The sequence below is a fragment of the Pteropus medius genome, unplaced genomic scaffold, assembly GCF_902729225.1.
Source record: "Pteropus medius unplaced genomic scaffold, Ma_sr-lr_union100, whole genome shotgun sequence".
NCBI classification, from domain to species: Eukaryota; Metazoa; Chordata; class Mammalia; order Chiroptera; family Pteropodidae; genus Pteropus; species Pteropus medius.
In genome coordinates, this window is record NW_024344241.1 from 9,095,419 (window position 1) to 9,383,776 (window position 288,358).

Consider the following 288,358-nt stretch of genomic DNA (forward strand, 5'->3'; position numbering starts at 1 on the left):
TAAAATATAGATTTAACCTTATCATTTCCCAGTTTACAATCCTCCAGTGGCTGCTCACACTAATTAGAAAAAAATACAGCCCCCATACCCCACCCCATGACTAACAAGAAACAACATCATCTAGCTCTTGCCAAACCTCTCCATGTAAATTTTCTCCACCCCTACCCTTATGTTTCATCTATCTTATCTACTTTTCAGTAGCAGTTTCTGAAACTGGCATGTAATTCTCACGGCATTGCTAGTTCCTTCTCATTTTTCATATCCCAGGTGCAGCGTCACTTCCTCTGTCTACTTCTCTGACTGCTCAGTCAAAAGTGACTCCTTTCAACATCCCATTACCTTTTTCATAATCTTCATAGCATCTTCTCCTATCTTAAATGATCTCATCAATTAATGTATGTGTTGTGTCTCCACCTACAAGAATGTAACCTCAACAAAGTCACGGATCTCTTCTTGTTGACCACTGGATTTGGGGTGACAAATACTCATTTCATAGCATATTTATTGAACGAATCAATGACTGAATAAATTCTTCAGCCTGTGACTGGCAACATGCCGAAATTATATGCCATGGCTGCTGTGAATTTCCTCTTCTCTAGCATCTCTCTAGTTGTTTTCTTCCTCCCTGGTACACTAGTGGTGCTTCAGAGCATCATCGTTAGATTTCCTCCAATTCCCCAACACTGGAAGGGAAATTCTGACTCCAATTCTATCCCTGGCTCTGGTCTCTGAGACATGAATTCGACAGTATGAAGGATGAATTGATTAGAGCAGACATGAAACCAATATAAAGACTATTTTAATGGTCTAGGAAGGAGATAATAAGCACCTGAATTAGAACCCCAACAGTGGTTCTAATAGAGAGTAAAATTCAAGAGGCTTTATAGCAATAGAACTGATTGGCTAGATAAGTGGGGGTGGGAGTATCTTGCTAGGCCTGTCTGTATCAAAGAGGCACAAAAACCAACAAAATACAGAAATTTATTTTTCGTAGTGTTGGAGGCTGAAAGTCAAAGACCAAAGTATCAGCAAGGTTGATTCCTTCTGAGGCCTCTTTCCTTGACTGGCAGATGGCCAAATTCTCACTGTCTTCTTGTGTATGTGTGTGTGTATCTGTGTGTGTGTGTCTGTGCGTATATATCAGCCTATGTGTATCTTCTTTTAGAGACACCAATCCTAACGGATTAGGGTACCACCCTTATAACCTCTTTAACCTTAATTACCTCCTTAAAGGCCCTATCTCCAAATATAGTCACATTTGGAGTTAGAGCTTCAACATGTGAATTTGTGAGAGGACACAATTCAGTCCATAACAGGAAAGAAGCATGAAAATTATATGATTTGTCTAATTGTTCTTTATTGCTATTATAGATGTCTTATTTATTTTGTATATTATGCACATATGGTCAATTTAGGGGGCAGGAAAACTTTCTATTACTTAAAGAGCATAATCTATAAATTTGTTTTAGGAAATAGAACTTCTCTTAATTTCCAAAGTACACCCACAAATTTCTTTGTGCCAATTAGTGTATTATTTCGATGAGTGTGTTAGTTGGCTTCACTAGTTTTAGGCAACAAAACCATCACTCATCACTACTGCTTCTCAATCTTTCTTGAAAGGATTAGAAAGGAACCATGGTCCTTACAGACATACCATCCTAAAGTTTAAGAATTTGAAAAGCTCAAGCTTGCTTAGACCCAGGAAGGATGGATGCAAAGGGTCTGGAGCCTGTGCCTGGCTGCTATCTTTTGCTGGGCTATCTGCATTTCCTTACCTCCCCATTCTCCATGGTTCTCTCACATGGGCTTCTGACTCCACCATGAGACTGAAACCCCTCTTGTTCAAGTTTCCAGTTACCTCCATTTACCGCATTCCATAGTCAAGCTTCAAAACCCAATCTTCTTGCCATTTCGGTAAGAACTAACAAGGCTGACCACATCTTTTTCTTAAAGCACTATTTCCCTTAGATAATGCATCCTTATTTCCCTCCAATACCACTAACTCCTTATTCCTCCTCCTCACTCTTTCTCCTTTCCCCAACCTCTCAATGTTCATTATTTCATTTAAGACCCTTGCTTTAAAGATCAAATCTGATCTCTAGCTCTGTCCTTACCAGACAACTCAAGATTCTTATGTCCAGTTCTGACATCTCTGCTCGGAAATCTAAGAACATCTTAAACTTAATACTTTCAAAATAGAATTCCTGACATTTTTCCCTAGACCTGCTCCTTCTTCAGTCTTCTCCATTGCAGTAAATGACTAAATTCACTTAGCTCATGAATAATAGTGATAATAATACTTGCTTAACTCATGATTAATAGTGATAATAATACTTACTAAAATATATATGTTTATTGGAGACCAAATTCTGTTCTAAACAGGAATTTTCTGCTTATTTTTAAAGTTTCACATTTTCTGTGTTGGGCTTCCTTTTTGCCACAGTTTCTTAGGAAAGTGTCTTTTGCACACTGAAGGAGAACATTCAAGGGGCACATTCCTAGCTCTCCTCCCACTCCAGACCCCCACCCATTTCAAGGTTAGAATATGGACACTGTAAGTCAGCCATACCTTGTCGACTCCTGAAAACTTTCTACACCCAGGAAAATACCATGCTTCTTTTTATGTGTTAAGAGTAAGCTAATGATAATAATTACCACAGCTATTTTATAACTAGGATAAAAAGAATTCATACAGAAGATGTTGCATCTCAAAATTATGAGTAGAAACTATTAAAAGCACAACCACAAAAAAAATGCTTTGGCCAAAAATCAAGAGCCACAAAGTGACAATATTACAAGTAGTGCTTTACAATATTCCGAACTACTGGTTTTTGTCACCTTTTAGCCATGAAAGAGGTCACATTCATGAGCCAGTCAAGGCATAGAATGATTACTGGAACGTGTACCCTTTGCCTTAGATTTTGGTGGCCATCTCTCATTGAAGGGCTGAGAGTGTGTGGTTCAGTTTCCTAAGCAATCATAGGTCTGGGTAAACATGCTTGACTGATTAATGATAACAGCTCTTAAAACACCACAGACATTTCCAGCACCCAGAAATGTTTATTTTTTTATACTAAATTAAATTCTTTTTCTCTCTCATTCCCTCTAAGGAAAATGGTGACAAATTTAAATTCAGAGTGGACTGCTATATTGAGGATGGCCAGGTGCCACAACCTGTAAATAGGCTATGCTGTGGGTTTATATTTCAGCAAGAGGATGGTGGGAGGGAGGAGATTTGAGAGGGGAAAAGAAAAAGAAAAATCCTCAATGAACACTGTACCAGTGTACCATTAGCACTGAGCCAACTGCCTTGCACACAAAAGGGATTTAATAGTAATAGATTTTTGTATTTACCAAATAAAGCAATAGTAAAAACAGTAATAATTTCTCATATTATTATACTTGATAAATATTTATGATGGAAAAAGAGAAGGAAACAAATACTTAAGGAGAATCTGCTTTGTGCCAGGCACCAAAATGCTGGGAAATAGAAAACATTATTTTCATTAAGCACATTAGAAAACTGAAGTTTAGAGTGGTTTATTTGCCCAAGGCAATACAGCACAAACCTGGGATTCAAAAGCCTATTTCTTATCTACTTATGTTTATCCACACTGGGTCCAATGATGAGAGCAACAATAGACATTTATTCAGTATCTATTTATTTTGCTTATATAAATCATTCTGGCCAGTTTTATGCTAATAAATATGTCACCACTCAAAAACCTATATTAGACAGCCATAGCATCCTAACTGTTTTTTTTGTTTGTTTGTTTTTGTTTGTTTTTTAATATTACCATGACTTTGGTAATTTCTACCAGTAAAGAAATGCTCTCAGAAAGAGCACACCTTCTAATCAATAGGTTTCCCTGGTTTCTAAGGATCATAGATCTATAATTCAGAAATGTACATAGACCCTAGCATGAGCTGAGGCAGGATGAGAAATTGAGATTGTTGTGAATATCATTTTAAAACACTGAGGTGAGATAAAGCCATGGTTTGTAAATCAATTTTAAAGGACAATTAGACATTGCTTTTTCCACTTAAAAAAAAAAATTTAGTCACAAATGAATTTGCAATGGCACACATGGTTACATATAAAATAGGAAGATACATAGCATAGCTGTGTATTATGATCTTCAAGAAAAAGAACACATTCGACTTGCTGTTCAGGAAAGGTCATTATAAATGTTGGGCAACTCTTGATGATGATTCTGATTTTATTCTACATGTTAAGGACAGGCATATAGTTCCTTTATTTTATAAAGTAGGTATATATTATACATGTAAGTAGGAATGGGAAGGGCCAACAACATTCATTTATTTATTTGCGGCTTACTCATTTATGTTAAGAAATGTACTAGGTTCCAGGATAACAGCTGAGCAAAACATTACACTTGCCCTCAAGTAGCTCAGTGTTTAGGATAGAGAACATAGAAATGAAGGAGGAAAATCAAACTAATACATGATTAGTGCCAAAATATTAGCAAAATGCTATAAGAGATAAATTTCAGGACCTCCTATCCCATTTAAACAAACAAACAAACAAAAAAATAAAACTCTTGTGCTAATCTAGTAAATATTAATTGTTTGAGTTAAAAATTTGTTCTGGAAGAGGCAATACTCTTTCTGAAACATTCTAGGTCCTTCTACTGTAGTGTACTTGATCACAATGAACCTGTGGGGCAAATGGTTTTTTGCTGTCTCTAAATATTGACCTCTAATTCATTCTTCAGTTGAAAACTACATCCTTCAAAATTTTCTGGACCCCCTAAGCTAAATATGCTCTGTGCCTGCTTTACTACCATATCATGGCAATTTTTTCTGATTTTTGTTTTAAGGAACACATGGCTCAGGTCGAAGCCAAAGAAATTACCAAAGAGAAAAAGCTTACCTTTCTCCTCCTTTCTGGAGAGTCTTTCTCTCACAGCATCTAAGCTGATGCTTCTGAAATTCAGTCAACTATAAGTGCCTCGGGATGTATATGGACAACTGGGAAGCAAGATCTACAGTTTTCTGAATGTACCGTTCTTTATCCAGGCCTGGACTCCAAAGAGCTAAGAATATTACATGGAGCTCTGAAGCAGAGCATGTGGGCGTCTGCCATCTGTAAGTTTACTTTTTCATCTTACTACAAAAAATTAGGACCATGATGTATATAATGACCCTGATCAAGGATAAACTACACAGAATGAAATGGGTGACCACTGATCAAATAATCTCTGTTTCAGCAGCTATTCAATATATCAGTTAGCTGAGACTGTGTTTTGCTGCAATAACAAACAATTCCCAAATCTCAGGGCTTACAACACTATTACTACAACCATCTTGACTGTGGCTCTGCTCCATTCATTCTTTCTCCCAGGATCTAAACTGAAGAAGCAGCTTTTATCAGGAATAATGCACATACCATAAAAGAGGGGGATATAGGTGACAGACTGTGTGATAACTTTTCGAGCTTCCCTTTGGATATGACATAGGTCACTTCCGTACCTGTTCGATTGTCAAAACAAGTCCATGGCCAAGACTGACGTCAATGGGATGGATTATATAATTCCCTCAGAGGAAAAAGCCTATATATAGGAAGGGCAGTAAATATTTTAAACAATAATTTCATCTACTACAACATGTGAGAAAGATTGGATATTGAAGCAATCTAGAAAGAGCACTAGATCAGCAGATTCCTATTGAGTTTTAGTGGAAATGTGGTCATGTCAATCGACTGGTTCTAAGCCTTAATTTTTTATCTATAAAACAAAGGTTTGGTCTATGTGGTATCAAGGTCCCTTCCAATTCTGCCATTGAGCCCAAAGCCTTGATTGCATTATAGTTATTTGGTTTGATATCTTAGCCAAAGTACAAGTGCCAGTATCATTTCCATATTTCTCAGAGACCTCACCAAGTATGGTGCTTGAAAACATTGGTTGAATAAATAAGCTGATCCTATGAATAATTTACACTTTAGTGCAAATTCATTAGATAATTTCCTGGATGCAGAGACCATGGCTGGAATGTGGAAAGCACTGAAAGCCTTAGGCATGGTGGTGAAGGGAAGGAAATTAAGAGAAGAAATGAAAACAACACAGGAAAGTGCGAAAGAGTGAGAGCAGAAAAAAGAAGGCTATGAATACTCTAGTGCCTGGGCAATTCCTCTTAGAACAGCTCTGTGACATATATTATGACAGGATACAGTTCTAGATTTCTCTATAACGAAAATTGCTTAACTTACTAAATCTAAAGACATATCTATTTTGAAACTATTGCAAATGCAAAGAGATTTGTTTTTTTCTTCTGTTCTTTATTTTGTGTGGAAAAACTAGGTAAAGAACACACTCCCAAACAGTTAAAATTCAATTAAGGGAAATGCTGCCGCATTGTATAAAAATATAGTTCCTGCTTTTATTGTGAAAAGGAAATGATAGCATTTTGAACCTAACAAAACAGTTGATTTGCCAAGAAAATGCTCTTAACCAGAAGGAATCAGCTAAAAAGAAAAATACGGACAGTGCTTCTATTCCCATCTAATGTTTTCATGAGAAGATAAAAATGCTGTCTGTCTCACTTTTTAAAAAGCTCTCCAATATTTACCACAAATACAAAACATTGTTATTTAAATAATTACAAAATATAATTTGAATTTCATATTCAATTCTCACCTGGAATAATGGATATTTGTTTCCTACTTACCCATACCATTCTTCCTGCCCACATAATTGTAGTTTGATGAGATCACTTGTGACTTGTATTTCTTATTTTAACAGTTGTAATCCATAGTAGATTCTTGGTTGTACAAATGCATCAAATGTGTAAATTCACTTATCAATGCAGTGTGAAGGTAATTAAAGAATTTAGTGCAGTTCGAAGTTTAAAATAATCATACTCACAACAGATAAAATCCATTCAAAATAATGGGTGCTGTTTCATAAGTTCAACCAACATCAGGCCACCAAAAAAAACAATCTTTTTTTCCTTAAATTAACTTCAACATGATGAACTGTAAAACTTCAAATGCTGTAGTGAAGATCTGAGAAGTGAAACAGAAAGCAAGTAAAAGCAGTAGTCTGGGTATATATGACTCCTGAAGAATCCATTGTTTTCTGTCTTTCCTTTTTTGGCTTTCAAACTACCTTCAAACTAGTGATTTGAGAATTTTAGAAAAACATATGCAAGGAAAGGAGCTTTTAAACCATTATGTTTTACTTTTTTCAGAAATCTGTATTCTTAACATCTCTTGCTGACTCAGGGGAGGATTGTCTTTCACTTTGGTAGGGAAGACACCAACATACCTCTTTGACTCCTGACTAATAGCTTCCCCTGTCCCCTGCTGGCTACAGTATATTAGCAAGCAATGCCACTAAATGAGAAACAATTGATCCTTAGGCCTGACACTTTAAATCACAAGCATTTTGTAGTTTTCACCAACTGTCTGGAATATTGCTATTTCTGGTGGCAAAAAGCCTGTATGTAGGGAATACTGAGAATGTTTAGTGGGCTTATGACATAAAATATGTAATGCCACTAGAACTTTCAAGTATTACTTCACCATTAAATATCAAAATCTTGAAGCTTAGCAAGTAACCTTGGTCAGGATGTAGTACCCACAGGTCTGTTTCAGGAAGTCAATAATAGCCTATTAGTATGCAGTTTTCCTTGGAGAATGGCCATCTTCACACTGTGCTGTGTTCCCTTTTCCAACCTTCCTGTCACTGCTCTGTGTCCGCGACCCAGCCTAGGGCGCCTTGGACAGATCTCTTGTCATTTCCTGCATTCTGCACGAGCACTAATTGAAAATTTGGGTGGCCTTGCTTATTTATTTTTCTGGAATTCAGTGGGTTGTATTTTCATGGCGTTTTCTCAGCAGTGCAGCGTTTCAAATTCAAACTACAACAATGAGAAGAAAAGAAAGCCAGTCCTTGTCAGCACACTGTATCCCGGGTCTGAATCTGCAGTACAACCTTAGCAAATTATAATTAAATGTGAGTTATCAGAAGTGCCTATTTTTTCATGAAACTAAAAACACGAGTTTACTTTCTCCTTGAAAAGGAGAAAACATGGTAATATGCTCAGTTACTATAAAAAATAAAATATAAATAGAAAGTAACATTAAAAATTATTTGGTAAACTTCATCAATTGACTGTCCATGTCTAAATCTTCATAAAATATACTGGCACGAATTTTCTGTCATATTAATATATTTAAAAAAGAGCTTGCTTCACCATACCGTAGCACTAGGGTTTCATACAAATTACAGCCTGCATGTGTTGCAACAGCACTTTTCTTTAGGAATATAAAGGCTAACAGTGAAAAATTTAATTTTACCAAGATGCTATACCATGTTGTTCTAATAATATACTGCTGTTGTAAATTTTGTATTGCCTAACATTCAAAGAAGACTATATTTCAATGGATTTGTGTAAAAAACAACTTTAGCAAAAATTAAATTTATACACATGGCTTATAGAATTTAAACCTCAAAACTGACTTTTGATTTTATCCTGGATATGTGCATCTTTCATTTCTAAACTAAGAGTATATATAGTAAATTTTTAACATTTCATACATTTTGCATGAAATACATTGAAAGAAAGATTTAAAATAGTTGAATATACACACGTTAAATAAACCAAAGACAATTACTTTAATGAAACTCCCTGAAAGAGTGCCAATTGAGGAGCAAATACACTACTAGTTTTATATCTTTTAAACAGGACTGAGTCTAGCATATTTTTTAAATCTGGAGAGCTACCTTCCCTTGGTTTAATGAAGAGCTATATAAACATAAATTGTTATTCATTATTATATGCACAGCTTATCTTATATAGTGAGTCTCAAATATACGATCAGTATCATGTGAAAAACTATATGTTTAAAATGCATTTAAATATATGCATTTCTATCATTAAATACATTTCTGCTATTGGTGTTATTAATGAGTACTCTAATCGTATATCAATTTACCTCAAAATGAGAAAACAATAAGATCTTTCTGTGGAGCAAAATTTGCCACCACTGTGAGCTGAAAGCAAACCTTGAAAAGCATTTGTCCTGTTTAGTTTGGACAACTTTTTTGGGAAATAAAAAAAATTCATCTGTTCATTTTAATAAAACAATTAATGGTATTAAATAGCTATTTGCAATCACTTTTTATAAATTGGAGATAGTACTAAATTGTCAAAAATCAATGACAGTAACACAAATTACATCTTCACATAAAAATAAGTACATAAATGCATCTGACTTTTTGAGTGAACTTATTAGTACCTTATTAAAATTTATAAATAGGATTTTTTCCATATAAATTTTATTTTAAAATTAAAGATGTGAAAGAGGGAAAAAAACTGCTTGAACTATGCAAATATTGCCTAGCTAAAGTACTTACTTTGAATACATACAGATGTGAGCTGAATAACATAATTGTAGTTTTTCACATGATACTAATCATATATTTGAGACTCACAACATAAGATATGTTGTGCATATAATAATGATAACACTTTATGTTTATATAGCTCTACAAAAACTGTAAAAATATTTTTTAACATGTATAATTGAGGTTCATAATAATTCTCTGAGGCTCACATTTAAAAAGCACATTAAACTCAATAAGAAAAGATATTAAAGAAAAATAAGTCTATGGTTACTAAAGATATAGACATAATAATAGAATTTTAGTATGAAAAATAGAAAAAGCATTGCAGTTTAAATAAAGAAGATACTTAAACTGGTTAGCTGTACTGAGCAGTGCAGAATAAATTATTGCAGCTCTTCCACTCTTCTGAATAATTTAGAAAATAAGGTAGCAGACATTCACAACTTCGTTAATTCAAATACATTTTATTGAGTAGTTTTTCTTTTCCGTTGACTTTTTTTAAATAAAATATTAAAAGGAAATCACACTATTCACATCCATATCATTTTTTTTCCTAGTAGTGAACCTCTTTCATATCTGTCTTGTTATGTTAAATTATACCTTAAGAAAATAAATGTCAGTTGAGATATAGTCCATTTTGAGACTTGCCTTTTGTAGTTAAGTATGAATAGATATGAAAAAAAACATGTTTTACTATTTGTACAAAGTCTCAAAAAATTAAAATTATACATTTCTAATATTTCCTACTATCATTTCCACTTGGCTAGAGTTAACAATAAATTTTATCATGGCTGACGATTTCTTTCATAGAGGTCAAAGAGAAAAATTAAAATATTTTTAATGGAAAAGTACTTCATAGAATAAACAAGAACAAAACCACCTCTTGTGACTTACCCTTTCCTATGTACGCAGAGCTGCCATTTTCTTTCATATGTGTGACTCCAGAGTATATTTTCCAACTTATGCATAGACGTAAGTCACAGCTGAATTTAGGCATTGCCCCCAAGTAAATGAATCCCTAAAAGTTCAAAACTAATCCTAATAAAAATGCAAAGTCTGTGCTGGAAGATTTATACAACAAAGGATAGGCCATTATCTGCAGAGCAAGATAATTATCTGAAGAGGGACAAAGGTAGATATACAAACAAACAAACAAACAAAAAACCCACAAAATATCATGTATAAAATTTCTTCTCATCTTTGCTTTCTTTTGAAACTTAATGCTTAGACTGAAAATTGGAGTATATGTACAATGTTGGAAAACAGAATCATTGGATCTATGTATTGGTTTTCTACATCTGACATTCAACTGTAAACAACTGACAACTCACCTGATTCAGACTGGTTTATTCAAAGCATAAAGTAAAATAAACCAGGTTCCTGATTTCTTTTTCTCAAGAAAATAGGCTGGTTCTTCTGAACATTTTGTTGTAATAAAGGTAAAAAGAGGTGATAGAACTAAGAGAACAGGGTACCTAATAGACCTCCAGGTCTAAGGATTTTCTAGTGTAGACTGTCTACTCACTTCAAGGTTGGAGAGCAGATGAATTGTGACTAGGAAGTCCAAAGCTACCAAACATCATTATTTAGTTGCACAGGCCACAAATGATCTTAAAAACTGTTGAAAGCAGAACACCAGTATACAATCTTCCTATGGTGAGTAGGTCAGCCACTAAAGAAAAATGTGTAAATCAGAAAATTTTTTGAAAATTAGATTGCTGCTCTCGGCATTCTTTTTACATAGAATTCTGCTGAAGACCTCAATTTACATTAGAGATGAAAGAGATGTGGGGAAAATAAATATTTAAACTGTGATTGATGAGACAGGATGATGCAAGGTGGGTTAAAACAGGGCTAAAATTAAATGGAATCTAAACATTCAAAAGTCCTGGAGCACCCACAGCGGCTTCTTCCACCCAGATCCTCACACCCACCATGTGGAATGTGATTTCTAGGGAGACTGCCCTCACTTACCCCACTGTAACTCTTCTCAGTAGTCATTACCTCCAAATTCAGTTGTCAATCTTTTCTTATAAGCGCATGCACATATGTGTGTGTGTGTGTGTGTGTGTGTGTATAGTAGGTAGCTGTGGTCAGTGACTCATGTTGTCCACTGCTAGTCTGACCACAGCTAACCTTTGGATTACCTGTTAAGTGAGGCTTGCCCAAAGACAAAGTGAGAGGCCCTTTGAGTAGGGGACATTTTCTGCAGTTTCGGTGGGAAAAGCCTGCCTTAATCAGCCACCGCCTTTAGCGTAAACAAGAGTGAAAGCTAAAATGACAAGTCACTGAAATTACTTGTTACTGTTAAAAAAAAAAGTTCTATTTTTCCCAGAACCATTTGTTCTATTCAAAAATTAAAATGGAAGGGAGAGAAAGGAAGTAGGAAGAAAAGAAGAAACCATAGTCAGTTTATTGACTCAACTTTCTCCTCTGTCCACTTCCACCTAATTTTTAAAAATTTTTTGATTAGTTAGCTAATAGTTCTCACTAGCCTGATGCCAGGCATTTCTAGTTTTGTAAAACTTTTTCTCCTCACTATGAAAATGTGATTTTTAGGAAATAAAAAGATGCAGGATATAATCAACCCCTATGATTCTAAGATGAATTATTTATGCAAAAGGAATAAACAATCTGTCTCTACCATCACTCACAGACTGAAATGCTTGCTTCAGTCTCCTGGAATGTTCTGGTGGCCACTATCTACTGATTGCCTTTGGAATGTGGACACTCCTTGGACTGGCCATTAGAATCTCTGTGTGCATTATGTTTACAATGGCCTGAAAAGAACTTCGGGGGTGTCAGTAACCAAAATTAAATAGAGATTTTAACAGCTCTGACTTCCAGATTTTACACGTTAAAGAAGGCTTTTGTCTCTAAATGTTTTTCAACAGTCGAAGACTATTAGTTATAAATATTATTAGCAATATTAATTTTATTAATTATTATTAGATGTGCTGAAAAAATAAGTTAGCATAAGTTCATATATAAGAATCAATAAATTTTTTATGTGTATTTAGTTATTTCAAATTTAAATAAGCTGCTTGCTTAGCCAGGCTTCTTGGAAGAATTCATTAAAATGCTTCTACAATGTGAAATATTCTAATTTCCACCTGAAAAAATGTAAGGGATCTCAAGTTTGTAAAAGTTAATTTCCTGTTTCTATTAGTTTGTATGCTAAAACAATTACACATCTCATTGGATGAAGTAGAAAGCTTTGATTCTGTGACAGAACTACATGTATTCTATAATTATAAAGAAAGTCAGTATTCTAAATTAGTTATTTAAGTTCATTAAATGTTATGACATTTCTTGTAATTTAAAACTGTTTAACATGTAGTTATCAGATTTCTAGTCAGGATGGGAATATAGTATTAAAATACATTTGAATGAATTGTTATTGTCATTTTTCAAAAATTGTAGCAATGTGTATTTAATTAATTATTCTTATATGAAGCTTACAAATGCCTATATTTCTACATTACAATAGAGATCACAATAATGTGAATGTGTGCATATAATGTGAACTATTATATATATTTCTTCCAATATGAATAAGTTCATTAAATAAGTACATGAAAAAATTCAAAGATTAATAATGTAGAGGTCACTTACATTTTGGAGTAGTGAGTCTTTTCATGCTTGCATTGTAAGAAGATTAGATGTGTCAATAGCTTTGTTCCTGGGATTATTTCTATACTGGAATACTGCTTACTTAATTGAGTTTTCTAATAAACCTAACCAACAGACTATTATTCCTTTATTTGATTCCACTCAAAATTTTCTGATTTAAATATGTTAGCATATGCTTGAAAAATAAGCAGGAAAGACAGCTTCTTCAGCATTTTAGCTGTTATTTTCTTATTTGTTAAAGATTTTTCCCCCAACAGATTTTCTTAGGCAGTTGATTTGTATTAGCCCTCATTGTAAATATTTATCAAGACCTGGGCACAGAAAATTAAAAATAAATAAATAAATAAAAGCAGGATTTTTCATTATCCTAATTACCTCCCACGATCCAAATATGATTTTCTTATTTTGCTTTTGGAAAATAAATATTGTAAAAATAATAATTATAATGCCTTTACCTTAATGGCAGATTCGTTTAATTTATAGAAACCAAGAGAGGACATGTAGAAAAAGAATATGAGAGGCATTGTGTCATTAAGTGTTGATTTGAAAAACAAGCTTGACTTGCTGCAATGTACACATGCAGAGGATCTCTCTGAATTAGTAGCTAGGCAAAATAAACCTTTTGTGAAAGTGCTGTTTAGATTTGTATCCCTATAGGATCAGTTAAACACAGATTTTTAGACTTTGAAAAATTATTAACAGCAATATTGAGGTATAATTGATATACAAAAATTGCACATTTGACATATACAATTTTGTGAGTTTGGAACTTAGACAACTTCAAATGAAAGAATTACTGTTTGTAAACCAAGAAAGAATAGCAAAGTGAAAATTCTTTAAATAAAGAACATCAAGTAAAAATGCAAAAGCTCCCCTCTCTGATGTGGAAAGCAGACTCTTTTAGTTTTGAGAATTTTCTAAGAATTAATTTATCTTTTATTTTTCTTAAAACATGCCATACCCGTGGGTGGCAGGTGGTGGAAGGAAGAGAAAGACTAGTAATAGCAATGCATTTCATTCCGCCTTTCCAGCATTATAACCGAGGAAATACAGTCTATAAATTCGGATTTAGAACTGATTTTCCTAAAGAATGAAACTTCCTTCTAAATGTTTTAACAAATACATGCTTATGAACAGGCCAACTTAACAGCCATAACAATTATAATTAAACATATCTAAAACACAAAATGAAAGGACTAAAAGAAATCACTGAAATTTTCCCTCACAATTTGAAATCAGCAAACAGAATATATAAATTTCTAGGATAAAATTATAATTACATAGAGATTTTTCTCCATTTGTTCTCAGACAAAATGTGAGAAATCCTCAGAAGTCTACAGTCCTAAAAAACTATTGTTTATCAGAAAGAAAACATATGCATATGCTAAAATAAAATCTATTATTTATGTCTATGCATTCATTTGAGCCTCTAATTTATGTTAGTAGGATGAATACACATCATGTTAAATATATGTAAAACATAGTAATCATGCAAATCAACACAGACCCACACATCCAGGATATGAACAAGTGTGGCCAAGCTTAGAAGAAATTACTTTACAGAAAAGCAGGAATTCAATAAAAACACAAAATTGAAAATGCAACTCATGTATTTATCATTGTTTTCTTCTTTCTTACTTTACTTCACAGCTAACCTTCTATAGTTTGGTTAAGCCAGGGACTAAGAAGCAAAGTAATTAGTTTACAGGGCGGAAACTGAGGAGGTGTAAAAGTGATTCAGAGCAGAAGACCAAAAAGTTATAGAAACAGAAAAGGACCAAAATCTGCCTCAAAGTCAGAGAAAGCAACCAAAGTTTTCTCAGTTTTAAAATGGCTTGCCTTACAGATAACAAATTCAAAGAATAAAGTATCTAGGAGGAAAAAAAATCCCTTTAATTCACTAGCAAGAAAAATTAGCATGATCCACTGCCAGTGGTATATACAGTTGTTGAGAAAAACTTCACTAATACTGCCCACATGTCCTGTCATATGCAGATGGCCAGCCAGTCAAAGTTGCCAGAGAGAAAGAAGGCCTTGCGGTTCAGCCAAAACTCACTGCAAAATAGTTATTTTTTGAAAAGTGTGGTCATGGATTTTAGAACTTAAAGTGACTTCAGAGTTTTCTCCTCCTCACCACGTTCTTTTAAAAGTACTTTAATCGCAACTCTCACGTGGTCAAAGAATGCATCTGATCAGGATTGTTACTAGGCCTGGCCCAAAATATGGGCTTCTAAACTCTCAGTGGAATTAATCTAAACAGCACGTCCTTGAAAAACATAGTTTCATTCAACATAATTTCGTTGCAACATTAATGAGAAAAAAAATTGATTCCCAGCCAGGTTCACTATCTGTGTGAAGTTTACACATTCTCCCCACATCTGTGAAAATTTTCTCTGAGAACTCTAGTTTCCTCCCAAGACCCAAAAGCTGTGTACGTGAGGTGAACTGGCGTGTCTACATTGTCCCAGCCTGAGTGAGTAAGGAGTGTGTGTGATGAGCCCTATGATGGAAGGGTATCCTGTCCAAGTGGGTCCAGCCTTTCATCACAAACTGTTGGGATGGGTTTTGATCACCTGAGACCCTGAACTGGAATAAGCGGGTTGAAAAATAATGATCCTACATACATGTAAGTTCTAAAATAAAAATGTATGTACAGTTCACATTTATTTCAATGTTTAAAATTAGAAGTATTTTGAGTCTTTACTTAGGAGTTTGGTGATGTTTTTGTGCCCAGAAATATGTTATAGGACCTTAACTCTTATTTACATCTGTTAGCCTATGGTAAAATTGGTTTTGTTATACGTCGTTTCGCTTAAAGGCATAGCTTCTGAGAAACTATTGAATGTCAAGTGAGGACTTACTGTATGTATCTATGAGCTATATCAATAATCACTTTATCTATCAATCTACCTATATTTAAACCAGTGACACTACAGTCAATTCTCGTTTTTTCAGGGGCCATAGATATCTTTGTTTCTTTTAAGTATTTCACTGCTCAAACTCCACTAGAGGTGGAAAAATCAGTTCATTTTTGTTATGTGTTCAGTTAGAAAGAATAAAGTTTCAGACTTTTGTCTAAAGTGTGGACCAGAAATTCCCTTTGGCTCTTAATCTTTCATGTATTCCTTGTCCATTTGTACCACCAAAAGTACACAGAGATCTCTGCTTTGCTAGAGAGCTGGCCCAGGACACTGGATGGCAGTACAATATCAGCAGCTGCTTGAAGACGTGCTTATAGGAGGCAGCAACGTGCGGATGGGCATGATGTTCTTCAAGATGTATGTACACTGAGTAGGCGTCCTGCACACTGATGCTTCTAAACACCTTTGGGAATTATATTCAACACCTTCAAGGGAAGCACAGATAAGTCAAAAACTTAAGTGAAATCTACTGAAAATAGAGGATGAGAAAACTACCTTTAGAGAGTTTAAAATATTTTATTGGGTCTGTGGGAAACCAAGGTGTTAGCCGAGCAATGAAAAGACTCAGATAAAAATTATGTCATATCAGAACAAAAAGAAATGAGATATGAAGCCAGGCAGACAAATTGCATGCAAGGTATTTCTGAAACTTCTGGAAATGGAAAGCGTTCATAAAGGAATGTCTATAGAACTCAAATAAAAACCAAGAGGCCAGCAACATGTCTCTGCCTAAGTGAAATTGTAACTGGCTTCTTCTCCAAATGGGGTGATATTCCTTGATAGCAGACATATAATATGGCAAGCCAGCCAGTCTGCTGCCCTTAGCCCCAGTCTATTAGGAGAAATATCACATCAGTGGAATAAACTGAGAATATGGTAATATTTTCTATGTCTTTTCTATGACTGCAGACACTAATGCAAATTGGCCTTGTTCCCATTGAAGTAATATTAGACCTTCAAGCAGAAAGTTTTAAAAGAAAAAACAAAACACACACACACACACACACACACACACACCAAAAAAACCTCAACCACCTATTACTACCTAGCAATTTAAAACAAAAATACGTTCTTACATTCAGTTACAACCCCTTCATTTAGAAGACAAAGGAGTCTAAACTCCTACTCACAGAAAACCAGAGGATTAGGTTGTCCTTGACCTCTCTGCAGCAATAGAGTAGGCCTGACCAACAAAGATCCCCTGGTTCTAAGATGAGTCATTTTGACATTCTGATCAAGGTCCCTCTCTCCAGCTTCTATATCTCTCACATCTCTCTGGCAATGAGTGACTCCTCAATTTCTCTGTTCTATTCCAAACCACCTACAGATAAAACCCACCACCAGGGACACCCTGATATAAACACAGGTGATAAACACAGCTGGGTAGCAGTGGTGGACATGTGATTGGAGTAACACTGTTGGAACACCATATTCCTACGTAGACTCAGCTTTATTTAAAGTTTTTTATTTTTTAATAAAATATGCAAATAGCAAGTAAGTAGAAAACCACAGAGCTCTGCTTTGCTACAAAATTGTTTGGAGACATTTCACTATTTTGAGGACTTTGCATATACAGAGCTCTGGAGCTGATGAGAAGTGTAGATGCTAAAGTCCACATAAAGGCATTTGCTAGGATTACAACAGCAAGATTAAGGTGAAAACAAAATGATGTAAGGGGCTTCCTTAACCAATAGGCTCAATTTGAGAATTGGTAAAACAGGGTTGTAACTTTTATAATCTTGGAGGATTTTAAATTTCTTGTGATTTTAAACCATAAAACACTCCAGTGAAGCATGACAGAATTGGGTGGTATTTGGTAAAATATCTCAATCATTCCTACATTGTTAAGATTTACATATTGAATTTTGCTCACATTTTTTTGCCCTTAAGTGATCATTAAGCATATTTTGAAATAGACAACTAGAAACAGGTATCTCCCCCAACTCTGCCATTATCCTAATGTATTGCTATTATTTTTAGTTTTGTATTCGACATTTATTTATTGAGCATCTACTACGTGTGAGACATGGGTGAACAAATAGAAAGTCCTAAAGAAACTTATATCTTAGTGGGAGGAGATAAAAAAAAAGTAAACAAATGATGTACTTATATGTTGTGGTTAGTACTATTACTGGGTGGCTGGTGTACTGAATACCTGCTATATAAGGCTATGCTGTTTCTACAATGATGAATAAGACAGGAATCTACCAGCAAGGGGCTTATAATCTGAGTTAACAGAAGACTAAATAATTATCAGTCTTTGGTAAAAAGGATTGCTAAAATGGCAAATTATAGTCCTTTTGAAGATTAGATTCTATACTAATTATGGTCCATTACGAACTGATATACCATGCAATATGAAACACTTTATATATTTAATGTAAAAAAAATCTAAACAACAGGAAGCTGTGCCTGTCACAATGTTTCCTGACTAAAACCAAAGGAATTTTACACTCCAAAGTTATTTTTTCTGGGTCAAACTAAATCTGATGCTGTATTGAAAACACAAAGCTATAATGATATTTATTGCTTCAACAGCTACTACTGCAATTTTATGTTTATTTTATTTGCTGCCAGCTTCTGCATATACTGTACCAACACTTGTTAACTGGTTTTAGAATACACATCATAAGTTTAAGAAAAGAAAGAAAACACTGAAACACCATAAAATAATTTTTATATTAGCGAAAGATACTCTTTCCTCTTTCAAGTGTTTTTCTTTCAGAAATACAGCGTTGTTTTTTTTTTTTTTTTTTTTTTTTTTTTTGATTCAAGAAAGATCTGTGAGTCCTCAAGAGCCATTCAAACCAGCTTAATGCCAGGATCACCTAACTTAAGAAATGACCTGTCGCTGAGACCCAAAGAGGAGACAAGAAAAGGGTTTAGTTTCACCGTGAAGCAGGGATACAGAAAACTTAATTTTCTTTCAACCTCTGCTGCCGGGCCTGACTCATGTTTCCTGTGTCTTTTAAAATGGATGATCCTGAGACAGTTGAGTTTTTACTGGAGCAACACTTTGACATGTCTTCCAAAGTAAAAGAGAGAAAAATAAAGTTATGCTAAGTCTCAGGACTCAAATTATCTGTACAAAATAGCACCTTTTCCCCCACCTTGGGAGGTATTTCTCTTATAGGTGTGTAGGTTCACATAAAGATATTTGAGTCATATTAAATATAGATGGTTTTTGGTCTATGATAATGACTATTTTGGCTAGATTCTCCCAGAGGCCATCCCCGAGATACAGTTTCAAGGGCTAGTATTTAACTTGGGAGGTGACTAGGGATCACCAGGAGGTGATCACCAGGAGGGGAGTAGGGAAGCCAGGTGGGGAAAGGGAAGAAAGCCAGTTAAAGGTGTGCTGTGAAGGCATTCCCAAGGATGCCTGAGCTCAGTCTCCAGGGAACTCTAGAATACCTTGTATAACATGCCTCCAAGCTACCCCAGGAGGGAGGCAGCCTGTCTGGCTGAAGACTGCTTTTGGTCTAATGAACTCTCCAGTGCTTCCAGCATGCCCTGGATCCAAGAAGAAAGCCCTGAGCCACAAACAAGCAGGCTTTCCCATAAAGTAGACTTCAGAGAGCACAGGGGACATCAGAGAAATATGGGTTGGCTCTGATGGCCTCTGCTACTATCTATCCCTTGCATGCTGTGTTGTGTTGTCTGTCCTGTCACTGATTCCTCATGCTGATGTCCAGTCATACCCACAACAGGAGTATTGATAAATTGAGTTATGGGCTCTTGCTATAGTTTGTCCTGCGGCTATGGTGATTTCCCCCTTATCACCCATTCTAGAGTCCCCTCATCTTCAATTAACACTTTTGCTGGTCTGGGCTGCTTGACGAAGTGGCCCAGACCATTGTCCCTGTGTCCCTTTGTCCTAGACCAGAGTTTAATCCCTGATTGCCATGCTCTTGTCAGGCCAGGGTTGCTGTGTTTCATCACCAGGCATGAAAAAGATGTCCAGTGAGAGTTCTGAGTTCCAGAAATAATCTTCTCTGCCCCATTTCTTCTTGATCATGGGGGTCAATTTTTTGTTACCTGTATGAAGAGAACAAATGAAGAGAAGCCTTTAGATTTAGTGGAACTTTGTGTCCACTGGCAGAGCATCCTCCCCTGCTAGAGGAGCCAGGACTCTATCAGGGATGAAGCATCATACACTGATATTAGGTTCAAAATATAATTGCATCCCAGGCACAGCATCCCAATACTGCACTATGTTATCCCCAAGCTTCAGGCTTAGCTGCACCTTTAGAAGCTATTCTAATGGTCTATTAGGGTGGCATCTTCTGAGTGTGTGATATATGGTACAACCAGTGGATCTGGTGATATTGGCCCCTCTGTCATATTTTTTTCACTCTCAAGAGAGTCCTTGTTTTAGGTGATATGGGAAATCCCACAATGATAAATCAGACACTATGTAAGCAATTTGATAGAGATGCTTGCCAGGGTACTGCAGGCAGGGAAGACAAATGTGTATCTGGGTCTGAGGAAATCAACTTGCTACCAAATGGCTGCCTGGTCTACTTGAGAGAAGTACAATACCACTAGCTGTATATTGGCCACTGGAGCTTAAAGGGGGTGGTTGCACTGTTTAAATCTGCCTTGTTGAGAGGGGTATGTGCAGCTCCATCCCTGCCACCATGGCTATTCAATTCATAGGACCATTGTACAAACACTAAGGTGACCCAGGACAGAGGCTGGTCAAATCATCCCTCTGCTGTGGATGCTTGCTGGTGGGTATTCATGTGACACAAACAGATTGGCCAAAGTCTGTGTGAGGTGCACGTTTAGCTCTTAGGGCTAACAGGTGGCAAGAACCCTCATCATAGTTGTGCCTCTGCTTCATGGTTATGCTTCTTTCCATTCAGCTATAACCAGTCACTCCAACAGATCTCCTTCCTTTGAGAATTTCTAGACTGTAAGCAGGAGGCATAATCTTGATCACATGTAGTTCCAATGGCAGGCTACTTCACCCAAGAACTTCACCCCAGAACTTCACTCCATGCTCAGTTCCACCCGTGATGGCAGCAAGCACAGGCTCCAGTGTTCCTCAGGTCAGCAAGTACTAACCCCGCTCAGAGCCAGTTGGGTGTATTCCTTCTAAGCCTCGAAGAAATGTCTGACTCCAATTGTTTGGGGCTCTCTTTATAATGTGGAGTGACTGTAGGGTCATCAAATATTGTCCAAACAGGGACACTTTTGACAGTAAGAGGCACTCTTATTAAGCCAGGATAGCAGGCAAGCACCACCTATGTCGCAGAGTAGGATTAATTAAACCTATTAGTCTGCTACCTTTTCCAATCTGAGTGGCCAACTGCAGCACAATCAGAAAAACCTCTCTAAAAACCCTATCACAAAGCTTAAACTCCATCACCCTTGATCATGTCATTTCTTTGCATAAAGTCTCAAATCCTTTGCTCTCTGCTCCTTCTGCCTTATAAAACTCCAACATTGGTTATACTAATTTTCTACTAACTCTCTACCTATACAAGAGCAGCCAAGGCATGCCGGCATGATGATTGGTTCTCACTTTAAACTTGTCTAATAATTGTCGCAATATCCAGGACAAAGATTTCACATTCTCATTTCTCCTCAAATCTCCCTTGCCCTTCATCCTCCATTTTTCACGGATGATCTTGCTGCTTCTTTTGCTAATAAAATAGAGGCAACCAGTTATGTCCTCATTTCCTTGTCACCACCTTCCCCTATTCCCATTGTCTCCTCAGTGCAGACCACCATCATTTCTTGCCTAGACTGCAGCAGTCTCTCATTTAGTGACATTTCTTTTCTTCTTGCCATACCACGGTTTACCGTCAGCCCAGCGAGATCCTGAAAGGAAGTGACTGCTTGTTATTCACCTTTTATATCTAGCGCTCCTACACAGCACCTAGGCCATGGAGGCGTTCACTAATTTTGATGATTTTAAACAGTCAACATTCAGGGTTTCCAGGCTGTAGACTGGCATTCTTCTCCGCAATTTCCATGGTCCTGTGGCTTTTGTGTGTCACCCGGCCTCCCGGAGCCTCGGGTGGAGCCACAGCGTCCTGACCCAGTGCAGAGCCCACCACAAACGGCCCAAGGGTCATCTTCCGCCTCCTTGAAGGTGTCCGAGGGCACTGCCAGGAACTGCGCACACCGCATGCCCCGCGGGGGCGCACTCTCCTCGTCTACCTCCCCGACTCCCAGCTTTCCCCCCTTCCCACGGTTCGGCTCGTCGACAACTCGGCGCTCGACTACCCGGCGGATCGACGCCGTCGGCGCTCCGGGCGGGCGGAAGTTGAGGGCCGGCGATTGGTGGGGCTGCGGCCCGAGTGCTCTTCTCGAGAGCGGCCCAGACCCTGTCCGAGCGGGCCGAAGCGGCGGCAGGCAGGCCAGAGGTACGTGTCACAGCCCTGAGGCCAGCCGGGGGAAGCACGGACAGGTAGAGCGGCGGGGCTCGCTCCTGGAGAGACGGGTAGGAGTGGCGGCCCGCCAGCACCAGTGGTCAGCCTCCTGCCCGGCTCTCCAGTCCGTACCCGTGAGGGGGTGGGGGTAGGGGGAGCCGCGCGGTCGCGTCCCGAGCCCCGCGCCAGAAGCGGGGCGCGGGCCTTCGGAATACTGACCCTACAGAGATGGTTGTAGTTGGCTTCACCTGCTTCCTTGCGCCTCTGCGTCGTTGTCACTGAGTTAATTTTGAGAATTTATTCGTGCAGAGCGAATATGAGGCACGTTTTGTTTAGATTTGCGTCAGTTTAGACCTATACTGACCACTTCCTGGGTGTCTGTCACTTCTAAGCATTTACTTCTACTGACTGATTTAATTCCACTAGAGGTAGATGTTGTTACAGTATATCTATTTTACATATGGGGAAACAGAAGCTCAGAGTGGTTAGGTAACTAGCCTGAAGTATAGTTAGTTATTCGGTGTTTTAGCTGCCCTTGAGACCATGTAGTGAGGCTCTAGATCCTGAACACGCAAGCACTGTTCTCTCTCCTTTAAGCCTACTTAATTTGGTATCCCAAGATTTAGAAAATAGACACTTTCTTAATAACAATAGAGTTTTTGAAAGAGCTTGTCTTCAAATGGAAATTATTTTTAATTGCTAAAAATTAATCAGACTAATATGAGAAAATTTGCTTCATCGTTTTTTATGAATCTGAATAATCCTACAAGAAAAAAATTTAAAAAAAATTAAAATTAGCCACACTTTAAGTCATTTGGGTGCATTATATTGGAAAGCTAGGTGTAACTGAGCTTACCGTAGAACCATCTCCTTATGAGTAATAATATTTTGTTTATGTTAATGTATTCTGGCCATGCTCTGTGTAACTGACTCTAATAACAAAGGAACTGAACTCCAGAAGCTTCCTCAAGATTATCTGTGTGTTAAAAGTTGTTGACTCAAAGGGTGGTACTAGAAAGAGGATGATATGTGCTTAGTACTTAAATGTTCTCTTCTGTTAAATAGAAACTCAATTTTAAGCAGAGAAGCAGAAGATCCCCCAGTGTGACTTGGAACTACTATTGGAAGTTTCAGAAAATATTGTTTTCTTTGTCAAGCATTTAATTTCCTGTACTGAATATCACTTTGATATTACCTTTCTAAAAGATGATTGTTAACCTGCTAAATTAAATTTTCATGTCACAAATATTTGAGAGCCTGTTATACATGAATCTTATGGGAAATAAAATTAGTATTCAAAAATTTTTGCGAAGACGGTATTCTAATAAAGGACTTTGGACAATTACTGGTGTCAGTCGGTGGCAGGATTAGGCCATATGGGAAATGCTGGTTATACAGTTAGTCTCTTAATTGCTTTTTCACCCATTCTCCAGTTTACTTATCTTCATCTAGCCAACATTCCTAATATAGTACCTACTATATGCTAGGAGCTTAAATGTTTGTTGAATGGATGAGTTTTAGGCTAATGTTGAGAAGAGATAATTTGGAAATTGATTGGAATGGGAAATAACATTGGTCACTCAGCTAAACAGTATGCTAGAATGTTGATTGTTTTTGGACCCTGGGCAATGTGTTCATGGATCCCTTGGAGTACCTGGTGAAATCTAATGGTAGTAGAGTTCAGTTATAATCACATGATTCAGTGTTTGTTTATGTTTTTTAAAATAATTATTATTGATACAAACACAACCTTAAAGTGATTGTAGAGAAATTATGAATCTTCAAGCTGTGGACACAATTATAGTCACTCTTGGACCTTAGTTTGAAAATTAGAGTCAAAAGGTATTTTGGCTTAATAGTCAAAGCAGCCATTTACTGGTCCATGTACTACCAACCCCTGCTTTGTAGCCTGGGCTGAGTTACTTATCCTCTTTGGTCTTCAATTTCCTTTTTTCTATAGTCAGAAATAAATAAAACTCAGTGAATCTTGTAATCACTTAGCACTTGTCTTATCCCTGTGTTGTCTTAGGGGCTATAGCTATTACTGGTATTTACCTATCTGTCAAAAGACTAAGCTCTTGCTCGACAGGGATTAATCTCTGTCATTTTCGTGTCTCCCACTTTTAGCATATACCTGACACACACACATTAGAAATAAAATAACGTAGCCTGGATTCAAGGGGGCTTTTTTGTCCTCTCAAAGAATGGCTAAGAACTAAACTGTAGTATTGAGTGTAAGTACAGCAGGAATTCAGAGAAGGGAAGGATCTGTTGGGGTAGAGTAATTGGGAAGGCTTGATTGAGGTCAGACCTTAATGGGAAGGTCATGGCCCTTCGGAGGGAAGGCAAGTGAACATCTGGGCAGCACACCAGGAACAAAGGCCCACTGGCTGGTAAGTGAGTACATTTTGGATTATGGGGTGCCTTGAAGGTCAAGCACAGGAATTTGAAACTGATTTATTAGGCCTTTTTTTCCCCCCTGGAAAATTGTTTTAGGTTTGCTCAAAAACTTCATGAACATTCTTTAACTTAATACTGGGGCAGACCATATTGTTTGCTTTATTTATGATTTTGGTGTTAGTAATTCCTTCACCTTATTATTTCCCACTTAGAATAACACTTGGTGCCAGTAATGGGAAGAATAGTGGACAGTAGGAATTGGGAAACCTGGATTTTATGATGTAAACTGTACAAGGTGCATCCAAGCAGGCACCTAGAATGTCACCTGGCACAAAGTTAGCATTAGTAATCATTGTGCAACACTGAATGAGTTCTGCTTTTGCTACTTGCTGGCTGTGCTGCTTTTGGCAAGTCGGGCCCTTAGTTTCATCTGTAAGCTTTGATGAATTTTTTAAGGCCCTTTCCACTTATAAAATTCTGTGATTTAGGAGGGCATATGATTTTAACTTTTATTATATTATAATTTTGCTGAAAGACAAAACAAGTCTAAAAGCCAGGAATATTTGGTTTTAGTTTAATTTTAATGAAAGCCCCATGTGCTTGACATGATTGTGTGTCATGGTCTCAGCAGGAATCAGAATTCATACCAGATGGTTCAAATAAGGAGATTTTAATAAAGGGACTACTTGCAGCGGTGTGGGCAGCATGAGGGAACAAAGGATAGTGAGGCCCAAAGAGAAACTAACAACCCGAAGGGGCAAAAGCAGAAAATAGAGTCTGCCACCTACTTTAGAACTAATAGAAGTATCAGAGAAGAATCCCATGCTTGTTTTCCAAAAGCCTTTTCTCTCTCCCCAGTTACACGGAAAGAGATTGTATTGCATTTATACTAAGACAGATCCCTGTACCTGGTCTCTTTATCTCATCCACTCTTGCCTTTGGGAACACTTAACTCAGTTGTTCATCTCTTGCCAATAGCACCTTCCTGTCAGCCTTTAGACATGCTTAGAGACAGACAATAAAGCAAAACAAAGACAACAATGAAAAAGTAACATCCTCCTTTGATTTCACATTCCTCTGTTAAAAGACCTCTCTCTTCTTCCCTTATCAGCCAGATTTCTTAAATAGTTGTTTATACTCAACTTTTCCTCATCTTAGTACTGTTTTGTTTTAGTACCCATCACACTACCAGAATCCAAGGTCCTCAGGTCCTCTTTTGTCACAAAACTTGTTCCTATCATTTCCCCATCGTAGTGCCTGGGACATTGCAAATAATAAATATTTGTTTTGACTGAACAATCTGAGGGTACATTCTTGTTTCAAGCCCTAGTTTATCTGTATCTGTCTGTTTTTCTGACGGATAGGAATCCAACACTCATCTTTTGAGGTCCTGGTGACCAATCTCTATATAGTCCAAGTCTTCTCGATGGACTAAACAAATATAGAAATCAATTTTATTTAATAATGACTTCTTCAGTATTGTCCAGCTGATCTGTCTTTCGGGATGGGCGGAGGGAATACCTGGACTTTTTTTTTTCCTGAAAAATTAATTTTCCAGAAATAATATTTTGTCCACCCAATGTAGATTTAATAAAGAGGGAGTGATAGGGACATTGGTACAATAGGCAATAGATTGATGAGTAAATAATGTTATGCTTTTACATGAAACTATGCTTCCTTCCTCCTTCCATTAAGTAATATATCTTCTTTGAGATTTTTGTTTTCAGTTTTAGGGGGTTGTAGTAGAGGGGGAATGGATTTACACTGGCCTGTTTCATTTTTGATATGTCATCAATACCCAGTGGAATGAGTTAGAACAGCAGTCTCTAACCTTTTTGGCACCAGGGACTGGTGCTTCTATGATAATCTAGTGCCTAATGATCTGAGGTGGAGCTGAGGTGGTGATGCTATCTAGCACTGGAGAGCAGCTGCAAATGCAGAAGAAGCTTCAGGTTACCTCGCCACTCACCTCCTGCTGTGCGGCCAGGTTCCTAACAGGTCACTTACCTGTACCTGGGGGTTAGGGACCCCTGAGGTAGAGGACCAGGCATCTTTAGATCTATAGCTTTCGGCTGTGAATGTGTTGATTTCACAAAATAATTGCCCTCTGGGAAGAGACTTAGCCTGCTAAGGCAGAAGATTTCATGGTTCCTGGGAAATAAAGGAGACTTTTAATGAACATTTCTGATTAACATGGAATCTGATGTTTGTCTTAAGAGACTAGCTGTGTAATCACGTATTTATGTAGCAGATCAGTTATGTGGGAGCTCAGGAGAGCCAAATTTTCAGGCTTTTCCTCTATGTAGTATCTTCTTTCAGTATTCTTTCCTAGTTACCTCATGTACATTCTCTTTTCTTTAATCCCCTACCTCCAAACATTGTAGTGGGAGTGAGGGTTCTCCCCAATCCAAAAGAAAAAAGTACCGTTTATCAATTATATTTTTAAATCATCAGATTGTTTTCAAATGAATTAAAAAATAAATACACTTTTATTTAAAAACAGTATGCTTTATGTTATATTTTGTTTGTAGGAGTAGTGAAGGAAAGAGGTCTGTCTAAAGAGAAAGCCAGAAAAGCAGGGATGCTTTATCTCTTATCTGTTCAGTGCTTCGTTTCTGCAGATGTCCCTTCTGAGATCCAATGAGCCTTCTTGGTATAGATTTATACCCCATGGATTCTTTCAGATTGGTTCATCATTATATATTTTTCAACCATGTTTTGAGATGAAACAGAGCGAGATGGTTAATTTAAAAAACTGGACTGAAGAGTTCATGACCCTGTCCCTAAGACTTGACCCACCCAGTGCTGTTAGATGGTTAAATGTGTGTCGGACCAGATATAACTTTACCTTGGCCCTGCTCAGGAATAGTAGAGCCTAAGTTTACAGAAAACTGAATGAAGTGAATTACCATTCTCTAAGACCCTTTTCCCAATATCTGTGGGAGATCCCTCTGGGGCCAGCCCAGCCCAGCCCCAAGAGGCATGTCTATCCTAGGATAGGTTGAACATTATTCGAGATATGATGAATTCTGTAGTTTGGTTGTGTTGCTGGGTGGCCTCAACTATACTCTAGTTGAGTATAATTTTTTTGTTGAAACTCACTAGGCAGCTCCACAATCAGATTTTTCTGGGTTTTTTTGGATCCAAGATGGTTCTGGACTAGATAAGTCTACTTAGCGCTTTTCAAAGATTAATGTGCACACAAATGGCTAAAATGTAGATGCTCACTTAGTGGAATCAGGCTAGGGTGTTGAGATTCTTCCTTTCTGATTTGCTCCTTGGTGATGCAAGTTTGAATAGCATGAGAGGGGTGGGGTTTGAGAGGTTTATTTGAGGACAAACTTCTACTTTTCAATGGCCTGATCTAAGAAAATAGTTCTTTAACATAAGGAGGCTTTCCTTGGCCTATTTCGTGAATGTTCTCCAAGTCTTCAGTGAATCAGAACTTCTATATTTCCAACTCCTGGCCTTATCCCCTTAGCTGAGCTGGGCATCTGAGGACCTGACAGGGTAAGAAACCTGCTCACTTGTTTTGTTCAGATTTCTTGTCTGCTATTTACATCAGCAAAATTCTTCTTTACTGAACAGTAAAATAATTTGGGTTAATCATTCTAAAGCTACTTTTATGGCTACATTTTCTGTTTTTTTTTTTTAATATTACTGCTAGTAGTTATTTTTTATATACTTAGTCTGAAGTTATGTAAAAAATAATTTACTGCCTTTTTTTCTGCCAATAAATATTTTGGAAAATTAAAGACTTTGCCACAATGAAATATGGGAAAATTATAAAATTAAAATTTTCTGACATCTTTTGAAAAAACACTTTAAATTCATCCTTTGTGCTTAGAGGAAAAAAGGCAGATGGGTTAAAACCAATATAATAAAAATCTAAAAGAAAATGCATTTATTTAAGTATATATTATAATTTATAAGAAAATGTGGCCTTTCATCTTTATTTTAACGAAATGCTTTTATAAAGGTAATTTTTTTTTTTGACCTATGATAGGGGGTTCATTGATGCTAAATGGATACTTTGTTAATTCTTCATCAACTGCTGCATTGGTATGGGGAAGGTACAGGTCAAGGCTATGCAAGACCACTGACCAGCTTGTTTTCTCAGGGAGATTTTTCCCTTTCTCCAAACCACACATCGTTCTATCCAGCTGTAAGTAGAGACTTTCTCCCCTCCCCCTCTTTCCCTCTCCTTTTCTCTCTCTTCAAGCCCCCTCTCCTCCAGCCCTCCCTCCTCCTTCTCTCCTCTCACTGTGCTGCCGAGTGACAGCTTGTAGATGTTGCGTGCGAGGAGTTCAGCTGGCGCTGTGTGGTCTGAGTGTGTGGTCTCCACTCAGCCCAAAGGCTGCTAACAGGGTGGATGAGAGAAAGCAAGACTGTTTAATTTATTTCGGATGCCGGAATTGTGCCCGGAGTTTCTCCTAAGCTTGATTCTATAGCTAGCAACTTCAATCCCTCACAGCTGTGGTACAGTCTCAACTCTCCACTGAGTCTCTCCCAACAGGCGCTTTATACAGCATCTGCCTGTTTAAATTCCCCTTGACTCAGAAATGTTAATGACACTGCTGAGTGCTGTGATTATTTTGCTTTCACTATGTCAGGATATATGGCCTTGAAGAAGTTTCTTTTGAGGTAGAGCTAGAGAAGTAAAACAGAAATTTTAAGATAAGTGACAAAGTTTATATATTTTTAGAAATTGAGAATGCTATTGTACAAAATTTGGGTCGAATTAATCCACCTCTGCTCATGTGAAAGAAACTGGGAGTTACGTGACATACTGTCATGTTAAACAGTTTTAATAAAATTAACCAGTTTAAGCTGACAGTTGATTCCTGGACCTTTTTTGAGAATCTACATTGATTTTGGTATGCCTATTGACTGTAGTTATTATATTTGTTAGCAGTGATAATTGGCTAATTTCATCATAAAAATTTGACAAGTTGAGATAGATGAAACTTTGTTTTTGTGTAATACATTTTTAGAACAATATATTTTTACTAATTATTTTATTATAAATGGCTTAGCAATAGTTTGTTGATTTTGTGCATCTCACATTCCTGAACATTCGTGTTGAAATGCTCAAATATTTGTTATTTAAGTGAACATGTAGAGACTCAATATCATTTGGGATTTTGCATTGTTTAACATCTTCATTTGCCTCCCTGCAGTTTTACTGGAATGGTGTTGCTGTTATTGATGCATTGTCTGGACTAGAAAGTCTAGGGCACTGACATTTTCCAGGGGTGTTAATATACGTAGCTTATTGTTGTTCCACTGCTTTTCCTGCTACTTTTAACCCTGAGTTTCAGTGCAGTCATATGTGCTTAATGATGGTAATATGTTCTAAAAAATGCATTGTTAGGCAATTTTGTTATTGTGAGAACATCATAGAATGCACTTACATAAAACTAGATGTTACAGCCTACTAGACATGTAGTAGGCTCTATGGCATAGCCTGTCGCTTTTAGGCTAAACACCTATACAGCATTTTACCATACTGAATAGTGTAGGCAATTGTTAACACAATGGAAAGTATTTTTGTATTTAAACATATCTAAACATAAAAAAGGTACAGTAAAAATATAGTATAAAAGATAAATAATGGTACAGCGGTATAGGGCACTTACTATGGATGGAGCTTGCAGGACTGGAAGTTGCTCTCAGTGAGTCAGTGAGTGAGTGGTGAGTGAATGTTAAGGCCCAGGACATTATTGTACACTGCTGTAGACTTTATAAACACTGTACACTTAGGCTACAGTAAGTTTATAAAACAACATGAGATTAAATCAAGCAGAAGAGAAACAATGCAGTCAAGAGATGCAGTTAAACAGATGTATGAAACTGCTGTAGGTATAACAAGATACACTGTTTTTCAGCAAACTTTTTTTATAAGTAGAGCATATTCTAAAATAACCGTACATAGTAAATACGTAAACCAGTGACATAGCCATTTATTATCATTATCAAGTATTATGACATGACATACTTATGTCATGGCATGACATAATTGTATGTGCTGTATTTTTATATAACTGGCAGTGCAGTAGGTTTGTTCATACCAGCATCACCACAAACAGATGAGTAATGCATTGCTCCATGATGTTATGACAGCCAAGACATCAGTAAATGATAGGAAATTTTTAGCTCCATTATAATCTTTTGGTACCACCGTCATATATGGGGTCCACTGTTGAAATGTCATTCTGCCTCACAAGACTATAAGTGGAAGTCAGTTCATATCACTGAGTGTGAACCTTCCTTCACACTCTCACCTTTTCAGTCCTGGCCATGGTTTTCTTTAGTCTCATTTGATCTTGAATCAGAAGACTAGAAATTTAGTAGTGTCAAATGCTTTCTTAAAAATTGCTATCGTCCTGTATTTCCTCTTGTGTGGTTGTTTTTTATTTTTTTGGTTCTGTGTTTGTGGAGATACTGATAATCTAATGCTCCCGAAAATTCTGAAGCAAAATTAGTATATTCGCAAAGTTGCGCAACTATCACTGCTAATGCTGGAACATTTTCATTATTCCAGTAGGAAACTCTGAACCCACTATGAATCCTTTCCAATTCCCCCTCCTCTAGCCACCAGTAATCTACTCTCTGTCTCTATGGGTTTACCTATTTTGAACTTTCATATAAATGGAATCATACAATATGTAATCTTTTGTGTCAGTTATGGCAAAATACGTGCATAATAGTAGTCATTACCCATGTTTTTAAAATTACCTTATGTCTTTTACCTAGTAAATGAAATTTTCATATATATGTAAATATATAAATATAAATACATATATGACTGATAAATTATGGTTACAGTCAAGTAATCACTATAAATATTATTGAACTTATATTTTGGAGGCTTAGAAATGTTTAACAGGAGCTGTGAAATGCTCTAGGCTTATATTTGATAGAAAGGCCATGTGTATTATATTGTCTCTTAGTCACCCAGCTCTTTGTTGCAGTGATCAACAATCAGTCATGCAGGAACCTATACTCAACTGTCTTGAGTTTCACCAGTCTTTGCTAACTTATTTGAAATTTGATCTACAACTCTAAAGGGATAAATCCAGATTGAGCTAGATCCCTCCATTTCTACTTCCTTTTTATTGGGCTCAATCCTCAAGGAGTGAACAGTGAACAGGAAACAGAGCAGTTATTAGGTAACTAAAGTGAGAATTGTTCTCAAGAGCAGTTCATTCTCTTGCAAAAGTTTCGAAAAGCCACAATACTTTGGCAGCTTTTTTAAAGATACCATTTCCAAATGCATCTCTGTTGAACGTAAGTTCATCTTTAAGAAAAAATTACTGTCTTTGGACATTTCATATTTTAGAACTGAAAACTTGGAATCTTTTTATATATTCTCTGTGTGTGTGTGTGTTTTAAAAATGAAAAATCAAACTTCACTTAGTTTTGGTTTGGTTTTTTATAGAAATAAAGGGTGGCTGAAAAATAAGTGCAAGGATTTATAAGAGGGTAAAACTCATTTCGGTTTAAACATTTAAAATAGTTTTTCTTTTTTTTTAGTAAAAATATTAAAGAGCTGATTCTACACATTAGAATTTCTGATTTTCAGGTAATTCGTTATGGAAGTACTAATAGAATATTAAACTTTTCACTTCTTGGACCTTACAGTTAGAGGCCACATTTGAATTTGACCTGCTGTTGCCCGTAGGGGACCCATGGAAGGGGTGTTGTTCTCCTCAGGTCTTTGTGGTTTCATCTCTAATTTTGCTTCATCTCTAATTCTTTTCTGTGCGTTAACAAATAACCTTTGTTGTTAGCACATATATATATATGTACAGAGGTAACGTTTGTCCTCCCTCTCTCCCTCTTCCCTCACTTTATCCATTCATCCTCCCTTCCTTCCTCCCTCCCTTCCTTCCTTCTTGCCTGCCTACCTGCCTTTCCGCCTAACTTCCTGCCATCCAGCCATCTAACCATCCATAGGAGCATTGGTTGGATCCCCTTACTCCTCAGGGGGAACCTCTGCAGCGGAGATATCCCTCATGATTCTTAATCACCACACTGTGGGTGTGGGACCTACCCTGTTTCGTATCTTCTGTCTTCGCCCCTCCTACCAGTTCTCTAGATGGCTTCTTTATATCCTTAGTTGTAGAACTTCTGTTTAGCTAGTCTTCAGGTGGTTCTCAATAATGATTGTTTTATTATTTATTTGTAATTAGTTTATTATTTCATTGCTGTGGTTGTGGGAGGAGGCAAGCAGAGCAGTTTCCTGCTGTACCATCCTGACCAAAGTCTCCCACTGTAGATATTTTAAATGTCCTTAAATTATATATAAATTCAATGTTATTGATACATTTGTTCATTTAACAAATATGTGTTAAACATCAGTTGTATGCCAGATAGTGTTCTAAGTGTTAGATGTATAGCAGTGTTTGGAACAGAAAAAAAAAAACTTCTTTCCTGGAACTTACATTCTAATCTGTAGAGATAGACAAGTAGTTATCTGAGTGATGATTTTATTTTTCTTCATACAGTTTAGAATATTTAGAAGTTTCTCTGATGGAATGCCTATCCTTTTTATAATCAGGGTGGAAGCAGTGAAACTCTTTTTAAGGGAGGAGGTGGAGGCAAGTCGAGAATGGGAATGGAGGCTGTGTTTTAGGGGCCCCAGGTCTGGCATCCCCTGCTGCCTTTGTCAGGGGGTCTGGTCTATAGGCGGGTAGAACCCAAGTATTATCTCCTGGGTGGGATGTTGAGGTGTAATACCACAGGACCATAAGGGCCCGGGGCTGATGGGATCCCTGCTCTGCACTCTGGCTGTCACCCTTGTGGCATCATGAAGTTTTATGCCAATATCTCCTGCAAGGATATTGAGAATAGAGAGCTCTTTTTCCATGTCAGGAGCACCACATCCAGGTTGGTAAAAGTCTGTGTGCTTTGTGTGTGCCAAGACAAGCTATGCTTTTGGACTCCTGACTCCAGGGTCATCTAAGAGGCCAGGGTGTGGTGCAAGGTACGATGGGGAGACTTCTTCCACTGGTTTCTCATGCAAGGTGTTTCAGAAAAGTTCAACAAGATTTACCTAGAGCTAGAATCTGAGCATTTTTTTCAGAGCAGTGAGAAGCACAGAGAATACTTCCACCCTGAAGCTCCAGCTGACCAACAAGCATTGTCCCTGCCTCAGGGTGGCTGTGGAGCTGCTGTTGCCCACAGGTGAGACTTGTGTGGTGGTACACTGTCTGCCTGTGAGGATGCTTCCCTGAAGGGTAAGGGAAGATTTTTTCAGAGCCTAGTGATCAAACCTGTGATGTTAGTGTGCCCGCCACTTTGAAGACTGAAGAGCATTGTAGAAAGAATGGCAAATGTGGGCAATCAAGTGCTAGTTGAAGCATATATAAATGGCAAAATGAACTTGAGTACAGAAACCAATGTCATTTCTATTAAAAGTTATTTTAACAATCTTGGAAATCCTCCAGTGCCTGCTCAGGATATTCCTCAAGACAGAAACCCGAGAGCATGGTGCAAGGGCTGGTAGAGGATAGGAAGCTTCTGCAATTTTTCCAGGGACAGCAAATAAATCCTGCAACGGCTTTATGTAATATTTTGAGCAATACTCTTCATCTTGTTTTGGCTCATGAAAATGTCACTCTTCAGTATTTCATTCCTGCTCATAAAAGTTCTGCCAGCCTGTGTGTGTGTGTGTGTGTGTGTGTGTGTGTATTTTAACTTACGTTTCTGTTCAAAACTGAAACAGATCCTGAGTTAATTGGATTAAAAGTCTGCACCTTCACTGGCTTATATAGGGTGTACATTCTATTGAGCCCTCCTTCCTTTGTAAAGCTTTCATTCCAAAATCATTGCTGAAATAGTTGGATAGGTCATTTTTATGTTTATTGGCTTTGCCATTTTTTTCATACTTGTTAAGATGCCAACAAGAAAAAAGATTTTCTACCTCAACTCTATTTTTGGGGGGGGAAAGAGGATTGTAACAAAGTAAATAAAAATAACTTTGGACACTGAAACAACTGGATCAGTATTTTGTTATAAAATGCTATCATGTAAAATGGGAACTTCATTAAGTATAAACATTTTTTGAGGGATTTTTCTTAATTTAGGGAGCTCAATATGATATCTGAAAGCTATAAGGTATTTAGCATTTATGTATTTTACATAGTCTTTCTAAGCTGTATGTGTTTTGTCAGAGTATATATTAGTGTATATTTGTGGTTTTAAATGTATCATCTACAGAGTTTGAATTGGTTATTTATTAGGTTCACTAATAATGCATCTTATTCACACAAGAATTCAAGGAATTGGTCAAGTTTATGTGGAACAGGATGTTTCTTATGTGAACTTTTATATAAACCAAGATTCTATTTCTTCCCCATAGTATTCTGTTATTCTATTTAGACAATAATTCTTAATGCTTTATTATTTTGAGAAGAAGAAGGGTTTTAAAGGACTGTGATTAATAATCTCATGGAGGGGGCAGTTCATATTAAATTTTAGTTTTTTAATGGTTTATGCAATAAGACAAGCTGTTAACCTTGCGACCTGTATTTTTGCACTCGGTAAATTCCAATGACTACATTTCTATCAGTGATGAGTAATTGCCTATTAGATTTGGTTATTAAATACTTAAATTTGTTATTATTACTATTGTTATTATTTGCTGATTTCTAAATTTTATTCATGGTGCTGCAGAAAGAACATAGAAACATGAGACCTTGGCAAGTAACTTGAACTCTTGGCTGCTTAAGATCTCTTTCAGTTTGAATAGGTTCCGATTCCATATTCTGAGGGTTATAATATAGGATGATTAAAGAGTTTTCAAAAGTATCTTAAAATTATTAATGAGTAACTATTTCAGAGTGATAGTTTAAGCATTGTGAAGCTGTTTACTGTCTAACTTCTGAGTTATACACAAATGCTCGATGAATATTTACAAAGCTATTTTTAACGTTTTTAAAATCCCCTACACTCATCAGCATTTTCGTAGACTTTTAATGCAAGATGAAAATGCAAAACAAATGCTTTAACAGTGAGGAAATTATAAGTTCTGCAGATTTCTTTTTCCTATGCCATAACACAGAAATAACTTATCATGCCTGTTTCTAGTATCTCTTCAAAATTTTCTTTGGTTTCTTAATTAAATGAGAACTTTCAAGTTATAGTAAAAGTCTATCTTTTTACCTGTTTCATCCCTTCTCTCCTTCCTTCAGAGAATGTCTGTCTCTCTCCCTCTCCCTCCTCCCTCTGCCCCCAAATGGAAAAAACCTATAGGTTATTTCAGAAAATAAATAATTGCATTTTAATCTATGGTGAATTATTTATAGTAGTTTACTTTTAATAATTCGTTAAAAGTAACTTTTGAAAATGAGAAGGATAATTTGCAGTGTAACTTTTGAAAATGAGAAGGATAATTTATTCCTCTCTACTTAACCTTCAGTGATATGTCGCTGTTAAAGAAAAATAAGCCATCTAAAACTCTAACATCTAAATATAAGGTCTTAAAAATTCATATTTTTCTGATTTAGTCAAATTGTTTTATAATAAATACAAAGATTTTAAAATGAATAATAACATTCTCATTATAGTTTAGTTTAAATGTGAAAAGCTAGGAAGTGCTAGTTTTGACAGTCTTACATTAGTAATCGAATTTAAAAGCTTGGTCCTATAAATAAGATTCTCAGAATAAAGAATTAAAAAAGGCCTTAAAAATTATCTCATCCAGGAACCTTAGTTATAGATAAGAAAAGTTCCAGAGAGCATAAAAGTAGCCAAGGGTTTTTAATTGTTAATACCAGCATCCAGTTTAGAAGCCAGGTCTCCAAACTATTCATAGATATTAAGTATTTGAGCTTGTTCTGTCAAGACTTAATTCATAGACTTACAGCTTGGATGTAGTTCTATTTATAGAAATAAATCAAGATTACCATGTGAATCTATTACTTATTTAAAAAGATAAAATTTAAATTAAGAATAGTCCAAAATCTTTTTGAAGGGCATTGCCATATTGTCTTTGTGTGAAGATACTCTTTGTTTTTGCAGGTAGGATGGAATTTATTTCTCATGAAATGGTAATTTTATGGGAAACTGTGACCTCTCATTTAAAAAAATCAAGGTATAAAGTTTAGAAATTATTTCAGCTTCTTTCATTTCTTTTAGAGAAATGCTGCTGAGAAGAAAACACATGCCTTTCTGTTCACTGTACCTACAGAAATAAATCATAGGTGAAATGTATTAAAGTGCTTCTTTATATCTGGAAATGTGTGTTTCATTGTAGTTCCTATTGTTCCCCTAGATATCATTTGCTAAAAGCTACTAAAAAGATTTCTCATAAGTATACGTTTATTTATAAGTATATGAATCATTCAGTGAATAGATGTATCAATACCATTCCAATATGAATACCAAAAGAAATCAGACAAATGTCTATTGGCTGGTTAATTCCTATACAGTCCTCTTAGTTCTGTTTATCCTTATTCAGGTCTAGGTAGTTGGAAAAATGCTTAGTAAGTTAACATGAGTCTGGAGGCACATCAGTATTATGATTCCTTTTATAGCAAACCTGTAACCTTGTTTGGTAATTGATGGGATATAAGTATGTAGTATGGTTCTTAAGGTAAGAGCCAGTATGTAATAATTTGAAGCTCATCTGCATATACCTGTGTATGTATGTGAAATTCCCAGTAGGTACCCCAATACTGTCAACTCTTATCATTTGTCCATTTGTATCATTTAATTCTTTGTTTATTATTAGTTTATTTGTGCAAGGATATTGCCTAATAAAAGTGGTTATTCTGTATATGTAATAATTTTCCTTACATAATTGATAAGAGCTACTTTACCTCATGTCTCTATCATTCTGCTTTCAAAAGATGAAATTGGCTTGTGGTGTGCACTTTTAGGGTAGGTTTATTCACTTTATTCCTTACCTCTTTCATTATCTTAAATGACTATGTAATGTAGACAGTATATTGTTTTAATTAAACAAATAACGTTTATGGCAGGCAAAGTCAGACTTTTGTTAATCTCTGTTTAGTGTATTTATATAAGAAAGACATGACAAATTTTCAAAGGCCATTATTATATTTCAAGAATCTTTGTGAGGAAAATCTGTGGGCACTTAATGACAACTATAGATTAGATGAGTGTTTTTCTTTAAAAATATCCTAGTTAGTCTGACATGGGTTGTGAAACTGAAAATGTTTAGAAACTAAATTATTTTCTTAAGGCTTAGACTCTTTCCTGAGTGATAAGAAATTTTTTCATTTATTTGTGATTTTAAATATAAGAGCATTATCTATAGTGCAGGATGTTCCTAATTGGAGGTAGGTTGAAAAGAGACATCCCTTTCTCATTCCACAAATAATTACTGAGTGCATACTATGTGGTAGGCACTGTTGTTTGTGTTATGGACATTGCAGTTTAAAAAGCAGTTTAATAATTATTTAAATGACTTAATGCTTTTCTTGAAATAATGGTTTGTCCATGTTTGGGGTATGTAGGTGATGCTTTGTGGTAAGGAAATGGCAATTAATTTTTGCATCTGAATTAATATAATGAACTGGGGATTTTAGCTGCTTCTACTTTGTATGTCTGGAACAGAGCTGTAGTCTTTAATATACAGAAGAAAGGAGATCGTACTTTTTGATTCATGATGGTCCACAGTAACCTAGACATTACTTTGTTTTATTTTGACAAACTTTGAGGATAAGATAATTAAGATTGTGATCCTTTGTTAAAGCTCTCAAAGTGGATTTAGAATATTGGGAATAAATTAGAAATGCCTTGTCCTAGTTTTTTTTTTTTTTGCATTTTTTAAAACCAAACGTATTCTAATTTCAATTTTGTTTTACACCAGGAAGAGCCAGTACCGCATACACATATGAAACCATTCTAAGATTTTTAGAATATGGGCTATCAAATATACAAATGACCTCGTAGGATATGGGGTAGTATAAAGGAAAGAGTAATATTAGAGTCTTGTGAGTCAGGAAGCCACGGACCTGGTCTGTAATATATTTAATTAGTTGTGTGACCTTGAAAAATCATTTAACATCTCTAGGTTACAGTTTCTTCAGATGAGGGGTCTAGAAATTAATTGAATCAAGTCTCTTAGCTTTGATTCTGTGAAATATTGTCATGTCTTCCTACTAATAATCAAATCCATCATGTCAAGGGTAGTTGACAGTGTGATATTTTTATTAATCGTCTTTTCAATAATATTAATGTCAGTGGTAATTTCTTTACTTATTAAATTTTCATCCTACAGTTTTTCTGGAAACAAGGATTGTAAGAATATTTCTGCTTAAAAATTTGGTTCTTTATAAAGTGAACTGGACCAGATTTGAAAGTAATCAGTTGAAGCCACATGCTTATCTGTTTTATAGTCTAATTCTGTAGACAGCGATTGATAATGTCAAGTTATTTAAATCACCACTTAATCGGGGTCTAATTTTCCATGCCAATAGAGTGAAGCATTTCCTTTTGTCAAGAATTGGTTTGTTAATGTTAATGAGGCAGATTAATTACCCATTCTTTCCTTAATATTTATTTTCTCTGCAATGTTATGGTATCTTTAGGGCAATATAATTTCTGTGGGAACTTTGTGTTGAAATATGTCTGTTCTCTCATGAAAGCTTTTATTAATATGTTGCTAAATTTCAGGTTTATCAATTTATAATAATTTTAAAGCACATTTTCAAAATAAACTTTCCGAACTTTTGTCCATGTTTAAACATGTTTAACAAAGATAGCAATAGTAAATTGCATTAAAAGAATACTTGTTTCTGAAAATTCTATAATTTTATGTATACTTAATTATTAAATTACCTACTGTGGTTGTTAATATAAGTTTATTCATTAGTTATTTGTGTATTTTGCTAATGTTAAATGTGAAAATAAATATTTCTTTTGAGTAACAGTGGGTCTTATGTGTTGATTAGTAGGATGATGTAAATTTGATGTAGTTGTACTTTAAAATATTACCCAAGCATTATATTTTAAATTTAATTTTATATTAGTTTCATATGTGCAGCACAATGGTTATACATTTATATAATTTATGAACTGATTCCCCCCCAATTATGCTAGTACTTACCTGGCACTGTACATAGCCATTACAGTATTTATTAACTGTATTCCTGTGCTGTACTCCACATCCCCATGACTATGGTATAACTATTAATTTGTACTTTTTAATCCCTTCATCTTTTTCATCCTGCTCTCCACACCCCTTACCATCTAGCAGTCATCAGTTTGTTTTCTGTATCTGAGTCTGTTTTCATTTTGCTTGTTCATTTATTTTGTTCCTTAGATTCCACATACAAGTGGAATCATATGGTATTTGTCTTTGTCTGTCTTATTTCATTTAGCATAATATCCTGTAGGTAGGTCTATCCATTTTTTTTGCACATGGTAAGATTTCTTTTTTTATGGCTGAGTAATATTCCATTGTATATATGTACCAAACTTCTTTATTTAATCATCTATTGATGATCACTTGGGTTGAAAAGCATTATTTTTGATAATGTTTTATTTTGAAATAACCTTTCAAGAATAGTAAAAGTAACTCACTCTTGTAAATCCTTTTAAAAAAAATTTGGTAAATAACAAGTATAAACCCTTTTATCAGACTCACCAATTGTTAACTTTTTGCCCCATTTGTTTTTGTCATTCTGTTAGTTTATCTGTATATATTTATTTGAACCATTTGAAAATATGGTGTAAACAATCCTTTCACTTCTAAATACTTTAGTATGTGTTTACTAAAAGCAAGGACATTCTCTTATATTACCATAGTATAGTTATCATAGTCAGGCATTTTAACATTAATACCAATTTTTCCAGTTATGTACTTTATGGAAAAAATGTTTTTCTTGTTCTAAAATCATCCAGGATCACACATTACATTTAGTTGTAATGTCTCTTTAGTATCCTTTAATATAGAAAAATTCTTCAGCTTTTGTTTTTCTTGACTTTGACATTTTCAAAGCATACAGGCCAGTTATTTTGTAGAATGTCTATCAATTTAGGTTTATTTTCTTTTGTGAAGAGTCTCTTCTTTTGCTCATTTTTTAAAAAAATTGGGTGGCCTGTCTTATTTAGTTGAAAATTTTCTTTACATGTACCTTATATAAAGTCCTTTGTCAGATATATCTATTGAGAATATTTTCTGCTAGTTGCCTATTTTATTTTGACGAGAAGGTTTTAATTCTGATGAAGTCTTAATATATTAGGGTTTTCAATGTATGGATATTGTTTGTCATATTGAAAAAAAATATTTACCTTTAAGTAATGGAGATATTCTCTTATATTTTTTATAGTTTATAATTTTAGTTTTTATGTTTAGGTCTATGACCTATCTTAAATTAATTTTTGTAAGTGGTGTGAAGTTGCAGTTAAGATTTTTACACACCCCGCCCTCCCCTGCAGCCCCTGCCAATGTGGAGACCCAATTGTTTCAGCAACAATTGATGAAGATGTTTTTTTCTCCCTTTAATTGCTTTGTTGCTTTTGTCAGAAATCAGCTGGTTATATAAGTGTGGGTCCATTTCTGAACTCAGTTCTATTCCTCTGATTCATTAGGTTATCCTTATGCCAATAATGTAGTGTTTTGGTTACTGTAGATATTTTATAATATCCTGAAGTCATGTACCTACCATAAGTGTTACAACTCCCCCCTGCTCCCCCCCAGCCAAAATTGTTTTGGCTATTCTAGGTTCTTTGAATATCTGTAAGAATTTTAGAATCAGCTTGGCAATTTCTCTACATAAGCTTGCATGAATTTATACATCAGTTTGATATTTTAATAATATTGAGTCTTCTGATCCATAGATATGAATATAGATCTCCACTTATTTAATCTTTTTTCCTGCAGTATTTTGAGGTTTTCAGTATAGAAGTCTTGTATATTTTTATTAAATGTATTTTTATGTATTTTAATTTTATAATGATATCAAATAGAATCTTAAAACTTTTATTTTCTAATTATTTCCTACTAGAATATAAAAAACAACTAACTTTTGTATATTGACCATTGCTAAATTCAGTTATTAGTGCAATTAGTTGCTTAGCAGATTCCCTAGGGTATTCTGTGTATAGTCATGTCATCTGCAAATAAAAAATATTTTTTTCTTCCTTTGTGGTCTTTATGTCATTTATTTCTTTAGTTTTATTACCTAACTTATTGAACTGGCTAGAATCTTTAGAACATGTTAAATAGACACGATGAAAGAGACATCTTTGCTTCATTTATCTTAGGGGAAAGGCATTGTATATTTCACCATTAAGTATGATAGATGTGTTCCCATCACCCTGCCTCCACCCCATTGTCCTTTATTGATTGAAGAGATCCCCATCTATTCCTAGTTTGTTGAGGGTTTTTAATCACAAAGAGGTGTTGAATTTTTTCAAAGACTCATTCTATATCTATTTAGTTGAACACAGTTTTGCTTTTTACTTTTAATGTGATTTACAGGGATTGGGTCTTGAAAGTTAAACTACCTTTGCATGGCTGGGATAAACCCCACTTGGTCATGATGTCTTCCCTCTGCTTCTGTTTCTTGAAATAATTCATGTAGGCTTGATATTATTTCTTTATTAAATGTTCGATAGATTTCATCAATGAAACCATCTAGGTCTGAATTTTTTTTCGTAGAAAAGTTTTTGATGATTAATTCAACATATTTAATAAATATGAAGGTTTTGAGATTTTCTCTTTATCTTGTATTAATTTGGTAACTTGTCCTTTGAAGGAATTTTTCTCTTTCATCTAAGTTGTCAAATTCATTGGCATAAAGTTCTTTATAATAGTCCTTCATTGCTTTTTTAAAAAAATATCTTTAGTATCTATAGTTACCCCCTTTCATTCCTGAAATTGGTGACTTGTGCTTCTTTCTCTTTCTTAAAGAGAATTTTATTAGGATTTATCAATTTTACTAATTTTTAAAGAAATTAAAAAAAAAAGTAAACTTTTGAGTTTACAGTTTTTTTCTCTATTTTTTTCTGTTTTATTGTTGCTATTCTTCAATATTTTCCTTATTCTGCTTCCTTTGTTTCTCCTCCCTGCCTTTTTATTTTGAGTTTAGTTAGCTCTTCTTTTTCTAGTTTCTTAAGGTAGAAACATAGACCCTTAATAGTAAATATTTTTCTTCTTTATATAAGCTTTTAAAGCACAGTACTTTGGCTACATCTCTAAAATTTTGATTATACTTCCATTATCATTCACTTCAAAATATTTTCTTATTTTCCTCTTTTTTTTTTTTTTGGATCATTTGGTTGTTTAGAAGTGTGTTTAATTTCCAAATACTTGGATACTTCACGATATTGTATTGCTATTGTTTTCTAATTTAATTCCTTTGCAGTCTTTGGAATTTCAGTCTTTGGAATTGTTACTTGATAGCCCAGCATGTAGTCTATCTTGGTGAACATTCTGTAGACACTTCAAAAGGAGTTTTAGAAATGCCAGGTAGGTCAAGATGTTCAATAGTGTTATTCATATCTTCTATAGTCTTACTAAGTTTTGTTTGTTTCATCTAATTGTTATCCATACTTAAGGGGCATATTAAAGTCTCTAACCATGATTGTGGCTTTATCTCTTTCCCCCTATATTCAGCTTTTGCATCCTGTGTTTTGAAGTTCTGTTATTAGATGTATGCACAGTTTAGATTGGTTTGTCCTTCTAGTGAATTCATCTTTTGACATTGTAAAAATTTTCAGGTTACTATGTGTTGTCATTTCTCTTTAGAATGAAGAACTTTCTTTAGCATTTCTTATTATACAGATTTGTTCCTAATGAACTTCCTTTATTTGAAAATGCCTGTTTTTCAGCTTTATTGAGATATAATTGATAAATAAAATTGTAATATACTTAACATGTACAACCTGATAATTTGACATACATCTACATTGTGAAAGGATTCCCACAATCGTGTTCATTAACACATCCATCACGTCACATAGTTAGTTACCCCACCTTTCTTTTGGTGAGACTACTTAAGTCCTATTCTCTTAGCAAATTTCCATTATACAATATAGTATTATCAACTGTAGTTACCGTGTTACACATTAGATCTTCAGACCTTACTCATAACTGAAAATTTTACCCTTTATCTCCCCAATTACCTCAACCCCTAACAACCATTATTGTACTGTTTTCATGAGTTAGCCTTTTTCTTTTGATACCATGCAATATTTGTTTTTAACTTATTTCAGTCGGCATAATGTGCAAGTTCATCCATGTTGTCATAAATGGCAAAATTTCCTTTTTTAAGAATGAATAATATTACATTGTGTGTGTGTGTGTGTGTGTGCGCGCGTGTGCGTGTGTGACATTTTCTTCATCCATTCATCCATCAATGGACACTTATGTTGCATCCATATCTTGGCTGCTGTGAATAATGCTGCAATGAACATGGGAGTACATAAATCTCTTTGAGTAATGATTTTGTTTCCTTTGAGTATATATCCAGAAGTGGGATTGCTGGATCATATGGAAGTTCTATTTTTATTTTTTTTCCTCATTAAACTCTTTTAATGGGTGTCAGAATTCTATGACAATTAGTCAAATTGTTTCCACTAAAGAATACTAATCTTAAGAACTAATATCTTTGAACTCACACACACACACACACACACACACACAAAACAAATAGTCCGTAAAAATATTTGTCTTTCTGTTTGAAGGTTTTACAAATGGATACATTGTTATCATTATCCAGACCTTAATTATTAAACCTAAATGGCTAATTGAGACAAACAGTTCTGGGACTGTCTTCCACCACTGATTAAGACTGGGGTGATAGGTATTATCCATTTAGCCTTCTGAGCTTTCTGGGTGGACTTGGTGACTTTTCCAGCTCCAGCAGCCTTCTTGTCCCCTGCTTTGATGATGCCCACAGCAGCCATCTGTCTCATGTCACGAACAGCAAAACGACCCGGGAGAGGATAGACAGAGAAGTTCTCAACACACATGGGCTTGCCAGAAACCGTATCAATGATGGCAGCATCACCAGATTTCAAGAATTTTTTCCAACTTCTTTCCATAATGATGATTAGTCTTCTCCTTTAGCTGAGCCAATATGCAGGCAATGTGAGCTGTGCAACAATCAAGCACAAGTGCAGTAATAAGGCCTGGATGGCTTGGGATAATCACCTGAGTAATGAAGCCAGCTGCTTCCCTTGGTGATTATTTAATTTCCTTGGAGACTGGTAAAGTGAGTCATTTTTGCTGTCAACAGCCATGTTACCTCAGTGAACATCTTTGACAGAAATGTTCTTGACATGGAAGCCCACGCTGTCCCTAGGAAGACCTTCACTTAAAATTTCATTTGTAATTTTGCAAGAGCAAAGGTGACCACCTAGCTGGGTTTGAGAAAAACAGTCTCCACTGAGCCCACAGGGACAGTAACAAACCACTAATTTTATAGATATACTGGAGGAGCAGACCCATAGAGTTGTCAGTTGGGTGAGTTGGTTGCAGGATGCAATCCAGAGCTTCAAGCACTGTGGGTCCACTGGCATTGCCATCTTTATGGGTTATTTTCCATCCCTTGGATTAACGTGTGTTAACCCTTGGCTCCAGCATGTTGTCACCATTTCAACTACAAATTGACATAAATACTACTGTGTCGGTGTTATATTTTATTAATGTTGGTGCTGACTTCCTTAACAATTTCCTCATATCTCTTCTAGCCATAGGGTGGTTCAATGGGATCCACCTTATTAACACCAGAACTTAGTTGTTTTACACCCAATGTGTAAGCCAAAAGGGCATGATCATTAGTCTGTCCATTCTTGAAGATACCTGCTTCAAATTCAGTAACACCAGCAGCAGCAGGACAGCACAGTTAGCCTGAGATATGCCTGTAATCATGTTTTTTGATAAAGTCTCTGTGTTTTGGGACATCAGTGATGGTCACATAATAATTGCTGGCCTTGAATTTCTATGGGGAGATATCAGTGGTGAAACCATTCTCACATATAGCTTTCAGTTTATGCAGGACTCGGGCATATTTGAAGAAGGAACTCTTTCCCATCTTATCAGGATCTTCTCAAATTTTTTGATGGTTCTTTTGTCAGTCTCATCACATCTGCAGATTAGATGACTGGTAGTGATAGAATTTATGTGTTCAGTGACAGTGACGTTGACATGAGTCTTTTCCTTACTCACTTTGGCTTAGGTTTAGCAATGGTTTCATGATACCCGAGTTCTGGTGGTAAACCCATTGTGACAAACTATTTTTAATTTCTTGAGGAACCTCCATACTGTTTTGCATGGTGGCTGTACCAGTTTAAAATTTTATCATCAGTGTACAGGGTTCCCATTTCTCTACAATCAGCATTTGCTGTCTCTTGTCTTTTCGATTAATAAACATCCTAACAGGTGTGGGGTGATAGCTCATAGTGGTTTTGATTTGCTTTTCCCTGATGTTATGTTTGCATGCACTTGGCTATTTGTATATTTTCTTTGGAAAAATGTCTATTCAAATCTTCAGCCCATTTTTTAATTTTTTTGTTGTCGTTGAGGTGTACGAATTTCTTATATATTGTTGAATATTAACCCCTTATCAGATATGTAATTTACAAATATTTATTCCTATTCCATAGCTTACCTTTTCATTTTGTAGGTTTTCTTTGCTATACAGAACCTTCATAGTTTGGTGTAGTCCCACTTGTTTATTTTTGCTTTTGTTACTTTTGTTTTTGATGTCCAATCCAAAAAAATCATTGCCAAGCCCAGTGTCAAAAAGCTTACACCTTACGGTTTTTTGTTTCTTATGTTCAAGTCTTTAATTTTAAGTTGATTTTAGTGTATAGTGTAAGATAGGGATCCCATTTCATTATTTTGCATGTTGCTGCTCAGTTTTCCCAACACCAGTAAATGCTTTTTTTAATAATAATTTTCTATTTTCCAGTTATAGTTGACATACAATATTATATTAGTTTCAGGTGTACAACATAGTGATTGGACATGTGTAGAACTCACAAAGTGGTCACCCCAATAAATCTAGCGTCCCTTTGACACCGTACATAGTTATTATAATATTATTGGCTATCTTGCTTATTCTGTCCTTTCTATCTCCATGACTATTTTGTAACTATCAATTTGTAACTACTTCTTAATCCCTTCTCCTTTATCACCAACCCCTCCACACCCTTCTCATCTGGTAACCCTCAAAATGTTCTCTGTATCTATGAGTTTCTGTGTTTTGTTTATTTGTTCTGTTTTGTTCTTTAGATTCCACATATACATGCAATCATATGGCATTTGTCTTCCTTTACCTGACTTACTCCACTCTGCACACTACCCTCTAGGTCCATCATGCGATATATTTTCCTATCCCGTTACTTTTAGACTGTGAGTGTCTTTTCATCTGAAGTGAATCTGTTGTATGCAGCATATGTAAGGGGCTTGTTTTCTTATCCATTCATCCACTATCTTTTGATTGGAGCATTGAATTATTTTTTATTTGAAGTACTTCTTGATAGATACGTAGTTATTGCCATTCTTTATTTAGACTTTTGATACATATTGTTTTCTTCTTAAAGAAGTCTCTCCCACATTTCCTGTAATATTGGCTTTCTTGTCTGAGAAGCTCTTTATCTGTCCTTTGATTCTAAATGATAGCTTTGCTGGGAAAAGTAATCTTGGTTGCAGGGCCTGGATTTTCATCACTTTGAATATTTTGTGCCAAGCCCTTCTGGCCTGTAAAGTTTCTGTTGAGAAACTGGCACTTCCTTGTAGGTAACTAATTGTTTTTCTCTTGCTGCTTTTAAGATTCTCACTTCGAGCCTGACCTTTGGCATTTTAATTATGATGTGTGTTGGCATGGACCTCTTTGGGTTCATCTTCTTTGGGACTCTCTGAACTTCCTGGGGTTGTATGTCTATTTCTTTCATCAGGTTAGGGAAGTTCTCTGACATTATTTCTTCACATAGGTTTTCAATTCCTTGCTCCCTCTCTCCTCCTTCTGGTATTCCTATGTTGTTATGCTTGATGTTGTCTCAGAGGCTTCTTATACTATTTTTATTATTTTGGATTCTTCTTTCTTGTTGCTGTTCTTATTGGTGTCCTCCGCTACCCCATCCTCTATGTTGGTAATTCAATCCTCCATTTCATCCACTCTGTTGATTCTGTCTAATGTATTCTTCATCTCAGATATTGTATTCTTCCTTTCTGAATGGCTCTGTCTTATGTTTTCCATCTCCATTTTTATGTTTTTTATCTCTTTGTTAAAATTCTCACTAAGTTTAACTACTCTTTCCCTAAGTTCCTCGAGCAATCTTATACTAGTGTTTTGAACTCGCATCTGGTATATTGCTTGTTTCCATTTTGGTGAAATCTTTTTCTGGAGCTTTGTTCTGTTCTTTCATGTGAGACGTGCTTCTTTGTCTCCCCATTTTGGCTGCCTCCCTGTGTCTCTTTCTGTGTATTAGGTAGGGCTCCTAAGTCTCCCAATCTTAATAGAGTGACTTTATGTAGTAGGTGGGCTGTGAGGCTCCTTGGCACAGACCTGAGAGGAGTTCAGCTGTAGGCCAAGTTCAGCCACAGCCTGTGCACTTCCGGGGCCCCCTGGTAAGAGTTATCTCAATATAGCTGCCACCTGTACTGGGCTGGTGAGAGGGAGCAAGGAATTGAAAACCTATGTGAAGAAATAATGTCAGAGAACTTCCCTAACCTGATGAAAGAAATAGACATACAACCCCAGGAAGTTCAGAGAGTCCCAAACAAGATGAACCCAAAGAGGTGCATGCCAACACACATCATAGTAGTTGCTTTGAGGGGCCAAATCAGAAACTGAAGTTGGCTGCCACTGGTGTGGGGCTTGAGCTGCTCAGCAAGAGGTACGGGATATGCAGAGGCCAGATTCTGTTGCTTTGAATTTTGTGAGCTTTGAGAGATTTTATGAAAGTTCACGGCAGGAGCCAAGACAGCCCATTTGTATGGAATAAATCACTGGAAGCTGCTTGAGTGGGCCCACAAGTTGGGAGAGGCAGAGTCTCAGGGAATCCTCTGGGCAGAGTGACCCGTGTTATCCAGGTTGATGGTGCCTGGCTCCACAGGCTGGGAGTGGGGAGGGCTCAAAAAAGGAACAATGGCTTCTTCCTGCACCTCTGTCTTGGAGCAAGCTGACCCTCCAGCCCTTGCCCTGAAGCCGGACAGCTCAGCGCCTCCCCATGAATCCCCAGCACCCCTTGAGCAGCTGTCTGGAACTGGAGCTCAGAGCTAGTAAGTCTATAAGCAAGTAAGGTATCTATTTCCTACTGCCCTTAGTCTTACTCAGCTGCAACCTCCACTAGTTTTCACAGCCAGAGATTGTGGGGACTTCTCTTCTCAGCACTGGAACCCTGGGTTGGGCAGACTGGTGCGTGGCTGGGACCTCTCACCTCTCAGGTAGGGGAGGTGGCTCTGCAGCCAAGATGGCCCTCCCAATTCTTGATCACCACACATGATTGTGGGACCAGGCTGTTTTGCATCTCCACCTCTCCTATCAGTTTGAGGTGACCTTTTATTTGAAATGACCTAGTTGTAGGTCTTCTGTTCAGCCAGACCTCAGGTGAATCCACATACTGGTTGCTCTGTAATTTCATTATAATTTTGGTGTGGTTTCTAGAAGAGGCGTGCACAGCCTCTACCTTCTACGCCATCTTGCAAGGAGCCCCTTCAACAAGCTTAAGGTCCATATCATTTGAACTCATTGTCACCCAGCAAAAGGGGGCTTTGGCAAAAAAGAGCAGAAAATGCTTTTTATAAAACCTTCATTTCTAACATGTTTTTTCCTTTTAGCAGTTTAAGAATATTCCGTTTTCTTTTGGCCTTCATTTTTTTTTTTTCCTGATTAGAAATCATCATTTACATTGTTATTCTTCTTTGCATATTATTTCATTTTTTTCCCCTCTGATTGCTTTTAAGATTTTTCTCTTTGAGTATGACTTAAGTGCGTCCAGGTGTCATTTTCTTTGTATTTATCTTACCTGGTGATGGCTGGATTTCTTGGACATCTAGAATAATAGTTTTCAATAAATTTGGGGAAATTTCACCCAGTTTTTCTTCAGATATTTTCTGCCCCATTCTCTCTGTTTACATCAGAGTGCATGATATTTTCCATAGGTTATTGAATCAGTTTCTTTTTTTCCCCAATATTTTTCATATTGGATACTTCCTTTAGAGCTACATTCATGTTCACTGACTTCAACTATCTTCTGTCTTCTTCAACCTAATCAGTTTTCTTATTTGAGATAGTGTATCTTTTAGTTCCAGAATTTACATTTTATTTTTATTTTTGTAATTTCAACTTTGCTGTTTAGAATATCTATATATTCATTAATTATGATTACATGCATTTTTAATAGCTTATTTATTGCAGACGCTTTCAAATTTTTGTTTACTAATTCTGACCTGGCTCACCTTGGGATGTGTTTATTGCCTGCTTTCTTACTTGACTAGGGTTACATATGTTTCACATTTTTTTATGGGTCCAGTCATTTTTATTGTAATATGTGTAATACATTTTAGAGCCTTCGGATTTTGTTCTGTTATTCTGAAGAATGTTGACTTTTTTTACAGGCATTACTCTTGTTTCCCCTATGATGGGCAGTAATTGAAATCACTGATTCTTTCATCCTTCAAGCTGTTGCTCTCAACTGTGCTACTTGGAGTCTCTCCTGTACTTCCTGGCGTCTAAGAGTTTCAGTAATATTCCTCTCCAGGATTTTGTTCTTCTCTTTATAGCTACTCTGTTAGCCCAAAGCTCCATCCTCTGATCCTTCAAACTGTAGACTGTGGCTTAATGATTATGGTTTAGCTGTCCTGAGCTAGATAGATTGGAGTGTTCTCTCAGATAAAAAATGAGTATCCACTATATGTGTGGATTAAGTGAGTGATTTTGTAGTTCTCTGAAATAGCCTAGTGAAGTCTTATAACCTTTATATTTTTCTCTAAACTTACATGAAGAATTTTTTTCAACTTTTTAAAATAACTTTATTCACTTACTATACAGTTTATCCATTTAAAGCATAAAATTTAGTGGTTTTCAATATACTGCATAGTTGTGCAACCATCACTACAATCAATTTTAGAACTTCCATTACTGCAGAAAGAGAGGCCATACTCATTATCAGTCACTTTCTATTTCTTCCCAACCTCCATCCTTGTCCCCAGCTCTAGGTAACTACTAATCTACTTTCTGTCTCTATAGATTTGCCTTTTCCAGACATACACATGGAATTATATAGTATGTGGTTCTTTGTGACTGCCTTTTTTCACTTAGTATAATGTTTTTAAGAATCATCCATTTTGTAGCATGTGTCAGTACTTCATTCCTCTTTCATTTTCCTTTCATGCCAAATAATATTCTGTTGTACGGATGTACCACAGTTTATATACCCTTTCATCAGTTGATAGACTAATGAGTTTATTCCACTTATTGGCTATTATTAATAATGCTACTGTGAACATTCATGAACATATCTTTATGTGGACATAAGTTTTCATTTTTCCTGGGTAAATGCTTAGAAGTGGAATTGATCAATCATGTAATAACTATATGTTTAACTTTTTAAGGAACTGCCAAACTGTTTTCCAGATAGTTGTACCTTTTACATTCCCACCAGCAGTGTAAATGGTTCTTAATTTTTCCACAGCCTTGCCAACACATTACTTTTCGATTTTAGCTTCCTTGTGGATAGAAAGTGATACTTCATTTTGATTTGCATTTCTATGATGGCTCATGATATTGTGCTTTTCATGTGCTTATTGGATATTTCTGTATCTTTTTTGGCAAAATGGCTATTCAGATTCTTTGCCCATTCTTAAATTGTATTTTTTTTTTTTTTTACTATTGAATTGTAATTGTTCTTTATATATTCTAGATATAAGTCTCTTAACAGATGCACTACTTGCAAATATTTACTCCTGTTCTGTGGGTTGTCTTTTCACTTTCTTGATGGTGTCCTTTGAAGCACAAAGTTTTTTGACCAAGTTTGATTTATTTATTTATTTTCCTTTGTTGCTTGTGGTGCTATATCTAAGAAGACTTTAACTAACTCAGAGTCACAAAGATTTAATTCTATGTTTTCTTCAAAGAGATTTGTAGTTTTATCATCTATATTTGGGTCTATAATACACTTAGAGTAAAATTTTGTGCTATAAGGAAGGGATCCAAATCTAATCTTTTGCATGTGGATATCAAGTTGTCTCAGCACCATTTGTTAAAAAGATTATTTTTTCTGTATTGTTTTAAAATCAGTTAACCATAAAAGTAAGAGTTTATTTTTAGACTCAATTCTATTCCATTTATCTACATGTCTATCTTTATGCCAGCACCACAGTGTCTTGACTATGTAGCTTTGTAGTAAGTTTTGAAATCAGGAAATATGAATCCTCCAACTTAGTTCCTCTTTTTATAGATTGTTCTGGTTATTTTTCTCTCTATTTCCATAGAATTTTATGATCAGCTTGTCAACTTCTGCAAAAAAAGCCAGCTGAGCATTCATTTGTAGAACAACTTGGGGAATATTGCCATTTTAACTATTGTCTTCCTATCCATGTCTTTGCATTTATTTTGGTCTTCTTTAATTTCTAAACTATAAGTGTGTTTTATAGTTTTCAAAATATAAATTTTGCACTTCCTTTGTAAAACTTATTCCTGACTATTCTATTCTTATTTGTGCTATTGTATTTAAGTGTGTTTTAAACCTTTTTGTTTTTGTTTTTGCATGTGTGTATGTAGTACATTACTCCATTCCTGTCCCCTACCCGTTGTACCTCTTATCTTTGTCCATTTTTTTAATTCCAATGTTCCACTGATAACGTAAACATTCAGAAAACATTTATTCAACTTCTTTTAGCAGACACATGGCATGCTTATTTTATGTCAGGTACTGTATGACAGGCATTGGGGATGTAGAGTTGATTAAATGTCCTCTAAGAAGAGGTATATAAGGTTTAACACAGTAAATATTAGAATTATGTAGTGTAAGCATTGTAGAAGGAAGGATGGGGGAGACTTTGTCAGAGAAGGTAACATTTAAGCTTGACTTTGAAGTATTGGTAAGGATTTAACAAACTTGGAAAGACTTTCTACTTAGTTGAAACAAGATGAAGGAATTCATGAAAGCATAAAAATACTTGACTGTTCCTAGGAGGTGAACAGGAGTATGTGGTTAGTGTCAGATGACTGAGGGAAATGACTGAGGGTGAAGTGGGAAATGTAGAAGAATCTAATTTTGACAAGCTTTAATAAAATGCTAAGGATTTTATGGGCCCTGGAGACCACTGAGCAGTGGGGTGGCATGGAAGATTTTTTTTTTTTAAGTGAGAGATGATGTTGATGAGATCTCTCTTTTGGATAATTCTCTCTGGTATTTCCTGAGAGTGGATTGCAATGGAGATATAATATGGGCAGAGTAATCAGTTGGAAGTCTGTTTCAATATTCAGGGAGAGAAGATGAAGGTCTTAACTGGGAGAACAACAATGGAATTGAGAGGAATAGTTGACTTTGGATTTTGACAGAAAGATCATGAGGGTGTGCAGTAGGGAAGAAGAGAAATCAAGATAACCTTGAGTTGTCTCATTTGGTTTATCGGATTAATGATAATGTCTTTCTGGTCCTTCATGTTTTGTTATTATTATTTTACTATTTTAATTGTATTCAATACATTACCTAGTCATGTTTGATTGTATCACTGACTGTGATATTGAACTCAGTCTCTAGTCCCCCTCCCTTTTTCCACAGGAGATCAAGCTGATATCACGTGGCTCAAAACACCAATTTTCTAATCACATGGTTTCTGGTTTTGCGAGCCCTGGTATTTATTGAGTTGTCCTGAATGTTTCCTACCTGTGATATTGAGGGCTCAAGAATAACAAAAGTACTTTTTGGATTTTGGGTCTCCCTCCAGAAACTAGGGGCAAAGGTCAGTCACATTCTTTATTACACAACATGCCCAAACTCATTTAGCTCTGTTCTGACGTCCATCTCTACATTTCCAGGTTCTTTGTCTAATCTGCCATTATCTTGATAGCCAGTTTTAGATAAAATTTATAACTCCCATTTCCTTTTCATCCTCCTCCTCTGTTTCCCCAAACACACATCTACTTATTCGCAGCCTTATTATCACATTTGGTTAAACCTATGATCAGTTCTTACATTAATAGGATGATATAAATCTTGTTTCTTTTGCCTCTTTTGAAGGTTTCAAGAGCTCTTGTTTTGGGATTGATTCTTCTTCATGGCATCAGTTCTTTTAGGAATAAGATATGTTTTCCCTCTGCAGATTAATTTGGGATCAAAGTTTTAATAATTATGAAGTTGTTTATGTTTGTTTTTGTTTTTTTCTTTCTGTTACCTGCTATGTTAGTTTGCTAGGGGTGCCATGACAAAGCCCAATAGACTAGTGGCTGAAACAACAGAAATTTATTTACCCATGATTCTGGAGGCTGAAAGTCTGAGACCAAGGTGTCGGCAGGGTTTTCTCTGAGGCTTTTTCTTCTGAGGCTTTTCCCTGGCTTGTAGATGGGTGTTTCTCCCTGTGTCCTCATATAGTCTTCCTTCTATGTGTGTCTGTGTCCTAATTTCCTCTTAAAAGGACACCAGTCATATTAGATTACATCCTATCTATATGACCTCATTTTACCTTAATCACCTCTTTAAAGGCCTGATCTCTAAATACTTCCACATTCTGAGCTACTGGGGAGTTAGGACTACAACATGATTTTTTGGGGGAGGAGAGGGGGTGTGGATGGGACACAATTCAGCCTGTACATCTGTCTTATCTCTGTTTTCTTTAGATCTTTTTGTTTACCTGACCTCATGTATTTTCCTTGAGCGTCTTTGGCTGTCCTTGTATATTTTAGAGAGAAGCTGTGAACAGCTGATTGGTTTAGTTTGGTTTAGGCAGAGTCTGTAAGTGGCTTTTCTGTCAGGCAATAGTATCCTTTTTTGGGAGGACTCTTATGTGTCAGGATCTTTGGTTCTTTTTTTTCCTAGTGCTCTTCTATTTCTCTAGAGAATAATATTCTAGTTAGCAGGACAGGGTGGGTTTGGGATGGGGGTAGCTTACACACCTTGCTGACAGCAGTATAAGAGCAGGGTCAGGAAGAGGCCTAAGGAGCTCCACAGTTTGCTATGCAGGTTGACACTTAATCACCCCTATTTTACCTGGTGTTCTAGAGTACTGGACCTCTTCTTTTTGGTTTTTTCAGAGACTAAACTAATTTCCTGCCTGACTGCAAGATGAGGGCAGAGGCCCTCACTATCTTCTCATTATCTGCAGATACAGCTAACTAACAAGTTCTTTCTGTTTTGCTCTAAACTTCACCTTCATCTTCTGGGACATCTGGAGCCTTGAGCACTTGAATTCTTTAGGGAATTATTAATGAAGTTTTATTAGTTTTTGGTTGCCTACTATATGCTAGATACTGTGCTTTGCAAGAATTATCTCACGTGATCTTAATTGTAACTTTCTGAAAGGTTTTACTAGCTCCTTTTCACACATACGAAATAAGAGGTTTGGAATGGAAATAGTAAATTGGAGCACCAGGACTTGAACAGAGATGTATTTGACTTCAGAAACTGGACTTTTACTAACTCTGCTATACTCAGAACAGTTAGCAAATTCACATTTCTGTCTGTATGTCTGCATTATAGGTTTTGTAAAAATGTCAGTATATTGATTTGAACACATTAAAAAAGACTTACTATTCTTGGAGGGGGAAAAATGGCGTAGATGATAGAGTCTCTGTTCATCCCTCTGGCAACCAAATCAAAGTTGTGACAGAAACAAGGAGCAAACAGCAAGGAAAATTGTCTGGGAGCTAGATGAACAAGCCACACAACTAGGGAGAAATCTAAGAAATTACCCTGCAACGGCAGAAGATAGGACTGGGCGAAGAGGCAGGGCTGCCTGGTCTCAAGCAGCTGAATGAGACCGAGTCTGTGGCCGTTGCAGATGCCTCTTAAAGGGGCTACGTCTACAAGCGGACTTCCGCAGTGCTGGATCTGCTTGCTCTGAGCACCAGTTTTGATTTGGCTGTGCAGGGACTTACAGGGTGGCACTGAGTTGTTGGAGTGAGGGCCTTGGTGAGGTTCTCTCCCCAGCAGAAGTGCCGGCCGTATCCATTGTCCCTCTGTTGAGCCCTAGTCCCTCCCAGTGCACAGACACAGCGCCCCCCCACAGCTGAGATTCTATCAAACTGGACAACAGAGGTTGCTTCACCCAGAGGATTCCATGAAACTCCGTCTCCTCCAACTTGGGGCCCCACCCAAGCCACATCCAGGTATACCCTCAGCGAGTCAGGTGCTGCTTGCTGAGCAGCGCCAAGACTCACACTGGAAGCAGCTGGCCTTAGTTTCTGGCATGGCCTCTTGAGGCAACTATAAGCACAGCATCTGTGGATTGCTTGCTAAATCTTAAGAGGTGGCCCCAGAGGGGCACAGGCTTGGGCTAAACTTGACCTGCAACTGAACCCCTCTTAGGACTGTGCCACTGGACACCTACTACACAAAGCCATACTAATAAGACCGGGAGACTTAGAAGCTTTGCTTAGTACATAGAAACAGACACAGAAAGGTAGCCAAAATGGGAAGACAGAGAAGCAGAAACCATATGAAGGAACAGAACAGAGATCCAGATATAATGGAGTCAAATAATCTAACAGATGCAGAGTTCAAAACACTGGTTATAAAGATGCTCAATGAACTTATGGGAAATGTAGATGAATTCAGTGAGAACTTCAACAAAGAGATAAAAAACATAAAAATGGAAATAGGAAATTATAAAAGGGAACCAGTCAGAAATGAAGAACACATTATCTAAGATGAGAAGTATATTAAATGGAATAAACAAAGTGAATAAAGAAGATCAAATGACCTATCTAGAGGATGGGAAAGCCAAGGACACTAAATCAGAATGGCAAGAAAAGAAGCCAAAATTAAAATAATAATCTAAGGAGCCTATGGGACACTATTAAAAGTAAAAATATTTATGTCATCGGGGTGCTTGATGGAAAACAAGATGTTGAAGAGCTATTTGAAGAAATAATGATGGAAAACTTTCCTAACCTGGTGAAGGAAATAGACATAAAACCCCAGGAAGCTCAGAGAGTCCCAAAAGCCAGGAACCCAAAGAGGCCCACACCAAGACACATCATAATTGAAATTCCAAAGGTTAAATACAAAGAATCTTAAAAGCAGTAAGAGAAAAGCATAGTTACCCACAAGGAGCACCCATCAGACTGGCAGTTGATTTCTCAGAGGAAACTATTCATGACAGAAGGGCTTGGCACACAATATTCGATGTCATAAAAACCCAGCATCTATAACCAAGGATACTTTATTCTAAATGATAGCAAAGCTACAACCAAGATTACTCTATCCAGCAAAGCTATCATTTAGAGTTGAAAGACAGATAAAGAGCTTCCCAGACAAAAATAAGCTAAAGGAATTTATTATCACCAAGCCAGTATTACAGGAAATGTTAGAGGGACTGCTTTAAGTAGAAAAAACCGTGTCAAAAACAGGAATAAAGAATGGTAACAACTACATTCCCATCAACAAGTACCTCAAATGGAAAAGAAAGAAATGCTCCAACCAAAAAATAGAGTGACTGAATGGATGAGAAAACAAGATCCCTATGTACGCTGCCTACAAGAGACTCACTTCAGATTAAAAGATACACACAGACTGAAAGGAAGGGGATGGAAAAAGATATTGCCGTGGTGGTCCTAGAGGGTAATGTGTTGAATGAAATGGGTCGGATAAAGACAAATATCGCATTATTTCACGTATATTTAGAATGTAAAGAACAAAATCAACAACAACAAAGAAACGGAAATAAACTCATAGATACAGAGAATATTGTAAGGGATACTAGATGGGAGGGAGGTTGGGGGATGGGAAGAGGGCAAAAGGATTGAGAGGTGTTGGTGGATGATTGCAGAGTAGACATGGGGATATAGAGTATAGCGTGGGAAAGATGGTTAATAATGTTGGAATGAATATCGTAGGGAGGCGGGGTGCTAGATTTGGTGGGGTGAGTGCTTTGCGAGTTGTGTGGATCTCTCATCAATATGCTGTACAGCTGAGGGTAGTGTGTTATATAGCAACAATAATTGAAAAAAACTCATTGAATTGTACAGTGTAAATGCAGGCAGCTAGCTGTATTTATATTTCAATAAAGACAGAAAAACAAAAAAGATTATTCTAAATATAATACAAAAATAAAGTGAAATTCATTACACCTATGGGAATATAGATATAATTTAATTTTTATGAATACAATTAACCTTCCATAAACAATTTTGGGAGTAGAACAGATTCCAGCTTATATTTGGGATTCAGCAGGCGTAGGCATGGAGATAAATGGTGATATTAGGTTCTGTATGTCATGATATTGAAAGTTCCTAGAACCAAGGGTTTAGTTTTGTTATTTTTCTGATATTTCCTTTCCAGTACTATCTAGAGTGTAGTAAACTTAATGTTCAGTAGATTTTGGCAGACAGGCTAAATGACAGCTAAAAAAATTTACGACTGGACATGGTTCCATAGTGTAGCCGTTAACACGTCTGCTTTACACACAGAAGGTCCTGGGTTTGCGTCCCAGTGGACCACAGTCCATGGTCTACGGCCATGCCCCGCTGAACAAGCCTGATGTCTGACTCAGAAGCTAAGCAGGGTCAGCCCTGGTTAGTACTTGGATAGGAGACCACCTAGGAAGACCAGGTGCTGTAGGCATATATTAAAAAAAAATTAGAACTATATGTTTAAGAATACTTTATATGTTTTGGTACTGACTGTCTAGCATTCTTATATTTTTAGTCACTGCTTAACTCAGCACTAATCCTTTTTTTCCTTTCTCTTTTAACAGATTATTTCTGTAACTGGATCTCTAATTTGCCCAACAAAGAACAATGTCTCGTTCACGACAACCCCCTCTTGTGACAGGCATCTCTCCAAATGAAGGAATACCATGGACCAAGGTCACAATTAGAGGAGAAAACCTGGGAACTGGCCCAACTGACCTCATAGGTAGGGGCAAGGACTATGCTATTTATCCATGGTAAATGCATTTTTATGTTGGTCAATCGAGGCAGGATATATTATTTTGAAATAATGAAGGTGATAGAAAAACATTATTGTGGTCTGTACAGAATGATCTGAATAAAAATGAAATAAATTTGGTTTTCTGACTTTTCTGTTAAAAATCATTATTTTATCAAATCTTTTTTTATATTGTTTTTCACTAAGTTCTCCAGAAAGTTTCTCACATCTGAGATTTGCTATCCTTTCCCGAGCTTTGATCTCTCCTATTAAATTGCCAAAACAGCCTCTACAAGTTATTTTTGCTCTCTTTAGTTTTTACTCCATTATACAACTATCTGTATTCTTTCTCAAGTGCTCTGTGAATTATGCCACTTCTGTTTCTTATTGCTCTTCAAATTAAATGTAAACTCTACCTCCTGGTGATGTCAGTACCACTTTGCTCTTTCTCTCACTGCACCTAAAAAGAGACTCTCTCCCAGTTGTGTAGCCTCACTATGACCTGCAGATCTCATTTCCTTTTTGCTGCCGTGTGAATGCGCCATCATGGTTGAGAGCACTGGCATTGATATGAAATACAAATAGTCTCTGTCTGCCATAAACAGCCAAAAAAATCTATTCAAATTCATTCTCACCCATGCTAATCTATCTTTTTATTTAGGTTCCCCTAATATTCAGAGCAAACTAAATTTTAGTTTTCTGGACCAGTTTATGTTTTTTAATTTTTTTAAGCTCAAGGACATGAATGATAGAATACTGTGCATCCAGTTGACACTGCATAAATATTTTTAGGTCTTGGTTTGCATACTGTTAAGCACTGATGTTTGTCAGTGGTTCTGACTCCTGGCTTGTCTTACTCTCTTCTAGAACCTAAAAAAAATATGATCTGGTCCACCAAGTTTCACTCTCTAAAGATGGACTCTAATTATTTTATTATTATTATTTTTAATACAAATGAGTGTCAGATACAGCCAGGGAATAGAGCAAATTATAAATATAATCATATAGTCAGTTAAGATTATTTTCCTGTGAACTCTGTGTGAGGGTATTTAGACATATTAAGAATGAAGAAGGGAGAGACTCTAGTGAATATATATTCTGATTTTGCATATACATTTATCTGGATTCAGACATTCTCTTGACTCATTTCTTAATTTATAAGGGACCTTTTGTTAAATACTGGAGATTTTAAGTTGAAACTTGTTTTTCTTACGTTATAGCTGCTGATTGACACATTTTGGCCATACAGAAAACCCTTTGAAAAGAGAAAGTGAATTGAAACTCTGAGTTTTGCATTTTCCAGCTAATTCTTTTTGCTAGTATTATTTAAATTGTCTCCTTTATATTGTTTTCTCTAGCTATAGTTTTTTATTCTTTAGTAAATAAAACTTAGTTATTCTTAATGAAGATAGTTTTATCTAATGCTATTTCTTAGTTCTTGATATTGCTCATTTCCAGAATTTTCTTTATCCAAAGTGGAAAAAATCCCTGGAATGTATGGAAATTGACTGTACAGTTGGAGGTTATGTCTCACATTTTAACTGGCAGTCATTGTGAGCTCCTAAACATGACAGTTACTAGTCATAAATTTGAATCTTGCTTTAGCTTCAGGCAATGCTATTCTTATTTGACTAAATGTATATTACTTTTGTAAACCTTGCTAGTTCATCTTTAAACCGGCCTATGTATTTCCAAGAAATTTTTTTAAAAAAGCAAATTTCACTTATTAAAAATAATTTAAGTGTTTTTAACTCAATTTAACTCAGATGATATCAATACTAGCCAAGTATAACACTACAAAAAAACTTTATTTGGAATTCTACAAGTGACTTAAAAAAAGATGCTATATTGCATAAAGCAGATTTCTTAGCTTTCAGCAACTTAGCAAAAATGTGCTTAAGAAATTAAGAAATAGGTTTTATGATTTTAATTTTCATGACATTTAAAATGATCTTTTTGAATCTCTTTAAAATTATATGGTGATTATTCTTTTTTTAGTTAAAATGAAGAATAGATGTTAAATCAGAGGAACATTGATAGCAGCTGTCACTAGATGAATAAACTATTGTTCTGGGTAGTTTTTTCCCCAACTTGTACCATTATGGATATCATTCTTGTTTGCTCACCTGAACATGTTTTTAAGACTTCATGTCTCTGTATCTGATATTTTTTCCTATTCCTCAGATTTAATCATAAGATAGTTCCCTAGTTTATATTAAACCTTGAAATTCGCTGTTGAGTTTTTCTCTTTTCTGAAGTGAGTTAACCTTTAAAACCACAAGAATCTTTTTGCTACTCTAAAATTTAAAAATATTAAGTTATATAGTAACCTGGAGTGATGTCAAAATATTTACCACCTATAACTGAGAAGTTTATAAATTAAAACATTTCATGTCGGAAACCAGCCGACCAAGTCAAACCAGGTCCCTGAATGGGGGAGCGGGGACTGAGAAAAAAGAGAAGACAGACAGGGTGCAGGAGGGAGAACAGATCTCACAACTGTCTCTCCGAGTTTATTTCTTATGCTCCTTTTTATACATAATCTGTATCCCAAGATAACATAATTAAAGTAACATCTTGAAGATCAAGGTACAATGGACACTCCCTTCGACACTCCCTTCGACACTCCCTGTTTCTATTCTTAATCTTCTTCTTCCTGGAATTCCTCAGAACCAGCCTTTTCCCTTTTTTATGCAAGCAGGCCTCCCGAGATAATCCATGCACTCTTTTGAATTTTGGGAGCTTTAGCTCCCTACAATTTCACATTCATTTAAAAAATACACAGATTGATTTACGTATACATAAAAATTATTTGAGCCATTACGTCTTGAAGTGTTTCACAGTGCTTATCTTGGAAATGTAGAGGAGTTTCAGAGATCCTTTCAGTCTCTTAAATTGTTTAAATTTTTCATAACAAAAATTGATGTTTTTTTTGATGGAAATCAAACACATTCCCATTTTGAAAAAAATAATTTTGAATTATGAATGCATTTAAAAATGTGTAAATGTCATTACGCATTTTAAAAAAAGAGGAAGCTTAGTTCTAAAGGAACCTTCAAGTCCTTTATTAGAAATACAAAGTTTCATATATGAATAAATAATAGATATTTTAGAGAAATCCCTAAAATTTATCATTTTAATAAATATGTCTTAAAAATGTAGTTGTTTTTATTCCTTTATAGTTAATATAAGATTCTTACTAAATAGTGCTTTAAGTTGTAACAAAAGATGACTTGAATTCCTCCCTACATTTTTTCAACCAAATTTGGTGTTAGTTGAGGTGTTCCTGAAAAAAAAAAATCACAATTACCAAACTTGACTGCCGAGCAGTATAAAAAATTATATAATGTGAAAGGAAAGTTTGAAGTGTCTCAGTCTTTGCCACATATATTTTGGTTTATTTTCTCCATAAATATTTATTATGTTGATCTCTGTTTTGTGGAAATGGAAAACAGAAAGGAAGTAAGAGAATAGGTTAGCTGACAATATGTTCACATGGTTGTATTTTGGTGTTCTGCCTGGGGTCACATTTTCATCATTACAGTCTTTTAATGCTTCCCTGTTTGGTTACTGCCTAAATTGTAGATTAATGCTACAGTGAACATAGGGGTACATTTACATGGAATTGGGACCTGAAATGCCAGGCATAAGCTGACCTTTTGGGAGTGTCGGTTTATTGTCAGAGCATCATTAGGAAACACCAAGGCACCATGAACTGTCATTTTGGAATGATAAACATATAAAAAGTGAAATAGTAAACTAGTAATACCCCAAAACATTTACTGGATTTCCCATACTTCAGGCTATCCTTAAAATATTTTAGTTCATTCTGTTATACCATATATAGTTGAACAGTAGTAAAAGTACATGCAGATTATTTTCAGGAAGATAGATAAATATGTTTTTAGGGAATGACATATACATTTATTTACACTTTAGAATTTTATACCAATAACTTAGACTTCTAAAAATGGCAATAATTTCTCTTCTAACATCCACGAAAGCAATTTAAGATTCTCATAATCTAACAAATCTGCATTGCCTCCACATAATTATTATGCTCATTATTATCTAATTCCATGTACGTTTGAAGAAACTAAAATGTAATCTAAAAGAACTCTTAAATAGTAGAGAAAAACAGATTAGACAAAAATCAAGAGACAGTAGTATATTTATAAATAATATTGGGTATATTCAATAATAGAAATCACTTGAACAGGAAATATTATTTCTAGATTTATTTTTCAGTTCTTGAAAAGGATCTGGTAATAGTAGGAAGAGAAAGAAGAATCTTTTTCTCATGTAATAGAGATGAATAACTCATCATTATTCGTTTGAACTTTGTTATATGCATGCTTTTCTTTTCAGGTTTAACAATTTGTGGACATAATTGCCTTCTGACAGCAGAATGGATGTCTGCAAGTAAAATAGTATGTCGAGTGGGACAAGCCAAAAATGACAAAGGAGACATAATTGTCACAACCAAATCAGGTGGCAAAGGAACCTCAACAGTCTCTTTCAAGCTACTCAAACCTGAAAAAATAGGTATCACCTCTTATGATGCTATTCTGAAAAAAATAAAAATGGGTTTTGACTTTTAAAATTTAAAACTGGTAAATTAGTGTAAAATTTACCTATTATTATATATCATTAACTTAGATTCAGTTTATGTTTATTTTGACAGGAATGGGATATTGGTTAAAATGTGCATTATTTTTGAAAAGTCAGTTTGCTGAGCTAACAGTAAAACCTAAGGGTGATGATCCTGACAGAACTATCATTCTAAATTCTTCGTAAAATCTGTTCATTTAACATTTTGATATGACAATTTTACTTCCTTGCTCTTAAATACATTTCTTCTTGAATTGCATTTTTTTCTATTACATGGTTAAGATTTGAGGTCAAATATCTTCCAGATTTGGCCAAAGTAGCAATGTTATCTAAATAATATTCTTTTTTCTTTCATTTTCTTTATTGTTTCAGTTCTGGAGAAAATGTTGCCTGGCCTTTAGCCCTTCAAACTAGAAATAACCCTTCTTCTTTGTACCCCATAACACTTCATATGTGACTTTTTATGCACTTAACACCTGCTTCCTCATATTGCTGTAGTTAAGAACTTGCTTTGAGGAGCCAGACTCTGAATATTAACCCATTTCCAGTTTAGAAAAAAATTGCAGCTTGCTGCCAGCATTAATTTAATTTTACATAAATGTGCTCTTTGAAACTGAAGCAAATCTGAATGGTCTTCACTGTGAAAATAAAATATAAAAACTGTTCTTGGAGTTATTTCTAAACAGAACTTGTCTTTAATCCTAATGTAACAGAAATGTATACATAAATTGGATTCATCAAATGAATCTTTGGCTAACAACTATTCTAGAACAATGTTAACATCACCATAGGAATGCTGCGTTTTTTAGGATTTGACATTTTCAGTGATGGAGAATTACTATATTTTGTAAATGGAAATAACACTACTAAAAACAGAAAGCTATAAATAGAACAATGTCATTTGTTTCCAAAGACTATCGATATACTAGAGTGATGTGAAAATAATAAAAGCGAGATATTTCATGGCAAACTTTGAGAGTAAGGTTAGGACTGTAATCCGTTGAGTTATCTCAGGGTTAAAGCTGCAGCCCTTAGGGCCGCTGGTGAGTTTTCTTTGGGCAATTGGGAGGCAAAATCTGAACTCTAGCACTACTAACTGTGGAACTTATACCTAGTTTCTTTGTGGATGGATGTGGAATGATAGTATTGCCTACTTCATAGGATTAAATAAGTTAGAACATACATACATGTAATGTGCTTAGCATAGCCCCTTACATAAAATAAGTGCTCAATAGATTACTTTTTATTTTTTAACTTTCTTTTTTAAAAATTAAATTTATTGGGGTGTCACCAGTTAATAACATATTGAGTTTCAAGTAGACAATTCTGTAATACATCATCTATATATTGCATAGTGTGCTCACCACCCAATGTCTAGTTTCCTCTGTCTCCATATATTTGACCCCCTTTACTCTCTTCAAACTCCCCCTATATGTCTTCCCTTCAGGTAACCATGTCGTTGTCTATGTCTATGAGTTTTTTTGTTGTTGTTGCTTTCTGTTTTATATCCCACATATGAGTATAATCATATGGTTATTGTCTTTTTCCATCTGACAAGATTACTCTCAAGATCTATTCATGTTGAAACAAATAGCAATATTTCGTCATTTTTTTATGGCTGAATAGTATTATATATTTGTACCACCTCTTATTTATCTAGTCATTCATTGAAAGACACTTAGGTTGTTTCCATGTCTTGGCTGTTGAGATTAATGCTGCAATGGACATATGGGTACATATATCTTTATGTAATAAGTGTTTTCCAATTTGAAGGTACTCAGAGGCATTACTGGGTCATATGATAATTATTCTTAATTTTTTGAGGAACCTCTATACTCTTTTCCATAGTGGCTATTCCAGTTTACATTTTCACCAGCAATTTACCAGGGTTCCCTTTATCCACATCCTCTCCATCATTTGATATTTCTTCTCTTATTAATAATAGTCATTTTAACAGTGTGAAGTGGTATCTTATGGTGGTTTTGATTTGCATTTCCCTTATAGCTAGTGATGTTGAGCATCTTTTTGTATGTCTGTTTGCCATTTATATATTTCCTTGGGAAAAATGGGTGCCCATTTTTTAAATTCAGTTGTTTGTTTTTGTTGTTGTTGAGTTATGTAAGTTCTTCACATATTTTGGATATTAGCCCCTTATTGGAGGTATTGTTTCTAAATATCTTCTCTCATTCTCTTGGTTGCTTCTTGTTTTGTTAATGGCTTCCATACTATTTTGTTTACTGTAGCTTTGTAGCATAATTTGAAGTTAGGGAGTGTGATACCTCCAGCTTTGTTCTTTTTCTCAGGATTGCTATTGGCTATTCGGGGTCTTTTGTGATTCTATACAAATTTGAGGATTTTTTTGTTCTATATTTTTGAAAAACACCATTGGAATTTTATGGGGATTGCATTAAATCTCTTTATTGCTTTGAGTAATATGATGATTCTTCCAATTAATATGCAATATCTTTTCATTTCAGGTAGCTTTCGGTAGATAGGTCCTTCACATTTTTTGTTAAGTTTATTCCTAGGTATTTTATTCTTTTTGTTGCAGTTGCAAAAGGAATTATTTTTTAATTTCTTTCTCTGAAATTTCACTTTTAATATATAGGAATGTGGTAGATTTTTGTACATTGATTTTGTATTCAGCAACTTTACTGTATTTATTGTTTCTAATATTTTTTTTTGTGGAATCATTAGCGTTTTCTTTATAAAGAACTTTGTCATGTGCAAAAAGTGACAGTTTGACTTCTTCATTCCCAATTTGGATGCCTTTTATTTTTTTCTCTTACTTAATTGCTCTGGCCAGGATTTCCAGTATTATGTTAAATTTAATAGTGGTCAGAGTGAGCATCCTTGTCATGTTCCTAATTTTAGAGGAAAAGCTTTTAATTTTTCACCATTGAGTATTACATTAGCAGAGGGTTTGTCGTATATGGTCTTTATTATGTTGAGATACTTTCTTCTGCACTCATTTTATTGAGCGTTTTATTAATCATAAATGGACATTGTATCTTTTTAATGTATTGTTTTATACGATTTGCTAGCATTTTGTTTAGGATTTTTGCATCTATATAAATCAGAAATATTGGCCCACAGTTTTCTTTTTTTGTGTTTTTCTTGTCAGGTTTTGGTATCGGTAATTTTGGTGTCATAAAATGAGTTAGGAAGTATTGCCTCTTTCTCAGATTTTGAAGGTTTGAGAAGGACAGGCATTTAATCTTTGAATGTTTGATAGAACTCATTAGTGAAGTCATCTGGTCCTGGACTTTTACTTTTGGGGAGGTTTTTGATGACTGTTTTGATTTCCTTACTGTTGATCGTTCTATTTATATTTTCCAGTTCTTCATGATTCAGTCTAGGAGGGTTATATATTTTTATGAACTTATCCATTTTGTTTAGGTTATCAAATTTGGTGGCAGATTGCCTTTCATATTATTCTTGTATAGTCCTTTATATTTCTGGAGTAACTGTTGTAGCCTATCTTTCATTTCTGATTTTGTTTGAGTCTTTTTTTCCTTAATGAGTCTAGCTAGAGTTTCATCAATTTTATTAACCTTTTGGAAGAACCAGCTTTCTGTTGCATTAAATGTTCTATTGTCTTTGCGCTATTTCATTTAATTCTGCTCTAATTTTTATTATTTTCTTCTTTCTACTCACTTTGGGCTTTGTTTTTTCTTCTTTTTCTAGTTCTTTAAGGTGAAATGTTAGGTTGTTTGAGATTTTTCTCATTTTTAGAGGTAGGCCATAATGCTCTAAACTTCCTTCCTATTATTGTTTTTGCTGTATGTCTAAAATTTTGATATGTAGTATTGTCATTCTCGTTTGTCTCTTTGTATCTTTTTATCTCTTCTTTGACCCAGTCATTATTTAATAGCATGTTCTTTAATCTCCACATGTATGTGGTTTTTCTTGCTTTTTTTTTTTCTTCAGTTGATTTCCAAGTTAAAAGAGTTGTGGTTGGAGAATACGCTTGGTATGATTTCAGTCTTCTTAACTTTATTGAGCCTAGTTTTGTGCTCCTAAAGAGGGTCTATCTTTGAGAATGTTCCATGTGCACTAGAGAAGAATGTATAATCTGATGTTTTGGAATGAAGGGCTCTGTAAATGTTGATTATGTCCAAATGGTCTAAGGATGTTACCTCCTTATTGATTTTTGTTTAGATGAGTTATCCATTTCTGACAGTGGGGTATTTAGATTCCTTACTATGACTATGTTTTCATCAATTTTTTCCCTTTGGTTCTGTTAGTAGATGCTTTATATATTTTGGTGCTTCCAGTTTGGGTGCATATATATTGATGTGTTATATCTTCTTGATGGTTGTCCCCTTTATCATTAAAAAATGTCCGTCTTTGTCTCTTGTTACCTTTTTTAATTTTTTAAATCTGTTTTCTCTGATTAAGCTATACCCACTTTTCTCTGAATTCCATCTGCTTGGAGTACATTTTACACCCTTTCACTTACAACTTTTTTGTTTTTGCAGCTGAGATATGTCTCCTGAAGACAGCATAAATTTTTTTTTTTTTTTTTTTGCTCCATCTCACTACTCTATGCCTTTTAATTGGTGAGTTCATTCCATTTACATTTAGGGTAATTATTGGTATATGAGGATTTCCTATAGTCATTTTATCTTTTGTTTTCTAGTAGCTCTGTGTCTCCATTGTTTCTTTTCTCTTGTGTTTCTGTCTGTTATTTTACTCTGTTAGTATTCTATGATTTTCTCTTCTGTTTTCTCTTTTTTTGTGTAATGTGTCCCAGTTCTAGATTTCTATTTTCGTGGTTGCCATTAGGTTCATACAAAAGAAAGCTTCATATATACAATAGTCTTTTATCTTCTGCTTGCATTTTATCTCCATTCTCCTGTGCAAGTTCAATTCTTTTCCCTCTTCCTCTTTTATGTTTTTGTTGTGCCAGATTATCCCTCTTTATGCTTTGTGTTCTTTTCCAAGTTGCAGTAGCTAGTCTCATTTTAAAAAAAATGTTTTTAACTCCTTGAACTTTTATGTTATATTTAAGTATTTAGTATTCTATTCTGAACAAGGGGTGCAATTTCCTGCTTTTGTCTGTTAGTCATCTTACTCATAGTTTTTATTTTTTTGTGTATTTTTGTTTCAGTTATAATTGCAGCTTTCTACATTTCTTTAATGCAGGTTTTGTGGTGGTTGATTTTTTCATCTTCTGTATGTCTGGAAAAGCCTTAATTTTTCATTCATACCTAAACTATAGCTTTGCTGGATATTGTTCCTGACTGGTGGTTTTTCTCTTTTAATAATTTAAATGTTTGTTTCCCCTCTCTCTTAGTTTGTAGGGTGCTGCTGAAGAATCTGATAATCTAATGGGGTTTTCTTTATAGATTACTGTCAGCTTTTTCCTGGCTAACTTGAGCATTCTTTCTTTATAGTTAATTTTTGACAGTCTCAATATACTGTGCCTTAGAGAAGCCCATTTCTGTTAGCTTCTTTGATTTTATGATCCAGTTCTTTCCATAGTTTTGGGAATTTCTGATTATTTATTTGAGTAGGCTCTCTGTTTTCTTCTACTGCTCTACTCTTTCTAGTATACCCATTATTTTTGTATTGCTCTTTTTAATGGCCAGTAGTTCTCATAGAGTTCTTTACTTTTTTTTTAAATCTGAATTCTCTCTCTTCTTCTACTTGAGTCATTTTTAAATATCTATCTTCTATATTATTAATTCTTTCATTCATCTGCTCTGCTGTATTTCTTAATCTTATTAGTTTATTCTTCATATCCTTTATTGAGTTATTCAGATCCAGAATTTGTTTGGTTCTTTTTTATAGTTTCAGTCTCTTTGTTGAAGTACTCATTTTATTCTTTGATTTTGTTTCTGAGTTCATTGAATTGCTTTTCTAAGTTTTCTTATATCTTGTTGAATATTTTCTAAACTGCAGTCTTGAGTTCTCTGACATTTAAGTAACAGTCTTCCATGTCTTTAATTTTTTTTTTTTTTTTTGGAGATTTTTAATATTCTTCCGGAGTTCCCTGTTACCTTGGTTATTCATTTTGTCTGATGAATTATTCTCTACCAGGGCATTTGTGGGAATGAAAACTTTTTTTTTTTTTAAGTATTCGCCATTTCACTGTTTATAGGTTTGATAAGTAGAGGTCTTTCTTTCCCCTAGTAGGTGGCACTGAACCGTGTTTTTATTTTCTCTTACCTGCACTGCTTCTAGGATCTCTGTGGAGCAGTGTTGACTTGACTGTGGAATATGTTCTGTATTCTAGTGTGTTCTTGCTCTATGGGTTGTGGAACAGTTTCACTTTTTGCACAGTTTTTCTGCCCCAAACCCTGGGCCTAGCCTCAGTGTGTGTTAGCCATCCAGGCCTGTTTGCTCTTTCTGCTGCTCTGGTTTGTCCAATGGGGTTGAACCCCACCCCTTCACTGCTATTAGGCTGTGGTCAGCGTGAAACCCTGGCTTCTGTCTCTGTCCTTACTTCCTGTCCCATTGCCTCTGTTCGCTAAGATATGCTCACCTTCACATGTCTCAGTGCTGATGTCTCAGACCTGTTTTTGTGTTGGGCAGGGAATCCCTTGTTTAATTACAGCTGTTCAACCTGTTGTAACTTCAAAGGGTGAGACCTGGGGGTCTTCTCACAACTGCCATGCTGCTCAGCAATTATTTCTATTCTTCTCATGGCTAATTCTGTGCATGACCATGTCCCTTAGTAAAATAAGAATTAATGTCAGACTCATCTTTGTGATTCTATAATGTCTTGCACATTGTCAGTACTTGATTTTTTTTTATGATGTAGCAATATCGCAGGCATAATTACACCCAGACCCTGCTTCCCTCTTGTATAGAAAAGTAAATAATTGCAAATTGTTTTTGTTTTCTGTCTTGGAACATTGAGCTTTTCTGCAGCATTATCTTCCTTAAATTCCTAGATTTTTTTATAAATAAAAATGTAAAGAATTTAAGAGAAAATTATAAATGGAATTTATGTATATATACAATATCACTGTTTTTATTTACTCATTTTTATTTGATGTCTTAAAAAACTCAACTGTGAAATTAAATAAGGAAATCGTTTTCAATTTTCTGGAGGAACTTAAACCATTTTGACAGAATCCGGCATCATCTCATGTCATGTTTATACAGTAGATAAAGAAAGCTTATTTGAAATTATTAATTTTATTCTCCAACACCCTGCCTATGGCCTCCATAGCACAGTGTAGGGTCAGTAGTCTTATCTACCTGTACACAGGAGTATCTGGACTTGAGCATAAACTGACAGAACTTTCCATTGCATCCTGGAAGAAATGTGAGTGCTGGTAAAATTAGTGGGTTTCCAAAAGGTGATAGAAGTTGTCCGGCATCAAATACCCTTCTTCCATGAAGCCTTCCAGCTCCCAGCTCCTCCTCTTTCCTCACTGGCACTTTGCCCATTTTCTGTTGTAGCCCAGGTCCAAAAGTGGTAAACTGGTGAGTTCTGTGCCAAGGTGAATGACAGCGAGCTCCGTCACATGAAAGAGGGTACTATTTTCAGAGATCACATTTTGTTCATGGGGTCTACCCAGTTATTTTTACTGAGTTCTTGTTAGTTTTGTTACGCAAGCTATGCATTCCTTGGATGATGTTTGACTGATTTCTTTATATAAGGAATTGTTGGATATTTTGTTGAATTTACCAGATTAATTGTACTGTTTTTTTTTTTTTGTAAAATACAGTTGTTTTAGCAGAACTTTTTTTCAGAGGCTTAATGTATCTTCTCTATAAATAATGTACAGTGAAACCATGAACCAAGAGGTGTTATTTTTGTCTTTTTATAGCTTCTTAGTATTCTTAATTAAGCCACCAGACATAAAAAAATAAAAGAACCTTTGTAGTTTCAAATCTCTTAAAAATTACTGTACATTGCATTTTGTATTAGGTCCTTAAAAAGTAAAGCACTTTGCAAGACTTAGAAAGTATCGGAGGGTATCTGTATCTTATTAAGGATGTGTTCCTTATTTTGGTAGGTATTTTGGACCAGTCTGCTGTGTGGGTTGATGAAATTAATTATTATGATATGCGTACTGACAGGAATAAAGGAATTTCTCCCTTGTCCCTACGTCCTGCTAATCCACTTGGCATAGAGATTGAAAAGTGAGTACCATGTTACCTTCAATTTTTTTAATTTTTACTCGCTAAAACTTTTATATACGTAGAGTGAACAGAGTCAAACTCCAGAAACATCTAGGGAAGCACAATTTAAGACGTCTCTATTGTTGGGAGACTAGTGTTATTTTTGAAGCCTGGTCAGCTTTGCTGCCAGTGAACGTTCCCATAAGTTAAAATTTTTGGCAAAAACTACTTACCTCTTTAGTTTTTTGAGTTTACATTTTGTCAAGAAGAAAATAATTTTGGAATTTTTAATAACTAGTACTTTAAAAAAATATAATTGACATATAATATTAGTTTCAGGCATATAACATACTGATTTGATATCTATATATCTTATGAAGTGATCATGACAAATCTAGTAACCTGTCACTGTACAAAGTTATTATGATATTATTCTCTATGTTCTCTATGCTGTATATTGCATCCCTGTGACTTATTTTATAACGAAATTTGTACTTCTCAGTCCTATTACCTTTCTTGCACTTCTCCCTACTTCCTTCTGGTAACCATTAGTTTGTTTAAAATCCCTGTTTCTGTTTTGTTTTGCTTGTATGTTTGCTTTGTCCTTCAGATACCACATATAAGCGAAATCATAGGGTATTTGTTTTTCTCTGTCTGACTTATTTCACTTAGTATAATATTCTTTAGGTCCATCTATTTTGTCACAAGAGGAAAGGTTCATTCTTTTTTACATCTGAGTAATAGCCCATTGTATCTGTATACCATATCTTCTTTATTCATTCGTCAGTGGACACCTAGGTTGCTTCTATATATTGGCTGTTGTAAATAACGCTGCAGTGAACATAGGGATGCATAATACTGTTTTTCATAGTGGCTGCACCACATACAGTCCCACAACACTTGTTATTTGAATAACTAATACTTTTAAAGACATGAGAATTAATGCTTTATCTGGAGTTGGTAAGTTTAAATATTTAGATAGTACTTGAAATAAAAATAATGCTTTCCATGTACTTGATATTTTAGGAAAAAAATTAAATTAGGGCCAATGCAGTCTTTTATTTTGTTTAAAATTCTGCTTATAAGCCATACTTTATTCAGACTCATTATTATTTTTAAATCAGAATCGCGGCAGGTAAATATCTTTCAAGATGTCTTATAACAGTCTAGAATTTTTTAATCCCTAGAACTGTGTTTTAGTAATTTTTGTAATTAGTACCTTTATTCTTGTATTTTACATAATCAATTCATCTAACACCTAAATTGTGTCTTATTTTATGCCTTGGTGATTCTGCTTATTAGGTTATATACCGGGTGCTCCTCTATGAGCACTTACCGAAGGTGACAAATTAGTTCTATTAACACTTGAACCATAGCTTTATTTTAGATTTTTCTGTGAATGGAGGAAATTCTCTATTAATCTATGTAGTTTAACCCTCAAGCCTACACTTGAAGACTATTAGTAATTCTGGTAGCAAGCTTCTTTTTCACCTACTGGGTTTTACCCCTCGCTGAGAGAGAGGCGGCAAGTGTTTGTCTTGGGAAGTTATGTTGAAAACGTCCTGGGGCTTATCAGCTTTTAGTGAGTTTGGAGTGTTCTAGGTTATATCTTTGGCAGCATAGGTCATTCTGGAGCTGTTTTAAGGTTTTTAGTGCTCTATAAATTAAGAGTTTAAAGATCAAGAAAGTCCAGAAAAGAGTATTTACTTGAGCACAGTTTCAAGTATGAATAGACTTTGCACTTGATTGTAAAGCTTTTAACAGCCTGCTTCAGTACTCTTGAAATCCAGCTTCTTTCTAAGATCTGGCACAAAAGCAGTGTAGAACAGTTCCTTTATAAGGAAGAAACTGTTTCCGTACATGGGGACAATGATTATAAGAATATTGTGAATTTTTTACAAGCATTAGACAAAATTAATGTAGGGAGGAGACAAGAGAATTAAAATGTTAATCGAGCCACAATCAAAGACTGCAATATGCTGATCAGCCCTGTAGCCAGGCCAGGAGGACACCTTCAGAACAAAGGAAGATTTCTGCTGGACTTGCTAACTGCCTCTTCCCCACACCTGTGAAGGGGAAACTGGAATCAAGAATAGTTCTCTATGGCTAAAACCATGGGGAACTTATGGATAAAGGCTGAGAACTGCTAGCAGGCCTTTCACTCCACATGTTTTTACCTTTTCACGCTATATACTCTTCTCCTTCTTCATTGTATGTCTATATCAAAGGAAATGGGAACTAAAGAATGACATATAAACTGAATTTCCTGAACACTCAGGGTCCCTTTCAGTGTTTTTATTCTGTCTGTCTGTCTGTCTGTCTCTCTCTCTCTCTCTCTCACTGTCCTTCTCACTCTCTGCCTCTGAAAGGGGACCACACTCTGTCTGTGGAGTGTTATCCCTTTTCTAATAAACTTTCCTTTTGACTCCAGTTTTGGCATGTGTGTTGAATTCTTTCTATACTCAAAGGACCCTCTTCTCTTGGTAAAGGACTTGGTCTCCTTCCCCCTCAGGGAAATTTGCCCTGTCCTGCATCAAAACTATCAAAAATAGGATTAAATTGGATGTTTACTATCATGAAATGGATTCCCTTAAATTTTAGTTTGGCATATAATCCATCCCCTGTTAGATCTCTTTACTTTCTCATGTCCTCTCACCTTTTGCCTTTATTTTTTCTGTTATTGCTGCTGCCTACAAAGGAGTTTGGCTTGAATTCTAATAGCACTTTCTAAAAATGTGTTTCAGGATAATCCTTTGATAATGTTAGTAACAGCAGCCAGGAATAATGACACAAAAATTTCTTAGCTCTTTTAAAATTTTTCTTTTTTTCTCTGAGAAGTAATCTGATCTAGTCCGGGGATAAACTCTATCAGTTTGAATCATAGCTCTACCACTTACTGGCAGTATAACTTTGAACACATTAACTTCTGTTTGCCTTAGTTTGCTCAGGTGCAAAATGGAGTACCTGCGACATAGGGTGGTTGTGAGGATTCAGTGAGTGAATAAGTGCCTTCGAATGGTGTCTCGCTGAGAGCAAATGCTTAATAAACATTAGTCATTATTACTATGATTTTACGCTCTTCTTGTATATAAACTATTCATAGCTCTATCACTTAGCAAAAGAATCTCTTTTTTAATGACTATTAAGCTTTCAGGATAATAAATTGTATTAAAATTTTAAAGTAGTAGTATGTAAGTAATTCAAGGAGAGCTTAAACGGTGATAAAATTACAATAATATTTCTTTTGAAGTGTTACTTAAGTTTCAGTAATAATTTGTTCAGCCATGGGGTAATTAAAGAATAGATTTTGAAAAGGTAAAATCATGACTCTTACACATATGTAAAATGAACATGTATGTTTCAGAGCTTTTATTAATGGGAAAACCAATAAAATGTTAAAATCGGTTCAAAAGGAATTCCATAGGAGAGGTATGAGTAGGCAATGAGGAATGCTAAAAGACGCAAAACAGGCTACTTCTACTGCATGGTAATCAATTGCATCTTTACCTGACAGGTGTTTCTATGCCCTGGTCAACATCAGCCTTCCACAAGTTAACTTTTGTTTCTATAACAGAGTTACAAAATAGAGACAAAGAAAGGCACAGATTCCTATATAATCAGAAAACACTGGGAAGCCCCTCCAAATAGTGAAAGGACACCCAATAACCTTTTTGCCCATTTAAAGTCTTTACAACTTTTCCAGTCAAAAGAAAGAGAGATACGAGGAAACAAGAAAATGAAGTGGAAAGAGGTATAGAAACCAAGAGAAGAGAATATTTTTGGCCAGAAAAATGGTCTTTCAGGTTCGTTTTTATTTTTTTAAAGATACTGTCAGTAAAAATGCATTTATTTTATTGAACTTTTATCTCAAATAGAGAAATCTTATTTTAGAAAAAGAAGAAAACTGGAAAGGAAAAGTAGATGTTAAAATAGTGGTGTGGGTTTTATTTACCTGACTCATTATTTCTTAGGTAAAAGCTTTAGTCCCCAAAGAGAATGTTGTTACATTCAGAGTAGATTCCCTAAGAGCATTTCATAATTATCTGGCCTTTATTTCTGTTTATTGATATCATTTGGGTGTTTCTTTTATAATTAAAAGGCTAAAGAAGACCTGTTTCTAACATTTCAAAATGTCAGAGAAGGAATAACATGGTTTTATAATTACTTGTTGAAATATTTTAATTGAGAAGGTTTGAAGAATGATGATTGCTTGTTATAAAATACTGTAGTCCTGATGAATGATCAGGTTAAAGTGGTATGGCCACCTTTGGAAGATGAATCATCTCTTGGGAATTGTGAATGTTTATGGAAATTCTCTTTAGCTGGCAGTCAAATGTACCATGTGAAACAGTTGGGGATCTTGTAGGTTGTGGCCAGTTCATCTGAATATGAAAAAGCAAGTGAGAACAACAATATAGTTTTCTTGTTACTCTTTGGTGTGAGTCAGAGTTCAATAAATATTTTATTGCTGTACATAGCATGCACTGTCCTCTTTCAGCCCACAAGTTTAACAACTGGCATTTATTGGCCTCCTTCCACTGCTAAATTCCTTCATATTCCTAAATTTTTAACTGATATTTTGCAAACATGGTGCCACGATACTCATAAAAATGTTACTAATTGCTCAGAAAAAATAACTTTCATTTTGAACTGAGACTAGGATTTGCTTGTATAAAGTCTGTATTTCTGATTAATATATTCACAATATATGTCGTCTTTGCACAGCTTAAATTGTAATGGAGAAAAACTAAACTGAAAAAGAAGGTTAAAACAGGTTCGTATTAAATAAAGCTTTCACTAGGTTTTATTTCTTAAAAATGATATTTGCCCAACAAAAAAATATTTAGAAGTAATGTTTTTGGCGATAGTTCATATTTGGGAATGAGGACATAAAATTGGAGCTTTGTCTCTGTTTTTATATGCTCTACAATTCTTTTTGTAAAATTATACCTGGGAATGTCTCTGTAGTCAGCTGATGCACTGTTAATACCTGTATTATTTCCACATAGGTTTTATGGGCTATACAGATCTGATTTTCTTTTCATCAGTTTGACTTTCCAATAGAAAAAGTAACCAGTTTTTCTCCTACATTTAGAAAACGAGAAAAGGTGGCAAAATAATTCTTAGAATGAGTGTAGAAGAGAAGAGCTTTGGATAAATTTACCTTTTAGAAATTTCATAAAAAAGGATTTATTGGCTGTGATACAGTGCCTAAGTCCAGAAACTATCAGACTGAAAAATAAAACACACACATACACATAACCAAAAAACAAGTTCTTAATATTTAATACGACAGAGTGAAAACAATGATGCTAAAAATTTAAATCTAAAAGAATTGAGTGTAATATATACATTCTCAAAAGAACTATAGAAACCTGCTTTTACTCAGTTAGCCTCCCCTGCCTTTCATCTTTCCATCTGTCAAATCAAGACAACATGTTCTCTTCATGAAACACAGTAACACAGCTGCAATCAGGCTGCACCCTATATGGGGTGGTTAGAATTTCTCTCAAAATGATTTTTGTTTTGCTCACTCATGGGTCATTACTGCAGGTTGTTCTCATCCTTGAAGGTGAAGCCGATATGTTAAAAAACATTCCTGTTAGTTTCATATCTGACCACTCAATCCATATACCAGGATCTTCCCATGGCATGGTCTAAGCCCGAAAAAGTTTAAATTTAAATCTGTGCTTACACTGCCATCCAATGGAAAACATATATTTTAGGAGTATGAAGAGTTGTCCAGCTACTGAAACTGTTTTATTCTTTAATGAAAAGACTTCATGAGTTTATATAGTAGAGTATATGTTGCTTTTACTCTCTAACTCAGTGCTAGTAGATTTAAAGTGTAGATTTAGTTTGAATTACTTGGATTGTACTTTGCTTTTATTGACTTGTTAAGCCATCACTTCACTTGGTGGCTTAGAGCCTAAAATCTCATTGTGAGCAAATGTTTAGGTTCTTTCTAACTCTCATTGACATAGTGCTTATTCCTTTCCTGATACTGTTATTAAGACTATTAGCAATTGTCTGCGTTCTAATTAACTCTTCCTCCGCTCTCCCCCTAAGTTTCTATATTTCTAAATTTGTAATTGTGGCTTTATTACATACCTAAGATTCTCTGTTTCTTTATTTGACAGTGGAAGTACTGGGTTCAAATCTCGACTATTTGTATGCAACTTCACTATGTTGTTATAAGAATCAAATAAAATGATACTTATGAAAATAGTCTGCAAAATGCAAAAAACTAAGTATAAAGAATAAAATTATCAGCGAATAACAGGTATGAGCATTTGTTATGTATCAGAAACTGCTAAACCTTCTACATGCATTAGATAATGTATCCTTTCATCCTTAAAACATTCCTAAGAGGAAGATATTATTATCCCATTACCCTCACGAATAAATGGAACCATATAGTGGTTACATAACTTCCCCAAGGTTATAAAAACAAATCTAGCAAACTTCAAGATTGAATCCCAGAGCTTGTGTTCTTAACCACTACTTATTACTTTTACCTTCTATTATAAATACTGTGATGAGTCATCTCTGCTTTTGCATATTAGTTCCCCTTAGAGCTTCATTTCTCTTGGCGTTGTCATTCATTGTCTGTTTTTTTCCAGATCCTCTATTTCACATTCATTTTGAGGTGTTCGCATAAAAGATCAGTATATTTAGGCATATATTTTGGGATAAATTGATTCAGGATGCCTTCAGCTGTAAGTAACAGAAGATGAAAATTAATTTTGGCTTTAACATAAAGATTTATTTTCTCATAATATACAAAGTTCAGAGATGGTAGATGCCATGATTGGTTAAGTTAGTGACTCACTCAGTTCTGTCACTCAAAGATATAAGGAACCTGGGTTTGCTGTTCTGCTGCACTTAGCATTGCACTGATTTCTTTCAGAATTGTAAAATGGTTTTAGTGATTTCTAGTGTTGAAACAATACTAATACATAATAAATGATAAAATGATAAAAATATAATATTATCGAAACAATAATAATACATAATAAATAATAAACCACAATAATGTTTAGAGGCAGGAAGATGCTATTTCTTCTTGGATCTCCTTAAAAATATGGAAACTTTTTCCCAGATATGCTTCAGAAGATCTTTCCTCAGAAATCACTGGACAAAACAAGATCACTCAGTAAATAGCAAGGAGACTATGATAAGCATGATTGGCTTAGGATAATTAGCATTTATTTAGGGAAATTACCAGTGTCACACTATGTAGGATTATTTTGTCTGAGAGGGTAAGGAATGAATGTTGGTTCCCTAGTCAACAGTGGGCTTTATTGTATGATTTGGGGCTAATTATTTGACATCTCCATGTTAGAATTTTGTCATCTTTAATATGATTTATCTTATCGTTATAAGTTTGATTCTTAGTGTAAGTCTCAATACTGTTCTTTCAATTTAAATATATATAATAAAATTGGAAGAGAGTTTAATGTCTTTAGTAAGAAATTATTGTAAAATAAACTCAGTCTTAGGGGTGATTATGAAGGTTTCGGAACTAGGAGGTAGTATTTTGACCAAGAGATTCAATACTTTTCAAACTCTACTTGATCCATTTAGATGGTTGAAGTTGCTACCTGTATGAGAAATAATAGTACATGGGAAATGAGATACTAGTAGGTGGATTAATGCTTCAAATCTCAGTGTAGAGCTCTCTGGTAGAAGCACAAGGCCTATTCCAAAGGTCGAAGGTGCCCCCTCACCACTCACACTAATGGCAAAGCTCAGTTTCAGGATCTTCCACCCCTTCTTCCTCCCACCTTTGCCTTGCTAGTGGCAGGGTATGTCAATGATGAGGAGCCCATGGAGGCCTGACCATGCCCCATGTACTTCTCTTTATTGCCAGAAGACTCTGCTGCTAAAGAATGTGTCCCCAGTTGTGTTCTGGAATGTGGCCAGGCCCACATCTGCTCCCTCTTGAGGAGAAGGGATAGAGGGAGAGACTCCTGGGGTAGGAGAGTTTCTCAACTGGCTTATCTCCTAGAGCCCTTACTAGACATCAGGCCTTTATCTTGTGATAAAACATCTACTTATATTTGTAAAAATAACAGTTTAGTACATTATAAATTAAATGTTACTAAGGTTTAAGAATCAGATGAATTTTAAATATGTGAAGTTCTAGATGGCTTCAGGTTTACAACTTTCAGTGTCACCTGTTTAAGCATTTTAACTGTTTAGGATATGACCTTTTTATACATGCCATTTATATCCAGTTTTTTTTTTTTTTAATTTAGCTTTATTGAGGCATAATTGACAAGTTTGTAAGATATTTAAAGTACATATCTTGGTGATTTGATATACATATACATTGTGAAAGGATTCCAGCCATCTAGTTAACTAGTACATCTGTCACTTCAAATATTTATTTAGTATTTTTTGATGAGAACATTTAAATTCTACTCTCAGAAAATTTTAATTATATAATACAGTTTATCAACTATAATCACAATGTTTTACATTAGATCCTTGGAGACCTTTTTCATCTTTTAGCTGTAAGTTTGTACTCTTTTACTACCCTCTTTTTATTTCTCCTATGCTCTAGCCTTTTTTATGAGTTTAACTTTTTTTTTTAATAGGCCATATATTTTTTGGAAAATCTGATAAGTGGTTTATATCCCTTAGATCTGATAAGGGGCTTATATTTTCAAATCTGATAAAGGGTTAATATCCAAAATATATAAAGAACTCTTACAACTCAAGAACAAAAATTTTCAAAAATATGAAAATAATTTGAAAAATGAGCAGAAGAGCTTTTTCTAAAAAAGACAACACAGATGGACAGGTACTTGAAAAAGTGGTTCAAATCACTTATTGTCAGGGAAATGGAAATCACTAATTGTCAGGGAAATGCAAATCCATGAGATATCACACATTACACCTGTTAGAATGGCTCTTATCAAAAAGGCAAAAGAGAACAATTATTGGTGAAGATGTGGAGAAAAGGGAACCTTTGTACACTGTTGGTGGAAATGCAAATTGGTGCAGCCACTATGGAAAACAGTATGAAGGTTCCTCAAAAAATAAAGATAGACTTGCCATATGACCCAGCAATTTCACTTCTAGTATACGTCCAAAGAAAATGAAAGCAGTAACTCGAAAAGATATATGCTTCCCGTGTTCATTGCAGCATAATTAACAATAGCCAAGTTGTGTAAACAACCTAAGTGTCCATTGATGGATGAATGGGTAAAGAAATTATGGTACACACACACACACACACACACACACGCCACATCAAGCAAGACACATGCACACACACACCATTACGCACACACACACTTAATATTGTTCAGCCGAGAAAGAAGGAAATTCTGCCATTTACAACAAAATGGATAGACCTTGATCTCATTATTCTAGACAGAGAAAGACAAATGCAATTTTTTTTTTTTTTTAATGCCTACAGCACCTGGTATTCCTAGGTGGTCTCCTACCCAAGTACTAACCAGGCCCAACACTGCTTAGCTTCTGAGATGTGGCGAGATCAGGCATGTTCAGGGTGGCATGGCCATAGACCTTATTTTTTTTTTAACTAAATAGATTGAACATGACTTAACTGTCAGACCTTGGGGTCTGTGTAGTTTTAGACATTTCATTATGCCATGTAACTGCTGTATTTTTGAGTTTTGTATCTGTGTTTTATGCTTTTTTGCTTTACTTGCTATCATTATATCATAGATCCTTTTTTTTTTTTGATGTCATTCTTAACTCTAGCAACCCTTCCTTCACACTTCTGGTTTGATATGGATAGAAAACCACCCAACCAAAATCAAACTACAGGGCTTGAGTGGAAGAAAAAGAAGCTCAGGTTGGCTTCTCAGAATTCCTTTTTGCTGCTTTTTTGTTAGCCCTGTCTTTAATCTTTGAGTTTGGAACTCCTCCTTATTAGATTAGGATTTCACATAGTTGAATAATTTGTAAAGACTTAGGGATTTAGTTGATACCAAGTGATTCTGTTGTACTTTTTGACTCTTAAAATAATTTAACTTTATGAGAAAGCGAATTGTTAGGATTACATAGAACTCCAGTTTAAGTATCGTACAGAAGTAAGGTTGACAGAAAAGTCATGAGCATGCCACCATGCACATCTTCCTCATACAGATGACAGATGGCAATAATTTATCATGCCGTAGTTTCCAGTTTAGACAAAGCCACATAAATCTTGAAACAGCATTCTAGACAGACACTACTCACTAGTTAAGGTAGAACTATGGGATATAGCCTATGTGTATCAGAGAGAAGGGTTCTAGTTATTTAGCTAGGGCTCAGCTTAAGTCTCCACTCAGTCATTACATTCTCCAAAAATTCTACCATGGAAGCATCATTTACAAATAAATAAAATGAGAGAAGTATCAAACTAGCATGAAGAATCCAAACCAAAATAAACTTCTAAAAATGCAGAGTTCTCTAGCTTCCTTTCAAAGGCTCTGTCTATTGAAATGACCACCAAACTTATGCCACACACACGATTTAGACTGTAATATTTTAATTTTTTAAGCCAGTGAAAAAAGATGTAAGGTTGACCTAGTCTCTGAGTTACTAAAACTGAGATGATGCCAGCTTTATGTCCATGATTCGCTTAAAGTCTCTCTCATCTTTTCATCTGTTACTACAATGTTAATCAGGGCTTTCTTTCCCCCTAATTAAAAAAGAAGATGTCATAGTATGTGGGACTTTTTCTCTCTTGTCTGAGGCCCTGATACAATAAATGTTGGATTCTAGATTAAAGTGCAGGATTTACAAAGGAAATTGTGGGGAACTGGTTTTGCTGCTTGCGTTCCTGTACTTTTAGGGAGTATGAAGGGATAAAGGAGCCAGTAGGGAAGGGGGAAGGTTTATAAGATTTCTTGAGAGCTAGGCTGTGAGAATATGTGCTCTTCTTCACTCATGCCTGGTGAGTGGGGCTTCTACGGAGCCTCCAGGTAAAAGTGTTCATGAGCCAGAGGCCCTGGCACTCAAGAGCACTAGACCAGTGCATGTGGGCAGTGGAGGTGTCTGCCTTGGCAAGGGTGTTTCCTGGGACCAGATGAGAGAGTAGGCTCCAGGCACTGCAAAGTTGTGCTTAAGGGAACTGGTTACCTGCAAGTCAAGAGGCTCAAGCAGGTAGTACTTTTGGATGAAAATGCTGATCTTGGACTAGGTTGCCTGATTTCTGAATCGAGGCTATGTTTATAATAATGTGGATCAAAACTCTCAGATAAGAGTGAGTAGAAGTCATCAGACCTGCCTACATTTTCTTCCAGGATGAGGATAATTTCTCGCATTGAATAAATTTTAAAGAGGTACTGGGCTTTAAAATAATGTCCTATTCATACCCTGTGAGTTGGGCTTATCCATTATATGGGGGTAAGGAACACAGTTCAGTCAGAAGGCATAGCAGGATCGGAGGAACAAAGTAAAAACGAACACCATGCGTGCAGGAAAGTATAATCCCTTTGAAGTTGCTGAAGCTTCAGGTTTGAATATTAGAGTGGCAGAGATGAATCTTGAGAGAAAAACAAGTTCAGATCATAGACTTGACTACAGAATTTGGACTTTATCCTGCACAGATGGAGATATAGTAAGGGCTGCTAGCTCATAAGCCCTCTTTGGGCAAAGTCTGCCCATGTTGCTTTTGCTCTCAGACACAACTCTCTGACCTCCAGCATGGAATCTGACCTATAGTTGATAATTAGTATTTGAACAAATAAATAAATGAATTGATCTGGAAGTCGACCTTAAAATGTAGGCAAGAAAATGAGCTGCAGATAATGTATTGCTTGTTATAAGCTTTTCTTAAAATTATTTCAGATATGGACATTTAAAAATGAGTACTGTATAGCTAGATTTAATTTTATTAATAGGCATTATCATTCAGCATTATTAGTATGCCTTAAAACAGCTTTCACATAGGTCTTTAACAAAAATCATTTTAATAAACTGATTTAATGTTTTTTTAGTTTCGATGTATCCAAGTTTTTATTTTTCATCCTTTGCGTAGGGAATGATTTCATATTTGGCTAGATTTCATAAAGTATCAACTTTTAGCCTCTTTAAATCTTATATTCTTGTATTGATGTAATTTCTATATTTTAACTAATTTCCTATCTTATATTTAATCAAAGTTGATATGAGAATAAATCAGCTGAGGTGCAGGAAATATATTTTGTGTATACATACAAACATAGGCTCCATATTGTATGGCGTATAATTATAATGATTTGTATTTGTGTTTATTACACTGGACGTCAGTTACGTCCTTGTGGTAGTAACACTTGAAATATATTTTAAACTTTTTTTTTCCCTCAGATGTAAATTTCCCCAGAAAGACTTAGAAATGCTGTTTCCTGGAATGAGTGCTGATTTTACAAGTGAGAATTTTTCAGCTGCCTGGTATCTTATAGAGAACCACTCAACTACCAGGTTAGTGATATTGGACTGTTGGCTGTGAATGGTTTCACTCGGATGCAGCTAATAGGATTATAAAGCAATGTGGGTTTTAGGTTCAACTCTGCTACTTTAGAGCCCTTTGATTTTGGGTGAGCTCATGAACATCTCGGGGCATCTATTTCCTTATTTATAAAATGTGATTATTAGAGTACCCTTATTTCCTAGTATCATGTTTTTTCTACATGTTTCATTATTTGTGCAACCCATTAAAACTTTGTGGAGTCTCAGCTGGATACCTAACCTGAAGTTTGAATGTGACTTTTGCTTACTCAAATAACAAAACTTTCAAGTCTTGGTGTAAAATAGAGAACACACCTCTTTCCGTTACTGTAGAGCAAAAGAGGATGAGTTAGTTTATCATTTTACAGAGACCTGGTTTAAAATTAGGCAAAAAATATACAACATCATATATCCAAATTAAAGTACTCATTTTTGTCTGCTAATGACATTTGATCCTCTCTATGCAAGGTCAGATTTGTAACTTTTTTTGCAAGACTGGTTTAAAACAGTTATATTTAGTAAAAATGTTTGACTAAATGGTTTGTTGCATAAAACTTTTATTCTTGAAAAGTTAACTTGTTAAAATATACCTTTGGAGAAATTTTTTTCCTATTGGAATGCAAACTATTACAATAGTAGAAGACATGAAGAAAAGTTGGTATATACAGAGAATAAATTTGGCCTGATAAATCTTTAAAGCAAATGTCTGAAATCTTTCATTGTAGAAGATGGTTCTAATTTCACATTATGGATGTGGTTTTTCTATTACTATGAGTCAGAATTGATCTCTTTTCTGGATAAGCCTATCATAATACTCAATGTATTCAAAGTTTTATAGCTAGATTTTCTTAGCTCAAATGGAATTAAAACTTCTGAAATACAGAGGACTATATATTTTTCTCTAGTTGAGTTGTAGAGATAAAATATTGTGGTCTTTTTAGTTATTTAAATTGTGAATTGATGCTCTCTTCCTCAGGTTTTCTGTAATTTCACTCCTAATGACTGGCTCATTTAGGATAACAGTATGCTCATTTTGTATCCAGAATACAGAAATGAACATACAGAGAAGGTCCTGTCTTAGATAGCGTCTACCATGATCTAAGCCTTCCCACCAGGGAGATGATACTCAGAACGCCTTACCTGGCAAATCATATATACGTTATATCAGTTATAAAAATACAGGTATATTTACTTTATAGGGGTCTGATATATTTGGAATGACTATTTGAGGGCTACTAATCTCTTTCCTAGCTGCTATAATTTTTGTATTCATAATAAAAGGTTTAGATATAGGTAAGAATGTGAAAACTTTGATTTTCATCTGGTTACATGTTATATCTGTTTGTATCTTTCTTAATGTAGGCTTCAGTATTTTACACTTAATGAGTTGTCTTCTATTTTGCTTGTTAGGATTCTCAAAATTTTGGTTTCTTCATTTCATTTCAGTTTTGAACAGCTCAAAATGGCAGTCACCCACCTGAAGAGACAGGCTAACAAGAAGAGTGAAGGCAGCTTGGCGTATGTGAAAGGCGGTCTTAGTACATTCTTTGAAGCCCAGGATGCTCTCTCAGGTAAGGTGATTCTCAGAGCCATGTGCTGGGGCTTCCACAGCAGAAACCTAACACTGCATTTGCAGAGTGTTTACAGGGTCTGTATTCATAAAAATAGAGATCTAAAATGTGCTATAAATATTTGTTGCTGAGTAGGCTGGAATCTCTTTGAAGCCTTGGTACTTTAAATATTTTTCTCTGAGGCTTTTGTAGACCCATCATACATGTTTGAAATAGGAGACTACTTTATTTCTCCACAATATCCAGTCTCCAAGGCCAATAAGAAATTGAATCTCAATGGGGAAAATTCTAGAATTTAAAACATCCTTTTACAGCCATCAATATCTTTCATGTTACTAATTCTATAAATGTGACCCATTGTGTGTTGGTCACATTGTTCACATTGGTGACCTAAAATTTTAACAAAAATAATGCTGACCAACTAACTACTACTAAGCAAGTGATTATTGCATATAGAAAATGATTTTATTAGTACATTTGAAAATTTTAGACACATTTTTTGATGTAAATGAAATGCATACTACAAAAAATATTAAATGGTTGAATAAGAAGGAACTACTGTAATCCCATTGTAGAGATATTTTATATGAATTCATATTACAAAATTAGAACTACATATACAGTTGTATATGCTAGAAACCTTTATTCTTTCAATTGTTCCTCTGGGTGATTATTTTACATATAGCATTTGATTTATTAGTAGCTCTTTAGAAATTTTTCTGGCTATAGTCTTAAGTGAAATTGATCTGTGATTTTTAAAAATGATTTTTTTATCAGATTTTGGTGTTTACATTATATAGAATCATATAACTGGATTATATAGATTAAGAATTATATATGGAAATTTGAAAGAGCTAATATATTTAAAGAGCTAGTAAATTGTTCAAGTAATTTGTTTTACTTTTTTTATTATGATAAATTTCGAATGCTTTAAAAGTAGAGAGAATAGTACAGTCACCCTCACATACCTGTCACCTAGATTTAACAGTTCTGAATATTTTTCCATAGTTGCTTCGTCAGTGTTTTTTAAGGATGGTTGGTTTGTTTTGTGTATTGCCGCTCTCAAGCAATGAATCTCTAGCAGTATGACATTTCTGTTTTATGGACTTTAGTAGGAGGCCCCCAAATGAGGACATTTACCTACATAACCACAGTACCATTATCGCAGCTAACAAAAGTTTCAGTAATTCTTTAATATCATGTACTTCTCAGTTCAAATTTAAATTTCTCCAATTATCCTCTGACTTTCCTTTTTATAGTTGGTTTGTCCAAATCAAGATGTAAATAAAGTCCAGGTTTGGTTTTTCATTTGTTCTTTTTAGGTTTTTAAGCTTTTTTATACTAAAAGAATCTCTTCACCTTTGTTACTTTTTCTTTTCTTTTTTTTTTTTTCCCCATACTGATGATTTATTGAAGAAAAAAGACTTATTTGTTCCATACTCTGGATTTGACTGATTACTTTCTCATGGTGTCTTTTAACTTATTTTACTCTCCATTATATTGTTTAGACTTATCTAATTGGACATTAGATATTATGCAGTTTCAACAATTTTGGCCACATGTGGGTACTGTGTGCTTTCTGTTTTATCACATCAGGAGGCCATTAGTGTCTGCTTGTTCCTCCTGTAGAGACACTATGATGGATCAGTGGGTTCAGATGGGTTGGACACTGGCAGTTGTGTATATATATGTTTTTGAAATTTCTATTTTTTGTGTTTTGTTTATTTTGATTTGGTTTTCCCCTGAAATTCTCTCCATCAAGATTTTCAGGTTTTTTAGCATTGCATTATAATTTTTAAATCATTTAAAATTTATATTCTAGGTCTTTTCTCGTTATCAATTCATTTTTTGTGTTCTACTTTATTTACATTGATTGTTTAGTGAAACTATTTTGTATTTTCAAAAGTTGAAATTTTAATTTTCCTCTTTGATCTAGTAGTTTGTAATAGACTTTTGTTTTTTAAAGTTAGTTTTAGTCTTATTATGAAAGCAAATGTGTTCCTTAATATATGTCAATTTTCTCTTAGTGCGCCAAAGATAAAATTGGAGGGTGGGGCATAGTCTCTTTAGGACACACTGTTTGATAGAATATCAGTGATTAATTATATTATTTAAATTTAGGTTATTTAAAATAAACATGTCAGACAAACCTCCCTCTTTAATTTTGATTCTTTGTATGAAAAGCATGTGTACTTTGTAACTTTTGGTGGTTTGGATTATCTTGAAACTAATATTTTAATATAATAATAATAACTACAAAATTAGGGGCAATTCCAAGACCACCTGCAGGTTTGATAATTTGCTAGAAGGACTCACAGAAGTCATTGAAAGCTGTTGTACTTGCAGTTATGATTTACTTCATCGAAGAAGTACAGATTAAAATCAGCCAATGGAAAAGACTTATGGGGCAGGGTCCAGGAAAGTTCCATGCATGGAGCGTCCAGTTGTCATTTCAAAATGGAGTCATGGACAGCACTGATTTTCCTTATAATGATGTGAAACAATGTACATGGAGTATTGCCAGCCTGACCCAAGCCTGGTGTCCAGAGTGTTTACTGGGGCTCTGTTACATCAACATAGTCAACTGCCCCAGTGACTGAGCTCTTCAGTCCTTCTGGAGGTTGAGCTGATACTGAGTGACCCATAGTCCTCACTGTAAATCATATTGTTAGATTATATAATGTGGCCCAAGGCCCCCAAGTAAATAAGACACTTTATCAGGTAAGACATTCAAAGAGCTTAGCGATTACTTTCCAGAAGCCCAGGATAAGGCTAGAACTCTCTGGCAAGATTAAATTCTGTTCTGCACAATAGCACACTATTGACATTCCACAACTTTCCTTTTATATGCGTTTGTTTAATATAGTAGGCATTATGTACTTTTTAACCTTAAGAAATTTTGATTTGGGCATCTCTCTTGTAAGCAACATGTAGTAGTTTTATTTTTTATACCATTTTGAGACTCTTTGCCTTTTAATAGAGGAATTTAAGTGATATACATGTATCATAACTAAAATTTTTGTCCTTTTGTTTTATTCTCTTGTTATTTTCTGTTTTTCATTTTTCCCTCTGTACTATGTAGACTGTATTGTTTGCAGATTTGGGAGAAATGTTTTTAAATTTTATTATAGGTTGTCTTTTGATTCCTGTTGTGTATAACAACAGTTTTGCACATCTTTATTTCTCATGCGCTTTCTTTTTTTCTGGTCTTAATTTAATCTGAAGTTATAGACCCAGCTTCTTCTTTTACCATTTTTTTTCTATTTCATTTTGAATATTTCATATTTCAAAAGACAAAAAGACTTTTTGTCTTTTGCATTTAAGTTTATAACATATTTACTACAGTTATTTAAAATTTACCATATATGCATAAATTTAATTGGCTTTAATGTTTATTGCCTGTCAGTTTATTTTTTTTTTCCTATCTTTGAATTTTTTGTTTTTAACCATGGGTTATATCTTTTGTGCTATGCCTTTTGAATTCTTGCATGTCTGGAAATGTCTCTTGTTTTCACACATGAACAACCACTTGGCTATAAGAGAATTATTTTCCAGAAACATTGATCCAGTTTCTTTTAATGCTGCAGAGAGGAAGTCCGGAGCCAATGCAATTCTTTATTGCTTGTAGAAGAGTTGATTGTTTTTCTCTACCTAAATGCTTAAAAGATATATTTGTTTAGCCTTGAATTTAAAAAAGAAATACATACCAGGTTATATTGGAATGTAGGTCTTGTTTTTATTCATGTTGCCTAATATTTGATAAGCTTTTAGAATCTGTAGACTACCTTCAAATTTTAACACTTTTTTTTGTTAAGTCAGATTTTATTTATGGTTTGTCTCTGAATATCCTTTCATAAAAATATCACTCTTTTCCTTCTGCTACCCTGCATGGTGTTCAGTACCCTTTCTGTTTTTTAGTAGAATGCTAAGTTGCCCAGCAAGAAAATGCCTTTACTAGTTTCCTTCCATTTTCTGCCATGCTGGATGTTGGGAAATATGGTCTCTAAATGGTTGTGAAAGGAAAGATGTTATTGGAAGTGAAAAAAAAATGGGGAGCTGAACTATAGTCATAAAGAAAAAACATTGAAGATTTTTTGGTCTCTGTCAGCCCTGCGTTAGAGTGTTAAGCTAGATAGAGATGATAGAGCATAATCAAACTACTTTTTTCCCCCATTTTGTTATTATCTGTTTCTTCTCTTTGATTATTTCGTACGTAGTCCAAGGTTTTTATTTTTAGTCTATTCCAGTAAGGTTAACAGGTAGTAGCTATTACCCTCTTGTATAGCCTTTATTTATCTTTAAGTTTTCATGCTTTTGTCTTTTTTTCTTCTGTGTCCCATGAGTATTTTAATTAGAACTTGACCATAGTGTGTCTGGCATAACTAATCTGCCAGTGTTAACCTCAGTGTGTTTATTACAATTTTTTTCTTCACGATATCCTACAAAAATATTCTTAGCATCATACTTCACTCTTCCATGGCTGTCATTCTGCCATTCTCTTTCAATCACTTGAAGTCTTAATGAGCCTTGATTTCTTACCAGCTACTGCTCACACAAGCTCTCCCAGGTTATGGTGATGTTCGTGTAGCTTCTTATAACGTTAAAGGCCTTCTTCACTCCCTCAGTGCCATATGATTGCTACTTTTATTTCGGTGACCATTTCCCTGACTGCCCCTTGAGTTTGTTATCTCAACAGTCACTTGTTTTTTAGTGGCAAGTTCAGCATTATCACTTGTTCCTTTTGAGAATAACTATGGGCCAAAATTATATGAATTATTCCTCTTTCTGATTATACCGGAGTAAAGAATACCAGAATAAAGAGGCCAAAAAAGAGTGAATAAACACATTTTGCTTGATACACAATTGGTCTTCATTCCCATATTACTTTTATTGCTCCTATTCCAGGTCATGTGAGTCATATTGATTTTTTTTGGCACATTCTGTTGTTAGTGTCTGTTGATGTATGAAGATAATCTAGGCAGGTATGCTTATATAAGACCCAGTTATCTAAATAAAAACCCTTTATACCTGTTAGTGTTCTATGTAGTAGTTTCAATTTTATTATTATTTATTGTTTCTTTTCAATATAACCGAGGAAGGAAAAGATTCACAGATTACCTAACCAGTTTAAATATAATTTATATGTGATTTAGCCACTCTCATAAAAATTTGGTAGAATAAGAAGTAGAAACTAAATGTTTGAAAAGTTCTTTATAAATTTAAATTATTAATACATCTTACTCTAACCCTTCCTAGTAAGTAAGTATTATGCTCAGAGGCTGGCACATAGGCCAAATTAGGCCCCAGCCTATCTTTGTACAGGCTATGAGCTAAACATGATTATCTTTTTCAAATGCTTTTTTTTAAAAAGAAGAAGAATATGGGATAGAGTCCCTATGTATCCCACAAAGCCTAATATATTTATTGTCTGGTTCTTTTTTCTTTTTTTTTAATTAAGTTTATTGAGGTAACATTGGTAAATACAATTATATAATTTTCAGGTGTACATTATAGTTTGACATCTGTATATTCTGTTGTATGTTTACCATCCAAAGTCCAGTTTCCTTCAGCTACCATATATATGATCTCCTTTACCCACTTCATCCTCCCCCTAACCCCCTATATTTGACTCCCTTTACCCCGTCTATCTCCCTCCTCTCCCCGAGCCTTTACCCTCTGGTAACCACTAGTCTATAGGTTCTTTATAGAAATAGTTTGTCAATCTCTGACCTAGTTTGACTATTCCCATGTCATACTGGCGAGTAGTAACATATAGTGCTTAGAGTATATACACACAGTGTACCCGACACTGAATCCTTATAGACATTGCCATATACACATGTCATATCTTAGTGCTTTATTTAATAATGGTATTATATGAATGCATGAACAAATATTATGATTTTTAATTCAAATTTGCATATTTGACATCTACATTTTATTAGAGTTCACATCATAATTTCAGTGAATCAGGCAGTCTTTCTATAACTGATTTTTCTTTGAATAGAACTTTTATATACATACTTTTTTGTTTCTCAAATATAAATTTATGAAGTTCAACTGCTTCACTTACAATAGATTAGAAACAATAACAAACCTGTTATCGTGTACTATGTTGCTTATTGAGTTATACTATTTAAAAATGTTTTCAGAGAAAATAAAAGATCAAGTGAACCAGCCATTTGTTTATTTGGTTTAATTTTCTGGAAAATAGGATTGCCTTTATCAGATCCCAGTGTCTCTTGGTCCTCAGGCCTGGCTGACAGTTTGACAGTGGCTCTGCTGTGGTGGAGATGGGAGGCAGGAAGCTGCCTTGTCAGCAGAACAGGGCTGTAAACTGAGCTCTGGGGAGCCAGTTCACCTCATCTTGACCTGCTGATCAGTGATGGGTTTTGTCAGCAACAGAAAATGTGGTTGCATGATTTCCTTTTAAAGCTAGTTTTGACTTAGAAAGTAGCATTTGAATCAGGGCTACTATAAGATACAATATCTTATTGTCATGGACAAACTGCATGAAGTGCCTGCTTAATAAATTGCAATGACTGCCAAATGTTCTTTTGCAACCAGGACTGTCAGAAAAATTACAACATTTAAATAAATAGTGTGAGCATATTTGCTTAGAACATGGAAGTCTTTCTAGTCTTGCTTTTTAATCTTCTTTCTTAAAGATGGGAAATTTTTTTCCATTTAAGTACAAGTTAGGCTTTGATATTTGAAGACATTTTAGGTTACCATTACCACTTATTCCAAATTTAAAACATTAAAGGAATAACTTTTTCCATTCCCAAATCAATGAAGACAATTAAAAATATAGTGGCTGATTTTTTTTCCCCAAATGTATTTTTCTATGAATGTGTTTCTTCAACAGAGAAGTAGTCTATTTTATAGTTTCAAATAAAATTTGAAGTTGCTTTACAAAAAAAAGTGTAAAAAGGGACAAGATCAGTATTAGAAACTAATTAAATGAAGCCAAGAAATAGATGTTATCTTGCATTGAGAATATATGTTCATACCGTATTTGATCACTGAATTTGACCCAAATTTTCCAACCAATGAATCAAGGGAAACAAATCGAATCGTAATTACAATACATATTAAAATTTTTTTTTTTTTCTTAGACTTTCCCCTCCCCCATACATCTGCCACCCATGACTGGTGGGTTGAGGCAGAACCTGTAAATGCCTATTATGAAAGAGTTTGATGCTCTATTTGAATATTAGAGAATAGCAAACATAAGAGTAACAATAATTTTAGTATACTGGCCGTGAGGCCTTTGGAATTACATATCTTGCATGTGAGTTTACTTGAGCAAATTATGTGAAAAAATAAAATCCTGGGTGTTTTAGGAGCTATTACTTTTAAGGTCCATTTATTTGCAATTGACTGCAGTTCCCAACCGACATAGTAAGTCTGTTGTTTTCATTGTACAGATGTGAAAACAGAGGCTTAAACAGTTTATGCTGCTTAGTCATGCAGTATGAGCAGTATGGGGGTGAAGTTTATTGTTCTGGAATCAGACTGCTTGAGTTCAAATTTTGGGTTTGGCTTTGTGACCTTGATCAACCTGTTTAATTTTACTGAGTCATGATTTTCCCATCTGTGAAATAGAAATAATTTTAGAACATACATAATTGGCCTCTTACAAGATGAGCAATATGCATTAGAAACTTATCATTGTACTTAACTTATGGCCATGGCTCAATATTTGTCTTGCTATGTTATTTTTATGATATCAGAATTTTGAATTTGAAATTGTATTTGGCCATTTTGTTTTGAAAATTCTCTTACTGCTCTGTTTAAAACTTCCCCTATTTGGGAGGTAAAAAGTTTTGAAATATAAATTATTAAATGATTTCCTAATAATCTTTATGAGAACTGTGTAGTTATATATCAATAATAGCAAGAAGGAGCAATTAGGGGGATCATTTTATAAACTATATAAATGTCTAACCAATGTACTGTGTACTTGAAGCTAATAAAAAACATAGCAAAAACCCCTAGCGTAATTTGTATATCCACAAATTGATGTATTATTGGTAGATATTACTAGATGTTTCTTGGGAACCTCCAGTGGAATAATTACAGAATGAATAGAACATGAATATCTTTTGCTATATTATGTTTCAAGGTCGAAGTTCGATACTTTGAGTTTGATAGACATCAAATAGTAGTATTTCTGAAACTGAGAAATAAGTGACTTTCCTGTGGCCAAATATAAAAGTTACTTAAGTCTTACTTTTCTTTTGTAATGCAACTGTTTTTACCATTCAACAGTGAGCATGATGATTATATGTATAATGTACTATTTTAATAGTGTTAAACAGAATAATTTGGACTGGTGTATGCTGATTACTTTGCAGAGTTTGTACAGAGTTTTTACATGTTTGTGCTTCTTCCAGCAGTGAAAATAATATGACCATTTTTAAAAGCTATTCAAAAATGTCATTTTGATGTAATGTATTCCCATTCATTAAAATAGCATACATTTTAACTAGACTTTTTTTTTTTTTCTTCTAGCCATCCATCAAAAACTAGAAGCAGATGGAACAGAAAAAGTAGAAGGATCCATGACGCAAAAACTGGAGAATGTTCTGAACAGTAAGTTTTGTCATACTACCCAAAACTATTTATGGACTTTATAACAAGCTTTAATATAATTCGTGGATCTGATTTCACAGAACAAGACAGTAAGTTACATTTTAATATTTATTTCTAAATAATGATTTAGTATTTATTTCTAGGTAATGATTTAAAGAATATAAAGATTAAAACATTGATAATTAATGTTTCATTTCTGTTGACATTTTACTTATGAGAAATCATAATTTGAAAAAAAGCCAGTATACTTCTTAAGAAGTAGTATTTGCTACCATAAAGACCAGTATATAAATAACATCATCAAAGACAGAAAAGCACAGAGGCGGTAGCCAGGATTATCATTGAACAAAAACCTGAAAAAGCATCTTCAAGTATCTACTAGTGTTAATGCACATAATATCAGCTACTAGGATAACAGATACTTAAGTGTCATTTATTTATCTATACCTTGCCTTTTTCCAAAACAAACTTAAAGCAGCTGCATATTTAAGAGTGTTTCTAACTCTGAGACTTTTGTAAAAAAGTAGGCCAAGAGAAACTGACATATGCGAAATTTTGGGTTCCACTTACCTGACATCCTAGCTCCAAGGTACTTATGCTGATTTGAAAGAAACCCATCAAATGAATCAATTCTTATTATAATATTAATGGCTTAAAAATAAGTTTTCCTCTTTCACGCATTTAGTAAACATTTGACAAGGAGCAGTAATGCCCAAAGGAATCTTATTTTTAAAAATAAGTATGGCATATGATTTCTCCATAGTAGAGTTAATAACTAAAAAATTTAAGAACCATCACATCACATCTTTAGTGATTCTGTGCAAGTAGGACTGTGTTATCAAGTTAGTTTTTACACTTCTAGCTTAATTTACTCCCATGAGCAGAGCTTACTGAGGTTTTTTTTTTTGTAAATATCTGTTCATAAATCTAGGGATCTCTGATAAGAAAGTATTTTCTAAAAGGTAGCTTTAATTTGACATAGGCTTTCTTTGGTAGCAGAATTTGACTACTTGGATTTCATCCTAAATTTATGAGTTTAAAAGCACTTTAAATATTTTTCTTTCTAGTTGTTGTTGTTTTTGTTGTTATTTTTTGCCTTGAGATTTTGCCTTGTTTTTGTGTGCGAACCAAGTGACGAACTTGGTTGAAATTAACATATTCTGAATTCAACCCAAATAAACATTTACTAAAGCTATTTCTATATTAGCATAGTCAGACATATTAAGGTCTTGGAAGGATATTTTTTACTTAGTGATGTTATTTTCACTAAAAAAGTTGTCATTAAACCACAATATCTTTAAAAAAAATAAGATTATTTCAGTAATTTTTAAAAGATTTGTAACAACAAGCTGACATAGTATATTATCGTATCAATTAAAGAAAATACATATTCGTTAAGGTTTTGAAAAAATATCTGTTTCAAATGTTAGGTTTAGCATAGTGTGTTAACATAATTTTTTTCTTTTAAGAGCAGTTTAGAAAATGCTCCCTTGGGACTTGTGTTATAAAATTTATAAGGGAAATTATTTTATTTCTTTTATAACCACAAACCTTTTCTAAAATTCTGTCATAATAACTTTCTACTAAAGTTTGCTCTTTTTGAATAAAATTGGGTGTAACATAACTGGTCACTTCTTTATGAGACTCTCTTCAGGACTTTCTGGTGTAAAAATTTCCCTTAAAATATATTCCTTTGTAGCTGTCCTTTTTTTCCTAGAAACATTTTTTTTTTTTATCAACTTGATGTTAATATTTACTATCTTACAATAAGGTTTTGCTAATTCAATTTGACCAACATTTATTTAAGACTGTGTGGAAGTATCGTACTCAGTCCAGCATTGGATACGCAGCTGGAAGACATGTGGCTCCAGCCCTGTGAACATGTCCTCTGTCCAGGGTTATAGTTACCTGAGACTTCAGAAGCTGTACAACTAGGGAATCAGAAAATAGCCCCATGTGGCTAGTAGCTACCATATTAGACAGTGCAGGTATAGACAGTGTAGTATAAGTATTTGTAGTAGCAGCTGTGGTAATAGTAGCTAAAACATTTTCAGTGTTCACTAAACATTCTCTCTAGATTTAGTACTCACAATAACTGTATGAGGTTTTAACGATTATCTCCATTTTAGAAGCCCAGAAATATCAAATGAGTTACCTAAAGTCATATGAGTATTCAGTGGCAGAGTTTATATCTAGAAATCTGGCTTTAAATTTTTGCTTTAAACTATAGGCAGACCTTGCTGTGCATGATTTTGATATGCATGAATTTCAGTTTTACCACAGTTTAGTTAAATATACCTGTTCCCTAGCAACACAGTTTAGATTTCAGTTACCACGGTATATTTGATATAGTTGCATAAAATACAAACTTGGTTGCTAGCTCTTGTCCATAGATCAGTCACTCTGTAAATAACAGATGTGCAAGTGATCAGTGACCAACTATGCCTCTTCCGAGTCTGTTAGTGACCGGTCACTGCACATGTGTTATCACTTCACCCGCAGAGAGCCTAGTGGCTAGTTGTGTGGCCTTATCCCCCAGAGATAAATTCAAATGACATTTAATAGAAATGGATAATTAAAAGAGGGGATTGGCCCACAAAGATGAAAGTGCATCAAGAAACAAAGTGATAACAGTGTAAGTGAACTCAAATCTAACATGGCCAGAGTTACAGAAGTAGTTCATAGTGGGAATGCGGACACTGCCGCTGTTCGAGAGACTCAAGCTGTGCAGATAGAGGAACTCAGTGAAGGTGAATTTATTGATGGAAATGAGGAAAATGTGAAGAAAAAGATGAAGATGTTTTACAGAAAGCAGTGCCTAGGGGAACACTCACAGATAATCCATGACATTAAAAGTACAAAGGATAATAAATTTAGAAATGAGTATAATTTGTCAAAGCACATAAAAGATGCTTGATACATAGTATAACTTTTACGATGAAAAAAGAAGGCAAGCAATCTTGGCAATTTTTTTACAACTTGCATTTTCAGTGTTTCTAATGTTTTAAATTTTAATGTACTAAATAAATAATACTTTTATTGCCTTTTATATTCTTATTTATTTATAACCAACAGTGAGTTTTTAGTGTTTCAACAAACAATTTTAAAAGTTACAGAATGGAAAATACAGACAAATAAGCAGGAGATTAAATTGTGGTGCAATAATACTCTGCTGGTTCTAATCCTATGATATTCTGGAGCCTGCACAAGAGGCACCTAATTGAAAGGTGGAGTGGAGAGAATATCAAAGGAGGGAACATGAGTCTTAAAAGAGGAATGGGAAGTAGTCAGGGAAGAAGAGGTTCGTGGGTGGGCAGCTAAGTAGATATGGGTTGTCCCATGCAGAGCAAGCAGGATGAAGAGGAAGGCACCAACTTCAGAAAGGAGATGGGCAGCATTCCAAGAACCAGGATCCAGCAGGACTGGTGTGCAGAAATGAGAGGTGAGGGTGCCAGGTAGACAGCGATCTGCTCATGACAAGCTTTCTGTGTAGTGCTTTGGAATGTCTTTATCCTGAAGATTGAGCCAGTGAAAGATTTTAAATAGGGGAATGATATTAACTTTTTAAAGAACATTCTGCCATTTGTATAGAGAATGGATTAGAAGGGAGCTAGACTGAGACAAGAAGGGAAACCAGGTAGTTTACAATTATGATGTTAAGAGTAAAGTGCCAAGGACTTTTAACCAAAACAAAGGTGATGAAGGTAGAGTGGATGGTGATGAGAGATGTTAAGGAGATGAGAAAGGCAGTATTTGGTCACTGATTGATGTGAAAAGAAGAAAAAGGAAGTAGTCAATAATGACCTCCAGGTTTCTGGCCTCAAATAGAGGAAGAAAGAACAGGTTTGGGGCATGAGGAGAAGAGCAGAGAGGGAAAAAATTCAGTTTGATTTATAACATGTTGAGTTTGAGATTGCTGAAGGTCGTACCCATAAATATCTTTTTTGTTCTCAGTACTTCTTACCTGTGTTACAATGAACACATTAAATAACCTCTCTCTGTTTTAGTTGCCTGCACTATAAAATGCGGATAAAAATCATGCCTGTCTTATGGGATATAAGCAAGTTTAAGTGATTTAACATATATACACATTTTTAGAAGGAGAATTTAGAATAATTAATATAAAGTTCTTAGACTAGCACTTAGCATAGAGTAAGTACTCAATATTATATGTCTAGTATGTCTTTATGTCACCCACAAAGGTTTCTTAAAACTTTTTTTAAGTTATGAGGGACCTATAGGTGCTAAAATCTTTTTCTCCCTCATGTCATCTTCATTCTTTTCATTCCACTTCCTCAGTTCTTCCCATAGAATCTGAAAGTTGATGTCCATTCAGGAATCTTTTCTTCTCCATGATGAAGCCTGACCAGCTATCTGCTTAGACTCAGGGTCCTGTTCCTGTACCCCAAACCCCTTAAAACTGCTGTGCTCCTTCCTGGTTATTGCCCTCCTCAGCTCTGCTGTCAGAGTTCATTCAAAGGGAAATTCTCAGGGTTCCTCTCAGGGACTAAGTTGGTCCCATAGGATAATGCTGGGATGTCTCAAGAAATGCTCTCATAGTATTCCCTTAAAACAGCGAGGGATTATTGAATTGTCTCCCTCAGGAAAACAGGAATTTATCTTTGGGATGGCTCAGAATAAAGGACTTCTTTGTGATTGGTAAATTCATTTAAAAAAATTATTGTATGTTCAGTGAAGATATATATGTAAAGATTAGTCTTAAGGTAACAGACATATTTTTTATTTTTATTTTTATGTTTTGATTTTTTTTTTTAATAGTTGTAGCTTGAGATATAGATTTGGGAATTATCAGCATAGGGATGGTAGTTGAATGAACAGGATTGAATGATTTCACATGAGAACTATGTGTAAAATTAAAAAAGAAAGCCAAGGACTTGAAACACTAAGGAATATGAGAGTCAAATTTGTAAAAAAGGAACTTACTTTTACTCAGTGGTATGATAGTAATGTTTAACAACTGGCAAAAAGGAAAAAGAAAGAAAAAGACAGCTAACCCTAGTATTAGTATTTCTAGTGTGTAAATTCTCCTATCGTTGGTTTCAGGCTCCCAACCTGACATTACTGAATGGAAGTGGAGAAGAGATGAGAACAGTTGGCTCTTGTGAGCAGTATGAGCCGACTTCTGCTCTTTTCTTATCTCTGAGATTCTGTTCTGTGTACTTTATGTGGTGCTGTGTAATTCCAGTATCAGGCACGGCTCTGTAAACAAGCATTCGACCATTTGTAATGATACTATTCATGAAATATCATTATGTTATTGATCTCAGCCTATCCATTGATTTTCTGGAATCTGTTAAGAGAAACTGAGACATACAATAGGTTGTTAGCTGTCTTTGTGACTCTGGTTTACTATGTATTTAAGTATAAATTTTAAAGTTACCTTAAATTTTCAGGCACTTTAGTGTTTCCTAATCTCTTTTAACTTGCTTTTTCCTGGGATAAATTGTGTCGTGCATATGTGTATGGGTGGAGTGGAGCACAGTGCCCACACAGTGTACCAGTTTACATCAAATAGAGAACACAGGTTGAAAGTCACTTATCAGTGCCATGAAAAGAACCAATAAGGTCACTTTGAAATAAGAGAAAGCATATTTACTTTAAACAAACACACTTAAAATTATAAGACAGCATTAGAATTACATGACTAGTTTTTCTAGATGACAGGAGTTCCTAGTACAATTAATTTTTTTTTTTCACTGTTAAGGATATAAGACGAATGAGAAGTATTGGTTTGATTGGTTAGTGTGCATGTGCAGTGCTTCAGTGACTTTTTTCCCCATCTTCTTTTTTTCAGCTTTATTGAGATAAAATTGACAGATAACATTGTGTAGAGTTAAAGCATACATGTTGTTTTGATACACTAACGTATTGCAGTGCAATTATCATCTTGGCTTTAGCTATCACCTCTGTCACTTCACATAATTCCATTTCTTTTTCGTGGTGAGAACATTTGAGATTTACTCTTAGTGTTTTCAGGTATCTGATACAGTATTGTTCCCCCACTCCCTACCCTCCAACCCCTGGTAACCACCATTCTACTCTCTATTTCTATGAGTTTGCCTTTTCTAGAGCCTACATATAGGTGATACCATGCAGTATTTGTCTTTCTGTACATATGACTGACTTCACTTAGCATAATGTTCTCAAGGTCTATCCATGTTGTCCCGTCTTACACTGAGGAAAGTTTTACTGCTCAGTCAGCCCTATTATAGTGGTGACAGCCACAGTGCCATTATAGCTGCATTGCTGTTAGTGCTTGAGTTTCATATGTAACTGAGACGATGATAGTCACTGTCCAGTGAGCTAGTGTTGAGAGAGTCTCCTGGTGAGGAGAAAGGACCAATTTTCAGATCTAGACTTGCTCAGAGCTGGTAGTTATAAGATCAAGATTCGTTCTGCAACCTATAAGACCAAAAGCATGTGGTTCAGTTAGATTTGTTCTGTGATTACACCTTAGATGTTCAAACCTCTGCCAGCTGCATTAAAATTGGATTGTTCCCGGTGTGAGAAGGTAGAGTGAGGATGTGGATGGATTGGTGCACAGGAGGATTGTTCTAGTAGGGTATTTGACAGATGTCTGACTGATGGCTTACTTATGGTGACCTTTGTGTGTGAGCAACGCTGCTGAGTTTAGTAGTTTCATTTTCTTTCTTTTTTTAAGAAATTAATTTATTGAGTAACATTGATTAATAACATTATATAAATTTCAGGTGTACAACTTTATAATACAACATTGTGTGCTCCTCACCCAGTTTCATTTTCTTATTAGTAGCCCTAGAGAATAAAGACACAAAATGCATTTTGTTAACTTCTGGTAATTTTTATCTGATGGCACAAATCTTGGTTTCACTGCCCTCATGTATTTTATTACTGGATATAATTGTTCAGTAACTAAAGAGTTATGAATTACCAAAATTCTATTTTGTGAATTCAATAAAATCCACAACAGAATAATTTATGGACAAGTTATGTAAATTATGATTATATTTTCTCTGCACAAATTAAAATTTTCTATATACATTTTTGTATAAATAAAATTATAATTTTATAGTTTATAATTTCTGCCTACAAATTTTTCTCTATAAAGTGTTTATATTTTATTTAATTATGTATGGATTTTCTACCTTACTTGTTTTCATACTTTTTAGAGGCGCTAAATTGTTGGTTGGTATTTTTTATTATCTTTAAAAGAAGATGAGAAAAATCTTATTTTGAACTCATAATTTTTGCCCCAAGTCTTTTCATTGTATATTAAAAAAAGTGCTTGGGGATTTAACTTCCACAGCTCACACATAAGTAATTAACCTTTTAAAATATTTAATCTCATTCCCATATATATTCATTTATGAAGCTTCAGTTCATAAAGTTTCTATTTTTATATGATAATTTTCTTTGCAGAAAAAAAGTTTTCACCCTAATCATATTTTAAATATTCATTTAGCCATTATTATGTGGTTTGGTAGCAGGAAGAGAATATTTTTTTTTTTCTCATCTTATAGTGGAAATTTAATAGTCAGCATTAAATAGAAAGTGGTGAAAGTAGCGAGCTTGACAAAACAAAATTTTTACATCAGGCTTTTAAAATTTCAACAGAATTTAAGCATTATTTAGATAAAACAATTATGTTACAAAGACGACTTTTAACAAGATCAGGCCACCCACATTGTGGACTAGAGAATATGGCATGCAAGCCACCCAGTGAGACTGAGGTAATTTTTTCATCTTTGCTTAAAGTATAGTCACTAGACCAGATAATGTAGAAACTTTTTATGAGCAGTGATCAAACAGCTGAAAACAATTTATTCTTTTTCTCCTCTTGTGGCTAATTAAAAATAATTCACAAGTTGAAAAGGTTTAACTATTTTAACACAGTAAATTTCGCTTTAGATAAAGCAACTTTCATTATAGTGATTCCTATAATTTGAAGTCTTTAAGGTTAAAAAATTACATATACACACACATATCTATATCTATATCAATCTATCTATCTATCTATCTATATATATATATAAAACATGTCCAGTTTGTGTATAATATTATAATAGCCAATTTAAGAAAGATTCATTAATGGTGATACTGTTAGAATTTGTTATTTTAATGCTCATGTAAATTTTGTGCCTGCTATGTAAAGAGATAATTTTATCAAAGAATAAGATTGGTTCTAAAATATTTCTTTTGAACAACTTTTCTAAAAAATATTTTCCTTGTTTTGTTTGTTACCATATATGGAGATATTGAATCCAGGGAATTTAGTGTATGTGCATATGTGTATATGTGTGTATTTTAACACATTGTCTGAATTAATGAATTAACCTAAGGGTCCCTAATTGCCATAAAATTTAGAAGAGTAGCTAAAGTAAATGTAGGTTCACATTAGAAATTTATGTGGCCCTGGTAAATATGGTTATTTTAATTGGATATCATTCTTAACATAAGAGAAGATTTAGCAAACCTTGAAAGATCTCCCATATAGCTAACTTTTGAAACTGTTTATTGAGTTTTAATGTAAAGCTATAATAGCAGTCTAACATTTTGTTTCTTTTGTCCAGTTACACATTTTCTAAATAAAATCAATGTTTATCTAAGTTAATTTTTTTTCCTTTTAAAATAGGAGCAAGTAATACTGCGGACACATTATTTCAAGAAGTATTAGGTCGAAAGGACAAGGCAGATTCCACTAGAAATGCACTCAATGTGCTCCAGCGATTTAAGTTTCTTTTCAATCTTCCTCTAAATATTGAAAGGAATATTCAAAAGGTAACGTACATATTTATATACCTATGGTTATAGATGTCATAAATTTTAAAGAGTTGTGAACATATTTTTTATCTTAACCAAATGTCTTCACTATGCTTTACTGATAGTCTCCAAAATGTTTCTTTATTTTAAAGGGTGATTATGATGTGGTCATTAATGATTATGAAAAGGCCAAGTCACTTTTTGGGAAAACGGAGGTGCGAGTTTTCAAGAAATGTAAGATTTGTTTATTGTTTGTAGATCATCTACTTTTCTTTTACAGGAGGAATGTGGAATGTATTCTATAAAGAATGTTACATGTGTTTTCGTTATCTTTATATGGAACTTTTTTTAAAATTTAGAACAATTACCTCAAAAATAACATTATGGCTTTTCCTACTAAGATGTAGTGAAAATGAGTAACCACAACTGTAGGATAGGTTAATCTTGGACATTCTTTGCCACTTGTAACCATGATGTTATTAAAAAATCTTTTTTATTGGAAAGAATCAGTTATAAAGATTTTATAGAGACGAAAACCTACATTTGAATCTTTCCTCTTCAGAAAGATCAATATATTTATGAATTAAACTAAACAACTTTTGAAATGATCTCTAATGGCAGATTTACAGAAAATAAGAAAAGCCTAAAATGTCCTATGGTGATGCTTTATCAACTAGAAGAAATATCACAAGGCTTTATTAAATTTGTGAATCTCAAATCCATAAGTATTCAGAAACTGAATTTTTTTACTGTAAATTTTTTATTGTAAATTTTTTTATCGTAAATTTACATTCAGTGAAATACACAGTCAAATGCACATACCCATGTAACTCACACCCTAGACAGAATATTTTCATCTCCCCAGAAAGTTCTGTTGAGCCTCTTTTCAGTAAACCCCTATAACCCCAAAGGCAGCCACTGTTTTTTCTTTCCATAATTTGATTTTAAATTTCCATTCTGTAAATCTTGTATGTTCTTTCCTTTTTTAAAAAAATAGATTATGCTGAAGTAGAAACACGGATTGAAGCTTTAAGAGAATTACTTCTGGATAAATTGCTTGAGACACCATCGACGTTACATGACCAAAAACGTTATATAAGGTAAACCTTATGTAAGAATTTTCACAAATCGCATATATCTGTACAGTGCTGGATACTTCATCGGACTCTTAAAGCTAATTTGGGGAAAATTAGGCAATTGATGAAATGGTGAAAGGGAAGACACTTAGTATATAATGTAGGACACCAAAATTCTTTTGTATTTTAATGCATTTGCAAATACTTGCTCTGTAAAGGCAAGAAAATTTTGCCAGTTTGGGGTAAGGAAAAGTAGCCTTATTGCTTAGTCACCTCTTCCTCCTGCTCAACAAGGGCTTACCTAACTGGATGGTAAGGGTAATGCACCTTGTGGATACCCACAAGCTACAGAGCAGGTGTTCCCTGTATGGTTTAGAGTACAGTACTGTCACACACTGTGTAGGAAATTCTTCATGCCACAGGAGTGGGCTGTGGCTCAATAGTAGATAAAATTCTGAAAGATTTTAGTCTTGAAAAGAAAGTTAGAAATGTAAAAAAAAAAAAAAATAACAGTAATAATGAAAGTAATATATCACAGAATATGATGAAAAGGCCTTAGAGGGGAGTAGTATAGGATAATGGGAACCAGTTATTCACTTTGGGTGACTGGTTTAAGGTTTCTTTTTAAGTTTATTCATCTGTGAAATGAATGGACATATTAACACAATCTACATCTTAGGATAATTGCAAAGATAATTAAGGATACTTTTAAGAATTTAATATAGCACCAGGCACATCATTAGTTGATAAATTACATAAATATACATAGTGTTACATACATATAGTGTTTATATCAGGATTTGGAGACAAAACATATAAATTATAAGCTTTTTGTATCTATGATTTAAAAATATTAACTTTATTTTCTGCTGGCATATTTTGAATGTGACCTTTATTCTCAGAATAGGCTGTTATTCAAACTTAATACCTTCCCACTTTAATTACAGAAGTTTATTGAATATTTCATAGTTATATAAAATGATAACTACATATATTTATGCATTTGGTTGTCATTACTATGTGACCATTGAAAATCATTTCTAGGTATGGAAAGAGGTTCTGACCTGAAAGCTGCTGTGTTTGTACTTGTGGAGGAGACAAGGCTCCATATTCAAACCCATATTCCTAGTAATGCAAGAGCACAGTAGGAGCATAAGCCATTGTCATCGTAGCACATTCATGTTGCTGAACAGGAAAGGAAGAGGAGGCTTTAGCAGTGGAGTAGAGAGCACTAAAATCAACTCGTGCCACTACTGAGCTTTTGTATTGCACCCGGACACCCATGCTAGATGCACTTTGTATATTATTTCAAATCCTCCAAGCCACCACACAGGGGCATTTGTACTGTTATACAAGTGAGGAGCCTGAGCCTCAGATTTTATTGCCTGTGCAGTGCACACAGCTAGAAGTAGTACTCCCATTTGTTGGCTCTCAAAGCCTATATTTGCTTTTCTCTAAGCAGCCTTCAAAATGAAGAATGTATTTTGGGATTTTTCTGGCTTGTAGAATTGTAGAAACTTAAAGTTGGAAATAAACTTTACGTTATCCAACTGCTTTTTTTTTTTTTTAATGTAAAAAGAAGTAGTGTTCCGGGAATGTTAATCATCTGGTCCAGGATCCAGTTGGTCAGTGTCATATCTGTGTTCTGCTGATTGTGCTTTGTATTTATTTTCTTGTTGACATCTATTAAATTTGCTGATAATATGTTAAATCTTATTGAGTGTATGATTTCTTTATGTAGTGAATTACCATTGATTATAGATAACTATGTAATTCTTATGACTAACCTACTAGATATCGTTTTAAAGATGATGGGTGTTAAAAAAAGATTCTTTTAAATGATGTATTGAAATGCTTTTCTCCCTATTATTTTAAAGGAAAAAGAATTTTGATAAATATGTCCAGTAGTTAATTTTTAATCATTTTATTTTTGATGCTTTGAGAAGACACTGAGCAATTCTATTATCCTTTGTAAATTAAGTTTTTAGTTATTAATCAATAGGAAAAATAACATCACAACCAGGTTAGATAGCTGTTGGATTTTGGAATCTATGATGATAGGTACTGTGAGCACCGCATGGGGACAGAGACAGCTTTATCATCAACAGAAATACATCTCTAATACATCTCTAGTTCTCTTACATAATTGAAGTTATACATGATATAAGAGAAAATCAGATTACTACTGTATTATATTTTGTTCTCTATTTTATCTAATTAAAAACTTTCTGATTATTTTTACTCATTATTCTGTCTTGATCCATGTAGCTTTAGTGAGAAGCAAAGTTTGATATATTCCTTCTGTGTCAGTGTGATCTTATCCCTGGTAATTATTAAAAATTGTGTCATAATATAGCTAAAAACTGTAATTCTTAAATTTTAAAATATTGAGCCTATGCTCATTATCAAATATTTTAAATTTTCCCCTAAAGTTTTTTAAAAAGTATTCTTTAATGAGCAATTTTAAAAGAAATGGCAATAGCATGTATCATATTCTAACAAATATCTGCAAAATGAAACTAGTACTTATTTTTAAGCTACTTACTGAAAGAAAAGAAAAAAGCTACTGGATTAAGTCATGTAACCAAGGCCAAGCCTAGCACAGGTTGTATTTTTGAGTTGAAACACTGAAATTTCTGAGAGAACATATTTATCCTTTATACAATTTTTAATGTAATACTCATTAATAAGATAATAGGAAGAGAATTATTATTAAAATTTGGAAGAACCTAGTAACCATACTAAAGAGACTTACAATTTTAAAAGTTACTAAGCAAAAAATGCTTATTGCTGTACTGCTCGAGAAAAAGCCTTTATAATGGATCATTTACATTTTTATTCAGTATTTAAAAACTAAAAGGAAGCAGCTTTCCTGAAAGGATATTCCTATATATTACAACTAATATAAAATCTGAGGATGTTATATGAGTGAAAGTGATAGGAGAAAGTACTAAAGAAGTATTTGGAGGCAAAATAAACCTACCTAAAGGGAATGCTAAAACAAATTCTCCCCACCAAGAAAGAATAAAATGACATGTTTTCTGGAGAAATGACACAACATACTAATTGTCATGTTTATATACCAGTCAATTAAAGAGGAAAGCCTTGTGAGAGAGGAAGAATCAGACTGAGTTTTGAAAGCTTTGAAATGAATTATTTATGCCGAGCTAAATGTTATTTGTTAGATTATAGTTTTTTTCTTGGGATGCTGTTAATTGAATTGCCACTTTCTCAATACAGACACAACCTATTTGTAGCCTGTACATAGTCACGGGGAGGAGGCAAAGGGCCAGCTCTCAGGGTCAGCCCTGTGCAGTGTGAGCCAGGCTGCTGAAGGGCCTTTTTTCAGGTTAATCAAATACTCAGTTCTCCTCAGAAACCAGGCCATCTCCGTTAGCCTGTGACGATCAGGGTCACGGTGAATAGTTTCTAAATGTGATGTCAGATTTCTTCTCAATGTTTTATTTATTGCTAACTTATCACAAAATATTTCTCCTCCTATTAGTTAGTTGCTAATTGGGATGCCTATGAGTAAGGAAATACTCAGTGATGTAGAACCATGGGAGAAAAGCATAAAGTGATTCTCTAAGTGATTAAGATTTGGTTACAGTTGTAACCATTAATTACAATTTATCATTGAACAAAATTCTTTAACTGTAAGACAGCTTATGGTTTAAAAATAATTTTAAGACAATAAATTCAGCTTTTGGAGTTGTTTTAATTTGATTTGTTATATTTATATATTTTGTGAGGGCTGACTGCCAAATCTTGAATAGTTGACAGAAATAAATCTATTTCAGTTGTCTATCTGGGTTTGGATATTTTATATACAAAGATGACTAAATATTTTAAGAACTATATTAAAACTGTGTATAATGCCCATCTCTATATTATATGTTCTAGAAAAATATTTTCTCAGTCATGAATTTGAGTTTAGACTTAGGGGTAAGTGCTTGTATTACCAAATCTCTTCATGTGATAAAATGGTCTTGAGTTTCAGTTGCCTCTTGTTTTGATTATGTAGAAAACAGTATCACACTGCCATCTACTGGCTGTATTTCAGACCAAAAAGGAATAAAAAACAATTGAAAAGGAATAAAAAAAATCAAAAAATTACTCACTAGATATCCTCTGCTGGCTCCCATCTGTGTTTTCTATAATGACAGAACTAAGTAGAAACACTCTGTGAACTAAATGTAAATACATATAAAGATAAGTTCTCATTGAGTGCATAGGATCGTTAGTTGTCTTCGTGTTCTTTGTTGTCATTTTATAAAGTCCTAATTTTTTTTTAAATACAGCTTTATTGTTATTTGTTAAGTGCATGAAAACAGGTTTGAATGTATTTTATTTAGAACTAATTATTAGTGACTCATTGACAGCTGCTTTGCCAATTGATAAAAATTTAGGTTTTATTTTAAAAAAGTGATAATTTCGAAATATGCTAGCTTTCCTTTTGTCTTTATTTTTTTCCCGTATAGAGGAAACCTATTGGTCAGCTTTGGCCTTGCTTTTTCAGGTACCTGTCTGATCTTCATTCACCAGGTGACCCTGCTTGGCAGTGTATTGGAGCTCAACACAGGTGGATCCTTCAGCTCATGCACAGCTGCAAAGAGGGCTATGTTCAAGACTTGAAAGGCAAGGCCACTTTTCTTCCAGCGCATTATGCCATTTCTTATTGTCACATTGTGGAAATGCTTAATGATTAAAGGAATAATTAGTCAATTTTCTTGATATCTGTTATCTAGGGCATTTTTGTTTGTTTGCTTTTTGGCCTCTGGTAAGTATTATACCTGAATAACAGAACAGGGAAGAGTGAAAACTCTTTAAATATGCCTATTACTGTGGTTGACTGGCAGTATTAACAAAGGTTTGGTTTAGAAAACAGTTAAACTTTTGTGGGAAACAGCATAATATTAGAACTGATATTAGTCCTTGATAAATGCTAATAGTCCACTTACTATATTTTTCAAATATATGCTGAGCACTGCTATGTACCAGGCACTATGCCATGTACAGAGATACTGTGGTGAATAAAAGAGGCATGGTCCCACAAGGAATTAACATGTAACTAACGAAAAACAAAGTTGTGGCAAGTGATATAAAGAAAAATAATGGTATTCTAAGGGAGAAGAACTGAGGAGAATACTTTAGATGGCCAGTTTGGGAAGATGTCTCAAAGAATGTTCCATGTTAGCTAGGAACTGAAAGGATGTGAAGTGGTCTGCTCAGCCCACTCCGTCCTGAAAAAAGGAACAATCTTAGCAAGGTCCCTGAGGTAAGTTTGAAGGAAGAAGTCACAGCTGCATTCACATGCAGTTCTGTCAACCCACAAACACTGAATGTCCTGAATGCCTGCTATGTGCCAGCCACTGTTAGGTGCTAAGAAAACAGTGGTCAGTGTGGGAGACAAGAGCCTGGCTCTCATGAGGCTCACAAAATAGTGGGGGAGATGGACAAGGAAAGTGACTAGTAGAATACAGTATGCTACTTTTTAAGCCTGAGAGGTTCCAGATGCCATAGTAGCAGTTAGGAACAAACAGCATTTGATCCAGAATTTTGAGGTCACAGAAATGACATTCCAAGATTTGAAAAAATGACACATGTTTTGCAGTCTGTAGAGTATCTGTACTGGCTGGTTAAAATAGAAGTGGGGAAGGGAAAAGAGATAAAAACTATTCCAGGAAGAGAAAGTAGAATGTATACTGGGTTTTAAGCAAGAGAAGTTCACTGAATTCAAGGTGGCTAGAGTTAGGAGGCACTGGGTCCTGGATGGACTTTGTTAGCTACCTCATGGGGTTTGGACTTTATCCAGAAGGCATCAGGGGAGCCATTAAGGGTTAGAAGCAAGGGAAAGACCTGATGAAATTTATGTTTTAAAAGACAACTCTTGCTTCCATGTGGCAAATGAATGAGAAGATGCAAAACTGGATCATTGAAGCTGGTTAGAAGGCTGCTATGATGATTCAGGCATCTCGCCTGCCATGAAGGTGGTGGATGTGAAGAAGGGGGTGGATGGATTCGAGAGGTGTTCAGAATCTGACATCTGACCTCTGCAGCTAGTTAGGATGATGGCGCCACTGAGTTAGGGAACATAGAGGAGGAAAACAATTTTTTCCTTTTTGTTTGGAAAGGTTAATTTGGAGTTGTCTTACATGCAAGTGGAGATATCCAGTAGATAGTTAGATTTAAAGAGAGAGAGATTTGAAAGTTGTCTGCATATAGGTGGTCCCTGGGAGTTGATGCTTTCACCCAAAAAGATGAGAAAAAGAAGAAAACTTAAGACACGGTCTTGGGGAGCTGTATTTACTGGGCTAGTAGAAGAGAAGTCAGCAAGAGACAAAGAAGGGATGGTCATGGTGCTAGGAGGGAAACAGGAGGGTATAATGTTATAAAAGCAAAGAGGAGAAGAATAATCAAGAGTTTTAAAAGATGAATAAGGTATAGAGATGTCGTTTAGGTTTAGCACTGAGGCTTTTGTTAGTGACCTTGGCAAATGCAGTTGCAAGTGGCCCGAGATGCCAAATCGATTGCATAAAATAAGACATACTGATACTTATTAAGGTGTCCGGGAGTAAGTGAAATAACATGAGAACAGTCCTGGAACAGAAGGAAGTATAATGAAGAGATCACATCATTTATTACAGCATAGTTTTGTTCTGAATTAGTTGGTGTAGATTTGAGTACTTTCTAGCTGTGATTCTTTTTTTTTCTAGTCTTGATTTTTGGAAAACCCAAATATCTCTTTTTTGATGCCACATCAAAATTCCTATTAATATCATTAATTATTTTATAGTTTTAGCAAGTGAAAATAATATCAAATTATATAGATAGTCTGTAGTCTCTGAGGGTATTTTTAGAGGGCATTGCATATTTATTTATTGAATCTGCTCTGTTAGGCAAGACTCTAAACGTTGAGTGCCCATCAGAATCCCCTTGGTATTTTTAAAGACTATCAATTACTGTCCTCTACCTCATTTATATCAATTATATTAGAACCTCTAGCAGTGGAGTCCAGGCATCAGAATTTTTTAGTGCTCTCAGATGACTTAGGTACAGCCAAGGTTGATAATCAGTGCCCTAGATTCTGTGCTAGGGACTGGAACTGCAGTGGTGAGCAAGACTGACACGATCTCTGGCCTCTTGGACCTTGTAGTCTAGTGGGAGAGAAATATTTTTAAAAATCACGTATTTATTCCATAAATGTAATTGTGAAAAGTGTTATGAAATGGGGAATATAGACTATTACTCCAGTCTAGTAAGGAGGAGATAAATCCAAGGAAATTTTATTGAGGAGGTGATATTTCTGTTGAAACTAAATGACGGATATCAATTATCCAGATAAAAGAGACATGTCCGAATACCTAGTAGGTTTTCAACAAATGCCACCTCATTCCTCACTCCACTAAATACAGTGATAATATTCTCCCGATACAAACAGGATATATGGTTTGGTAAAGGATTTTCCTCAAGCTTATAAGAAACAATCTGACTATATAATTTGGTTATGAGAATATTTGAGTTTCTAGAATGTGCATATAATACGAGGGCAACATATAGACTATTTCAAATTGGAAATTTTATGTATCTTATTGTCACATCCGTACCTGAAATATCTGATAACCAATATTACATTGCCAAAGCAATGTAATTACCTGATGGATTCCTTCAGGTAAATGTATCTACATATGTATTGCTATATATATTCATCCAGAACTGCTTAAAATCAGTGTTTCTGGAAAAAAAAAAATGATGATAGCTTATGTGTAACTGGAGCCCTACCTTTTTTATTCACTCTGACCAAGCTTGTTGTAAAACTTGGTTGTACGTAATTAAAAGAATGATGAGTGATGAGCTTTAACTAAAGTTATTTTCATAAGTCGATTAGGAAGTATAAACATAATGCTATACAGCCCTTTGAATTTCCTCTGCAAATTTCATGACAATATAATGCAAATTTCCTAAATTCATTAGTCACGTATTTATAGGTTATATTTTAATTTTCCTTTGACAGTCAGAAGAACATGCTTAACTGTGTCCTTTTTTGTTGTTAGCAAATACTACTAATGTAAACAACATGGATGGTATCCTAACATAATTGGAAGATAGATTTGTTTGAGTTCACATCAGAAGGAGTTTTTATTTTATTTTGGAGAAGTCCAAACATACTTAAAAGCAGAAAGGGTAATGTAATAATCTCTCATGTTGCAACAGTTATTAACTCATAGCCAATCTTATTTTATCTCTGCCCTCACCCTTGCCTGTTTCTTCCCCTCCAACCCTGAATTATTTTCAAAGCAGATCACATCATTTCACCCATAATTATTTCAGTATATAATTTTCAAAGGTAAAGATGGTTTGTAGAAACTTTAACCAAGACACCATTATCATTACCTAAAATATTATCAATATAAATTTATTAATATTATCAATTATCAAATTTATTAACAATACTCAAGTTAATTTCAAATTCAGAAGCAGTTTAATATCTCCAGGATATAAGTACATTAATATCGTGACTTTTTAACTGATACTCTGTGCAAAGACAAATGATAAAAATTGCATAGGTATAACAGAACATGTGTTTCCTGGAATGGAAAACTTAACCATTATTAAAACATGGTCCACTTGGCCACTTACATACTTTTCTGGTTGTTGTCATAAATGCATGTATGTGTCATTGGACACATATTAGCTATTTAATATGTACTTATCTATATAGCTAATGTAATTATATATAGTATAGGAATGTGTATGTATGTATACAGATATATACATATGTAAAATATTTGCCTTATGATTTGCTGGGAATAAGCACAATTTTTATTTTATGTATTTACAACTAGTTGTTCATGATGGATTCTTAATTAATATTTATGAGTATCCTAATTATATGTGATCTAAATGTAATATGGAAGAAAGACTCCTAAATATCATTTGGGCTTTATGCTGGACATCCTCTCATAATTGACATTTTAGATGTGGAAGAAATCTGGGAAATTATCCGTTTCCAATAGATGCTCAATAGAAGACTTTAGATCTATATTGCATGTGAGGAAAGTATCTCAGAGAAGCAAGGTATCAACTGAGCTTCTCTATGTCCTGAATAAGTGGCAAAGCTAGTGAGTGGTTCATATTTCTCTGCCTACCTTCTCAGGATCAGTGAGGTAGGACAGCAAGTTCACAAGACCTCTATTTTTTTTTTGGAATAAATATTTTTATCAAACAGGATTTTTGACCTTGATGAACATGATAATGACAATGCCTACATTTCATCTAGCACTTTGTTATAAAGCTTTATTGTTTTTATTCAGATATTTTCGGGACCCTATTTTTAAAATGAAGGATAGTTGCATTTTAAATCTAAAGAATGAGTGGTAGGTTTTTGTATTATAATATCTGTACTTGGACTTTTTTTTTCGATTATAGCAGACATATAATATTATATTAGTTTCAGGTGTATAACATAGTGATTGGACATTTATATAATTTATGAAGTGTTTCCACAATTACTCTAGTACCCACCTGGCACCATATGTATTTATTACAATATTCCTTATGCTATACTTTACTTCCCCAAGACTATTTTGTAACTACTAATTTGTGCTTCTTAATTCTTTTCCATTTTTCACACCCTCCCAACCCTCCTCCCATCTGGCAGCCATCAAAATGTTCTCTGTATCTCTGAGTTTGTTTTCTTCATTCATTTATTTTGTTCTTTAGATTCCATATGCAAGTAAAGTCATAATGGAATTTGTCTTTATCTAATTTACTTCTCTCAGCACAGTACCCTCTAGATCTATTCATATATTTGTGAATGGCAAGATTTTGTTCTTTTTTTATAGCTGAGTAATATTCCATTGTGTACATCTACCACCTCTTCTTCATCCTTTCATTCATTGTTGACACCCAGATTGCTTTCATATCCTGGCTATTGTAAATAATGCTGCAGTGAACTTATGGATGCACATGTCCCTTTGAAGTAGTGTTTTGTAGTTCTTCAGGATAAATACCCAGCAGTGGGATTACTGGATCCTTCTTTGTCTCTTGATAGCACCTTTATTTTAAAGTCTATTTTGTCTGGTATAAGTTTTGAAATGCAGTTTTTTTTTTCTTCCATTTCCATCTTCATGAAGTATCTTCTTCCATCTCTTAAGTTTCAGTCTGTTTGTGTCTTTTGATCTGAAGTGAGTCACTTGTAGGCAGCATATATAAGGATCCTGTTTTCTTATGTAGTCAGCTACCCTATCTTTATTAGAGCATCAATTACATGTCTATTAACAATTACTTTGAATGTAAATGGATTAATTGCCATTTTATTCATATTTTTTATCTTTTTCTTTTTTCTTCTTAATGAATTTCTTTCAACATTTTCTGTAATACCGGCTTGGTGGTAATGAACTCCTTTAGCTTTTTCTTATCTGGGAAGCTCTTTATCTGTCCTTTAGTTCTAAATGATAGTTTTGCTGGGTAGAGTAATCTCTGTTGTAGGTCCTTACTTTTCATCACTTTGAATATTTCATACCAGTCTCTTCTGGCCTGCAAAGTTTCTGTTGAGAAATCACTTGACAATGTTAAGGGAGCTCCCTTGTGGGTAACTAATTGCTTTTCTCTTGCCACTTTTAAGATTCTCTCTTTACTGTTAACCTCTGGCATTTTAATTATGATGTGTCTTGGTGTGGGCCTCTTTGGGTTCATCTTGTTTGAGACTCTGCACTTCCTGGGCTTGTATGTCTATTTCTTTCAGGTTAGGGACATTTTCCATCATTATTTCTTCAAATAGGTTTTTGGTTCCTTGCTCTCTCTCTTTTCCTTCTGTTACCCCTATGATGTAAACGTTGGTATGCTTGATGATGTCCCAGAGGCCCCTTAAACTGTCCTCATTTTTTGGATTCTTTTTTCTTGTTACTGTTCTGATTGTTTTCTGCTACCTTGTCTTCTAAATTGCTGATTTGATCCTCTGCTTCTTCTAATCTGTAGTTTATTCCTTCTAATGTGTTCATCATTTCAGTTATTGTAGTCTTCATTTCTGACTAGTTCTTCTTTATGTTTTCTGTCTATATTTTTATGTTTTCTATCTCTTTGTTAAAGTTCTCACTAAATTCATCTACTCTTCCCCTAAGTTCATTGAGCATCCTTATAACCAGTGCTTTGAACTCTGCATCTGGTCGATTACTTGTCTCTATTGTTGAGTTCTTTTTCTGGAGTTTTTTTCTGCTCTTTCACTTAGGATACGTTTTTCTTCCCTTCCTGGCTGCTTCCCTGTGTTTCCCAGTCTTAGTAGAGTGGTCTTACGTAGTAGGTGTCCAATGGGACCTAGTAGTGCAGTCTCCCTTGTCACCTGAGCTGGGTGCTGCAGGTGTGTCTCTTGAGTGGGTTGTATGTGGCCTTCCTGTTATAGGAGCCTTGGTTTGCATGTCAGTGGGAGGATTGACCCGCAGGCTGATTCATTGTGAGGACTGACCGGCGAATATGGGGAAGGAGCTGTTGAGCAGGACTGGCTTTAGCAGAGCTCTGGTACCTGCCTAGTCCGCCCTTTGGGTATGTCGTCCTAGGATGTGGCCCTGGGTGGTGCTCCAGCTAGGTCTGAATCTAGCACTGGGCATGTAGGCCCTGGGGCTTCCTGGGAGGGCCCCCATCACAAGCCAAGTTCAGCTGCAGCCTGTGCCCTGCTTGTGACCACCTGACATGAGCCCCTAAGCAATCCTCAGATGGCTGCCACCCATGCTGGACTTGGAGGTGCTTTGAGAGGCCAAACTGTGAACTGAAGCTGGCCAGCCTCCACTAGTGTCAGGCTTGCGGCTGCTTAGCAAGACATATAGGGCATGCAGAGGCCAGATGCTGCCTGTTTGGATTTTATGAACCTTTGAGAGATTTTAGGAAAGTCCACAGCATGAAACAAGACAGGCCATTTGCATGGAAGAACCACTGGAAGCATCTTGAGTAGGCCTGCAAGTTGGGTGGTGTGGTAGGTATTTCAGTGATAACCAGGATGGGGTGACCGATGTTAGCCAGGTTGATGGAGACTTGGATATGACACCCACCTGAGTGCACACTCAATGCTGGGAGGACTCAACCAAGAAACATTGCCTTCTGCCAGCACTTCTGCCTGGGAGAAAGCTGCCCTTCCAGCCTTCACCCTGAAGCCAGATAATCCATTTCTTCCCAGTATGTCCCTGGCACCTTTCAAGCTGCTGCCCAGTGCTGGAGCTCAGAGCAAATGTGTCCATAAGCGAATAAGTCCATTTGTTGGCCCTTTAAGAGGAACTCCAGCAGCCCTCCATCTCACTCAGCCATAATCTCTGATTGGTTTTCATAGCCAGAAGTTGTGGGGACTTCTCTTCCCAGCAGTGGAACCCTGGACTCTAGGGATCCTGGTGCGGGGCTGGAATTTCTCACTCTTCTAGGGGCCCTCCGCAGCTGAGATATCCTTCCCAATTTTCAATTGCCTAATGTGAATGTGGGACCAGCCTGTTCTATGTCTTTGCCCCTCCTACCTGTCTTGTGGTAGCTTCTTCTATATGTCTTTAGTTGTAAGACTTCGATTCAGCTAGATTTCAGATGATTTTCAATGATGATTGTTCTTTAATTGTAATTTTGACATGGTCGTGAAAGGAGACAAACACAGTGTTTTCCTACTCTGCCATCGTTACTGGAAATCTGTACTTGGACTTTACCATTGGAGAAGTGAAATGGTTGTAATTACTTAAGTAAACCCAGAGGTATAACAGTGGTTAAGAGTTGAGACAGTCTCGTGAAATAAAATACAAAATTTAAATAGACTGTAAATATTTCTGACAGAAAAATGTTTCTTACGTATTTTTAAGTCAGGCCGATATTTATGCAGACATTTAATTAACATACAATTTTTTTTTTTTTTTGTCTTAAAGTCTTTACATGGTAGTTTTGGGAGAAAATGTTAATTCTATTTAATGTTGTGGACTTCAGAGAAAATTTCTTGAGCAAAGATGTTGATAGATTTTAGATTTTCAGAGACAGCAATCCTGTATAACAAAGCTACCTTTTCCAAGACAGATTTTTTTTTGTGTATGAAGTATTTGTCAGAAGAGGTAGGTCATAAGGTTGATATTTTTTATGAGCATGGCAGTAGATATTTCTCTGGATTCTAATTTTTATAGTAATAATACATACCCCCCCCCACACACACACATACACATACACACACATACACACACATACACACATATACTGAACCAAGTGGATGGCATCTTCCATATTAAAAACACTAGGACATAAGAATAGGAGATTACCATTGTATCTTAAACACACTTTGCCATTTATCCTCATATATTCATTTAAAGATTAACATTTTAAAAACTCATCTTTAAAGCTTAAATACTAATAAAAGAGTTTGATTTTTTTCCCAGCCTGAACCAGTTAACCATTTACTTCTGTTCCTCTATAGTCAGAGTAGTCCTGTGTTCTGAATTGTTACATATGAGAAACTTTTACCATCTTATAAGAAATGTCATTTGTCTCTTAAAATTCCAGTGAACTGGATCCAAAATTAGACTAAGTCTTCATGTTTCTTGCCAGTAAAAGCCTTTGGTTAACCCCCTACTGATATCCTCAAACAGGACTTTTAAAGTTAGCCTTCAAAGGTATTTTTTTCTTTGTTCTAAAAATGTGTTTAGGTCTTAAAATATATGTTGGCTATATTTAATAATTTGAGGGAAAAGGCATCAGCCTGCTCACAGAGTAATTATTCCCTTCTTTCAGATACATGCTTAATTAGAACTTCCCAAAAACACATATTAGAATAGGGGCACATTAAGGGATATTTAGAATAGGAGCAATAAGTTAAGTAATCAAGATTCTTTAAAATAGTCACACAACAGAAGGAAATATATGTGGCTCAGATTCTCTCTGAAAACTTAGATATATGTCATACCTGAAAGTTTTATTCTGAATCAGTTAGTTATTGAAGAAAAATAATAATATTTTAGAGGCTGTGCTTAGTATCTACTCTATTATTTCAAACATTTGAGTAGATTATTAGATTAATTACTTGCTGCAATAAAATGTTTATCCAGTGATCTTAAAATATAAAAAAACTATACATATTTCCAACTCAAAAGTCGTAAAATACATGCATAAATTATATTTTGCAATTGTATCTTAAACACACTTTGCCATTTATCCTCATATATTCATTTAAAGATTAACATTTTAAAAACTCATCTTTAAAGCTTAAATACTAATAAAAGAGTTTGATTTTTTCCCCAGCCTGAACCAGTTAACACAATTTTGAGTTTACACAATACAGCTAAACTATATTTTTCTTGATATTTCTTGACCTTTGTATACATAACTCATAATTTTTTTAATTAGTGGGGTTAATAAATATAATTCTGATATTTCCATAATGTGAGGTTAGGCAGACTTCCTGTACACTAGATTAAATTTTAACTTCCATTAGAAAACTGACAATGATTGATCAAATTTTCTATAGGACTAGAAAAATATGTCCATGGTTATTAAAAAGATAGTAAAAATGTGTTGTTATACACATATTAAATATTTTAATAAAATTATCATTTTCATTTTAAAGTTGTTATAATGAGGCTGTACATTAGCAAGGTTTTTTAATGAAGTTTATTTTCTGGAGATTAAAAATAATTTCTTTCTTGAATGTTTATCATAACAGTCTGAACCCAGAATAATAGAAGTTGACTTAAAAGAAAAAAAGGAAATGCACAACTTCAGCAAGTACTGATATGAGAAATTATTTTGATTTTTGCTGTTTCCCTATAAGTAATTCCTTTTTGATGTAGATTACGCAGCCCCAGCTTTATCTGCACACTTGTTCTTTTGCATATTGTGACTACAGAGTATTTTTAAATTGGCTTTGGAAGATGAAGTGCATCTAAAGGCTTCTAGTGAGAATTTATTTGCTTTGAGATTTATAAGCTATAAGGTATATAGAAGAAGGTAGATTCAGGAGAGAAGTAGAAGAAAAGTACCAATTTATGATTGCAAAAATATCAAAGTGGTGGTCTGATTTTCTTTTCCCTTTCTTTGTCTTTTCAGCAAGAGAAAAAATCCCTGGTGATATTCAGTGTGCCATGAATTAGATTTACAATTAATTGTATACCATTAGACTTTCTAATGCATACTATTAGAAATTGTCACTGTTGTTTATAAATAGAATAAGTTTATATAAGCAGTTAATTACCTGAATGCAGATTAGCCGGCTTTTACATAATGATTGTAGATTTTTTTAATTTAATTTGAAAAGAATTTTAGCTTCCAAATTAACATTAAGGCTGGTAATTAATATTGGTAATTTAAGTAGTTTTTTAAAAAGTCAGTAATTTAAGAGTTGAGAATTTGATTTACGTTTTGAATAGCATAGTGTTCATTTGTAGATCCTGCGTAGTAAAATAACAGCTGTTGAATATCGTAGGAAAGAGTTGGATTTAAGTTCTCTTTCCTTGTTTCTTCTATTTTATACTAGATTCTCATCACCTTACATTGAATGAACTATCTTTGTTAGATCAGACAGGCCAACAAGACTTATGTCAAAAGGACCTTTTCAACTTATCTTAGCAGCTGGTTCTTTTCTACTGTCTTGGCTCACTGTATATCTGGAAGAAGACTTCTTGCAGCTGGTAGCCATTTCAAGTCTAAACCATGTCCCCTATCCTTAAGAGAAAAAATATTTTTGACAGTAAACATTAGGCACACATCGAATGCTAGCATAAGTGGGTAATTTAAATATTCACATTACGAATATTTTAATTCTGCATTGTCATTTTTATAATAATGCTATTATATATTCTAAGCATGTCTTTACTTAAATCTATATATCTATATATATGTATAATTTCAAGAAAAGTATAGTACTTTAATAAAAACAAATAATTTTGTTTTATTCACCTATCCAGCTTTTTATACCTATATAGTTTGCCTATATAGTCACTGTTAGTTAATAAATGCTTCTTCAAAGTTCACACCTGTAGTTTTGCTTTTAAAATAGTATTCCTTTCTTTAACTATTGTTTTCAATGATGTTAAAATACATATCAGAATTGTTGGCTGGAACCTGATACCCTAAAAAGTGAAGTGAGGTATGTTAAATATGTCTCTTTTTGTTTAATTTAGATTAAATAATCCCCTTTAAATTGAGAAAATGCTCCTATAGAAACTTTAAATATGTATATATAGGAGCATAAGATCAAAAAGAACATTTTTATCTGTTGGCAGAGGTCTAGTTTGTGAGGAATTAGTAATTCTGCCTTGATATAGCTGCCCTTGCCCATCCCCTGCCCCCCCCACCCCCCATCCCCCGCCAGCATCGGCAGTGAAATTCTTCTGTGTGTTGTGCTTGAAAGGAATCCCATCCTGCTTGTGTCTGTGGAGGCTCCTGGCCCCGTGCGTTTGGTCAACAAGCAGCAGTGGGTGGTCGTACTGTGCCTGGGACAAGGGCCTGCTGTGCTCAGGATAATGTGTTCAAAGGTGTTTAAGGGCAGTAAGGAAGTCAGCTACCCTTCTGAGAGTCAGAGAGCTATAGAACAGTATTCTTCACTCTATTGTAGACTGTGAGAAAACTTGCTGCAAGAGGCTTGAAGGATGAGAAAATATAGTGAACTTACTCACCTGGCTACATGTTCGCAGGCTTTGCTGAAGAAAAGTCTCTTCTGCCCTTTATGTTATTTATATAAGGTCTTTTAAGCAAATATTGACATATTCGCATTTAAAATAGGAAAAACTTGTACATCGTGAGTTGAAGGATTTGACTGATATGTGATTAAGGTTTCCTAGAAGACTTATAGAATACTAGGTATAATAATTATTTTCTATAGTCTTCTTAAAGATACTATCAGTTTTTTGTAGGAATCAATATTTTAATGTAAGTTTTTGAGCTTTGCAGAAGGTCTTTCCAGATCTGTAGGTTAGCATAAAACTTTAGTAGAAATCTCGCAGCTGTTGGGAAAAAAAATAGCAAATGTTTCAGCTTGTTAATAACTAATCATGAAAACCAAATAATTTTGATCTTATAAGCATTTATTTGAGTGTATTTATTGGTTACTCTGTTAAATGTCATTAAAATATCCAAGCTGTAGGGTGCATAATAAAAAATACTCTGTAATTCTGATGTTTTCACTGTTTCTTTTTTTTTTATTGCCTTTAATATTTTCTTGATGTCCTTTTAAGGATTAGTTTTCACATTGCTCCTCTGTGTAGAGGCAGACTTTTTATACAGTTAGATAATACCATTAATCAGTGTCCTAAATGGTAGAAATAGTGAGCAAAATAAGTCTATTTTCCATTTTGTTCTCAGGGGTGATTTAAAGTTTCAGATTTAAACTTTATGTACTAGTATCAGAATTTTATAACTGAAAAAGTCTTTAAAAATTGCATAATTTCAAGCCCTGATTTTTGTAGGTGATAAAGCATAGACCTTTTATGACTTCTCAAACTAGATGCAAAACCTCATACCAATTGCATAGTTCATGAGACTCTTGGGTAGTATTAAACCCTGCCCCAGTTTCAAATATGGAGAACAATTTGTTAGTCTTAGCACAAATGAAGGTGGAAAGGATATAATCCTGTTTGATAAAAGGCTTTATAAAGTTTTTTCCATCTAGAGAATAATCATAGAAACAATTCATTTCTGGAGAAAATTTACTGTCAAAAAGCCAATGACTTCTCATTTTAATGCAGTATTAAGTTTGAAAAAGAATTGTCAAGTGCAGTTTTATAAAAACTTTAGTCTGTGTCACCTGCATAATGTCCCATTGGAAGCTGACATTCTAATGAAAAAACAGAAGTGTACGTGCAGTTGAATACTGTCCATAGCTGGATATTAAGGGGCAGATAATTTAGGTTTTCAGAGAAAATATACTAAGTAATATCGTTTTCAGTTGCATGTGGTCTTCACATAAATCAATGCATGATATTATAAAACTTCATAATTATTCATATTCTCATTTATAACCATGTTTTGTATAATGTATGTGTATCTCTTAAACACATCAAGAGATATTGCTATCATATTGTGAGATAAAAGAAGAGAAAATAAACTGATTTCTTGTAAGATACTTTAAAACCTTTTGCTGATTTTGCTACAGAAATTGTTTTTCCTGTTTTTTCATCTTTTCGGGAGGTTCTTTTTAGTAATGCTTTGTTATCAAAACCACTTCATATTTCTAGTAATTTTGTAAGGTAGAACTACCAAGTCACGTAATTTATGTTTAAAAGGAGTCATAGAATCCTCAAGTTTTTAAGATAGATAGATAGATAGATAGATAATAATTTCTGACAACTGAGATTTAAAATGTTTTCATTTTAAATCCTCCTAATTCACTGTAAGATAACTTATCGTAAGACCTTTTTTTTTTTTTTTTAACAGAGAAAAAGAGTAGAATGGGAAAGAGAGAAACATTTCTGAGTTAATTTAGTTTTCTGGGCTTGTGCATTTTTGTGCAGTGCTGAAGCGCTATCTTCTGGTCACTCAGGAAAAATACATTTTGCAGATTTGTTTCGAATGCTAGTTAGTCCTGAGGGTGTATATGCTGTTCTAGCTTCCTGCTGCTGTAGCGAACTTGCTGGTAATTTGACATTACCAATTAAGAAATGAGTTCATGTTAAACTTTCTTTTCCTAATGTCATAGAACATGACACTAGGGTTTCTAATAGAAGAAAAGCATATTCTTAATACAGTTTATTTTATTAAAGAGAAAAGTAATTCAATCTTTTAACAGTTTTCAAATTCAAGATTTACTTAAACTACATAAATGTCTTAATCTTAAACCATTTAAATTAAAGTTATTAATGTACTAGTTATATGGAAAAACTTTTTCTGAGGAATTACTTAAACAATAGTAGTTGAATTTTTTGTAGGAATGGTATGTAGTGTGTTTCTAGGAAACTAGGAAGTCTTTTCCTTTTTAGTCAAAAATTTATAGTTCTGAAACCTTTAAGAGTAACATGTAACATTTTAAATTAAAGCATTCTCTTCTTCCACCTTTTTATATAAATTATACATTTTATATAAATTATACATTTTATATAAATTACACATTTTTATATAAATTTTTTAAGTGTTACTAAGTTCAATCCCCTTTATACATACTTTTAAGGTGTGTCAGAAACTTGGTATTTTGATATTAATTTCCTAAATTCTACAATTAATAGCAATGCTGACTATATAAACTTTAACGAAAATGTCGTAAATCAGTAAAGCTTCCACACGACTTCCTCTTTAATGTAGAAAAAAATCAAGTATGAAAAAGTATTATTTCTTCATTATATTCTTTTACTCTGTTTTCTTAAAGTATTGAATTATATGAGTCTTCTCATAGATATGTTTTCTAAAGTAGAAATGCATGCAAATAAAGCATTTAGCACAGTAGTTGAAACACAGTTAAGTGTTCAGTGAGATTGTGTCCCACTAAAAAAATATGTTTAAATGATTTAATTTCTATTTCTGTAAAACCTAGCTGGTAGAATTTGTGAGGATATGGGGAGATATCTCATATTGTATCATGTTAAGTGTCTCATGGTAGGAAGAGCCTCCATAGCTCTTTTTACTGTATTTTTTAATTTATTCGTTGCTTTATTTCTGCCTCCATCACCAGAATGTAAACACCTTGAGAACAAGGACTTATCTTTCATTCATTCACCTCATCCCCAGGGCCGGTATAGTTCCTGGCACATAGGAGATGTTCAGTAAATACTTGTTCAGTATTAGTGAATAGCTAACATTATCAGTAGCATAAAATTATTATTTTATAAATGTGTTTTATCTTTTCTACCTAATAACGAATCTATAAGCTTTTACAGTTCTTTTAACTTGTAAAATAAGGAATAGAGTTTTTATTGAATAATTTGATATCAGTCACTCAGTATATATTGAGGGAGTTATTTGCAGAATGTCTAATGACTATGGACAGAGATATGTTATTTAATCTTTATCCTTAAGAAGATAGTATTCTGATTCAGAGATGGGTAATACTTTATGGGGTAGCTATAATTCAAGTTGTATTTTAAGGAGGAGAGTTTAAGTTGATGTAGAGGAGGAATGAGTAAGGCCATTTTGGCAGAGAGGATAGGAAATAAGGCAGAGAAATGTAAGATGCATTTTCATACAGAGAAAATGCATCTTAAATTTCTAGGATCCAAACTAGTTGGCTGGCATCAGGGGTAGATATAAAGAAGCAAATCCCACAACACAAAGAAAGAAAGAAATGGGATTTGGGGATTTAAATTTTAAGGGAAAAGTCAAAGATTTGTACTATAACTCCTCTCTATTAAAAGAGTCAGAACTCTACAACTTCCTTTTCAAGTGCCAATTTGTTTTTTAAAAAATGATTTCTCATACTTTTTTTTTTTTTCCTGGAACAGCCCCCTCCCTAGTTTTGCTGAACATACAGTCTAAAATGATGCATAAGTTTTACTCCACAATTTGTTATCTCTCTATATTAAGCCAGAGTAATGGATTGAATCCTCCAAATCTGTCATAGTGGGAATGACTTTTAAAAGTTATTTAGGGAAATTTGAAAGAATGGAACAAAAAACTCAAGAAATAACTCAGAGAAGCAGTCCATTCGGTAAACTAAGTATGCACATGTAGAACCTAAGAGAATGTCACCTTTCTCTTCCAGATATTCCAGGACTCCACAATACCATGCTGGATGTGGATAATGATGTACGTCCCTTAGTGTTGGGCCATCTTAGTCAGACAGCATCACTGAAGAGGGGCAGCAGCTTTCAGTCTGGTCGAGATGACAGTAAGTATACTTCTCCCACTTTGTCTTTGAAATTTATACTTATATAATTTCAAACATTTTTCTCTTGGGGAAGTCCATTAGTTGTGTTACTACTGCTAAATATTATTGACCATTATCTCTTCTACTTCTCAAGTAATTAAATGTAAAGTATTTAATTTTTTTAAATTATTAAAAATGTGATTAAATATGAATAAATAAATGTAAATAATTACAAGTAATTAAGTATAAATAATTAAAATGCATTTTACATTATACGTTAAATATAGGCCATTTGATTTTTTTAGTAAGTTATTGGCCACAGTCAATGTTTATTCCACATATTTAAACTCTAGTTTTTTCTGTGGTTTAATTTTTAAAAATATGCCACAGAAAAAATTCTGTGAGAACATCTTTAAGATGAAATTGGCAACAAAAGTAATTTCTGTAATCAGTACAGAGAAAGACACCTTTTCAATGAATTTTAAAATTTGGTTTGGAATGGATTACTTGGTAACTAAATTATTTGCTAGTCTTTTTTCATGAGATAAAGCATCTCAAATTCTAACTATGTTATATATCTTAACTTTCTAAAGCTGTTATTTATTTATTGTTTTATTTACCTATATGAGATATAAAATATATTGGTTATAATGCATTCGTGTGTCAATAGGATGCCGTTAGTCACTGGTTATTTATAACTTCAACAATAGAAATAAGAATCCAAATAAATAGAGTATAAAAGCACTTTACATTAAATTCAAATACCTCTAAAATTTATTTGGAAGTATTTTATGTTATTCTTATAAATGTTAGAGTAAGGAATTTTTTTTTCAAGTTTTTGTTAATAAATATGAATGAATGTTCATCATAAGAACGCCTTGAAATTAGATGATTCATTTGTACCAAATGCAAGGCTTCCATGACTCTTGATATTCCTTCATTTTGTCCTGTTGCCATTCACCCAGCCAGCCAAACACTAGTATAAACAATGGAAGAACAGAAATGTTTGCTTCTGCATACTGTGGTACAGCGTAGCCCTCTAAGCATATATACCCAGGGTCTGACCCTGGAGTGTAGTCTACCAGAGTTTTTAAAAAATATTTTCTTCCTTTAATTAGTAGGATAAATATATCAGGTCTAAAAACCCTCCACATAACTCCTTCCGTCTTCTTATGTAATTCACTGTCACCGGTTATGGGCATGTTAATAGAGTAAAATAAATTAGAATTTATACTTGAGGCTGACTATAATGAATTATATCACCTTGAACAGTTCAGATTTAGACTACCTAGGTTTTGTCAAGCTTCTTGGATCTATTTTATCAAATTCTTGAAATTTTCATCAAATTTGAAAAATTATTTGGCCACAATTTTCTCAAATATTTTCTATTTTCTGGCACTACAGTTACGTGTATGTTAGGCTAATAGGCTCTTTCCCCAACTCCCCAATTTTTCTGCTTTGTGCTTCCTTATGGAGTCAATTGTTATGGCTTCAACTTCTCTGATCTTTTATCTGCAATGTCTAACCTAAATATTTTAGATAGTGTATTTTTCGTCGCTAGAAGTTCCGTTTTGGTTATGGTTCACATTTCCCTGCCTTTTGGTATGGCTAATTGTTTTTATGTTTTCTCAGCCACTGTGAATATCCAGTATTGTGTCTGGGTTTTGTTGTTTTGTTTTTAAGAGTACTAGACTTCGTTTTATCAGTTACTTATCAAGAAATTTGATCCATTCAAGGCCTACTGTTAAGTTTGCTAGTGCAGGTCTAGAGTTGCCTTCATCCTAAGGATACTTCAGCCCTACTACCTAGGCATGACCTGTTGGGTCTCTACTGAATGGCCCAGGTAATTGATGAGGACTATGTTCTCAGGTTGTTAAGAACTAGAAAGTCTCCCTGCTCTTTCTGACCTCCAGAAATCCTTGACCTTACACCACATATGCATGACATACTACTCAGTAAAGGCTTAAAAAGACTTTTATGAAGATTTTAATGTAGCTCCTCCCTCTTTTCTAGAATTCTTCCATGCATTTTCCAGTTACTTCTACCTCTTTAAAATCCAACTCAGAAAGGCCACTGAGCTTTATTTATGTTTCTCCTCCCTTTGCTTCTGTTGTCTAGAAATTGTCTGCAGGCAGAAAACCAAGGCAACTGTGGATTCACCGCTCATTTCCCTTTCCTGTTGTTCAATGTCTGGTAACAGTTGTTTATTTATATATCTCCCAGTTTTCTAGTTGTTTTTGACTGTAGGTTAAATCTGATTCTTACTCCAACATGGCTAGAAGCATAATATAATCCAAATTTATTTTCCCTAAAATTGTTACTCGAAATTGGAACATTATGAAAGATTGCTTATGGTAAAATAATAGGCATTATTAAAGTAGAAGAAACTGAATTTTTATATATAATCAAAGCAAAATTTATGGGCCCACATACTTCTAATTTCTATCAGAAAAAAAATTGTACATTCCTGCCATTTCCCTCTTACGTTTTTTTCATCAGTCTTAGGAAATAACTCTTGAATTTCTTCTGTTAGTGATATAGTGTATGGGAATTAACCAGGACATGTTTGATTCAGTAAGAAAATCCAAAATTGTTTTTTAATTATAATGATCAGAATTTAGGTGAAGTAGACTTAGAAAGAATGAGGGGAAAGGATTCTTATTACATACATACATAAATCGTATAAAGAATCTGCTAGTAATCAAAAGATCAAATGAAACACAAGACTAAGAATTGTTCAACTTTTGTGGAAGCATGGGGTAGTGAGAGATGTCTCCAGATCTCTCCCCTTGAAACAGCAATAAGCTGAACACCTAAAACTCAACAAAAAACACCTAAACTGCACACCAGCACGTCTGAGCGTGGGGTCTGCACATAAGAGCTACCACAGGTCAGAACCCCGGGTGTCGGGTGGTAGACTGGGAGAAATAAAGAAGCTGCCTCACAGCTGCCCGAGCTCCCTGCAGTATGGGGAGGGGTGAAGGTGCAGGAACATCCCTTAACAGCCCTGCCTGGGACTGCTGTAAGCTCTTTGCGCTGGGCGGAAAACAGAGAAACAGGACAGGACCGCAGAGAAACAATAGTTGATTTTTAATGGCCCCAGTTGCAAAAGCGAGGCTGAGCTGCAGCCCCCAAACCCCAACCCAGAGAGCCCCTCCCCCATACACTCCGAAACTAATCACCATGGAACCCCAGGGGAATCTGAGCAAACGCTGCCGAGACTTTTGCTAAAACTGACAGGCACTGAAACTGAGGGTAGCTAGTGTGATTAAATATCTATAAGAAAATGTTTAAGAAAGGTATTTTAAGGCTTTAAATAAAGCAGGGATCCAAGAGGCTTAGACACCACCTACTGGAAACCAAAGGAAAAGCCTTCTTTGCAACAGGCTAAAGAGAGACCTTTATATAATAAACCTTTCTGGAAAAACAGCAGAATACACTTCTATTAATGCTCAGGTGGAGAAATACTCCATTAAACACCATGAGCAACCAAGGTGACAAGGCATCTCTAAAGAAAGAGAAAAATCTCCAGAAAATAAGCTTACAGACATAGAAATATACAACTTAAATGACAGAGACTTCAAGATGGTACTTCTCAAGGAAACTCAAGGAGTTCTGAAATGAGTCATATCAACAATTTCAGGAATTAAAAATATAGATTAGCAGAGCAAGGAGATCGAAACTCTCAAAAAACCAGAATAGATCTTCTGGAGATAAAAAACAAACTGCAAGAGTTGAAAAATGAAATAGCAAGCTTGGGAAATAGAGTCGTCCAAATGGAGGAACAGATCAGTGATATCGAAGACAGAAATCTAGAAGTAAAAAGAAGAGAGAAATTGAAGAATGAAAAATAATTAAAGAGAAATTAAACTAGCTGATTCCATTAGGAGAGGAAACATAAGAATAATGGGCATTATCGAAGGCGAAGAAAAGGAGCAGGAACTAGAAAGCACTTTCAGACAAATAGTGAATGAGAATTTCCCAAATCTAATGAATTCAAGAAGTCAACAGAACACCCAATTATCTCAACTCAAAAAGGCCTTCACCTAGATATATTGTATTAAAGTTATCAAAAATCAACAACAAAGATAGAATTCTCAAGGCAGCCAGGGAGGAAAAAAAATGATAACTTATTAAAAGTAAACCCATTAGATTATCCTCATACTTCTTAGCACAAATGTTACAAGCAAGAAAGGAATAGAATCAAATATTTAAACTACTGAGTAAAAGGAACTACCAGCCTAGAATAATGTATCCAACTTAGTTCTCCTTTAGATATGAAGGAGAAATTAAGGCTTATTCCAGACATACAAAAACTCAGGGAATTCTCCACAATGAGGCCTGCACTACAGGAAATACTGAAAGGGGTCAGTTTCCCTAAAACAAAATGACAAAAAATAAAAAACTTAATAAGGACTAAAGTGACTATCATGCAAATAGAAGCAGAGGAGTGCAACCCTTACAAAGAACATTATAAACTTAAATAATAAGAAAATTGTTATAACAAGATAATAATGAACATTCAGCATACATAGGAACAAATAGAGATAACAAAGACTGAAAAGGAGAGGATTAAAAGATCCAGATCTGTAAAGGGGAATGGAAATAAGGCACACACAGAAGAAAATAGATGACTATATTTATATAACTGTCCTTTTCATATTCATAATGGTAACCACATGCCAAAGATTTCAGAACTGAAGTATATAACATAAAACAAGAACCAGAGGCAAAACCCACAAACTAACCTGAATAAATAAAACAGAAACACAAGGGCAAAGAAGCAATGGAAACACCGAACTGCCAGAAAGCAAAAAAAATGTCTATAAGAAGAATTCTTATTTCAAAAATCACCGTAAACGTAAATGGATTGAACTCACCAAAAAAAAAGGCACAGAGATGCAGAATGCATCAAAAAACAAAACCCAGAGATCAAAAAACAAAACCCTGAGATCAAAAAACAAAACCCTGAGATGTGTCAGGAGACACATCTCAGCTACAAAGACAAATATAGACTCAAAGTGAAAGGGTGGAAAATGATATTTCAAGCAAATGGCATTCAGAGAAAGGTGAGAGTAAAGGTATTAATATTGGATGAAATAGACTTCATAATAAAAATGGTAAAGAAAGATACTGAGGGGCACTTCGTAATGATAAATGGAATCATGCACCAAGAAGACATAACACTTATTAATATCTATGTTCCCAGTCAAGGAGCACCAAGATGCATAAAGCAATTACTAACAGAACTAAAGGGAGAAACAGACCAAAGCACTATCTTAGTAGGGGACCTAAATATCCCACTGTCGGATATGGACAGATCATCCAAGCAGAAAATCAATAAGGAAATAAAATCCTTAAATGACACATTAGACCAACTAGACATAATTGACATTTACAGAGCCTTTCATCCTAAAACAGCTGCTTATACATTCTTTTCTAGTGCACATGGAACATTCTCAAGAATCAACCACATACTGGGACACAGAGATAGCTTCAACAAATAAAAGACGTTTGAAATTATACCAACCATATTCTCTAATCATACTGCTTTAAAACTAGAGATCAACTGCAAAAAGAAATCAGGAAGAACCACAAATACATGGAGATTAAACAACACGCTACTGAAGAATAACTGGGTCAGAAAAGATATCAAAAGAGAGATCAAGAGATACATAGAAACAAATGACAATAATAGTACAACATATCAAAATTTTAGGACACAGCAAAAGCGATCATATGAGGAAAGCTCATATAATAACAGGCCTATCTTCAAAAACAAAAATGAGCCCTAACAAACAACCTAATACTTCATCTTTAAAAACTGGAAAAGAAAGAACAAATGAAGCCTAAAGTCAGCAGAAGGAAAGAAATAATCAAAATTAGAGCAGAAATAAATGCAATTGAAAACAACAACAACAACAAAACAATAGAAAAAATAAATGCAACAAAGAGCTAGTTCTTTGAGAAGGTTAATAAAATTGACAAACCCCTGGCTAGACTCACCAAAAAAAAAAAAAGACACAAATCAACAAAATCAAGGATGAAAGAAGGGAAATTATGACTGACATCACAGAAATACAAAGGATCATACAAGAATACAATGAAAAGGTATATCACACCAAATTTAATAACCTAGAAGAAATGGACCACTAGTTAGAAAAATACAACCTTCCTAGACTGAATCAAGAAGAACTGGAAAATCTAAATAAACCAATCAGCAGTATGGAAATTGAAACAATCATCAAAAATCTACCAAAAAGTAAAAGTCCAGGACCAGATGGCTTCACCAGTGAATTCTTCCAAACATTCAAAGAAGACGTAATACCTATTCTCCTCAAACTCTTCCAAATAATCGAAGAGGAGGCAATACTCCCCAACCCATTTTATGAGGCCAGTATCACTCTGATACCAACACCTGGTAAAGATAACACAAAGAAAGAAAACTACAGACCAATATCTCTCATGAACACAGATGCAAAAATCCTAAATAAGATACTAGTGAACCGAATACAGCAACATATTAAAAAGATTATACAACATGATCAAGTTGGCTTCATCCCAGGGGCACAGGGATAGTTGGTTCATCATACACAAATTAATTAATGCGATATACCACATAAACAAATTAAAGAATAAGAATGATATGATCATATCAATAGATGCAGAAAAAGCCTTCAACAAGATACGGCACCCATTTATTAACAAAATCAGTATAGAAGGAAAATACCTTAACATAATAAAGGCCATCTATGACAAGCCAACATTATACTTAATGGTGAAAAACTAAAAACCTTCCCTTTAAGATCAGGAACAAGCCAAGGCTGTCCACTATCGCCACTGTTATTCAACGTAATATTGGAGGTCCTAGTGACTGCAATTAGATATGAGAAAGATATAAAATGCATCCAAATAGGATACAAAGAAGTCGAACTGTCACTATTTGTGGATGACATGATTCTCTATATAGAAAACCTTAAAGACTCCACAAAAACACTACTAGAAACAATAAGCAAATACAGTAAAGTTTCTGGACACGAAAATCAATGTTCAAATATCCACAGCTTTCCTATACTCTAATAATGAAGTGTCAGAAAAAGAAGTGGAAAAAATAATTCCTTTTGCAATTGCAACAAAAAGAATGAAATGCCTAAGAATAAATTTATAGAAACAAGTGAAGGACCTATATAATGAAAACTATAAGACCCTATTAACAGAAATCGAAGAAGACACAAAGAAATGGAAAGATATTTCGTGTTCTTGGTTTGAAAGAATCAACATAGGTAAAATGACCTTATTACCTAAAGCATTATAAAAATTTAATGCAATCCTCATCAAAATCTCATTGGCAATTTTTAAAGAAATAGAACAAAAAATCATCAGACTTATATGGAAGCACAAAGCCATCCTGAGAATAAAAAACGAGGCTGGAGGCATCATTCTGCCTGACTTCAAATTATACTTCAAAGCGACAGTAATCAAAACGGCATGGTATTGGCAGCAAAACAGACCCACAGACCAGTGGAACAGAATCAAGAATCCAGAAGTAAACCCATATTTATCTGGGCAAATACTTTTCGACAAAGAAGCCAAAAACATACATTGGAGAAAGGAAAGCCTCTTCAATAAATGATGCTGGGAAAACTGGAAAGCCACCTGCAAAAGAATGAAATTAGACTGTTGTCTATTACCACATACCAAAATTAACTCAAAATGGATTAAGGACCTAAATATGAGACCTGAAACAATAAAATGCATAGAAGATAAAATAGGAACTAATAAACGCAAGGACCTTGGATTTAAGAGGATTTTATGAATTTGACCTCAAAAGCAAGGGAAGTAAAAGCTAAAATAAATAAATAGGACTAAACTAAAATGTTTCTGCTCAGCAAAAGAAATCGTCAACAAGGTAAAGAGAGAACCATCTGAATGGGAAAATATATTTGCCAGCAACACCTCCGATAAAGACCTAAATCCAAAATATACAACCATATTCTCTGATACATACAACTCATACATCTCAATAATAACAACAACAACAAAAACAAATGACCACGTCAAAAAATGGGCAGAGAACCTGAACAGACACTGCTCCCTAGAGGACATACAAATGGCTAACATATGAAAAGATGCTCAACATCGCTAGGTATTAGGGAAATGCAGATCAAAACCACAATGAGATACCATCTCACACCTGTAAGAATAGCTATAATCAACAGGACAAGTAATAACAAATGTTAGAGAAAATGTGGAGAAGAAGAAACCCTCATGCACTGCTGGTGGGACTGCAAATTGGTACAGCCACTGTGGAAAACAGTATGGAGGTTCCTCAAAAAACTCAGAATTTATTTACCATATGATCTAGCAATCCCTCTTAGGAATTTACCCCAAAGACTTGAAAACCCATATCCAAAAAGATATTTGCACACTGATGTTCATAGCAGCATTATTCACAGTGGCCAGGACATGGAAGCAACCGAAGTATCCTACGACAGATGATTGGCTAAAGAAGCTGTGGTACATATATACAATGGAATATCACTCAGCCATAAGGAGAGATGAAATACTGCCATTTGCGACAACATGGATGGACTTTGAGATAATCATGCTAAGCGAAATAAGCCAGACAGAAAAAGTTGAAAATCACATATCACTTATATGTGGGATATAAACCTAAAAGCAACAAATGAGCAGGACAAACAAACAGAGATTTATGGACATGGACTATAGACTAGTGGTTACCAGAGGACTATAGAGTAGTGGTTATTAGTAGGGTCAGGGAGAAGAGGGGAGGTAGATGTGTAAAGTGGATCAAATATAGGGGTTAAGTGGAGGGTGAAGTGGGTAAAGGGGATCAAATATATGGTAGCTGAAGAAAACTGGACTTCGGGTCATAAACACACAATAGAATATACAGATGTCAAATGACAGTGCACATCTGAAAATTATATAATTGTATTAACCAATGTTACCCCAATAAACTTAAAAAAGAAAAAAAGAACAAAGACTAAGAATTGTTCTCTGTCACTAGGCAGAATGCTAGAGGAATCCACCTGTTTTCCAAGAACCTTGATGATTGAGTGCTAACACATTAAGTAGTTGCAGAACTTCCAACTCAATATGATTATCTGGCAGTACTATTTAGTAGCTATTTTAATACTTCATATTAAGATGAATTCAGATAAAATAATTTTACCAATTAATCTGCTAAACAAAGATTCAGCTGAAGGAATCTTTTTGGAAGCTTTTGGAATTCGTTTATGTTTTTACTTATAATTGCCCAAATACTTTTCCTATCGTAAAATCATTTCAGTTTGAATAGTTATGTAATTGATGAATTGAACAAGAGAGTAGTTGTTTACTTTCTGTTCATTTACTTTGTGGCTTTCAAAAAGAATTTTTCTTTTAAATTGGTGAAAAGGCAATATTACTTATTTTTGTATGGGATGGACAGACTGATCTTTGAGATAAAGTGTCTATGTGTGTGTGTGTGTGTGTGTCTATATATATATGTGTGTGTCTATATATATGTGTGTGTGTGTGTATATATATACACATATATATATGTGTGTATTAACCATACATATATGTGTGTGTGTGTGTATACACACACACACACACACATATATATGTATATACACACACACATATATATGTGTACACATACATATATATGTGTGTGTGTGTATATACACACATACACACATATATATGTATATATACACACACATATATATGTGTATATACACACACACACACACACACACACACACACACATATATATATATGTGTGTATATATATGTACACACACACACATATATGTAGAAAATCAGGATGTGTGGTAAGCCAGGCTAGACTACACAGAGCTTGTCCAGTTTCAGAGCCAATGAGGACTTGGGTTCAGCTTAGGTTTTTTTCACTTTAATTTCCCAGTGAAGACAAGCCCTGCAAAGAACATGTGAGATAAAGATACCAGATGAGTTTGTCACAACAGGGATAATGGTCACTATAGCAGCATGGAGGCGCTCAGATCATTTGAAACATTAATTTGGGGGAATAAACCCTGTAAGAGTCTACTTGATACAATGCTTCAGTTTTTAGATTCTCTTGTCTGATTTTTTACCTTGTCATTGACCCAAAATATACCACGGCCTGTAGTATGTAAGCTGTGTAGCATGCTGCCTGACATTTGGAAAGCAGTTAGTGTTTATTTGTATTTGGTTAATCTGTTTCAGTTCTGTCTTCAGATGAAATATACCTTTTGTCTCATTAGGCTCATGTAATATTACCAGTAGGACTCCTTTCATTGGCTGGCTATTCAGTTGTAGGCTCTGTGAAGGCAGAGATCTGCCCTGTTCAGTATTTATGGTGTGCATGATAGACAGACTTTGGAGTGCAGCCACAGAATTAGCACACAGTGGACATTCAATAAATACTGGATGAATTAATCAGTACAAATTACAGTGTGTCCCTACATAAAGAACCATGCCTTTCCCATATATGACAACTGAATTTAAAGTTTTTGCCACAACTCATAACATAGACAAAGAATAATAAAGAAAGAGGTTCTGTAGGTCATAAAAAGGAAGTTTGAATGGCTCCGAAGCATATGAAGAGGTACTCAACCTCACTCACAATAAAAATGAAAAAGGCATTGTAACACTACAGTGTTACACTAGTTTGGCAACACCCCCACCCATGTTTACTGTTTGGGGTTTTATGTGTTCTCTTTGTTCATTGCTGAGGTTACAAGGAAGCTGCAACTTTCAAGTGTTGCCTGTGGATGTGTAAATAATCTCTGTAGAGGTCAATTTAATAATACATATCAAAATTACAATTCCATGTACTATTGGACCCAGCAATTCCTGTTCTGAGAATTTATTCTGTACTTAATCAGTTGGTCCCGACTTAATGTTGGTTCAACTTATCAATTTTTCAACTTTATGATGGCATGAGAGCGATACATACATTCAGTAGAAACCATACTTCGAATTTTGAATTTTGATTTTTTTCCCTGGGCTTGAGATATGCATTATGATACTGTCTTGTGATTCTGGGCAGCAGCAGTGAGCCGCAGCTCTCAGTCAGCCAGGCAGTCTTGAGGGTAAACAGCCAGTACTCTGCAGTGTACTATGTTGCCAGTGTTTTTTGAATATTGGCTTCTGTGCATGGTTAAGATAGGCTAGGCTAAGCTAAGCTGTAATGTTTGGTAGCTAGGTATATTAAATGCATTTTTGACTTACAGTATTTTCAACTTATAATGGGTTTATTGGGACCTAAGCCCATGTAAGTTGTGGAGCATCTGTACTTGCACATATACTTAAATGCTGAGGTACAGGTTATTATTTGAAGCATTAATGTTAACTACAAAAGCTTTGAAACAGTCTTGTCCATTAGAAAGGGACTTATTAAATTATCATAATTCCAAAATGTGAAATACTATGTGACTGGGGGAAGACAAAGAGGAATCGTTTATATATGAATATGGAAGAACTCCAGGATTTGTTGTTAAATGAAAAAAAAAAAAAAGTAAGTGTCAAAAGAGTGTATTTAGTATGCTTTCATTTATGTAAAAGAACATTTGGGTGAGGGGTGAACACATATTTCTGTTTGCTTGTACATATAAAAGATATTTCAGAAAAAAATCCAAGAAACTAGTAACAGTGGTTTCTTAAGGCAGGAGTTTTGAGCTGGGCAATGGGGGATGAGGGTGGAAGGTGGACTTTTCACTGTATACCTTTTAAGTTCTTTTCTGATCATATATTGTCAAAATTATTAAACATTTTGACATAAATAAAATACCCCTTCCTCCTGCTAGAATTACAACTGTATTAACAATAAAACTTTCTGCCGGGGAGTATTTCAAAAGGGAGCTAGTAGTTGTTGGTGAAGGAATTAATGAAAATCACCCTTCCTGACCTGTCTTTGAATAGAAGTTAGAAGTTGACCCCAAAAGTGCTTCTCATCATTGCTGTGAAATTAGACAGTGGGGATGCCTCTTCTCTGCACCTGTTGGAGGTTCTGAAGCAAAACAGGAAGGCCAGGAAGCAGGCCATGGAGGGAAGAGGAAACAGTATAGAGTGCAGTAAAGAAAGACAAGAGATTGGAAAAGTGATTAATGTTTACTGAATTACTGCATTTGTTTTTATTCCCACACTTATTCTTCCCATAAGAAATCTTTAAGACCTTATTTCCCACTTACTACAATAACTACATTAAATTATATTTAACCCAAGAGGCTTTAATATTTTTATTTTTCTTAAATTTCTTTGTTATAGGAAGAGTTCTTCATTACATAATTGTGCTTAAATATGTTCCTTTGTGATAATTTGACTTCTTACTGAATTTTCACCACATAGGGTGTATAGTGGTATTTCTGAGAAGTTGATATTAGCCTCAGACTTATCAGCCATGGAGCAGCCCTGTCTTTGCAGTACTTTGTTGTTTTGAGGCATGACTTTTTGAAGAGAAATATAACATCCTGAAGACAACAAGGTTGAAAAGCCAAAGCATCCACCTCTGTGAAGCCCTCCCTACTTCTGCTGCTGTGCCCTCTGGACTTGCCTGCCTCTCCCCTGCCTGACATCCCCCTTTGAGAAAAGCAGGGACCTCTGGTGAGAGTGTTTTCTCCGTGCCAGCAGGTTTTGGTAGTGTTATATGAAAAAGGAAATATTGCTCTATCAGCAAATTAAAACTACGCAGCCAGAGTGGCGCATATTTTTCGATGGGGGAGCAGCAATATGTTGAGACAGATTTTTATTCTTGATTCAAAAGTATTTTCAGAATATTTTATTCTTTTCTCTCCTTAGCATGGAGATACAAAACTCCCCACCGGGTGGCATTTGTTGAAAAATTGACCAAGCTTGTTTTAAGTCAGCTGCCTAACTTCTGGAAACTCTGGATTTCATATGTGAATGGAAGCCTTTTCAGTGAGGTATGGATACAAATTTGACTACAATGTAGCTAAGTCATTGTAAATTTCTGGTCTTGAAAATTTTAGATTCTGAAGTGACTTTTTAAAACTCTTAGAGGCCCAACACCTATTAAGTGTTGACATATATTTTAAGATTAGTTAAAAATGCTGCAAAGCCCTAATATTTAACAGCTGTATGACCTTAAACAAGTTAATTGTTCTGGGACTCAGTTTCCTCAACTGTAAATAGAAAATAGTAAAGGCATCTATCTCAAAAGGTGATTGTGAGGATTAAATGAGTTCGTCAATTAAAGAAAAAAAGAAAACTCAAAATATTTGCAAGGATTCTGAATTGAGTATACTGCCAGTCATGCCAAAATATGCATGAAATTATTGTGCTATGTAGACTATGAACAAATAATAAAACAAGGTTGAAATATTTGCAGTGTGCACACAGGTCCTAAATAATTCATATAATTATGGAATTTTCTAGTTGGAAAGAATTTAAAGATTCTGTTACCTAACCCCCATATGATCGGTCTACAGAAATTGTTACAAGCCTTCATATTTTCCCAAGTCACACATTTTACCTGGTATCTTAATTATATCATAATTGGTACATAGAAATTATGAACATAAAATAATGACTCACTTATATGGATAACATGTGGAACTTAGATTCATCACTCTCTGGTCTCACTTCAAGTTCCCCATAAAAGGCTCCTCGGTCCTAGAGTATAGATACTAATGTAGCTGCTAGGGAGACCCCACTTGTAACATGGAGAAGGCAGCTCTGGTTTCATGTCTCTACAGAGAACTATTTTCAGTCCTGAGAGAGCTGGAGAGGTAGGGATCTTTCTGAGTGTTAAAGCTGTTTCATGCTGCTTTTGCATTTGCCAACACAAAGAGGAGTAGAAAAAGGCTGAACAATTTTTGCTTTTTTAAACCAAGGCGCACCTTTGAGATTCAAGACCTGTCTTCCTTGGCAGAAAGTAGTTGGATGTCTTGGTATTCCAGGGATCCATCCAGTCTTATTTGACTAGGGACACACATTTAGGTTACACTTTAAAAAAGAGAGTTGTTCTCTGGAGTTGTTTTGTTTTGTGTTTTCACTGTATATTTAATTTTTATTTGTCCACTATCTCTTTTAAACCTAGTAGATCCCTAGATCCTTCTTTATATGAATGGTTAGTTATCTAAAACACAAAATTTACTTAGTGCATGAAAAAACAAAAATGATAATACATGAAAAAACAACTTCCTTAATGCAGGAAAAAAGTCTCTTAAGCATGAATTATCCCTGTAATTTTTATTCCTTTAATTTTAGCAGTGTATCAGTTACTGTACTTTATAAGTGAACATTTAAATATTATAGCAATAAATAATGTACATCACAACTTTCTTATGTTCTTGTATCACTTGTTCATACAAAAACTGTTGAAAAGTTAACTATACAGAGAAAGTCAGTCTGCTATAAAATAATTGTAGAGTTTGGATGGCCTTCATAAATACAAAGTTGCTTATTGCTGGCTGAGGAAGAAAATGTTTTAATTTCAGTTTTTCAGGTGTTCTGAAAATTTTTTCTCAACATCTACTTTCAAGAATTTCCCCATCAGTTCACATTTTTATTCACTTCAGCTGGATGAGAGTTGTGTGGCTGTTGTGCTAAGAACAGGTTTGGGTTTCTTGCCCTCTCCCAGTGTGGGGGACAGCTGCAACACTCATATGGTGCCATAGCTGCTGCTGCTTATCTGTTCCATCTCTAAATCAGATTGCTCATATGAGGACTGGAAAGGTAGATGCTTCCATATCAGTGCCTTGGACAAATAGTGTTCAGATTTTTTCTTACAGAACACTAGTGTTGAATTATTTATCACTTACCCAATATTTATCACTTACTACCTGTGACCTTAGGCAACTGTGTGCCCACTTCCATATGGCTGGTTTAAATTAAAATTAAATGAGTTAACAGAAATGAAGTGTTTATAACAATGTCTGACAGATGAATAAGAATTTGCTCTTATTTGGAATAAATATTCATTCCAGTATTTAAAATCTCATTGACCTAGTACATAATGTGTGTTCATGAACGAAGTTTAATAGCATTAAAAAATACAGGATTGATTAACTACTAGAGTAGTGTTGAATAATGTCGAGATGGATTAACTCATAAAGGATCATTCCCTTAGGAAATGGATATTAAACCTAGTTATTTGTTTCCAGCCAAGTGTTTTTTTCTTTCCATTTGTATTGGTTCCTATAGGTGGCCCACCACACATAGTCAGTAGTTGCCTTATCTTGGGTCCTTTTAGAGTTTTTTAAGTTCCTAAGAGTTTTCTGTTTGGAATATTTTGATGAAATGAGAGTACGTTTTCCTTTCTTATAGGTTATACCTAGTTATAGTATAAAAGTAAATAAAATATTTGGTTACAGATGAAAAATAAATTAGCTACTTTTGAACTCATGAACATTAGTACTGAAAAAATAGTTTTAATTAGTTGTACTGAGTTGGATATGTCTATGGCATGTCTACTTGTTTATATTTATAAACTTTTCTGAAACATTTATAATAGTAATTATTAATTAAATATAATTTACTCTACAGATTTGGGCATGTTTTTAAACTATTTGCCCTCTGTTGAAAGCTAAAAAGATACCAAAGGGCAGTAGAAGAGAAAGGAGTAGTTAGGAAGATTTCTGGGCTTTTGGTAGCTGTTATTTAATCTCATACAAGAAACCTCTATTTTTAAATACAGTTTACTTGAAATTTCTTGTTTATCTTGTTACAGAACTATTTTTTTTAAGAGCCCACCCGTTAAAGATTTGGATGGAGTTTCCAACAGTTTAAAAGAGCGTCAGTTCTTCAAACCAGTCAAGTCCATGTGAAGTAACACATGTGAATCAAAACAGTGAAATCTAGCCGTTGGTCTCACCACAAAGTAGTTTTGGTCTGTGTGTGCAGGAAAGAGTTAAGGTTTTTAGTTAACGAAATGGTTAATAGTAGGTTAAGATCTCACCTTTAGATATATTTTAAACACAGTGGTGCATTTTGGGGTCAAAATTTTTAAAATATCCAAATAATTTTTGAATATTAGGAATCAGCATTTAAAGAAGTTGTATAAATCATAGTGCATAAATTAAAATGCACTTTATGTTCCAAAATTAGATTTAAATAAATAGAGCAAACCTTACATAATTTAATATGTTGGAATTGTTCAATTCTTCATCATATTAAAACAATAAGTAGGTATTTTTTAATTAACAATTGCAAGAGGTGTGCCTTACAACTAATTTCCCTACTTTCTCCACTTTTCATATATTTGAAGATAAGTCCTTGAAGTTTACAAAATTATTCTGTTCAGTAGTTGTTATCATGCATTCATTAGCACCTGTTTGGTGGGCAAAATTGTTGTGGCAAATGTAGCCATAACTTTGACATGGTGTTTTTTAAGAATAGATTTTCACTTTTTTCTTTGATTTGAAAATATATCACAGGCAAAGGACTATGAAATAATCTTCCCGTTGAACAAGCTCACTAAGTAAAAAGTTCAGTATTAGGTACTGTGGCAGATACAACTAGAAAAGACACCATCTGACAATCAAGATACTTATAGTTTTATACTGGTATGACCTTTCATTGGGATAAATTATACCTTCCTTTCAGAATCCCATTCCTTCCTCCACAGCACACTAAACCAGGTATGTATGAGTCAGGGTTCAAAGAAACAACCAACAGGATGTTGCTTCTGTTTCTCACCGTATATACAAAGAGAAAGAGATTTACTATAAGGAATTGGCTCACACAGTTATGGAAGTTAACAAGTCCTAAGATCTGTAATCAGCAAGCTGGAGACTAGAAGTACCAATCTGTAGTTCCAATCTGAAGGCCAGCAGGCTTAAGACCCAGGAAGTGCCAGTGTTTCAGTTCCGTTCTGAAGGCTGGAAAAGACCAGTGTCGCAGCTCTCGTAGTCAAGCAGTAGGAAGTCCCCCTTACTCCGAGGAGGGTTGGCCTTTTTGTTCTATTTAGGCCTTCCACTGATTGGATGGCACCCACCCACACTGAGGAAGGCAAGTTGCTTCCCTCAGCCTACTAATTCAGATGTTAATCTCATTCAGAGACACCCTCACAGACACACCCAGAGTAATGTTTAACCACATTTTTGGGCACCCCATGGCCCAGTCACATTGACACATTAACCATCACAAAGTCTTTAATATAGATTTCCGAGTACAGGATGCCAATGTTGTTCTGTACCTCCCGACAGTGCAGTAGGTGCTGGGCTCCTTAGCAACATCTGAATTCATCACCTACAGCAGTCCTCCCAAACCCTAACATACACACAAAATTCTTAAACCTCTGCTTATCACTTCTGTTGACATCTTAAATCTCCAGGAGAAGCATTTGAGCCTGTTGGACTTTTCAGGCGCATATCACAGGGTTATGCCCCGCAGATCTCCTTTAAAGAGCATCTGCCATGTGTCTGGAGACTCAGTACTTCAAGTTTTTTAAAGAAACTCTTTAGATTAACCTAATAGTATTCAGAGCCGTCATGCTTTCTGATATGTATTACAACAGGTTCTGATGAACCCTAACCCTTGGCGGTCCCTCATTCACCAAACATTTATTGAATGCTCTGAATATGAATAGCCTCTATATACCAAGTACTGATACACACACACATACATGTATACACACATAATATACACACATAAATTTTAAAATATATACAGTATAAGTAAAATAATGACCAAGATATACATGACCTCTCCCCTCTGAGAGAGACAGAACCAAAATAAATTTTTAGAAAAATTATCCTAAATTTTGCTAATAACTATAAAAGAATCAAAAGATAAAGAAAAAATTAGACTAAGAATATCAATAGTGGATGAAGATCTCAAAATGGAGTAGTGGAAGAAGGTCTCAATATGGAGATGATGTTGAAATCGAAACTCTAAGCGTGAGAAGGAAACCGCCACACAAAGGATCAGAGGCAGAGAGAAACCTAGGAAAGGCACTTGGCATATTTGAAAAACAGAATGTCACAGCATCCAGAGTATACTGAGCAGTGGTTGAGGTTATCAGGAGAAGCAAGAAATGAGGCTAGAGGAGCAGGCAGGGACCTTCACAGACCATGGTAAGGAATTTGTATTCTAAGTGCTGTGGGAACCCATGGAAGGACTGAGTGGTAGAGTAATCTGACCAGATTTTTGGTTTTAAAAAGAGCAGTCTGATTGCCTATTCAAGAATGAGTTGGCAGGGAACAAAAGTCAAAGTGGGGAAGCTCTTGAGGCTGTCCAGGCAGGAAATGGTGGTTGGATTAAGTTTTTGTCAGTAGAATTGGAGAGAAAATGATAGATTTCATTTGTATTTTGGAAGGCGTATTGACCAGACTTAACTTTTGGCTCACATGAGAATGACATGCGCAGGAATTCATATGTAGCTCCCAAATGGGCTCCCAAGTGAGTAGGTGTGCCATTTTCAAAGTCGGAAAAACTTGAGAAAGAACATACTTGGAGGAAAATATGTTGGATTTGAGAGTCCTGTGAGATGGTCAAGAAGAAACATCAAGTAGGCAATCTGAAATTCAAATCTTGGCCTCTGAGGAAAGATTTGGACTGGATATATAAATTTGGAAGTGTGATATTGTAATTATAATAAATATATATTTGGTCTTCCTCCCCATTTCTGGCAATGCACTCCTAAAACCTTTGGAATTTCCTAAGCTAGAAATGATAAAGGTGTCTTTTGTTATGTTAACGAGGTGACTTAGGTCTCCACTTTAGGATTCAGGGCTGGTTGCCAGGAGAACCAACTGTACAATTAGAGGATTGGAACTTACAGTCCAACCCCCAAACCTCCTAGGGAACTGGGGAGTTTAGTCACCAATGACTTAATTAGTCTTCCCTTTATGATAAAGCCTCCATAAAAATCCAAGAGGAACAGTTCATAGAGCTTGTAGGTTGGTGAACATTTGGAGATTCTGGGACAGCGGTGTGCTCAGAGAGGGCTTGGAAGCTCCACATCCTTTCTCCATGCTCTGCCCTATGCATTGCTTCCTTTGACTGTTCCTGAGTGATATCCTTTTATAATAAACCAGTGATCTTGTAAGTATCATGTTTCTCTGAGTTCTTTGAGCCATTCTAGCAAATTAATTGAACCCAAGGAGGAGTTCATAGGAACCTCCAATCTTTAGTCAGTCAGTAAGAAGCACAGGTGACAACTTCAGATTGGCAACTGAAGTGTGTGAGGGTAGGGGTGTGGTTTAGTCTTGTAGGACTGAACCATTAACTGGAATCTGACTCCAGGTAGTGTCAGAATTGAGTTGAATTATAGGACACACTCCTAATGTCCAGAGAATTGTTTATCCATGTGGGGAAGCTATCCCCACCCCACTACAGACACATTGGAATTGGATAGAGAACCCAAATTGGAAGGCATTAGATAGAAATGATATTTGAAGCTATGAGAATAAATTAGTGAGAGAGTATAAAGAAAAAAGTCCCTAAGACCTGATAAACCACAACATTTAGAGAATGGCTATTTATCACCTCAGTAAGTAGGGGCCATGCATCTGCTTTTCTACACCTGTGCCACTGTATCACCAAGTATTATTTTGAATCAGAGCATCACACTTGACAGTAACAGAAAATAGGCTAACAGATATTCGGGGCCTTTTGGACTTACCTGAGTGGTCATGACTCAGATGGAAGTCATTCATTACATCTCTCATTTCTGAGACACACAGTGGAATCACTAGATTTAGTCACATCTGCCTCAGAAGCCTGTATCTAAGCCATCTACAGGGATCCATTATCCACTATATTTAGCCTAAGACTCTGTCATCATTTACCTGGATTAGTGCAGCATTCTTCTAGCTAGTTATGTTCCTAACACTAGCCCCTCTAGTCACTTTTCACTGTAACTTTAAGCACTTCAGTTACTTCTCATTTGTCTTGAAAATAAAGTGACAAAAACATCAGTTTCTGAGTTAAATACTCATGAAGAATTCTGAGTGTTATTTGCTACTGAACTTAGGAATTTGTTTATTGAACTATTATTGAGGTGAATTTCGGGTTTAGTTTTTTCAAGAACTAAACTTTCTTTCAAAGCAAAAGTACATTTCTATAAAGAAAAAATATTAAAAGCTGCACAGCTTAATAATTTTAAAATAATTTTAAAATAAGTGTAAATTAGAGCCTTGATGAGTTGTTTATCTGTGTGTATGTTGACCACTTTTTACCAGTATGTCTTACATTTTTGTTGAAAATATTCAGCAGTCATAACACTTCTTTTATGCACTCACATCAGTAATGTTCATCATTTAAACTAACTCTATATACTTTTTCCAGCTTATACATATGACATACTTATATTTTTAAATGAGCTTGAACTCAATATCATAATTATTTATAATGCATTTGTTATTAACGTGAACATTCTCTTGACATGTCTCTAACTAATAATACATGAATGCAGGAAGAACAATGATTTATATTTTTTTTACAATAAAATAACAGATATAATGCTTATATGTATAAATATTTGTCAGGGGAATGGAATAGATGTCCTAAGATTACTGAACATTAATTCAGAGTTTACTCTTTTATTTCCATACTATATTAGTGAGAAATGATGTTGAGAATGTTATCATGGGTATGATACTTTTAGGTTTAATCATATAAAATTGTTGATTAAAACAATATGTCATATTCTGCTACAAAAATAAAAATGTAGTTTCAGCTTAATACTTAGGTTCATTTATGGGAATTAGGTTTATTTGTGGGCATTGTACTTAATTATTTTAGGAAGATGAACTCTTGTTGGAGTAAGAAAGATTTTCTGATTAATCCTATGCATTCTTTTTAATGAAGTTATAACCATATTTCATGCTTTATATACAGCCTCTAAAGCATATCTTATTTTCATAATTATTTCTAAAGATAATTTTTTTTTAATTTTTAAGACTGCTGAGAAGTCAAGCCAGATTGAAAGATCAAAGAATGTAAGACAAAGACAAAATGATTTTAAGGTAAGTTAAGGATAGGTATGTAGATTTTTTTCACAGGGTACAATTTTCTCAGCCATAGTAGAAGACTTTATGTTCAAAATATTCATCATTGTTCAGGCAGAATCCTTTATTTGATTAATAAAGTTAGTGACTTTTAATGCACTTTGCTTGTTTATTATTGTCTAGAAAATGATTCAGGAAGTAATGCACTGTCTTGTGAAGCTGATCCGTGGAGCACTGCTCCCACTCAGCATCCCTGAGGGCGGGGTGAGGCAGTACGGAGGCTGGGAGGTGAAGTCTGAGCTTTCTGGACAGTGGCTCACTCATGTCATCCAGACCATAAGGTAAATACGGACACATTCTCCTCAACAGAGTAAACATTTTTTTGTCTTATAAAAAATAGTATGGGATATAATTTTTAATACATTCTACAAAGAATTTTACTTTGTCCTTTTGCCTCCACTGTTTCCCATATATTATCTAGCAAGCTCTTAAACTCTCCTGGTGCTTATGTTTAATGAGAATGTCATATTGGACATGCATCTTTTATTGTTTAATTCAGTGTTACTGTTATATTCCCTGTTATAGTCTGTCTTTTGCCTTATTTTCAACATAATATTAAAGCTTATAAGCTCCATAATGAATCATTATAGAATAGCTAAAATGATGACAGGGATTGCTTTGGGATCTCTGCTCGCTTTTGTTTTGTTGTGCTTATTTTACAGGCTTACTTATGAATCATTGACTGCCCTAGAAATACCTAGTGACATGTTACAGACTATCCAGGATCTCATTTTGGATCTCCGAGTACATTGTGTGGTGGTCACATTGCAACACACAGCGGAGGGTATGTTAAGAAAAATTGATGACATTTACTAGACAATGATTATCTAAATATGCCACCTCTTCCCAGCTTCCAAATCCTTGAAAACAAAAATTACTCTTAAGGAAATTGAATATTTTAGATTACCTATATCTGCCCAATGCAATTCTTCAAAAGAAATTTTTTCAAAATTTGAGATGTCAGACCATGCAGAAACTAAAAGATGGATGTACTTAAAAAAATATTTAAGGCTATAAGAATGTCCTTATGGCAAATTGTATGCGGAAAAGTTAGAATATAAAAGATATAAAATATTATCTCAATTTTGAAAAAATATATATATGTGTATATTTAAAGTTCAATTAGAAATATCAATGTAAAAGCAGCAGAAAGACTTTAAAATGGTTCTCTAAGTAGTAAAAATTGAAGGTGATACTCATTTTCTTTATACTTTTAGAATTTGGGGGATTTTTACATATAATTATAAAAAAAAAAAAGGTTATCTTTATAAAGTACTCCTTTGGGTATTAAATATTTTCAAAAACAATCAAAGACATTGTTATAATTGACATAAGCCATTACCGTCTGTCACCAGGACATTGAAGTAGGAAATTCACATCTATATAGAAGTAGTGACTAATATATTCAAAATGGAAAGGGAATGGAATCCAGGTGAGAAACTGAGCAGTATCCTCTTATTTCTTCACCTACTCCCCTTAGGGATCTGAGATAGACTGCAATGCTAAAAGTTTAGACAGGTGACATTCCTTTAGCCAAGTAAGAATCAGACTGCCATTGCCAGGAATGTATAAGATTTTTAATTCTATTTTATAGAATCGAAATTGTTCATTAGAAATGTTATATAGTTTATTTTGTACATGTTTAATATTATAAAGAATGCTGAATAAGTAATAATAAAAGTTATTATTAAACCTAGCCTAGCATTCTCCAAATTGGACTATGCAGTAAAAAATTTTATTTACATTAATTTTTTATTAGAAAAATCTGGTGAACAGTATACATTTTAATCCTCAAGCCTACCAGAATTACATTCTATCCTACTTTTCCACCAATTTTACAAACCTATAAAAAACAAAAACTATAACTTTTATAGATTTTTATCTCTCTAAAGTTCATTGCGATAACTACAATAAAACGTCCTTGTGTGTTTGTTTTTCCTGTAGAAATAAAGAGATTAGCTGAAAAGGAAGACTGGATTGTTGATAACGAAGGACTGACTTCTCTAGTAAGTTTAAATTCTTTTAAATGATTAATCATTAGTGTATATTCAAACTAAATGATATATTAGTAAGGAGCATATGTTCTCTGTATTGTAACTCTAAATAGCTTCTGGAATAAGAAAAATAAACTTTTTTTTTTTTTTTTAGGCAAGGCAACCTTTGGTTGACTTCACAGATTGCAAGGCCATTGTCAGTTTACAATCCCTTATTTTTTAATTTTTTTGTTTTTATCGTTTACGCCTACAGCACCTGGTCTTCCTAGGTGGTCTCCCATCGAAATACTAACCAGATCTGATCCTGTTTAGCTACCAAGATCAGACAGGATCAGACTTTTTCAGGGCATGGCTGTAGACAAAAAATAAACTTAAGTTTTTCTTCTCAGAGTCATTTTTGCTGAACACTAACCACACATATTTAAAAATTAAAAAACAGGATTTCTTTTAAAATGATCTTTTTCATTCTATATCATTACTATTTTTATTTGCATTACATTTTTTTTTAATTGATTATTTTTAAGTTACACAGCAACTTGAATTCAGAAAAGCAGGGTGGGAAAAAAATGCTATTGCTAACTCCTAAGCCAAAACATAATAAACAACAGACCTCCCCAGATATGTACACAGGTCAAACAAGAAATTATAACCATGTATTTTTCATTCTAGAATAGTTATCTTTTCTGATGGGACTTTTAGGTTTTCAAAATACCTTTGAAAGTAGTCTTTATGATTTATTATGTTTTCACATCTATGTCATGGAGCAAATTATGAGGGGGCAACTAGCAATTTCTGCCTACTTAGTAGATAAGGAAACTAGGATAAAATGGTTTTAATTTGCCAATATTTATAAAATAGTGATTGAGTCAAGGTTTTTTCCTCCTATTATCACCATTTTTTCCACAAAATTTTCACAATGCCATTGACTGTGTTCCCTGTGCTCTATTGTATCCCCGTGACTTATTTATTTTGAGTCAGGTTGTTGAGAAGCAATAATCTCATGTAATATTTCTTCATTTCCTCGAATTTCTGTCCTTTTTATTGACTGTCTTTTAGAGTTGAGGAATTTTTGACAAGTTGAAAATTTTCCTTCTATTTCTCCAAAGTTCAAGGTCTTTCTAAAGTTAATAATAATATATACAAGTATACCTTACTTTATATGTAACATCATGGTTTAGAACAGCAATACTTCCAAATTTTTATAAACCAAATCATATTTGAAATTAAGGAATTTATTATTTTTAATAAATTCATTGTAACTATAAAGGTTTTATTTTTTTAGAAAAATATTTTTATTTATTTGGTTTATTCTATTTTTCATAATGATTTGTATTTGAATACAGACTATCCTATAACTAATTTTGTCATACTCAATATTTGGAGGTGGGGCTGACCTGCACCATCCAATCCAGTAGCAGTGTGAGATGTGGCTTGTATAAAATACATGAGATTCCAAAGACTCAGTACAAAAAGAAAGAATGTAAAATACCTCAGCTTTTTATATTGATTACATGTTGAAATAATATTTTGACACATTTCATTATGTAAATTATATTAAAATTATTTTTTTCCTTTTAGTTTTTTTAATGTGGTTACTGAAAAATCTAAAATTTTATATACAGCTTATGTTTGTGGCTCACATTATATTTCTGTTGGACAACAGTGGTATAGGGGATAATTTACTGCACTGGATTTAGAATCATAATCTGGTTCAGTATTTAGTTCTGCTGCATCATAGCCATACAAATCTTAAAGCCATGCAAACTTAACTTCTCTTCCCCTAGTTACAGCAGCAGAACACCTTTTCACAGTGTTGTTGGTTAAGATTAAATGGGATGCTGTGGATTAAGTGCCAAACTACAAAGCTTTGTAAACATATAAAGGAGTTTTATTTATTAAACTAATACCTGGAATGTTATACCTTAACTGTTTTTAAAGTTCTTTCATATAACCGTATCTCACTTATCACAGCAAGCCTGGAAAACATTGGACCAGAATATACTGAATAACTTGCCCCATATGAAGTAAGCCAGGGCAGATTAGACAGTGAGTCACCTTGGAGCTTGGTTTTTGATACGTGTTTCACATTGGTCTTGTGCAAATGAGAAAATTTATATGTTCAATTTGAGAAAATAGAGCCTCTGTTTTCAAAGATTTGTGTTAAACATTTTTAAAAATTGACATAAATTCAACAACACTTAGCAATAAAATTGGTATTGGCTTTAGGTCCTTCTTTAGGTTAGTGTTTCTTGCATACACAGTCAGCCCAGAATGTGCTTACATGATAGCTGCCACATCTGAGGTCTCATTGCATGCTTATGTGATACCTGCCACATCTGGGTCCCAGTGTGTGTTTACCTGAGAGCTGTCACAGCTAGGTCCCAGTGTGTGTATATGTAATAGCTGCCACATCTATGATTATTTGATTAGAGTAGATAAGCCTCTTTGAAAATGCTTCGAAATGGTTACTGTAAAAACTTGTTTGTAGTCAATTTGAAGTTTAACTATAGTAGTAAGAAACTGTAACCATAGAATAACTAATTTCATGTTTGACCTCACACACACAAGCCAGAAAACTAAACCCACCACACCTTGTGGATAAATGATCCACAGGAAATCACACTTCTAGTGTCAGCCAATTCGTCTTCTAGTCAGATGTTGAAGAAACATCATACATGATATACTTGATAAAGCTGAGCATTTTTTAGCTATTCAGCATGGACCTCACTTAAGAGATAAAGTGAATCAATGTTTAGAATAAAAGTCTAGGTTTCAGCTTTAAGTATTTTAACCTAAAATCTGTAAAACTCTTAAACTTTGAACGGTGACTTAAATTATATTCCTCTAATTTATATTTAGTTAACATTTCCATAGTACCAATCCCATTTGTTTAAAATGAGATTGTTTTATCTTTCCCTGTAACTGGCGTAGGAAAACATTCCTTATTAAGTTAAATAAATGAATGTTAAGCTTTGCCTCATTATGCTTATTCTTTCAGGGAGGTATTATCTATAATTTGAATTTCACTTTAGTGCTCTGAAATACCTCCTTTAAAAGCATCCTGTTCTCATGTTGAAAATATCTTCTGCCTTTTTAAAATTTCAATAATTCTGAGAATTTTCTTCTTTCAGAAGAACTGGAGTGATTTGTGATAACTTCTAACAGTCAGCTAAATTGGTGATTCACTGACAATATGCAGAGATAGTAGATATTTAGACTGTCATTTACTCCCATCTTAACTGAAACTATTCATTGGCCCTCAGATATTCTCTATAAAAGAGAATACAAAAATAAGAAAAGTCTCTACAAAAGTAAAATTAGTTCAAATTTAAATACAAGAAATCTCAGTAACCACACATGAATATCAACATTTAACTTACCACAGTTGAATTTTGGATTTAATGCTCGCTATTATTATTATTATTATTATTTTAACATCTTAGATTTTCATACCTTTTGAGGAAGGTACATTGGATGGATAAGATCAGGTATCTAACAAACATTTTGGCTCTTTAAATACAGTTGTGGAGTATCTAGGAGATCGAGCTCATTCAGAATTTATCCTACAGTGTTTAAAATATAAACTCACTATATCTGCTTTTTATCATGTCATTTGCCTCTCAGAAGAGTAGAATTTTGAAGAAAAATTTTAGTTATACCTGACTTTTGTTTTTGTTGAATTAGATGTACTTTGGAATCTCAGGATTCACCCATTTTTAAATATCAAGTGCAAAACATGCCAGATCTCAATCTCAGTGACTAAGAGATTGTCAGTTTAATTGTATCTATTTCATTCTACAGATTTGGAAAATTGAGTTTTTGGCTATATTCACTTCTGTTAAATGTCTTACCCAATGCTTATTTTTGAATTTAAAGATATGCATTTTTTTTTTCCTTTAGCCATGTCAGTTTGAACAGTGCATTATACATTCTCTGCAATCACTTAAAGGAGTTCTAGACTGCAAGCCAGGAGAAGCCAGTGTAAGTTTTCTGTTACATTCAGCCTCTATTTCAGACTTTTCCAATGAAGCCTTAGGAGAATCACAATTGTAAATTTTTGAGTCATTTCAGCACAAGAGCTTTTTTTCCCTGACTGCCTGCTTGTTTTATTTCATTTACATAGGCAACTGATTTCTTGGTTCCAAGAGAGGCTGATGAAAGCTAAAATGTGAATATAAATGTTGTAGGTAGACTACCTGCATTTTTGTATACAAAGAAAGCTGGTTTTGGTGTTGTCAAGCAGCTCTATATCAGTGTCTTCTTGGGGCAAAATTACTGTAGTTAGAAACATTGCCTATAGTCCAGCTCCTCATTCATTGCCCTTTTCAGAGTAAGGTTGCTCACACTGGAAGCAGTTTTCCATGTTAACTTTTTATATTGAATTTCATATACAAAAGTTTTGTTTTCTTAGCTGTCCAGAATTTTTCACCAAAATTCTTTCTTACAGGTCTTTCAACAACCTAAAACACAGGAAGAAGTTTGCCAACTGAGCATCAGTATCATGCAGGTAACAAGTAAAAAAAGCACTGATGTCTTGAGCCTGAAATAATGCAAATTATTTGTCAATCCCCTCTTATTTATAATATGTGTATAATATATTAAATATATATATTTAAAAAATATATACATTTTTAAAACTATATAATAGTAAGTAACAAAATAAGATTCAAGGGAAAATTAATTCCAGTTTGTTTTAGCAGTACCCCAGTTTTTCATTTATATTACACTCCCCTGTTTTGTGTTCTTGTGCTGCTTTATATATATTTCTGTTAGAGCATACATTAAATGACATGATAATTGTTTACATTGTGTCTAGAGTGTTAAGTTCTTTGGGACTAGTGCTTTGTGGGCACATAAAGTTGAGTGTGTGAATGAATGAGAGAAAAGAAAAGGTGTTTTTCATAAAATACATGCAGGAACTTAGTATTTGGATCAAAATATCGGTGCTTTTACTTTTCTGTCACTTATGCAATATGCATTGGTGGGATCTATAGTCTATCACCTATGGGAGATATATACATACATCATGCCTCTTATAGGATTTGTATTTCTCTTTTTTATTTACATAAAATTATTTTTAATGTCCAAATAGATTAGACTATAAGAGTTCCTGTTACTGAACCTTCTTATTTTTTTACTTAGATTTTTATATATTGTCTGGAACAGTTAAGCAGCAAGCCTGATGCAGATGTAGATACTACGCAGTAAGTAAAACTGAAATTAATCTCATCAATGAGATTAATATTCTGTTCCATTCTTTCATTTAGGAGGATTAAAAATACAGGCTAATGTTATATATTTGTTCTTATATACTACAACTTCCAATAAGAAAGATAGTTAAACATATTTTTCTATATTCGACCTATGTTTTTCCATCATTTCTTTATCATCCAAACTCATCTTAACATTATTAGAGACATGTCAAACAAACTGAACAGATGATTAGCTTACTAATTATCCAAATGAGTAAGTTTCATAAATAATAAAGTAGAAAATTAAAATATGTAACTCCTAGTCATTAACTTTTAAAATTCAGGTGTTAGAGAATTGCACTAATAGTCTTGTAAAAAATTAATTATGTTAGTAGGATTAAGTCGGGGTCAGGCTTAGTTATTTGAGCTGCAGAGGACAAATTTTGGTTCTTGATATTTATAAATCCATAATTCTTTTATAATGTCCTTGTATAGAATTTTTTTCAATATAGTTTTTCTGAATGATATTTGACACGTAACTCTGTGCACCTAAGATTCATCTGATAGAGATAATACTGAAATGCCTCTTAAGTCGATAATTGAAAATTTGAGAATTTTTTCATGTTTATCTATTTCACTAATTGGTTTTGCCTTTCAGTATATAAGACTATCACCTCTCTGAAATTTAAGAAATATCTAATTCTTCTAGTTTTTATTTCATTTGATTTTATACGTTTAACACATTAATTCACCAGGAAATTGTATTAAAAGTTTCCTGATATTATTGGTTAAATAAGTCCTTCTTCTTGTTTTATTACAATTTCTGTTTCATACATTACTGAATTCTAATACATAGTGTAACATATTTCTGAACTTTATATTCTGTTCCATTCTTTCATATATATTTCTATCAGTTCATGTTTTAATTATCATTAGCTTATTTTTTAATATTTTTCAGATTGGCATCTTTTTATTGCTCTTCTATTTTAAAATATTATTTGCTATTTTCATCTATAAGTCTTCCATAAGAATTCTAAAAAGAAAATAATTCTTTAAAGAGAAGAATTCCTGTCATATCTTTAATCAGTGGATTTATGGTATTTCCTCCTCCACAATTTTATATTTCTGGTCACTTTTGTTAACTCATTTCCTAACTCAACTCACTTGTAAATGGTTAACTATGAAAGTTAGCTTGAAAAAGCCATGTGGAGACTTTGATAATCAAAACATTTCAATTATATGAGTCTATACCCTGGAAATTAAATTATTCGATATTTCCCCTCTTGATGATTTTTTAAAAATTTAATAAGTCAGGATTGGGAAGGCCAAAAAGCATAATTCTTATGGTCCATGTTAATAGATAGTTTATAGTGTCTGCTTTGAGCTATTAATTGTTAAATATTAGAAACATATGATTTTTGACTAAAAGAGTTATTTCTTATTATAGTTGACATACAATATTATATTAGTTTCAGTTGTAGAACATAGTGATTCAACATTTATATGCTTTATGAAGTGATCACTACAATAAATCTAGTAATCATCTGTTTCATGCAAAGTTGTATTCTCTATGCGGTACATTACATCCGCATTATTTATTTTATAACTAGAAGTTTGTTTCTCTCAATCCTCTTCACCTTTCTCACCTCCCCTGCCACCCCTGCCACCAGCCATCAATTTATTCTCTGTATCTATGAGTCCTTTTCTGTTTTGTTTCTTTGTTTGTTCTTTTGATTTGTTTTTTCCATTCCACATGTAAGTGAAATCATGCAGTATTTGTCTTTCTCTGTCTAACTTATTTCACTTAGGATAGTACCTTCTAGGTCTATCCATGTTGTCACAAATGGCAAGCTTTCTTTTTTTTTTTTTATTGCTGAGTAATATTTTGTTGTGTGTATGCATGTGTGTTTATACAAATACATAAAAAAATATACCATATCATCTTTATTCATTCATCTGTAGACACCTAGGTTGCTTCCATAACTTGGCTATCTTAAGTAATGCTGCAATGAAATAGGGGTACATATATCTTCTTGAATTAGTGTTTTGATTTTTTTTTTTTTTTTTTTTTTGATAACTACCCAGGACTGGAATTTTGGGTAGTATGGTAGTTCTGTTTTTAATATTTATTTAGAACCTCCATACTGTTTTTCGTAGTGGCAGTACCAGTTTGCAGTCCCACTCACAGTACACAAGAATTCCCTTTTCTCCACATCCTCATCAGCACTTGTTGTTTGTTGATTTTTTATTGATAGCCATTCTGACAGATGTGAGGTGATATCTCATTGTAGTTTTGATATGCATTTTTCTGATGATTAGTAGTGTTGAGCAGCTTTTCTTGGGTCTCTTGGCCGTCTGTATATCTTTTTTAGAAAAATATCTGTTCAGACTCTGCCTATCTTTTAATTAGATTATTTGGAGTTTTGGTGTTGAGTTATATGAGCTCTTTACATATTTTGAACATTAATCCTTGTCAGTTATATGATCTGCAAATATCTTCTCCTATTTAATAGGTTGCCTTTATTTAATGGTTTTCTTTGTTGTATAAAAGTTTTTTAGTTTGTGCTAGTCTTATTCGTTTAATTTTGCTTTTGTTGCCTGTGCCCCAGGAAATATATTTAAAAAAAAGAAAAAATACTGCTAAGAGCAGTGTCAGAAGTCTTCTGTTTTTTTATTCTAGGAGTTTTGTGGTTCAGATCTAATATGTAAGTCTTGAATCCATTTTGAGTTTATTTGTGTCTATAGTATCAGAATGTGATTTAGCTTAACTTTTTGCATGTATCTGTCTGGTTTTTCTATCACCATTTATTGAAGACACTGTCTTTCCCCATTGTTTATTTCTGCCTTTTTTTGTCATAGATTAATTGATCTTATAAGCATTGGTTAATTTATGGGTTTTTTTTTCTTTTCCATTATTCTGTCTTATTTTCTTCCAGTACCATATTGTTTGGATTATTGTAGTTTTGCAGGATAGTTTGAAATCTGGAAGCATGTTACCTCCAACTTTGTTCTTTCTCAAGATTGCTTGGGCTCTTAGGGGATTTTCATGGTTTCATATAAGTTTTAGAATCATTTGTTCTACTTCTGGTAAAAATGCCATTGGTATTTTAATAGAGATTGCATTGAATCTGTGGATTGGGTAGCATGGTTTTGGGTAGCATGAACATTTTAATGATATTAATTCTAATAATTTATGAGCACAGTATATCCTTGCATTTATTTGAGTTGTCTTCAGTTTCTATCATCAGTATCTTATAGTTTACACAGTACAGGTCTTTTGCCTTGTTGGTTAAATTTATCCTTAGGTATTCTATCCTTTTTGGTGCAATTGTTAATGGAATTGTGTTTTTAATTTTCTGATAGTTTATTATTTGTATATAGAAATGCTGCAGATTTCTGTATATTAATTTTGTATCCTATAGCTTTATAGAATTTATTTGTTCTAAATTTTTTTGGTGGAGGCTTAAGGTTTTCTGCATGTCATTTGCAAATACAGTTTTACTTCTTTCTAATCTGGATACCTATTTTTCTTTTTTTCCTTTTCTGATTGCTTTGGCTAGGACTTCCAATACTATGTTGAATAAGTGGTATAAGTGAACATCTTGTCTTGTTCCTCACCTAAGGGGAAAAGCTTTTAGGTTTTTCACTGTTGAGTGTTAATAAGCAGTTGGTTTGTCATATTATGGCCTTGACCATGTTGAGGTATATTTCCTCTATACCTACTTTGTTGAGAATTTCATCATTAATATTCATTTTGGGAGGAGTTTTTAACATACGTGAATGTTGAATTTTGTCAAATGCTTTTTCATTATCTATTGAGATAATCATATGATTTTTATCCTTCATTTTGTTAATGTGATGTATTACATTGATTAATTTGGAGTTATTGAGCCATCCTTGCATCCCTGGAATCATGGTGTATGATCTTTATAATGTATTGTTGAATTTGATTTGCTAATATTTTATTGAGAATATTTGCACCTGTGCTCATCAGAGATACTGGTCTCTATTTTTTTAATAGTATTTTTGTCTTCTTTTGGTATGAAGGTAATGCTGGCCTCATAAAATGAGTTTGAGAGTGATAGATATTAATTCTTCTTTAAATATTTGGTAGAATTCCCCTGTGAAGCTGTCTGTGGATAGTTTTTAAATTTAAATTATTGATTTGATTATTTTTATTGAATTTATTGGTTAATGAAATACATAAGGTTTCAAGTATACAATTCAATAATAATAATCGATTCAATTTTGTTACTAGTAATTGATCTGTTCAGATTTTCTGTTTCTTCTTGATTTGGTCTTGAAAGATTGTACGTTTCTAAGAATTTATCCATTTTCTTCTAGGTTGTCCCATTCATTGGCATGTATAGTATTCTCTTACATTCTTTGTTTTTCTGTGGTGCCAGTTGTAACTTCTTTTTCATTTCTGATTTTATTTATTTGGGCCCTTTTTTTCCTTGATGAGTCAAGCTAGAGGTTTATCAATATTATTTATCTTTTCAAAGAACTAGTGTTTAGTTTCATTGACCTTTCCTATTTTTTTTAGTCTCTTTTTCATTTATTTCCACTCTGATCTTTATTATTTCCTTCCTTCCACTTCCTTTTGGCTTTGTTTGTTCTTCTTTTTCTAGTGTCTTTAGGTGTAAGATTTGATTTTTTCTTGGCGATTTTTCTTGTTTCTTGAAGTAGATCTGTAGTGCTATACATTTTCTTCTTAGAACTGCTTTTACTGTGTCCCAAAGATTTTGGGATATAGTGTTAACATTTTTATTTATCTCAAGGTATACTTTTGTCTCTTTGATTTCTTTTTTAACATTGGTTGTTTAGTAGCAGGCAGTTTAGCCTCCATGTTTGTGTTGTTTTCATTTTTTTTCTTGTAATTGATATCTAGGTTTAGACTGTTGTGGTCTGAAAAGATGCTTGATATGATTTTAACCTTTTAATATTTATTAAGATTTGTTTCATGGCCTAACGTGATTTCTCTTGGAGAATGTTCATGTATGCTTGAAAAGAATGTGTATTCTGCTGTTTTGTATGGCATGTTTTGCTAATATCTATTAAGTTCATCTTATCTAATGTATCTTTTTTTTTTTTATGGTGACATTGCTTAACAAAATCCAGTAAGTTTCAGTTATACAATTTAACAGTGAGGTATATATATATTGCATTGTGTGTTCACCGTCCATAGTTAGGTCTCTTTCAGTCACCATGTTCTATTGTATATTTTAAGGCCCACACTTCCTTGTTGATTTATGCCTTAATGATATATCTACTAATGTAAATGGGGTGTTAAAGTTTCCTATTATTATTTTAGACTGTCAGTCTCTTATTTTATGTATGTTAATATCTATATTTACTGTATGTCTTTAGGTGTTCTTGCATTGGATGCATACTTGTTTACAAGTGTTATATCTTCTTGTTGGATTGACCTCTTTATCATTATGTAATGCCCACTGATATAAGTATTGCTATCTCAACTTTCTTTTTGTTTTTATTTCCATGAAATATCTTTTTCCATCTCTTCATTTTCAGTCTGTGTTTTTGTGTTTTTTTAATCTGAAGTTAATCTGTTGTAGGCAGCATATATACGTGTCACTTGTTTTTTTATCCATTCAGCCACCCTATGTCTTTTGATTGGAGCATTTAGTCGTTTGCATTTAAGATAACTATTGATAGGTGTGTGCTTATTGTCATTTTAGTAATTGTTTTCAGGTTATTTTTAATGTTCTTCTCTCATCCTTTCTTCCTCTCTGGCTCTTTTTCCTTATGTATTGATGACTTTCTTTAGTTTATATTTGGATTTCTTTCTCTCTTTGTGTGTGCGTATCAATTATAGGTTTTTGGTTTGTGGTTACAATGAAATTCATATACCATGAACCGTGTAAATAACAGTCTGTATTAAGCTGATGGTTGCTTAAGTTTGAATATATTCCAAAAGTCCTACATTTTTACTTACCTCCTCCTGATGTTTTATGTATTTGATATCGTTTTACATCTTTGCGTGTGTATGTGTGTGTGTATCCCTTAACTACTTGCTATAGATATAGAGGATTATACTACTTTTGTCTTGAACCTTCATACTAGCTTTATAAATGCTTAATCTACTACTTTTACTAAATGTTTGCCTTTGTCAATGAGATATTTCTTTTCCTATATTTTCCTATTTTTAGTTGGCCTTTTCTTTTCTATTTTGAAGTTCCTTTTAACATTTCTTATACTGCTAGTTTAGTGGTGACGAACATCAAATCTGCTATTGATTCCCTCTAGTTTTCATTTTAGTTATTGTATTCTTAGTTCTGATTTTTTTAATATATATTTTCTCTTTGTTGAAGTTCTCACTGAGTTCATCTATTCTTCCAGGTTTCTTGAGCATTTATATAGCCATTAATTTGAGCTTTTTATTTGATAGGTTTCTTATTTCTCTTTCATTCAGTTCTTTTTCTGTGGTTTTGTTCATTTTTTTTTTGTTTGTAACATATTCTTCTTTCTCCTCATTTTGCTTATCTCTCTGTGTTTGTTTCTCTTTATTTGCTACATCTATCAGTTTTGAAAGAGTGGCTTTATGTAAAAGGTGCCTTGTGGGGCCCAGTGGCACAGTCCCCTCTGGTCACCAGAGCTAGGTGCTCCAGGAATGTCACTGGTGTGGGTTGCATGCACCTTCTTATTACAGCTATGCTATAATTGCTGCTGGTGCTCCTATGTGTTGGGTCTCCCAAGGCCAACTGGCTATGAGGACTGGCTGCTACTGCTGAGATAATCTGGTGTGAGGGGGCTGATCTTCTAGAGTAGGAGCCACTGTGGAGGAGCTGCCTACTGGATGTGTTGATACTGGAGCTGCTTGAGAGGTGCTTTTGCTGATGGCTGAGTTTGCCCACCAGGTGTGTCAGTGGTGGAGCTGATTGGGCAAGGTTCCAGGGCTGGTTGAGGCATGTGCTGTAGTTGTGATGTCCTTCCTACCTATAATTCACCATACTGAGGGTGTGGGTCCTGACCATCTACCCACTAGGTGTGGTTTTTTCTTTAAATCCTGAGTTGTAGAAAAGTCTGTTCAGCTGGTCTTCAGGTCATTTTCAATGAGAATTGCTCTATATGTAATTGAAAGTTTTGGTGTGTCCATGGGAGGTACTGAGCTCAGGATCTACCTACTTCGCCATCTTGACTCCCCTACCACCCAGAGAACAGACCAAAAGATTTTAAAGTCAAATTTACATAAGGTTCATTGCATCTTTTTATTGGTGTATAGTTTACATATAACGATATATTAGCATTTTTTTTTTATTTTAGTGCTTTAATTGTAACTGTTCTCTTCTATTTTCAGTCTTTCTGTTGATGTTTCTTCTCCTGATTTGTTTGGAAGTATCCATGAAGACTTCAATTTGACTTCTGTAAGTAAATGATAAATAATTAAATTAAGAATAAAGCATGTCATTTTAAAACTAATGATTTTAATAAATCTGTCTAAATTACCAACTATATTAGTGCTATAGCATTACTCGAAACTTTGAAGTCATGTTTTATTTTGTGAAAATTTTAATAAAAATATAATTTTGTATGTATTCTACATTTAAAATCTGTTTAGCTGGAACTGCACCTTAAGTAGTTTCATCTGCTCTCTGCATCATGCAAGTTCTTGGGTGTGAACTAGGTGTCCTAGTGGTCCCCTGGTGCTTGAAAGTTGGAGAGGAGGCAAAGGACAGGTGCCCGTTCCCCTCACGTTTCCTCTTTAAACAGAGAAGCTCTGCTTTTCTCTATATCTTATAGCATTTTATTTAAACACAAAGTTCCATGGTAAAAACAAAACCAAACTTTAAAATATATATATATATATATTATTCATACTTTATCACATGTATAAATTCCGCTGTTGAAATCCAAACTCCAGCTTTCTTAAAAAAATCCTCTCTGGTTTGTCATTAGTTTTAGTGGGGGTGTGGGTGGTGTGTGTGTGTGTGTGTGTGGTAGCGGCTGCACAGCGTACAGATTTCTCAAGGAAAAAAAAATTCCTAAATTTCCTGCCTTATTTCATTTCCACAATTATTTCAATTCCTAAATAGAAGATTTGTTACATTGGGGAAAATGTAATTTAAGCAAAGTTTAAACAAAGTAACTTTTTAATAAAATCTATGCTAGGTTTAATTACTTCGATGGCTAGGTAGATAATGGTACCATTCACAGAGAGAATTCAGGAAGAAAAAGGGTTCTAAAAAAAGATATAAAATTTAGTTTAATCTTTGAACAAGTAACATTTAAGTAGAGATATCTAGCGTGGGATTGGATATACTTATCTGGACTCCAGGACATAAATCTAGGTTTGTGAGTCAGCAATATAAAGCCTGGGGGTGGATGAGAATACTGGAGAAAATACTGATAGAATGAGAGGAGAGCCAAATATATAAAAATAATATTGGGAGTACCAGTATTTGAGAGATGGCCAGAAGCAGAGAGCCTTGAAGGTTCCTCTAAAGGAATAACCAGAGAGAGAAGGAAATCCAGATAGAGCAATGTTCCTGAGACAGATGGAAAAAAAACATTTAAACAAAGTAATATTTAACAATATCACAGACTGATGGAGGATTAGATTGGGTCAGCTGAAAACTAGAGCCTCATGATCTTGATAGTTGTAAGGTCATATATGATTGTGAGAGAATCACATCACTGGACTGCTGAGGGGCCTTCTGCTTACACTGGGTCATGAGTGAATAGGAGCCGAGGAAGTTGATGTGGAAAGTTTAAACCATTCTTTCCACTGTGAACATAGAAAGAGGGCTAGAGTAGGACATGGACTGGAGGAAAGATCCTTCTAAATTGAAAAAGGCCTTGCCAGCCATCTGGCCAACTATGGTTTTTTTCTGTATTTTAGAACAAGCCTAATTTTACATGATAATCTTTTCAGTATTTGAAAACAGCTGCTGTGTGTACTTGGAATTTTCCCTTCTCCTAACACTCTAAATCATTTAGACATTCCCCAGCTGATGTGCTTGTGGTCACTATATATGGTAGTTCTCCTCAGAGTTTAATTCAGTCCTTCTTCAAAGGAGGCATAGAAAAAATGTGATCCTAACTACTGGGAAGCAACCAGAACTACACAGTAGGTTACATCTCTCTGTTGACTTACATTGAGCTTACTGCCAACTAGAACCCCAAGTTTCATACTTGCTTCTGCTACTCACAGGATCTTACTCTCCCATTTTACTCCAAAAATTATTCATTTGGTAACAAATTAATTTCCTAATTTTTCCCCCTTCTATGATATCTTGTTAAATTTGGCCCAAATTATTGAGATCTTAGGGTCTTGTTCTGTTATCTAGCAGTAGCAATTATGGTAGAAAGAAGTCTAGGTTTAGAATCAGAAGACACTGGTTTGCTTCCTAGTCTGCTTCTTCCTAACTGAATAACCTTGGGCATGTCACTGAGGGTGTCCAGTTTTCTCTGGGACAAAATTGAGATGATATTGCCTACACCTCAGAGATTTGGTAAGAAATAATTGAAATAATACATAAAGCCATAGTCCTTAATCTGCAAGTACTATCTTTAATAGATTGAGTTGTTATTTTCAAACATATATATTCATCTGAATTGTTAATAATCTTCTGATTATCATCCAAGCTTAAGAATTTGATTATTTGATTGTGTTGTTCAATTTTTCTTTCCACTTTTATTTCTTCTGGTTGGTTAGATTTGAGGAGGGAAAAAAGCGCTTACTAAAGGTTAAGAATTTAAGTCATTCAAATAGTTTTTCCATTTTAGGGGAAGAACCATACGGATTATAATGAGAAAAATCAACCAAAGAGAGTTAATTAATAGCGCACAGAAGATGCAGCAGGTAGACTCGTAGAGAAGGCTAATATTTGGAGGGAAGATTTTTGAAGAAAAAGGCGATTAGGGGTTGATTTTATAACTGAGAATCCAGTTGAGAATTTGGAAGAGTGCATCGTGTTTAGAGTGCCTGATGAGTCATTATGTTTATTTTACGTGCTTTACAAGGTCCACATAAGGGTAATACCAGACTTGGGGCAAAAGGGAATATTGCCTCCCATCCCCAGCCTTTACCTGTACACCCCTTCACTGCTTTCCTTCTGATTTGTCACTTGCCATTTAATCACAAAATGTGGATAAGGAGTATATATCCCATAACCCTTTTTACCTTGTTTTGTACTTTATTTCCCATTCACAGATTAATTCAGGGCCATTAACAATGTTTCATTTGTTTGAAGGTACTGTAATAATTCCTTGGCATTTTAATTACATTTCTTGGGGAACAGAAAAGGTGTTGAATGAGCTACACTCTGCCTGAAATAAAGACAGGCACATTTTAAATAAAGAAATTGAGAAAGTTTTTAAAAATTTGATGAAGTTAAATGAAGTTATTTGAAGATATAATCTGTGCTTGGCAATTGAGTTCAAGGAGTATATATTCATCTGTGGTTTCTATACCTCAAAGACCCAGGAACCTATTTATTTCCATGTTTATTGTATTGACTTCAACTTAAGTTATTCTGATTGCATATGAATCAGTAAACAAAATATGGATGAAAAATTTTCCTGGAAAGTGGTTTTTGCCTTTGATTTTAGTCAAGGGATCTTAAACTAAGGCCTTAAATTAGTCACATTTGTTCCAGAGAATGCTCTTCACCTAAGGGAGCACTGGGATCATGCTCTCAGTGAGCCACAATAGCCGTGACAAAAATAGTACTTCTGAACTGTAAAAGATGTTTTATTCATCAGCATTGGGGCTGGTAATTTTGATAAGAAATTACTTTATGTAGCTAGAATCCTGAAGAGTATAGAATGTAGGCCTCTAGTCCTCTCTCTGACTGACACTGAGGGAGAGTCCCCTAGCCTCTGTGCCTTCTTTCCCTGTAAGAAGGAGACTATTCTACATTAAAAAAAAAAATCTGTGAAAGCTCAAGTTTTTTGAAGGAGCCCATCATATGGATTGTATTATAATTCTCTTATGAACTGTTTTCTAAGAGTTTCCACATTTTTGTTACTACTTAAAAATATTCATTTTTTAAAAGTTTTATTTTATTATTTATTAGTTGCAAGAATACAGTACGTTAGTTAGACATTTGTATAGTTTGTAAAACGATCTTCCTAATTGCTCTTTCTCTTTTCTGGGCTCTCAAAAATATTCATTTTGTAGCTTTTTTTGTGCACAAAATATTAAGTAGAATAACTAGTAAAGTAGTTATTCCTCTCTTGCATTAGAGCATTAGATTGACAGCTGATCCTATTATTTAACTGTGTTTCATCAATCTATGTCTCCATACACCTATTAAATTTCAAAGGGAACATTCTTTAACTTTTTATTGTATAATAACGAGCAATTAATAGAATTACAGAATTGTATTGTTTCTCTCTGTATTAATATTGAGAAAGAAGGACCAAGAAAAACAAAGTGTCAGCTATTGATATTAAACACCAAAATTATCATTAAAGTTAATAAGTGATAAATGTTATGTGTTAGACTCTCAATTTATTAATTGTATATGTAATTTTTAAAAAATTTGTTTCACTTTTAGGAACAGCAACTTTTGATAGTCCTAAGTAATTGCTGCTACCTAGAACGTCACACCTTCCTAAATATAGCAGTACATTTTGAAAAGCACAACTTCCAGGGAATAGAAAAAATAACACAGGTAAATTAATTATGTTAAATGGACAAGTTGGTTGTTTTATCAACTTAGTTTCCAGACTGTTTTCTAAGCATCCTCGTTCTTTTGCTTTCCTACACTTTTCCCTCTGCTTGCTCTCCCCACACCCATATTCCTTCCCCATCTTCACCCAACCCTATCTTTGAATGATTGCTGTCCTTCTCATAACTCACCTTGAATCATTAATTTAATACACTCATCTTTCCTCTAGAACAAAGCTTTCTCAAGGTTAGAGCTGATTTACTCCTCACCTAAGCTGTTCTAAAGTAAGAGAATAAAATAATGAGGGAAAGGCATTAAACCCAAATCTTTAAGAATCATCTCAAATTTGGCTCCTTTTAGATTAAAGTTTTTATTTATAGCCAACAGCAAACTCTGAGCCTGCAGAAAAACCTCTTCCTGCTTATTCACACTTCTTCCTCTCTCCCTTTCCGTAAGACTGCAGTGATCCTTTTGCTTTACTACTTAAGCAGGCACACAGGTGCTTGAGCACTTGTGTGTGTACACATACACACAACTGGCTTACAACAGACCTTGTACCAGAAAAATACAAGTGCATACTCTCCACTCTATAGTCCGTAGCAAGACTGAACAAAAATGAGTCCTGTATTAATGGAGTAAGTTTTTAAAAAAGTTATACTTTGTTGTGTATATTTGTTACACAACAGATTTGGACCAGAAAAGTACAAGTACATATTCTCCACTCTGTAGTCCGTAGCAAGACTGAACAAAAATGAATCCTGTATTAATGGAGTAGGTTTTTAAAAAAGTTATACTTTGTTGTGTATATTTTTTTAAGTAAGCAGAAAAGGAAAATGTGAAGTAACCTTGTTATTAGAGGTTGGTTGGTTCCTGAGCATGTTTATCAGATTTCTAAGTAAAACTAAGCTAGAACCACTTTTTAATGTCAGTACAGTTTTCTCAGCACAAAGAGTAAGAAAGATAATCATCTTGTTAATCTTATAATCAAAATGTACTCTTGATAGATTGCATATTTTTTACAAATGATAGTTCTAGTTCATGAGCTAAATTGGGATTTTTTTTTTTCAAAGAATGAAAATATCAAAGTGGGTGGCTCTGTCTTGTTTTCCTGCCTTTTCGTAAAGATTAATCATCCTGATGAGAAATGTTGTGACTTAAGATTATAGGGCCAAAAGTCAAGTTTATTTCCAGAAATTTTTGTATTGTGAATTGCAAGGTACTCTCTTGCAGTAAGTAATGGGCACTTTGTTCTTATGCAACAACAATAATAATACCAGTATATTTATTGGAGAAACTTTTTATCATTTAAAAAATATATGAAATGATTAGGAATTGTATATAGCAGAGCAATAAGTTAGGTTTTCTTTAGGGTTTTACAAAATTTTAAGTAGGAACTATATATTGCTTCAGTTTATATTATTAAGAAGTAGAATAAAATTGATATATAAAGAGACTTAGGTATCCTTCTTAGTCTTTTTCCAGATCCTTTTGAGAACAAGCTAATATGAAGAATTTGGGAATGCAACTTAGACTAAATGGTAGGCTAGTTCTCACATTCAGAATTAGAATTTTTTTTCTGAATTTTTAAAAAAAATTTCAGTTTATAGTGGGCATACGATATATTAATTTCAGGGGTACAACCTAGTGATTAGACATTTATATAACTTACAAAGTGATAGCATCGATAAATCTAGTACCCATCAGGTACCGTATAGTTATTACATTATTATTAACTGCATTCCTTATGCTATACTTTAAATCTCCACAACTCTTTTGTAATTACCAATTTATACTTAAGCCCTTCCCCTTTTTCACCGACCCCGCAACTCCACTCCCATCTTGCAGCCATCAAAATGATCTCTGTATCTGTGAGTTTGTTTCTGATTTATTTTTTTATTTTGTTCTTTATTTTCCACATATAAATGAAATTGTATGGCTTTTGTCTTTATCTGACTTACTCCACTAATAACAATACTCTCTAGTCTAGGTCCATCTATGTTGTTACAGATGGCAAGATTTCATTATTTTTTATGGTTGAGTGATACTCCATTGCATATATGTACCAGCTCTTCTTTATCCATTCATCCATTGATTGACACTCAGGTATACTCAATATCTTGACTATTGTACATAATGCTATACCTTAAAAATAGTGTTTTAAATTTCTTCAGATAAAATACCCAGAAGTGGGATTACTGGTCCTTCTTTGTCTCTTGTCACAGCCTTTATTTTAAAGTCTATTTTTTCTGGCATAAGTATTGCTAACCCAGCTTTTTTGTTTGTTTGTTTCATTTTCATGAAACACTTTTTTCCATCCCTTTAATTTCAGTCTGTGTGTGCCTTGCAATCTCTTGTAGGCAGCTTATATAAGGGTCCTGTTTTCTTATCTATTCAGCTACCCTGTCTTTATTGGAGCACCTAATCCATTTAAATTCAAAATAATTGTTGATAGGTATATAGTTATTGCCATTTTATTATTCATACTTATAATTTTTTTTTTCTTTTTTCTTCTTTTCAAAGAACTTCCTCCAGCATTTCCTGTCATATTGACTTGATAATGAACTCCTTTAGCTTTTTCTTGTCTGGGAAGCTCCTTATTTGTCCTTTGGTTCTAAATGATAGCTTTGCTGAGTGGTTGTACCTCCTTACTTTTCATCACTTTGAATATTTCATGCCAGTTCCTTCTGGCCTGCAAAGTTTCTATTGAGAAATCAGCTGACAGTGTCAAGGGAGCTCCCTTGTAGGTAACTAATTGATTTTCTCTCGCTGCTTTTAAGATTCTCTCTTTCTCTTTAACCTTTGGCATTTTAATTATGATATATGTTGATGTGGGCTTCTTTGGGTTCATCTTGTTTGGGACTTTCTTTGCTTTCCTTCACTAGGTTCAGAAAGTTTTCTATATTTCTTCAAATAGATTTCTTTTTTTTTTTTTTTGATTCCTCACTCTCTCTCTTGTCCTTCTGGTACCCCTCTGATGTGAATGTTGTCCCAGAAACCCCTTAAACACTCCTTTTTTTTTATTATTTTTTTTTATTTTCTTGTTTCTTTTCTGATTGGGTGATTTTTTTTGCTATCTTATCTTCTAAATCTCTGATTCAATCCTTTGCTTTATCTACTTTATGTTGATCCCTCCTAAGGTATTCTTCATTTCTCACTGGTTCTTTTTTATGTTTTTTATCTGCATTTTTATGTTCTCTGTTTCTTTGTTAAAGTTCTCATTAAGTTCATCTACTCTTCCCCTAAGTTCATTTAACATCCTTATAACCAGTGTTTTGAACTCTGTCTCTGGTAGATTGCTTGTCTCCATTTTGTTTAGTTCTTTTTCTGAAGCTATGTTTTGTTCTTTCATTTGGGACATGTTTCTTTGTCTTCTACTTTGGCTTCCTCCCTGTGTTTGTTTTTATACTAGGTCTCCTGGTCTTAATAATTGATAATGCAGTAGGTCCATTGAGATTCAGTGGGGCAGTCTCCCTGGTCACCAGACATGGGTGCTCAGGTGTGTCCTTTTTTTGGATTATGTGTACCCTCCTGTTGTAGTTGAGCCTTGGTTTCTGTTTGCATGTCAGTTGGAATGATTGACCCTTGGGCTTATCGAATGTGAGGACTGGCCAGTGACTAGTGGAGGAGCTATTGCACAGGGACTGACTCTTTGGAGCAGGATTCACTTTAGCAAGGCTCTGATGCCTTCTCAGTCTGCCCTTTTGGTGTGTCATGCTTAGATGTGGCCTTGAGTGGTGCTCCGGCTCAGACTAAAGCTGACCACTGGATGTGCAGGCCAGTGGTACTCCCTGCGGGGCTTGCTGCAGGCCAAGTTCACCTGCCACCAGTACCCAGTCTGGAGCCATTTCACATGAGCTACCAAGCAATCTGCAGATGACTGCCACACACACTCGGCTTGGATGTGCCTCAAGAGGCCAAGCCACGAACTTAGGCTGACTGTCACTACTGCTGGGCTTGGGACTGCTCAGCCAGAGATACCAATGATTATTTAAAGCTAGAATGAGTTCATATATATAATGTTATTTGATGCAGATAGTCCTAGGAAGTAATTAAAGAAGATATTAACTTTTTTTTCATGCAAAAGGATGCTCAGAGAGGTTAATGATTCGCTCTATTTAAATAGCAGAGCAAACAGCACTCAACATTAATTTTTCTCATTCCAAATCCAGAATGTTTTCTGGCTCCGCACTATACATCTTAAAATAAAGAACAAAATTATTCCCATGAAAATATACCAAAGGAATAAGACATTTACAGTAGCTGTAATTATATAATTTCAAGGAATTTTTTAAACATATGTAAAATGCTATTTTAACCTGTCTTATTCTTTAAAAAGCAAATATCAAATTTAGAGTTTGTATAATTGCAGATTTTCAGTTGACTCGGGACTGTAGTCATTAAACAAGTCTGTCATTGAATTCTTGATTGAAGTTTTATTCCAACATGGGGGTTGTAAGGACAGCTTCTTTTTTTTTTTTTTTTTTTTTTTACTATGTCTAGGGAAGATCTTTTACATACATCAATCAGTTTTAAAGATTTTTGAGTCACTTGAATCGTATGTACCATATTTTACACACTTGATTATTTTAGCTTAATTGTATAATACTTAAATTTTGTTTGAAACCACTTGAATTCATAGATGTGAATGACTAGTTTTATGTCCTTTATATTTATTTTAGCTTCCCCATCTCTTCATAATGTAAATTAGGTAAATTATTTTTAGAGGCTCTTTTTAGAAAATAAATTAGTTGTAAATTAATCTGGGAGTTTAAGTTCTTATAGACAGGAATTATCAGTTGATCAGCTGTGTCTCTGCCTACTAAATACTTAATTTTTGGCCCTATTTAATTGCCTCAAGTTCCTTGTGTAAATGGAGAGGGTAAAAAGAAACACAAACATAAGGAGATAGTACAGCTATAAGAACTCAAGGACTTTATAACTTATAAAGTAAAATATTTTCTCTCAGGTACAGAAGTTAATTCAGAAAAGCTTTCCCAAAGCAAGGAAGGAGATAAGCTTTCACATAGAAGGTGTTGTTTCAGAGATGAAAGAAAGAATTTGGGGAGGTGGAGGAATTAAATGTGTAAAAACCATTGGTTCACTGGTTGGATAGGATGCGGGATTGCTAAATCAAAAACCTTTCACCTGTGGGGTTCCATAGTGTAGTAATTAGCATGTCTGCTTTACTCACAGAAGGTCCTTGGTTCGTGCCCTAGGTGGAGCCATGGACCATGCGCCATGGGCCCCAGGCCCTGGGTGTGCACCATGAGTGCATGGGAGGAGTGGCCCCACCTTCAGAGATCCAGCTCTTAAGGGGAGACAGCAACAACCATAGGTCAGGGGTGGAAGTGGGAGGGAGGGAATCAAAGTGGGGGGAAACATTTCACCTGAGCAGATAAAATTCTACCACTATTATAGTTGTCTTTAACTATATTTTTACTATTTTTGTTCTCTGGGCTTGTGCTTTGTTTCCTCTTCATACTCTAAACAGTTTTCTTAGGAGATCTTATCTACTCCCGCTGCTTCATTTATTGATGCCCATGATTTCCAAAATGTTTATCTTTAACCTACATGTTATTCCTAGGACTTAGTTCTGTTTCTTACCAGACATCTTCACTAGAAGTTTCCACTGGGATCAGATCAACATTCTCAAACCAAAATAATCTTCCTTCCTCTTTCAAATCAGCTTCTTTTTATGCATTTTCTGTCTTAGTCAATAGTCATTGAATCAGCAAGCCAGGAACCTGGTAATTGTTCTTGACTCCATTCCTCATGAGAGTTTATGCTGAGTCTTCTCATTTCAACCCCTTAACCATCTTCTGAATTTGTCATCTTCTGAATTTGCAGTTCTTGTCCACACTGTCCTTTTTCACCACTGTGCAATTGCAAGAACCTCCCTCCTAAATTCTTTGTTTAATGTCTAAATTCTTTCACTCTCCAACTCATCTGCGGTGTTTCAAGGATGAGCTTTCAGAAATACAGATCTGATTATATTGTTCCTTCTCTTTCCCATATTTTAGTACTCTGCATTGCTGAAGAGTAAAACCTAAGTTCCTTAAGCTGATGTATGAACAGTGTTTTATTCTTTTTTCATGGCATTCAACTCTCTTACTCCAGTTACCTGTCATCTAGCCACTCATCTTTCCTTGAACATTTCATGTAATTTGTCTACTCATTCATTCATTCATTCTACATCAGCTTACCAGGCTCTATTTTAAGAACATTTACCATAGCTTGTGTTATACTGTCTGTCTGGAATGGCTTTTCCTCAGCCTCAACTTGACACAATCTCGATCATCTTTCAAATCCCATCTCAGATACAGATGTCTCATCTTGTAGAAAGCCTTTTATAGCCTCTCCTTATATATCATCCCACAGTACAAATTGGAATCAAATCCTCCTCTTCTTAACACGCTTGGTTCATAATGTTGGAATAGCATTTTAACACATTATATTATGATTAGTTTAATATTGGTATATTTTTAGATTATAAGTTTTCAAATATTTTTTAATTAAATACTTTATCCCTACAAAAGATCTTATTTCATAATGTTGGAATAGCATTTTAACACATTATATTATGATTAGTTTAATATTGGTATATTTTTAGATTATAAGTTTTCAAATATTTTTTAATTAAATACTTTATCCCTACAAAAGATCTTATATAGCTGTAAGATATAAGAATAATAAAATGAACAAATGTGCACCCACCAATAAGCTGAAGAACCCTTCATGCCCTGCACATTTGCATCACCCTTTCCCTGTAGAGTCACTTCTGCATTCTATGGTTTCTAAACAATGAATTGTTTAATATTACCTACTTTTGACTTTTAAATAGCATAAATGGCATTATATGGTATGAATTTTTCTATACTTGCTTTTTCCATTTAATATTGTTTTTGACATTTATACATTTTGCTATACATAGGTTATGCTAATTTGTAAAATGACTTAGAGTGTCTCCCTTTTTTATTCCTCTGAAAGAGTTTGTATAAGATTGGAATTATTTGAATATTTAGAACTCTGGTAAAATCTTCTAAGACTGGTATTTTCATCGTGAAATGATTTTTAATGACTGTCTTAATTTCTTTAATGTTCAAAGAAATATCAGGTTTTCTGTTTCTTTTGGTTAGTTGTGGTCATTTGTATTTTCTTGGCATAATATTTTTATAATAGTTTCATATTATTTCAATCTCAACTACATCAGAGGTTATGACCCCTTCTTGTACTTAAGATTGAATACTGAATTTTTTTAGTCTTTTTTTCTCAATCAGCCTTGCCAGAGCCTTTTTAAGAACCATTTTTTGGTTTTGCCCTCTCTTTTATTCTTTCTTTCTGTTGTAATAAGTTGGACACTTAGCTTAATTGTTTTATTTAGTAGCTCATTGATTCCAAATCTTTCTGCCTTTTTAATTTGAACATTTGAAACTATGAATTTCCCTCTCTCTAAAGCTGTGTCCTACATACTAACATGTTATTTTAGTTTTCAGTTTTGTATTTTCTAATTTTAATTTTGTGTTTTTCTTTGACACACAAGATATATAGAAGTGAGATTTTAAATTTCCAAATTGTGGGAGCAGTTCTTTACATATTGGGAGTTAGTTTTCTTTGTTAAAGATTTCTAATTTAATTGCGCTGAGGTCAGAGAATATTATGTTTTCACTTGCTTGAAACTTGCTTTGCAGGATATATGGTGAGTTTTCTTAAATATTTTACCTTGCTTGAAAAGATTTATGTACAACAGTTTTGAATACCACGTTCCATATGTGTGTATTAGATGAAGTTTGTGAATTATGTTGTTGAATCTCCTGTATTTATTCCTTTTGTTTGTTTATATTAGTCTTTAAAAATGTCGATTACAGAAAGAGATATATGAAAGTCTTTCTTTGGCTACTTTTTAGATATTTTCTTTGTCTCTGATATTCTCTAGTCCACTATGTAGTCTCTTGGTATAATTTTATTATGCCTTTTTTTCCCGACTGATATCTTTAATCAATTTTGGAAAATTATCAGTTTTTACCTCTTTGAATATTTATTCTTCTCTATTCACTCTTTTTATCTCCTTCAGCATCTGCTATTGAATATACAGTAGATCCTCTTAATCTATTCTTCATGTCTGTTGCATTTTTCTTTCATCTTTGTTCCCTCATCTTTAATTCTCTGACATGATTAGGAATACTCTCTTCAGCTCTCTCTTCTAATTCACTGTTTCTACAGTTGTGTCTAATTTTGCTGAAATTTGCTATCTATTGATATTTCATTTTAGTTGTTTTTCATTTTCAGAAACTCATTTTGGCTTTTCTTTTACTAAGTAAGGGAAAAATGATTAACTTACTCTGGACTAGTATGATTTCAAACAGTATTGTAGGAGATAGTGGCAGTATAGCTTTTTCCAATGTCCCTCAATGTGTAGGTGGCCAAATCAAATACAGTCTATATCAAATAAAAGACTATCCCTTCCTCCCTTCCTTAATAGAAGATTAGAGCAATCAAGTGAAGCCTGATGAATGGGATGTGAGGTAGTTAGCTTGATTTTAAAAAATTCTCAGAAAATAAAAGCTTTGGGAATGATAAAGATTAGTAGTAAGTCATCGGGTTAGAATCACAGTGGAAGGTGAAGGGGGTGAGGAATGATGGTGCTCACTGACAAGTCCTAGAAATATCATCTGTTCTTCTCTTTCAGGGTGACATACATTCTGTTTTATATACGGTTTTCTTTTTTTGTTTGTTTGTTTAATTGTACCACCAATCTACTAGAGATTAAGAGTTTAGTTTTTAAAATTATTTACCTGGCATTTATTTTGCCCAAATTTGGTAAATTATAGTTCAGCAACATAAAGGAACGTCAGTTTGCCATTTGTCCAGTCATCCATTTATAAAGAATTAAAAATATATATTAATTCGACTGAACCAAGTAATCCAAATTCACTTGGATAGAAGTTCTGATTAGAGTTTGATGAGTTTATTTCTATAGAGATGGCACAGTTAAATGTACTCTTTTCTATCATCTTTGAAATGACAGGTTTCATTTTCCAGTTTTTCCTTTCTCAGAAACATGCTTTTTAAAAAGCATTTTTACCAAAAAGTTTTTAAAATAATAAAGTAGAAAATTTAAATTGGAAACATTAAAATAAATCAAAATAATGATTTTACTTTTTTAACTATTTTAAATGGGTTGAAGGCAACTGAATAGAAATTGAAGAAATGTGACATCTGCTTAGCAGGTGTTCATTGGTCAGGATCTGTCCATGATGAAGAGTTGCTATAATACAGGTCAGGCCATATGATATAAGAATATCTTTTGATATACATATTGCTGCTAAAGAAGCTATAATGGTAGAATATTATATTTGCTCCTACATCCAATATGCTGCCTCCTGTTCTGTATTTCTGTAAGTTATAACCAACTGTTTGGAGTACTTTAAAAGGTGCTGCCCAGTTGTAAAGTGTAGGAATTTATTGAGTACAGCTGTTTCTGAGTACATAGTTATTGGATTAGCAATCTTCCCCTTTTTTCCCTTAGATAGGTGCCCTGTTGTGGTTAGAGATACCTTACCTAAAAGGATAGTGTGCCCTGTGCCCTCAGGCATCACCTTCTCTTTGAAGCCTTTTTCGGTTCCTTTCCTAGTGTCCCTTAAGCACTCCCTGTCTGCTTCCTTAACAGCCATATTTTTTAACATATAGTCTTATAAATGTTTCTTTTTTTGTTATTGTTTCTATTAGACTGTGATTTCCTTTACAGGATTTTTTCCCATTTAACTTTCATTCATCATTATCAGGTAGCGCTATAATGATGGATGGACTTTATTCTTGCATTTTGAGTCATGTTAAGCAAACTTAGTTAATATCTATGTTCATAGCTGGTGCGAACAGGGCATTAGTGAAAATAGGACAGTTGAAATTATAATAACTGCTGCTAGCATTTATTATGTACTTTAAATATGCTGTACAAGTTTCATAAATTATCTTTTTAAATTCTCACAACAAAATTTGTGAGGTGAGTACTTTACCTTAATCCTGCTTTGTCACAAATTAATACTGCCACTCCATTCTCTTTTTGTTTCATTTGCCTAGTATCTACTCATCCATTTATTTTAAAAATTGAGGTATAATTTACATACAGTAAAACACACAAGTCTTAAGTGTACAGTATCCACCACCCATAAATTTTCTCTCATCCCCATTCTAGTCTACATGCACCCCTCTCACCACTATTCTGATTTCTATCAGAATGTATTATATTACCTGTTCTTGAACTAAATGTAAATTGGAACCATGCAGTTTGTAGCCTTTTGTGTCTAGCTGCTTTTGCTCCAACTTAATAATTTTTGAGAGTCATTGAAATTGTGTGCCCATCAGTAATTTATTTTCTTTTATTGCTAAGTTTGGTTAACCAAAATTTGTTTAATCATTCTTATGGTACTGGCCATTGGGTTGTTCCAGTTGTAGGTTTTTATGAATGTAGTTGTTGTAAAAGTCTTTTTCTGGACATTTGTTCTATTTTATTATTAATTCGTTGTTAATCTCTTAACTGTACAGGGTTTGGTTTCTGCAGTTTTAGTCCTCTACTGAGGGTCTTGAAATGTATTCCCCTCGAAAAAGGGGAACTACTATATATTCCTAGACGTGGAATTGCTGGTCATGGAATAGGTTTATTAGAAACATTGAATAGTTTTCCAAAGTGGGTGTCTAATTTTATACTCAGCCAACTATGTATGAGTATTCTAGTTGTTCCACATCTTTGCTGACACCTCATATTATCATTTTTATTTTAACCAGTCTCACTGCTTTCATTGACTTTTCCTTGATAAATAATGATGTTAAGCATATTATACATTCAGATATTCATATTTAGCTAGCTTTTTTTCTGAAGCGCTTGTTCAATTCATGTACTCATTTTTTAATTGGGTCGTTCACCTTTCTATGAGTGATTTTTAGAAATCTGGGTATAAATTCTTTGTGTGTGTGTGTGTGTGTGTGTGTGTATTCCAGTTCCTGGCTGCTATTCTGTTTTTATAATGGTGTACTTGGGGTAGAAATTTTTAATTTTGGTGCAGTCTAGTTTACCAATTTTTAAAATGTTTAATGCCTTTCATATCTTGTCAAAATTTTTACCTGCTTCAGTGTCCTGAATATTTTTTCTCAGGGGCTTTGTAGTTTTAGCTGTTATATTCAGGTCTGTGATCTTTCATTAAGTATTACATTGCGTTCATTATTGTGTTATTATTATTATTACACATATATTATAGATTTTTAGTATGTCTTGAAACCTTGGTTCTTTCTTTTCTGATATTTTATTTTTTCTTTCCATATTGCATGGACTTGGACCTCTGTTACAATCTTGAAACATATGTGGTATGAGGGGACATTTATCAAGTCCTTTTTTTTTTTATCTATTGAAATAATACCACTTCTGTATAATATATTCTTTTTATTTATAGATTCGATTTGCTGATAGGATTTTTATGTCTTTTTTCATTTGGGCTGTTGGTCTGTAATTTTCTTTGCTTGCAATATCCTTGTCAGTTTTGATATCACAGTTTTGCTGGTCTCACCAAACAAAATAGGAAATATTCTCAGGCTCTAGTCTATTATAAAGTTTGTGTGTGATCTAATTTCTTCCTTAAATGCTTGGTAGATTAGTAGTGAAATCATCTGGGCCTGAAGTTTTCATCATGTGAAAGCATTTTAAATAATGGACTCTTGTGCCATTTCTAGAAAGGCGTGTTTCTTAGGAGTTTATTAATTTTCTCTATGTTGTCTGACATAAAACTATAATAACCCTTTCAAGAATCAACTTTTGAAATTGATGGCTTTCTCTAATATTAATCTTTTTAAATATTTAATTGATTTGTGCTTTATACTTACTCATTACTTCTTTCTTTGACTTTAATTTTCTCTTTCTAGCTATCTGAAGTAGAAGATTAAAACATTAATTTTAAGCCTCGCTTCTTTTAAACCTTTTAATAGATGCATTTTTAGCTATAAAATCCACTGCTTTACCCGTTACACAGATTTTGATAATGTATTTTCATCGTCATTTTGGGTTCTTAATAGTATTTCCTTTATGGATGCCTCTTCTCTTTCAAGAATTAACATTTGTATTTTATAATCCCAAAGCATCTCTAATCATCTATTTAGGTTTATGTTTCTAAATATTTGAGAAGGAAAGTGATGACGGAGGATGGAAGGGAACTCAAAGTTCATTCCCCACTACTATTTTCCTAAATTGTTCATCCTCCTCAATCTCATCTATTTGCTTTTAGGTTAGAGTCCTTTCTCAAGTACGTGGATGATATATATACTCTTTGAATCCTTGCATATCCAAAAATATGTTTCTTGAATTTTGTTAGTGAATGATACCTTGGCTAAATATAGGATTCTTGGGTTGCATTTCTTTTATTCCTCTAGATATTATTCTGGTAATTTCAAGTTCTGATGTTGCATATGAGAAATCTAATATCAGACTGATTCTTTCTCCTTTATAGGTAAAATATTTTTTTGAGAATTTTTAAAAATTTTTTATTAAGTTGATTGGGGTAACATTGGTTAATACAATTATATAATTTTCAGGTGTACATTATCATTTGACATCTGTATATTCTATTGTGTGTTTAGCACCCAAAGTCCAGTTTCCTTCAGCTACAATATATTTTACCCCCTTTACCCCATCTACCTCCCCGCTCCTCCCCCACCTCACTAGTAACAACTAGTCTATAGTCCTCTGGTAACCACTAGTCTATAGTCTATGTCCATGAGTCTCTGTTTCTTCTGCTCATTTGTTGCTTTTAGATTTGTATCCCACATATAAGTGATATTATGGCTTATTTCGCTTAGCATGATTATCTCGAGGTCCATCCATATTGTTGCAAATGGCAGTATTTCATCTCTTCTTATGGCTGAGTGATATTCCATTGTATATATGTACCACAGCTTCTTTAGCCAAACATCTGTCATAGGACACTTTGCTTGCTTCCATGTCCTGGCCACTGTGAATAATGCTGCTATGAACATTGGTGTGCAAATATCTTTTTGGATATGGGTTTTCAAGTCTTTGGGATAAATTCCCAAGAGGGATTGCTGGATCATATGGTAGATCAATTCTTAGTTTTTGAGGAAGCTCCATACTATTTTCCACGGTGGCTGTACCAATTTGCAGTCTCAACAGCGGTGTATGAGGGTTCCTTTTTCTCCACATCTTCTCCAACATTTGTTATCACTTGTCCTGTTGATTATAGCTATTCTTACAGGTGTGAGATGGTATTTCATTATGATTTTGATTTGCATTTTCCTAATACCTAGTGATGTTGAACACCTTTTCATATAGTTGTTGGCCATTTGTATGTCCTTTAGAGAGCAATGTCTGTTCAGTTCCTCTGCCCATGTTTTGATTGGATCATTTGTTTTTTTGTTGTTGTTGTTATTGAGTTGTATGAGTTCTTGGTATATTTTGGATTTAGACCTTTATCGGAGGTGTTGCTTGCAAATATATTTTCCCATTCAGATGGTTCTCTCTTTACCTTGTTGATGAATTATTTTGCTGAGCAGAAACGTTTTAGTTTGATGTAGTCCCATTCATTTATTTTAACTTTTATTTCCCTTGCTTTTGAGGTCAAATTCATAAAATCCTCTTAAATCTAAGGTCCTTAAGTTTAGTTCCTATGTTTTCTTTTATGCGTTTTATTGCGTCAGGTCTTATGTAAGTCCTTAATTCATTTTGAGTTAATTTTGGTGTGTGGTGATACACAACAGTCTAGTTTCATTCTTTTGCAGCTGGCTTTCCAGTTTTCCCAGCACAATTTATTGAAGAGGTTTTCCTTTCTCCTTTATATGTTTTTGGCTTCTTTGTCGAAAAGTATTTACCCATATAAATATAAGTTTACTTCTGGACTCTCAATTCTGTTCCACTGGTCCATGTGTCTGTTTTGCTAACAATACCATGCCGTTTTGATTACTGCTGCTTTGAAGTGTAATTTGAAGTTGGGCAGAGTGATGCCTCTAGCTCGTTCTTTTTTCTCAGAATGGCTTTGGCAATTCGACGTCTTTTGTGCTTCCATACAAATCTGATGAGTTTTCTATTTCTTTCAAAAATGCCTATAGGATTTTGATGGGGATTGCATTAAATCTGTATAATGCTTTAAGTAACATGGTCTTTTTAACTATGTGAATTCTTCAAATCCAGGAATACAGAATATCTTTCCATTTCTTTGTGTCTTCTTCGATTTCTGTTAATAGGGTCTTATAGTTTTCATTATATAGGTCCTTCACTTGTTTCTATAAATTTATTCTTAGGCATTTCATTCTTTTTGTTGCAATTGCAAAAGGAATTATTTTTTCCACTTCTTTTTCTGACACTTCATTATTAGAGTATAGGAAAGCTGTGGATATTTGAACATTGATTTTCGTGTCCAGAAACTTTACTGTATTTGCTTATTGTTTCTAGTAGTGTTTTTGTGGAGTCTTTAAGGTTTTCTATATAGAGAATCATGTCATCCACAAATAGTGACAGTTCGACTTCTTCGTATCCTATTTGGATGCATTTTATATCTTTCTCATATCTAATTGCAGTCACTAGGACCTCCAATATTACGTTGAATAACAGTGGCGATAGTGGACAGCCTTGGCTTGTTCCTGATCTTAAAGGGAAGGTTTTTAGTTTTTCACCATTAAGTATAATGTTGGCTTGTCATAGACGGCCTTTATTATGTTAAGGTATTTTCCTTCTATACTGATTTTGTTAATAAATGGGTGCCGTATCTTGTTGAAGGCTTTTTCTGCATCTATTGATATGATCATATCATTCTTATTCTTTAATTTGTTTATGTGGTATATCGCATTAATTAATTTGTGTATGATGAACCAACTATCCCTGTGCCCCTGGGATGAAGCCAACTTGATCATGTTGTATAATCTTTTTAATATGTTGCTGTATTCGGTTCACTAGTATCTTATTTAGGATTTTTGCATCTGTGTTCATGAGAGATATTGGTCTGTAGTTTTCTTTCTTTGTGTTATCTTTACCAGGTGTTGGTATCAGAGTGATACTGGCCTCATAAAATGGGTTGGAGAGTATTGCCTCCTCTTCGATTATTTGCAAGAGTTTGAGGAGAATAGGTATTACGTCTTCTTTGAATGTTTGGTAGAATTCACTGGTGAAGCCATCTGGTCCTGGACTTTTACTTTTTGGTAGATTTTTGATGATTGTTTCAATTTCCATACTGCTGATTGGTTTATTTAGATTTTCCAGTTCTTCTTGATTCAGTCTAGGAAGGTTGTATTTTTCTAACTAGTGGTCCATTTCTTCTAGGTTATTAAATTTGGTGTGATATACCTTTTCATTGTATTCTTGTATGATCCTTTGTATTTCTGTGATGTCAGTCATAATTTCCCCTCTTTCATCCTTGATTTTGTTGATTTGTGTCCTTTTTTTTTTTTTTTTTTTAAATGAGTCTAGCTAGGGGTTTGTCAATTTTATTAACCTTCTCAAAGAACCAGCTTTTTTGTTGCATTTCTTTTTGTTTGTTTGTTTGTTTGTTTTCAATTTCATTTAATTCTACTCTTAATTTTGATATTTCTTTCCTTCTGCTGACTATAGGCTTCATTTGTTCTTCCTTTTCTGGTTTTTTAGGTTATTTATTTGGGCTCATTCTTGTTTTTGGAGATACGCCTATAATGATATGAACTTTCCTCTTATGACCACTTTTGCCATGTTCCAATATTTTTGATATGTGTACTATCATTGTCATTCATTTCTATGTATCTCTTGATTTCTCTCTTTATTTCTTCTCTGACCCAGTTATTCTTCAGTAGCATGCTATTTAATCTCCATGTATTTGTGGTTCTTCCTGCTTTCTTTCTGCAGTTGATCTCTAGTTTCAAAGCATTATGATCAGCGAATATGGTTAGTATTATTTCAGCCCTCTTATATTTGTTGAGGCTATCTCTATTTTGTTCATTTTGAATGTTTCAGTTTCTTTGCTCTGCTCATCTAGGTGTTTTTTTCAATTCCTGATATTGATTATATGACTTGTGTTCGAATTCACTGAGTTTTTTTCAGAAGTACCATCCTGAATTCTCTGTCTTTGAAGTCACATATTTCTGTGTCTGTAAGCTTATTTTCTGGAGATTTTTCTTTTCTTTCTGCGATGCTTTGTCACCTTGGTTGTTCATGGTGTTTAATGTTCTATTTCTCTGCCTGGGCATTAAAGAAAGTGTATTCTACTGTTTTTCCAGAAAGACTTATTATATAAAGGTCTCTATTTAGCCTGTTGCAAAGAAGGAGTTTTTCTTTTGGTTTCCTATAGGTGGCGTCTCAGCTTCTTGGATCCCTGCTTTATATAAAATCTTAATAACACTTTTTAAATTTTCTTGTAGATATTTAATCACGCTCGCTACCCTCAGTTTCAGTCCCTGTCAGTGACAGTCTCAGCAGCATTTGTTCAGCGACAGTCTCAGCAGCATTTGTTCAGATTCTCCTGGGCTCCGCGGTGATCTGTCTCTGAGGGTATGGGAGGAGGAGCCCTCTGTGTTAGGAGTTGGGGGCTGCGTCTCAGCCTTGGTTTTGTAACCATGGCCGGCAAAAATCAACTGTTGTTCCTCTGCGGTCACGTCCTGCTTCTCTGCTTTCTGCCCTGATGACTGGACCCTGCAGTTTTCCCAGGCAGGGCTGTTCAGGGAACTCGCCACTCCTTCACCCCTCCCCCTCCTCCTGCAGTGAGCTCAGGCGGCTGCAGAAGGCAGTTTCTTTATTTCTCCCAGTCCACTGCCCGACAGTCAGGGTTCTGACCTGTGGTAACTCTTATGTGCAGATACCACGCTCAGATGCGCTGATGTGCAGGTTGGGTGTTTTTTGTTGAGTTTTAGGTGTTCAACTTATTGTTGTTTCAAAGGGAGAGATCTATGTTTTTGATAAATTATTTTTTTTATCTGGAACCTTAAAAGATTCTCTCTTTTTATTATTTACAAAATGAGTACTTTAATAGTATTTACCTAAATGTGTACAACATTTCTTTAGTCTAACCTGGAACGCAGCAAGCCTATTCAAATTGCAAACTCAGTCTTTAGAACCAGTTAAATTTTTTTCTGTTGCTTGTTTAATTATTACCTGTTCTCTAACTACTCATATTTCTCTTCTCGATTTTTTTTTTTGCATATTATAGCTTCTAGATCTGTCTCCTTAGTCTCTTATTTCATAATTTCTACCTCTTTACATTTTTACTTTGTGCTTTGAAGTACTTAATTGCACTTAATTTTAGTCTTTGTAGTGACCAGTAGTTTCTTCAATTAATTTACTCAGTTGTTAGCTTTGGAAATCATGTGTTTTATCTTCATGAAGTCTTGCTTTAGTACCTAAGTCTTCTTATAGGTTTTCATTATTTTTCTAAATTCAAGTTTTGTTGCTTTTCTCTTCCACAACTTAATTTCACTGTTTGACAGATATTCCTGTTTATAGCTGCTAAACTCTCTAGATGTATATTTATTTTTCAACATTAGCTTCTTGAAACTCAAGTCTGATGTTGGAGAGAAGCTTGTGTCCCATGGGTCAGTGTTGTAGAAGCAGATAGGTCACCAGTCCACTGCAGAGGAACCTGGACCCACAGACTCTTTACTTCTCAAACTTAGTACTCTATCCATCCTGTCTATAACTTCTTGTCCTCTTAGATGCCAGTGAGATCAGGCATAGACTTGTAGGACCGATGCCAACCTCCTCACCTTTTTTCTGCTCCCATTACCAGCAGGAACTCACAGTTCATCTGGGCTAAACTTTCTGTGAACATGACCTCTAGTCCATACGTAGGGATTAATTCTTATCCTATTAAATAGCCGTGCAAAGAGTGTTCTTTTTCCTGAAAATAAAGGAAATAAAAATCATGTTTTTTTTTTTTTTAATGTAGGAAAGTTGATAAGTGCTTTTAAAATATACTGAAGTATTTTAAAATTTACATTGTGTTACTTTTTCCTTCACCCTCAAATGGACAACTTATAATTACTCTTTATTATATGTTTATAGGTTAGCATGGCCTCATTGAAAGAATTAGACCAAAGACTCTTTGAAAATTACATTGAGATGAAAGCTGATCCCATCGTTGGCTCCTTAGAACCTGGAATTTATGCAGGCTATTTTGATTGGAAAGACTGCCTGCCTCCAACAGGTAAATGGTATCAAGTTATCAAAGTTCTCTAAAATTACTCTAATACATCTAGTGTAATAAACATAGATATGCTTTTATCAATTAATAGATGCTTAAAATGCTTTTCTTTTTATTCACATTTTTCTTGTATTTACTAAGGGATTGGTTTGATTTTAACTTTTTATTAGCTTAAACCCATTTCTTGATAATTTGTAACTTAGTACACTTTTTAATTATTAATACTTAATTGCTTAATTATTTTTAAATTCCAGAGAATAATTAATACACTTTATAATATTTGATCATTTTTAGTAATGCATACTTGCTTCCCGTGATTTTTTTTTAATTACATTGATATAATAGACTTTTGACAGTTTTATGCAATGACTTTGTGACCGTCATGAAAAAATTAACTTAAAGTATCTGGTCATTCCTATGTAAGACGTAATTATTGATGCTGAAAAGGTGAAGAATAGAAGGAAAATGTGTAGGAATAAAATTAATATAGTAATATAGCAAAGAAAATTGAACTGTAGGAGAATGACTGACACAGTTCCAGTATTATCTTTGTGATATCAAATGACAGTCACTTAAATCACTTTTATCATATATATATTTAAAAATAACCATTGCTTGCTGAATTAAATAAACTTTTTGGTTGCGCAGACAGTTGTTTTTTTGTATGAAGTAGTGTGCGATATATAAAACCAAGTTACCTATTAACATTTTTATATAGAAGTAATCCTATATAGAAATGATCATGTTCCTATTATATAGAAATGATTATAGATTGTTTTTGGATATATGTGTAGATGCATCAGGGAATCGTTATCAGATTTGAGTTAATCTTCATTCTTTTAACTAAGTATATTAATCACCTTTTGTTTTTATCACGTAATGCTTTTATTAGATGATGATAAAACTGTTTACTTTTTAATGCCTTTGGTTTTTATTGTATAGTATTCACATTAGGTGGTAACAATATAATGATGCCAAAAGTCTAAACTAAAAACCAGAATAATTAAATTAATAATATTTTATATAACACAGGTATTTAATTTTCTGAAATCACAGTCATTAGAGTCATATGAAGTCTTTTGCCTACAGGTGGTCCTCATTGATCTTTTTTCCCCCCTAAACTTTATTACCTTTCTATACAAATACTCTACTGTTTCCAAACTGGATTATAGTTTATATCTCAAATATATTCTCTTAAAGTTTAAATCAGATCCTGGTAGTATCATGCTTAAAATCTTTGCAATACCTTCTCGTTATTCTTACAGTAAAATCTGCAAAGCAGTTTAGTGCTGGCCCCTGCCTGGTGCCATGGCACACCACCACCATCCACCACTGTTCCCATTGGCTCTATCCAGCTGTGCTTCAGCACATTGGGTTTTTTTTGTTGCCTAAACCTTCCAAATCCTTCTAACTCAGGGCCTCTTCAAAATTGTTTTTTCCTTTGCTTACACAATAATTCTTCCTTATCTTCATAGGACTTTTGACATTCAGGTCTCAACTTAAATATCACTACACCAGTCACCCAATCTGAAGAAGTAACATGGCCAATGAAGAATATACATGGTACTTTAGATTTAACCTATGAAGCTACCTCATATTTTATTTGTAAAATAATTATTTCAAGGGAGAATGCCTACATGTGGTTCCTGCACTGGTCATTATTATACTGGTTGAGCTTATTAAAGCTAAATCGATAAGGTCATAGTTAGTGGGTTAATTATCACAAGGTTGTTGATAAAATTGACCTTCTGTGATAAGCATAGTTTATGACTTTAAGTGAACAAACATGACTTTCAACAAGAAATTATCATTCTTTTTCCCAAGATCATCAGTTAACAGCCTCTGGAACTTTTGATCTCTTACCTCTTTTCAAAACTCTTGAGCCCAGATGACTTTTGAAATTTCAGTATTTTGGGACTTTTCTTCTTTTTCATAGCCTTGTACTATAGCCTGGTATTTTCAGGACTGTCTCTATCATTGGTAGTCCTATCTCAAACTTCTTCTGAGTCATCACCTTCAGCATCTCTCTCTGTAGCCTAATCTCTGTACACTGAGCTTCAGATCTTTTTATCTACCTTCCTAGCAGATGCCTCTAACATCTGCTGGAACATTCCTGAGGCCACATCAGCTTAGCAAGTCCAAAAGCAAACTCATCATCTTCTCTTTCTCCCCAACTCCAAATCAGTTGTTTCTGCTGCTGTACCTCAACTCAATGTGAAGGGTGGAGATGTCAACCAGGATTCCTCGTACTCCTCTAGTTCCATCAGAGATCTAGTTACAAGTGCCACTTCCTTGTCTCCATTCCTATTCTGTTCCCTATCATTTTTCATTTTTTCTTACCAAGACATTCAAGTGTCTCCTTATAGTCCCAGCACTCAAGACTTGCCTGTTTCATATCTATGTCCGCCTCTTTGAGAAGCTCATCTTTCTAAAATATAAATTGGATCTGTCATTCCCCTGCTTAAAACCCGTCAGGATGACTCATTCTTCCTCAGCTAAAACCTAAACTTCTTAGACATTGCTCATGCTTATACTTGCTCATGACTGTCCTTTATTTCCCTCACTCACCTCCTCTCAACCTCTCATGCCTGCCTCTAGGCAGCAGGCAGTCAGAACCACTTCATTGTTGAAAGCCCATACCTGCTCCACTCTCGCTCTTTCCTTATACTTAGGTGCTTCTTCCTGGGGAGCTTTCCCTGCTCACCTCCCCATGTGCATCCAAGTTGGGTTAGTATTCCTTCATCTTTAGTGCCTCTGCAGTGGTTTTCTGTTCTTTGCATCACCCTTGCATGTAGGTACTATCATCATCTGCTTTCTGGTCTCTTCTGCTGTGCTGGGTCTTCCTGGCACAGGAGCTATCTTTTTCATGTCTGCACTCCCACTGTTTAGCACAGTCTCAGCATAGATAAGATACTCTGTTTGTTTGTGGAGTGAATGAAGACAGATAGTTTACTAGTATGTGTTACATGCTATTGAGACTGCTCAGACACCTGGTGACCCTGTGAATGAGTGATGTCCATGATGTCCTCTCCTCAGCAGCCCTGCTCAGCTCCTACAGATGCATGTTTATGGCTTCTTTTATATTTGGTCTTCTCTTATATTTGGTCTTCCTCTTTTCCTGCTGGCTTCTATTTTTCCATCATTATTGTCTTTTCCAAAGAATCCTGCCTTCTCATGTGCCTGAAGTAGGACAGCTTCAGTTTTGTCATTTTTGTCTCTAGCAATGTTTCAGGCTTAATTTGTTCTAGGACCCACTTGCTCATCTTTCTGGCCATTCACAGTATCTGCAGAGCTCTCCTCCAATGCCATCTGTCATATGAATCAACTTTTTTCCTATCAGCCTTCTTCACTGTCCAATTTTCACATCCATAGATAGTAATTGGGAAACGAGGGTGTGAATGATCTTAGCCTTGGTCTCTAATGACACATCTTTACTCTTGGTGATCTTTCCTAATTCTTCCATTGCTGACCTTCCAAGTCATAGCTTTCTTTTGATTATTTTTATTTATTAGTATACAGTCTTACTAAATGTGCAAGCCACTCTTCAGTTTATCTTCCAGTTTTGCAGTTGTTATTTTCAAATTTTTTTCAATAAGAAAGTAAATCATATTATGTCTAGTTTCCATTCTTATTCACTTTTTAATAAATAGTGTACAGTGGATATCCATATTTGTTGAATCGAATTACATTGAATTAAAATGATTATATTAGGACTCATTTTCTTGTTTTGGGAATTCCCATATGGTAGATTTGTACACACCTAAATTTTGAGCAATTGCATTTGAATTAAATTGTAAGTGTCATGTATACCCAGTACATCAGCAGTTGTATTTGGCATTGCCATGTAAAAAGTAACATATTGCTCAGGGATAGTTTAAATTATTTTAGCAAAATTAATATTTTCTTCAATTATTAGCATATATTGAACATAACTATTAGCACTGACATTATTCTTAAATTATTTGGTGTATCTTTTAAAGGTTATCAAATTACTTATGTTTCTGTGAGAACAGGAAAAATTGTGACACAGCTACTGAAAATTTTCTCTGTGTTTAATGGTTATTACAGCAAATAAGACTTGGTCACTAGGCTTCAGTCTTCATGAACAGTTGCTCATATCTGTCTCCATTTAAACTCTAGTTGTTACTGGGAAACACAATTTACTTGTGAATGATGAAGAGGAAGGCTCTCTTCTCTTTCTCCCACCATCCTTGACTTGCAACTTTCCCCAACAGTCAGGAATCTTTAATGCACACTGAAGACCGGCAACAGCAGTGACAGCATTCCTGGTGGGGTGGATGCAGGCTTACTTTCTTATCAGTTCATCTCTGTAAGGGGTGTCTTTGGGAAAAAGCAGTGCAGGAGATCTTTTCCTCCCTTAAGGGGCACAGTCAGGTCACAGTACTTCAGAGGCCATTACTACTGACTATTGTTACACCATGGTGGACCCTAGGACAAGGCCTCAGTGAGGATATCCTCATATTTCCTCAGCTATGAAATTGAACTAGTACAAGCCATTGATGTAAGTAATAATGGTTTGTTATCTCTGGATAATTTTTTTAAAACAAAATTAGTATTTTGCTATCAGTGTGACATCGAGTGATATGGCCTTTTACCTAGCTCTTTTTTTCTTTTTAAAGATAAACATCATTTAGGAGCAGATGGCACATGGCACTGCAATGTCAGCAATACTCTTTCTCAGATTCCAAAAACGCTTAGTTATTGTCAGTATTCATTTCACTTTTATAAACTGTATTTAGTTCTCCTCTTCATGTATTTTTGACTTTGTGATCACTAACTGAACTTAGTCTTGCATAGTCATATAGTGATTTTTAGTTTGTTGAGAGTTGACTTGAGACCTCATGTAAAGTGAGCAGTTAAAATAGTTTGACTATTAATCTTCCCGAATAATTTCAATTAACAACTTTAGTATTATCTTTAAAGTTTTCATCTCCAAAAACTAAATTTTTTAAATCATATAGGTAACCGATTACTTATTGCTTAAGTTAGCAATAGTTTCTGATTATGTAGTAATTTTTTTTAAATCCAGTTGATTAATTTCATGATTCAAGAAGAGATCCCATTAAAGCCATAGCTATGCTTTTATAACCTGACAGTTGGATATTTAAATTGTTATCACCTCTCTATTTGTGTACATGTCAGGAAAGATTATTCTGGTTAGTTCTGAGTCACCAAACTGTTTGTTTTATTATCCAAAATTATTAAGAGCTCAGAATATTTGCATTTGTTAAATTTTAGCTAAATTAATGGTCTCCATTTACAAACTCACATGGATGTTTACATCTTTAAAACATTTGAAGAAAAATAATCCTTCAACTTTTCACTTAAATATTGGTTTTAACTTTTTTCTATCTAAAAAGCATACAAATTTATATATATATTCCTTAAAGAGATTTAATAAATGAATTTTAACCATTTTTATTTTTATGTAAGTAAAGTACTTTTCTGATTTTTAATTCAAAATGCTTTTATATTATAGTTACTAAAGTTATAAAGGGAAGGGAAGACATTTATATAATTCATAACGTGAATATTATAGTGCCTTCTAAAAATATAGTAGCATAAAGAGTTGATTGTTATATATATGATATATATAATCTGGAGCAGAATAATTTTTCATATATCAGTAATATGTCAGGTTATAGACTCCGTAGTAGTGCTCAGTTTCATCATTGAGCAAGAGTTATTAAGTGTACATTGTCAGTGCAGTGTGCTAGGCAGCATTAAAGGAAGTGGATGAAAGAGAAAATGTAAATCTAATAATGGCGGCAAAGGCATTTGTACAGTTCTGCTTGTCTGTGCTTATTCTACTCAAGAGAATTTTAATTTTATATTAAGATCTCTACCTTTCAGAATCTTATCTTTCAGGCATTTTCATTGTCTGAATTCTGTAAGAGCCAATTCATAGTTACATTATCTCATGCATCTCATAACTTCAAGTAATTGAAAGTTCAGGTCAGTTTAGCATTTCTAGAGAATAAGAGAAATATTAGAAGAATGGGGATAAGGAAAATAGTATCTTTGATTTTCAGAAAATGGAAGACTACAGACCTCAAAGCTTGATGTTGCTCTTTGAGCAAATGGATCATGAAAATGTTTGTGGGCCTTTTAAAATAATAAATTATATATATTATCTGTATGTATGCATTTATGTTCACACATATTTGTTATATACACATATGCTTCTATACACACACATATACATTTGTTACTATGTATATACATAGTAATATAAGTTGTCATTTATTAAGTATATACTATGTGCCAGGCAGAGGACTTTACATAAATTATCTGGTTTAATCCTTAGCACCTCAAGAAGTAAGTGATATTTTTATTCTCATCTCATAGATGAAGCCATTTAGCACAGAAGAGGGTAAGTAAATTGCCCTAGATCGCATAGCTAAGAAGTGGTGGGGTTCAGAATTCAAATCCAGCAGCCCCTACTTCAGCACTATGTCGTAATGGTAGACAAAGAGCTAACAATTTCCATTAAAAATCTTTTAAGAAAAAGGTAGATAACCTGGTATAAGACAAAAATCTTGAAATTCACAAAAGAACTAAAATCACCAGTAAACATGAAAAGATATTAAAACTCATCAATACTCAAAGAATGAAAAATTAAAAATTGCATCAAGTTGTCATTTTTTAAAAATTCCAGTTGGCAAATGTTAAAAAGCATGATAATACCTGCTTTTTGGTAAAGGTACCAAGAAACGAACTAGCCTATCTTTCTAGAAGTGTAAATTGGCACAGCTGTACACACGTATGTATGTGTAGTGCATGCATATATATGTATGTATAATTTGCTTAGAAATTCTAAGAATTTACCTTAAGAAAAACATCATACAAAGAAAGAAATATGTACAGTGATGTTTATTGAAGCATTGTTTTATATAAACAAAATCTGAAAAACAACCTAAACACACATTAGTTAATGGATTAAGTTATGATATATCTAATTAATAAGATGCATCCATTACAATGGATGAGATGGACACACACTCCTTTTAAATGGATCAGATGGATACACATACACACAGATATTGTCCATATGACCTGTGAATTCTCACATGGTAGCTTTGTGCACTCCCTAAATTTCGAGCAGTTGCATTTGAATTAAAATGTAAGTATCATGTATACCCAACATGTCAGTTGTTCTATGTAGCATTGCCATGCAAAAAATAACATATTGTTCCGGGATAGTTTAAATTAATCTTGCTAATTAATTTGGTAGACAAATGCTTTCATTATCCTCTCATTTTTATTTTAAAGAGGATATATGATTTACAGTTTTTCATATACACATGTATCTTGACAAGGAGTGGGAAGTAGAAATTTGGAAAACTTTAGTTTTCTCCTTTAAAGTTTTGTGTTTGAATATTTATAAGGAGCATACATTGGTAGTTTTTAAAAGATTCTTATATTTTTAAAAAATGAAGAAAACTATTCATAGAGTCAGCACACTCATGAAAAAAACAGGTGACTATAACACTAACTTATTTTCTTCATAGACACACACTTGATTTGACAGTCCAAGAAATGACACACTGGATAAATCAGGAGTCATTTCGGCAAGTCATTTGACAGTTTTTCCTGATAAGCTTTTGGAATCAGCATGGCTGGAAAAATTACAACCAGTGTGTCTTGATGTCAGCCTACAGGGAAATCTCCAGTCATTGCAGGAAGATATTTTAAAACAATGTTTAACATTCTATTAGCCATTTGAAAATGGAGGAATAAAAACTACTTTAGCCAAATTTATGGAGATAAACCTAATATTGGTTTATTGCTTTATTGAGACCTCATAATGCAGAATTAATATACAAAAATCAGTTATATTTAAAATATAACAATTGTAAATACAGCAAAAATGGAATATAAACTTTAAAAATTTTAATTTGCATCAAAACATACACAATTAGGAATAAATTGAACAAAAAAAAACATTTAAGACCTCTTCACTGAAGACTAAAAGTTACTGTGAATGAAAATAAAGAAAACCAAAGTAAATGGGGAAGGTATGCCATGTTTTTCTGTTGAAAGTCTCAATATTGGTAAAAAGTCACTTCTCTCGCATTGATCTATAGAGTCAGTACATTCCCAATCAAAACTCCAACAGGATTTTTTTGTAGAAATTGGAGGATGATTCTAAAAATTTTTTAGAAAAGGTAAAGGACTTTAAATATCCAAAACAATCTTAAGAAGAGGAAAGTTGGCGTATTCACACTACTTGATTTAAAGACTTTTAAAGGTACTAGAATAACGGTAGTATGGTATTAGCATAAGGATAGACAAATAAACCCATGAAACAGAATAGAAAATATAAAAATAGACCCACACATACGTAGTTGATTTTTGACAAAGGCACAAAGACATTTCCATGGGGAAAGGAAGTCTTCTAAACAGATATACTGGAACAAGTGAATAAATGTATAAACAAACATTTCATAAAAGAAGATACGTAAATGGCCAACAAATGAAAGGTATGCACCGTTATTTGTCATCAGGGGAATGCAAGTAAAACCATAATGAGATAGTAGTTCACACCTACTAGAATAGCTAAAATTAAAGACTGGCAGTACTATTACATGTTGGCAAGGATGTGGAGCAACTGGAATTCTCTTGCATCGTTGATAAGGCTGTAAAATGGGGATCCACTTTGGAAACAGCTTCTTACAAAGCTAAACGTAAATCTACCCTATGACCCACCAATTCCGCTTCTAGGCATCTTCCTAAGAGAAATGAAAAATAACTGCACAAATAGACTGTACAATGTAGCTATCACCACTTTATTCATAATCGCCCCAAACTGAAAACAACCTAAATAACCATCAAGAGGAGCATGTATGAAGTTTTAGTATAATCATACAATGCAACAGTATCCATGCAACAGGGTACTACTTACCTTGTTGTTACTGATACCTAGAATGTAGATAGATCTTAAAAACATTATGCTTAAGTGAAAAAAGGAAAATACAGAAGAATACATAATATAGGATTCCATTTAAGTGGAGTTCAAGGACTGGCTAACTAATGTGTGGTGACAGAAACCAGAATGGCGATTGCCTATGGGGATTGACTGACACGTAGCATGAGAGAACTGTTAGGAGCCTTGGAAATATTCTATATCGTGATTGTGATAGGTACACAGTTACATTTTATCAAATCAAAAATTGTACACTTAAGATCTATACATTCACTATGTAAATTTTACCTAAAAAATTCACTGACTGGAAAAAATATTAAAGTCATACAATAAAAATTGAGTTATTAGAAAAGAGCATGCATAAAATTAAATGGTACAATTAGAGAAACAAAAACTAAAAAAAGTCACATACGTAAATTGTGTAAGGATAGTTGTGGGGATGACATACAAGAGGTAAAAGAACAGCTTAGTAAGAGCTAATGCATACATTCTAAGGGTTTTAGATATTGGCAGTTGTAAGTGCTCTGTGGTGTGGCTGCCTCATAATAGCCAATGAAATGATAGTTACAATTATAAAAATGTAGTGTCCAAAGATAAGTTGCAGATTCCTGTGTCCTGAAGTCATTATCTGGCTGTGTGAAAAATGGTTGTCAGAACAGACTATTTTAGCCTGGAGAAAGGATTAGTGACAAATCTAATAGCTCTCTTCAAATATCTTATTTAAAAAAAAAAAAAATTAATTCTGTATAGCTGCAAAGATTATTAGAATTACAATGAAAAAGGTAGCAGTTGTAGTTAGAATTTTCTAAATATGGTCAGCTTTATAAGAATATATATTCCATAACCTCCAGTTTTTACGTGCATGATAACCAGCCAACATCTAGATACACTATTATCAGGGACTCCTGCTTGATCTGATGGCCTCAAGACTTGCAGACTCTCAGACTCTGCCACTGTTAGCTAGGATAATCAGACTTGCCATCATGTATATGGTAGGTCTCTTGAGGAACAAACAGGATTTGGGAAGTTGAAATTATTATGGTAGGACATTCCAAGCCACTGGAGGTTTCAAAAAAAAAAAGTATCTGAAATGATGTTTTAAGAGAAATTTTAATGTGATAATGACAAGCTGGCATGGTTGTTGGTTAGGAGAAGGGGCAGGGAACCATTCCTGAAATCTTGGAGTGAGGCAAGTAGACTGTGAGCTTAGGCGAGTTAGAAGAAAGATCAACTAGATTTCAATTAGGATGAACTGTGACTAGATAACAGTTAACATTATAAAATATAGTAGACATATTTACAACTTGAGGAGAACTGTCAGATAAACATTTTCACATTTCATTCAGTAGTATATCTTTTTCTTCTAGAAAAAAATAATTAAATTTAAAATTAAGTATGTAAAACTGCTTTCCAGAGTAGGACTTGAGTCTCTTATAAATGTTTAAAATTTAAAGGGAAAAATCATTTCTTTCAATTTGCTTACTTTAGTATATGTCACTGCTCAATTATATTGGAGACGGTGCTGGGATGTTAAACTAAGAAAGCAAATTATCAATTTAGAATAGATTTTTCTGGACCTCTATTATCAGTAAGTTGCCTGTTTGAGCCTGTTTGGACAATCATTGGATGACTGCTGACTGTATGAGACAGGAACTATGCTAATGTTTCATAAGACAATATCCTACATAATTACAGTCATCACTGAGTCTAAAAGTTCTTCCTCCATACTTTTAAATGTCCTAAGGAATGGCTGAATTACTATTATAAGAATTTTTTCCTTCCACTGAGTATATATTGCATAAATCCATATGCAAAGTTATCCCGTCTGTTAAACTTCAAGTTCTCTCCCCTTAGCTTCATTTTTAGTTTTTGTAAAAGCATTTAGATAAACTTCTACTGCAGCGTCATTTCTGATCAACTTTGTACCCTACCACAAATGCATTACCACCAAACATTACGTTAGAATAATTAGTATTTTATTAAAGATATAAATTCAGTGGGAAATACAGGTGTTTTTCTGTTCTAAATAGTACATTCTTCTAAAGGAATTCAGAATGCTACTTCAATCATACAAGTTATCATTTACCACTTATAGATTTTAAAAGATCTAATTATGCTTTGCACACTGGCCAAAGAAAATTATACATTTGTTGCCCTGTTCGAACTTAGTCTAAGTTGAATTTACATATATGGAAATATATGTATTTGGAACACTGAGACTCAAATAAAAAAAGTGAAATCAATCTGTTAATCTCTTTACGCAAAGTGTAAAATATTTCCTCCAAGAAGCCTCCAAGAAGCATTTTCTAGTTACATTTTCTTTTCATTCACAAATTCAGCAAATATTATCAAGTCTGTTATATACAAGACAAATTTTCCAAGTTATTCAAGATAGCAATTCCTCATTTCCAAGTTTAAAATTTAAATAGAGAAGCTGGTGTGTGAGAAACTCATATTGTGTATGAGATTAAATCATTGTGATTCTTACTTAAGTTAGGAAACATTCATATTCTTCTTCAGTATTGTGTGTCCTACTCTGAGAATTGAGAAGTATATGGAGAACCAAGCCAGTAAACTCAAGAGTGTACCGACTGATGTTCTCCGTACTCTGGACTATCTTTAAAATGAGAATTTGCTAGAGGAACTCCTGAAACTATTTCTTGATCTTAGTATCTGTATCTGTGGTGCACACTTCTCCTTTTGGATGATTGGTAGTGTGTATGTGAGAGGGCAGGTGTTTGGGTGAAAAAATGGCATTAGGTGGCAAAAATTAAAAAGTTAAATGCTAAAATCTGTTATCCCCATGTGATTTCATATTTATTTATTTTTAAAAATGGTATCTTCTTGAAGCCTTGAGATGTTTTTCCCTCTTTTAAAATTAGAATCCACTGGGTTATGTAAAAATGTGAAAAACAACTTCTTTGCTGTTCATTGACTATATACTCATCTATTATTTTCTTTTAAATTATCGTTTCTTTGAAATTAAGCTAAGGAAAATATATTTCCACTGCCATGTGAAGAGTATCCTGATTGGTTATTGTATTTTTTTTCCCAGCTTTTTTTTTTTGTGATTTTAAATATATCTTTGTATTTCAGTGAGCTATTGCACTTACCTCTGAGGTAGTGGCTTGACTGCTTGCCATTTATATCATTAAATCAGCACCTCCTATTTAAACATTCATCTAACCACTCATAGGGAAAATCTTTTTCTGAAATTTTTTTGGGGAGTTTACTAAAATACATTTTTACGGCTGGTACATGGGTCTGTGTAGGGCCATTACAGTAAAGCTTTCTGGATCATCCTTATGTTCAGTCATATTCAGAATTAGAGAAGAGCGAACAAAAGAAACACTCTCACTCCATCATTATCTCAACCTAAATGGAAAGAAGGACAGGAAAACATTTGAATCTTTGGAGATTGTGAATCAAGAATAACACCCCTCTTCTCTGCCCTAGAATAAGACAGTAGAGTCAGCAGATGAAAAACATGATACTAGACAATATGGTTTAGATGTAAAAGCCATATGAGCTTCCTAATCTTCAGACTTGAAATAGGCCACCAAAGAGAAATGCTAAGACTGCAGAGCAAATACATCTGCCTGGATCACTGCCTCACACTGGTTCAGAGTAGAGAGGAAAGAAGGAGGAGACCAAATTCCCATGCTCAAGAGTTTAAGATTCACTCTACCTGACCAAAAGGTGTACTAGTATTTGTGTTCCACCAGCTAAGAAGTCCCACCTCTGTAGGAGAGGAGTAGGGAGTGAAATAGAGGTCAGAAGTGTCAGGGGGAAATCCCACTCATAGAAATCAGAAGAGTTGGGAGACACCATTCCCTTATTAAAAACCAAACAAACTTTTAACAAGACATAGCTACCTTTAGATGTGCAGACAAAATATAAGAGCGGATATCAGCAAAAAAATACATGTGCATTCCATTAATATACAAAGAAGGAGAATTATTTCAGAATTTAAATATAAATTCCCATTACAAATAAAATACCTTGGCCAATAGTTTAAGGATCAATTATAAAGACAATTTTTTAAATTATAAATCAACTCTGAAGTATTTTTCACTCTACAACAAACTTCCAGTTATCTGGATGACAGAATCCAGCAATCAGTACCTCCCTCACTTCTGATTATCTCAGTTCTATGACTTTAACTACCTATTTTCTTTCTTGGCCTGTCCAGGGCTAGTTGCATTTGCTTCCTGATCCGATCCCTGCTACTCTCTTAGAAGCTGCATGCCATCAACTCTCTTCTCTTTCTCCAGGTTTTTGACATTGTTTCTCATCTCTGTGTCCATAGCTCCTAAATGGTTCCTGGCGCATAGTAAGCCTTAAGCAACAGATTCATCCAACTAGTTGATTGATGAGTGAGAAACACTTTAGCATAGATTATTCCAGCCAGAGGTGATAGGGAAAAATAGACATCGAGTAAAAACCAATTTACAGTTTAGCTTTTAAGAGTAGTCGATATTTTCAACAGAATGTCAGATTGAATTATCTTTTTTCTTTTTTTTTTAATTGAGTAAATGCAAAGAAGAGAACTTTGGTTGATTAAATAGGATAAAATAACATGTGAACTACCCATTTAGAAATAATTAAAGTATTATAAAATGCATTTAACACCCAATATCTCTTAAATGTAATTTTACCTTTCCAAAATTATTCTGAAGACTCTTTGAGCCTGGCAGAATTTTATGAACGTTATATTCCTGGTGCTATTTGTTGGACACTTAAAAAACTGTTTTCTGAATTTGGAACATGGGTAGTAACACTCAGTGAAGTAGCTATTTCTCTTATGATTCATCTTCCATAAGTTTTCTTCGTTCTAGTCATGGAGTAACTTGGCACTTTATTACTTGTTTTTGATCAAAACAGATGCCAATTGAGTGAACTTCATCTTTGAAGAGAGCGGTCTAAGTCAATAATCTTTTCCTTTACTGAACTCTGAAAAAAAATTGTTTTTATTAATTCCTTGGACTCTTTTTATTAATTTTATTTTAAAAATGTAATGCAGCAGATTTTAATAAACTCATATTCGACCTATTTGTAAGAGAAAAACAATTTTACATTTTCTGAAGGGGGATAATCATAGTCATCTTTTTTAAAATCAGTTTCATTATTTAACCTCACTTTTTTTTCAGACATTTTTCTCCTTTTTTATAAGCAGTTTAATGTATTAGAATCAGTACTGTAAAACCATTTGTACAATGCTTTGGACATTTGGTTATAATTTCTTTGTCTGCCAAGCGTTTTTCAATAAAGCTCAATTTTGGCTCTAACGGTCTTCAATGTGAAATTTATTAACTTTGAGATGACCTGTAGCCTACATATTTTCTTCATTGCATGTCTTATCTGTAAAAGTATTTATTTTATTATGTATTAAATTGATAGCTGTACACTGTGCTTTCTGGCATCAGGGTAAACTGATGTACTCAGATACGGGCTTATTTTTTTTAATAAAAAGCATAACCACAATACCTTTATCAGATCTAGGAAAAAAATTAACAATCCCATAATTTCATCAAATATCTAGTTAGTGTCCAAAATTCTCATCAAAGCTTTTTAGAGAGTTTGTTCAAATTAGGATTCAGCCAAGGTTTGTATGTTGCTTTTGGTTGATACGTCTCTCAATTTTTTTCTTTTCCTTTAACTTTCAAGGGTCCCTTCTTCAGCTTATTTGTTGAATAAATGGAGTTGATTGTTCTGTAGATATTCTCATTTTCTGGACTTTTCAGATTGCTTTTTCATGGTATCAGTTAACATGTTCCTCTGTCCCCTGTGTTTCCTGTAAATATGTGATTAATAAAGAAGCTTTATCAGTTTTAAGTTTGATTTTGTTTTAATTTTGTTTACTATCACCAGGAGATACATAGTGTTTGGTTGCCTCTATTTTTGTGATGTTAAGATTGAAATTGGATTTAAGTGTTATCAGCTTGATTCACCCTTTAAAAATATATCATAAGCTTTTATTTAATGGTTTTAGTGCCACATGTAATTGTTGCCATGATCTATTACTTTCTTAGAGATCGCAAACGAATGATTGTTAGCTGGAACACTAAGTAAAAAAATTTCTATAGGAAAGGCAGGATAAATGCTTGATTCTTTAACAGTTTTTAGAATGAGTTGGTTGCCTCATGTTTTTTAAAGGTGATCAACAAGATAATTTTTATTTTTTATTACCTTTATTAACTCCTAGTTTGAGCATATTTTAATGAGTTTCAGTTCATTATAGTAGCTGTTATATGTTTAATAATCAAATTGTACCCTCTCCGGCTAAGGCAGCATCTTCGGATAGGCTCCTCACTCCTGGAGATGCAGCCTTGTCATGCTTCCTTGATCTCTGGTATGCTTAGGTGTTCTGTGCTCACTGTGTGCTTTCTTGTCTCAGTCTTGGAATCAGCCATTGGAAGGGAATGAAATAATATTAAATATGGAAAAATTTCCTCTCTTTTAACTTTCTTTTACTCTTTCTATACTTTGTCTGTATCCTCTCTATTTTACCACCTGACTTTTTTGTAATCTCTCTCACTCTCATTAAATCTCATCCAAAAGTCTGTTCTATAATTGGACAAGCAGTGTTGACAGCAGTCACATTACCTGGTGGTTTCTTATATTTCAGCAATACCATCTCTTCTGTTCAAGTCACCAGCTAAGCCCATCCTTTAACATCACAGTCCCTTGCTAGTATGGTAGTGAAATGTCATATCTCCGCTAAAGTAGTTTCCTCTGGTTAGTAAGGCATTAGAAAAACTGCATATATGTTCTGTAATTATGAATGTGGAACTTCTGTGTTTAAGGTCCTATGAAAAGTGTTAGGGATTTTTTTCCCTTACTTTACATTAACTTTTGGGAGTCTAATTATAGACCTAAGAGCCTTTTATTTAAAACTCATTTACACACCTCACAACTGTGTACACCACAGTAAACACCAACATCACAGATACTTGTATATATTCTATCCTTTGGGTGTTCTTTTCTCCACCTCAGCTATTTTATTATGTCTTGTGACCTTGGCTACTTTTGTGGTTAATGTTCACCCTGAATTAAAAGTATTTGTCATCAAACAGTTCTTTTGAAAAGATTTAAAGTGCTTTGGAGGTCCTGCCTTTGTTTTGATCACTGACTTAGGGCATTCCCTGAGAGCCTGTGGATGTCGGTGGTGCCCACCAGGCACAATGAAAGGTGACTATGTTCACTCTTCTGTTATTTCTTTATATGTTTCATCTCCTCTCATCTGTCATAAACTGAAGTCAGAAATTCCATCTCTGTGTTTCTCTCCCAATGCCAGGAGAGAACCTGAGAGATAAAAGCCACTTTAGTAAATAGTTACTGTATTAAATCACATCCAATGTTCTTATCCATCTTCTCTTACTAAGCAGCAAATGCTATCCCTAAGATACTTTTAGTGCAGCTTAATAATGAGCCATTTTGATAACTATTCTGAACATCACAGTGTAGAACTTTTGAATATGTGTTTTTAAAACAACGGTGTCTTGAACATTGAACAATTTCCTGGGAGTCCACAATAGAAAGGAGACTTTGAGGCCTGAAAGAGGCTCAGATACCTGACACATCCTTCCCTTAATAGTTGAGGAAACCAAGGCCCAGGTGAAAGGTTATATAAGGCCACAGAGGACCATTTGGTTAACAAGATTGGGACTTTTCTCTCTGCCTCAGATTATCATTTATCAGCAAATTAATATGATAAATTTTATATTGTATAAACAGTCCAACATTGGTATATTTTGAATTCAAAACTTGATTTGAAGCTAGGTTTTAAGTGGTTGGAGAAATAGACCAACAAAGCAAACTAGAGATAATATTAATAAAATCTTTATATTGCACAGGACATTTACATGGGATATAGATTTTCTTTTAGATCAATTTACTTCAATTCTCTTATAATACCTCTCACTGATAATCAAAATGTATGAGTGACAACTAGAGTAAATTCATAAATGTGATGTATTTGAAAACCCATTTTTCTTTTTTGAAATTACTGTTATTTCTGACTGCAAATGGTGTGACAATCTATTATTTCAAGAACAAGGACTTTAAGAATTATACATAGAATGCTTATCACCTTTAGCAAACTTGTGTATTGAAGGAGTTTAATAATAAGTTTATGAAATCTCAAAAATCTACCTTCAGGGACTTTAAATATGATGGTATGAAAGAAATTAATATTCTTGTACTCTACAGCTGGGTTATATTAATAAAAAGAGAAATTGGTGTGTATTCTTAGACTTTTCTCGTTTGGTTTTATGCCATAGCTTATTTTTTTCTGCTAAGGAAAATAGGTATGGAAAATCCTTTTCTTTTTTAAACTAGAGCAGGTTTTACTTTTGGACACATGGGCCCATATTCAGCAAGACTATACATAAACTAATGTTGACGATGAAGTGTTTTTGGTGGGGTACACATTACTGCTTTTCTCTTCCCATTGGAAAACCGGAAATGCCCACTAAAGATAAATATGCATTTTTGCAGTGACTCAGTTCCATAATTACCTAAGAAAATGAGCTTTTATGCCCACCAAAAGACATGACCAACAATATTTATAGCAATTCTGTTTGAAATAGTTAAAAATTGGAAACAATTCAAATGTCCATCAGCAGTAGAGTGGATATAAAAATTGTGGTGCAATCATACAATAAAATTTTATATAGCAATGAGAATGACCAAACTCCTATTCAACCACATGAATAGTTCTCACAATGTTGAGAAGAAGCCAGATCCAAAAGAATGCATACTGTCTGCTTCTATATGAGTTTATTATTGCATTTATGTAAAAGCCAGCACACCAATCAGTGCAGAAAGAGGTCAGAATAGTGATTACCTTTCAGACAGGGATATTGACTGGAAGGAGTACAAGAGAGTCTACTGGGGTGCTGGAAATAAATATTCTATCTTGAACTGGATGATAGTTACATGGGTATGTACAAATATAAAAAGAATCAAGTTATTACATGGTGATTTGTGTGCTTTACTATGTATAAGTTATACTTCTTTTAACTTTAAGAGGGAAGGAAAATTTCATATCTGCAAACCTAAAAATCTTGACAACAGAGTATCATGATTTAGTAAGTGCAGTCAATTGCATACCTTTTTGAAATCCATATCTTTGTATAATACCTTGTATAGTACTTTTTCAGCTATGAAATCCACTAAACCCAAGTATTCAAATAAAATGAACTTAGATTCAGACCTCCAAATCATTGATTTCAATTCAAAAACACTTTTTGTACTGTTAAATGTAAAACTTAAAAAATAGATTTTATTATTGTTCATCAAAGTCCCCATTTTTCTTCCTGGGAAAGGATTATACTGCTCTACCTACTGAGTTCAGACATGGGCCTGTGGAAGTACCCTAGATGACCTAGCCAGAGCCCTCAGCACTATCCATGGTTTTTCTTGCTCTTTCTCCCTTGCTCTGTACTCATGAGAAGTTGTGTTAAAGTGGAACCCGAGATTCCTGAATGACTATAGTGATTGGACCTCTCAACCCCCAGAGGAGATGTCTCATGAGCCAGAAGTACATTTGCTGTTGTCTTAACCTGCTGATATTTTAGGGTTTTTTAGTTTTACCATCTCCTAGCTTATTTAAACTAATAATCTGTTTCTTTTCTATCGCTTTCTATTCTATTTGTTTTTCTTATTTATAATGCATGGAATACATAATGTACATATATATAAATTATTTGTTCTATAAGTTTACATGTATGTTTTTACAATATATAATGTGTTAATATAATGGCACATATCTTTATAAATTAGAAATTATGTATTCTGTAATCTTACATGTATTTATGTAGAAAAATACATGTATCGAGAGGGCTTAAAATTATTTTACCTATTACTTGCATAATCAAAAAAAGTTTGAACACTACTTAGACTGAGCTTCTTACTGACAAGCACCTTGCCTTAGGCACCTTTGGGGTCCCCACCATGGAAAGTCTCTTTATATAAAGGATTCTCAATATGCGTTTGAACAAATGAATGCTTTAGTAACTGATTGAATGTTTTTTTCAGTTAGAGCATTATTAAAAGTCTTAACCTTTTTTTCTGACAAGAAAACATTTCATATTAGTAGTATTAATGCTTTCAGGTGTCTATAGACATGTAGGTGATGGCCCATCTGTACACTGCTTAAGAAACAGTGCAAGGGAAACAAAAGAAAAAAATAAACCGGACTGCATCAAACTAAAAAGATTTTGTGCAACAAAGGAAACCATCAACAAAACAAAAAGACAACCAACTGATTGGGAGAAGATATTCACTAATGATACATCTGATAAGAGGTTAATATCCAAAATATATAAAGAACTCATACAACTCAACAACAAAAAAACAAACAATCCAATTAAAAAATGGGCAGAAGATCTGAACAGATACTTCTCTAAAGAGGAAATACAGATGGCCAATAGACATATAAAAAGATGCTTAAGGTCACTAATCATCAGAGAAATACAAATTAAAACCACAATGAGATATTACCTGACACCTGTCAGAATGGCTATCATCAATAAATCAGAGAGCAACAAGTGTTGGCAAGGATGCGGAGAAAAGGGAACCTTCATACATTGTTGGTGGGACTGCAAATTGCTACAGCCACTATGGAAAACAGTCTGGAGGTTTCTCAAAAAATTAAAAATGGATCTACCTTTTGACTTAGCAATCACACTTCTGGGTATTCAAAGAAAACCAAAACAATAATTCGTAAAGATCTATGCACCCCTATGCCCATGGCAGCACAATTTACAATAGCCAAGCTACGGAAGCAACCTAAATGCTCATCAACAGATGATTGGATAAAGAAGTTATGGTTTATATGTACAATGGGATATTACTCAGCCAAATAAAAAAATGAAATCCTACTATTTGCAATGACATGGATGGACCTAGAGGATATTTATTGTGCTGAGTGAAATAAGTCAGAGAAAGATAAATGCAATATGATTTCACTTATATGCAGAATCTAAGGAACAAAAAGAACAAACTAATCAAAATCAGACTCACAAATATAAAGGACAATATGGTCATGGCCTTCAGCCCAGTTCTTCTTTCTCCAAATTCTAACTGTGTCACTTTTTACTGGAGAAGTGAGTGGGATATAGAAAATGGGTCAGACCACATGGATGACAATACAATGTAATTTTGCATATCCTAATATTTTGTAAATAATTCTATTAAGAAAGTACTTCGTGAGGCACATCTCCCTAGCTGAAAACAGGCAGAGCTGCCCTGAACGAGGGCCCATCCAGCTGAAGAAAAAAGTGTTGGCTTACTGAGAGAACAATATATATCCAACTTGACATTTTCCTTGACAGAACAGTGGCTTATGCTGGATCATTTCAAAGTATGGCAAAGTTATAATGGTTACTATAAAGAACAATAAAGATACTAGAAAGAATAAAGGGGTTGCTCTTATTTTTGGATAAATAATCAGCATAAAACTATCAGGGCCCTAAGCAGCAAATTTCATAAAATGATAAAAGCAAGCATTGATGATGGAAGAGCCACTGAATAATTGTTAATAAAATCTTCAAGATAAAAAATAACAATTCAGATATTAGAATGAAGATTTTGTTATAAAAATATCAACGAAACAAAATCCTATCACTGAAACAAGTCATTGTTACTGCCTCTCTTGCTCCTTCTCCTTGCCAGCATTGAGCTTGTGTGCCTTTGTAGTTGGTAGTCCTTAAACTTTAAATGCTGGTATTACAGAAATAGAAGTGCAGACTGCATCAATAGCTTGCACAAGTCAGGGACTCAAACCCAAATGCCACTGTTCAAACCTTTTCTAGTGTGCCATGCTGCTGCTTGCTTCAGTCTTATCATTCCCAACAAGTTTTAATAGCCAAAATTTAGCTTCTAAAAGATGCTTACTAAAAGCCTTAAAAGATTTTTTTAAAACTTCTTGCTATGTAAATGAGATTTTAAACTCCAAGTTAGCTATTGGCTTTTTATATTTATTTCTGCCTTTAATTTTATTATAACTCACTTGTTTTTAATTCAAGGTCTTTCATTTAGTTTAATGACCGAAATGTGGAATAAGTGGATTTCATTTCTTAAATTTTATATGGAATCATATATTTAGAATAAGGATCATACCCTTATTACTTTTTTGCTCTGCTCCACAGTAATGTTTCCAGTGAGAGGGATGCAATAGTAGCTCCATAAAATACATAGTACTGCTGGGAATTTTCACACCATCTGCGGTGGTAGAGTGCTTTCTGTGTGTTAACTTATTTAGTCACAGAGGACACACAACTAAATAGTGGAGCTAGGATTCTAACTCAAGCAGTCAGCCAAAGCCATGTTTTTAGTTTGGCTTCTCTCATAAGCATTTATTAGTTTTGATTTAATTGAAGTCATTCTTATTTCTTTAAAAAACTTGAGATATTAAAAATTAAATAGTTACTACAGACTGGTTTATGAAATATACAAATGTGATGCCTCAGTGTAAACAAATGCATTTATTTGCATATATAGAATGAATCCAATTTTCTTGTCACTTTCACTTTTCTAATTGAAGTTGCTTTCTAATAAAATTTTCTTCTGCTAAAAGACTAAATTGAAACAAGTTTATCAGTTGATATTAAGTTAATTCAGTTTTTACCTTTAAGTCAGTGTATCATGTTTCAAATGAAACTGATAATTCTATGCTAAATACATAAAGTATTCTGTAACATTTTATGTTAGTATAGTTTACAGTCTGTTTTACATATCAGACTTTAACTTTGAAATGGGAGAGGTTGTAATTCTTTTGCCCATAATTGAGCCTTGAAAGCTGTTTGTCTGTGAAGTTTGTGAATGCTTAATAAATTCTTATGAGTATAATTTTTTCTTACAAATGGAAAAAATAAACTATAATTTTACTGTTATTTTCACTGCTGGCAATATTTTCTGTTTTCAGAGTAGAAAGTTTTCCTATTCATATTTCAAAGCTAGGAGTTCATATTAATTAAAGCTTCCCTCCTCAACAAAGAAAAGATCCTGAGAAAGAAAATAGAAAATTGCAGAGGCTGGAGTTATTCATTCATACACTATATATGAAGGATATCTTTTCTTTGAGTATTCATTTTAAAAATCTCCTATATGGCAAAAGACATTTCTCACTTTAGGAAAAGACATCAATTTAGGAGTGAGTAAACTGAAACATGAAGACCCTGGGACTTAAAACTTTTTATTACAACAAAAGCTAATTTTGTTACAGACCGTTTAGGCTTTTCTGTCTGTCTGCCAGTATTGATATAGTTTCTGGTTACTTTGTTTTAAATATGCAGTAATTTCAATAATGTGTTTTCAGAGTATAATTGAATAGATAATTTACTTGAAAAAAATAATACCCCAAAGTTCTTTCATGTAGTGTTTCAGTTTGACCCAAAAAAAGTACATTGTGGGATATTTATAGTATTTTTCAATCTATTTATATCTGTAGGCTAGGACTGATAACTGATTTAGGGCACAGGGGTTAAAAACAGGAAATGTGGTTTATAAAGTAAGTATTATCTCCAGAGTTTCCAAAGTTTGATTTCTTGTAGTATTGACTAAAGAGTATCATGTTTCAAAACAACATTAGGCAGCATACCTTGAAATAAGTCTGTGTTTAAAGAAGTTGTCTGTCCAGTTATGACAGGAAATGCCTCATGGAAAAGTTTGCTTTCTTGGTATAGGTTCAAATATTATAGCAGTTGTTTTCTATAATTGCACAGTATTCTTTCTCTCCAGCTCTTTTTCAGATAGTCTTTATACAATCAAATTAAGTATAAGTTATATAACTTTTAATAAATTTCCTTTGACTTATATTTAGCTTAAAATTTTATTTTAGTGTTTTAATTGAAGGTTTTGTCATCATAGCTGAGGAAGTGCATGTATTATGGTTTTTATTAATTAGAGTAATTAGAGAATCCAAGTTAAGAAAATAAAAGGCATGAGGAAGCAAAGATATAATTCTGTATGGCCTTTTGAATGACACCTTGGTAGAATCAGTCAAAGCTAAAAAACTTTGACTCAGCAATTACACTTCTAGGAAGATATCTTACATAAATTATTCTGTGAGAATATAAGAATGATGTCCATTACAGTATTATTTCTAGTAGTATATCCTGAAAGGCAGCATAGCTGTCTAACAGTAGGAAAATAAATTATGAGTAAATAGAATAGAATGAATAATAAAAATGAATAAATTAGAAAATAGTAGGAGAATAAATCATGGTACAAACATACTGTAGTATAGTATGCAGTTTTTGAATATTATAAGGTATATATGCACTGGCATGGAAGAATGTAACATGTTACAGAATGAAGTAAGCAAGTTTCAAGAAAAGAATGCGTAGTATAATCTAATTTTTTAGGGAAAAAATTATATTAATAGGAAAAGATCTGGAAGAATATATACCAAACTAGGGAGAAGGATGAAGAAGTTTATTGAGCTTTTATTTATTATGAAAACTTATACTTCTGTGTTCTTTTAATTATATTCAGTGAACATTTAATTTTAAAAAATAAAAAATCAAGAAGAAAATCTTGATTGATCCAAAGTGTTCACTATTGTGTTCTTCAATGCAGACATTATCTAGAGAGGGCTGCCTAGCAATTTGTCCAAATTATTAATTTAAGAAGAATCAAATTTACCTGTATACCAGTTTTAATTTATAAAGCATTTCCCAAATGCTTCAAAAAAAATCCTGAAGCTTCAGTGAATTAACTGATTTTCCAGCTAAGATTTAAATCCAAGTCATTCCATAAACACCTGTACATTATCGAGAGAAGTAAAAATGGTATAGATGATAGAGGCTTTGTTCATCTGCTCTTACGACCACATCAAAGTTGTGACAGAAACATGGAGCAAATAGCAAGCCTGAGGTCTAAGTGAACAAAGCCCTACAACTAGAGAGAGAAATAAGAAATCATCTTGCAAGGGGAGGAGCCCTTCCCATTGTGTAAACACAGAGCTGCCATAGATGAGAAGTCATTGAACTGGATAACAGAGGTTGCTCCACCCAGAGGATTCCCTGAAACTCCGCCTCCCCCAACTCATGGCCCTATACAAGCCACATCCAGTTTTGTCTTTGGAGAGTCCTATGCAACTTGCTGAGCAACCTCCCAGACTCCCACTGGTGGCAGCTGACCTCTTTTTCTGGTGTGGTTTCTTGAGACAACTATAAGCACGGCATCTGTGAATTGCTTGCTGAATTTTAACAGGTGGCCCCGGAGGGGCACAGGCTAGGGCTAAACTTGGCCTGCAGCTGAACCTCTCTCAGGACTGCACCACTGGACACCTACTGCACAAAGCCATGCTAATAAGACCAGGAGACTTAGGAGCTTTGCTTAGTATATAGAAACAGACACAGAAAGGCAGCCAAAGTGGAAAGACAGAGAAGCAGAAACCATATAGGAGAACAGAACCAAGATCCAGGAATAATGGAGTCAAACAATCTAACAGATGCAGAATTCAAAACACTGGTTATAAAGATGTTCAGTGAACTTAGGGGAAGTGCAGATGAACTCAGTGAGAACTTTAACAAAGAAATAAAAACATAAAAATGGAAATTATAAAAGGGAACCAGTCAGAAATGAGGAATACATTATCTGAGACAAAGAGTATATTAGAGGGAATCAGCAGAGTGGATGAAGAAGAGGATTGAATCACCAGTATAAAGGAAGGGGAAGCAAAGGTCACCTAAACACAACAGCAAGAAAAAAAAGCCAAGAATATAATTATAATTTAAGGAGTCTTTGGAACAAAACTAAATGTAAAAACATCCATGTAATAGGGGTACTCGAAGGAGAGGAGGGAGAACAAGAAGTGGAAAAGCTATTTGAAGAAATAATGATGGAAAACTTCCCTAACCTGGTGAAGAAAATGGGCATACAATCCCAGAAAGCTCAGAGAATCCCAAGAAAGAGAAACCCAAAGAGACCCACACCAAGATATATCATAATTAAAATGCCAGTGGTTAAATACAAAGAGAGAATCTTAAAAGCAGCAAGAGAAAAAGTTACTTGCAAGGGAGCACCCATAAAACTGGCAGCTGATTTCTCAAAAGAAATTTGTAGGACAGATGGGGTTGGCACAAAATATTCAAAGTGATGAAAACCCAGAATCTACAACCACCAATACTTTATCCAGCAAAGCTATCATTTAGAGTCGAAGGACATAAAGAGGTTCCCAGACAAAAATAAGCTAAAGGAATTCATTACCACCAAGCCACTATTAAAGAAAATGTTGGAGAGACTTCTTTAAAAACAAAAAATATGTATCAAAATCAGGAATACAAAATGTTGCTACATATCTATCAATGACTACCTCAAATGGAAAAGAATTAAATGTTCCAACCAAAGAAAACAGAATCTGTACATATGCTGCCTACAAGAGACTCACTTCAGATTAAAAGACACACACAGGCTAAAAGGAAGGGGATGGAAAAAAGTTATTGTCTTGATGGACCTAGAGGATATTGTGCTAAATGAAGTAAGTTTGATAGAGAAAGACAAATTTCACATACATGCGGAATCTAAACAAAATAAACAATAACAACAGAAATGGAAACAAACTCATACAGAGAATGTTTTGAGACGAGGGTTGGTGACAGTGAAAAAGGGCAAAAGGATTAAGAAATACAAATGGATAGTTACAAAATAGTCATGGAGATATAAAGTGTAGTTAAGGAAAATAGTCAATGTCGTAATATATAAGGGGAAGAAGAGTTCTAGCTTTAGTGAGGTGATCACTTGGGCTCTAATCACTATGCTGTACAACTGAAACTAATATATTCTTGTATGTCAACTATAATTGAAAAAACTCATTTAATTGTACAATGTAAATATGAGCAACTAATTACATTTCAACAAAACTGGGGGGAAAAAAACACCAGAGAGTAAGGAGGTTGGGAGAAAAGGTTGAAGAGGTAAGTACAAATTAGTAGTTGATGGTCACAGAGATGGGAAGCACAGCATAGGGACTGCAGTCAGCATTAATGTAATGGCGAGGTGGAGAGCCAGAGGAGAGACAGAGCAATCAGGAGGATTGTTTATAAACTATATAAATGTCTAACCAATGTAGTGTATAATTGAAACTAATAATAAAACTTTTTAAAAACCACCTGTACATGATCTATTTTACATTATTACAGATTATTGTATTGCTAGGCATTATTTCATGAGATTGGCATATTGGGCACACTAGCATCCTTTCAACATATCAGAGATCCATTTTTTCCACAAACAGTGCTGAGGATTCTAATCAAACAATCTGTGTGCCAATACGGGTTTTACTGTTTGCCAAACAATTTTTGTCATGCAATTGCTTTCTTGTGCTGCTTTAGAGATGATGTAAGGCTCTCTCCCATATGTAAGATGGTCATGTTTTCTTAAATCTGGGTGTGTCACTACTAGAATGTAAGTCCAGTGTGGAGAGGGAATTTCTTTTTTGTAGGTTTGCTCCTTTTTGATCACTGCTATAACCCCAGCACCTAGAATAGAGCCTGGCATGTAATAGTAATAAGCACTCAATAAATATTTTTAGTAGTGTGCCTATTCCAAAATCAGGTGCCCTTCCTATTAGATTAAAAGAAGAAACTGACAAATATAGCAAGAAAAAAGACTTCTTTTCGACTTTGATGTATGAAAAACAAGACAATATCGTTGGAGAAGATGGTATATGGTACAGGCCCACTTACAGGAAGCCCACCCTGTGAAAAGAAGCCTACGGGTTCTTGCTCAGAGTAGACATGAGCTTTGTTTTCTCCATGGGGAATTTCCAGACTGGGCTACTAGATTAATTGCTAAGTGGTAGTCTAAATTGATACTGTGTGGGTGGGGACACTTTTTTGGTCAAATATCATGACACATTTTAATTTCATACTCAGTACAGGAGATACATATTCTAAATGCTTAGTAGCTGTTCTCATTCCCTTGCCGAAATAACATGGAAAATTGTGAGGTTTTATCCAAAGGAAACCTTTTTAAAAACAATACTTAATTACTACATCATGATAATGTAATTCCAAGAAGCAAGTTGGTTTGCCTTATTTTTCCTATGCAAACTGGCCTCATTGACAGCTCCTTCCCTAAGAGTACCATAAATTTAGCATTTATGGGCCACTACTGTTGAAACTGAAACTGAAACCTAGATTTCCTGACACATTTACTGAGTGTGCACTGTGTTCTAATATATGAGCATCTGCATAAGTATCCCGCACATAGCCTTCAGTAAATATTTAATGGCTTATTATTTTGAGTAAGCTTTTGCTTAAATATATAGCTAGAAAAATAAGGCATATTTGGAAAACAAATGTATTTAGCCTCAGCAATATTCTATTCTAGAATTCTCCATATATTAAATTTTTTTCTCTGACGTATTTGTTCACTCATTCAGTCACTTATCGATTTATTTAAGAAGGTTAAGTTCTAGGAACTTGCTAGTGAGTCTTTGCCTTCTTTGACTTTTTTACTCATAAGTATTTTTTAACATTTGCTACAAGCCAGCTACTGTGGTAGGTACTGGGGATACAAAGATGAGGTAAGTCAGGCGATCCCTGTGTTTACAGAGTTTATAGTCTAGCAGAGGAGAGTGATAGTAATCAAGTAGCCACACAAATAAAGAGCTGCAACAGTCATAAGGAATGGGACCCAGCACTGAGGGGACATGAGAGGTGAGCTAAGTGCAACACTTTGGAATATAAGGGACAGTCAGTGGACGTAACCAGTAATCTGCTTACTGCCTGCTTTTTGGCAGATGTATTGTTAGCCTCTTAGAAATATTTCATTTAATAAATGGTATCTCTTTTTTATAAGAGAAAGTGACAAGTTATAGCCATTTAGAAACTTGCCCCAAGGTGACTGATTAGTAAGTAACCTGGGTGTTTGAGGTCAGCATCTGTTTCTGCCTTCTCTTCACATATATATAATTCTAATTCAGTCAGGCCATTGATCAGGTATTGCCTTAGGAGCCAGCCTTCTGAGACTTCCCTAGTGTGAGATGTTTAGCCATTCTTTTCAAAGCCAGTATGACAAAAGAGTTCCACTAAACTTCCAACTTCCAGAGGATTTTGTGTAAACCAACCAAATAGGAGTATCATCAAAGACAAATCTCTCCAATTATAGCACATCACAGTAACATTTGATATTGTGTCTGGGGTGTTTGCTTCTGTCATGTTCTTATATGCACATTCAACTGTTCTGAGATTCCTGGTGCCACTCAAAGTAACTTCATCTACAATTAGGGTATGCTGCAGCTAGATGACACTCTTAATGAGTTACATAGTCCAGACTTTCACACCATTTGTTTCAGAAAGAGAAATTAGCGTGGTTTTTTTTTTCCAGTCATCATGCCTTTTACTCAACTATTTATGTCTTTAAGAAATAACACGTGAAATATGTAACAGTTACCACTAAATGATAATCTCTCTTAAGGTGGGTTATGTCTGTTTTGCTCACTTTTGTACATCACAACCTGTCAGGGCCTAGCAATAGTAGATGCACGGTATTTGAAGAATAAGGGAATAAACATATGTTACATTTTTATAACAGCTTTGTTAGCAAAACAGATGTAATCTCTACATTTTGCAAAGTAGGCAGTTGTCTAAAAAGTGAACTGATTTTTGTCTAAGGCCTTATCATTGGTATATAGGTAATCCAGAACCTGGATCCCACATCTTCTGACTTTACATTGAGTGTTATTTCATTCTGTCACCTCAATAAACTTAAAATCATCAACTATTAATGTTAATAATATTAAAATTAGAATAAACTGTAGTGGGAAGAGAAAGAATATATACCACCAGAATTAACTATAAAATGGTCCCTTTGCCATAATCATGGACCTTTTGAAAATAGTAACCAAAATCAAATCATGGTCTTGGCCCCACATACCGTGACCATGGTCCCTTTAAACTCATTTTTCACTTCATTCTGCCATTTGCTTCAAGGCCTCAGCCACTCTGACAACAAAATGTATGTACAGCCCTTCTCTGGCAGCTCCAGGATCTTTTTCAGGCAACATCTTTGTTGACATTCTTATTACCTCTTTCTTACTTTCCAAATCTAACCCCTTCCATTCAAGAAAATGACTGCTGAGTTTAGCTCAGCTGTCAGTGAAATCACAGGGAAGGCCCAAGTTTACATTACTCAAAATCCAAGTCTGTTCTCTTTCAATCCTGAGTGTGAGAATTTCCATCCTTTTGGCATGATTTCCACATACTTTTATTTTTCCCAAACAGAAGTAACTGGCTACTCTAGCTACTGAAAAGATCGCTACCTGCCGCCAGCTGTGTTTTGATGGGGCCGTTTGACATTAGTACAACATGGAGCAAGCAAGGCAATCTCTGGCACCTGCCACTGTTACAGTCTTTTGGTACAGATTTTTGAAAGAGCTGATAATCTGCTTATAGTTGGATTTGGAGCAACATTTTAAAACAAACAAAAAAATGCATCAGGCAATTAAACCCAAGGAGCTAATCTGCATTTATTTTATTAGAAACACATCTGAAACTCAGTGTGGACCCCTGAGTGAGTATGGGGTAGAGGCTGGGAGAGGAAGGTTAGTGAACAGTGTGTGCTATTAGTTTTGTTTCTTGTTAGATAACTGGCTGTAAATGGAGTGAAGAAAGAAGGATTTGAAATTCTTAACTAGGAAGACCACAAAAGATCATATCTGTTTCGTGTTTATGAACCTTCAGACCTCACTCCCTAGACATGGATGATGTCTAGGCCCTTAGTGCCCTGACTTTCACCACCATCCCCCAAATGCTATGCTTTAACCTTTTAAGAACTTAAAGAAATAGCAAGTAAATGTATTACGAATTACTCAAATTTGAGTACAAAGATCTTTTTTACAATGTAAAATCCTTTCATATAGCCATCTAGCACATATTTCTACATACAACTTAGATTCACATTGAACACCAGTAAATTAAGGTAAAAATAACGAAGCACTTTGGGAGTCTTTCTCATACTGGGTATAGTTACATATTCTACTTGAAGGACACTGTCTGGCTACCTCTGATGTGTGCCTAGCAGTGTCCACCATGGAGTAGAATCTCAACAAATTTATGTTAAATGAATGAGAACTTTTAGCCATTCCCTTAGAACTAAACAATTTCAGCCCAATGGGCAATGCAAAAACTTTATTTAACGCAATGGGTAGCTTTTTGGGGAGAGGCAATCAATGATTCATTTTAATATTTTAATTTTTTTTATTGTTAAATTGTAACAACAACATATGCATTGCTTTGGGAGGTTGTAATATTTCACCGAGCTCTGCCTTGAGCTAGCACGCGTTTTTTAGATGTGTTCAATTTAATGTTGTCTCTTTGAACCCCTACTGACTTACTGTGGCTTGACTAGGAGTTCTATTTCTGTTCATCCCTAGGACCACAGATTTTTTTCCTTTCTCTTTTTCTAATATTGCAACTTACCCCTTGAAGCAGTTTGTTGTTGTTGCAATTGGGAGGCAGCTATTTCATTTTTTTCTGTTCATAAAAATCAGGTCTCCAAGAGATTCAACAATTTTCTTACTTATCCAAGGTTAAGGCTCTGCTCCTTCCAATGCGTTATCCTTTCAGAACCCGTGTTCAGCCTAAAAGAGGAAGCTTGATTTTTTTTTTTTTCCAAAAGTGGTTCTAATGGTTGAAAGTATCCTGTGCTTTGCTTTTTTCTTTTCCTTTTTCTTTTTTTTTTTTACTGTTCACAGCTTTGTCTTTAGAATTGTATTGAGTAATTTAGATTTATCTCTTTTACAGGGTGTTTTATTAGTAATGCTTAGTCTGATGGGTTCTTGCCAGGAAATGTTTTTCCTATCAGGGTCAGAGTGGGAGTTGAGTTTATAGCATAGTGAGCATGTAACATTGTCTTGCTTCATTCTAAGTTTAATTTTCTGCTTTTTAGTCAGCACTTTGGCCCCACTCTTCTTTTTTACATTGAAGAATTTTAGAAGTTAAAAACTGTCCTCATATTCCAGTCATCATTGCTAGAACATTGCTAGAACCCAAACTCCTGACATTTGTTCGTATAGTCACATTGACAGGACCCTGGTTTTCATGGAGGGCAGAGACTGTTGAATTTCTTACTCTTAAGTTCCTTAGATCATCATTGGCCTAATATTGTGCTTATATTTTTAGTAACTATATATGTTTTATATATGTATGCATAATGAGCTAGACTTCCCCAGGACTGCAATTTAAAGTTCTAGATCTGAGTACAGTGATTATGAACTCTCAAACCAGAGTGCTCTTCCCGGTCTTCCTCCACTCACGTTGTGAGGACTGCTTAGCGAGCAGGTAATGAAATGAGGCACATTGACCCTGGTGATCATGATTATTGGGGGCAGGTATTACAACCAGGTCCAACCTCATGCACTGACTATAGCAGTTGAACAGTCCAAAAGAACACCTGTGTGGTATAGTTTTACTCTTACAGGAATAAAGCTTTTCCGTTCTTGAGCACAAGATAGTTTATTTCACTTTCACTTGTAATAGACTCCTATAGTCTTTTCTTCTACCTCCCAGATAAGACTTATTACCTTGCTGTTATCCTTTTCTTCAGGAAGAATCAACTAATTTCTGGATTATATTTAATTATTCTTCAATCAGCTTTCTTAAATTTTTTTCTGCAAAATATAATTAATAACACCTGAATCTTCAGAAATATATATGAAATTGGCTCCTTAAAAGCAAAAGAGTACCTATTTATTATACACTCGTGTATGACAAAAATCAAAAGCTAGTCATATATTTAGAATCTGCAAATGCCAATTCAAAAAGTTGATTATAGTTCTTGGCCTTTATCTCAACTCTTCTAAATAATCAGTAGCTTACATGACATTTGGGAAAAGATTCTCTTTAACATCGTTAAAGTGCGGTGGAATTTTCTCTGTTCTATAGAGAAGGAATTCTCAGTACATGATTCTAGAAGGCATGATTCTGAAATATTTCATTCCAAGTGAAAGTAATTGTTTTGAAATTTACAATAAAGCAGCATTTTGTTTTTATATTTTTTCTTGGCAAAATAATGATAATGAAAGCTGTCAGTGAGCCGTGTGAATACCAGGACCAGTCACATGCATTATCTTCTTTAATCCTTGCTACAACCTGACAAGATAGGTACTGTTCTTATACTCATTGATAGAAGAGAAAACTGGGCATATAGTCTTCTTGCCGAAAGTCACAGCTTGTAGGTTATGAAACTGGGGTTTGATCCAAGATAGTCTGACTTCAGGTTCTTACACTGTTGAATCTTATGTGTACCTGCTTTTGAGTGGAGTAATGTTTGTTAATTCTAGACCATCTGAAATCTTATATTTTATCCAATCTTTAACTTGCTTTATAGAATCAGATTGAGTGTGGTTTTGTCAGAAGTTTCTCTCAGAAGTAATTTTTAAGATCATAATGTTTTAAGATGTGCATAATAATTTGACTTTTGCCTTTGGAAATATGATGCTATAATAGATATTTAGCATATATGTTTTATAAGTTTGGGTAAATATCCTCATGTCTATTTTTTTGTGTTAATGTGAGTGTGTACATATATATATGAAGAATATATAGCTGAAGAAACTAAAGGACATTTTTAAATTTCAGTTTTGAAGCAGACTGACCAACAGTTATAGAGAGCATAAACAATGACAGAATAGAAAAACAATGAAAGAAAACTCTTAAGTAATTTAACTTTTTTTTCACCTGTACAACAATAGTCCTTGCATCATTTGGTTCTCAAAAAGAAATAGACAGTGGTGATGTTACTTTCTGTTTCTCCTTAGAAACTCTAAGGCAGTAGTACTGTGTGCAGTAATGCCAGCAGGGGGGATAGGTAGCTTGTATTTCCATTAAATACCTTTTTCACGCCCACCCACCCACTCCCCCGCCTCACTTCATCTTGATTTCAGGTGTCAGAAACTATTTAAAAGAAGCATTGGTGAATATAATTGCAGTGCATGCAGAGGTAAGCTATCATTAAATGTTCTTAAGAGATATGAGTAACAACAACAACAAAAAAAGGCAAATTTGATGGTTTTTATGGTGGTCTTGTTCCCCTTCAGACTATATCTTGAGTATAAATAAAACTCTACTTTCATACATGGACACACACATGTGTTTTTAACTATGAGAGTCTTTTTTCTTGAAATTGTTTTTTCTCATAATTAAAACTAAATTTATTAGCATTTGAAAGGTAGAGAGATTGAAAAGATGGTCTCTTTTCTTGGATTAAAAGGAATGTGAAATCCCTTATCTCAGAGAAGTTATTAACCTCTTCTTTACCAGTATACAAATAAGCATTGGCGTCTTATTCATGTAGCAATATGCTCTTACATAGTGGCTGGGATTCCAGAAAAGTATGTTTGTTAGATGGGTTCAAAGAGCAGACTGAGGTTAGGAAGCAGGTGCATGGTTTTCTGTCCGTGGCCGACTGAGGTACATATAGATATTGATGCTTTTGATTCATGCTAAAACTTGCCGTCACTTGAAGCATTATCATCTTAAGCTTTATATTAATATTCTTGTTTAACATTCTTCTTGAGAGGACTCTTCTAAGGAACATCAAAAGAAGAGACCATAGCTACCACCATTATCACCACTGTAATACCTGTTCTGTAATTTCACAGTCTGTTATTCACTGCTTTGCTAATCTTTCGGGGTAGCTATGGCTCATAGACTGCTAGGTGACCAGATAAAATAGGGCTAAGCAAAGAGATTATCATAGTATAGTTTTAATTTCTTTGTAAAGGGAAGCTTATAAATTTCTCTATAAAAATAAAATTTTCATATGATTTAACTCAGGAATCTATCACATACATCTTTTATGAGTTATATCTTTTCAACCATGACTTTATCAAAGATATAAATATGCTTTCTTATTATGTTAGCTTCCAATAAAATTAAAGTGTAAAATTAAATCATCAGTCAGTGAAAGTGTTTCTGTGGTAGGTAGACAGGTGGTAGAGGAACTGTGAAATGTATGGGCATATTTTAGTGATAATAGTGATTCCTAGAGAGGCTGCCTTGATTATGAACATCATCAATAACTATAAGATTTTTTGTAAGTATTAGGCTTTTTAAGCCTCCTTTTAATTTATCCCAGTGACTGAAAGTAGAATTTCATTCATAATCCTTATTATTTACTATTTCCCACATGATCTTTATTTGCCAAAAATGTTCTAGTTATGTTTGGGTTGACCCAAAGGTTTAAACTGGTAACTCAATCTGAAAAACGGAAAATCTAAAAAGGAAGCATGATTTAGTTTAACTTATAAATCAGAATAATAAAATGTTTTACCAAATTTCCAAATATATTAACTCTTAATGTACCCAGTATAAAATGGTGTTTATTTTGATCTAAGGAAAGTCTGACCCAGTATGTTTTTATTCCTCTAATTTCTTCTTTAGAAATCATATTTCTCTTTGTGTAAGGGGAAGAGGAAGAAGAAATCCTTAAAACTATTTTTAGTTTGTCCACATCAGCAATCTTTCAGAATTATATTTGCCAATATATTTTAAGGGGATTATTTTTGTCATGAATCAGTTAATACAACTTAAGTATAAGTCACTATCTTCCTTTCATTTATAATTCTAACCCTTTAAAAATGTGACTATGAAGACCTGTGAATTATTTTGTGCATTCCTTTGTTTTTAACAGATTCAAGTCAAGAAAAGTTCCTTTAATACACCGTTTCTTCTTATTTTAAATTTTCTATCAGGTGTTCACTATTTCCAAAGAATTGGTGCCTCGGGTCCTATCCAAAGTGGTTGAAGCAGTTTCTGAAGAGCTAAGCCGCCTTATGCAGTGTGTTTCATCCTTCAGCAAAAATGGAGCATTACAGGTCCCAAAATTGTTCAGTTCCATGTTCAACTTTTATTTTCATTTAAAACATACAAATGTATTTTTAGTCAGCAGTCTTATAATATAAACAGGGTTTTAGTTGTTTTGTTTATTTTGGAATGGATTTGCTGATTTGAGATCTCTGTCATCTATCTTGCATAAGCCATACCCATTATGCATTGTCTACAAGTTCCAGAGTTTTCATTTCTTTAGAGTAGAACAAGACATTTATGACACTTATGAAATGCAAATTCCTTCTAAAGTTCTGTGATTTTTTCTTTTTATGCAGAATAGAGAGGATAAAATAAAAAGTCATTAAATTTGTAGATCAACAGAAATTATCCAATATGAAAACAGAAAAGAATAATTAGGAAAAAATTAGATTTCCTTGGGACAATATCAGAAGGTCTAGCATACACGTAATTCAGTTTCCAGAAGAGTCAGAGTAGCCAATCAGCACATGAGAAGATGGTCAACATCATCAGTTGGAGCTTTCACACATTGTCGGGAGTGTAAATTGTACAACTACTTTGGTAAAAACTTATTTAGTTTCTTTGAAAACTAAACATGCACATTCCTTATGACCCAGCCATTCTAATCCTCAGTATTTAACCAAGAGAACTAAAAGCATATGTTGTAGGTGGGCGGGGAGACATAAGAATGCTCATAGCAGTTTTTTTCATAATAGCCAAAAACTGGAAACAGACCAGGTGTCCATCAACAGAATAAACTAACTGATATGTTCATATAAACAAATACTATTCAGTATCAGTGTGGACAAACTACCACCTGGATGAATCTCAGCTTTCATCTGAGTGAAGGAAGCTTTACACAAAAGCACACATATTACTATATTGGTTTCATGTACATGAAGTTCTAGAACAGATAAAACTAACCTGTGGTAGAAAAACTCTAAGAAAAGTGCATTGCTCTGGGTGGTTGAGATTAACTGGGAAGGGGCCTGAAGGAGGTTCACAGGGTAGTTGTTCTATACCTTGATATGTATTTTCATTACATAGGTGTATGTATCAGTCAAAACTCATCAAATGGTACACTTTAATATTTGTCCATTGCGTAGTATATAAATTTTAACTCAAAAAATGAAAAAAGAAAAAAATTTGAAAGTCTACTCTAGTTAAGGTGTAGTAATATAATGTAAAATAATATAATGGATTGATAGATATGTGATAGTACTAGTAAATGTTAATGGTAGAGTCTGTGGATATACAGATGTTTACTCTAAAATTCTTTCACTGTCTATACATTTGAAAATTTTCATACAAAAATATTGGGAAGCAAAAGGAATGGAGAGCACTAATTAGGCAAGTTGTTTAAGGGAAAGACTGTTACAAAAACATATTTACAGTTGCCTCAATTTTCTCTAAAAATCTGATTTATCAGACTTTTGATATAAAGTTAAAAGATCATGACGATTATAGTAGTTCTATTACAGGAGAGCAGTAGCATAAATGTTATACTGAAGATTAATTAAAAAGGAAGTTACAGTAACTACAGTGGGCCTAGGCAGTTTTGAAATAATAACAAAAATCTCCTCTCCTAGCAAATTACCTCTGCAGCCCATTTACCTTATGTCAAAATTTTTCTCAAAGCTAGCAGGAAAAAGTTAAGAGATAATCAGCTGGAGAACTTTTTCCATATACAACAGGTCCTTGAATAACGTTTTGTTCAACATTGTTTCATTATAACATTGAAAAGGAAAAAACATTGATTCCCAGCTGGGGCCACTGTCTTTTTGGAGGGTGTACATTCTCCCCATGTCTGTGAGGGTTTTCCCTGGGTACTCTGGTTTCCTCCCACATTCCAAAGCTGTGCACATGTCTGCACTGTCCCAGTCTATGTGCGTGTGGGGTGTGTGTGATGTTCCCTGCAACGGAAGGGCATCCTGTCCAGGGTAAGGCCCACCTTGCACCCGGAGCTGCCTGGACAGGGTTCGGCCACCTGAGACCCTGAACTAGAATAAATAGTTAGGCAATAATGATCTTACTTGTTTGTATTAATCTTTCTTAAATGTATGTATAGCTCATATTTATTTCAATGTTTAATATTATAAGTGTTTGGGGTCTTTATTTAGAAGTTCGGTGATGTTTTTGTGACCAGAAATATATCATAAGAATTTAACTCTTGTTTCCAGCTACTAGCCTATGGTAAAATTTGGTTTCATTATACATCATTTCACTTAAAGTCACAGTTTCCAAGAACCTGTGGACAACATTAAATGAGAATTTACTGTACATGTGTCCAGGAGACTACTAGCCACCATAACTTCCAATATCTAATATTTTGATACATCTTAGGAACTGGACAGGCATTTTTCCATTTTGAAAAAGTTAAAATGATTGTAAACACCCCACTTCACCCTTTCCCATTGAGAATGACTGTTTTCGCTGTCTTTCTTTTGAGCAGATAACTGCAAAGAGCTACAGGTTAATCTTTAATAGTCGTTTACATAAAAGACCAATGCATCAGTTTTCAAAACCTTCTTGAGAGCCAGTTTATAGAGGAATGGAGTGATGGTTTAGTGATTTTAGCTGATCTGTTAGCATGACATTTTCTGGCATACAGTTTTTTGTATATTATATAAATAATCACTTTTATAATTGGGGTAATTTATAGGTTAATTAAAACACCTTTTCACTTTGTTTCCATAAAATTTCTACATGAAGATTAGTTTCACAGTGATTTATTTAATCCTCCTAAAATATTCAACTAAAAGTTCTGCATTATTTAGGTTAGCCTTTTTGAATTATAAAAGTTATAATTTATATACCATATAATGTGTCTGTAAGATAAAGAGTATACAATTCAGTGATTTTTTTTTTACTGTGTTCACAGAGTTGTGTAATCATCACCACAATCAATTTTAGAACATTGCATCACCCCAGAAAGAAACGCCAGACCCATTAGCAGTCACTATCCATTTTCCTCCCAGACCTTCTCCCCGATAGTAGACAAGCATCAGTCTGCTTTCTATCTGTGTGATTTACATATTCAGAAAATTTCATATAAATGGAATCATACAGTATGAATTTAGTGAGTAGCTTCTTTTACTAAGCATAATTTTTTCAAGGTTCATCCATGGTATAACATGTAGCAGCACTTCATTCCTTTTTATGTCAATAAATATACCATATTTTATTTATCCATTCATCATTTGATGAATACTTGGATTTTCAGTTTTGTCTGATAGGAAGAATGCCTCTGTGAACATTCATTTACAAGTTATTTGTAGGCATATGTTTTAATTTCTTTTAGTTACATACCTAGTAATGGAATTACTAGGTCATATGGTTACTCTGTTTAATCTTTTGGTGAACTGCTAGACTGTTTTCAAAAGGTTATATACCATTTTACTTTTCTATCAGCAATTCCAGTGAAGATTCCAATTCCTCTATAGCCTCACCAATACATGTTACTGTTTGTGTTATAGATTATAGTTATCTTCATGTGTGAGAAGTGGTGTCTCATTCTGTGGGTTGTCTTTCCACTTTCTTGATGATTTCCTTTTAAGCACAGAATTTTTAATATTTGATGAAGCCCAAGTTATCTTTTTTCTTTCATTGCTTGTCCTTGGCTGCCATTTCTAAAAAGGCTTGCCCAGCCCAATATCACAAAGATTTACTCCTGTTTTATTCTAAGTGTTTTATAGTTTTATCACTTACATTTAGGTCCATTTTGAGTTAATTTTGCGTTAAGGAAGGGATCTAACTTCAGTCTTTTTCATGTGGATATCCAGTTACCCAGCCCATTTAATGGTCTCAGCACCCTTATCAAAAATCAGTTGATCATAAATGTAGGGGTTTATTTCTGGACATACAATTCTATTGACCTATATGTCTCTCCATATACCAGTGTCACACTGTCTTGATTATTTTAGCTTTGTAGTAAGTTTTGATATCAGGAAGTGTGAATTTCTCCAACCGTGTTATTCTTTTTCAAGATTGTTTTGTCTGGGATCAACTTGTCAATTTTTTTTTTTTTAAGCCAGCTGTGATTTTAATAGGCATTGCATTGAATCTACAGAACTTTAGCTCAGCTCTTGAGATTAAAGTCAGTGTGCCTGAAGGGTATAGGTGTAAGGAAGTAAGCCAACCCATTTCCTTAAATCTATGGCGGAGGGGAATAATTAAGGGACAGTGTTTCAGACTTTCCTTCCTCTCAAAAGCAGACTAAAAGAAAAATTACTAATTAGATAGTAAATGCAGATTGCTGGAAAATCCTTGTGTAGTTTGTACCTTTTATAGCAAGATATCTAGCTCTCTGCCTTCACATAGTCATACTTGACAGTAAGTTGATTTTCAATAAAAGGATATTTTTTCATAGCCAATTTCTTTTTACTATTTTAGAAAGTTTATTTATAACTAGTAATCACCATAAGGGTGGAGGTAACTCTGTGCCTGCAGTAAACAAGCTAGAGACTGTCCCCCTCGTTACTTATTTCTATTTGATAATTGTCACAGTTCCCTGTTGTCACTTTGTCCTTTTCTCATCTTTAGGCGAGGCTTGAAATCTGTGCTTTGAGGGATACTGTGGCTGTTCATCTGACTCCTGAAAGCAAGTGAGATGCTAAATGTTTTTATTCTGAGTATTTCATTAAAAATAAAGCTTGTCTTACTAGTAGTGTATAAAATCCTTTGTAAAGATAACTGATCAGAGTGAATGTTTATGATTTTGCAATGTGATAAAGTCTATCTTTGATCACTTTTTTAGGTAAAAAGCATACACTTATACTAAGCCACAGACTCCTAAGACTGGTTCTTTGTAGCTTAATATAAAGGAAAAAAGGTTTAATATCATTTTATGTTTTTAATTCTGTAAGATAAATCTTAGTCTCATAAATGATATAGCAGTGCATTTCATTCTTTAAAAAGGAAGAAAATAAGAATTGAGTCAATCTATTCATAACAGACTTTTGAAGGACAGTTCAAGTGTTGTAAATATCAGCGTAAGAGGAAGCCTTGTGGTTTCTCTGCAGAATTTTGTAGTGGAAATTTGATGATAATTTTTAGCTGTTTTGAATGAAAGTCAGGATTTCCTATCATTGAAACATCAGTATTTGAACTGAAATAGCACTAACTACTTGCTTTGACAAAATTGTTTACTGACAATATTACCTAGGAAATATTGGTTTATACTGTCAATGTACATGAGAAGCCATATAGTATACAAATAAAATGTTTAAGGACATTTTGTACAATCTACTTATTCAGTTCCAGCTTTTGATAACATGGCTTATGCCATAATTCTTTCTGTCATTATTACAACTGAAAGAAAGACTTAACTATTTTGCTAACAAATAAAATTAGCTTCTTATTTCTATTCATCATGGCTGACTAGAAGCCATTTCTGGATGGCTCCCGTGTTAGTTATTTAACCATACCCTTTCCCAATCATTGTTTTTCTGCACAACGTGCTAAATAACAGATGATAAAAGCACTCAGTCCATATTCGACATGTGGATGGATATCCAGTTATCCAGTACTTATGCCTTGTGTAAGTACCTATATATTCTCACTAACTTAACCTTTTAAAGCCCAAGTTCCTCATTATAAAAGGAAGATAGTAATACTTTCTAGGTAAAGTTTTGGGGAAAATAAGTGAGAAAAATATGTCAAGTCCCCTTCTAAACTGTTGGCACACTACAAATAATAGGTGGTGTCATCTTTATCATCATTTTGTCATAATGTAAAAATAATAAGAGTATCCCATTTGTTTTGATTAATTGAGAAGAGGTTTAAAGAAACAAGATGGTCGTGGTGATTATAGCAGGGACTTCCCTTGACATCAGGAAACAGGAGAGCCAGTTTCATATTGGGAAGGTAGCTAATGTGCCCACAAGCTATAACCTATCTCCGCACCCACACCCTGCCCCCACTAGGAACAACTGAAGCTTCCAGGTGCGTTTTATGACTCTATTGAGACTTTGTAGTCAGTCTCTCTTTGTGGTGCTATGATACCCGCCCCTTGTTGAGAAATACTGCTCAAAAGTATTTCCTGGTATACTGATGAGGATATTTTTACAATACAAAATTAAAGACCACTTTAAAGTCATGAATAATTACATTTATTTCTTCACTTTAGTCAACTAGTCATAAGAGATAAGAATAACTGTTTCTTAGTGAATGGTACAAGTTATTACCAAATAATCTCCCCTAAAATGCTTTTTATTTGATTCAGTAGTTTTTCTGGTACTTTAACAAGATAAATGCACCAAATTGGTGTTAAAATTCACTCTGTTTCATGAAGTGAAATAATGTTGAATTTTAAATATTGTATAATCTCTCCATTGTCATACAAATTTAAAATGTAATAATAACTAAATTCTATAAAAGTTGTGTTCCATTATTATAAGATATTAGCTGTAAATCAGGCCCTGGACAGACCAATACTATAAATGTCCCCATTTGTGTAATCCTTCATAAGATCATTCTTATTTTTACTTAGCTTCTTTCCTTTCTTACCAGTTGCTTTATCTATAATTCGAGTTTGTTTTGAAAATAAAGACTTTTTAAAAAATTAAATGCCAACATTAAGCTTTCATCTATCATGAGTAGCATCCTTTTATAAAAATCAATTTCTCCCTTAGTTTTTCATTTCCTAGATGACTTTTTTGACCCTACTCCTACAAAGCCTCTGTCTGATAACTATGCCCTCACTTTTACTTTTTCTATTGTTTTTCACTCTTACTTTTCTCATGTTTCTACATGTTTCACTGGTTTATACTGGTTTCTTTATATTTAAAATATGCTTAAGAATTTTTAATGATGCTCTTAATTTCCCTTAGAAATGTTTCAACTTAAATGTTGCTGTTTGTATTCTAGGTCTAGTTTTAAACAGGCTTTGGAAGCCCTGCCTCAGCTTTCCAGTGGAGCAGACAAAAAGTAAGTAGTAAGTTCTGTATGCTATTTTCAGCCTGTTAGATGTGTTGAAGAAGATTTTGTTGTCTAAAAGTACTCTTTTCATAAATAGTGATTTGTATTTAAGAAAAAAACAGCACTTAAGCCCTTAATAATATGCATTATGTCAGTTGTGCCTTTCTTGTCTCCCAAGTGACAGAATAAGGTAAAACCTTTCTTCTTGATTTATAACAATTTAGAAACTAGTTCTTTTCTTGTTTTAAGTGACTGGTATAGAAAACATCATAAGAAAGTTTATTTTGACTCATCAGTAAACTATTTTTGTCTTAAATTTTTAAGAAGATATTACTTAGAGAAATGTAAAAGGACAGCATGCTAAAATTCAGGACTCGATTGTTTTCCTTTGAGTAGCTCAGCAATGTACATTTAGTGCTTTATGTATTAAGAAAGAATCGATTTGTACGTATGACATAATAAAGTTATATATGTTTCACCTATACTGTATTGATTTTCTCAGCCTGAGTTTAAACTTTGCTACTCATATAAAGGAAATTCTGACCTGAGACAAAATCTAGGCCAGGCAAATTTCATAAATGCCCAGCCCACTCTCAACTGAGGTATTGGAAACATTATAGATCTTTGCTCCTTCATCATCTGTAACTGAAGTCCACCTACCTTTGCATTTGGCTGATCAGTCCATAAACAAATATTTATGGTGTTATTAAACTGTGTGAAAAGCTCGGCATGGGCTCTGCGCTTTAGCACAGGTGAATGTTGTGGAAACTCAGAGGGCAGAGAGAACACATGGGGCTGGGCTAATGGTAGGAAAATGTCACATAGAGATTTGGACTGGGCTTGGAAGAATGAATAGCAGACCAGGTGTTTTGCTTGTATGTTCCTGTGTATGTTCCTAAATGGGCAAATGGATGCCTGTACAAACAGTGCCCACTTGCAACCCTGTCTTCCATTTTCCTACTTCTTTCTTCTCACACTAACTTTCAAGCTCTATCTGATTCTAAACTCTGCTGATTTCTTTAAAACAAATATGATAAAGATTAAAACAATCACTATTATATTTAACATGTGGAACATGACTCAAAAGCTAATGCTTTTGGGGGGAGTTAACAACAACAGAAATCCTGATATAGTCCTGGATGGGGACTGTGTTTTAGATCTACTATTGGGGCAGTGTTCTAATATTGAGCATTGGTAAACAATGAATAATCTCTTGACTCCAATGCCCATAGGCCCATTTTTGGTTGATTCATCTGAACCAGATGAATCTAAGATCCCTTCTGGCCCTAGAATTATATGGACATATCAGACCAGTTAAGGAAACAAATGAGTAATCAAATAGTACACTGATTTGCCCAGTGGAATTAGAACTAACCCTGATTCTTCTGGTGCTTAATTCACCACTTTAGTACACCATTTGTCAATATTTATTAAAGACAAAGATGCAAAATAAGAGGAACAGAGAATAGTTTTCCAGGGGTGGGGGTAAAGGGAAAGGTGGCTAAAAGGGTCATCATGAGAAAATTTGAAGGGTGATGGACCTATTCTTCATCCCAGTTGTGGAGGCTGCTAAGATGTGTTTATCAACATTCACAGAACTGTATACCAAAAAGAGTACATTTTAGTGTATGTAAATTTTTAAAAAGTGAATTAAGCAAAAGTACAGACTCAAACAATCTGTTTTAGGAAGGAACCTAATTAATTTGGGGAAAAGGAATAGGAGTTAAGAATCCTTAGATAAACAATTTTTTTGAACGCACAGGAGCCAAAATTGGGCAGTTTGTTTCCCTGTATGTTTTCTTATATTGCTAGACAATCTTCATTCTGTCACGTTGTAACATAGTCTCTGCTCCCTGTAGGTTACTGGAAGAGCTGCTGAACAAGTTCAAGAGTAGCATGCACTTGCAACTCACCTGTTTCCAAGCTGCTTCTTCAACCATGATGAAAACATAAATACCACCAAAATAAGGGCAGTCCAAAGATAACAAGTAATAAAATTGTTCACTTTCTAAAGTGCCCTAAGCTATTAGTATATAAAGCATTAGGTTTACAATTTCTCTCTCTCCCCCCTTCTCTCTCTCTTTTCCCCCTGAATTGGTAGCTTAGAAAGATGTTGGTGTATTTTTATTTCAACCAAAATAACCTTATTTGAAATGCCTGAGCAGTGTTTGTTTTGTCATTTTTATTACATTAGGTCCTGTATGACTTTAAGATATTTTAAATATATATGTATTTTTTGTTTTTTCTTAGCTAAATGTTTTATGGTGAATGCCACAGAAAGAGTTACTTTTTCAAAGAATATTTTGGGGATGGCATGTGATGTGTAGTAAAGCATTTTTCAGTGTCTCATTTACTAGAGTTTTAGTGTCAGCAGCTTCCAAGACACATGGACAGATTGATAAGAAGAGATTTGGAAAGTTATATTTAGACATCTTTGAAGCTTTAGCTCTCCTAAGCCATACAGGTGTACTTGAAAAGTTCATATCAATGGATAGTTTGAACTCTCCTAATTCAAGTAGATTTTTAGAAAAATTTATGATTTGCATTAAAAAAATGTTATAAGTGGGGTAGATTATTTGTGGTCCAGATGTCAATGAGTTATCTTTGCATTTGCTGCCTAATTTTTATTTTTCACAGCGCTAAATATTAAGCATCTTTTCAGTGTAGCTTTTTTGTTGTCTCATTCTTAATTTGATTTGTCATTTTACATCACTGTGTTGCCTGTCCTTGAGGACCCCTTTGTTACATGTGATGGAGCCTGGATACCCCATGGGTGCCATTAGAAACAGCTACAATCTCCTGGTGTGAGAGCTAGCACTGCCCATCGCTGTCCATTCCTTCCCCTCAGACAGTTTCTTTTCTCTCCACTTCTTATCTTTTGAGGTATCTTGCTCAGTAACTAAGAACACTGCTCTTGCAGAGTCTGTATTTTCTGAATATTTGAAGATGCTCCTTAGCCACTAAGCAGTAGTAGCTGCTGATAAACCACGGGCCATTTGTTGAGGTCATGGTGAGGTCTTTCTATGTTAGTGTTCCCTACCTAACTTTACCATACTATTTGCTTCAGAAAACTGAGCAATTCTCTATTTGTAGTTTACGTGTCAGAGTTTTCCAATTTTTTATGGGTGTCACAGAATCCCACTTTTTAATGCTGAAATTAATATCTTTATTAATACAAGTAATTTTAGAGTACAGTATAACTGTCTACAGTATGCATTATTTGAAATAAGTCAGTGTTATGTTTGTTCTTTTGCTGTATAGGGAGAAATCTTAGTAACTGGAAGTGAAAGTTTAATCTTTTACAAATGTGCTCAATAAAGCTTATGACTATGAATTAAATTACAAAAATGCAATTCTAGTTGTATTATTTTAAATAGTATACAGCATTCAGCCACTACAGAATGTGTCTTCAATACAAGATGTAATTTAGTTGACATTTTTCCCCTAAGCATCTTTATTTCAACATTTTTATTAGCTATATAACTTTTTATAGGTCCAATTTTAACACTCAGAATAAATACTTAAATTCTAGACTACCTTATGTTTGTCTAACCATTGTCAGAAAGCATTTATCAGGTGTCCTGTTAATTCTCTTCTTGTTGGGGGCTTACCATATGCCAGGTACTGCAGAAAATTATCTCATTTAGTGCTCTCAACAGCCTTTGTAAACCTTATAAGCTAGGTGGTATTATGTCCATTTCACAGATAAAAAAAAAAATGGGCCTTAGAGAGAGGTTAGTGACTTCTCTAAGACTACAAGGCTGGTAAGGGCAGGATCTCTGTCAAACTCAAAGTTGTCTGGCTTCATCACTTCTTAAATTAAGCACTGCCAGTTCTTTCTCCCAGCTGAACATGCTTTCTGCTGTCCCTCTGCCAATAACATAGCTCAGGGAAACATATAAACACTAGCAGATCATAAAATTTAAGCAAAATAGAAACAGGTAAGTGCTTTAATGGCTTAGAGAATAGAGCGTAGGCACAAAAAAAAAAAAAAAAAAAACAAAAAAACCCATACCCAAATGAGGTGCTTCAAGGAGTACTACTCCAACAAATCAAGGGGGACTTCTTGGAAGAAAGGGGAATTTTAAGAGCTGCTTGAGCTACAGAAGAATGTAATGATTAAGAGGAAATGGCTGAATATAATATAAGTTAGAAGAAATCTGAGAGACTTGGAGCAAATTTATAAAGCGGTAGCTGAGAAAAAAATTTAAGTTACTCAAAGGTACTTGCTTTTACACCCAGGTACCGTTAGGGTTTAGCACACCCACGTCCATGTGGTCAGCCTGGCTTCATGTCAGTTAGCAAAGTTGGCCTCACCTTTAATATTGAAAAAGTATTAGAAATAATTTGGTTTTACTAAGACTTTCTATATCAGTGTACCATGAAAGTGGCATATTCTAGAAATGATTACGGCATTACAAAACAAGCATTATTGCAGTAGGCACAGCTCCCTGAGTCACTCTCCTGTTTCTGTCATCCTTCAAGAAAACATGCATGCAGTTTTTTTGAAGGGGATAAAAAGGAAGGATTATATTTTAATTTTAGATTTGGTACAAGATGATCATGTGTTTCTGTTTTGATCATGTGCTGTGGGATATTGTACTAGTAGTTGCATAATGTGTTTTCTGAAAGTTATCATAAATTACCAGCTTGTATATAAAGGTTAGATTTCTAAAATAAGGAAAATTAACTATATTTTATTTAATATATATTTGAATAATTATACGTTACTATAGACTCAAACTTGCATACATATTTATCATTAAACATTTACCTAGCAGTACTATCATATAGGTTTTTGTATGGATTTATGAACTGCTCTGAAAAATCTAAAAGATATACTGAATACTTGACACACATACCTCAATTAGAATAGCAATTTTAATGATCTTAGCTTCCCCTTAAATGCAGATCGCATATTTTTATAGAGTCTTCATGCTTTTTCTGTACTAATATCATCTCATTTTCTATTCACCCACATTTTTAATTTAGTGTTATTATACGTATCACTGGAAAGCCTTTTTGTACCTGGCTAGGTTATAAATATGTAACAGTTAATATTTTAAGAACAGAATCTGGATCTTTGGGTGACCTGTTGTAATTTGGCTAATGAAAGCCACTAGGATGTCAGAATACCTTTCTCCTGTCTAGACCCATGAAGTCTTAGACAGCGTTAGCACTGGAGTTGGTCACACTATCTTTATTAGCACTGTCACCATGACTGGTCCCCCCATGGTTGTATCGCACTGATCATTGTTGATATGATTGTTGTAATTGTTATTTCAATCACATTTTTCTTGAACGTTTCTACCTACGAACGCTTTAGCTAGGCACAAATCCCTGAGAACCAAGACCACTACCTGAACTTAATTGCCAAGAAAGGCCCCCAGATGGACTCATCCCAGAGGGAGGAGGACAACCAGGGAAGAATGGAATCATGGGGTCAACAAAAATCAAGGGAAGAACAAGAATCATGGTCAGAATAAAGAATCAGATGTTGTCATATATGTCCAGAGGATGAGTATTGAGAAATATTTGCTAGACTTGGCATTTAGAAAATCATAAATAACCAGAGAGAGAGGGATAAGGACAGAATCATAGAAACTTAAAACTTTGAACTGATTCTTTTATCTCACCAACTGTCAAGAGAGTTGCCTTTTTTTTTAAAGATCACAAAGTTTCTTGGCCTCAGCACAATAGTGAAACCCATGAGGGTCAGTCTTTAAGGCTCTTTCTCAACTTGCTGCTTTTTAAACTTTATCTTTCTGTGTGTCTGATCAATTCCTGCTGCCCCAGGTTCTTTATCTATTGGAATGACTTATAAATATTTATATTCTCTTTTCTCCAAAGTCTTCCCTTTCAGAATGCTTATTAAATTTCTCTAGATCAGAATTCTCAGGAATTTATCCTGTTGTCCTCCAGCGTCTGTCTCTCTCCACTTGTAGGACCTCTTTTCTCCAGTTTCTGAAAGTTCATAATGTTCTTCTGGGTGCGATGCACTTTTATTCCTAGTGGTGAGTCTAATGTCTTTAGATTCTGGGAAGTTTTCTTGAATTATTCCTTTGAATCCCTCTGCTTCTATTTTTTTTTCTTTATTTTTAATGGTTGGATCTCCTATCTTGGTTCTTTATAAAAATATTTAGATCTTTTTCCTCTTGTTTTTTCTCTTTTTGTCTTTATTCTACTTTCTTAGAAACTTCCTCACATTTATTGTCTATCCTTTCTATTGGGTTTTTCATTTCTGCTATGTTGTTTTCAATTTATAATAAGTTTTTTGTTTTCTCAGTATTCTTTTTTATAGAGTCCTATTTATTTCTTATTTCTCTGGAAATAAGAACACTCTTAGAAGTTTTCTTCCTTTTGCATAATCTCCAATTTGCTTTATTCTTCTGTTATAATAGATATTAGAATAAATGTCATAAGCTTTCTTCAAATTTCTACCAAGCTTTGGATACCTATTCATATTCATCAGAATATTTTGATATTTAGGTCATTTTTCTGGGGCTGATAAGATTTCTCAGAAAGCGTTCTTCTAGGCTCATGCTTTCTGGAAAGCAAGAAGAGGAAGAAAGCCTGAAGATCAGTTTGTCAGGCAGTATTTCTGCTCTCAACTGGATCTGTTACCTCACAACCTTCTGCATTTTACCTCCTTCAGAGAATAAAGCTCTAGTTTTCTGCTGGAGTGGGAAGATAAGAGAGCATTGCCCAGCTGTGTGGGAAGGAAGAGACCTGGGAATATCTGTCTATTTCTTAAACAGCCTTTAAACTGATCATTTGGTTTTAACCTCAGCTTTATACCCACTTTCAGAAGTTTCCTTACCACAAATTCTTGAGCCTTTGGGGAATTTTGCAGTGTAAACTAGGTTGCATCTTTGTTTTTCATACTACCAATTTAGGCTCTGATGTTTTTAGATCTGCTAAATCAGTTTGCACTCACCCATATACTTTGCAGCTTTCAAACTCTTCTAGCTGCTATTTCCTCTCCTATTTTCTTTCTCTTTATGGATTTATGTCTTTATTACATATTTAACTATATTATTAACTACATATAGTTATATATGCTGTTATATGTAATATATGTACTACGTGTATATAGATATATACCATATATATGCTGTGTATAATGCTGTATGTATACACACACATACACACACATATAAAACTGCACTGTCATTTTTGTAGTTTTGGTTAGAACTAAGGTTAATGTGTGGTTTCAATCTGCTATTTATAACTGAAAGTTCAGATTAACTTTTTGTTTTATTTGATCATAAAACCAAACTGTTTACATGTGTATGGCCTTCAGAGTTGTTGCTCATAAGATATGATCATTCACTCTAACTTTTAAAATTGAAGGAAGTACTAGTGTAGAGAAGCCATGGGCCTTCTAGTGACCCCACTCCTCATCTCTGGATGCTAAAGGTACTGAATCAGGCATAGCATTCATAAAATAGCTTTTATTCCATAATTAGAAACAACTCTTAAAATATACCAATGATATATTCTTGCCAAAAAAGTGAAACGTGGATGTCTGAATCACTTAATTTATAGAAAATGCAGGGGATAGAAAAACACATTAATGGACAATCAATAAAATCTGTATTGCAGGAAACACTAAAGCAAACAACCCCATTTCTTCAATGAAGAAATTTTAGACAAAATTAAAAAGAGAAAGAGGGAGAGGCCAGAGGATATTTGATATAATAAAATATACTTCAGATACATATCAGTCAATTATGTTGTATGGATGTTATTTGAATTGAACCAACAAATTATTTTTTTAAATTAAACAATTGGAAAAAATTTAAACATTATTCTAACAATATTTAAACAATATTGTTGATATTAAGGAATTATAATGACATTCAGTTATTTTTTTTAAGTCATTATCTTTTAATTCTTTGTAAATGACATAACATGTCATATAAGATGTTACTGTAAAGCTACAGTAACCAAGACAGTGTAGTATTGCTAAAAAAAAAATAGGTGAATAGATCAGTGGAACAGATTACATAGCCCAGAAATAAACCCACACAGAGATAGTCAACTGATCTTTGGCGGAGGAGCAAAGGTAATACAAGGGAGAAAAGGTAGTCTTGAACAATGGGGCTAGAACAACTGGACATCAATGCAAATAAATGAATCTAGACACAGGCCTTACTCCCTTCACAAAAATTGACTCAAAATGGATCACAGACCTAACTATAAAAATGGAAAACTGTAAAACTAATATTATAAGAGAATATCTAGATGACCTTGGGTTTGGCAATGACTTTTTAGATACAACAATTATTTATAATTGCCAAAATTTGGAAGCAACTAAGATGCCCTTCAGTAAATGAGTGGATAAAAAATTGGTGGTACATCCATACAATGGAATATTATTCAGTGCATTTCAGTTTCTTCCATGTCTATGAAAAGATTTAGCAGTGTTGTTCTACCTAAGGGTAGGTGATGGTTATTACTGTAACAACAGGTATATATTCTAGCAAATTAAACATTTATTCCCTTTCATGTTGTTGATGAATTGTGAAAGTAAGTCTCAGAAAAAAAAAGATCTCTATAAAAGGAGATAATTTTACATAGAAAAAGTTACTTCTCTTTAATAATGAACACTAAGAACATTAACATTTTAAAGGATAATTATTATAGTAATGTAGAATATGTATGTAATAATATAGAGTAAAGCTTAATGTTTCAAAAGGTGCTGAGTTCTAATTCTTTTTCTTACTGGGTAAAATACTATTAAATTGATGCTCTTGCATATAACAACCATAAACTCTGGCCGTAAGTCATAAAGCTATAACCTGAATGCCCTGAGGAGTGAACACAAACACTCCACACTTACACTATTGAAGATACATTGAGTGACTTCCCATTTTTGTAGTTTTTAGCCAGGAACTAGATAGAGTTGGCACAGTGAGGAAGGTGGCAGGGGCACCATTGGAAAAACTAATGACTTTCTGTACTCAGGATTCAGAATATCGTATCCAGAAAATTGCAGCTCCTAGAGACAGAGGAAGAACTTTAGAAAAGAAATTATCAGAGACAAGATCCCCGAATTTTTTTGGTCTAATTTTCTGGTTAATATGCCCGAACAGCACCTACATGAAGCACACTCAGAATAGTTCAGCTAAAGTCAAAGATTTGGGCTGAAATTAAAGCTAATACTCAAGAAACTGAGTTTGCTGTTCAAGTTCAGTGAAGATAATTGCCTGGTAAACCAAAAGAAAACAACGGGATCCATTATCATTTATCATGTCTTAAATAAAATCCAAAATTACTTGACATATGAAGGACAGGGAAAAGAAACACGTAGAGAGTAGAAAATCAAGTGAGACTAGCTTCAGTAGATCAATGGACGTTATCTAATGTGAAGAATAAAAAGGAAAATGTTTGGGAGAAGATGAACATATACTTTCATAGACACCTGCTAGATGTAATCAGGTGGTCTAGCATATGAGTTATTGGAGTCCTAGAAGGAGGACAAATAGATAACCAGGACCCCCCAAAAAATTGAAAAAATAATAGCTGACAACTTCTCAAATCTAGTGAAAGACAAATTTACAGATTCAAGATGCTCAACGAACAACAAAAAGGTTAAACACAAAGGTTGCCACACTGAGGCAGACTGTTAAAGCCAAAGAGCAAATCTAGTAAGCAGCATTAGAAAAACGTGTTACATGTAGGGGGACAATATTTGAATTCACTTCTGACTTCACATCAGAAACCGTAAAGGCCAGAAGAGAGCAAAATAACCATGTCTCAAGTGATAGAAATAAAATTAAAAATAAATTAAAAACCTGTCAACCCACAATTCTATATCAAGTGAAAATATTTGTTCATAATGAAAGCAAAATAAAGGTATTTTCAGATAAGACTAAGAATTAGTTACCAGCAGACCTGCAAAAAAAATGCTAAAGGGGAAGTTCTGGTCAAGATGATGGAGTAGATAAACACTGTGCTTGCCTCTAACGACCATATCAAAATTACAACTATAGAACAACCATCATTGGGAGTTGCCTGAAGTCTAACTCAACAGAAGTCCTACACAAGGAGGCCACCTTGAGACTGGTAGGCTGGACAGAGACACGGAATAGACTGGTCTCACACCTGCCTGTGGCAGTTGAGAATTGGCAGAGAGATATCATCTGTGAGGGTTCCCCTGGAGGAACAACTTCTGGCTGTGAAAACCAGCAGAGATTGTGGCTGCGGAAGTCTCAGATATTCCTTTTAAGGGGCCCATGCACAGTCTTGCTTGGTGACAGACTCACTCACTCTGAGCTCCAGCACTGGGGCAACTGCTTGAAAAGTACCTGGGACATACAGGGAATAACCGAATTGTCCAGCTTCAGAGCAAGGGCTGGAGGGACAGCTTTCTCCCAGACAGAAGTTCAGGCTGCATCTATTGTCTTTTGGTGGGGGGGCTCCTCTCTCCAAGCATGCAGACTCAAGTGTCCACCATATCTGAGTCACCATCAACCTAGCTAACACTGGTCGCCCCACCTGGCTCAGATGACTAGAGAGACTGTACCACTGGCCCCACAGGACACCTACTACATGAGTCTTCTCTCCTTGCTCAAAATGTTCAAAGGGATGAAAACCAAAGCTCCACAATAAGATTACTCTGCCCAGCAAAGCTGTTATTTAGAATTGAAGGAGAGATAAAGAGCTTCCCAGACAAGGAAAAGCTAAAGTTCATCAACACCAAACCAGTATTAAAAGAAATGTTAGAGGAACTTCTTTAAGAAGTAGAAAAAGTAAAGATTAAAAATATGAATAATAAAATAGCAATAACTACATATCTAGCAAAAGTTACTTTGTGAATGAATTGAATACTCCAATCAAAAGACAGGGTGATTGGATAAGAAAACAATACCTTTACCTTCACTGCCTACAAGAGACTCACTTAAGATCAAGAGACATACACAGAAATGGAGGGGAAGGGTTGGAAAAAGATTTTTCATGAAAATGAAAACTAAAAAAAAAAAACAAAACTGAGTTGGCAATACTCGTGCCAGACAAAATAGACTTTAAAACAAAGGCTATAATAGACAAGAAAGAACCCAGTATCTCGCTTCTGGGCATTTATTCAAAGAAACCCAAAGAACTACTTCAAAGCAACATGGGCATCCACATTTTCATTTCACCATTATTTACAGTAGCCAAGATATGAAGGCAGCCTGGGTGTCCATCAATGGATGAATGATAAAGACGAGATGGAACATATATACAATGGAATATTACTCAGCCATAAAAAATGAATGAAATCTTGTCACCTGCAACAGTATGTATGGACCTAGAGGATATTGTGCTGAGTGGAGTAAGTCAGAGAAGAGAAATGCCACATGATTTAACTTGCATGTGGAATCTAAATAACAAAATAAAACAGAAACAAACTCAAGAGATATAGAGAACATTTTCAGGGTTACCAGATGGGAGAGTGGTTGTAGAGGATGGGCTGAAAAAGAGGAAAGTATTAAGAAGTACAAATTGATAGTTACAAAATAGTCATGGGGATGTAAAGTATAGCATAAGGAATATAGCCATTAATATTATAATAACCATATATGGTGTCAGATGGGTACTAGATTTATTGGGGAGATCACGTCATAAGTTATATAAATGTCTGATCACCATGTACACCTGAAACTAATATAATATTGTGTGCCAACTCTAGTATAAAATTTTTTAAATTATAAAAAATTAAAATTAAAAAAAATGCTAAAGGAAGTTCTTTGAATTGAAATGAAATGAGATCTGATAGAGCCTCAGATCCTCAGCAACAAAGAGCATCGGAGATGGCAAATAGCTGGGTAAGTGCAATTTTTTTTTTTTTTGCTTTTTCTTTTAAATGTTTATGATATATATGACTATTGAGAGCAAAAATTACATCATTGTCATGTGGATTTGTGGCATATTTAGATGTAACATAGAGGGGAGGGAATAGACCTATATGATTACAAGATTTCCACATTTACATGAAGTAATATATTGACTGCAAATGGATTGTGAAAAGTTAAAGATATATTACAACTTCAGAGCAATCACAAAAACAGTAGTGTAGAGTATTATAGCTGGAAACCAATAGGAAGATTATAACTGAATTTTTTAAATATTCAAGTAATATTTAAAATGCATGAAAGGAAAAAGAGAAAATAGAACAAATAGAAATCCAATAATAGAATGATATACCCAAATAAAACTATAGCAATAATTTTATTAAGCACTAATGGATTAAACATTTCAATTAAAGGCAGAGATGATGACTCAACTATATGCTATATACAAGAAATGAGCTTCATATTTAAAAGAAGGGAAAAGATGCACTTATATTTAAAGGGACAGGTAAGTTGAAAGTAACCGATAGTCCATAATATACCATACCAATAGTATGCAAAAAGAAGGCTGGAGGGGCCATGTTAATAGGTGATAAAATAGCTTTTAAGACAAAAGTGTCATTATAGATAAGGAAGGACTTTTCATAATTATAACTCATCAGTCAGGCATAATAATGATATATGTGTCTGGTCTAATAGGAGCATTAAATGTAGAGTCTTAAAATACATGAAGCAAAAATTGACAGAATTAAAGAGAGAAATAGGCAATTCCATCATTCTAATATGTGGAGAGTTTTAAACTCAGCAATTGATAGAACAACTAGAAAAAAAAAGATCAGCAAAGATAGATTCTGAACAATACTTAACATTCATGACCTGATGGATATTTATAAAATACTATGGTCAGCAACTGTGAAGTTCATATTTCTTCGATGTTGCATGGTGTATTCACCAGAATAGACCATACGCTGGGCTTTAAAACAAATCTCAAAAAAATAAAAATATTCAAATCATACAGAGTTTGCCCTGTGACCACAGTGGATTCAAATTAGAAATCAATAACAATAAAACATCTAGAAAACCCCTAAATATTTGGAAGTTAAACTAGACATTTCTAAGTAACCCATGAGTAAGGAGAAAATATCCAGGAAAATTAGGAAATATTTCAAACTAAATGAAAAGTGTGAGAAAGAAGATACCTACCAAGAAGGACTTCTGGTGGCTAAGTGGGCTCAAATTTTAAAGCAGAGCCTAGTAGCTGTTTCTGAACATGGGGCTTTTCATTCACAGCCACACGTCAGGGAGAAGCCTGCACTGAACTGCCTGCCTGTACTATATTCTTGCCATCTGAATAAAAGAGTTCCTGGAATTGTATTTTAACCAATAGGACTGAGACTTTCCCTGTCAGAGCTGTGCACCCATATTACCATTAATATCTTCACTGACCAATCAGAGCAGCTGCACTCTGACCAATCAGGACAATGCTTTTTGGACCAATCAAACTGTGGATTTGTAGTCCTCATTTGCATGGAGATGGGCCAATCAGGGACCTGTTGGCTCAAGTAATGTACTTTCCCTTTCCACTGCCTTTCCCTGACAAAAGACATCTCACTGGAACAGAAGAGAGCAGACATAGCAGAGCTGTCTACCCAGAGGGACCTCTCCCAGAGGGGCCTTGCCCCATGACCACCTCTCAACCATGTTTTTTTGTACTTGAGCTATAACACTCAAGCTATTCTACATGCATGCTGTTCTCACAGCTGCGGTGTCACAGTTGAGCTCTTTGCACTAAATAAGCTTTCCTTCTTCACTGTGCCCCAAATTAGGGATTCCTGTTTGCATTGAATTGGTACCAACAACCATTGGTTGACAAAAATAAATGAACTGAAAGAAAAAATGAAACACCAGAATTTGAGGGATCGAGCTGAAGGAGTACTTAGAGGAAAATGTAAAACTTTAAATGCTTATGTTATATAAGAAAACAAATCAATGATATATATTTTCATGCTCAGAAATTTAAAAAGAAGAGGAAATTAAACCCAAGTCAGTAGAATGATAGAAATAATAAAGAATAGACATCAATGAAAGAGAAAATGCATAAGCAATAAAGAAAATAAAATCAAAAGTTTCTGAGTTGGTTTCTCCTTTCAGCACTGTGATCAACTCTGCACAATGCTGGGAAAGTCACTTTACCTTTTGATGCATCTTTTTACTCAATCTGTATAAGAGTGGTTGGACTTAGATGACACACAAAGTGCTCTACATCTTTAGGTGTTTGCAGATGCAGAAGAGCAATAATAGTGGAATATTACAAATAAGACTGTGCTGGTGATTGCTCAGTAAAAGTGATGAATAAATTAAGCACCAAAATATCACTAAGTATTTTTATAATCTGCAACATTAGTTTGTATTCTCTTAATACTCAATATATACCACGGACCTAGACATGACTCACAAAAAAAAAGTGTTGTTTTATATCAAGCACTGGAGTGTTGGCCTAGCTAAAAGTGAACATGTTCAACTAGACTGCAAATTAGAGGTTAGAGGTCCCAAGCTTGATTTCTGTGTGACTTGTGCCTGAGGTCCTTGGAAAAGTATTGTCTTCGTTCTATGGGTCTGTTTCCACATACGAGTTGTCTGTGTTATGTTTAAGATTTAATCAGATATTCAACAAAGCCAAATGTGTTTTCTGCATCAAAATAAATTCAAGTAAGACTGCTAAAAGAAGCATCCCTGTCCTGCCTCTTAGCTCTCATTTATTAAATAAGATTTCTTTCTTAAAGTTACTGATTCTTAAAATAACAGTTTAGAATATGACTTTAGTGTCCAGAAAGAAACACATTAAAGTCTTAGACTTTAAAGGGAATAAATAAATTATTGTGTCTTAAGTAGTATTGGTAGTAATCTTAAATTATATGTTCTCCAGACCAGTTCCCAAGAGTCCTCACATTCAGCTATACCCAGGAGCTATTAAGGGGATCTTCTCTTTGGCATATTGGCCATCATGGTCCAGGACTACCTCTTGAAGTTCAGCAGTCTGCCTGGATCAGAGTCATTTCCTGTGTGTGAATTAGGAGGTATGGATACATGAACAGAACGTAATGAGCATAATATCTGAATGGAAAAGCACATTGAAACTGAAACACCTCCAGTTTGCAGCATTAATATATTTTGGCAACAAAACCATAGAAGTGATGCTCATAACTTAAATTTAATCACAAGGAAACATTAAATGAGCACAACTGAGGGACCCTAACTAATACATTTCAGAAGTGTCAAGTCATGGAAGACAAAGACTGAGGCACCCTCCCGGATTGGAGACATGACAATTAAAGGCAATGTATGATCCTACATTGATCCTGAACCATACAAAAAACATTTGTAAGACAAGCGGTGAAGTTTGAAAAAGATCTGTAGATTAGTTAATAACAAATTGCATCAATGTTAATTTCCTGGTTTTGGTTATAGTACTGTGGTATGTGAGATACTATTATTTGGAGAAGCTGGGTGAAGAGAAGTAATATGGGGATTCTTTATACTATGTTTGAAACTTTTGTAAGTTTTAAATTATTTTATAATGAAAAGTTGTGTTTTAAATATTTTTAAGAAAAGGTAGAATAGAAACCTTTTAATTCAATGTATGTTAGTGAGGAATTTTAAAAAATTGAAATACATGAAAGCAACCGAAGTGTCCTATGATAGATAATTGGATAAAGAAGCTTTGGTACATATATGCAATGGAATATTACTCAGCCATAAAAAGAGATGAAATACTGCCATTTGCAACAACATGGATGGACCTTGAAATAATCATACTAAGCGAAATAAGCCAGACAGATGAGGTTGAAAATCACATGGTCACTTATATGTGGGATATAAACCTAAAAGCAACAAATGAGCAGGACAAACAAACAGAGACTTATGGACATGGATAATGGACTAGTGGTTACCTGAGGGGAGGGGGAGAAAGGGGAGGGGGAAATAAGTAAAATGTTAAAAAATAAAAAAAATTGAAAGAACATGGTGCAATAAAGCACAAAAAAAATAAATAGAAAATGCAAACTAAGGAGGTAAAAATGTTTTTAAATGAATTACTACAATGTCAAGAACTAATATTTTTAGATAAAATATCATTTACATGGTATTTTAAAATATACTTGATTTCTGACTCCTAGAATATTAAAGACTCAAAAAGATTGAAAACAAAAGAATACCAAGCAATCAATCAATCAATATGAAAACAAAAGAATACCAGGCAATCAATCAATCAATAGTAAGTTAAGCAAGTAAGCAAGCAAACTAGGAAAATATTGATGAAAAGAAAGCTATTAGTGCTAATTTAGTATCAAATAAAAGAGACTTTAAAGTAAAATATATTTAGGAATAAAAATGGCTATTACATAATGACATGTAATAATTTGCCAGGAAGATAAAATGATTCTAAACTTAGGTACACTTAATAACTTCAAGATAAATGATTTTAAAATTACTGGAATTCATAATCTACGATTATATTGGTAGATTTTTTAACACATTTTTTTCAGTATACATGGATTTAGCAGGCAAAATAATTATAAAATTAAAAGGAAATTTGAAAAGCACAATTAGCAAACAATCTGGGAAAAATTTATAGAACCCTTACAATCATTAATTAGAAAATTGACCACATACTGGCCACAAAACAAGTCTCAAGAAATAACCAAGACTCACTATCAAGTTCTCAGACCACAGTAAAATTGTATTAGAAATCAGTAACAAGAAGATAACTTCTAAAACCTCATTTAAGTTTGGAAATTTTAGAACATATTTCTAAAGAAAACACTGGTCAAAAAAAAAAAAAACCCTCACAAAAATTAGAAAAAAAAGATTGAGAGCTGAACAATAATGAAACATTTCACATCAAAATGTGAGATGCAGCTAAACAAATGCTTCAAGAGGGAGAGAGATTAAACATGAGTTAAGTATCAAAAGTTTTTTTTTTAAGGTTTTAAGAAATGAGCCCAAAGAAAGTAGAAGGAAGGAAAAAAAAATAGTAGTAGTAGAAGACAAAGATACAATACAGATGATCAAATCAGCAAGGTTAAAAGCTGATTCTTTGGTAAACTTAAAAAGGGAATAGAGACAAAACCTTCCAAGACTGATCAAGATAATAAAAGAAGACATACTAGGAATAAAGAGAGAAACAATGAAACATAAAACTGCTTTGCTTTTTAAAAATAAGATAATCCTGTGATCAAACTGAGTTCCTGAACACAGAAAGCTGACAACCGGGACCTCAATTTGATGCTAAGAGAGAAGTGCAAGCCTTTCTTCACCACCTCCTAAGAATTCTTGTGATCCTAACCAAACAGAAAACAGCAATTCAGGGCTGAGTGAGCCCTTCCCCCACCCCATTTCTGTCCTGTCAATCAGTTCATGCAGAACTTAAAACACCCTCATTAAAAAAGATACTTTTGGAAAAAAAAAAAACCACATAGGATTTTTTAAGGTTTATTATCTTATGTTTGACAGTACCAAGTCACAACATGAAATCCCATTATGTATAAGATGATGGGTGATATATTATCTGCAGTGACATTTTGAATGATAAATGGGTTTTGAAATATAGGTTCCTAATCAGAACCTTTGAAAAAAATTCCACTATGTTTAAGAATAGAGCTATTGCTTTGCCATTGTTAGTGACACACAAATGATCATGTTCACAGCGGCACTGCAGTCCTTACATTTGCTTCCTACACTGCTCTTGTGAGAAGTCAGCCCTTGTCATGTAATCTTCCTTTAGTTTACACTGATTAAAAGAATTTAGAGAGAAAGAAGTCACTGGTTGCTTGCTTTCACTTTGCTTTCAAAATTTTTCTTATGAAGAGGAATAATCCAGTTTCGTCTACACACACAGTTCTCAAACTTTAGTGTGCATTGAAATCACCCAGGGAGTTTGGAGGTGAGGCCTAGGTAGCTGTTTTTTTGCCTGACTCCCTGTGATTCTGAGGTACACTAAGATTTGAGCACCATAGTTTAGAGTTTTAGCATATGCACTTTCCAGATTCTGTGACATGTCTTCTAGGGCATGTCACGTTCCTCTGTACCTTTATAACATTTAGCACTTACTATTTGTCAGACATTGTTCTAAGTTTACTTGTATTAGCACTTATTCTCACAACAGCCTTTTCAGGTCTATACTATTATCTCCATTTTACCCATGAAGAATCTGAAATACAAAGAAGTCAAATAACTTGCCCAAGCCAACATAACTAATGAGGAACAGAGCTAGGATTTGAACCCAAAGATTCCAGCTCCAGAGCTTGTGTACTTAACCACCATCTGTACTGCTTTACATAACACTGGTCACAAGACAGCAAATATTTGATACCCTTTAAAGTAACAAAGTCTCAGCAAAAACATGAACTCATCTGTCAGACTCCAAAGTCAGAAATGAAAGGTAACCCTAAGTAGGTTGGTGATGCTCAGTATCCATGAAGCTACAGAGAAGAATCACATTTAGCTCTGCTCTCAAGGAGTACAGAGCTAGTTGAAGAAATTAAAGAGAGACATGTCCCCAAGCCATACTCCACATAAAGACAGGTATAAGCACCAAGTAACATAAAGGTCTGTTCTTGGCCTTCTGGCTGCTAACCTTTGGCAAATCTGTCATCACAAAAAAAAAAAAACAAAAACAAAGAGGGAAGCAATTTAATTCAAGAAAACTAGGCAGGCAGAAGTTCTGAATGAGTTTATGTTTTCCAATTCCCTGATTTCTCTGTTTAGGTTTAAGGAAATTGGATATATCAATTAGATGTATCTCAGGACTCGCAGGGCTGTGAGCACAAGAAGAAATCACATTCAGCTTGTAGATGTTAATTGAAGCCATGGAGCAAATAAGATCATATCCAACTAATAGAGGGGTCCAGAACAGAACAAGGTATACTGGGTCTGAGGGGCAGACCTCAGAAGACACATCTGCGGAGGTGTCTCAGCAGCCACAAGGAGAGAGAGAAGCCAGAGTACACAGAGGATCTAAGGCAAATGCAAAAGAAAAGGATTACATAAAAACTTACTTTTTAGAAAATGTGTTCAAACATAGCCATTTAAACTAATCAGTGTCCTAGAACTTTTAGGGGTAAATGCCACAAATCAACTTTGTCACCTGATGCCACTTTATTTTTTACTAATACATCTTTTAGCATTTATGAGACAAATACTGTTGTTTAGTGAGACACCAGTGATGCGAGGTCTGTTTGCTGTTATAAAACAGGCTAATTATTCATCCATGCAAATAATAATACAGATATCATGCACACTAACATCATTTGTACATGTATGCCTTTATTTAACCATCATTTCTATAAACAGCATCACCTTTCATAGCTATAGAATGTTGTGCTTTTCTACGAACCTTAATGTACAAGTTTTACTTCATGTGAAGTGAGTAGAATTAATATTTTTATGTTCTGGACTTTACCAAAGAGAAAACTGAGACTAGGAATAATTAGTGCTTCCTATGATCACAAAACTAGCTTGTGAAAGGGATGAGATAAAACCAAGAGCCACTAAGTCTTAGTTAAACCCCTTCACATTAGAGCTCACATTAGAGCTCTCTGGTTGTAGGGATGGAGACATCAGCATGTAAACTCAGAAAATAAGGATAATTTCTTCTCCTCTTCTTTAGAAAAATCTCCTTGTAATCAGCTTCTTGCTCCAGACCTCTAAGTGAATGACCTGGAAACTCAAATTCCTTCCCTAAAGAGAGGAACTGTTTTTTAGAAACTGCTATTTAAAGGGGATGTTTTAAAACCCATGTCAGAACTTACACATCCAAACTAATTCTGCCTTCAATATAATTCATGACATTATTTCAATGTCTATAATAGTTGGTAAGCCAACTGTGCAAAGACATTTTAGGGATAATCAGAGGAAGCTAAAATATGGTCTGGATTGGGTGATATTTAGAAGTTAGTTTTAGTAGAGGTACTGATATATTGTTCCTGTGTGAGAAAATAGCCTTATTTTTAGGCCTTGTGCATAAACATGAAATGGCAGAGGGTTTGGGTTCTGCTTCAACAACAATAGGGCAATGATAAGTTTATGTAGACAAATTACACAGCCTGGGTAGACAGTAGCTTTTCTGCTTGAATTTGATCAAAGCATTGTTTTTTATTTTTTGTTATTTTTTAATTTTTGGATTGCCCTCAGAACCAGTTTATGAACCACAAAGAAACTTGAGTCACACTACGTTAGAGTTTCGCCTCATTTGGATCCAAAAAGAATATTACTTGGCTGGGTCAGTGATTCCATACCCCATTGTTGGCTCTGAACAACTATACTATTTCTACATATTAATCACCTTAAAAGAGCTTCCTTCTACTTTATATCTCGCTGTGCAAGAATTTTAAATTGTTGTTACTAAATTCTATAGCCAAGCTCCACGCTCAAATGTTGATGAAACTGAATGACTCCAATGAGGCTTCTGGTATAAATTTTATGGAGAGCCTGGTGATTCTAAACCTCTCCTCACACAGCTTTTTGTGTGGTAGCAAGGATAGGGGCCCTGGGAACTGAGTGAGACATCCCTGAGTGGGATTGAGAACATCAGAGTATCTCATGGAGGAAGAAATCAACCATAGGCAGAGAGCCAGGCCTTGCACCTGACATGAAGGCTTATCTTATTAAGCACACGTGGCAGTGAGCAAGATGTTAAGAGGAGGTGGCTGGAAGGAGATAGGAACATGAGGTGTCCTGAAGAACACCACCAAAGTATCTAATAATTCTGAAATTAACTGAATGGGACAACTGTCTTCCCTCACTCCACCTCATCTCCAGCATTTTTTTTAACAGGAGGATGGAATCTGTTTATACAAGATATTGGTTTTACTTTATTCACTTTCCAGGAAGATCTTGTACACTAAAAAGTTTCTTCTTTATCAGTAGTGTCTGCTCAAATAGCAATTCAAGTCATCCCCATTGACAGAAGATGGAAGCAGCTTCTGTCACAAGCAAGAGCCCAGCCTGGAAGTCTAGAGCCAATCTGAATGAATTCTCCCCTACTTGTGTGAGAGTCTGTTTTAAAAAATTATGGTTCTTTGAAAAATGCCATATGCTTTCAATGGGGAGTTCATTAACTCTGTATATTGCTTTAGGTAATATGATCATTTTACCTATGTTGATTCTTCTAGTTCATGAACATGGAATATCTTTCCATTTCTTTGTGTCTTCTTCAATTTCTTCAACAGTATCTTGTAGTTTTAGTGAATAGGTCCTTAACTTCCTTTGTTAAGTTTATCCCTAATTATTTTATCTTTTTTGTTGCAATTATAAATGGAATTGTTTTCTTCATTTCTTCTTCCAATATTTCATTGTTAGTATATAGGAACACAATGGATTTTTGTACATTGATTTTGTATCCTGCAACTTTACTGTATTTATTTTTTCTAACAGTATTTTGGTGGAGTCTTTGGGGTTTTCTATATAAAGAATTATGTAATCTGCAAAAAGTGACAGTTTTACTCCTTCATTCCTAATTGGTTGCTTTTTATTTCTCTCTCCTGCCTGATTCCAGTACTATGTTGAATAACAGTGATGAAAGAGGTCATCTTTGACTTGTTCCTAATCTTAGAGGAAAAGTTTTTAGTTTTTCACCACTGAGTGTATTAGCTGAGGGTTTGTCATATATGGCCCTTACTATGTTGAAGTACTTTCCTTCTATACCCATTTTATTAAGTGTTTTAGTCAAATTTGTATGGAACTACAAAAGACTCCGAATAGCCAAAGCAATCCTGAGAGGAAAAAAAAAAAGAAAGCTGCAAGTATCACATTTCCTGACTTCAAATTATACCACAAAGCTACAGTAACCTAAAAAGCATCATATTGGCAGGAAAACAGAAACATGTTGATATAACAAAATCAGGAACTCTGAAATAAATACACACGTATATGGGCTAGTAATTTTTAACGAAGGAACCAAAAAAATAATAATACAATGGAGAAAGGAAAACTTCTTCCATAAATGATGTTGGAAAAATTAGAAAGCCACACGCCAAAGAACAAAAGTAGACTACTATCTGACACCATATACAAAAATTAACTCAAAGTGGATTAAAGACTTAAACATAAGGCCTGAAACAATAAAATACATAGAAGAAAACATGGGTACTAAACTTATGGACCTGGGTCTCAGAGTAGTTTTTGTTAACTTGACCCCTAAGGCAAAGAAAGTAAAAATAAAAATGAATGGGACTACATCAAACTAAAATGCTTCTGCACAGCAAAAGAAACTATCAACAAAGCAAAAAGCCTAAAAAATAATAATAATAAAAACAAATGAAAGAAGATGTTTGTAAACAATACCTCTGATAAGGGGATAACATCCAAAATACGTAAAGAACTCAACAGCAAAAAACTATCCAATTAAATAATTGAGCAGAGGGCTCGAACACACACTTTTTCCAAGAAGACATACAAACGGCCAACAAGTATATAAGAAGATGCTCAACATCACTAGCTATAAGGGAAATGCAAATCGAAACTACAATGAGATATATCACCTCACACCTGCTATAATTATTATCAATAAGACAAGAAATAACAAGTGTTGGAGAGCATGTACACTACAGGTGGGAATATAAATTGGTACAGCCACCATGGAAAATTGTATAGAGGTTCCTCAAAAAATTAAGAATAGAGCTACCATATGACCCAGCAATCTCTCTTCTGGGTATCTATCCAAAAAATTTTAAACGTTTGTAGCAATATGTTCATTTGTACTCCTATGTTCATTGCAGTGTTATTTACAGTGGCCAAGACATGGAAACAATCTAAGTGTCTTTAGATGGATGATTGGATAAAGAAGATGTGGTATGTATATACAGTGGAATACTACTTAGCTATAAGAAAAGATGAAATGCTGCCATTTGCAACAACATGGATGCATCTTGAGAGTATCATACTAAGTTGAAATAAGTCAGATGGAAAAGGACAAGAACCATATAATTTTACTCAATGTGGGATATAAAACAGAAAGCAACAAACAAACTCATAGACACAGACAACAGTATGGTAGTTACCAGAGGGGAAGGGAGTGGGTAGGGGATGAAGAGAGTAAAGGTGGTCAAATATATGATGACAAAAGGAGACTAGACTTTGGGTGGTGAGCACACAATGCAATATATAGATGATATAGAATTATATACTTGAAATGTTATTAATCAATGTTACCCCAATAAATTTAATTTTTTTAAAAAATTGTGGTTCACTCAGGATCATCTAACCTGTCTTTATGTAGTATTTTCTTCAATTAAACCCTCTAGAGAGAAAAGTCATCCACTGACTAAACATTAGCCACTAAGCTTGTTGACATCTAATTGCCTGAGTGGTAACATGCATGCAGGGCCCAGCCTTTACTTTCCTCTGAGGCACAAGTATCTTATATTCAGTCTCCGTGATCCCTGATGAAAGAGAGAGAGGGTCAGGAGATGTGCTATTTGGTACAAAAGAAACTAGTCTAACATTCTTCCAGACTTCTCCCTTTACCACTGGCAGATTATGTGAGAGAAGTCTCTACAGAGGCCACATTGTGATTTTTGAGAGAAAGAGGCATGCACGGATGCTTCATGAGTCCAGACCAGAGTGAGACCTTGTTCCACTTCATTTCAGGAAACCTCAGTTTTGTGTCATTTGGAAGAAAATCTAATAAACACTTTCACTCAGAAAAAAGTGTTTCTTCATACAAATAGACAATATATTTAATAATTTACCTCATAAATAAAACTCAGGTAATTTGGGATATTTTAAAAAACATAAAGATAGTCATTTAAAGAACATGAAGAAACAATGAGCCACCTGAACATTGTTAGGCATGAAAATTTCCTGTGGAAGTTCAGGATTTTAGAAAACTCTCCAAGTCAATGTCTGAGCACGTGGTCTTAGAATAATGTAAAAGAGTTAAAATTCCACATTTCAAAACATGGAGTGTTCTAACTCTTCTTCCTTGGCGCAAAACAATTTCTTTTTTTTTTTTCTTTTTCTTTTTTTCTTTTTCTTTTGCCTAGTCTGCTTAAGATGACTTCAGTATAAAGACTCTAATTCAGGGCACCAACCTGATATCTTAATTGAAAAGACACCATCAAGAGCAGGTAATGCCATTTTTGTTTTCTTAGATGTGAGTATTACCACCTGAGTTGGGTATTCTAGAAATTTGAGTGAAAATTTCAAGTATAATAAAAATGGGACTAGAAATCAGAAACCAAACTTCCCTCCCTCAGCTGTGACCCAGCAGCTCACAACATTTGTGGGTCTGAGCTGCTTTCCTCTGACCAAATGAGTTTTGCTAGATCCTCTCTAAGGCTTCTCTGGCTAAGACTAACCTGCAGTTAGTCAAGCTCTGGACAACCCTTAGTCATTTTGTGAAAAAGTTTGTAAACTGTAAAGTGCTTCACAACCATTATCTCTCTTTCAGTAGCTATTCTTTTCCCATAATAACTCACCACCAAATTGATCTACTGATACTTTCACTTTTTCAGTTGTAGAGGCAAGTAAAAGAAGGGAGCCAAGATGTCTAGAGGAAGAAGACTGTCTTCACACCTCCCTGTGCCTGCCCCTCAGGGTCCCATCTCTGCCCTTTTCCATCTTCTTCTTTAGCTAGTTTCTACCCTTCTTCAGAACTCAAAGTTTTATTCTGTGTGGCAAATCCAAGGCCCTTGTCTCCTCTCACCATAATACTTAGCTGCATCAGGAACTTCAAGAGTTAAAAACTACATTGTCACTTGAGAGTACAATGTTAGTGAGCTCTTGCTGTCAGCTATAATAGCAGTTATTTCCCTGCAAATGGCACAATAATTGCTTTCATTGAAACAAGTCAGATTGAATAAAAAATCTGTATTTTTTACAGTAATAATGTCTTAGTTTTCATAATACATTTATGTAAGATGTTAACATTGGGGATACCAGGTGAAGGGTATATGGACACTATACTATCTTTGCAACTCTTCCATAAGTCTAAAATTATTTCAAAATGGTTAGTGAAAAAATTAAGGAACACTTTATAAACTTGCTAGTTCAAGTGGGTAATGTCCAAGCATCATTTTCCCTTGACACCTGAAGAGATTTAAAGGATTTGAGAGTCTGCTGTCTAAAACGAGCGACATGGTTCGAAAAGGTAATTAGAACTATTTCCAAATAGCACTAGGAACTTCACTAAAAAACAAGGTGCCTCTATTCAAGTTCATTGCTATCAACTCTGATTACACCACCCCCAGGGCCCTTATTCTCCTTTCTTGTAACTAGTTTAATGGTCTCCAAATGGGACTGGGGCAGATCGCCCAGATTCCATGACATGTCACAAACTCTTCCTGCTTATACCTCTTGTGCTCAGACTCAGAATTTTATCAGAGGAATACTTCCAAAACGTTTAGAGTCTTCATTTTTATTTCTTCTTTCATTTATTGTTTTCTGCAACCTTTTTTCAGTACCTACTATATGCAAAGTGTCATGCTAGTCAGAAATAAAGGGCTAATCTAGAATTAATTGAGGTGAAAGCATCCATTTCACATAGATTAACTGCTTGGCAAATTTAAGTGCTCATTCTGATTTCTTTCCCACCATCCCCTGACCACAGGCACTTCCCCATGACTCAAAACTGTTTGTCTCTCAGTGAACTTATTGCCCAAATGCATGGTAGATAAAACTATCCTCTTCTTTCTTGTCTCCAAGTGATTTGTGATGTCTCCACTGCCAAGCAGATTTAACATTTTTGAATTTCAAAGCCAAGCTCTTCAACTCCAAATGTTTCTCTCCTCTCTTCTTCATTTTCCTTTTGCGTTCGATATGATGATTCTCCAAATATTCCAAGTCTATCTTTAAATGTTCTTTAATTTTCCTGTCACCTTCATTCTCCTCCTCCTTCTGCCCATCTATGCTACACAAGGTTTCTTGGATTCTACCCACTCATCACTATCTCCTTAGCCTGACCTGGGAAGAATGACGTTCTAAAGGAAAGTTTATCTATTCTAACATGAACATTTCGGTGACTTGACACAATAAAAGTTTATTTTGTGCTCACATAAAAGTTCAGTGTGATGTTCCTGATTGTGTGACACCTTGGGATGTTCTCCTCCAAATGATGACTGCTTCCATCTGTGGTTCTGCCATTGTCTACCTCTTTGGGGTGCTTTCAATGTAAGGATCAGATGAAATGGACAGTGTGAAGGCTTACATAGGAGTGCTTATATGGTCCAGGCTAGGAAATGTGCATCACTCCTGCCCACATTCCATTGGCCAGGACTCAGTCTCACCACCCTTCCTAACTATACCGAAGGCTGGCAAATGGAGTTGGGCCATGTTCCCTGGAGAGAAAAGAAAGCAGGTTTGGTGATCCATGTATTCATGTCCACCACACATTTGATAGGCTTATGAACCTAACCAACTGATGTAGTTTTGGAAACAAATTCTGTTCTCTCTTCTTAAATTGTTAGGTTTACTTCACTTCCCTCCTTGAAAGGAAACCGGACAGGTAGATTTCCAGAGGTTACTGTTACCTTTTCTATCTCAACTCCTGCCATTTGAATGTCCATGAAGACCCACCAAATAACATAATCTCTAAACTCCTGGATTTCATCGACACCAAATCATCTACCCTCTTTTTCAGTCACCCAATCCTAAATCATACTCTGAGAGCTGGACATTTTTTATATGTCCCTCTAGACCATCCATCCTTCCCTATCCTGCTTTCTGCCTTGGACAGTAGGCTATATAAACAGGCAGGCTACCATACACTGGCTTGAGTTTGAGTGTGAATAATGGGAAACACTGACAGGAGATAGGAGACAGGAAAGTGTGGTAGGAGTGATCATGCCCTTGACCAAAAGCCACTTTTCTCGCAGTAGCTCTCCCTGAATCGACTCTGGATCTTCCTCCTTTCAGGCTTACAAGTGATAAGGGTTCTCTGTCACTAACCCCAGTGTTCTCTGTTACCATACAACTTTCTCACATCTGTGTAAATAATCCCTTTATTAAACCATCACTGAATTATTGTAGTTTGTGAACACCATGTGATTCCCAGGGAGATTCTGTCTGATACTCTGATACTCCTTAGATCTTGGCAGTACCCAGCTGGGTGCCAGTCTGCCACATGTCCTGTCTACTTCCTGTTTCACACCCATGATAACTATGTCACCCTTCACCTCTGTCTTTAGGCCACACACTCAACCGTCATCTTTATTTGCACACAACCTTGTTTTCTCTTTATTGGTCTTCGGGCATGATTTTCCCTCAGCGTGTAACCTTTACCTAAAAATTACCTTCACTCCTTCTTTGCTCCCTGTTTACTGATCTCTGAAAATGTGTTATCTCCTTTTCTATCTTAGGTCTACCCTTATAACTGAGCCCTTGATTCCAACCTCTCATGCCATGTCCCAAAACTTGCTCTGGGGGCTTTCCAAAAGGGTGCTGTTTACACTTTGTCAGATAGCAGTATCCTGTGCACTATAGGACACTACAGGAAATCTAGCATTCCCAGCCCTAACCCACTCACTAAATGCCAGCAATAACCTCCAGTCACTGTGACAAACCAAAAGGTTCTCTGGCCACAATGGAATTTAAAAAATCACAAACAGAAAGATAGCTGGAAAATCCCCAAATACTTGGAAGTTAAACAGCACACTTATAAATATCCCATAGGTCAAAAAAGAAATCACAAGGTAACTTAGAAAATATTTTGAAATGAATGAAGATATATCAAAATTTGTGGGACACATCTAAAGTAGTGCTTAAAAGAAAATGAATATCATTTGGTGCTTATATAAGAAAACAGGAAAGGTCTCAAATCGGTACTTTAAGTCTGGAAATTTCCTTCCACAAGGAAGGAAATCATCAATATGAGAGCAGAAATAAGTGAAATTAGGAAAGAAAGAAAAGCAATAGAAAACAATAAAACCAAAATCTAGCTCTTCGAAAAAATCGATAAAATTGATAAATCTCTAGCCAGAGTAATACAGGAAAAAGACACAAATTACCAATGTCAGGGATGAAAGAAGGGATATTACTTCTGATTTTACAGACATTAAAAGAATAATAAGGGGATATTATGAACAACTTTATGCCAATAAATTTGATATCATAGACAAAATGGACAAATTCCTTAAAAGACAAACTGCCAAAACTCACTCAAGAAGAATTAGATAACCTAAATCGTTCTATGTCTATTAAAGTGAGTTCACAGTTTAAAATCCTGCTATAAAAAGAAACTTCTAAGCCTCAATGTCTTCACTGGTAAATTCTTCTAAACATTTAAAGAATAGAATATTGAGCTCTTTCAGAATATAGAAGAGAACACTTCCCAATTCATTTTAGAATTCCTGCATTACCCTGATACCAAAACCAGACAAAAACATTACAAGAAAACCACAGACCAGTATCCTTCATGAACATTGACCCTAAAATCCTTAACACAGTATTGACAAACTGAATCCAGCAATGTATAAAAAGGATAAAATATCATGACCAAGTGAGATTTATACCAGAAATGAAAGGTTAGTTCAACATTTGAAAAGTAATCAGTCATTCATCTTATCAAAAGACAAACAAAGAAAAACTCTATGATCATTTCAATAGGTTCAGGAAAAGTACACTGGCTTTGGAGTCAAAACTCTGTTCAAATTCCATCTCTACTGCTCACTGGTTATGTGCTCTTTGCCAAATGACTGCCATTGTGAGAGCTCTATCCTTATCTATAGACTGAGCAGAATAATTCCACCTTCGTACTGTTGGGGTGACAATTAATGAGATGTCTGTGAAGTTCTCAGAGTTGCATTTGGCCCACACTGCCTCCTTCCTAGAGGACTGAAGGATTGGTGGTGGGATTATTACATGAAGGCCTGAGAAGAAAAAAGGATAGGCTCTCACCAGCCTTCCCCACCCATCCAGCCCAGTGAGACAGCTCCCGAAAGAAGCAGCAGTAGCATTCTTAGCTGGCCAGGAGGAGAGCGGCCTTGCTCCTGGAGGGTCCAGAGCAGGCATCACAGGGTGAGATCTCTCCTCACAGAGGGTAGCACACAGTATGTTTGAGCCCTTGCCAGAGGCATTGCCTCAGCCCTCTCAAAATTCTGTCCAGAGGTTGGACTTAATTCAGTGAGACATAGGGAGCCCTTGGAAGTTTCTGAGCTAAGCAGTGACATGAACACAGACACTTTTGGAGTTGTTCTTAGAAATATGAATTGTACAGAGACTGAGGTGATGAGGACCCTGAATTCACTAGTGAACTCTGCTCCAGGAAAATGCACATTTGCATTAGGAACAGTCCCAGGTTTTTGTGATCTGGCCAGGACCATGCATGGCCTTTAACCTTAACAGGCTAAGGCATACTGCTCAGTGTTTCCTTGCAAGGCTTGTTGAATTGTTAAGGGAAGGGGCTCCCCTTAGTCATGTGGTGGGGAGCAGCTCTGAGTCCTTCGCTCATAGAGGGAGGAAGGATGTCAATACATGTAATAGATGTACCCACAGGGGACACTCCCTGCCTAATTCAATGGATGATATTGCTGCCCTTCCCCTGGCCCCCTTTTCCTCTCAGATTCCTTTGTCCTAGCCCCCCTCTTCAGGGTATAGGGGTATAAAGGGAGGAGTTTTGGGTTACCCCCACTAGGTGTCCAAATAGCCTGCAGCTGATTCCTCTGGGATATTGGCTGGAACATTTGTGCATTTGTCAAAGTTGAGCTAAGTGACAGTGACCTTTTCTTTCTGATAGATGCTGGGAGACACTGGGGAAACTGACCCAAAACAAAGACCCTTGAGTAATTCAAGGTTAATAGCAGGCCTCAGACACTAATGATGAGGTTGGGTTAATGAGACATTTATAAAGCACGTTGTGAGATGCCTGGCACTCAATCAGTGTTCGATAAATTTTACCTATTTTTATTTTTAATTATTTCTTACAATAGAAAAAAAATGGACACAGGCAAAGGGCTAATTATGATAATAGATACCATTATAGCACTTAGAATAGACCAGGTACTATTTAAACTGCTTTACACATGTGAATTCATTTAATCTTCACAAGGACACTATAAGGCAGATACTACTATAACCTCCATTTGACATCTGAGGAAACTGAGGCATGGAGAATTTAAGTGACTTGCCTGAAGTCCTACCAAAGGGACTCAGAAAAAGTTGTGTAAAACCGCACACCTGAGACACACTCTTGCCTTGTAGTTCAGCGATACCTTATGCCTATAGCTCATGTTACTTGAGTGCACGGCCAAGTTCTTGGTCTCATTCACACTCCTGTGAGGCTGATTACTCCAGAACTATGAACAATTGACTATGGAACCAGCACAGATTTTTCTCAGCTGAGCTTAAGACATCTATGCCTACTTGACAAGAGCAAATAAACCCAGATGATGTACAATGTCTTTGAAAGAGCAATGACATTTATTATTTCACTTAATGAGAAGCCTGGAGGTGGAAACTCTAGAATTGATTATGAGTAATCCAGTGACATTATCAAGGATCCAGACTACTGCCATTCTCAACATGTAGTTTTTCTTCTCAAAGTGGTTCCTCAAAGGTCCCAAAACACCTGCTAAAAGCAGAGGGAAAATCCAGGGGCAGGAAAAAGAAGGAAACATTCATGTCTGATATGCCTTTATGTGAGTGAGGAAGTCCTTCCCCCACAGCATTCATCTACTCAAAGCTATGTCTTGACAAGAGGACAGATTTCTACAACTGGCAGAAAACAAACAATGCTTACCTTCTGGACTCAATCTCCTCTTAATGACATGGCCTCTCAGAGGCAATCTATAATATCCATGTTCCAATAGCAATGAAGAAATGGGGAGTGGTTTGGGGGACAGCCATGTTTCTGCCATTACTGCAGATGAGTGTCTGTGCCCCTGTCTCAAGCTCCTCCAATTGGGCTTTGATTCTCATCCCTCCTGTCTCTTAAAGGACATCACTCTCAGCAGGACACAAACAGGCTGCACTGTCTCTTATCGTTAAAATGTCTCCCCTGATCCCATGCATCCCTCCAGCTACTGCCCCTTTTCTTTGCTTCCTTGATAGCCAAAGTCCTTAAATTTCCTATGCTCACCATCCCTTCTACTCTTACTGAGTTTAACTTAGACTTTCATCACCCCATCTCCACCAAAACAGCTGTCAAGGACACCAAATCTCCACTTACCAAAGCCAATGGCCACTTTCTGTCCCTGTGTTAATATCTCTGCAGCAAATACATAGTCAGCACTCATGTCTTCTTGAAATGCTGCCTCCACCAGATTCCTGACCACCTTGTCCTGCTCTCCTCTTCCCAGCTTTTCAGCTCCCTTCTGGCCTTTGTGTGGCCTCTCTTGTTCTCCCTGACCCTCTCCCCAAGAGGGTCTCATTATCTTACTCACACAGTGATCTTGTCTAAGTTGAGGACCTTAAATACTACCACTGTGTTTCCCACTCCCAAGTTCTTACATCTCCAGCCTCCACTTCCTTCAGCTCCAGGCCAGTGAGGTCAGGGGCTACTGACATGCCATATCTAGTCAAGAGTCGGACAAGTGCTGCCAACTTAATGTGCCTGAAATTAAAAACAGATTGTTCATACTGCCTATCCTCCCCTCTCCCCCCTCCCCCATTCTATCAGGTTTTAGCCCAAACTCTTGGAATCATTCTTGACTTTTCTCTTTCTATCTCACACCTGACATTTAACTTATTAGCAAATATTGTTAATTCTACCTTAAAAATATATCTAGAATTTGCCCACTGTCAGCACCTCTAGACTCTCAGTGGCCTAGCTGCTATTTCCACCCTTTTTCTCCAGACTGAGCCCATCCTCCATGTGCAGCCCAGCTGATCCCTTTACAGGGGAGATGGGAGCCGTCAGGCCTCACTTGCAGACCCTCAGCCTCCTCATTTCACCTGCAGCAAAGCCCCAGTCCTTACTGTGCATTACCAGAACTTGCACCCCTTCCACTCTGACTTTACCTCCTAGCATTCTCCCTCATTCTTTCCATTCTAGCCACACACCCTTCTCCCTGCTCTTCTAAGTCTCACCAAGCAGAGCCTCATCCTGTTTTATTTCTCCTCCATGGCACTTGTCACCACTTGACAATACATATTCATGTGTTTATTTATTGTCTGCTTCCTAAAGTATATATAAGCTTCATGTAGTTAGGGACCCTGTCGGTCTCTAATCAGTGTTAAAACAGTGCTTAGTACCTACTGGATGCTCAGTAAATATTGGCCGACTGCTATTGGACTATGTGACCTCAGATGAGTCACATTAGATTTGGGGACCTCAGTTTCCTCATCCATAAAGTGAAAAGGCTCACTGACCTCCAAGCTTCTCAAAGCAGAAAATAAGAGTTTGCTAGGGCTGCCATAACAAAATACCACAGACTGAGTACCTTAAACAACAGAAGTTTTTTCTTCACAGTTCTTGAAGCTGAAAGTCTGAGATCAAGGTGTTGGCAGGTCTAGTTCCTTCTGAAATCTCTCTTTCTGGCTTGTAGATGGCCATCTTCTTGAATATTCACACAGTCTTCCCTCTGCCTGTCTGCATTCTGATCTCTTCTTATAGGGACACCAGTCAACTTGAATTAGGGCCCACCTGTGTGACCTCTTTTTAACCTAAATCACCTCTTTAAGGCTCTGTTTCCCAAAACAATCACATTCTAAGGTACTGGGAGTTAGAGCTTCATTCAATATGTAAATTTGGAGGAGGGGACACGATTTAACCCATAACAGATGATAATGTGATAGATAGCCTGAGGTGGAGCAGCATTACTTCTGGAGGGGACTTTGTGCTCAGGCCTCAATGGCAAAGACCTCCAAGACAGTGTCCAAGGAGAGAGAGATGATTTTGGAAACAACATTGAATGATAGGGTGGTTTTAAGATTGCTGTGCTTATACTTTCTACTTCATTTATTGGAAAAATTTCCAGTAAACTTCTTTGTGAAAACGTGGGGATTTTTTTCTTCCATTGTTTTGCTGCCTGATCACAACCCAAACAGGTAAGTGGAACATCAGAGCTTGGCCACAGACTGCATGACTAGCAGACATCACCGCTTCCTCTGTGTTTGTTGTTTTCAGTGCACTCTTTCATATGGCTCATTGTCTTTTACTCCAGTTTAAATATAGAAATGAACTCCTGATATGTTACTCCCAAGGCAGCTTACTCTTTGGGATTGCTCAGACTGGGAGGTCCTGGTGAAGGCAGCCACCCAGGGAGAGAAGGACACCTCATCACCTGAGGGCCTTGGGCCTTTGTGTCCAGGCCCTTTGTCGGAACTTTATTTTGTAAATGCCGCCTCACTTTCCCACTGGTGCAGAAACCAGCCAACTCATCACTGGTACAGTCAGCTCTCCTCCCTGTGTCCTGGACTACTGTTATCAATGCAGCCCTCTTTCCATAAATTAGAAATTGTGAACTGACCTCTGGAATGTGGAACTGGTTTCCAGTGAAACTGCTGACTTTAGTAAGAGTTCTCCATGACACCAGTGCAGAAGGGATGTTGTGCTCTGGGTGGTCACACTGACATCTTTCATTTTCTTTATGCAAATCCATCTCATAAATTGCCTCTTTTGAGGCCCATTGCTTCTGACCTGGACATTCAGCGTCATCCACAGAGTGCCTGCTATTTGCCCCTACCATGCCCATGTAGAGAAGGAAGCAGCCAGACTAGCAAGGACAGTCCCAGGTTTCCATTCCTAAAATGGGGCATCAGAGAGCTGAGCGATGCAGCCTCCCCTCCCTGGGCAGGCGGTGCCCTTGGGTTTCCCCAGCACCTCCTGGGGCTGCCACAGCCCCCTGCCAGTGTTCCACTGGGGGCTTCTGGGTTTCTTGTAAAAGATGAGATTAGAGTAACCCTGAAGATTTATTCCCACCTTATTTCATAAACACAACAGGGAAATGCCAATGACACGCAAGCTGTTCCTCAAACCACCTTGTTTTTGAGCTCTGCAATGGAAACACACCACTTCCTTCCACTGAGTCAGGCCTGACCGTGGCCTCCCTCTCTTCAGGCGCCTGGCTTGCAGAAGCTGCTTAATGCCAGCTAAACATGAGTGCGATATCATTATTTCCACTAATTTTTTTTCTCTCTCCAGGTAGAACTCAACCAGTTAAAAGGTTGTAGGTTGTGTGTGTGTGTGTCTGTGTGTTTAAAGATTGCATAAGTCACTAAATAGGTTAAAAGAGGTGACATTAGTGTCCTCACACACTGTCTACATTTTTAATTCAGTAAATGCTCCCCCTCCCACCCCCACTGCTCAGGAGACACCTGGATATGAATGTCTCAGTTCAACTTAGGAACTTTAGCATGAACCAAGGATATCTGAGGACACAAGCAAGGAGTAGCCAAAGATGAGGGAGCAGGATAAGATGCCTTGAGACAAGGATAAAAGTGGAGTCAATGCTCAAGCTGAGGCTTCTTGTCATTATCACTCAAGTCTACATGTCTTCCTTATTGCTAGATTCTATCTATTTTAGAACTTTCTAGATGCTGCAGCTAAAACAATTTCTCCCTTTATTGGCCCCACTCAGAGCCCTTCAGAGCCCTCCCATTGCCTGTGAATAGATGATATATGTCAAGAGCATACTCCACCCTGTGTCTCCTCTCTCATCTCCAGCAGAGGGTATCTACACTCATCTTTCTGAATGATGTCTGCCCCCATGGATGTGGGTGGCAGTGAGCCAGGGCAGGCTAGACTGAGAGAAGGACCAGGATCTTGTCCAAACAAGCAGAGTTCCCACCTGGAAATCATTGCCCAGGTGGCCAAATCCTAGAACTCAGATGGGGAAAGCTTCAGAAGCCCAAGCCTAAAGCCTGAATGAAGCCACATGCTCAGGAGTCTGGGAAAACAAGAATCAGAATCTGGGGTAGGAGTTTAAGAGACAACTTCTAAATATATGTGACTTGGCACTGATCCAGGTCCCCTGGCAGGAGCTGTGGCTCTGTGGGCAGGATTGGGAGAGCCCTTGCAAGAGCGGCAACTCTAAGGCCTGCCTGAGCCAGCTGCCTCTGCTCCCTCTACTAGCAGTGCGGTTTTGCCCCTCATTCCTCCCATCCAGCCATACTCACCTTCTCACCCCACCCCACTCTTTTTTCAACCACAGTCTCAATCTCCACTCTAGCCTTTTCTGAAAGCCCACTGTGACCCCAGTATTTCTATATCATTAACACATAAATGAATGTGGCTCCCAGAGCCCTTTGCTCTCATTGTTTCATTTGTAAAACTTTATTGCCTCGTCCTTGAGGGGTAGACATTCTAAAGACCATATCTAGCTGCTAGTCTTGATCCCAAAGTCCTACTTCTACCCATGCTTTCTTTAATGCTTGGTGACTCTGAGTCAGAGGGCCACAAAACTGGAGGGGACAAACCATCCTGACACAAGAGATGAAGCAGGATCCAGGCCTGCTGCCTCCTGGTCTTCCCATTCACTGGTCTCGTCTTCTGTGTTTCATGCCCCCTGAGAGACCAATTTTAATATGTTGCTAGACTTTATTAAATGTAAGATTTATTTGCCATTGTCAATTTATTTTTTGCCATTGCCCTTTAAACAGTTCAAACAATTCCTATAATGGCTTCTGGAAGGGCCTAAACTTGAGCACTTAAGCATAGCTCTTTAACCCTCATAACTTTTTTTGTTCCAGAGACTCTATTTCATAATACCAAAATTAAAAACCACAGAAACCAAAGTTACCAGGTCATGAAGATATGCTCCATTTTGTTTATTTACAATGATTCTTATGAATCCCCTAACTTATTGCTTCAAACTCTGAAAAAAATCAGAAAGAAAAAAATATCCCACTGTCATCTAAAAAGAAAAAACAAGAACAACTCTAAACACACTGAACACGCCGGAGTTTCTGAGCCTTGACTGAAACCCTGGCTGCTTTTCCATTGTTTCTCTGCATATCGTAACCCTCACTCTCTCTAGAACCATCCTGTCATTTCCTCTTCACGGGTGTTGTGGTTTGGTCTTTGATTTCAAAATCATTCAACATTCATTCAGCAAAATTTTGATGAGAGTGTTATCAAATCAATTCACCAAATACCTACTGAAAGTCCCCTGTGCTGTGTCCATCTGAGCTCCCTTGGCCCTCTGTACCTGACCACACCCCGCTGCAGGCTCTAGTCTTCTCCCCAGACTTGGGGCCAAGAGGCCAGGAACTGGCCATGGTCACATCTTGGGCCCTGAGTGTTTGTTCAATGGATGAAAGCATGAAAGGCTCAATAAATAAAACTGCTGTGGCTGCTCATGAAACTAACCCTCCATAAGTATTTGTCACATGCTGGGGCCACTTAAGCATTTAATGCTTAAAGCAACATGTGAGCCGTGCACTATTATCACCTCAATTTAATAGATGGTGAAAATTGAAGTACAGCAAGTTTAACTCATTCACCCCAAACACTCAGCTGGTCAGTGGCAGAAGTCAAATGATACAAAAACATATAGACCTTAACATGACATGAGGGAGTTGAGGGCCAATCCAAGAAAAGTGAAATAATGTAGAGGCTAAATGAAAGCTACCAATCCTGGTGGATGTTCCAAGTTCCAAGAGTAATATTTGGTTTTGGTTTTTAAAGTATTATTATGGGCTAAGTAATCAGGGAGCATAGTGGAGGGAGAAAATGACTCTCATCCAATGTATTGAAAGCATAGGAAAATATGGTTTCCATTAAAGAAGAGGAAGTCAGAATCATGGAATAAAAGGAAGGTTGTTTCAGGTGGAGTGTGTTCTCTGTTTTTGAAGAGGTTAGAGCTGGGGGTGGAGGAACCCTGGGCAGGGTGGCTAACTGGAAGGGTCCAGGGCAGATGAGTCGCTGCCTACCCTGCAATCCAAATCCATATGCCTGTTTCTGCCACATTCTATGCTATTTCACCAGTATTTTAAGAATCACCTGACCTCACAGCTCCTACCCTCTTCTCTTTCACACTACCATACTGCCTTCCACAAAGGTTACCCTGAGGCCGTGTCCCCTAGCTCTTTAGGTCAGTGTGGTTTCTGGGCAAGGCCTAGACAGTGTAGATCACCACCTGGCGCTCGTTAGGCATACTCACTTTTGCTTTCCAGGTTTAACGATGGCTGTGTGATCATCAGTGTTCCTGCTCTTGTGGGTTGAGGTTCTCATCTCATCTCTCAGGTTCAGCCTTGCTTCACCACTTCTGACATGAAGCCATTCTGTCCAGGTGGGAGCATGACTGGTATTAGAAGGGACTGGCTGCCAGGGCCTTGGAAATGCTGTTTCCTTGCTGACTCCTCCCTGCCACTCTCACTCTTACCCTTTGCTTTCTTGCTCTTTTATTTTCTTCCATTGCATTCCTTTTCAAGTTGGTCATTTAAAAAACCAAGTACAATTTGTTTCCCTCCTTATTATATATTTCACCTCCCACCCTTTTTTCTCCAGCACCGATTTTCATTTATCTGCACTTGTAATTAGTTACTACTTTCCATAATTCTGGTCAAAACATTCGTAATGAGATCCATTTCTCTTCCTGGCTTTTTCTCTGGGGCAGGGTGAAGAATGGCAGTTTCTGTGCTGATAGTTTGTGTTAGACAGTACTCCACACCCCTAAACTGAAGCCTCACAAGACCGTTGCTTTCCCTGACTGTCTATGGCAGTTGTTGAAATCACCATTTCACAGATGAGCATTGAGACAAAAATGGTCCAGTGACCTCAGTCTCACTCTTAGCCAAATACTTTTTCCAAAAGCAGCACCTGAAAAGCATTTTTTCACTTTTCTCTTCACAGCATTCACTTTTTCTCATAACAAATTTAAACATGCCCATATCTTAAATTTTTTTATTATTGAAAAATTTCAAACATACTTGAAAGTAGTTAGAAATAGTACAATGAACCTCCATGTACCTATCACCCAGCCTTAATAATTATCAAGGTGTTGCTATTCCTGTCTCATTCCTATCCTCTTTTTAAATGTATTTTTTAACATGCATTGATTTGTAAAATACAAAGTAAAAAGCTAAAAATGGATTCAGTAACATTTATAAATAAATTTGCATTCATCACAACAAAATCAAACAGATTTGAAAAATATCAGTATCCTGTATGTGTACAGGATACTATTTATTCAACTCCTATGTACTTGATGCTCATATAAATTCATAGACCTCTTGTAGTAGCTATGTATCCATGGGTCCAATTCTTTTTGTGTTATTGTTCTTTAACATTTTATTTTGAAATAATTTAGACTTGCAAGAAAGTTGCTTAAAAAGTATGAAGAATTCCTGTATGCCCTCCGCTCAGTTTCTCAAGTGTTAATACTTTACTACTTGCTTTAGCGTTCTATCTACACAACTTTTCTTCTGAACCATTTGAAAGTTGCATGCATACATTATACCCCTTCACTGGTAAATTCTTTGGTGTATGTTTCCTAAAATGAAAGACAAAGATATTCTGTACATAATTATCCACATTAATAATTAACATTGATCTACAGCCATACCGCCCTGAACAAGCACAATCTCGTCTGATCTCGAAAGCTAAGCAGGGTTGGGCCTGGTTAGTCCTTGGATGGGAGACCACCTAGGAAGACCGGGTGCTGTAAGCTTAAAAAAAAAAAAAGAATTGACATTGACATGGTCCTATAATCTAATCTCCAGACAATATTCTAATTTCACCAATTATCGCACTATTTTATTGAAATGTGGTACTTAATTGTGATGTAATATGTTATGAACATTCTGTAGCAACATGGAAATGTTTATTATAAGTACACAATAAGATTGCACTTATACTATGATTTTTTAAATTTTTATATTTTTATTTTTTTCAATTATAGTTGACATACAATTTATATTAGTTTCAGGTTTACACCACAGTAATTAGACATTTATATAACTTGTGAAGTGGTCACCCCAATAAATCTAGTATCCATCTGACACCATATATAATTATTACGATACTACTGACTATATTCCCCATGTTATACTCTATATACCCATGTCTATTTTGTAACTACCAATGTGTGCGTCTCAATCCCTTCCCCACTTAATCCATCCTCCACGCCTCAATCTGACAAAATGTTCTCCATATCTATGAGCTTGTTTCTGTTGTTTGCTTGTTTATCCTGTTCTCTAGATTCCACATATGACATTTCTCTTTCTCTGTCTGACTTCACTCAGTACAATACCCTCTAGGTCCATCCATGTTGTTGCAGATAGCAAGATTTCAATTCCTCCCCATATGCTCCTGGCACCTTTCAAACTGCTGCCCCAGAGCTGGAGCTCTGAGCGAGTGAGTTTATCAGTGGGTAAGTTCATGCACAATCCTCTTAAGAGGAAATTGTGTGACTCCCTCAGCCCTTCGTCTCACTCAGCCACAATCTCTGCTGGTTCTCACAGCCAGAAGTTGTGAGAACTTCTCTCCCTGGCACTGGGACCCTTGGCTGGGGAGTCCAGTGTGGGACCAGGACCCCTTGCTCTTCTGGGGGTCCTCTGCAGCTGAGATATTTCTCACAATTCTCAACCACCACATGCGGGTGTGGAACATGCATCTCTGCCCTTCTACCATTCTCAAGGTGGCCTCTTCTGTGTGTCTCCAGCGTAGGACTTTTGTTCAGCTAGACTTCAGGTGACTCCCAGTGATGGCTGTTCTGTAGTTTACTTGTAATTTTGGTGTGGTCATGAGAGGAGGCAAGTACAGCATTTATTTACTCCACAATCTTGACCAGAAGCCAAGAGTGCACTTATACTATGATTCACACTAATATTATAGCCATACAAAATGACATGAATACAGACAAGAATTGAATAAAGAAAAATGAAAATATTTGTTGTGTTGTGAAATGTATAATGGAGATTATGTTCTAGATTTTCATTCATTTCTCCATGTCATCAACCATTTGAGCCTCCGTGATGTCCCAGGCTCTATGGTGAGCCAAACAAAAACAGTTCTGTCCTCTTGGGTCTTAGAGCTTAGGAACACAATTATTTTGCAGTTACAATTGTGCAAATAACTCCAAGAGAAAGGATGATGATGCCATAACTTTTTTTTCACAATACTTTTTAAAAAGAGGAATAGCCTCTGTTATGGAGTGAGAATGTCCTCCTCCAAAATTTGTATGTTGAAGCTTAATCCCTAATATGATAGTTTTAGGAGGTAAGGCCTTTGGAAGTTCAGGTCAGGAAGATGGAGTTCTCATAAATGGGTCTGGTGACTTTATAAGAAGCCATTACGAGGATACATGTAAAAACATAGTAAGGAGGTAGCTGTCTACAAAGCAGGAAAATAAACCAGCTATGTCGGCACCTTGATCTTGGATTTACAGCCTCTAGAAATGTGAGAAGTAAATGTTTATTCTTTAAGGCATCCAGACTGTGAAAATCTATTACAACAGCCCAAACTGACTAAATCTCTGATTAGGAACATAAGGACTGAGAATGATCATCCCTCTGAGGAAGCCATGGAAGTGGCCATGGAGTTGGAGGCTGGAAGAAATGAATTTAGAAAGGAATATTTCACAAACTATGCAGTGAAGCTATGAACCTGATTTGCCCCAAGATTTCTAACATATGAATATACAAATAGGTTCCCAAAGCTTTAAATACCTTGACTGATAATAGATTCATCAGTGATGGCTGAGGGGGGATCTGGACTGTCCCCAAATGCCAAATGACTCTGAAACAGGAGCTAGAAGCAACTGTCAGGGAGGTGACACAGGATAGGGAGTGAAAGGTGAAGGATGGGAGGGCAGAGGTCAGTATGAGGCGCCTGGACACTGGAAACAGTCAATGGTCTCATAACCCATCCCACCCTGAAGGCAAGGAAGCTGGGGCATTTGCTGTTGCCTAAGGGTGCTGCTGGGGGTTCCCTATCTGCCACCCTGACTTGGGATCAGAAGACCCTGATCCCAAGTGAGCACTCAGAGGATATGGGCAGGACCCCACAGCATCAGATACAAGAAGAGTTGACACAGATAGATATATCTCTGGGCTTGAAAGGTGACAGCACTGAGGATGGCCCTGCATCTTTGGGAACTATGCTGGACCTTTACCATTCAAAATCCTGAGCTGAAGAGGCCACCTGCCTGGGGTGGATGCACTCTGGATCCACAGGCAGAATCATTCACTGCTCATTGGTGTTTTCCAGCTGGTGGTGATAGTAGGGGATGGTTTCCCTGAAGTAATAACCTCATCATGTTGCTTCTTTGGATATGAGCATATCTAAAAAGAGCTGTAATACCCTATTCCAAGTGAGTCACTTGGAAGAATTGAGAACATCTACTCCTGCCAGCCTGTGCTTCTTTAGTCTGTTCTGAACTACATCCTGCCTGCACCCAAAACACCCACAAACAAGATGTGACTAATAGGCCAACCCATCTGGAGAACCTTGCCACCAAATGACAGGTGCCAGGGAATGAAGAGACCATACTCTTTGAGACTTGAGGGGAAGAAAGGATTTGTGAGGGATAAGAGGTCAGAGTAAGTTCTAGAAACCCCCTCAGTCTTGCACATTTGAGAAATCCTAGTAGCCTGTCCTAGTATAGACACAGTGCTGACAGAGAAGGCAGATCAACCCAATAGACTCATTGCAAGCATTGCAGGGAAGAACGGCAATGCACTCCATAACTGGAGCACAAAGGGCAGGCACTGGGAACATCGCCACTCTAACTTCTATTTAGGCCTGTCTTCCCTTCTAAAACCATGCTATCTTTAAACTCATTTAATCTCACCCCTAAGCACATATGAGGTAGAAAAGTATGTTTGGAGCTAAACCAGGGATCTAGGTGTTATGCATGAGGACAGGAACAGAGTATGGGCTAGTTGGCTGGAGGGGCATAGGATAAAGAGGCAAGAATTTCAGGAAGCTGGCAGCATGGCTCAACTGTCATGGTCACTCACTTGCATACTAGTCAAAGAAAGCTCCAACCATACAGAAACTTCCAGGATTCCTTCTTTGGCCTAGGGAAAAGAGATTGTGGCTCTTGAAATGTCCACCTAGAGGTGATATGTGTCACTTCCTGTCACATTTCATCTGTCAGAGTAAGGAACATGGCTTTTCTTACCTGCAAAGTAGGCAAGAGACTGTAGTTTTACTTTGTGCCTGCAAGATGAAGAACCAGAGTATTTGTAAACAGCCTGAAAGATTTCCATAAAGGGAAATGGATTTTGTTTTTGGTGATGGGAAGGGTTTGCCAAAGAGTAAAGACAGTGCCTCTGAACCATAAATGGCAAAGTGTCCATAGGCCTGACAAGTGATTTAGCTTCTCACGGCAGCTACAAAATGGAAGACCACTCCACCCCTACCCACTTGGTCACCAAGATCTCAGTCAGGGGTAGCACAGCTGGGCTTGACTATTCCTCTCTAAGACTCTGGTGATTGCCTTGCCCCAGACTCATCCCCATGAGGAGAAAGTCCTCTTTCTGGATGGCCAGAGTGTTTAGGATAAACACCAAGAAGATGTGATAAGAAAGAACACTCTCAGTATTAAGATGTACCCAAACATGGAAGTTTGAAAGAACATACTGTGATCCTATGTGATCTTATGCAGAACATAACTGCACCTATGTTTCAGTTCAAGATTCCTCTTGTGAATCACAAGGGACACTGTTTCACTGGCCAAAATGTGCTAACAAATGATAAATATTTCATTATTACCTAAGTCATAAGTTATAGGTTACAAAATGCTAATTATTAATTTTTAGCTGCATTACTTGTCAACTAAATTGAGTCCATCTTGTTAGAACTATCTTTTCAGAGCTACTGCAAACACTCTTTCCTTGGGTTTCCTTCAGTTTTCACAACCAACTTTGGCAGGGAGTGGCTTTGTTACACCCTTATCAGCAGATCAATAGAGCTCTCCTGGAAAATTAAAATTTCCTGTGTTTTCTAATTTTGCATGATGCTCTTTTTGGCCATTTTTTTTGGAAAATAAATATGTACTGGAATCTGATTTTCAATGCAATCAGATCAGTAAAATGTATTTGGTTCATTTATATCAAGGAACATTGAGGATTTATTTTTCTGGTAAATCCAGATGAATCTAAACAAATTGATAGATATTTAATATAATCCTTGACTGATTTGCATGGTATGTTTATATTAAATATAGTTTTCTAATGCATATGTGTTTTTTAAATTAATTTATTTCTTGTTTTGATGCTTGGGATTTATTTCAAAATAATCCTGGGGGTGTGGGGTGTGGGAGGGTCATAGATGAAACAACACTAGCCAGGAGTTGAGAATTATTGGAGCTGGCAGTGAGAACATGGGGTCACCATGCTATCCTCTCTGTGTTCGTATATGCTTGATATATAGTAAGTGATTTAAAAGTCACTTTATTTACACTTTGAGCTCATTTAAGGCATCAGAGCTATTCCTGGTGTAGCTGTTAATAATGAAAATCTTTAATAGGTCAAATACCATGGAACTAAGAATGGTTTTCACATTTTTTCTAATAGGGAAAAGAATCCAGCAAGCTGGATTTGACGCATTAACTGTAGTGTGCAGATCCCAGCTATAACATCAGGTAGAGATGAGGCTAAGACAAAAATGAAGGCATGAGTCACCCCCAGTGAGCATCCCAGACGTATTCTCCCCAAACATGTAAAATTTCAATGTCCATAAATAAAGTTTAATTGGAGCCATGCTCACTCAATTACCTGTTGTCTGTGGTTGCTTTAGTGCTCCAATGGCACAGTTGAGCAGTTGCAACAGAGACCTACATAAGATCCTTGGTTTTTTCATCTTGGCCTGCTGAACTTAAAATATTTACCATCTGAAGCTTCACAGAAAAAGTTTGCCACCTCCTGTGCTATATATCATATACGTTATATGTTATATATATAATAATATATATCATATTTGTTTAATTATTTGTTATTTCTTTATTATTTGTATCCCCAATTACATTGCAAACACCTTGAGGACAGGCATCTGATTGTTCAACATTCTCTTCTGCAGTGAGAATGGAAGAGTGCATGACCATGGACTTTGGAGCCAGACTACTTGGGGTTAAATCTGAGTTTCTCCTTATAAGCTGTGTGCCCTCAGGTAATTTATTTGACCTCTCTGTTCCACATCTGTAAAATGGGATGATATAGTATCTCCCTCATAGAGTTGTTTTAATGAATCAGTAAGTTAGTACCTGGAAATAGTAACTATGTATATGTTACTTTGATTCTTATTCTTAAAGCAGTCTGATTTTCCTAGATCTACCTTCCTTAACAACAACAAAAACAACCAAAACTCCAATCATCTTAAAGGCATATTAAACTCTCCAAATCTTGCCAGATTAAAACTGCTATAGCTTTCATATAATGGACTTTCTCTGCTATCACCATCAAGGACTTGGCGACTGCTGGCTACTCAGGCACCCTGGGACACAAGAGCAGGGTCCCTTGCTGTGCACATCACTGAGAGCTCCGTGGGGATACATTTGTTTTCATCATTGCCTCCTGCCAAAGTGCCCTCCTTCAAAATTTGACTTAAGACACAGCTCTTTGATGAAGCATGCCCTGCAAATGCCTGAGGGTTGGTGCACTTATCCTGGGGTTCTGCTGCCACCGCACACACCTTTCTACTTGCCACAAACTCTATTCAGTTATAATCACATCTCTACTTCTGTCTTTCTCTACCTTAAAGAAAATAAAGTCCTGGTGTGCTATCGGCTGAATGTCTATGTCCCCTAAAATTCATGTGCTGAAATTCTAACTCCTGATGGTATAAGGAGATGGAGTTTTGGGGAGTCGATCAGGTCATTAGGCTCCAGCATCATGAGGTTAGTGCCTTATAAAAGAGACCCCATATAGCTCCCCAGAGAGTGTCCACTTTGTGAGGACACAGTGAGAAAATGACTGTCTATGAACAAGAAAGTGCTCACTAGACACTTAATCTGCCGGTATCATAATCTTGGACTTCCCATCTCCCAGAATGGTGAAAAGTATATGTTTGTTGTTTATAAGCCACACAGTCACAGGGTGAGTGTGTAAAGTGGTGTGGCTGCTGTGGAAAAAGTATGGAGGCTCCTCAAAAAATTAAACAGAATTACCATATGATCCAGCAATTTCACTTCTGGGTCTATACTCAGACAACATGAAAGCAGAGTATCGAAGAGATATTTGTCCCCCATGTTTATAGAACCATTATTCACAATAATTAAAAGGTAGAAACAACCCAAGTGTCCATCCATAGAAGGATGAACAGATAAGCATAGTGTGGTCTATCCATACAATAGAATATTCAGCCTTAAAAAGAAAAGAAACTCTGACACATGCTACAATGTGGATGAACCTTGAGGACTTCATGCTATATTAAATAAGCTAGTCACAAAAAGATAAATACTGTATGATTTCACTTGTATGAGTTCCCTAGAGTAGTCAAATTCAGAGACAGAAGATAGAATGGTGGTTGCCAGAAGCTAGGGGAGGAGGGAATAGGGAGTTAATGTTTAATGGGTACAGAGTTTCAGTTTTGCAAGATGAAAAAAGTTCTGTGGTGATAATTGCACAGCAATGTGACTGTTCTTAGTGCCACTAAATTGTTCACTTAAAATGGTTGAGATGGTAAGTTTTATTATGTATATTAAAAAAAAATAGATTTTCCTAAAAAAAAATCAGAGTTTCCTTCATCTTTCTATTCCCTGCACTTAGCGCATAGCCTGGTATCCTCTTCTGGAACTCTTCAGAGTAGAACATAACACATTCTTTTGAATATTCACGATAGATGTCAATGAAATTGATTTGGGGTAACAGCCAAATATTACTGAGAGTGAAGTCAACAGACAGATTTTAGTTTAGAATTCATGCATGGCAATAAATTGATGGGACTGTGAAGCCTAGAAGCCGACACTCAGCTACATGACCACCATACAGCATTTGTAGCATCGTGCATGAAACAAGTGTCACCCAGCCTAGGAACTTAAGACCAGACCCTGACTGGGGCTCAGAGGTCAAAAGTCGTGGTTCTTCCCTGGAGAGTGCAGTTTAGGTTGTTGTCTCTCCAGGTGACTACTTTTGAGAGATGACACTCAAGTACACTTGAAATTCTCTCCAAACAAACATCACAGAGTTCATATGGTGATGGCAGCATGGCTCTGGATCCAGAAATCCTGTCTCTGTAGCTTTGCAAGCTTAAACATTGGGCCATAATATCTAGTATTAGTAAATACTTGTTTCTTTTACTTTCTAACACAAAATTAATCTTTAACAAAAACAAATGGGGCAAGCTTGCAGGCAAATTGCCTCTTATATTTCAGCTTATGCCAGTGACTAAGGCCAAGGATTTGGGGGAAACCACACAACGATTCTAATAACTGAAGAACTGTGTTTGACCTGGGCGTTTTCCGCATGAAAGCTGACAGTTGATCAAGCCTGCAGAGAATGAAAAATGAACATCAGTGGAGAGAGAAATGAGTCACTGACCTCTGACCACTCATTTTGGCTGTGTGATGGCTGTCTCTTCATTGGTCTGATCTTGCTGCTCGGCACAGAAGGGTCTCATGGGCAACCCCAAGGGAGTAAAGACAGAGCACAGCACACAAAAGGTGCCTGTGTATTCTTGCTGTGAATTGAACTTGCTCCCTTTAGAAATCACTTTGTTGGTTCTGCAACTAAGGTAATTCTCATTTTGATTATGAAATATTCATTCTGATGTGCGTGATCTGAGGTGCTGTGGAAATAATCCATCTAATATTAGTTACCTCTCTCCAAAAAGATGTCATCTTTTGTGTCTCTGAAGTTTTCTCCCTCTTCCTTTTAGAGGCAGAGCCATGGATAGAAGTCCAAGCTTAATTACCCTGCTCTTATTTCTTTTAAGCACATATTTATGAATCATCAATGATATCCCAAGCTGTTTGTTGGTCTCTGGGTGTATAGTGGGTATATAGAATGAGTAAGATATAGTCCACACCACTAGCAGCTCCAAGTGTGAAAGTGGAAAGAAAATGCTGAATGCCCAGGGACCCTAGTGTATCTTCAAACCATGGGTTCTGTGTTCCCACGTGCTCTTGGGGAAGTTAGCAGTCAAGCAGGCCAAAGAAAGGGGTGACTACGGGATTTTGACTTTTCTGTGCTGAGGGCATCTGGCTGGAGCTACTAAAAATTGCCTGGGTCCTAGCATCAAGAGAAATGTCTCGATAGTTTTTTCTTTTCCAGAATGTCATATAAGTGGAGTCATACAGTGGATAGATTTGAGTCTGTCTTTTTACTTAAAAAAATGCATTTAAGATTAATTCTTATTCATGTGAAGATAAGTTTTCATTTTTTTCTTGGATAAATACCTAGTAGTAAGATATTTTGGTCATATAGTATGCATATGTTTAACTTTGTAAGAAACCACTAAACTGTTTTCCAAACTGGTTGTAGCATTTTGCCTTCTCACCAACAACATACAAGAGTTTTGGTTGCTCCACATATTTGATAAAACTTGTTGTTGTCAGGTTGTTGCCATTCTAATAGGTATATAGAACTTGCTGTTATTTGAATTTGAATTTTACTAATGACTAATGGTACTGAACATTTTTTCCATGTGCTCATTTGCCAACCATATATCTTCTTTGGTGGCAGTTTATTTGTTAATAAAATATTTCAAATATACAGATACTAACATAACAGGCACTCATATACCTACCCATCATGAATGTCTAAAGGATTTAGCTACTGTCCTGAAGTTGATTATATAATTTTCATAAAGATTTTTGTCCATTTACTACTTATGTAGATATCCACAAATAATTTAGCTAAAAAGGTATAATAACATGGAATATTTTTGTGGAAATGGAGATGGTCACCAGTTTTAAAGATCAACCTTTTCAGGCCCAAGTCTTCTAAAAACCTCCCTAAGGCTGGCAAGACTGTTTTCGTTCTTTTGTTTGGTAACTCTGACCTTTGTCTTACAGTCTCTTTATCTATAGTGTGGCTAGGATGTGAGTGTAACCCCTGATGGAGGTGGTCACACCAAACTGTCTCTCCTCAGTTCTTTGCAAAGCCATGACTGTTCCAGTGAGGGTGTGGTTTGACGTAACTACTGGATTTGACTCTGACTGCATGAATACTAGAGGGAGAGCAGTTCTCTGGAACTCTCCTTCTCCCATGAATCTGCAGCAGGAAAAAAATAGGGTTCCACACCAACACTTTCTTCCTGCCATGGGCATGAATCCTGTGCCTCAAGCATGAGTTTTGTAACTCTTTAGGAAAGACTCACATAGAAAAGGACTGTGATGGCAGTTATCCATGCAGCTAAGGCTATTTGAGCTTATTTGTCTTGTGAACAAGGGTAAGAAGACCAATGCCATGTAATTGAAACCAGTGGGTACCAACCAGGAGTCAGCCATCTCCGAAATATCTGTTTCTATGGGCATCTGAGCAAAAAGATATGGATAAAGGAGCCTAAAGGCACTCACTACCGGGAAAACAACTCTGCTTAAGCCCTGGTGCTGATAGATCAAGGCTTCAGCCCCTGAGGGAACAAAACGTGCTTTAGGGGCTGTTGTAGGTGGTGGTGACATTCACAGTGGAGAGAAAAATTATTTCTTGATATAAGTGTTGCCTTAGGAGAATTATGACACAACTCAGTGTCTCATGTTCACATGGCTTTGTGGTAGGAGTGGGATATTCTCAGTCCTTAGAGATAGGTCCAGAAGCCCATCAGTAGGTACTTACCTTACAGGAAACATTGATAACAGAATCATGGAAAGTCAAGGTGGGCCAGGGCAGGGTAGAGCTGTTATCGTACAGAGATGACTGACTTTTCACTTTATTTCCCTAGTTCCCCATTTCTTTCCTTACCTCTTCTGTTTATCTGTCTTACCAGGATGATTTCCTTCTTTATCCTTTGCCTTCCCAATCTTTTATCTTCCCTCTATAATTTGACTTGTTTCATTCCGCCTTTTAGTCTAGTAACTAATATGTATGTCTACTTCCCCCAGTGGGATGACAGTAAAAGCAGGGCTGCTGTGCACTGTTGTGCAGGTTTTCTACTGCATAACTCTGCTGCACCATTCTCCTCACAATCACTGCATTTGTATTTAAAATATATACATGTATATATATATTTTTAGTACAACTTTATGATTATTGACGATAAAATGGTTTAAGAAAGAGGTACCTCTGTCTAATTCCTACAAAGGTCTAGTCAAGTTAACAATGGTGCTGACTGTAATCAACTAGATAAACAATGACCCTATATTCTTTTTAGTATACAGACCTTATGTTTTAGTATACAAGTTTACAAAAAAATGACACAGAGAGTACAGAGAGTTCTCAAATGCTAGTCTCTCCCCACCCCCTCTCCTGCATGGGAACTGTGTCTTTCTATACATCAAGTTCCTGTATCCAAGCTCAAGGTCTGAAACATAGGAAGTTTTCAACATTTTGTTTAATTGAATCAAGTTACTCACCACTGATGATCTCTATCAGAGTGTAGTTTAGAATTACCTGAGCAATACTCTGAAGAACAGAAATATTTACTTCCCAGAATCCCTAGAAGGAACTTTACCTAATGAGAACACCAGCCCTAGTGAGAGTGAAAGACAGGCTATTATATTTCTGCTGGATGGCACCATGCAGCTTGCACTGTGCTTCTCTTGAACAGCTCTGATTGCCAGGAGAAGCCAAGAGAATTCATTTTACTTGATGAGAAGACTAGGACAAAAAGGCTGAAGACTTGGTGTGGTCCCACCTCCACCAACCATCTGACAAAGGGCAGGCCACTTTTCCTCTTTGTGCCTCAGTTTCCTTATTTAGAAAAGTGAAAGGACTAGCCAAGATAGATGGCAGTAAGCCTTCTTCCAACTCTAAGTTCTATGTAAACAAAAGGGACAATTGTGCCATGTTTCTCATCATTCCTAAAAAGACATCTAATTATTCTAGTGATTTTGTGGTTTAGATACATAACCATTGAATAGAGATTATGTTCTCAGGCTGCAGAAGAAATCGTTATACACTATTGCTGTTCTTTTAACCCTCCAGAGGGCACATAGGCCATGCTGTTTGGTCATGTGGAGAGTACATGTAGACAAAGGAGTCTTTAGGTGCAAGATAGTCAACTAGCTTTGTTTCTTAGTGACTTTTAGGATGTTGTTCCTCTCATACACTTTATTTCTTTCTTGTGGTTTATTTCATCAGCAGAGGACCTTGATGTAATCATTTCCTTGTAATTTATAGATAACATCTCTTTCACTAAATATAGAATATTGCCTCTGCCAATAAATTTTACAGGCAAGCACTATCTTAGATGGAAATGTAAAAAAGAAATTGGAATTATTGATAATGACTTAACAGTGTTGCAGGTATAAAGTTGAATTTAAGATGTCTAAATTAAGAGAATAGCATCATTGGAATAAAAATGTAGAAAACCAAATTATACCTATTATAATACTTACCATTAGATTCCAGATGCATACCTTCTGAAATAGGCATCCTCTGTTTTCACAGTATTTTGCATATTATTTTAGCCATCTTAGGAGGAATATAGTATCTAGAAACAGCAAAACAATAGTCCTTTCTTGTCCTATGGAGCTTGATTAACAACTGGAGAATCATATTTTATGTTCAGTGTTTTAAGGAACAGATTATGGGAGAAAGGACAGAACCTAGTTCATCCATGTACTCCATACAACCCAGTTGAAGGTGATGATGCTTCTCTTGGGGTTAAGGACTGAAGTCTGAGACAATCATTACCCCAGAAAGTCATGCCACTCAACTGGGCACCTCATTGCCATATGTGCCTTATATGATATTTCTCTCAAGCCTGGATGTTGTGTATGAGAAAGAAAATTAATAGATGACATAATCAAACTAGATGAAAATCGATTATGGCACCATGGTATAATGGTGGTGGGTAAAGGAAGGAGGTGATGGAGCTTACCATTTGGGCCACTTTTGCCTTGAATTTTTTCATTTATTCCCTCTGTTTCACCATAGATAAGGTTAAAATGTTAGGTTTAGAGAAGAGAAGGCTCAGCTGGGACTACAGTACAAGGGCCAGGTATTTCATAACTCACCTCTAACTAGGCGATCAGATATCTCAGCATGTGAAGTGCTTGAATCCAGGTTATCATGGCAAGTCTCTCCTGCTGGCTTACTTCATCTGGGGTCCTGGATCTATCAGAGATATTTCACAGATGAAGGTCAGCTTGCATTGTCCATTCTCGGGGGCTTCAGGGCCATCACACCAGCCCTCTACGGAAGCACACTTGATTGCACTCCTTCTCTCCCAAGCCCATTTCATATTTGTGGGGTGCTGGAAGGGTAAAGCAGACATTTGCCATTGCTGTGCTATTACCCAGCCAGTGACAAAGAGGTGAGCACGAACTCACAGTGGAAAGAAATTTGAAAATGATCTGGCCTTTTTTCAGACCAAGTAACTCTTCTGCCCTAGGATCTGCACTGCCTGTCCTGGTATGTAGAGACAGAGGGCTATAGGGAGGAGTGGGCCTGGAGATCCTCACATCAGAGAGTGACCTTGGATAGTGTGAGGGTGAACTGCTCTTCTTGTGCCACAGCCACATGAGGGATGCCCCAAGCACACCCAGGATCTAAAGGTGCCTGCATGAGGGAGAAATGTATGGCTCATTTCCTTGGCCACTGCAAAGTGGGGAAAGAGGACTGTAAAGAGAGGGCCAGTGAGACAAATGGATATGAGGTAACCACAGATCAGTGTGGCAAGAGTGAGCATAACACAAGTAGCCAGGGTTGGTCGGAGAGGACCAGCCCAGGACAAGAGCCTGCGGCCAAGCCTGCAGGTTTGGCAGCTCGAAGAGCTCTCCTCTTGGCCCTGTAAACCAAGGTCCTCGGTGACTTTCCTCTCCTTCACTTTCGACTCACTCATGGGAGCCAGCTTTGGACATCTCCTGCCAGCCAGATTTCAGCAAGATACTTGGTTCCCTTCCATCTCTGCTATTTTTTCTCTCCCTGCTAACAGCCCCAAAAGCAGCTAAAAGCAGAACTATGACGAACAGGGAGTGAAAAAGCAAACCAAGCTCTACCCAGCGGTGTGCTGATAAATGTCTTACAGTTGCCTGGGAGGAGATGGTAGAAGGGAAGCTCTGATTTCTAGTGTTCATTGATTCCTGTGGTGTAAATACTCCCACCACGATCAATTTCAAGGTACCAACACAATGCCACTGAAGGCACAGTTAAGAGAGTATGTGCAGTAGCTCACGGGTTATGTAGTATTTTCACCATACAGATACAGTGTAACAAATAATCACCAAAGCAGAGATAATAAGGAATTCTAGTCAAATAATTTGGAAATAATGAGTATTTTGAGGACTTGTTACTTTTATTTTTAATATGATTTATTATGCATTTATGTAACTTAATTTTCACATGTGGAAGCTCTTGCAACATGTTAGGCTGAACAGAAACCAAAAAACTACTACATCTGATTCCTCAGGTGGAAGAGGCTCCTTCCTTTTATCCTGCCTCAAGCTCCCACCTCTCTCAATAGCTGCTTTTGCTCTCTCTACAGGCTCTGTAATTTTTCCCTCAGGCCCACCCCATTCTAGATACAGCTCACTCTCCCCTGCTCACCAATCCCTGCAACTGGCCTCTGAGTCTGAGAGGCGGTAGCGGCAGGAATGGGGAGCCTGTGGAAGCCTGCACTGCTGGCCCCAGGAGAGCCCCAAGAACTTGGTTGTCAGATGAGTAAAGGTTTGTTTTTCCCCTTACCAGAAGTTTTGCTTTTGTTGTTGGTGTTGCATTCTAATTGTGAAGCAGTTATTCATCATTCTGGACTGGTGGGGACTTTTGTTGGGCTTGCCAGTAATAGGCTGGTCAGGTTTTTGCTCTCACCCAGGCCTGCCAGCAAGATAGGGCCCTGGGAGAGCCTACCTTGTTCCATGCCCAGGAAAGAGAAGTAAACTGCACATGACTTCATATTGACCGTGTGCTAAGCTCTCTAAAAACATGATTAAACATTCTCATGATGCCTTCCAGACCCTTGCATCATACAGATGGCTGATATGTGGGCCAGCATCTGCCAGGATCTCAACAATCACTTGGCAGTTGCCAGACCTCTCTAAGCCTATGCCAATGGGCAGGGCCTTAGAACTCACTGGTCAAAATAATGAAAAGGACGAAGTTTGCCTTTGAAACTCCCCCACCACAGTTCCTACCCCAAAGCTTGCCCTCAAAGCCTCCTGCAGTCTGTGCTCTACTCTCTTTCTCCTTTGGCCACACTCAACCTTTAAGAGGTGCCGTTCCTCCTCCAACATCTCCTGGACAGAACTTGTGTCCAGAATGCTTGAGATCCTCCCAGTGCTAATTCATCCTTTCTGGTCCCATACATCTTTTTCCATTTTCTAAATAGCTGTGCTAAATAGCTAGATTTTTCACCTACATTTCCAAAGAAACATTTTGAGGGCTCTCTGCTGTCTTTACTCTAGAGAGTAGGTGGCAACCTGAAGTCCCCAAAGTCTCTCAGAGCTGAAGAAAGAATCTGGAATTAAGGAGTAGGGAGGGATAAAAATTCCCCCAGTCCTCACCCAATGAGGGCCCAGGCCTGCTTTAAAAGAGAACAACAGGCATGGAGAGGGCCCCGCTCAAGCCAGCTGCCAACTGCTTTTCCCTGCTGCATGAGTTCTTCCCCTCCACTCCTCCAAGTTCCTCAAGTAAGAAGAACTCTCCTAAGAAATCTTCTCTCTCTTTAACCCATTTTGGTCATTGAGGTGTTGGAGTTGTGAACTAGAGCCATGTTCTAGCTGGAAGGAGGCATAGAGATCCCCAAAGCACAGGTGAGACTGAAGAGAAACATGACTAGAAGGGCCCAGGTCAAGGACCGCCACAGCTAATGGTTCAGTACACACAAATGGAGAATAGCTTCCTCCCCTGTTCCCTGTCTTCAAAAGTAGGAAATTAAAAAATATATATTTTTATCTACAACTAAATGTTTTTAAAGTTTAATGTTGCATATGATTACCAGGTCCTAAATGTCAGAAAACTTTGAATTTTGCCTTGTGGTTACTTATTAATATAATGGAAAGAGGCCCACTCGACCAAGTTACAGGAATCATTAAAGTGCTGGGCAGGAGCGATGTGATAACAAAATCACACCGTGGTGAGTAAGCCCAAGCAGCAGAGTGACAGGAATGACTGAAATGTTTGCGTGCCTCTTAACTCAATGTGTCAGCTTCAATGTTTGCGTTTCTTGGTCTTTTTGCCAGGAAAAGACACTAATGTATAATCATTTAGAGAAGAGTAATGTTTTAGCAACATAAGAAAACATAAGTCAGTATGTGAGATGGGACAAGGGCTTTTACTCTACATTCCTTATCCAGAAGGAAGGCAGCTCTGGAGAAGCCATGGCTGAACCACATATGCACATTTCTCAACAAGACTAGAAATGCACAAAGGGATTAGTTACTGGGTTTCAAAGAGGGATTTATTTGCTTGAGATTTATGGTTGATCGAAAAAAGTGTTTTCTAAAGAGTCAATGCCCTCTTTTAGTCTGTATAATGGTAACCACTTAGAGATCACCAGAAGGTGGAAGGTAGAGGGGATTAACAATTACTCTAGATTCCAGTGGGCAGAGGATGCAAGGGCAGAGGACCCCCCCGTAAGATGGTCGGGGGAGGATTTTTTTAGGACCTACCCACAGGTAGTGTGAGGAGTGTTGCAGATAGTGTACTGATGGGCATTTTTATTTCAATCATTTTTATTTATTTTAAATAGATAGTGGAAATTAGATATATAGAAGCACATTAAAATGTGTTTTTTAGAAATTTTTATTGCTTACAGTGAGGCTAAAGTGACATTTAAATTTGAAAAGTGAGTCCACTTACAGGTTTTAAGAAAATATCATTACTTTTAAATTATTTTGAGAAGTCACATTTTAATTAGATAATATCATTTGAATAGATAATATCTATCATAAATTTTAATTAGATATTATTTAAATAATAATAAACAAAATTTTGAAGGCAATATATATGTGACTAAAATTTAAGAAACATTGAAATAAGACACCTTCTTTACATTATGATCGTGACAACCTATAAAGTAATTGCCCCATTTTACAGAAGAAACTAAAAGACAAAGTTTTAGAGCAGAAAGCTGCAGCACCTGGAATAGGATGAGCTTGGGTTATGTCCCTTCCTTGAAACTTGCTAGCCATGCAAACTTAACAAGTTACTTACCTCCCTGGCCCTCTGTTTCTCCATCTATAAGGTGAGAAATACAATTCCTGTTCCTTAGGATTACTTCAGAACCACATGAGCTGATGCACGTTAAAGCACTTAGCTCCCAGTAAATGGTAGTTTAATGAGAATATAAATAAAGGTTAGCCAAATCTTAATGCATAATCCCAAATCATTGTTTCTTCTCTTTCTGGAAGTCTTGCTATTCTCTATGCTTCTAATCTTCTCCCCCATCTAAAGTGATGAGTTTCCATTTGTGGGACTCCTCTTGGTGAAAAAAGGCCAACCGTTTTAGTCTGGACTCAATGCCGGTGGACTCAATGCCACATAGCTCACCAGCCATGTGCATTGAGCTCACTGTGTCACCTCTCTGACTCTCTATCCCTCAACTACAGCTTGGCATCAGAATTGAAAAGTGGGCTTTTAAAAAAACTTTTATTTTAATATTAGTTTCAAGTATATAGCACATTGGTTAGACATTTATACAGTTTATAAAATGATCCCTCTAATTGCTCTTTCTCTCTTTTGGCTCTCCACCTAGCCATTACATTTATGCTGACTGCATTCCTTACTAATTTGTATTTCTTTAACTTTTCACTCCATTCTCCCAGCTCCTGCAACACCTCTGCCCTCTGGTCATCACCAGATTGTCCTCTTTATTTGTGAGCCTGATTTTGATTATTTTGTTCTTTTTGTTTCTTAGATTCTGCATATAAGTGAAATCATATGGTATTTATCTTTGTCTGTCTGACATTTCACTCAGCATAGTAGGATTTCATATTTTTATTCATTTTTTTTAATGACTGAGTAATATTCCATTGTATATGTGAACCAGAAATCAGAAAGACCTAGATTAGCGTCCTGGCTTCACCTTCTAATGGGTGTTCAACATTAGGCTAGTCACTTTCGGTTTCTTCACCTTAAAAATGGGGATGAAAGAAACTTCTTCTTAGAAGCCCCCACTGACCACCCTTCCTGTCTCATGGAGATGCTCTTCTCACAGCACCTACTTAGTATGTGCCACCTCCTATATCGGCCCATGAACTGCTCAAAACCAAGATGTTGTCCTGTTGAAGACTGTATATCCTTGGAAACCAACAGAGGGCTTAGAACACTGTAGATCTCAGGAGATATTTGTTGAATGAGAATATCCTTCAGAATATAACAAGTGTCAAACAGGATATGGAGAAACTGGAACTCTTGTGCACTGTTGGTAGAAATAAAATGGTACATACACTATGGAAAATAACATGGAGGGTCCTCAAAAACTTAAACAGAGTTACCATATGATCTAGTAATTCCACGTATACCTCTAAGAATTGAAAGCAGGGCCTCAAATAGATATTTGTACCCCCATGTTCATAGAAACATTATTTATAATAGCCAAAAGATGGAAGCAATCCAAATGTTTATTCGTAAAAGGGTGAAAGGATAAACATAATGTGGTCTATACATACAATGTAATGTCATTTAGCCTTAGAAAAGAAAGGAATTCTGACACATGTTACAACATGGATGAATTTTAACAATAGCGAAATAAGCCAGTCACCAAAGAACCAATACTATATGATTCTACACATATGAGGTAGTTAAATTCAAAGAGACAGAAAGTAGAATGATGGTTGCCAGGAGCTTAGGGAGGGGAAGTGGGAACGGGAAATAATTGTTCACTAGATACAAAGTTTCAGTTTTGCAAGATGAAAAATATTCTGGAGATGGATGGTGGTGATGGTTGCACCAGCATTAAGTGAATGTACTTAATGTCACTGAACTGTATACTTCAAAATGGTACCTTTTACTTTTTGTGTATTTTATCACAATTAAAAATATATATCAATATTCTTTAGCATTCACATGAGAGTGAACAGTGGGGACAAAGGTAAAGAGTGAACCTGGAAGAATAAAAGGGATGCAAGGTGAGGGAGGGAGACTCCCCCCAGGAAGAGTGGGAGGCTGACAGAGAGAGGGCTGAAACAAAGAGAGGGTTCATTCATACTATAATAGCTCAGAGGACAGAGCATCCATCTTGGAGAAAAGATGACTTGGAGGGGAAGAGCATCGACAGAGAAATGGTAGGGAGAATAACTGAACCCAGGAGAGGGGTAGGGAAGCAAAAATGTTTTCCCATAGCCGGGACAGAGTGCTGAGCTCCAGGTCCTTTACTTCCTGTGGTGCACAAGGGCCACTCTCCGTGTGTGTTTACACTTGTGGACATCCCCTGCAAACAGAATCAGGTAACTAAGGACCCTACCCAGCTACCTAAGAAAGAACCCCACCTCCCCACACACACACACACACACACACACACACACACACACTTAAAAGGGTATAGTAGTTTAGGATTACATTTGGTGCTTTTGTTTCCTTTTTTCTCTTTTTTCCAAAGCATGTGGTCATTAGAAAAATTTTGGAAAATACAAAAGAATGCACAAGAAAATTAAAAAACCACATCATTCCACTACTCGGAGACATAATTTATACATTTGACTATTCTTTTTAAAAAATGTTATGCACGAATTTCATAAAATTTCAAAAACATTATCACATTGTTTGGAAACTTGCTTTATTTTTACTTACAAAGTAACAAACATTTCTCTATGTCATGAAATACTTATACACCACACAAATTTTTAAGTAGTTACATAGCATTTCATTCTATAGATGGCAGTCATTTAGCTAATACCCTACTGGACATTGTTGGACGTATTAGACAGATTTATCTGAGCTCATGCATTTGGTTCCTATTAAGGGCCAGGTGCTGTTCCTGGTACTAGTATACAATGGCAAACCCCGATCTTATATTCAAGAAGTCTATATTAGGAAAGAAAAACTAATATACAGGCAATTACAATAAAGAATAGCCAGTGCTGTACTATAGGCACAGCAGGTACAAATCTAAGTCCATCGCTAAAGTTTTCAAGAAATACAACTAATATTTTCTTTAACAACATAATTATTCTTATTCCACTAGGGTGATGGATACTCAATCTGAATTAACTTTGGCTCTCTCCCCTTTTCTTGAGTTGACACTAAATTTGGCACTGCTTCTGTGGTGCCCTGGTGTGTGGTGGGAGGAGAAAGTGGGGAGGGAGGGTCTGGTCCTCAGTGCGATCTCCACTCAGATACATTCAGGAGACCCACCACTTAGTCTAATAGTCTTTAGCTCAACAGGTCACCATGGAGTTATCTTTCAGTCCTATTTGCCTCTCTGCAACCTGTGCTTTCTCACTGTTCTTTCTAATGAACTTTTCTCAAGTTTTCTATCCCCATAAGACTATTTCCAGGAGACAGAGGATAGTTGTCCTTTATCAGGGAGCTGCTAAAATCTGTGCACTCATTTCTTCTCATTCTCTTTCCTCTTTCCTCAACTCTGAGCATCTTTCTCTAATCTGGAGTAAGAGGCCAGAAGGAGTGCAAGGCTTTGTCTTACTTAAATCCTCTGATTCCATGAGTCCTCTATTTCTCCACCCCACCCCGCCGACCAAGAACTGACTGCTTGGGAACGAGTAAAGGAGAGAGTATCCACAGTGCTGGACACTTTTTAAATACTTCAACAACATTGTACTTCACAGACCCAAACAGGGTACAATGAGAAAGCCTTCTGACTTAGTCATAGGAGGTAAAGGAATGATTGCAGAAAGAAAAGATGTCATAGTAAGATCTAGTAGAGAAAAGGGGTTTAGCCAGATGAACAGATGGAAGCAAACGTCTTCCAGGAGAGAGAATACAGGTGCCTTGGGCATTGCAATAGTTCAGCAGGACTGGAATGAGAAATCAAAGAGGGAAATGGTAAAAAATAAAGGTAGAAATTTTAGATATATTTGCTGATTTTCTTCCAGGTAAACATTATGAAAACCTGACCCAGATAGAGAGGAAATAAGAGGCAAAGGATATTATATTTACTGAGATGATTCTCTTTAAAACCATAATTGACCAAACCTATGAGAAAAGGGGGGAAATGAGAATTGTAATTTACCTAAAGAAGTAACAGCTTTTCTGGATAGTAAATATCCATAATTTGAATTCCACAAATTCCAAACTTTTGACGATTCATTCAAGTACTGAGCTAAAATGAACTCTGCAATAGATATGGCAGATGGATGATCTAAACAAGGATAGTGGAGGCCACCCTGCTGACAGCAGCACACCCAGGCCCCTCTGACCTCCAAGAAACTCTCTGTGGACAGCCATCTGCCAACATGTCAGGCTATAAGTGTAGAAGTCATTCAAAGGAGTACCTGGTTCTCCAGGTATGTATAACACCCTATAATTTGTAACTCTCCACTGATTCAGAAGATATCTATCTATCTGTGTGGGTTAATTTAGATATAGCTTGTTCTAGGGGGAAAAAAAGATATTATAACCTCTGAAGTTCCTTTCCAGGGAGATAATATAAAACTTGATAATGTTTTTCTGACATAGATAAGCATTGCCAGTGCACTTTATATAAAATTATTTCTTTGTCAAGGTAATATTTGCTTTAAGGAAACTGAATCCAACACAGTCAAATGTCCACTCTGTATGAAGAAAAGTTTTTAAACCTTGGCATCTGTAGGAGGTGTAAAATTACTTAAGAACACATTCAAGACCTCAGAATCTCTTTGAAACTCTCTTTTAGATATAAAGAGTTGATATATTACTTGAAAGACTTGTTTACATATATTAACTCAAGTCTATTCATACTTGCTGAGAAGATAGAGCCCCCAAAAGCAGCATGACACTTTATTTTCCTATTATTTCTCTATGGTTATCACTTAGCAAATTCAAAATTATTCTAATCTGATATTCTGGGGTTCCTAGTTGCAAATTACAAACATTTCTGACAGTTCTAAGCAATCTTCAGCTGCAAGGATTTTAATACCACAAGCTACAAGGATTTTAACACCACTAGTCTTTCTAGTGTTCCCATCAGATCAGAGAGTAGTTGATAGAGCTTAAGGGGCTAGGTCATATAGGAAATAGAGCAATACAAAAGCTAAGAAAAGAGGACCCCTCCTCTGGCTGAAGAGAGGAGTTAACAATAGACAAAAGGACACTAAAGGCCAAGGAGATTCCATCTCGCGGGAGATTTCATCTTACATGTGTTCTCTTCTCCACACAGTTTTATGTTACATTTCACATCTAGGAGGCTGGTTAATCTACACTGTCTCCCCTTTAACTACAGGGACAAAATCAAAGGAGCTGTGAATATAAAAGGAATATTAACAACAATTTCCTTGGATCTACTTAGACCTGTTAAGGCTCAGGAAGAAAAAGGAAGAAAGGATGTTCGCTGCTCTCATTAGATGTGTTTCTGGAGGCTGTAGGAACTGCCTAATGATAGGACAAGTTTTGCATTTTTAAAAAACAAGTTAAACACTTTGAAATCTGATTTTAAGGATGTATATGACAACCAGGAAGGAAGCAGGCTGCCAAAGTGGCCTTGCTGAAAAAATGCAACAGAAGGAGGAAGTATTTAAAAAACTATTGAAATGAGTGTTTAATAACACACACAGAGCCCATAACATTAATTTTTTTAAAAATCTTTATTTATCAACTACCTAAAACATAAGATTATCACAAATATCAATCTGCATTGAAAAGCAATTTATATCAAAATAAATGACATGATTATGTACAACCATTGTCCATGGAATGATCAACCTAGTTCTCAAGACACCCTTGCCTGGGAGGCTCAGCAACAAGATGGAACCAGGACAATGTTGGATTGAATCAAGTGGGCTGCCTGGTCCTATCTACCAATAAAGCAGGGGTTCAGGGGAGTGAACTCAACTACTTATGAGGTCCCTTCTATCTCAAAGATCTAAAGCAAAATATGAGTTTATAATTGAGGAAGACTGGCTTGTTGGCTTTCCTTTTCTCTTCCACATCTCCTCTCTCATCTCCTCCACTTAAGCTACACTTTATATACATGCTTTCCTTAAGGCAGTGAAAATAAAGACCAAGAAAATTGACCTTCGTTGCATTCAAGTAACTATTCAACAACAGTTAATAAAGGATAGATGAGATCCGCCTATATTGACAAGGATCAACCTCAAAGACAAGGGTGTAAAAAAGGCAAGCCGCAAAACAATACAGATGTGAGGACAGCCCTAATGCAACATTTATCCACCTATTTGAATGTTGTATTAGGGCTGTCCTATCATCTGTTAGCTATTAACTATTTAAGGAGATATATAATAAAAATATAGCCCTTAAAGAAGCTCACCATTTTCAGAAAAATGTTCATCTGTGGAGAAAGGGGAGCAATGTGATCAAAGAGGAATGAAAGGATGTTTGAACCATGTCTGAATTTTTACTAAAAAAGAACTGATGCCCCCAAAATAATTTTTGACCTTCACTGGTGCAAGAATGAGCCTTCTCTTGAGAGGCCTCTCATTGCTCAGCCTCTTAGACAGAAGCCCTTGACAAACCTCACACTAAGACTCCCAGGATTGTTCCAACTCTGGGATTTCCATGAAGTGACATGGGAAGAAAACCTTAGCCCAATGCATACCTTTTTCTAAACACAAACCTGATCATACCTATGCTTAGGTGATAAGTACATTGCCATGCTGCTCATTTCACCATAGGACTTAAAATTTTTCTCCCAATGGAGCAGTCTCTTCCTAGCTCAAACACAATAGTCTTGCTGGGTTATCTACAGGGTGACTAACTGTCCATTTTGCCCAGGACTGAGGGGGTTCCCAGGTTTTGTTTTGAAATGAGTTGGTCACCCTGGTTCTCTATAGCAGTGGTCCTCAAACCCCGGGCCACAGACCAGTACCTCTCCGTGGTCTGTTAGGAATGGGTCCACACAGCAGAACATGAGCAGCAGGAGAACAAGTGAAGCATCATCTGTATTTGCAACCGCTCTATAGCACTAGCATCACCACCTCAACTCCACCTCAGATCATCAGGCATTAGATTCTCATAGGAGCACTGGTCCCTGGTGCCAAAAAAGTTGGGACTTTTCCAGAAGACATCAATTACTGCCCACAGTTTAACCAAATCCCAAGAACAAGAAATAGGACAATAAAATGCACCAGTGAGACTTAAACATTTTTTCCCTGCAATTCAAAGCTTTAAAGTTGCCTAAACTCTTTTACAGCTTTCACTGAGAACGAACTAGTTTGTTTTAATTTGCTAATTCCACTTTATCAAGTCAAAGAATAAGGCAACCATTCCTTTCCTAAGTCCTGAGACAACTGTCAGGATTCTTCACCCTAATTATTTCATAATTAGTTCGTTCAGTAGCCACATTTTGGATCTCTAAAAAAAAAGTTGATGTAATTGAGTATAATAATGGGAAAGTGGGGAAGTAGCTCAAGCCAATAGCAATGTTACTCCAGTGTTAAGCAGATTAATATTAAAAAATAAAAAGGAAGGGAGAGAGGAAGAAGGAAGGAGGGAGGAGGGAGGGAGGAGGGAGGAGATTAGGAAGGAAGGAAGAAGGAAGGAAGGAAGGAAGGAAGGAAGGAAGGAAGGAAGGAAGGAAGAAAACAATTCACAATAGAAATTGAAATCAAGCATCTATTTGGAGAATTAAGAAGATACAGCACCCTGGACAGATGCCACAGAGACTCTCTGAAGTGGGTTAAATATTCTGCAATGAAAGGGCCACACACTGGGGCCTGTATCACAGTGGTTTCTTTTTGTCTTCATTTCCCCCTTAGGATAATATACCCTAAAATATTTTGCATCTATAAGATGTATAAATTACTGCAGTTCATGAGAAATACAATCTGTTGTCCAAATATATTCAATCTGAGAGCCTAATGAAATATCTTAAACTGTACTGACTACGTTGTGGTTCGAATTCTACAACAATGCTTCTTAAAAGAATGAGGTAAAACTTTATTGTTAGGTTAAAAGAGTACTGCATAAAAGTAGGTGCAAGATGATTTCATGAGGTTGTTTTTTTTAAGTTTATGTATATTTATAGAAAAATGAAATGTGTTGGAAGAATAAGTCATACTCTTCTTGCGGACACTTCTAGGGAGACGGACTTGGGATGAGAAAAAGAAAGGTGCACTTTATTTTTCGCCCTTCTATACTGTTTACATTTTCTGTAGTTAATATGAATTATTTTATCAATAAAAACTTCTTCTAGAAACAAAAAAAAAGAAATTACATTCCAATGTTTCATTGCTTACTAAACAGGATAAATACTATACTTTGCCTAAATCAAGGAATACAGTTTGTTGAATGAACTAAAAAGTATAGATTAGAATAGGAGTGGCATGTATTTGAGAACTATCAAGTATTTTGCTGAGCCTAAAAGTAATAGCAATGATTTTTTATTTAGTCATTATTTACTAAAAAATAATTGTAGTAAACTGACAAAAATATTGAATGTTGGCAACACAGTCTAAATATCTGTATTTTTCCAAAACAAACGGCAAGTAAGTGACAGGTTTACTTAAGCAAGTGGAGACCCTATTGATTCTTTAAAAAGATGTATCTGGAAAGTGCTCAATAATTTTAAGGCTCTGTCAAACCATTATTGGCATGAGGAAGCATATAATATGCAAAATAAGCAAAAATAGCCCACTGAGTCTGCAGTTATGCAATCCGTGAAATCCTGTCATCATCCTTCCTAACAGAGTTTACCAAATTGAAAAGCCTTGGCTCCTTCTCTTTAGTGTTGTCATGGATAACTCACTAATAGCCAAACAAAACAAACAGGATAAGAGAGGAAATGTCACTGAGTTTCAAATATCTTTAGTACTTGAATTGTTGATTTTTTTTCTTTCTTTAAGAAGAAAAGTTTTAGCAATAATTTCTATAGAATATGAGACAAAAAGACAAACAAAAATCTTAATCAGTCATTACTAGATTGTAAGACACATAAAAATGTAGTAATCAACTGGATTTGACTCCAAAGGCAAAGGAAACAAAAGCAAAAATCAACAAATGGGACTAAACTAAAAATCTGCACAGTGAAGAAAACCACTATCAAAACCAAAAGGCAACTTACTGAACGAAAAAATAATATTTGCAAATCATATGTCTGACACAACTCGACAACTAAAAAACAAGCAACCTGATTAAAAAATGGCAGAGGATCTGAATAGACATTTTTCCAAAGAAGACATACAGATGACCATCAGGTTCATGAAAAGATATTCAGCATCGCTAATTATTAGGAAATGAAAATCAAAACCACAGTGAAATATCACCTCACACTGTTGGAATGGCTATTATCAAAAAGACAATA

At 35.2% G+C, this 288,358-nt stretch overlaps 2 protein-coding genes and 2 pseudogenes across 5 annotated transcripts; 3 read left to right on the plus strand and 1 right to left on the minus strand.

Annotated features, from left to right (window-relative positions):
• The first annotated feature begins 22,160 nt into the window (after positions 1-22,160).
• Positions 22,161-227,604, plus strand: EXOC2 (exocyst complex component 2). 4 transcript variants are annotated; one of them, XM_039869477.1, is made up of 28 exons: positions 22,161-22,302; positions 58,562-58,722; positions 63,103-63,279; positions 71,322-71,448; positions 83,740-83,853; positions 85,327-85,451; positions 93,969-94,049; positions 102,682-102,827; positions 102,962-103,043; positions 103,807-103,909; positions 108,405-108,523; positions 124,515-124,640; positions 137,431-137,555; positions 145,500-145,565; positions 145,731-145,888; positions 146,270-146,391; positions 147,552-147,613; positions 151,502-151,582; positions 152,049-152,108; positions 152,744-152,805; positions 160,112-160,178; positions 164,316-164,432; positions 182,443-182,584; positions 215,431-215,486; positions 217,240-217,362; positions 221,876-221,937; positions 224,201-224,260; positions 226,095-227,604. In XM_039869477.1, exons 2-28 carry the CDS (start codon positions 58,605-58,607, stop codon positions 226,108-226,110), a joined length of 2,697 nt encoding a protein of 898 aa, XP_039725411.1. In that variant the 5' UTR covers positions 22,161-22,302; positions 58,562-58,604; the 3' UTR covers positions 226,111-227,604. The 4 variants fall into 4 exon arrangements, with proteins under 4 accessions (XP_039725411.1, XP_039725410.1, XP_039725412.1 ...); XM_039869476.1 differs by having other exon boundaries at positions 226,111-227,604; XM_039869478.1 differs by lacking the exon at positions 164,316-164,432 and having other exon boundaries at positions 226,111-227,604.
• On the plus strand, positions 32,672-38,504 carry HUS1B (HUS1 checkpoint clamp component B). The gene is given in 5 exon segments (XM_039869481.1): positions 32,672-33,787; positions 33,789-33,962; positions 33,964-34,001; positions 34,003-34,187; positions 34,190-38,504. Coding segments are annotated over 5 exon segments (885 nt in total). The 5' UTR covers positions 32,672-33,520; the 3' UTR covers positions 34,411-38,504.
• Positions 80,849-80,967, minus strand: LOC120607774 (uncharacterized; annotated as a pseudogene).
• A 34,908-nt stretch (positions 227,605-262,512) lies between the features above and the next one.
• On the plus strand, positions 262,513-262,631 carry LOC120607762 (uncharacterized; annotated as a pseudogene).
• The last annotated feature ends 25,727 nt before the right edge of the window (positions 262,632-288,358 follow it).

Bases quoted from the DNA above. Each gene is read 5' to 3' on its own strand.
- EXOC2 (XM_039869476.1), top strand. From the start codon at position 58,605: ATGTCTCGTTCACGACAACCCCCTCTTGTGACAGGCATCTCTCCAAAT. The intron at 83,854-85,326 runs GTTAGTGATATT...ATTTCATTTCAG, and splicing joins GAGAACCACTCAACTACCAG to TTTTGAACAGCTCAAAATGG. The intron at 151,583-152,048 runs GTAAGTTTTCTG...TCTTTCTTACAG, and splicing joins GCAAGCCAGGAGAAGCCAGT to GTCTTTCAACAACCTAAAAC.